The sequence below is a fragment of the Muntiacus reevesi genome, chromosome 9, assembly GCF_963930625.1.
Source record: "Muntiacus reevesi chromosome 9, mMunRee1.1, whole genome shotgun sequence".
NCBI lineage: Eukaryota > Metazoa > Chordata > Mammalia > Artiodactyla > Cervidae > Muntiacus > Muntiacus reevesi.
Window position 1 is genome coordinate 18,627,758 of NC_089257.1, and position 288,358 is coordinate 18,916,115.

General features: G+C 42.6%; 2 protein-coding genes, 1 long non-coding RNA gene and 2 other non-coding genes across 10 annotated transcripts; 1 reads left to right on the top strand and 4 right to left on the bottom strand.

Moving 5' to 3' along the window:
- Window positions 1–74,665: 74,665 nt before the first annotated feature.
- TTC17 (tetratricopeptide repeat domain 17) lies at window positions 74,666–190,841 on the bottom strand. Of its 3 annotated transcripts, XM_065944429.1 has the most exons (25): window positions 190,655–190,841; window positions 170,240–170,329; window positions 164,827–164,996; window positions 164,072–164,183; window positions 163,712–163,843; window positions 155,758–155,867; window positions 155,049–155,193; window positions 154,479–154,618; window positions 152,856–153,016; window positions 151,227–151,339; window positions 149,262–149,408; window positions 147,656–147,771; window positions 147,334–147,499; window positions 146,079–146,156; window positions 145,723–145,947; window positions 138,966–139,152; window positions 117,822–117,992; window positions 107,795–108,054; window positions 107,118–107,271; window positions 102,940–103,060; window positions 100,652–100,811; window positions 99,682–99,765; window positions 78,983–79,102; window positions 77,387–77,530; window positions 74,666–75,821 (listed from the first exon to the last, which is right to left on the bottom strand). In XM_065944429.1, the coding sequence occupies exons 1-25, from the start codon at window positions 190,811–190,813 to the stop codon at window positions 75,690–75,692; spliced, it is 3,597 nt and encodes a 1,198-aa protein (XP_065800501.1). In that variant the 5' UTR covers window positions 190,814–190,841; the 3' UTR covers window positions 74,666–75,689. The 3 variants fall into 3 exon arrangements, with proteins under 3 accessions (XP_065800501.1, XP_065800502.1, XP_065800503.1); XM_065944430.1 differs by lacking the exon at window positions 117,822–117,992; XM_065944431.1 differs by lacking the exons at window positions 74,666–75,821; window positions 77,387–77,530; window positions 78,983–79,102 and adding an exon at window positions 97,258–97,908.
- A 45-nt stretch (window positions 190,842–190,886) lies between these two features.
- On the top strand, window positions 190,887–206,701 carry LOC136174338 (uncharacterized). 3 transcript variants are annotated; one of them, XR_010664393.1, is made up of 3 exons: window positions 190,887–191,003; window positions 201,813–201,902; window positions 204,296–204,893. It is a non-coding gene; the product is annotated as an uncharacterized lncRNA (long non-coding RNA). The 3 variants fall into 3 exon arrangements; XR_010664394.1 differs by having other exon boundaries at window positions 204,449–204,893; XR_010664395.1 differs by lacking the exon at window positions 190,887–191,003 and adding an exon at window positions 205,911–206,701 and having other exon boundaries at window positions 201,115–201,902; window positions 204,296–204,570.
- On the bottom strand, window positions 198,990–226,201 carry API5 (apoptosis inhibitor 5). 2 transcript variants are annotated; one of them, XM_065944433.1, is made up of 14 exons: window positions 225,987–226,201; window positions 216,990–217,151; window positions 215,870–215,963; window positions 215,349–215,414; window positions 214,663–214,814; window positions 213,027–213,233; window positions 212,220–212,324; window positions 210,887–210,976; window positions 209,519–209,700; window positions 208,462–208,555; window positions 207,568–207,624; window positions 205,553–205,629; window positions 204,900–205,036; window positions 198,990–201,103 (listed from the first exon to the last, which is right to left on the bottom strand). In XM_065944433.1, the coding sequence occupies exons 1-14, from the start codon at window positions 226,053–226,055 to the stop codon at window positions 201,081–201,083; spliced, it is 1,515 nt and encodes a 504-aa protein (XP_065800505.1). In that variant the 5' UTR covers window positions 226,056–226,201; the 3' UTR covers window positions 198,990–201,080. The 2 variants fall into 2 exon arrangements, with proteins under 2 accessions (XP_065800505.1, XP_065800504.1); XM_065944432.1 differs by having other exon boundaries at window positions 198,990–201,108.
- Window positions 226,202–229,255: 3,054 nt separating this feature from the next.
- Window positions 229,256–229,328, bottom strand: TRNAC-GCA (transfer RNA cysteine (anticodon GCA)). The gene has a single exon. It is a non-coding gene; the product is annotated as a tRNA-Cys (tRNA).
- Window positions 229,329–260,957: 31,629 nt separating this feature from the next.
- TRNAG-CCC (transfer RNA glycine (anticodon CCC)) lies at window positions 260,958–261,030 on the bottom strand. Its single transcript has one exon. It is a non-coding gene; the product is annotated as a tRNA-Gly (tRNA).
- Between the last annotated feature and the right edge of the window lie 27,328 nt (window positions 261,031–288,358).

Genomic DNA, 288,358 nt, shown 5'->3' on the forward strand with positions numbered 1-288,358 from the left:
AATGAAATTGATTTTTTTTTTCTCCTAAGAGTCCCGTGAGCCAGTATACACACCACCACTCCCCCCGCTCCCTACCTTGCCACAAGGCTATCTGCCTATGAGAAGAGACCTCCCTCTCCAAACCTCTCTACCGGGAAGTTCCAGCCGGTTCAGCTTCAGCCAAAACTCAAGGGATCTGTCTGAAGCCAGCCAGTGTGAAGTGAAGATGCAGTGAACTTTCTGTCCACTCAGGCTGCTACAGCCAACCATGTTGCCCCCTCCATTAAAGAAGTCCTGGAGGGGGTACCAGGGAGGAGTTAGGAACTCCCCAGTCCAGTCTCCCTAGAAGGCTCTTTGAAGGTGAAAACAGCAGCAAATCTGCATTTGGGTTGGCTAATCCTCCTTCATGCTTTTAGAAACTCCAATCCCTGATCCCTTTCCTGATTCTGAAAACTTCAGAGGCCAAGCATTAGCACGGTGGGGGAGATGAGCCACAGCACGCATAATACAAGCTATGCCACCATCCCCTTCCTCTGTTAAGTACACGTTTCATCACTTACCCTGATCAAGAGGTACATTCAGTCTTGGAAAACACTTCTTAGAAGCCAGCATATTTGGAGGTTTAAGGGAGATGTTTTTAAGGACCACTTGCATGCTGAAGGAAAGTAACTAGAATTCCACCCCCTCCCTTTCCTTTTGTTGGCATCAGCACTCAAAAAAGTCTCAACTCTCCATCCACCTGAAAGCAATGACAGTGTTCAATATCAGAACAGTTAAGACAATATCTGCTCTTTGCACACCTTCATCATCAAGGAGCAAGCTCTTTCAAATGCCTTATTCCCCACCCTATGCCACTCGAAATGCCTGGAGAACCAGATAATAGACTTTCCTATGCCTGGCCAGATGAAAGGCACATTTTGGAGAATCGGGACCTAGAGGGTCACCCGGGAGTGTCTTGAGTGGGCTTCATGGTAAGGATCTAAGCAAAGACAAGGAAGCCAGAGCAAGCACATGTTAGGGGCTGAGGCTGAAGCAGTAGGGTGGGGTGGGACTCAGGACACCAGCGTGCTTTAGTTTAGCAGAAGCTACATAGAAAAGAATCAGAACTTTGGGTCATGGGGAGAAAAGCATAATAATAAAAGAGGGGTGCTTCAAGATAGCTGTGTGAGTTTGGCCTTGACCTTGTCGTTGATGGACAATTGTCTACCTCTGAGGGCAGAGAGACCTCAACCACAAATTCATTGGGAGGGGGTGATCCAGTGGATCCAGATTAGCTGAACTTTTTATCCTTTCACTATTAAAGCAGTCTTGAAATTAGCTGCTGCTCTGTGAGACTTGGATTGCTATATATGATAGTCCAACAGTAAAAAATGGGCCTTGCATCTCTTTAAGTCCTAGTCTAACACATACAGGTCATGGAGCAGTAGAAGAAAGGCCTAACATATCCACTGGATTGGCCAGTTTTGTCTTTTTTGTTGTTGTTGTTTTACTTATTGGCAAGGCTATGAGTTAACGAGCTGAGTCTGAATCTTTTCATGGGAAGAGATAGTTCATCTCACACGTGAAAATCTGGCATCTGCCAATGGTTTTAACTTACCCCTAGAAGTGGAAATAAAACTGGGGGAGAGAAAATATATTTTCTAAGTATAGTGGGTTTTCCGAGAACCACACTTTTTGTAGTGATTGAGAGAGCACTCTGACCTCAACAAATTCTGATTTGGTTATTCCTCCTGGTGGCGGTAGCGGGGTGGAGGGGGTCTCTTTTATGTGTGGTCTAGATTAACATTGTGAGGCTGGACCGATGTCTGTGTCAGGGCTGGGGAATCCCCAAGGGGCATTCAGGTCAACAGAAACCAATACGTGACAAATCTTATAGCCTAACCAGGCGGACCTGTCTCACGAGCCCTGGGTTTCTGAGATCATTACCAATCATCCTAGACAGTGCTGGCAAATGTCACTTACCTCACCATCCAGGAACCTGTGGCTCAAAACCCATGAAGAAAAGCCTTGGATCTCAAATGAATATGTCTAGAGTGAAGCCATCACAATGTGGTAGAATGAAATGCAAATTTAATTGGAGAAAAAAAAAATCAAGATGATTCCATCCTGTATTCAGGGGCAGTCCAATTCTGGGGCTCTTTCTTTGTTACCCCCCATATTCTCAATCCGCCCTAAGTAAAGTCTTTCACTCTATATGACTAGGATTAACGGATTGAGGGTGCCTCCATCTGGTTTCAATTACATCACTCTCAGATACCTGGGGTACCTTTACTGAGTGAGACTGCTCTGCCAGAGCGTCTTGAAACTTCATTTCAGAAGAGGTAGGATTTGCCGTGGTTTTCCTGACCTGGGGGGCTGAGTACTGGGCTGATTCTGGCACGAGGCAGGGAGAGGAGACAGGGAAACTATTATCAGCCATCTGGATATAACTCAGAGGGGAACTTGCCAAAGAAAGAGCAAAGCCACTGCCCCGGGAGGGGCACCTCAGAGAAAGAGCTGGGTAGACAGTGAATGGAGGAAGGATGGTGATCAAGAGGGGGTGATGATGGCAAGGGTTAATAGGAAGATGAACGTGAGCAGCAACATTGCGGAAAGCGCGAGGCAAAGGATGAGGTGTGTCCTGGGTGTCTGAGGACTGCTTTGAAAACTCATCTGGTCTCCTCTTGGTCGCTGGCGCTCCTACAATAGCAAGAATCAGAGGGAAAGGGTGTCAGCAATCTACATTCCATCACTCAGAGCTCCCTGTGAGCACTCAGTTCCAAGTTCTCCCATCCTCTCCTTCAGCGGTATCATTTTGGTTTCTCTGGACATAGCAGAGACACGAGGGCCAGATGCTCACGGCTACAGTTAGGTAAAGGGAGGCTCAGCCTTACCAGCAGGTGGCCAAATATGAGTTCACTCCAAACTGGTAGATCTGGACCAATTATTCATCAAGAAATCACATTTCTGACAAAGTACAGCTTGTGATATCAACCAGGTCAAGCCAGAAAGAGTTGCTTCCACTGGTAGCTGAGGGCCAGGAGGTTACATCATAGACAAATATGTTTAACCCAACCACTCCGTTAAGACGACAGCCCAATTGTTCAGGAGGTGCTGCGGCAAGCCTGCTCTTGCATCTGCTGTGTTATTATCAGCTGGTACCATTCTGACCCCATTATGACATCACTCTGCCTACTTGGAATGGGGCAGCTAATCGGAGGCCTTGAGACAGGGGTAGGGGAAGTGGGTAATATCTGGGGTGACTGCTGTCCCACTGTGTAGATTTAGAGACACAGGAGTGAAACTGGAAAGCATCACTCAATCCATAGGGGAATGGGGATCCTATGCCTTGTGTGTGCGCCCAGTAATGTCCAACTCTTTGCAATCCTTTGGACTATAGCCTGCATATAGTCTGTCCATGGGGTTTTTCAGGCAAGAATACTGAAGTAGGTTGTTTCCTCCTCCAGGGGATCTCCCCAACCCAGGGACTGAACCCACATCTCCTGCACCTCCTGCACTGCAGGTGGATTCTTTACCTGTTGAGCCACTGGGGAAACCCCATCCTATGACTTACCTGTTTCTCAAATGTCCAGGAAGAATCAATGTGGGAAAATGCTTTAGGTTCTGCGTGAAGTGAAAAGGATTACACCTCTGCATGGTACAAGAAAGTTGAAATAATATGTGGGATTCTCCCAGGGACCTAGATACCTTGAAAATGTGGGCTGGTGAGTGACCAGCTTTAAAAAAGTAAGTGGCTTGTGTATTTCCCAATTCCCAAATGACTCTGTATCAAGGGAGCTCAATCATGAACCAACCTGAAACAGGGAAAGGAGTGACTCAGGACAGGATCTGTGTGTAAATCAAGGAGGTGGTTTCATTACCTGCAGTTAAAGAGCCTGATCGAGAACCTTGTTTCAACTAATACCAACCAGAAAGTCAGAACTTGAGCTGCCAGTGAAGATTCTGGTCTTGACTCTGCCATTTGCTCCTAATTGAAATCTAGAACACAGCACTCAGTACCTTAAATTCCCAACTTAGAAAATGTGTGTACTGCTACCTGCCCTACCTCACAGGATTTTATTTTTAAAAACACAGGTGTGAACATGCTCCACAATTTTAAAAGGCCTCACCTCTGTCATGGAAATTCTTCTTAGTCATTGTGGCAGTTCCTCTTTTTTCTGTCTGAGCTTCAGAGAGCACAGATTGGACAAGCATTGCTATATAAGTAATTGCCTTATGGACTGAATCTTTTTTCAAAAAAAACAGGCTCAAAATGCTCTAGCTCCAGGAAGTTTATGGAACAATCTTGGAACCAGGTATGAACTATTCATATTAGGTAATAAGAACAGGTTTCACTTCCAGTTTCATATTGTCCTTTGGTCCTTGCTTCTCAGGAAATTCCAAGAACCATGAATGTCACTGAGGGTCTTCTAATCTCTGGTGATGCCAGCAAGTTATTTACATCTCTCCAGGTCTTGGCTGCCTCACGCAATTGTGGTATTTAATGAGATCATGCAACTAAGATGCTTAGCACTGAGTTGGCACCCAGTAAGTGTTAAATGAAATTATGAAGGAGGCAGAAGAAACCAGCCTCTGGAATTTCATCCTCCTTGGTGGCTCAGGATATCTTATTTTCTCCTTGGTTCAAGGCACCAAGAAGCTCTGATGCCTCAAATTGCTACCCACAGGGCAGGGCAAAATGACTGCTATGGAATTTCTACCGAAGAGCCAGTAGAGGGAGCTCCCGAGTAAAACTTCCCTGGTCTACCTCATTTCTCTATAAAAGAAATCTCTGCCCAGAGGCCAGGGACTTCTTCTCTACCAGAAATCTTTTACTTAGAGAAAACTGGAGCCCTCATCAAAAGACCTGGACCCAGGCCTGTTTTCAGAGTAGCCAGGGAGGGGTTATTGTACTTTAGAAACAACTTGAGTCCCATGCCAAGATTGGGCTCTGGGCTACCCAAAATAGAAAGTTCCTATTAGGGCTGATCCCAGGAGATGTGGGGCTGAGACTTTTGAAGCTAACACTTTTCCAGCCTGTGGAATTTGGAATATTCTCTAGTTTTCTAATCATCCTCTCCCTACAAAGATTGAGATTCACAGTCCCTTATTGTTCAGCCACTCAGTCGTGTCCAACTTTTTGCGACCCCATGGACTGCAGCACACCCAGCGTCCCTGTCCTTCACCATCTCCCAGGACTTGCTCAAATTCATGTCCATTGAGTTGGTGATGCCATCCAACCATTTCATTTTCTCCTCCTGGCTTCAATCTTTCCCAGCATCAGGGTCTTTTCCAATGAGTCGGCTCTTCCCATCAGGTGGCCAAAGTACTGGAGCTTCGGCTTCATTATCAGTCCTTCCGATGAATATTCAGGATTGATCTCCTTTAGGATGGACTGGTTTGACTGCCTTGCTGTCCAAGAGACTCTCAAGAGTCTTCTCCAACACCACAGTTCAAAAGCATCAATTCTTCGGCTCTCAGCCTTCTTTATGGTTCAACTCTCATATCCATTCATAACTACTGGAAAAAACCACAGCTTTGACTATACAGAACTTTGTCAGCAAAGTAATGTCTCTGCTTTTTAATATGCTCTCTAGGTTGGTCATAGCTTTTCTTCCAAGGAGCAAGTGTCTTAATTTCATGGCTGCAGTCACCATCTGCAGTGATTTTGGAGCCCAAGAAAATAAAGTCCTCACTGTTTCCATTGTTTCCCCATCTATTTGCTATGAAGTGATGGGACGAGATGCCATGATCTTCATTTTTTGAATGAGTTTTAAGCAGCTTTTACACTCTCCTCTTTCACTTTCATCAAGAGGCTCTTCAGTTCCTCTTTGCTTTCTGCCATGAGGGTGGTGTCATCTGCATATCTGAGGTTATTGATATTTCTCCCAGCAATCTTGATTCCGGCTTGTGCTTCATCCAGCCCCACATTTTGCATGATGTACTCTGCACATAAGTTAAATAAGCAGGGTGACAATATACTGCCTTGGCATACTCCTTTCCCAATTTGGAACCAGTCCATTGTTCCATGTCCGATTCTATTGCTTCTTGACCTGCATACAGATTTCTCAGGAGGCAGGTAAGGCGGTCTGGTATTCCCATCTCTTAAAGAATTTTCCACAGTTCGTTGTGATCCCCACGTCAAAGGTTTCAGCATAGTCAATGAAGCAGAAGTAGATGTTTTTCTGGAATTCTTTTGGTTTTTCTATAATCCAATGGATGCTGGCAATTTGATCTCTGGTTCTTCTGCCTTTTCTAAATCCAGTTTGAACATCTGGAAGTTCTCGGTTTACGTACTGTTGAAGCCTAGCTTGGAGAATTTTGAGCATTACTTTGCTAGCTATATGAAATGAGTGCAACTGTGCAGTAGTGTGAGCATTCTATGCCATTGCCCTTCTTTGGGATTGGAATGAAAAGTAACCTTTTCTAGTCCTGTGGCTGCTGCTGAGTTTTCCACATTTGCTGGCATATTGAGTGCAGCACTTTCACAGCATCATCTTCTGGGATTTGAAATAGCTCACCTGGAATTCCATCACCTCCACTAGCTTTGTTTGTAATGATGCTTCCTAAGGCCCACTTGACTTCACACTCTAGGATGTCTGGCTTTAGGTGAGTGATCACACCATCGTGGTTATCTGGGTCATTAAGATCTTTTTAGTGCAGTTTTTCTGCATATTCTTGCTACCTCTTCTTCATATCTTCTGCTTCTGTTAGGTCCATACTGTTTCTGTTCTTTAATGTGCCCACCTTTGCATGAAATGTTCCCTTGGTATCTCTAATTTTCTTGACGAGATCTCTAGTCTTTCTCATTCTATTGTTTTCCTGTATTTTTTTTTCATTGTTCACTTAGGAAGCCTTTCTTAAACTCTCCTTGCTATTCTTTGGAAATATGTATCCAGATGGATGTATCTTTTCTTTTCTCCTTTACCTTTGGTTTGTCTTCTTTTCTCAGCTATTGGTAAGGCCTCCTCAGGCAACCATTTTGCCTGTCTTTTTCTTGGGGATGGTTTTGATCACTGCCTCCGGTACAATGTTATGAACCTCCATCCATAGTTCTTCAGGCACTTGGTCTATCAAATCTAAACGATCACAGTCCCTAAAAGACCTTATTGCTCATGCCCTAAGTCATGTCCGACTCTGCAACCTCATGGACTCTGCAGCCCACCACGCTTCCCTGTCTATGGGACTCCTTAGGCAAGGATGCTGGGGCAGGGTGCCATCAGCTCCTCCACAGGATCTTCCTAACTCAGGGGTCAAATCTGTGTCTCCAGCATCTGCAGGCCAATTCTCTACCACTGAGCCACCTGGGAAGCCCCAAAAGTCCTTATTAAAAGCTTGTTATAAGGCAGTCATGGAGCCTGGATGCTGCAAAGCAGCAGGCTGAAGGGAACAGTTCTTGCCCACTCTGAGGAGCCTTTACATGTAGGTACCTGAGAACTCAGTGATGGACATGAACACCTTCTCAGATAAAAGACCTAAAATGCTGCCGAGAGGTAGCAAGATGGACTCTGCGGAGCCTCTGAGACAAGCTTTTCCATAGTTCCTTCTCTGCTCAGACCCTCCAGATCAACCAGGAGGCCCACTATCAAGGGACAAACCTTGTTTGTTCCCCACACTTACTTTCTGGCTCATAGTTCATCAGTGTAATGGTAGGAGCCCCACGAGACGGCGGGAGATCTTGCCAGTCTTTCTTACAATTAACATTCGCTCAGAGTGGTTTTGATCAGCAGTGGCCTCCTTTGTGAAAGGGTACCCAAGGGGCTGTGCGCCTCACCTACGTACAGAATGATACAGTGCTCAGGAGGAACCCGAACAAGATGAAGACTTGCCATCAGGAAGCTTAAGAATGTCTGAGTCTCCTCTCCTGGCTGGATCACTATCAAGAATAACAACAGCTGATATTTACTGAATATTGACAAGCCTCAGGTGCTATGCTAAGAGGTATGTATACATTATCCCATTCAATCCTTAGCAGCATCTTGGTGAAACAGTCGGAGAAGGCAATGGCACCCCACTCCAATACTCTTGCCTGGGAAATCCCATGGACGGAGAGCCCGGTAGGCTACAGTGCATGGGGTTGCGAAGAGTCGGACACAACTGAGCGACTTCACTTTCTCTTTTCACTTTCATGCATTGGAGAAGGAAATGGCAACCCGCTCCAGTATTCTTGCCTGGAGAATCCCAGGGACGGGAGCCTGGTGGGTGGTGTCTATGGGGTCACACAGAGTTGGACATGACTGACATGACTTAGCAGCAGTGAAACAGTACCTTTACACTGTCCATTTTGAAGTTGAAAAGCTGGGGCTTGGAGAGCCCCAAAATGACCTGCCCTGAGCCAAAGAGCTGTTTCGGTGTATTAACTGTATTCTGAAATACAGTGAACCCCTCTTTGAGCTCTAGCTGCGTTCTCCAGAATAGACAACAGTTCCCTTCAGCATCAGGGGACTTTTCCAAGGGTAAGGGCAGCCTGGGCAGTGGGACACACCTTGTTAAGTTCCCCTCAGGCCCAATGGAAGCATCTGATGTTCCTTTTCATCGTATTGCCTCATTTCCATGGGGTAAGTGCTCCCTGTCTTGGGAGGAAACAATTACACCAGGATGAAGCTTTTGCCTTCCTCTTCTCTCTCTAAGATAATCCATCTGACACCTGGCCAAGCTGCAGAGAACAAACAGGACTCATTACATCTTCGGAAATTTCATTCGATTTTTAGAATTGGGGATGAGCTGGAAGACTGACAGCCGGAGACCTAGTTCAAGAGTAGAATTATTTAAGCCTTATGCCAAAAAAGAAAAGACTGTTTGGGCCCTGCCATTAAGAATAATCTATAGAGGGGGTAGGAGTAGGTAATGGATTTTATCAGCAGCTCTCAAGCCATGACTCCACCTACCCTGAGTTGTAACTTTGCTGGGCTCTGCGTGCTCAACTCTGGTTAAGGGTCAGCGTTGGCTCTTTTGACACAGAGGTTTGGACCAGGTAGGGAAAACAGAGGCTGTATAGCTAACATCATAGGAGGCACTTCTCTTTAATCAGGGATGACAAAGGCCCTGCTTTCAATTACCCCATGAGCTTGACTCTTCCTACTACCCTCTTCTCCTGAAGTCAACAGGGAGAAGCTGTCCAGTGAGAAAGTGGGTTTCTTATGATAAGAGAAAAAAAATGATACTGTCTTGTAGAGCCCGAGAACCACTGGCTGCAGGAAGGAGGCTCAGGTCTGTTCCAGGTCCCTCCTGACTTGTCTTCTCATGTTCCCAGTCTCTAACGTTTTGACTCATGGAATAACTTGCTGTTCTGGGCCACCAGTATAAGCAAATTTGTTCCAATTGGTTTGAAATATGTTCAGTTACAAATCAAAAGAAAACTTTGGCCTGGATTGTAAATAACAGGAGAATTACTAATGTTTTGATTATATCTGGAGCTCATGCACAGGACGAGTTCATTCTGATTAGGGATTTGGGGCCCAGTTCACTTAAACAAGAGGCACCAAGCCCTCAGCAGGGACCAGCCTTCATCAGGCTGCAACTTGCAACTTGCTTCATCTGCATCCTGCTTGGAGCCTTCCAGGGCCAAACTGGTTACAGAATATTTATGTTTTCCCTGAAATCGCCTTCAAATGCCTAGCAGTCAAGTCTTCCAAGGGACCTAAAGGGATGGGGGATTAGGGACAGAGATGCCTTAAGAATGGGGGAAACACTAATAATACTAACTAAGAATTGACCGAGCACCTGTTACACACCAGGCAGTGTCCAAAAGCACTTCACATAGCTCCATTTACTCATAGTAACCCTAGGAGGCAGGTACCAGTATTATTCTTATCTTACAGATGAGAAAAGAGAGAGGTGACTGAACTTGTCCGAGGTCTCAGGGCTATTTAAGTAGGCAGGGTTCTCATCCAGATTCTTTGGCTTATGCTCTGAGCCCGGTGCTAGATTCTCTCCTCCTTATGGAAGGATCTCCGGCGGGGTCAGTGGAGGACGGTCTGGGCATGTATAGGTCTCAAATGAAAAGGGATTCATATTCAGTCTGGTGTTGTATTTGCCGAGGACGGTGTGCGGAAGACCAGATACCGCAGGGACTAATGGGCCCATAGAAACCTGTTGTCTGAGGCCTGGGGATCGCCTGACCACTCGACCCAGTGCCATAGAAGAAGACTGTGATAACAGTAGCTTTAACACACCCTAGGAACTCCCGCACTATGCTAAGAAGCTTCAGTCGTGGCCAATTCTTTGCAACCCCATGAACCGTAGCCTGCCAGGCTCCTCTGTCCATGGGATTCGCCAGGCGAGAATACTGGAGTGACTCCTAAAGGGCAAGAATTATTCAACTTTCTCTGAGCAACAGTCATGAGATTGCATAAATTACAGGGTGCGCGGACTCTGACCCTTCATTTTAGAGATGAGGTCGAAAAAGGCCAAGTGAATCATGAAGTCCACGAGGTTAGGGCAGCAGAGCCTGGACGGGAACCCAACTGTCTCCTGGTTCAGTCAGGCTGTCCGATCATGGGGTGTCGAAGGCTGGGGGGTCAGATGAGAGAGTACAGTGCTTACTGCTGAGGGAGGCTACTAGTACTCAAGACCTCACCTTCTGGAAAAGAAAGGGAGATGTTTTTCTAATTTGTGTCAGGAACTAGAGCCTGGATGGAGAGTCAGTTTACACCAGCTCACAGGCCAGGTTGACTTCCCTGGTAGCTCAGACGGTATTAGCGTCTGTCTACAATGCGGGAGACCCGGGTTCGATCCCTGAGTCTGGAAGATCCCCTGGAGAAGGAAATGGCAACCCACTCCAGTATTCTTGCCTGGAAAATCCCATGGACGGAGGAGCCTGGTAGGCTACAGTTTACGGGGTTGCAACGAGTCGGACACAACTGAGTGACTTCACTTCACAGGCCAAGTTAGGGAATGAGCTCATTGATCTCTGTCCCCAAATATCCAGATCACCAGATACGCAGGTGGTGGAGGTGGTTAGCTTATAAAAGTCTGAGAGCTCAGACATCCATAGGCTAATGAAGAGCAGGAGAACTTCACTTGCCTTGGTGGAAGTGGTCAAAGAAACGTTTTCAGGGAGGGATAGTGGCTAATTTGCTCTTTCCTTTTCTCTTACATCACCTCTCTGAACTATTTTTGTTTCCTAAATCTAAGTGAATTCAAGACAGAAAAGTAAGTAGAAGCAAATCACCCTCGTAGTGAACTGGGATCCTAACTGCTGCCCCAGAGTGAGGGTAGGTGAAGCCACTCCCCACAAAGCCACTCCCTTCTCAGACTTGGTCATTCCTAATAGCCAAGATATGGTGGTCTGGATAAGGCCTATAAATCTGGGACCTGACAACCCAAACACAGTCAGCCTGTGGGCTTCTAAGAGTCTGAACTGCCCATAAAAACCTGGCCTTGTCCCCAAACATTACCAAGTCCTTGGAACTAAGACCTGGATCTTAACAGATGAGCTTTTTTCTTTTCAGCTGATACATCCACACCCACTGACATGCTCATAAAAACTCATGGATGAAAGTGTTCCTGGTATAGTGGGACACAAGACATAGAAGTCTGCAACAGGGAAAGGAAGCCTATCACCACAGGCTTGCTGGTCAGGCAAGGGCTATATAAGTTCATAAGAACTCAGGGTGGGTGTAAGTCTTACTAAGAGAAGAATGTGGGCTGCTAAAGGCCTCTTTCACCTTTTGAACTGTGAGTGCCATGGTGGCAAGCAGGATCCAGATCTCTGAATCTGCTGAGCCTAGAATATGGTTTTTCCAGTAGTCATGTATGGATGTGAGAGTTGGACCATAAAGAAGGCTGAGTGCCAAAGAATTGATGCTTTTGAGCTGTGGTATGGAGAAGACTCTTGAGAGTCCCTTGGACTGCAAGGAGATCATCCAGTCAATCCTAAAGGACATCAACCCTGAGTATTCATTGGAAGGACAGATGCTGAAGCTTCAATACTTTGGCCACCTGATGTGAAGAGTTGACTCATTGGAAAAGACCCTGATGCTGGGAAAGATTGAAGGCAGGAGGAGAAGGGGACAAAAGAGGATGAGATGGTTGAATGGCATCACCAACTCAATGGACATGAGTTTGAGCAAACTCCAGGTGATAGTGAAGGATGGGGAAGCCTGGTGTGCTGCAGTCCATGGGATCCCAAAGAGTCAGACATGACTGAGTGACTAAAGAACAAAGTATATGTCCTACCAGACCCTCCACGATGTTGATGAGGCCATGGGGACTGGGTAATTTATAACTTTCTTCTGTTTTCTATTAGAGAATGAGGTCATTGAAAATCAAGACCTGAATGAGGAGTAGATGCTCATACTTGCCCCCAAGGAATCACTGAGGGACTCTCACAATGTCTAAGGAGAACTCTGAATATCTAGCCAGTGGAAAGGAGGAGACTTGTGAGTCTCCCATGAGTCAAATGCAGATGATCTTCTTATACCCAGACTCTTGAAGTCCAAACTTGTGCTAAGTATTGACTGGGACCCTTTCTCCTTACCTGGGTACCTCCACTTTTAGGACTGGAAGCTGGGAAAAAAGGGTTTACGGGGTTTGAACTGAAGGGAAAGGTCCAGGGAAGATCCCAGGCCTGTCCCTTGCTTGGCAGGGTCAATGAGAATAGTTCCTTTGACTTTCACTAGGGGAAGAAGAGGGAAGGTAGATTTTACCAGCATCTGTCAAGAGGAGTACCTGAGTATATATGTGAAAAGGTCTAAGAACAACTCCACTAGATTCAGAACAGGAAGAATCTACCCAGGGAAGAAAGTCATATGATGGAGATGCCATCCCACACTGGGCCATGAGAAGATACTTCCCAAGTCACTTTTCTGATGCTTCTGTGGGCCCATCAGTGGCCAGAGGTTTAATAATAAAGAAAACAATAAAAATAACAGTAATAGATCCTTTGCCATGTGCCAAAACCTTTGCAAATAACTCAATAAATTATGATAACTCTTTGCGGTGAATACTATTATTCCTCTCATCCGGTCCTATCACTTCATGGCAAATAGATGGGGAAACAATAGAAACACTGAGAGACTTTATTTTCCTGGGCTCCAAAATCACTGCAGATGGTGAATACAGCCGTGAAATTAAAAGACGCTTGCTCCTTGGAAGAAAAGTCATGACCAACCAAGACAGCATATTACAAAGCAGAGACATTACTTTGCCAACAAAGGTCCATCTAGTCAAAGCTATGGTTTTTCCAGTAGTCATGTATGGATGTGAGAGTTGGACTATAAAGAAAGCTGAGCACCGAAGAATTGATGCTTTTGCACTGTGGTGTTGGAGAAGATTCTTGAGAGTTCCTTGGACTGCAAGGAGATCCAATCAGTCCATCCTAAAGGAGATCAGTCCTGGGTGTTCATTGGAAGGACTGATGCTGAAGTTGAAACTCCAGTACTTTGGCCACCTGATGGGAAGAACTGACTCATAGGAAAAGACCCTGATGCTGGGAAAGATTGAAGGCAGGAGGAGAAGGGGACGACAGAGGATGAAATGGTTGGATGGCATCACTGACTCGATAGACATGAGTTTGAGTAAGCTCTGGGAGTTGGTGATGGACAGGGAAGCCTGGCGTGCTGCAGTCCATGGGGTCACAAAGAGTTGGACACGACTGAGCGACTGAACTGAACTGAAGTATCAAGAAACCAAAAGTTAGAAAGTTTAAAAAGCTTATGAAAAGTCATATAATCAATGAAATTCAGGTGCCAAGATATGTTTGAACCCAGGTCTGTTTGGCTGCAAACCCTGAGCTATTCGCTGTTACACTCAGGACAGTGTGAGAGTCTAGCCTAAGCAGAGCCCTATGTCTGCCTCTAGAGTTGAGTAAGGTGAGACAGAGAGAAAGGCACGGTTTATAAAAAACGTTAACATCTTCTTCTGTGCACGCGCATATGTGCAGATTCATATATCATGTATGTAGAAGAGAGTGTGTTTAGATAAGCTACTTCTCCTTTCATTCTCCATACATTAGACATTATAATGTGAACACTCCCACTTTTGGGGGCTTCCCAGGTGGTGCAGTGGTAAACAATCCACCTGCCAATGGAGGAGATGCAGGTTCTATCCCCGGGTCGGGAAGATGCCCTGGAAAAGGAAATGGCAACCCACTCCAGTATTCTTGCCTGGAAAAATTCCATGGACAGAGGAGCCTGGTGGGCTGGAGTCCATGGGGTTGCAGACAGCTGAACACAACTGAGCAGGCACACACTCCCACTTTTTAGGTGAAGTAAGCAGGTCACAAAGCAGCTAAACAATTTGTCCAAGATCATATATCCACTCGCTTTCTTGAATCTATGTGGTTTGATGCCAAATCCATGGCTCTTTCACTATAACATATTGTCACAATAGTCAGAGTCAGCTGGCATTTACTACACACCCACCACAGGTTAAGCACTGTGCTAGGCTCTTTCACAGACAGTAAATAGTTATTCATTGACTGGTCTTCCAGTGCACTAAGTTGAGCTGTAGCTGCAGCAGCCTCCTAGTCAAGGTTACATAAAAGAATAAATCAGAGTAATTCCTTTTCTTCTTTAGGTATTCTCACTAGCTAAGTCCAAGCTAAATATTTCACAAAAGGGTGCTGTTGTCACCTGAAGGACCAAGGAAAAAAGAAAAACCAGATTAAGGTTGAAAAACTCAAGTCTCAAAGTCCCCGATCCAATGATGGAGGGTCAGCAGTGTCTTTGTTCTCTTTGCTGGATGCATTTCTAATGCCATCCTATTTCCATTCTAGTCCACCCCAGATTTCTGAGGTGCCCTCTAGCTTTGCTCCTTCAAGCTAAAGAAGTAGGGAGGCAGTTGATGATGGAAGGAAGGAAAAATTCCCTTGTTTCTAGAGTCCATCAGGACTATAGGTCTGTCTTCCTCTTGACACTTTGAGCCTCGAACTCTAATTATTCCATGTCAACAACAATTGAGTGTACTACCAAAGTCATTTCTGAGAACCTGTCACACTAGCCCAAGAGATCCCTGAGGAGACTTTGGAGCGGTGGGGAGGTAAATAATAATTGATCAAGTACTAAATAGTAGCAAAATTTCTCATGAAGCAAGTTAAGTATTTTTTCATTTGATTGTACATGGTGAAACCTAAGTACATATCAGGCAGAAGATCTGCTTGGTGAAGCCAAGCTCGAAAGTGGTGGGTGGGACTTGGATAGATGCTTCATTTCCAAGGCCTGGGCTCTAACCCAAGGATTCAGCAGATTAGGGAGCTATCAACAGATGAATTCTGTCTTCAAAGCTGTGACACCCTCACCAGCAAGTGGTGGGTTTTTCGCAGAGTGAGACTTGGTTAGAGAAGGAGGAAACCCCAATGGAGGAAAAATGGAGCCTAGTGAAGTTTTTGTTGTTGTTGTTTTTGCTGCAGATGGATTCTTTGCTTGAGGAGGGAAAATAAGCAACAGTGCTCTCAGTCTAGGATCTGGGTGACTTCTTGCCTAGACTGGCTTCATGGGTGTGCAACTTGTGTAGACACACATGGCCCTGTGCTCAGAAGGGCCATGTGCTTGGTTTAATCCTCTGCGGTCATTGTCCTGACATTCTTAATAATTGTACCTTTGAACTTGTGTTTTGTAAGCAGAGTCTGCTGTGGGACAATGGGGAATGCATGAGTAGGCACGTACCATACATGTGTTCACCATTCCTCATTGCCCCCACGAGGTTGGCAGTTCCCCCAAGAGCACAGAATCCCAGTGGGAGCCCAGTGAGATGCAAAGTAAGTCAAAGGTGTGTCTGTGAGAAAGGGGGGGGGGGGCATGGACAACATCAAGAGGTCCTGATGTTAAGAACTTGCTTAAATGTAGAAATAAGGCAGTGGGGTTCTATGAAACACTAATGACCAAGGACCCCTATTTTATCATTTCTTACTCGTGTTCCTTCCCTCTATTTGCCAACCACCTATGCGGAAAAGGATGGCATGGAAGGAAAGCGGAGACTGGAGCAGTCCACAGTTGCTTCTCCTTCCAGTCCTTCCTTATCATTAAGCTGAAGTCAGAGATGCTGGTAGAACATTCACGTATTAGAAGTCAGACGAAAGCAGTTGAGTTCATTTTGTTCAATGTGTCCAGTGTTCTGGTAAGAACCAAACACATATGAAGGTATGACCTATGAAATACAAGTTGTGTGATTTCAGTGATTCTGCAAATGAATTAAATGCTCTTATATTGGCATTTAAAACTAGCATTGCACAGTATAAAGATAGATGGTAAAATTCATGCTAATGAAAATTTTTATTTTTATTTAGCATGACAAGAAACTAGCAAATAAAAAACATGACAAGAGAGAGACTCAAGGAAAAAAGCTTTATATTTTAGTACCTTTAATAACACTTTTTTCCTGCGTTTTTGAGTGAGGGACACTACATTTTTTTTTTTACTGGGCCTCATGAATTATGTCGCTGGCCCTGCTCCTATCCTTATTTTTCTTACGAGAAACAGAGGCAAAGCACCAGGGCTAATTCAAGGCGATGAACAGAAAACTTGGACTTGATTCTTCTCCTAAGCAGGTGGGCACCCGATCGCGGTAACAGTGGTCTCCAACGTCGAGCGCAGGTAGAACTGACACTCCTGAATGAATATGAGGAAACCCCAGGCAAATTCAGGTTCACCACATATACTCAGGGACGTCAGATCCACCCCCAAACCAGAAGTGCTATTTCTCCGCTGGCGTCTTCACAGGCGACAGAGGTGAAGAGAGTCCGCTCTGTTGTGTGCTGTCCATGAGCTCATAGGTGGAGAGAACGCCGCATGTGCACAAACACACACGCGCGTGCACGCTGTGGTTGGTCTTGACACCCAGTGTACGTGTACACTGCACGTAAGTGTTTGCACGTGATGTGGGCTTGGGCCCCTCATCACCTAAGAGAGGCGGGTTTACGTGGCTCTCGGGGGCGGGGTTGCGGGTGTCGAGGACCGGCTGATTGACAGAACCCCTTTAAGGCTGGGGTGGACACGGTCCTTCTGGACCTCGGGCCTCCAAAGACCACGGCTGAGGGTGGAGAGCTATCCTGGTGGGTTTGGGGGGCTGGTGGGGGGGGACACATGGCGCTATTTCCAGGAGCAGTTTTTTCCTGTAACCACTGTCCTCTCCCTTTATATCACAAGAAGACAAACACCTGTTGACTTAAAGAACAGAAGGATTTTCGACTTCCTTCCGAAAGGAGTAACACAAGCAACCCTACCGCCTCCGAGGCTGTGAAAGACTATTCCCTTCCACCACTGGACAGAAAAACGAGGAGACAGTCTCATGAGCGAGGCCCGTGAGTGACGTGGAGAGCGGATGTCAGGCCCGCTGACCTCTTCGACTCTGCACCAGCGCGTCCAGAAGCATGGGGTGGCCATCTACCCGCCCTCTTTAGCTGCTGCTCTGCTTCCCCACGGCAGGCTTAGTGCGAGTCCGTGTCCCGATCTCACGTCCTACCCCATCTCTGCCTTCGCCTCTGCTAGCTCTGGAGCCAAGAGTGGCAAGGGCACCGCTGATTCTAACTTCCAGGCGCATCTTCCCCAGACCCACCCCCTCTGCTGAAAGAGGTTCACTTCTCCTGGGAATCTGGTGAGCCCGCCAGCACCCCCAGGAGGAAAAAGTCACTCACTCACTGCTTTAGAAGCACATCCCCCCCGCTGGGTGGTCCTGACCACCACCAGCCCACCAAAGCATCGTTGCCTTTCATTGTTTCCCTATTTCCCAGTGCATTTTAACCAGACATTCAGGGGGCACCCCCACGTCTATGTTTAAAGGCTGTGGTGGGGGGACTCCCCGCCCCCACGCCCCTCAGAAGAGACCCGTGTTCCACCTCCCAGAAGTGGCTGCTCATCAGAGTGGAGGTGATTCAGCTTTCCTAGAAGATCGTTTGCAGGGGAAAATACAGTACTACTGCTCAGAGTGCTGCCTGCTTCCAGAGATTTAAAAAAAAAAAACACACACACACACCAAAAAAAACCCTGCTCTCAGACACATGGAATTCCCATTGACGAGGTCTGACCAACACCAGGCGCTGAATTTTCCCCATTAAACTTCAAGCTCAGGATGGAAGACGTGGGCGTGGGAGAAGGGGTCCGATTCGGCCTTTTCAGCCCTCTGGAGGATCTGAACTCTGCCCACCCCCCCAAGGTCAGACGCCTGATGTGCAGAAAGTCCCCTCTGTCTGTCCCTCCACTTCCCTGGCCCAAGCTCTCCCTCCTCACAAAGGATTCTCTCTGCCACAACACAATGACGCCCCGGTGGATTTACCCAGATTAGAGAAGCCCTTGAAGTCTCTGTCAGAATTAATCTTCTCAAGAGAAACACTTGTTGGTCACCACCTTGCTTTGTGCGGCCGCGGGGAAACCGGGGCTCCGCCGGGGACACCGGCCTCTGACCCCCCATCTGCACAGGGCACCGGGCAGGGCGCCCCCTCATCTCACGGGACGCCCCCCACACACCCCGCAGCGCCACCGCCCACACCCTGCGAGCCGGCTTATTTACCTTCTCCACTCCAAGCTGGGCCCATCCCAGCACCAGCCCCCCAGAGCCCGGAGGCCAGCGCCGCGGCTTCCCAGGCGGGGAGAGGCCCCGGCCGTGCGCCAGCCGCCGCCGCCGCCCCCGCGGTTTAACCCTCCGCCCTGCGGAGTTCAGCCTCTCCGGGCTTCAGGCTGCAAAGTTTGCCAGGCGCTTTTTTCCGGCGGTTTTCCTCCACACAACCGGCCCTAAGAAATCCTGCACAGAGATTTCCCTCTACAGGTGGTTGTGAGCTGTAGCAGTTTTTGCTCTTGCCATAGAAATGTGGTGGTTTGGGGTGTTTTTCTTTAATTTCATTTTACCTGCTATTCAGGATTTAAAAAAAAAATTATTTGGCCGGCCCCCACTAAAGACGCAGCATTTCTCCAAATAATGGGATGAGAGATTAAATTCTCTAGGCAAGAAATGTTACTACTACCATCACCACCACCGTGCCCTGACTCCATCTCCCCACTCTCCCCCACTTTGCTTTGACTTCATGAAGCCTTTTCTGAACTAAAATTGCCTGTGCAAAATAATGACAAGAATGAAGACACTTAGTGAATGAGAATCAACCCCAAATCTGACAAAGTGGAGAAACTGCCCACTACAGAATCCCCCTGCATGCCGCCCCCCCCCCAAAAAAAACATCGGGGGGGGGAGGAGACAGCATCCCCTCCCCAGTTTGACACCACAGAACTGTCTTCCAACTGGCATGCCTCCTGCAAAAACCGCACACACACACACACACACCCAACCCCAGGAAAGCCTGCTCAAGAAGTCCAGTCGATTTGTAGGAACATAATGGTTCAATGAAACAGACAGTAATCATGGCCCGTCACACAGCTCTACTCCTCCAAACATCCAGCAACTGACATCATAAACTTTGCAAAAGCCAAACCCAAGACGGTGCATGGTATAACCTACCTTGGCGAGCTGCTTCACTTTTTGTGCAAATGTTTTCCCCTCCGCACGCTTTATGGAGATTTCTAGGGAAATTTGGAAAGGCTGGTGAGGGGGTGGGAGAGGTGAGGGAATGAGGGTAATATAAATAAGGAAGCATTTTAAATGCACCACGCAAAAAAAAAAAAAAAAAAAAGCTCGGGATTTCACGTTCTGCACTCTTCCCGGAGCAAAGCAAAACAGTTCGCGTTCAGTGCCAGACTTGGAGGGAGAGGGAGAAGAGAGAGGGAGGGGGAGAGAAGGAGAGGAGAGAGGGAGGGGAGAGTAAGGAAGAGGGTGGGGGAGACTGGAGGAGAGAGGGAGAAGAAGAGAAAGAAAGGAAATGAGGGAGAGATAGAGGGAGAGGAGAGGCGAGGTAAGCGAGGAGGGAGGGGGAGAGAGAGAGAAGAAAGGAGGGGGAGCCGGAGGAGAGAGAGGAGGCAGCCCCCCTCCCACGCTCCCACCCCCACACATTCAGGCACCTCCTGAGTAACTGATCAGAGCAAGAACTCATCACCCACGTTTGAAAACCCCGTTTGGGGACTGAGTCCCGATGCACACACACTCGGGGGCTATATATAGACAGACCCTAATGATATGCATTGCATTCTGAGCGTAGATGTGTGTGCGGATTACATACGGTTCCTTTGACAGGTATGATTTTTAAATTTTTTTCTCTTTCTTTTTTTTTGCACTGCAGTGCGTCTGATTATATGTTTGGATTTTCTTTCCCCCCCTTTTTTTTGCATCAGGAAAACATACATCAATTTTGAGGGTGTTCGGGAAGAATGGTGGGGGGTCTCAACGCCTACCAAGCCCTGGCTTGTTTCCCCCTGCAAAGCTGGGATATTTGCAGAGTTGGGGCTGTTTGAAAAGGCTCCAGCTCTGGCTCGGTGTAGCACGCCCAGTTCCAGCAGTGTGTGCTATTGACCTGCATTGACGTCAGTGCGTCATTAGGTCTCCCTTAGAAACACTGACTTTCAAAAATAGTATCAAATTAATTCAGTTGGAGCCTGGTGAAGAAAGGCTACTAGCTGGAATCAGCCATAAAACTCCAGAATTTTCAGCCCCAGATCTCTTCTTCTTTTTCTAGGAGCCAAATAGAAATCAGATTGTATGGAAAATGCCATTGATGGGATTTTTTTTCCCCTTAAGAAAAGGGACCAAATTAGATTGCAAAAACCCAGAACTGCTTTTTTTTCTTTCCTCTCTTTTTTTCTGATCTAAAAATAACCCCTTGCTTGAGCTGACTGCGGTATCTTTTGTGTTGCAGCTCTCTGCTTTTAGCAGTGTGGTCCTGGTGAAGGGTGGAACACAGTGCAGATATCGATCTATTGATATTTGCAAAGCCAGGAATTAATTTTAATAAAAACGGTTGCAACTCATCGTGGTGGTGGGTAATAGAGAAGAGGGGGCGCTCTGGGAAGATGTATGCCATTCACACTTTATCGTTTTCTTTTTTTTCCCAATTCATCTTTTAAAGCTATAATTCCCACCCCACGTGTCTCACGTGGCCTGTGACCAGCACATGCAACCCCCATTCATACAAACACAAAGCCCCAGGGCCTTCACACTTAGCAGACACAGTACATTCATAAGAAAAGGCTCTGGGATCTCCCTTCCTCTCCTGGCTGCTTGGCAGAAAAGGCATAGCAGCCCACCAGAACAGGTTTCAGTTTAATTGGGGGGACTTAAATATTCAACCTGGTAATTAGATTATGTTATTAAAATCTGCATGTATTAAAAATCTGCTTTTTTGGGGGGGGGGAGCCACCACCCTCTTCACATAGTCCACAGTACAGTTCTAACTGGACTATTTTAAAACCATACATTTTTCTACATACCTATGAATTATATACGGGAATATAGAGAGTATCTCCCCCATAGAAGCAAGTTTGGTGACAGGTGTCACTCTCAAAACTTTGGGGAGGGGGGATATTGGATTTCTCTATTTTCAGAGAAGGCGATTTATGGAGGCCATTGCCCACATTTCTTGCTCCCCAATCCTCTCCCCCTGACCCTTTCTCCTTGCGCTTGTGCCTCTGATCCATTCAGTCTTTAGCCTCTGCTGAGACTGTTAATGAGGGGACTAATTAGGCCCACTGTGTACAGGGGCCCTCTTGGGAAGCATTTGGATGACAAGTGTTGTGGGGGGTCTTGGGTGGAGAACAAGCGTCCATAATGTATTGAAATTAAGCCTTAAAATTATGAGGACCTTTAATTTTTTGGATACACCCACAAAGTCAGGCTTCCCATCCCTCATCACCCAATCATTTGTGCTTATCACTATTTCCTAAAAGAATGAGGCCCTTCCCTTCACTCCCTGAAATCTAGTTGAGAGAGAGAGACAGGGGTAAAACACTGTCATCCTCAAAATTTTCAGAGAAGGACAGAAAATGCATAATTCTATTATGCCAGGCCAGTAGGTCAGGGGAGTGGAGGGCAGAGAAAACCAAACCCCATCTGGCCCTTGTCAGGCCAAGGAGAAGCCCTAAGGGCTAGCAGGGCCAGAGTTTATCTAAGGACAGTTTCCGGTGTTTGGAGGAACCTTCAGCTGGTGACAGACTGACCACACGGTTTTCCTTGTCTCTCCCCCTCTTTCCTCTCTGACGGTTCAGGGAGGGCAAGGCAAGCGCCTATGGTGTGTGCAGCCACAGGGGCGGCAGCAACAGGGAGATGCTGTGAGAAAACCCAGTGTTTCTCTCTGCCCCCGACTCAGCAGAGTCTGTAGACCGTGGTAAAGACACTGATCGGTGGGTGCTTCCAGCCAGCCAGGCACCTGCAAACCACTACCCCGGCTTGCGAGGGCTCCCAGACACCCTTCATCACAAATGCATTCATTCACAGAAATCTACAGCCATTCATGCACCTGCACACAGCGACATTCATTCATATTTTAGCCACAGCTGCAGCCACACATTTGCCTGCAAAGTCTGAGCAAATGTGCACTGCAGAAACATGTTTTTAGAAGGCTGCATTCCACCCCTCCCTTCTTGAGCACAGACACATACACTGACACACATCCTCACTGTTTGCCCTGCTTCCTTCCCCTTGAAAAGAACAGATTTCTGCCACAGAAAGTGAAAGTGAAGTCACTCAGTCTTGTCTGACTCTTTGCGACCCCGTGGACTGTAGCCCACCAGGCCCCTCCATTCATAGGATTCTTCAGAATCCTGAATACTGGAGTGGGTTTTCTTCCTTCTCCAGGGGATCTTCCCAACCCAGAGATCAAATCTGGGTCTCCCGCACTGCAGGCAGACACTTTACCCTCTGAGCCATCTGCCATACAGACAGTTGAATCCCCAGCCTGTATAAAGACCTACTGACCTCGCCCATGATTAGATCATGGATGAGATGCCCAAGCGCTGGCAGAGGTGCAGATGTCTAGGTGGATGAGGGGAGGCCAATTCTTTTCCTGGCCTGGTTTTCCTCCCTTGGCAGCCTGGTGGACAAAGAGAGGGCCAAGGGAGGGGCTTGCAGTGTGGCCCAAGATTGCACAGTGCCCCACTTGGCCTGTTCAGATCGTGTCCTTTGGGAAGAGCTGAGAGTTGTGGAGAGCTGTCAAGTCCTGCAGGAGCCAAGACTTGGCATTCCCAGGCCCTGGGAATCCGTGTGGGTCTGGACCCTGAGGCTGGGGAGATGGGGATTCTCCATTTGCACCTCCAGAGTCGCTTGGGAATTCCTTCATTCTCTTCTGTGCCTCTGGAGGTTGACCTCCATGAACTCTCGATGTATGGTTCAACCAATGGAGGGACCCTGGCAGGGAAGTCTGAAGGCTGGAGAGTCGCGCCATTTTCCTCTGGGCCAAGATATGGGTTGTCTGTGGCTGTGTTCCTCTTCCGTAGGGCAGAAGTCCCTGGATCCACGTTCCTCATTGGTTCCTATTGGCTACTGTAAAACATCGCCCATCAGAATGCTGGGTAAATAGCGTTTGTTTTATGCACATAGGACAAGGTGAGCTTTTTCAGTTAAGTTCATTAAAGGACAGATATTGCAGGAGATATTGCAGCAAAGCAGTTAAGGAAGGTTCTGGAAGTGGACCATTAGCTTAGCTGTTTAGTTGCCTTGTGATCATGGGCAAGTTACTTAATTTCTCTAAGCCTCAGTTTCCTCCCCTGTAAAGCAAGCATAGTACTGATAACAGCACCCTGCTGTTAGAATTGTTATAAGGACTGTTAAAGGTAACGTATGTGAAAATGTGTAACCCACTGCCTGGCACAGAGTTAACCCATAGTAAATCTTCGGTTGTTGTTGCTGTTCAGTCACTAACTTGTGTCCGACTCTTTGCGACCCCATGGACTGCAGCTCGCCAGGCTTCCCTGCCCTTCACTATCTCCCAGAGTTTGCTCAAACTTATGTCCATTGAGTTAGTGATGCCATCCAACCACCCCATCCTCTGTCACTCCCTTCTCCTCCCGCCCTTAATTTTTCCCAGCATCAGGATCTTTTCCGGTGAGTCAGCCCTTCACATTAGGTGGCCAAAGTAGTGGAGCTTCAGCTTCAGCATCAGTCCTTCCAATGAATACTCAGGACTGATTTCCTTTAGGATGGACTGGTCTGATCTTATTGCAGTCCAAGGGACTCTCAAGGGTCTTCTCCAGCACCACAATTCAAAAGTATCCATTCTTCGGTGCTCAGCCTTCTTTATGCCCCAACCCTCACATCTGTACATAACTACTGAAAAAACCATAGCTTTGACTATATGGACTTTAGTCAGTAAAACGCTGTCTGTCAGAACTTACATAGATATACCCAACTGAATGCAGTTCCAGAGAACAGCAAGGAAAGATAAGAAGGCCTTCTTAAATGAACAATGCAAAGAAATAAAGGAAAACAATAGAATGGCAAAGGCTAGATATCTCTTCGGGGCTTCTCCAGTGGCTCAGCGGTAAAGAATCCTCTTATTTTCTCAGCTATTTGCAAGACCTCTTCAGACAACCCACTTTGGCTTCTTACGTTTCTTTTTCTTGGGGGTGGTTTTGGTCACCATCTCCTGTACAGTGTTACAAACCTCCATCCATAGTTCTTCAAACACTCTATCAGATCTAATCACTTGAATCTATTTGTCACTTCCACTATATAATCATAAGGGATTTGATTTAGATCATACCTGAATGGTCCAGTGGTTTTCCCTACTTTCTTCCAGTTAAGCCTGAATTTGGCAATAAGGAGCTGATGATCTGAGCCACAGTCAGCTCCTGATCTTGTTTTTGTTGACTGTATAGAGCTTCTCCATCTTCAAGCTGCAAAGAATATAATCAATCTGATTTTGGTATTGACCATCTGGTGGTGTCCATGTGTAGTGTCATCTCTTGCATTGTTGGAAGAGTGTGTTTGCTATGACCAGTGCGTTCTCTTGGGAACTCTGTTAGCCTTTGCCCTGCTTCAGTTTGTACTCCAAGGCCAAGCTTGCCAATTACTCCAGGTATCTCCTGACTTCCTACTTTTGCGTTCCAATCCCTATGATGAAAAGGACTTTTTTTTCCTTTTCAGGTGTTAGTTCTAGAAAGTCTTGTAGGTCTTCACAGAATCACTCAACTTCATCTTCTTCAGCAGCTGTAACCACAGGGGCACAGACTTGGATTATTGTGATATTGAATGGTTTGCCTTGGAAATGAACCTAGATCATTCTGTTGTTTTTTGAGATTGCACCCAAGTACTGCATTTTGGACTCTTTTGTTGACTGTGAGGGCTACTCCACTTCTTCTAAGGGATTCTTGCCCACAGTAGTAGATATAATGGTCATCTGAATTAAATTCACCCATTCCCATCATTTTAGTTCACTGATTCCTAAAATGTTGATGTTCACTCTTGCCATCTCCTGTTTGACCACTTCCAATTTGCCTTGACTCATGGACCTAACATTCCAGGTTCTTTTGCAATACTGCTCTTTACAGCATCAGACTTTACTTTCACCACCAGACACATGCACAACTGAGTGTCATTTCTGCTTTGCCCAGTCCCTTCATTCTTTCTGGAGCTATCTGTCTGCTCTTCCCCAGGAGCATATTTGACATCTACATCAAACCAGTCCATCCTAAAGGAAATCAGTCCTGAATATTCATTGGAAGGACTGATGCTGAAGCTGAAACTCCAGTACTTTGGCCACCTGATGAGAAGAGCCAACTCACTGGAAAAGACCCTGATGCTGGGAAAGACTGAAGGGGGGAGGAGAAGGGGACAACAGAGGATGAGATGGTTGGATGGCATCACCGACTCAATGAATCTGAGGTTGAGCAAGCTCCTGGAGTTGGTGATGGACAGGGAAGCCTGGCATGCTGCATTCCATAGGGTTGCAAAGAGTTGGACACGACCGTGACAGAACTGAACTGATCCGGGGTACTCATCTTCCATTGCCATATCTTTTTTCGTTTTCATACTGTTCTAGGGTTCTCAAGGCAAGCATACTGGAGTAGTTTGCCATTACCTTCTCCAGTGGCCCACATTTTGTCAGAACTTTCCACCATGACCCATCTGTCTTGGGTGGCCCTGCATGGTGTGGCTCATAGTTTTATTGAGTTACACAAGGCTGTGATCCATGTGATGATTTTTGTGAGCTTTCAGGAGTTGTGGTTTTCATTCTGGAAGCTATGGGATTGTAGTTCTTGCTTCTTCTGTCTGCCCTCTGATGGACGAGAATAAGAGGCTTATGCAAGCTTCCTGATGGGAGGGACTGGTTGTGCAGAAAACTGGGTCTTGCTCCATTGGCAGGACCATGCTCAGTAAATCTTTAATCCCATCAGCTGCTGATGGATGGGCTGTACTCCTTCCCTGTTAGTTGTTTGGCCTGACTCAGTCCTAGAGTATAAAGGCTCAATGGTAGGGCTAATGGTGACCATCAAGAGGACTTATGCCAACAGTCACCTCTTAGGTATTTAACTATTCAGACCATAAGCATGCACTCTACAGATGACCACCTATGGAGGATCTAGTACTTTCAAAGTTTTGGGTCCCTGGCCAACAGTAAGATATCAATTTTATATCATGACCCGAAGATAACACATACAAAGCTAAAAGATAATGCCTAGCCTTAAAACTTTCGAGGTACTCTGATATTCCTTCTTTTGTTCTGTTTCATCACACACACACACACAATGTGGGTCCCAATTCATCAACGGAGAGATATTAATTGGGTGTATCTTCCAGGGATGAAAGTTCTTTGAAGGTGATGGACTAAGTAGAGACCATATCTTCATGTCTTCTAAACAGGTGTAGTCACATTAAATGCAGAAAAAGCCAGTTAGAGATGCTCTTTATAGAATTTGAAATTCCCACAATGAATATCTGAGTGGACCTACATGTACAGAAACCAGGTGTTGGGGAAAGGGAGCCAAGTCTATAAAACATGGTGCTTGCCTTCAAGGAGCTTATAGCTGAGTAACAAGATTCACCCACTCATTTATTCATTTAACAAATCAAGCGCCTACAATGTGCTAGGTAGCACTGTTCTGCATCAGTGAACAAGTTCCTGACCTCACCACGCTTATCTTCTCATGAGAGTAACACATGAGTAAATGAATGAATAAATAACTGAAGAAGCATAATATAGTGCTGACAGTGGTAACGGCTCTTAAGAAAAGGTGAGGGGACTTCCCTGGAGAGCCAGTGGTTAAGAATCTGCCTGCCAATGCAGGGGACATGGATTCAACCCTTAGTCTGGGAAGAGTCCACATGCCTGCAGGGCAACTAAGCCTAGGAGCCACAACTACTGAAGCCCATGTGCCCTAGAGCCGGGGCTCCATGACAGGAGAAGCCACCACAACAAAAAGGTTGTGGACTGCAACTGGAGAGTGGCCCCCACTTGCGGCAACTAGAGAAAGCCCGTGCACAGCAACGAAGACCCAGCACAGCCAAAAGTAAAGAAATAAACAGAGAAAGAAGGAAAAAGTGAGGAAATGGAGAGTGACTGATACAAAGGCCTGTTTCAGATAGGGTAGTCAGGGAAAACCTCTAAGGAGAAGGTATGTGACCACAGACATGAAATTTCAGCGCAAACCCTGTACATTCCAAAAGAAACACACTTCATTAAGAGGGACCAACGAGGAGGGGAGCAGTTCAGGAGGGACGCTCAAGAGGGAGCAGATATGTGTATATTTATAGCTGATTCAGACTGTTGTATTCCAGAAACTAAAACATTGTAAAGCAATTATCTTCCAATTAAAAGAAAAACATTCTATGATAAACCATAATGGAACAGAATACTAAAGAAGGAAGTATATAACTGAAGCACTTTGCTGGATAACAGGAATTATGAACATTGTAAATCAACTATACTTCAATAAAAATAAGTAAGAAAAAAAGAGAGGGGTCAACCAGAACCTTCAGAAAGTTTCAGAAATGGAATATTCCAGAAGTAGGAAGACCAAGGTAGCTAGAGATCATGAGACTGTGAAAGACGGATGGGGCCAGATGACATAGGGTCCTGAAGGCCATGTTAATTTTCAATTACATCTAAATGTGATGGGAGGCCATCGCAGGTTTTGAGGCAGAAGAGTAACACGAACCGGTTTACATTTTAAAAGCTCACACTTGCTGCTGTGTAGGAAGCTGACTGAAGAAGGCAAGGGGAAAGCCATGGGACTGGTCAGGAGGCTATCGTGGCAGTGAAACAGGAGATGACCGTGGCTTGGATGAGACTGACATTCACGGAGCAGTGAGGAGTGACTGGATCAGCGGTACCTCATTTGAAAGCTGCTGCCTCTCCATATGCATAATACGGCGGAGAACGTGAGGTGCCAAGATAGAGTACACTGTGTTGTGGGAACTCAGACGAAAATTACATCTGGCTGTGGGATGAGCTGGCACTTGAGCTGTGTCTTCAAGGATGAGTGGGTAGAGATGGCGAGGGAGGAGAGGACATTCCAAAGAAAGGGAAAAGCAGATGAGTAAAGGCACAAGAGAGAGAAAGCAGAAGGCATGCTTGGGGCCCAGCAGCAGTTCTGTGGATCACGTGAGTGAGTGCCAGTGACAGTTGCTCAGTCGTGTCTGACTATCTGGGAGCCCATGGATTGTAGCCCGCCTGGCTCCTCCATCCATGGAATTCCCCACGCAAGAATACTGGAGTAGGTTGCCATTTCCTTCTCCATGCTGTGGATTATAATGCGCTTCAAAGAGGGGGCTAGGATGTTAAGATTGAACAGGTATGTTTGGGATAAATCACAGGAAGCCTGCAGGGCCATGAGAGTTTGGGCAATGGAGAATCACAGCATGTTCCTAGGGAGGGTGTTATGGGATCAGAGCTGAGTTTTAGAGCCTATTGGGTAATTAGAGGCTGCAGGAGAACCTGGAAGTTTCTGCTTTGGGCCTCTGTAGCTTCATTCATTGAGGCCATCTTCAACTTTCTTTAATCCTAAATCTTTTGTTCCAGCCAGACCAGCCTTCTACTTGACCAGTGGGCTGCCTACAACCATGCCCTCCTTCTTGCCTTTATTTAGGTAGTTCTCGGCACCAAGGACACCTTGCCTAGCTCCTATCAAATTTATTTAAAACCTATTTATTCAAAACCTCCCCCATTCTTTTCTGGTTCCTTGGCCTCTATTGTTCCCTCCCTTCTGTCAAAGCACTTGTCTACAGCACTCATGTTGGTTCTTAACTTCATATACGCACATTCCTTAAGTATGTATTTCAAGAAGGACTTTCCCTATGAGATGTAAACTCCTTTCGGTCAAGGACGTTAGCTGGCATTCCCTTTGTTTCTTCCACACTGGCACTCAGTAGCCATTCAATTATATTGACCACCCTCATACCTGATACAGTGAGTGCTGAGAGCCAACGGGCCTTCTCAAGAGCCATGAGTAGAAAGGCAATAGTCCAGATACACTGACACCTAAACACATGGCCCAAGGGGACCGCTCTTCTTGTCTCCAAATGTCTTCCATTCCCCGGCCATTCAGAAACGAAACCACTATGAACTGGACACACCTAGGTGTCGCCTTCTATAAAAGAACCATCCTGGGGAATTACCCTTGCTCTAGACAATGTTATCCACATTCAAGGGAACACACCAAACCACGGTTTTCCGCGGGGAAACGGAAGTGGATCCGGGTCAGACGCCCACTCCACTCCGGCGCTTGCTGGCTTCCTGCATCTCGCTCCCAAGCTCTGGACCACATCATCCATCGCTTTCCCCTGAGACCGTGTACTTACTCGAGCGGCTTCCACTCGGAGCCACTCTCCCACCCCGTTTCATCGGCCCTTGGAACCAGCAAGCAGCAAGACACAAGTTCCAAGACGGCAACAAGGCTGCGTGGACTCTCTCAACACCTGACACCCGGCAGGAACACGGGTCACTTAAGGACACGAAGCAAAGGCACAGATGATGGGTCTCCTTCTCCGTTGCCGTGGACACTCGATTCGGTGCTTAGCCTGTCCTTGGCCTCCACGGCTCCCTGGCTCTTTCTAGATGCTTCCCCTGCCACTTCTGGGAGGGGCATGGGGCCCCGGGGAGTCAGCAAGGTCACCGACGCGGGAAGGAAGAAGATACCAGACTCTTGTCCTGTGCACTGAGCTCGATGCTCGGCACTGTATCCAGCATGCCAGGGCACACCTGACCCACCCGAGCCGAGAGTCTGGTGGTGGGGACCAAACCAGGCAGTGATGCCTCCGCGTCGGCGCAGTGATGGAGGTCTAACAATGCAGTGCGCGCCCGCTCATTTCAAAACCTCGTCTCCCTGCCCTTCCCAAGGCAAGCTTAGGTTTAAATCAGGGAACCATCTCTTCACTAAGAGCCCCCCCTACTCTGCCTCCTCTTACATTTCTGAAACTCAGGGGTTTGGAGAGTAGGGATGGGAGCCCTCCTTTCACAGAGTTCCACCCTCCTCCCCCAAATCCAGGCTAGCTGGGAGGTCAGCAACCCTGGCCTCCAACTTCAGGACGGAGAGGGGCGCGCGGGTGCGGCTGCAGGAGGCGACTTTCTCCCGCCCGACCGCCCCCGCCGCCGCGGCCTCCCTCCCACGCGCGGGCGCCGAGCTGCGGCTGCGGCGGGGCGGAGCCAGCCGGTCACGCGGGCCGCACGCGGCGCTGCGCCGCGGGCACGTGAGGGGGCGGGGCCTGCGCCCAGGATCCCCTCTCGCGGCTGCTTGCGTAGGAGCGCGGCGCCCGCCCCTCCCGGCGCCACCGCCCCCGCGCCGCTGCGCGCGCCGCCTCCGCGCCGAGAGCTCCCGCGCGGGGGCGGGCGGCGGAGCCGGGGGAGCGGGCGCCAGGCGACGAGGAGCCGGGGAGGGGGGAGGCAGGGGGACGGGGAAGAAAGTGCGGGGGGCGGGCTGGCGCCCGGGGCTGAACGACGGCCTTCCTCGGGGCAAGCCCCGTCCCCCAGTGCCCCCAGAGTCTTTCCCGGACCCTAGGTTTTTTTCTCTAGGGTTGGGGCGAGGAGAAGCTGGGATACGGAATTACAGCGGCGAGCGGGCTGGTGGCGGCGAGGGAGGCAGTTGGATGCGAGGACCCCCCCACCCCCACTTCCCAGCCCTTTCCCCCCCATCCACCCACGCGCGCGTGCTCTCCCGGCGCTGACGATGTCCTGCCCGCTCCGCTGCTCTGGCTCAGCTCGTGACTCTGCTTCGTGCTGGCAAAATTCCGCAGCGTGCACTTGGGGGTGGGGGTGGGGGCGGGAAGGTTGGCTGCCAGCCTTAACCCCTAGAGCTGGCCACCTTCGGGCCTCCCCGACTGCCAGGTACTCCACTTACCTGCCCCCTCCCACACTAGGTCATTCCCAGGCCCAGCCCCCCGTGTCCCCAGCCATACTGCAGGACACTCCATCCTGCACCTGCTTGCCCTCAATAGCATTGAAATCTCCCATCTTTTCCTCTGGGCGCCCCCCTCCCCGAACCCCACCTCTAGAGTCCCTATGGGTGCGGACAGCGGACGGGAGCAGGGTGACGCGCAGACTGCACACAGGGCCCCTTCGGTGTACACCCCGCTTGGAACAGGGCAGTGGAAAAACAAACAGCTTCGCAGGAGGAGATGGAGTCTATAAACACCAGCTCATTTCACCCGCCCCTTGTTGATCACCCAAGCACGTGTCCGCCCCCCGGGGTAAATATTGTGGTTTGCTTCCATTCATCCCCCAAGAAGACGTATTCGCTGCCCCTGGTAACTGGGCAGCAAGGCCTGGCCCAGGTCTGTCTGCTCTGGGTTACTGTGCGTCTGACGCAGGAGCTGAGATAAGATGGTGTGTGTTGGACACACAGGTCGGGTGAGAAATAAATATTATGAACAGCAAGAGATTCTCAGAAATCAGACCCTGTGCTCTTCTCAGTTGGGAATGCCCTGCACTCGAAGATGTGGGCTCATTCAGAGGGCGGGACTGTGTGGGAGGTGTTTTTGCCCCTCCCCTAGCCAGAGGTAGATTCTGTATGCTGTCTTAAAAGACATTCGTGGGGCCCTCTCTTCCAGGTCGCAGTTGCGTGGGGCTGAAGTTTCACCAGGAGAGAGGCCGCAGGGCTGGGGTTGAGATTCCAGGTTTCAGCCATAGGTGCTGAAAACTTGACCTGGATAGGTTTTTGAAAACTGCCTTGCCGACAAGCTCTATCAGCCCCCAAAGAGAAGTCTGAGTGGAAGGCTCAGCGTCCACTGGGCCCTCCTCTGATCCAGCCTACTGGGGTTGTTGAATCTGGTTGCCTTGGACATCAGAAACTTGAGAACACCTTTCAGAAGGCCCTCTGTCCTCCCGGTCATGCTTCTCCGAATTCCTGTTATTCAGGATGGTAGTTTCATGCAGTTCAGCTGCAGCTTGTTCTTTGATTTAATTTTGTCACCTGGTATCACCTTGAAAACGGGGATTTATGTGCAAACATGCAAAAGACCTCAGGAGAGGGCTTCATTCCTGGAGGAGGAAAGGGCAGTACAGAGCTTTAGGATCCTTTGACCGTTTATTTATTCATGTTTCTTGGTGACTTACTGTGCTCTACGCCTTGTGCAAGGAGCTGGGGAAACCTAGTGAGAATGACATGGCCTCTGTCCATGTGTCCTTTGAGAAGACAGTAAATTATTTTATTACAGTGAAATAATTGATATAACTGGATTGCTTATGAGATGCAATGATAACATAGGGGCTGCTGAAATCTGCCCTGGGAAATGTATCTGTCAGCTTGGGCTACATTGAGCTGCAGTAACGAATGACTCCAGTGACTCAAGTAGCTAAAAACAAACGAGGTATTATTTACTTGCATGCCTGTCCACCAGAGGTCGCCTGTGGTTCTGCTTCATGTTCCCTTCATTCTGGAACCAAAGGTCAAAGTGCTGTCCCTTCGTGGGTCTGGCTGGTCTTAATGGCAGAGAGAAAAGAGAGATGGCAGAGCCGTGCAATGGCTTCTGCTCTCAGTTCAGTTCAGTCACTCAGTCGTGTCTGACTCTTTGCAACCCCATAGGCTGCAGACCGCCAGGCTTTCCTGTCCATCATCTGCTCCCAGAGCTTGCCCAAACTCATTCCATCGAGTCTGTGATGCCATCCAAGCATCTCATCCTCTGTCATCCCCTTCTCCTGCTGTCTTTCCCAGCATCAGGGTCTCTTCAAATGAGTCAGTTCCTCCCATCAGCATTGGAGCCAAAGTATTGGAGCTTTCACTTCATCATCAATCCTTCCAATGAATATTCAGGACTGATCTCCTTTAGGATGGACTGGTTGGATCTCCTTGCAGTCCAAGGGACTCTCAAGACTCTTTTCCAACACCACAGTTCAAAAGCATCAATTCTTCAGTGCTCAGCTTTCTTTATAGTTCAACTCTCACATCCATACCTGACTACTGGAAAAACCATAGCTTTAATTAGATGGACCTTTGTTAGCAAAGTAATGTCTGTGCTTTTTAATATGCTGTCTAGGTTTGTCATAGCTTTTCTTCCAAGGGTTGCCATTACCTTCTCCATTAATCCTCTTTTAGTGAATTCCAAATGTTTTAGGAGCTATGTGTCAGAAGACCAACTATTTCTTTCTTACTATAAATCACAATGTCACATGTACATATTTGAAATTTTATAGTAAAAGATACATTTATTATTTTAACTATGTTTAATATTTTAACAATTTATCAGCATTAAGAACATTCATGCTGCTGCTAAGTTGCTTCGGTCGTGTCCAACTCTGTGCGACCCCATAGACGGCAGCCCACCAGGCTTCCCCATCCCTGGGATTCTCCAGGCAAGAAGACTGGAGTGGGTTGCCATTTCCTCCTCCAAGGCGTGAAAGTGAAGTCACTCAGTCGTGTCTGACGCTTAGCAGCCCTATGGACTGCAGCCCACAAGGCTCTTCCAACCATGGGATTTTCCAGGCAAGAGTACTGGAGTGGGGTGCCATTGCCTTCGCCGATTCCAAGGAGCAAGCATCTTTTAATTTCATGGCTACAGTCCCCATCTGCAGTGATTTTGGCAGAGAGAAAAGAGAGATGGCAGGGCCATGCAATGGCTTCTGCTCTAGAGTAGTATATAACACTCTCACTCACGCGGCATTGACTGAAGCAAGACATGTGAGGAAGTTAGCCATAAATAGAACGGAGTATAATCTTTCTACAGGGTCAGGCTAGTTGGGACGGGTGGGGAATATGTGGACCAATAATACAATCTACCATGGCTTTCTGGAGGTGGTGATGCTTGGGGCTGATTGCAAAAGTAGATTAAAACTTGGGCAGGTAAGCAGACAAAGCAGGGGAGGGTATTCCTGTAGAGAGAACCCCGTTGGCCACAGTCATGGAGACGAGAAACTGCTTCGTCCAACTTTGCCTTCCAAGTCTGCGCAGTGTGGTGCGGTATCCTTCTTCCACTGACCCTTCGCATGTATGGATCTCTTTTTAGGGGCTCGCCTCCAGCCCTGTTTCAAAGGGCTGTCACTAGGGGAAGGGTGCTGATTAGTTGTTACATGTCTTCCTGGAGGAAATGGACCCAGGTTACCCCCCAAAGACTCTTTTTTAAGTACCAGGAAAGTACTTTGAAAAGTCTTTTATAAATACTGTAAAAGAAAACAACAGCATCAACAAATCAGCAAATTGCCATGAGATTCTTGATGCCTTGAAGGCGGAATAGTGATGGATCTGGGCAGCTGTGCCGGGGCGGGGACCAGAGTGAACCCTGCACATGTCAAATCTTGTAAAAGCTCAGTCTTTGTTCATGGAGGAATTTCAGGGGATGTCTCTAGATGGTTCTGATAGTCATCTGAGTCTCTGCCACCCTTGCTGTGTTTCTTGGTAAGCCTGATCAATAAAAAGCCTCATTCCCACCCACTTCTTTCATTTTCTATTCTGATTTAGTTGTTAAAAGAAGGAAACTGTAAACCAAGAAGCCTAGGTGGCGAATGCATGTTGTTGATGTGTAGAACAATTCGTTAAACCTTTTGTAGTGGTTTGGCTTTTCCTTCCTGGTGCTGTAAATGCCTGAAGGGCAGTGCTCATGGCCTGTATTCCCACCCCCTGTATCCCCTAGAGCAGTATTTTCCTGAGGACCAGAGTCACCCAAGGGAGATTTGTACCTGGGTTGGTTAGTTGGAAGGCAAGTCTTCTGAACAGAATCAGGAATATTTCAGTTGCACGTAACTGAAAATTCAGCCTAACTGGCTTAATCTAAAAAGGATTTTTTTTTTTTTTAGTTCATTTAGCAGGAAAGTCTGGGACCCACTAGTCTCCTCTGTCCATGGGATTCTCCAAGCAAGGATACTAGAGTGGGTTGCCATGCCCTCCTCCAGGGGATCTTCCCCACCCAGGAATAGAACCCGTGTCTCTTACATCTCCTGCATTGGCATTCAGGTTCTTTACTGCTTATGCCACCTGGGAAGCCCCTCCCCACGTCTTGGTTCTGCTTTCTTCATGGCTGGCTCCTCTCTCATCTAGACTCCTTCAGTCTAGTTGTGAGATAGCTCCAGACTTTTCGATCTTGCACCTGCCTGGATCCAAGCCCACTGGGAAAGCACATCTGTACCTTTCCCAGCAATCCTGGAATAGGTATTTCCTGAACAAATTGTGGTTTGGGGATTGTGATGCTCCATTGATCAAAGGCCAAAGGCATGTATATTGTGGGTGAGTTTCCCCACTCAATGCACAGGACTGAGGGGTGGAGAGGAGATGGCTTACAGGAGGCAAGAAAAGGTGGTGACGGGAGGAAACATGAATGGCAGCTGGGTGACAAAAACAGCAGCTATACAGTTCACGAACAGTAGTCTGTATCTGTCAGTTATTGTTACAATAATGCTGTATAACAAACATCCCTAAACTCGGTGGCTTACGCTATTTAGCATTAAGTTTTTTCTCACTCATGGGTTTGTGGGGTGTTTGGAATGCAGGAGACCTGGATTCAATCCCTGGATCGGGATGATGCCCTGGAGAAGGAAATGGCAACCCATTCCGCTAATCTTGCCTGGGAAATCCCATGGACAGAGGAGCCTGGTGGGCTACAGCCCATGGGGTCTCGAAGAGTCAGACACAACTGAGTGCGTGCACGCACACCCACACACACACACACACATGTCAGGTTGACGAAGTTTGGCCCCAGGATGTGGACTGGGTTCAGGTCCAGTCTATTTTGTCTCATCTTCCTGGGAACAAGGGCTTCCCTGGTGGCTCAGGTGGTAAAGTATCCGCCTACAATGCAGGAGACTTGGGTTTGATCCCTGGGTCGGGAAGATCCCCTGGAGAAGGGAATGGCAACCCACTCCAGTATTCTTTCTTGGAGAATCCCATGGACAGGGGAGCCTGATGGGCTATAGTCATGGGGTCGCAAGATCTGGATATGACCTAATGACTAAACCACCGCCACCGCCTGGAAACAGGAGTCACTCAAGGTGTATTCTTCTCATGGTGAGTGCCAGGAGCTCATGGGATGGGCAGAAGCAACCCCCGCCCCATGCCTTTCAAGAACCTTGACTCAGAACTGGTGTGCTATTGACTCTACCCGTGTTCATTTCGCCAAAACAAATGGGGAGGCCAAGTCCAACATCAGTGGAGCAGAGAAATATAATCCAGTTTATCACAGTGTTGGAAAAAATGAGCTCAGCAATAGGATTAGAATAGGCTGCTCCAAATTTCCCAAACTGCATCCATCTAGCTTTATTCATAATTGTCCCATGTTCACATGGACATGCATGAAAAGTCCCTGCTGAGAAATTCCCATATCAGAGTCTTTGTCTCCCTAACTTTCTTTTCCCAACGCTTTCGCCTTCAGTCTGACTCTAGATTTTCCTGCACCAACTACCTGTGATTCACTTCACCTGTTTTTGAGGGTGTGAGGACTGATCCAGGAGCTATGATGGGTGAGTGTCAATGACAGGTGAGTGCCCATCTGTCTGGAACATTGTGGAAAGAATTCTTGCTGTGAGTGGGAGATTGGATGAGAAGAGGTTGCTTCTTCAGCCATTTCCCACAGGGAGATTGGATGAGAAGAGGTTGCTTCTTCAGCCATTTCCCACAGTAAGACACTCTGATTCTGGGTATTCTGTGTGTGGACTGCACCCCACAGGCCTGCAAGCCTTGTGGTTGCTGAACCTCAAGACGGAAAGAAGAGCCCAGAGACAGTGACTGAGACCTCAGTGGTTTATTAGACAGGGGGATCGTTCACAAAAGCTCCTGGAGTGACATTGCAGTGTGTGTGTAGGACAGTGGGCAGACCCAGTCTTCCCTGCTTGGGGGAGAAGGAGGCTACCATTTATAGGGGGAATTGACATCAGGTGGGCTTGTGAATTACTGTGGACTAATTAAGTCCTATAATTAAAGAGGATTGCATCGTCATGCGAGAGAAGCAGGGCTGGTTGAGCAGGGGATGTGCAGAGAGCAAGAAAACAGCCGTCTTGATTGGCACAACCATACACTGTGTCAATTTTTGACCCATGTAGTTATATTTTAGGATATGGGGTTTGATCTATGAATCTTTGATCTCTTTGCTTCCAGTATCCTCAGTCTGGGATCCATCAGGGTCTGAGACCACAGTAAGCTCAAATACCCAGACAATAATCGTTCTGCCTCCCACAGGGGAACCCATGAGGAAGAGAACCTGGAAGATGGCAAGTTTCTCAGCAGCCATAGTTCTTGATAAAACTTGTCTTTGCTTCTGGATAGCTTCAGACAAAAGAGCCATCCAGAAACATTAGTCCCCTCCTTCCTTCCTTCCTTCCTTCCCTTTTTAAATGTATCCCCAAGAGAGCAAGCAAGTAAGCAAAACTTTCCATTCTGTATTCCAGTGGTGCAAAGCCCTCACATCAGGAAGTTCTGCATGGTGTCTAACTTGATTCTCCATGGTTGCAGCCCATTATTTCTCCCTTCTCATCTTTCACATCTTTGCATATGGTGGAGCCCATCTCCAGTGTTGGTGTTATAGAGACCTGTTCATGATGTTCATGTTCCAGAAGAAAGAGTTGGTATTGCTTTATTTCACATCAACAATTACTGAATGAGTGTGACTGTCTCTGTAAAAGTGCTGCAATGTTAAGAGCATCCTCTTTGGAGTCAGGCTGTCTGTGTTCCAGGCCTGGCTCTGCCACTTACTAGCTGTGTGACTTGGACACGTTATTTAGCATCATTTGTCCACAGTTTCCCTGTCTGTAAGATGTGTTTGTAATAGTATCTCTCACAGGGTTCTCATGAGGGATAAGATAATTAATAGATGTAGAGTGCTTAGAATAGTGTCTGCCATATATGTGCTCAATAAATGTTGACTATCATTATCCTCATCTTGAGATGTAAGATTTAGTTTCTGGAGGGAACTGGCACTGATGACCCTGGTAGGCAGCTGCTCTCCTAGTTAAGGTGGGGAGGGAACATGGGTGGTTGTCGGAACACAGTGAGAGAAAGTTGCAAGGAGGTAAATTTCTATTTAAGATAAGATCTTCCTGGGACTTGCCTGGCAGTCCCTTGGTTAAGACTCCACCTTCCAATGCAGGGGGCTGCAGGTTTGATCCCTGGTCGGGGAGATAAGATCCCACATGCTTCAGGGCCAAAAAAAAAAAAAGAAAGAAAAGAAGATAAGATTTTCCTAACAATTAGAATTGGCCAATAAATTAAGTAATGAGCTCCCCTGTCATCAGAGGCATTCAGGAAAATCCTGAATAGCCATCCAGTTAGATGGTATGTGAAATTCTCCTAGAATTGAAAGAACAGACTTTACAAATGGGTGGTACATTGGGCTGGATGGATCTTAACTCCCAAGGTGTATTGTTTGGGCTGTGATGTTGTTGCTGTTTTTTTTTTTTTAATTTCACTGAGTCCACAGTGGATTGGGAGATTTTTTTGTTTAAAAATCTAGATTTTCAGCTTGTTTGCTTGCTTGATTTTTGCAGAGTTGGAAGATCCGGCAACATTTAGTCGACAGTGTTGGAGATCAGTAACGGAGCTGAGCTGTGGCTGCCCCCTTAAGATATGTAGGTATGTCTTATACCCTCTTCTCGGGCCTCCTCTCTCATTTATGGGACGCACCTGACTCCTGTGTGGCTTTGAATTTACAACACGTGTTGGAGGAGGTCTGCCTCGTGCGTGGGTGGGCTAGCTCGGAGGAGATCACCTTTAGGCTGACCTGACCCCAGGTGAACTCCCTCCGAATTCTGAGAGCCTTTGTTTTGGATGCACGTCTGACCCCCTGGCACAGCGCCATCCATTAAGCGTGCCCTGCACACCTACTCCTTGCTCGGCCCTATGATTCATACTAGCATGCTAAACTGGCCTTCAATGGGTCCTGTTTTAAATATGGAAAGGAGAACACTTGTTTTCTTTATTCACTGTTCACTGAATACCTCTTACACCAGAAGTGTGTGGGCTTTTCCCCACCAAGCAGTTCTTCAACTCTTCAGACATCAGCTGGGTGCCCTACAATTCGAACACAATTCTGACAGTAACCGCCTGTGGTTAACACAGGCCCATAGGTCAGTCCTGCAGGACCGCTCCCCGCTTCGGGGCCAGGCGCCAGTCCAGGTTGTCACCTGTGCTTCTCAGCTTCTGGCTCTAGATCAGAGGCTCCCGTGACCCTTCCGTGTGTTTCATCATTTGTGAGAACATCTCACAGAGTTCAGGAAAACAGCTTACTTACTAGCGTGTGTGTTAGTCGCTCAGTTGTGTCCGACTCTTTGCGACCCCATGGACTGTAGCCTGCCGGGTTCCTCTGTCCATGGGATTCTCCAGGCAAGGATAGTGGAGTGGGTTGCCGTTTCCTTCTCCAGGGGATCTTCCTGACCCAGGAATGGAACCCAGGTCTCCTGCATTGCAGGCAAATTCTTTACTGTGTGAGCTACCAGAGAAGCCTTTACTTACTAGAGAATTGGTTTATTATAAAAGGATATAGCTCAGAACAGCCAGATCAAAGAGATGCAAAGGGCAAAGTATGTGTGTGGGGGGTGGGGAGGGGGATATGGAGCTTCCAAGCCTTTCTGTATGATCAGGCCATCCAAGATGGCTGTTCTCTTGCCCTCTGTACATCCCCTGCCCGACCAGGGCCTGCTTCATCTATGCCCTATTTACATGACTCACCTTCCTATGTATCTGCCCCACCCCCACTCCAGCTAGTGATTGTTCGAACCTGACATCATAGATTGAGCCCACCTGACATCACTCCCCCCCATAACTGGTTACCTCCCCCTCCCTCCAGGGAGTGAAGACTGCTGACCTGGCCTGCCTATCGATGTTTTCCACGCATGGTGGGATGTTGTTCCAGGACATCGCTTCAGACAGGTAGGCTCCCCCATTCCTTAAGCTGTTGACATCTCTGTTGCTGACTCTGGGCTCTTTGGCCTTGAAGCTGGGCAAGTCCAGGCCTTGTAGACCTGTGGGGTGCAGCCCAACAACCGGCAGAGCAGCCAGGAGACCGAGGAAACCCCCGAGAGCGCCGAGATGCTGGGAAACAAGGACGGGGAAGTTGGCGGGGCCGAACAATCCCGGGGTAGCCATCCCCTAGGAAGGGGGGTCCTGTGGTGGCTGTCCTTGAGGGAATGGGGCGCCAGGAGGGTAAAGTCTCTGGCATGGTGTCAGAGTGAGTCTTTTGTCTTTGGGTTGGCTTTTATCTTGGGTGTGTGCAGGTACCTTGTCCATGAATGCAAGTCCTATTCTCTCTGGTTTTGACCTTTATCAAAGGGTCCTAGTTGTTCTGATTGAGCCCACCTCCGTGTTTTTCTGAAGGCAAGGCAGGTGAATGTGCCAGCCTGATGTCATTATAGTGTCGCCCTATAACTGGTCACCTCCATATCCCCCCTTTCTGGCCAGGAGTGAAAACTGCCTCCCTGCACAGTGGGGCATTGCTCTAGGACCTTGCTTCAGACGTGTAAGATCCCTCATCCATTAAATCATTGATGTCTCTGTCACTGACTCCAGGCTTTTTGTTTGGACTTGAGGTTGGGCAAGTGCAGGCCCTGAAGGCCTACGGGGTGCAGCCCACCAGTCCCCCTGGGCCACCACCCTCCCAGCATTTCTGCATATTCTACCGCCTGGAGGCACCCAGGACCCCAAACCATCACTTATGCATGGAGCCGTCATTACTGAGGCCTGGTGATCAAATCGTTGGCCACTCATGATTAACTCAGCCTCCAGTTCTTCTCCCCTTCCCTGGAGGTCAGGTCAGGGGCTGAAAGTTCCAGCCCTCTAAAACGTTGGTTCCCCTGGCAACCAGGTGCCATCCTAAGGGGTTTTCCAACAGTCACCTCATTAACAAACTCAGGTGTGGTTTATAGGGGCTAGTGAATAAAAGATGGTCCTTTCCCCTTTAATCCTCTTTTGCTGCTGCTGCTAAGTCGCTGCAGTCGTGTCTGACTCTGTGTGACCCCATGGACTGCGGCCCGCCAGGCTCCTCTGTCCATGGGATCCCCCAGGCAAGAGTACTGGAGTGGGTTGCCATTGCCTTCTCCATTAATACTCTTTTAGGGAATTCCAAATGTTTTAGGAGCTATGTGTCAGAAGACCAACTATTTATTTCTTACTATAAATCACAATATCATTAAGAACATTCATGCTGCTGCTACTGTTGCTAAGTCACTTCAGTAATGTCCAACTCTGTGCGACCCCATAGATGGCAGCCCACCAGGCTCCCCCATCCCTGGGATTCTCCAGGCAAGAACACTGGAGTAGGTTGCCATTTCTTTCTCCAAGGCGTGAAAGTGAAAGGTGAAAGTGAAGTCGCTCAGTCGTGTCTGACTCTTTGTGGCCCCATGGTCTGCAGCCTACCAGGCTCTCATGGGATTCTCCATGCAAGAGCACTGGAGTGGGGTGCCGTTGCCTTCTAAGAACATTCATAAACTTGTACAACTATCACCACTATCCATTTCCAGAACTTCTTCACCACAAACAAACTCTGTACCTATTAAAAAATAACTCCCCATTTCCTCCTCCTCCTTATCCCCTAGTAACTCCATTCTGCTTTCTGTTTTTAAGAATTTGCTATTCTAGAGATGTCTTATGAGAAATCATACAAAATTTGTTTCTTGTGTGTCTGATTTAATTTAGCATGATGTTTTCAAGGTTCATCCATGTTAAAACGTGCACCAGAATTTCCTTCCTTTCTATGGCCAAGAGAATATTCCATTGTACGTATATACATTTTGTTGATCAACTCATCTGTTCATGGACACTTAGGTTACTTCCACCTCTTGGTTATTGTAAATAATGCTGCTATGAGCATTGGGATACAATATCTGTTGGAGTTTCTGCTTTCAGTTCTTTTGGGTATTTCTGGTCCCATTACATTTTAATTCAAACTGAACAATAAACTTTCAGCTCTTCCTCTCACTGCTCCATAATGTAATAAAGAACCTGATACATCCATTTTACATCTCAGATGTAGAAACTGAGCAGGAAATTAAGGTTGGAAACTGGAAACTAGATTCTTGGTGTGGAGTCATCGACACTAGACAACATCTTGTCCCGAGGACAAGGGTTGTGTCTGAGTTATCACAGATTTGCATCCTCAGGACAAGTGGCCAGGATGCAGTCCACATGGTTGGAAAAGAATGAATGAACGTCTTTTGTGCTGACACTTTTCCCCCCCCATAATTTATTTTTGGCTGTGCTGGGTCTTCCTTCCTCATGGGCTCTTCTCTAGTTGTCGCGAGTAGGGGCTACTCTCTAGATGCGGTGTGCAGGCTTCTCACTGTAGTGGCTTCTCTTGTTGCAGAGCACGGGCTCTAGGGTGCAGGGGTGTCGGTAGTTGTGACACGTGGGCTCAGTAATTGCCGCTCTCGGGTTCTTGAGCACAGGCTTAATAGTTGCGGTGCATAGGTTTAGTTGCTCTGAGGCATGTGGGATCTTCCCCGTCCAGGGATGAAACCCGCGTCTCCTGCATTGGCCGGTGGATTCTTTACCACTGAGCCGCCAGGGAAGCCTGGTGCTGGCACTTTGACAGCAGCTCTCAAAAAAGCTCCCAATGTCTGTAATACTTCTTCCTCTCTTAAGTCTCCCTCTCCATCTCGTAGACACCCACACCCCACCCCTAACAAGGGACTTGAACAAACCAGCTGGTGCTGATCCCTGCCCTAAGTCAAAACCACTGCAGCCTGAGAGTTTGCTTTCCCAAGTGTTCCGTCCAGTCTGGGTGTGAGCTTCATGGGAGCTCACCCCAGGTCACTGTAATTCCTGAGCAGCTGGTTCTGGCTGGCATGTGGAACCCACTGGGGGATCCTCTGGCATGGGGGAGGGTGAGGGCGCATCTGAATGCCTTCTAGTCATACTCTGTCAGAGGCTCTCTCTAACCTGCTGCCTGGTTGCGGGTCCTCTTATCTCACCAAGCTGTCCTGGGGTTTGGGGAACCTCAACCCCAATTCCCTTTTGTTTAAAAATTGAGACAAGTGTAATTTTAATGGGGTGGTGAAAACGCTTCTCTCGTTAAGCTGTACTGTCAACTTGGCATTTGCTTAAGAAAAGAGTGGCTCTGAAAGGATTCCCTGCTCTGCTCTCCTTGGAGGAGCCGGGCTTGGGGAGGGGTGGGGGGCTGTCAGAGGCGGCCAAGGGGTGTGGCTTACATCCTCTGGGGTCCTTCGTCCACTTGCTTTCTGCCCACAGGACAGCAGAAGCTGTCACCAATGGCACAAAGGTGGGCCGCAGAAGGCGCGTGCCTGTCTGTCGCTCCTGGGGAGAGGGTGTGTGAGGAAGAAGGCAAGTGATGGTGAGAAGCACTCACAGGCAGAGAGTGTCCTCAAGGCAGTCAGGCGGACGGTCCCGTTTCACCGGGGAAATTTCTTTTGACTGTCTGGCGTAGGAAGGAGGCGCTGAGACAAAAGCTTTGGTGGTGGGGGTGGGAGTAGCAGGGGAGGGTGGAGATGAGCTCCTGTAGGATTTGGCAAAAGACGGAGAACTAAGGAGAACTAACTCCGTCTATCTGTAGCCGGACTGAAGGCAACCCCCCCCTCCGGCCTCCGCTGAAAGTGGGCGGGGCCGAGGGGAGCGGGGAGCCAGTGGCTTCCCCGCGGGCAGCAGAGGGTTAACCGCTCCGGGCGCCCAAGGACGTCAGAGTGGGTTCTTGTCTGCGGCTGGGACTGAGAGCTTTTATCCCTTGTTATTTTTCCTCCTGTCTTGGCTATTTATTGTGTTAGGATTTCAGGATTTGGCTTTATATATATAATTTTTTTTTCTTGATGCTGAAAATATTTGGAAGGGGAGAAAAAAAAATTCATCCCAGTGAAAAGGATAGGAAGACAGCAGGCTGGAGGCTGGGGTCATTGGGAGTCCCTGGTTTTAGATCAAAAGCAGGGCAGCCACGGTTACGTGGCCCCCTTCCATCCCTACGTTCCCTTGAAGCCCCCCAAACCTCAGCCTGGACAAAGGGACGTCCTGCTTTGGAGCCCTGTTCCTCCACAAGGCAGCTATGAGACCAGCTGTTACTAACGGGACCACCGCCCCACGCGAGGTCCTCCTGGACACGCGGTCCTCCTGGACATGCGGTCCTCCCGGACACGCGGTCCTCCCGCCCGCAGTCTGAGCCTGTGTTGGGCTGGGAGGTGAGGAGATGCCCCAGACTCTGCAGTAGACTTTCCCTCTGCTGACCCTGAGGGGAAGGGCATGGAGAAGGACACAATCTCTCTGAAAGTGAGGGGAGAAGAGAGAGGTGATCAGGTTCTAGAAACAAGGAAAGAAGTGGCATGCGTTACTGAATACAACTAAGAGCTTCTTAGGTGTTTATTTCATCACTCAGTCGTGTCAGAATCTTTGCGACCCCGTGGACTGGACAGCCTGCCAGGCTCCTCTGTCCATGGGATTCTCCAGGCAAGAATACTGGAGTGGGTTGCCATTTCCTTCTCCAGGGGGTCTTCCCGACCCAGGGATCAAACCTGGGTCTCCTGCACTGCAGGCAGATTCTTTACCATCTGAGCCCCCAGGGAAGCCCTTAGATGTCTGTAAGATACTTCTAAAAGGAAATATTAAAACTCAGGGAGGTCATATTCAGTGGATACCCACAGGAGTCAGCATTTTTCATAGCCTGCGGGCTTCATGACAGGGCTGTTGGTCTGAGGTACAGAGCACAGAGCTTGGTGAGAGGAGGGTGAGGCGTCCTGGGTGTGGCACCGTGAAGCCAGATGTTGGGACAGAGATGTGCAAACACAGCCATGGGGTCCCAGGATCCCAAGAGTGGAAAGGAGGCCTGAACACATCCGGGGGCCCTGCTCCCCAGAGCAAGAATGGTGTTGGCCCACATCCCTGAGACGGAAGCATCTGGTGGGCTTGCACACACTGGGCCCTGGGGAGATAACCGGGGAATGGGCGTAGCTGCTTCTCGATGGAACTTGGTCACTTGGTAGCCCTGTGAAGCTGCAGGAGTTGCAGGGGGAGAAGTGGGACCTCCAAGGGCAAGACCGAATAACACTTGTCTCTTACCCATTCTTACGTTCACTTGACAGAGAAAACAAGCTGTGTCATCTAGTGTTAAAGATCAGAACGAGGTTTTCAGAACTAAGACTTGACATTATAAAAGTGGACTTTCTACCAAGGACAAGAGTACCTCTGCCTGGGGTCATGACAATGGTGGTTGGTGGGAAAATCTCCTACCCAATCCAAGTCACTTAAACTGAATTTTTGCGAGAAAGAAGGAGGGGAAAGTATCCATCTGCAGTAAAAACTGGATATTGTGGAAAATGAGCATGGAATCAGTGGAAAAATAGAAGCAAAGATGTTCTCCATTAAGTAACAATGTTTGTGTGGTGTCCGATTTGGGCTGGAGATCTTGACTTTCTCCTCTGCGTCCTCTCTTCAACATCCTACCCTGAGACCAGGAAGCCTATCTTAATGGATGTGTCAGTGGGTTCTCAGACCCTCTGGCTTCTGTTGGGTTCAACCAATAAGAACCAGCAGGAGACCTAACCTCCCTAGTGCTCAGCCAGTTTTACTGCCTGCAATGTGGGAGACCTGGGTTCAGTCCCTGGGTCAGGAAGATCCCCTGGAAAAGGAAATGGCAACCCACCCCAGTACTCTTGCCTGGAAAATTCCATGTACGGAGGAGCCTGGTGGGCAACAGTTCATGGGATCACAAAGAGTCGAACATGAGTGAGCAACTTCACTTCCTTCCTTACTTAGCGGAGACTGGGAGATGGGCGGAAAGTGAAGTTGGGCTGTTTATTTTCTGGCTCCCTCCCAGCAGTCTCCACGTGCTGGCTGTATCCCTCCTCTAAAGACCTCAGCTCCTGCCAGGTGGTAACCTCGAACAGCAGCTCTCTCCAGATTGAAGTACCTACCTTTCCCCTTGGGCCTCCAGAGCTTGGAATGGTAACAGCCCCCGCTGTTGCCAGCTTCATTCCTTGCTGGTTCCCTTTACCGTGCCCACAAGATTTAACCAGCCCCTTTATTAAACTCCCGTTTATCACATCTGATATTACCAGCCACTTCCTGCTGGAACCCCACCTAATACAATAATCTAATAAATAACATCAAGTGGAAACTGTAATGTGAGGTTAGTAGTAGAAGCTCAGTGTCATCACCACCACTTGGTTGGATGAGGCTTATGTGGATTCTGTCAGTAGGGATTCTGTTCACCCACATGGCAATGGGCTAAGGAGAAGAACTCGGTTCGCTTAGTTATTTAAATGAATATTTATTGAGTATCTAACCCTAAAGGAGATCAGTCCTGGGTTTTCTTTGGAAGGACTGATGCTGAAGCTGAAACTCCAATACGTTGGCCACCTGATGCGAAGAGCTGACTCACTGGAAAAGACCCTGATGCTGGGAGGGATTGGGGGCAGGAGGAGAAGGGGATGACAGAGGATGAGATGGTTGGATGGCATCACTGATTCAATGGACATGGGTTTGGGTGGACTCCGGGAGTTACTGATGGACAGGGAGGCCTGGCGTGCTGTGGTTCATGGGGTCACAAAGAGTCGGACATGACTGAGCGACTGAACTGAACTTAATTGAGTATCTACTGTATGTCATACCCTACGGTGGGGGCTGGGGAGTCAGTGAGGGGAAAATAAACATCCTGCTCTCATGGTGTTTTCAATCTAGTGGGAAAGGAGATTAATCACATAGCCACAAATATAAATATATATAGGTAGAAACGTGATAAATCCTTGGAGCAGGATAACTATACCTTTCTCTGAGAGCAGCTAATAGGAGGCTGATACTGGGTGGAGCTTCAGAGAAAATTTCTTGGAGGAAATGACACTAAACTTAACCAGGGAAAGGGCAGGGAGGCGGGGAGGGAGCATGGGAAGCAGAGGGAAGGGCATGCTCAAAGATTCTGAGGCTGGACGGGTCTGACAGGTGTCCAGTGAACGTGGGAAGGGCCTCTGGAGCAAGTTGAGGTTTAGCTTTACGTGCAGTGGGGAGACATTACAGAGTTTTGAACAGGATAATGGCATGATTTGATGTCATAAAAGCTGGTGATGGTGCCATGGGGAACACGGGTGGGGATGCAAGGAGAAACAAGTGATGTTGCTATGGAAGCTCCTAGCCGCTGGTCTGGCTAGCGGTGTAGCGATGCTTCTCTGGCCCAGGAAGGCCTGACTTGGAGACAGTGAACTGGGTTCATGGGCGCAGCCCTCGGGTGCCCTGTTCCATCATGAACGTTGCAGTGAATTAGATTCTTGACCTGATACTCTCAGAAAGATGATAAAGCAGTGAGGGGAGCTGTGACCTGGGATCTAATCTTGACCAGCAAGGAAGAACTTGCTGGTAAAATGGAAGTGTCTGGAGGAAAATGGGAAGTTCTGGGGAGAAAAGGACATGTGACCATGTGAGGTGTACTTGTGTGTGTGTGAGAGAGAGAGAGAGAGAGAGAGTAATAGAGAGAGGAGAGAGATGTTAGAAAAACAAATCTGGCAGACTCCAGATAGAAGACAAGAGTTAATAGCTTATGGCTAGAGAGTCAGAGAAAGAAAGTGGATTAACAGGCACAGGAAATCCTACTGTATTTACTTGCTTTGGGCTGTCATAGCAAAGTGCCACGGACTGGATGGCTTAAACAACAGAAGTGTATCATCTCACAGTTCTTGAGGCCAGAAGTCTGAACTCGAAGAGTGTCGGCAAGGTTGGTCCCCTCTGAGACTGAGGTTGGAGCTTCCCTTGGCCTCTCTCCTTGGCACATAGACAGCCATCGTCTGCCTGCCTGTCTTCATATTGTCTTTTCTCGATTCTTGTCTCTCTGCATGTCCAAATTTCCCCTTTTTATAAGGACATTAGTCCTAGTGGATTAGGGTCCACCCCCGTGACCTCACTTTTCCCTGATTACATCTGTAAAGACTCTACCTCCAAATAAGGTCACATTCTGAAGTACTAGGGGTTAGGACTCCAACATATCTGCTTATGGAAACTCAATGGACCCATCACAACTACCAAATGAAATTCAAGGAGAACTTACCAATTCATCTGTTGAATACACACCAGATGCTGACTCTGTACCAGGGACAATGCTAAGAGGCATCTTGGCCCCAAAGGTACACTTGGTCTGATACGTATTTTTAAAAATATGTACTAAAGGGCTTCCCTGGTGGCTCAGATGTTGAAAAATCTGCCTGCAATGCAGGAGACCTGGATTCGATCCCTAGGTCAGGAAGATCCCCTGGAGAAGGAAATGGCAACCCATTACAGTATTCTTGCCTGGGAAATCCCATGGACAGAGGAGCCTGGTGGGCTACAGTCCATGGGGTTGCAAAGAATTAGCATGACTGAGCGACTTTCAGTTTCATAGGTTAATAAGTGCTATGACAAATAGATTGATATTTACCTCTAGAACACACTTGTTGTATGATACAGTTTAATGTAACATTACGGGGAAGCAGAGAATAATACAGAGCATGGTGGTAGCACAAAGAGCAGCGTGGGGACTTCCTGGCAGTCCAGTGGGTAAGAATCTGCCAGTGCGGGGGACACGGGTTCAACCCCTGGTCTGGGGAGATCCCACGTGCTGTAGGGCAGCTGGGCCTGTGCACCACAGCTGCTGAAAGCCACATGCTTAGAGCCTGTGCTCTGCAACAAGAGAAGGCACCACAGTGAGAAGCCCACCATCACCAGGAATAGTTTTGCTCACTGCAAGTAGAGAAAGCCCGCATGCAGCGACAAAGAGCCAGGGCAGCCAAAAAATTAATGAAAAAGAAAAAAGAGCAGGATGGTCAGTGCCACTTAAGGAGGTCAGGGAAGGCTTCTTGGAGGAGGTGACATGACCTGAGTCTCCAAAGATAACAAAGGAGTGGCCCGGGAGAGAAGTGTAAGGGAGTTCCGTGCGGAGGGAAGTCCATAGAGTGAGTGAGGGCAGCAGGTTTGTGTAAGAGTATGTCTTTAGCGCCAGTGGCTGAAGATGAGATTAGGGATGTCAGATCATGAAGGGCCTTGGGTCCAAGATAAGGAATGTGACCTTACACATATACTTGACAAAGTTTTCAGGGTGTACGTGGGACATCATCCAGGAGATTGAAGGACAGAGTGATATGATTAGATTTGGCTTTTGTGGGAAGGATGGATTGAGGGGCTTGTGAGGGGAGCCAGGGAGACTAGTGAGCGGGCAGAGGCAGGAATGAGAGAGAAAGAGGACAGAAGGCTGGACCAAAGTAGTAGGGATGCAGAGGGGAGAAACCGTGATGCAGAGTCCTGGGGGGAGAGTTGACGTCTGTTAGTGATGACTTAGTCATGAGAGATAAGGGAGTGGGGTTTTAGACTGATCCCTAGATATCTGGTGTGAACGTCCTACCAGACAAGAGGATATTTACAAGACAGGGACTTCAGGAGGCAGAGAGGATGTTGGGGGAACCTTAGATCTCTTTTAGACATGTTGAGATGCTTGTGGGGGCAGTCAGGTGGATATATAGAGTAGAAAGTTATTGTAAATACAGTCTGGAAGTGAGGGAAGAGGTCTAGGTTTGAGATATATATCTGGAAGCTCTCAGTAGTTGAGGTGATAGACTTAGATGAAGTTACCCAAAGTGTGAGTTGCTCAGTTGTGTCCAGCTCTTTGCGGTTCCTCTGCCCATGGGATTCTACAAGCAAGGATACTGGTGTGGGGGTCATTCCCTTCTCCGGGAGATTTTTCTGACCCAGGGATCAAACCTGGGTCTCCCGCATTGCAGGCAGGTTCTTTACCATCTGAGGCACCAGGGAAGTCCGAAGTTACCTAGGATGAACCTATTTATTTATTTTTTTTCTCTCATCTGTCATCATGGGGGATCTTAGTTCCCCAACCGGGGGTGGAACTTGCGCCACCCCCTGCAGTGAAAGCATGGAGTTGTAAACACTGGACCGCCAGGGAAGTCGCTAGAGTGAAACTTTAGAGTGAAAAAAGAAAATGTAGGGCTCAGGGACAAAGCCTTGAAGAGAAGGTCATTCCACGTGTGGGAGGAGAAGCCTCCAAATGAGATGGAGAAAGGTCAGTGAGGTGACCCTGGAGGAAGCCTCGTGGACATCACGAGGAGGGAGTTAACACCGTCAGATGCCCCTCGGATACTGAGAGTGAAAAAGGAGCAAAGGGAATCTTTGGATTGGCTATTTGGTGGTCACTGGCTCCTTCAGTGGGCCAGTTTTAGTGGAGTGAACGCAGCAGAGGTTAAGTTGCGTAGACGAGGAATGAACTGAAAGGGGAGGAAGTGTGGGTGATTCTCTTAGAAAGCTTGGTAGTGGAGGGAAGAAGAAAAAGAGACTGTCGCTAGAGGGGTACAGACGATTTGGAGTTTTTTTTTTTCCCCCACTATGAGAAAGATTTGATGGTGTTTCTATAGTGAATAAGCAGAACAGCAGGAGGAAGAGGTCAGATATGCAGTGAAGAACGAGAAGACTTCCGGAGATGAATAGGGTGGGATCCAGAGCAAAGCTGGTTGGGTTGTCCATGTAGGAGCGATGCAGTGGAGGTAGTTGTAGGTCCAGAAGCCTTAGATGGATCAGCAGGAATTAGAGAAATTCCTCAATGATGTTGTCTATTTTTTTCCCCTAAAATGTGAGAGATGATTCATCTCTGGGGAGTGTGATGGAAGGTGGCTAGATAGTAGAAATGATGAGGGGAAGAAGAACTTGAAAAGGCTGTATTAGTCAGAGTTCAGTTGCATTTAACAACCCTTTGTAGCTATTTTAAGAGGAGAAGGACTTAATTCAGTCAATTGGCTGCTTATAAAAATCACTGGAAACTCTAAACTGAGATTCCAGGAATGAACCCAGATGATCACTCATCTCCCAGAGGACCTACCCCTTCTATCACAGTCAAGGAGCTGGGGAGGGACTTTCCTGGGGGTGCAGTGGTTAAGACTCCTGCTTTCACTGCAGGGAGCATGGGTTTGATCCCTGGTCAGGGAACTAAGATCCTGCATGCTGCGCAGCATAGCCAAAAAAAAAAGAGAAAGAAATTGGGGAGTCTGAAAGCCCACACTGTTGACTTGGGACACTTAGTTATCATGCAGGGAGCAGGAAGCTGGGACAGTAACTTTGGGTACAGGGCCAAGGGTTCAAATTCAAGCCTCATGAGGTGTTTCTTATTGGCAGAACCTAAGTCACAATCTAAACTCTAGGTATAAAGGAGTTTGGGAAGTTTTTAGTTTTTCATTCTCTGCCATACAGGGATACATGCCTTTATCACCACACTTAAATTCTAATCAACAACAGTAGCATGCTCCTACCTGACTTAACTATCCCTTCATACAAACTGCCATCCATCCATCCATTTCAGCTAAAATCAGATGTAAGCCTAATATACAATTAAAGGATTTGATAAAGCTGATTAATAGCAGTAGAATTTCATCCTTGAATAATGTAAATAATTGCCAGGGAGTTGGTGATGGACAGGGAAGCCTGGCGTACTGCATTCCATGGGGTTGCAAAGAGTCGGACACGACTGAGGGACTGAGCTGAACTGAAAGATTCTCCGCTTCAGTCTTGGATATAAAACCCACCTAGTGTTGAGCCTCTTCCATCTTTTAAGGTAGGGCACTGAAGTTTACAGTTTCTTTCTCATATGTGATTTCATTGATTATTGTATTTTGTGAACTGGACATTCATAGGGGTTACTCTCTTCATTTTACAGCTGACATAAGGTCTGCTTTGGTATAGTATTGCAAAGGACTTTATCATCCAAATGTATTTTGCAGTTGTTGCTCAGTCGCCAAGTCCTGTTCGCCTTTTTTGTGACCCCATGGACTGTAGCCCACCAGGCTCCTCTGTCCATGGGATTTCCCAGGCAAGAAAACTGGAGTGGGTTGCCATTTCCTTCCCCAGAGGATCTTCCTAACCTAGGGATTGAACCTGCGTCTTCTACTTGGCAGGTGAATTCTTTACCAAACATATTTCCAGGCCATCAAAGAGAACAGATTGTGCAGTATATTCAATAATAATACTTGATGAGCCATACAGGTCATAGGTCAATTCAGTCTCATTGGACAATGTGCCAGTCTGTCTATATGATACTGGAAGCAATTACCATAGTCTTGTTCATAAGTTTCTCTTTTTTCAGCTTTATTGAGCTATCACTGACAAATAGGAATGATATAATATTTAAGACATGTAAGTTGATGTTTTTTTGACTGGACCCTGTGGCATACAGGGTCTTCACTCCGCAACCAGGGATGGAGCTCCGCCCCCCTGGAGGGGAAGCCTGGCATCTTCACCACTGGACTGCCAGGGACGTCTCTGTAATGATGCTTTGATACAAGCATGCATTGTGAAATGGTCACCACTATCAAGCTCATTATCATAGCCATCACTTTACAGAGTTGCCATTCCCTCCCTTCCTTTCCCTCCTTTCCATATCTCGAGTAAATAATGTATTGTTAACAGCAGCTACCAGGCTGCACGTTGTACCTTAGATCTCTAGAACTTACTCATCTTGCACAACTGAAGTTTTGGACACCTTGAACAACACCTCCCTTTTTCCACCCCAAACCTACCCCATCAACTGCCCTTCCACTCTCTGATTATATAAGTTTGGCTACTTCAAATTCCACATATAAGTGAGATTATCCATATTTGTCCTTCTGTGTCTGGCTTGTTTCATTGTGATGCCTTCCAGGTTTATCCATGTCATCAAATGCCAGGATTTCCTTCTTGTTTTATGGCTGAATGATAATATTTCATTGTGTGTACCACATTCTCTTTAGTCATTCAGTCATCATCATGTTTAGGTTGTATCTTAGCTATTGTGAGTAGCATGCATTCACTTTCCATCATCCATCCATGTGTTCATCATCCATCCAACCACAGTAGGCATCAGAAGCTGCTGTGTTTATATGGTGCATGAGTTGGCCAGGTGTAGAATAGCAACAGCAGTTGAAATCACAGTCTGATCTTAAATAATCTGCATCATTCTCCAATTCCAAGATGTATCAGGTCAAAGCCAAACAGGTAGGTTAAATAAGGATACGACGGGGATCACCTCTCGTTTGCTGGCAGACTGGCTCTGAAAGGATAAAAAAAAGCCCTGATTTTAGTGTTTGCCGATTTCATGGTTTAAATAGTCTCATCATGACCAATTTAAAGCTACCAAAGATGAAGTTTCAAGGTAAGGTTGACAGTCTCGTAACAATTCCTATGAATAAATAATATCAATTCTCATGGGGCTGTATGAGCTGATTCCTTCACACCACTGGGTCATCAGTCCTGCGTTCTTCAGGTCTTAGTGATACTAACCTCTGTGATTCTTCTAGAAATGTAGAATTGGCTTTTGTTTACTGTTTTGTTAAGGAGAGGCTCATTGAGCGTTATCACTTGGTCCTTCCTATCACGATGGCCCTTAACCCATAGGTCAGGCAGAACCCATAGGAAATTCTGCCTGTCACTGAGTATACATATTCCAACTATACATTCAGGACCTGGAGAAACAACCGCAGGATGGAGCCACTGTGTAAAGATTTGGACCCCAAAATTTATCTCCTGGCTTTCATTAATTTCCACTCAACCCCTGACCTGGGATTAGTACTAACTCAGTGCCAGCAATAACCCCTGAAAAGTCTTTTCCTCTTTTCCCAATGTTACACTCACTCTACTAAATAGCCACAGTTCCCTTGGGGAAAAGTTGGGGGGAAGATGTACGATATAAAATTATAATGTCATATGGTAGAGAGTACACAGTTTCTCTATTCACCTGACTTAAGCGTGGGAATTTCGTGACAACCTGTGACCCTCTGACGTCCCGAGACTTTGTCTCAGATCTCTAGAGCTCTGGCTTGGTTTAATTCTGCAGATCCAGCAGGGTGTTAATGCAGTGCTCCTTGTGGTCTAGCCCTGGTCTGCATGGTCACTGAGCCACCACTGAAGTCCCCTCTGAGTCACTCTCTTCTCACCGTCACTCCGGCCCTGCTCCCTTTTCGTCCAGCTTGATGTGGTCACTTAGTGTCACTACAGAGCCAGTACTGGATCTCATCATCCCCGTTAGTACCCAGGAACGCATTTCAGTGTCTCCCATCATCACCCCCAACATGTAGAGAACTGCAGCTCCAGCACTTTTAGGGGAAGCTAGTGTTCTCAAGGAATTTCTTGATGCCTTGGTGAAGGGGAGTCCTCTGGTCTCTCTCAGGGGATGTACAAGCAGTCCCTGACTTCTGATGGTTAACAATTTCTCCTCTATGATGGTGCAAAAGCAGTATGTGTTCAGTAGAAACTGCACCTCCGATTCTGAGTTTGGCTTTTTTTTTTTCCTGGGCAAGCAACATGTATATGGTACTCTCTTGTGATGCTGGGCATGGGTGGCAAGTCACAGCCCCCAGTCAGCACATAATCACGAGGGTAAACCATTGGAGCCCTGAGAACCGTTCTGCCTTTCACATTCAGTAAATTAAATGAGATATTAAACACGTTATTGTAGACTTTATATTAGATGATTTTGCCCAATTGTAGGCTAACGTAAGTGTTCTGTGCGTGTTTAAGATAGGTTAGGGTCAGCTATGACATGTGGTAGGTCAGATGTCTTAAAAGCATTTTCAATGTATGATATTGTCAACTTACCATGAGCTTACACAACCACCTCGTAAGTCGAGGAAGATCTGTAGTTAAAGCTTGGATAGACCAGTCAGAAGTGAGAAATCTACTTCATCAGACCTAGTTCCCCAAGTCTTTGGATTTCTCCTACATTATACCCAGGAGCTTTTTGGCATGTCAGTTTCATTTGACTATCACTGAGTTGAGGCTTCAGTTTGCCAACTGAAGTAACAATAAAACTTTGATCAGATTCTTGAGCTGGTGCCTCAGCTTCAGAATCTTTGGTAAGCCACGCAAACATACTGAAAAATTCAGCCAGATTTAAAACTACATTCTCTCCTTTACACTCTTTATACTCTCATTATACTACAGCATGGTTTGAACATATTCCTATGAATATTCTCCAGGTCTTCATTGATACATAAATTCGCACATTTTAGCATCAGAGTGTCTACTGGACACACTTTTATAATTGGCTCCCTGGTCACATGGAGATTGCCTTTGGCCATGGATCTGGGGACATGTGAGGCTCTGGGGTGGGGGGCAGTTACGGAATCATCAGATAAGGTAAGACCAGTCTCCCGAGGCAGGGTCAGAGGGGTTGTTTCTGCTGGTGAGTGAAGCCTGGTGTAGTTTCGTGGTCTCGGGTCTTCAGATTTAACTGCCTCTCCTAAGGACCACCGTTCTAATATTTTGGGACTCTGGTCTTTCCTAACATGTGTGTTATTTGCTAGGTTGTGTCTGACTCTTTGCGAGTCCGTGGACTATAGCCCACCAGGCTCCTCTGTCTATGGAATTCTCCAGGCCGGAATACTGGAGTGGATAGCCACGCCCTTCTCCAGGGGAATCCCCAACTCAGGGATTGAACCCTGGTCTCCTGCTTTGCAGTCAGGTTCTTTACAATTTGAGCTACTCAGGAAGCCCCTAATCATTGCCCTAAAATTTCCCATTAGAAATATGGTGAGCTGTGAATCCAGTCTGTTTTGTAAATCAGCAACTTACAGGATAAGAATCTATATTTGGCTTTTGGCTACTCACTAGCTGTGAGAGATAAGATATGATTTTAGGGCATTCATCAGATATTCTCTTAAGACAGTTATAGGAAGCCCTTGATTCTCTGACTGTTGAGCCATGGATTTAATGCCCTGGGCTTATTATTCTGTTTATTCTCTCTTGAATGGGGAGAAGCAATCAGCCCACCCCATAGTCCTTCTAGTCCTCCTGACTATCAAACTGGGGTTGGCCTTTGCCCTTTGTTCTGTCAAAGCCACATCTTTAAAAATTCACTTTCTGATCCTTGATGATAAATAAGAATAGACATGCTCTGTGAAGAGAGAGTGAGGACAGAACTCCAACAGGACATTTGGTGATAAAGGAAATAAGAGTTAGGAGATCCCAGGATTCATGGAGGACTTTCAGAATAGAGATATTTGCAGGCCAAGAAAGCAGCATGATGGAATGGGAGAGATGGAAGATGCAAAGAATATGCAAGTGATGGAAAGAGCAAGTTCTCAGAGGTGGATGAACTTTGAGTAGGAAGAAGAGCTCAAGTGAAGGAGTGATCCTGGTGGATGGTCTGGGGATGGAAGACCTCATGAAACCAAAGCACAAGTTCAGATAGAGTGGATGGGAGAGGGCCATGAAAGGCCAGGACATCATATAAGAGAGGGGTGTCCAGAGCCTGAGACTCGGGACGGAACAGTTGTGAAAGATTGTGAGTGAGGCCCACACGCAGCCTTGCTGACTCAAGTCCAGCATGGATGAGGCATCAACTCGAGCGGAGCTGGTGCAAGCTGAGAAGTCCTCAGCCTGGTTGTGGAAATCGGTGAAGGTGAGAACACATGGGGATGAACCCCATGAATGAGCCAGGTGTGCACATTCTGAGGGAAAGTCAGGGCTGGAGGAGACCCTGTAGGCTGGTAGATAACAGAGGAGTGAGGTGGTGGTGATGCTACCAGCAGACGACCTGGTTTTGTAAGAAGGAGAGGCGGGGGCGGGGGAGTCTGGAAGTAACCCTAGGAAACCAAGAAACACCCCAGCCCGTCTAACCTGCACAAAAGGGGGCCTTAGTAAGTATGCTCTGTGAGCAAGTGACCTCAGGGAGGGATTAAGTGAAGATCGCTTAGGACGATAATACCAGGCACATAGTCAGCACTCAGATATGTTGGCTCTAATCATTACTAAGTCAGGGACAAGTAGAAGAAATAGAAGATGGACTGAGGGGACCAATAGACAGGTTAGATCTGACAGTAAAAGGGGACAGAAGGAATAGCACTGACAGCGCTATCTTCCATCACCAGGTTCCTAAAGAACCCTTCACTTCTTCCTCCTCCTCATTCTTTCTCTCTCCCCCCATAACAACTTCATCAAGATACCACCCATATACTGTACAATTCACCCATTTAAATCTCTCACTTTAATTTTTCCTATATTCACATATAAGTTGTACAACCATCACTACAATCAATTATAGAACATTTTAATCACCTCAACACCCATATCCTTTAGTACCCCCCAACCCCCCATCACTTCTGGCCCTGGGAAACCCCTCATCTACTTTCTGTCTCTATGATCTGCCTGTTTCGGACATTTCATGTAAATTGATCAGAGTGTACAATAAACAAATTCTCTTCTCGAATGCTTTTTTATTATAAGTGCGAAGGAATGAAGCAGTAACAGTGGACTTTCAGGTATTAGCAACAGGGGCACGTGTGTGTTTTAGGGAGGGGATAGGATTTGGAGACTCAGATCCTCCTTCCTCTGTGCACAAATCTAGCCTGTTTGTTTTTCCTCTTATGCTTGGAAGGGAAAATGTCAGAAGTCAACCACCTACAGAATCCAGGAGGAGGCCCATGAATCACGTCAGTGGTCGGGACCCTGCTGAGCATCGTACAAAGGGCTGGGGAGGGGTGACTCTCTGCCTCTGGGGCACCCCTCTTGAGGGGGAGACCAGTTGGTGCCGATCTGGAGGTGGCAGGTGGGGTGGAGAGAGGGGGTACTATCGTGGAGCCCCCAGCGGGCTTCACAGGGAAGTCATCCAGAAGCCCCAGCGTGTCCTTTCATCCATGCGGCCCCTCCATGGGGACACAGTAACCAGTGCAGGGATGGGCAAGACCCACCAGTGCTTGTCAAGTGTGGCCACAACCTATGGCTCCTTACATGAAGTTCAGTGGTTCGCCGCCTGCCAGCCCGTCAATAACATTAAATCACCCACTAAGAAGGTTCCTCCCACTATAATTCTCTTCTAAGCCTTTTGAAGTCAAAGAGAAGGAATCAGCTTGGTGCCCGTGTTTCTAACACCCTCACTGACCCTTATGAATTTCCCTTTTAAGAGAGTGGGCCTTAGAATCAGGGTCCACTGGCAGCAACTATATGTCCCTTGAATTTAATCACATTGTTTTGTTTACAGTGAATGAATTTTCCATGGTCTTCCATGTCTGGTAGTGATATGAAGTTTCCATCTTACGTAATCATTTTAGAGCTTAATAAGTGAGTCAGTTTAAAGAAAAATATTACTGATATTTATATAATATAATAACATTATTATATTAACAGTGAGTGCTAGGTAGATATGGCAAAAATGGTGATGGAGATACATGAAATGACTGAAGCATAAAAGTGGAACTAGAAGAATTTTATGATCTGTTTCAGCCCAGAGGGTCTGTGACTCAGTGATTCAGAAGATGAGAGATGTCGTTGAGGTCAGCCTGGCTTCCCCCATTGTAGCTCTCACGCCACTGCACTGGAATGGGCAGGTTACCTGTCCGCCGCTCTCCCCAGACTTGGGACCAGAGATGTACTGTTTCCCCATGTCCACAGTGCCCAGCACAATGCTTGGCACACAGAAGTCCTCAGTACTTATTCACTGAATAAATGTGCAAATGAATAAAGGAGTGAATGAACAGTTGCCCGTAATACTCTACGTGAATCGGTTCATCCATCCATCCCGCATCCACTCTACACTTGTGCAAAACACCCTGCCCTTAACTTCCTTGTAATGACTTTATTTTTCTAGTCAATAATCAATCTGCGTATGGTGCCCGAGGCAGTCCAGATACTGTCAATGGTGGGGAGAATGTAGTCTTGACTTACAGGCAGCGATACTAGAGGCAGCCAGACCTGAGATTAAATCCTGCCTCTGACATTTAATATTTGGGGCACTTTGGGCCATTTACCTCTTGCAGTAGGAGTTCTTCTGTAAAGTGGTTTTAATAATATTGAAGTGGTCCTGAGTCAGCCCGGGGGTTATGTTGTTGAATGAATGAGTGAGTGGAGTGAATGGGGAAGGGACCGTGGCCCTGGGCTCCTGGCTGGGTGGCGGGGGCACAGCCTGGCTCCTCTCCCATAGCCCAGGCCCCATCTGCTGGTGAAACTTCAGGATGGGTGTGAAGCCTGAGCTCCGAGCTGCGCTTCACTGAGGGAAAACGGAGCAAACTGGGTGAAAAGCAGAGAGCCAGCGAAATCCCCTCCAGCCGTGGACGCCGAGGCCTGTGGCTGGGCCGGCAGCCGGGGGGGCCCTTGGCAGGTGACCCAGGGGAGAGACAAACCCCTTCCCAGCTGGCTGGATGAGCGGCCGCCCCGCCCCTCCCCCCCTCCGAGGATGTGGGCAAAGTGATGTTGGCATGGTGACCAGTCTGCCTGTCTCCCCCTCCTCAGCATCCTGCTGTGACAAAGAGGCCCGGAGGAGTAGAGTGAGGCCCTGCAGGCTCCACCGGCTCAAGAACCGTAGGGAGAGTGGGGGTCTAGGGACTGGGTGGGGGAGTGGGTCCGGTGGGGGGGTGGGGGCTGCAGGCTCCACTCCAGCGGCAGGAAACAATGGAGCGGTTGCCCTGGCAACCAGGGGCGGCCTCTCCAGGGGCCTCCAGGCTGAAACTGGGAGGAGGTGTCCTAAGAAAGGGAGGTTGGGAGCGGGGCGCGGTGGGGGCTGATCTCGGAGCAGCCTGTCCCCCCCACCCCACCCCCAGAAAGGGCTGCAGGGGCTTCTTTCCGGAGAAGAAGAGTCCAGTCTCTGTGGACCCATTCTGCAGAGCCTCAGAGGGGAGATAAGAGAGAACGGTTTTCGCCCAGGCCACGTGGGAGACCCTTGACTGAGCAAGCTGTGGGCATCCTGAGGACCTGCCCGAACGCCCAGCTCTCCCCCTCTGAGGCCTCCTGACAGCTAGGTTTAGGGCAGGGGCCATGAAGTCAGGCCCAGAGGTCAATGGCCTGAGGGTCCTTCCCAGCTTGCGGCTGTCCTGCCAACTCGGGATGTGGGCGATGCTGTGGGTGCAGGTGGGGTGCGGAGCTGGTTCCCGTTCTCTGAGCCTGAGGACAGACCCTTGCCCCTGAAGGCCCAGCATCAGTGTTAGTAAAGGCGGCAGCTTCCGGAGCGAGACATCCTGACTTCCGAGCGGGGGCTCCGGCGCTTCACTGGCTGCGCCACCCAGAGGGAGTGAGCCCCTCTGGGTCTCAGATTCTCTCGCTTACACCAGCACCCGTGAGCGTGTGCGTGTGATACACGGGCGGGCACGGCTTGCCCGCTGGGGACCAGCTTCCTTCGGTCCTCTCCCCAGCCACACACTTCTCCCTCTGGGCACCTGTGGCTTGGAACCCTGGCAGCATCACCGACTCTGTGCACGCTGCTGAGATACCCCTCAACACAAAGGCACCCCCGTCCTCCCCGAGAGGCTCCCCTGCTCTTGTTACCTTCCTGAGGGTCCCAGGCCGAACACCCTCCTGCCGTGGGGACCAGACTGGCCTTTGAGTAAGGGCTGGTTGCAAGGTGTCCTTTGCACATCTTAATAGTCTCACTTCCCCCTTTGAACGTGGGTTGCTTTTGCCAGAAAGAAAAGAGAAAGTTAGATGAGGGAGCACCTTTATAAAAGGTCTGAGAGCTCAGAGGCTTCGCACCCGCCTGGGTAAGAAGCAGGTCGCTGGGGGACAGTCTGTCTCAGCTGGCGGCCACCTGCACCCCAGGCTCTGTCCCCGCCCGCCGTCAGCACCTGACATGACCGCGAGCCTGCGTGGGTGTCGGGGTGACGGGGGTGGGGTGGGGGGTGAAGGTGGGAGTCACGACTCCAGCCAGACGGCCGGGCTGTCAGGACAAATGGCGCCCTCTTGTGGCCGCCGGGGCTCATGGCAGGCGTTTCCCACCCCTGCGCCCTTGGCGGAGGTTCAGCGCATCCTGCCAGGTGCCTGAAGGGAGGGGCGCCAAGGACGCGGGAGCTGGTCTATCGTGGCCCTCGGCACCCAGAGTAAAGGTCACTCCCGGCCCTGACCCCGAAGGCGCCCCGAGTCCAACTGGAGCAGCGAGGCTCCTTCCCAAGCAGGAACCTCGCGGAGGCTGCAGCCCAGCCATCCCGAGAAGGCTCAGCATGATCGGAAGGCACCGTCCGCCTGCCAGCTGCTGACCCAAGCTGGCCCCAGGGGCCCTCGTCCACGGAGACGGTCTCGGGCTGACGGCGAGCGGACCGGGGGCTCACGTGGGCCTCCTGGAGAATCTGTTACGGCAAGGACCTGGGCTGGGCTCGGGGTGAGGTGTGCGGGCGGAAACGGAGGAAGGCAGGAAAGCTGGCCTGTTGCTGTCTGCGGCCTTCACACTGTAAGTGTGGGCACTCCGAACGGGAGCTCTAACTGGGGTCCTTGGCTCGACCTCGGCGGGGGTCCGCGGGCCTCCTGAAATCACATGCACGAGATGCTTTCATCGGATTCTCAGGGCTAAAGTAAATGGGGTGAAAACCTTCTCCCCGGTAGCGTAGGGGCCCCTGCACGATAGTCGCCTTGGGAGGAGGCCAACGTGCTGAGATGATCCTGTTTTCCCTTCAGCTGCGGCTCCTTTGACACAGCGTTAAAACCACGGGGAAAGCTCAGGCTCATTTCTCTCTGACCACAGCTCGTTTCTGTCCCCAGAGTGACCCAGCTTGATCACCCACCTTAGTCACCAGCTTTGCTTCCAAATGACTGTCAGCCTTTTCCAAAAATTCCATCCGCCTTAACAAGGCAAAGATTTGTCACCCTCAGGAGTATTCCGGTGAACATGACAGGCTTACTGTGGGAGTTCTGGAAACTTCCTTCAGAACTCAGAGTGGGGAACGAGTGTAGAAAACTGCAGTCTTCTGAGGTGACTGCCTTGAATATTCTGTGAGTAAAGAGTCAGCCATGTGACTCTAATGATGAATTCTAGGCACAACAGACTAACCAGCAATACCTGGAAAACAAGATAAAAGGTCAAAAAAGAGGCAGTCAGGGAAGGGAGAGGTCATGGTGGTCAGAAGTGTACTCAGCGTTCAGGAGGAGTTTACGGGGGACTTTCCTGGTGGCCCAGTGGAGAAGAATCCACCTACCGGTGCCAGGGACGCAGGTTCGATCCCGATCCAGGCAGATCCGACACTGCCTCAGGGCCACTAAGCCTGCTCAGCGCAGCTTCTGGGCCTGCACGCCCTAAAGCCCGAGCTCTGTGACAGGAAAAGCCACCTCAGCGAGAAGCTAGAGAAGGCTCACGTAGCAGTGAAGACCCAGCACAGCCAAAAAAAACGTGTTTATGGACATCCACTCTGCACTCTAGACGAGTAAGACAGGGGCACCCAGTGAAACAGAGGAGAGAGACACCCCAAAACTGACAGCTCCCAGTGAACGGTGTTCGGTGCCGCGTTCATGGCCTCCAAAGGAGGAGATTTAACTCTGGGACCAAGGACACAGTCTCAGTCACTCAGAGCTTCGTGCAGCCGAGATTTTTATTTAAACTGACCGGACAGAGGAAGCTTCTGACATAGACATCGGAAGGGGGTCGAATGCGTACCCACCCTCACTGGTTTAAGCAGGGCCTTACATGCTTCTCAACTGGCTGCTGAGAATAGATAAAAGGAATACCTCAAGGTTGTTAGGGTTCCGCCAGATCCTCTCCCAGGGCATACATTCTGAGATGACTTTCACAAGATTAGCCAGGGAGAACAGGTTCCGGGCAAGACCTACTGATGCTGTGTGGTCAGGGGTCCGAGTCAAACACCTGCATAAGCCGACGTTGTGCCGTGTGATTACTAGCTCCTAAAGAAAGACCAGTTCTTGGGCAGGACACCTTGTTGCACAAGACTCGGGGGAAGCAGGAGGGACCTTATTCACCTCCTCCCCGAAAGGGCTGCAGCTTCGACCGTCCCAGAACCAACCATGGCGCCACGTGGGGTGTGTTACAACAGAGGGGCTACTGGGGAAGTGACACCCTCAAAGCTCAGCCAAAGTCGCGCTAAGCTCACCCCAAAGTGACCCTTCCTCGAGGGCGGTGGGTTGGACAAAACACAAAGCAAACGTTCTGTCTCCCTGGCTTCCTGACAGCAGAACTCGGAAGAAGATGGCGGCACATTGTGTTCATTACATCCTTACATCCGTGCCCGTTGGCCTGTGACTCTGTGGGCAAGTTGTAATCCCCCACCCTGGACAGTGGGTTTGGCCGATGGGGCACAGGCAGGGTATTTAAACGTGCTCGCCTGACGGTGTTCCCTGGGACTTCTGCCCTTGCATGAGAATACTCTGGGCTAGCTGATCCTAGGAAGAGGGTGAGAGACGTGTGCCCCAATGAAGCTGTCCAGTCAAGCCCTGCCTAGAGGACTATCCCCAAACCAACCTCGAGATACAGAAATGACCCCAGTAAAGTCAGCAGACCCCTGAGCCCTGTTTGAGCCTAGCCTTGATTAGCCTACTCACAGTCAACCTAAAGATAGATAAGGTATAATAGTAAGTGTTATTTCAGGCCACTGAGTGTGGGATAGCTTGTTATGCAGTGATAGCTGACTGATACAAAGGCTCCTTTATCAGAGATTTCTGTAGATTCTGTAGATTTCCTCTTGGCTAGATATCTTAAAGGAAATTCATTTGGAATTCAGTAAGTAATCCTGAATATCTGCCACCTATCATGTTCAAAGTGGTACAGCCAGTAAAATATTCTTAAGAATATAACAATAGTGTATATATAATAAATACTGGACATGGAACAACAGACTGGTTCCATATCTGGAAAGGAGTACATCAAGGCTGTATATCGTCACCTGGCTTATTTAAATTATACGCAGGGTACATCATGCAAAATGCCAGGCTGGATGAAGCACAATCTGGAATCAAGATTGCTGGGAGAAATATCAATAGCCTCAGATATGCAGATGACACCACCCTTATGGCAGAAAACAAAGAAGAACTAAAGAGTCTCTTGATGAAAGTGAAAGAGGAGAGTGAAAAAGTTGGCTTAAAACTCAACATTCAGAACACTAAGATCATGGCATCTGGTCCCATCACTGCAAGGCAAATAGATGGGGAAACAGTGAGAAACTATTCTTTTGGTTCCAAAATCACTACAGATGGTGACTGCAGCCATGACATTAAAAGATGCTTACTCCTTGGAAGAAAAGCTATAACAAACTTAGACAGGATATTAAAAAGCAGAGACATTACTTTGCCAACAAAGGTTCATCTTATCAAAGCTATGGTTTTTCCAGTAGTCATAAATGGATGTGAGAGTTGGATTATAAAGAAAGCTGAGCTCTGAAGAATTGATGTTTTTGAACTATGGTCCTGGAGAAAACTCTTGAGAGTCCCTTGGACTGCAAGGAGATCCAACCAGTCCATCCTAAAGGAAATGAGTCCTGAATATTCATTGGAAGGACTGACGCTGAACCTGAAACTCCAATACTTTGGCCACCTGATGTGAAGAGTTGACTCATTGGAAAAGACCCTGATGCTAGGAAAGATTGAAGGCCGGAGGAGAAGGGGATGACAGAAGATGAGATGGTTGGATGGCATCATCGACTTGATGGACATGAGTTTGAGCAAACTCCAGGGGTTGGTGATGGACAGGGAAGCCTGGCGTGCTGCAGTCCATGGGGTCACAAAGAGTTGGATACAACTGAGTGACTGAACTGAACTGAATAAACACAGAAAAGGTAGAACATGATCAAAAAGTACCACAAAAGAGATCAGATAAGACATTAAGAGAATTAGAGCAGTTACTTCCAAATAACTGGGAGGAGGTGATCAGGAAAAATATGAATCTCAAAGAAAGTCTAGGATTTTGACAGGCAGTGGAGAAAAGGATGGACCTTCCCCCATGGAGGGCTTTGAAAGCCAGGCTGTGGGGTTGGGGCCACATTCCTCAGATAGGTCACTGGTACTTGACTGGCCGAAGGGCTCCTTCCAGAGACGGTATCCTCCCAGGCAGGAAAGTCTCCTTCCAGAAAGACAAGAAGTGTGGAATATGTCGCAGACCTCAGAGAACGGGTTCCTTCAGTCATTCATTCACCCGTGAACCTTCGCCGAACACTGCACCTAGCACCAGGGACTCAAACATGAGTGAACCAGCCCTGACCTTGGAACACGGGGGTGAGGGGGAGACGTACAGCGAGCAGCTTATGGCTGCAGCGTGACCGCCGCTGGACCACATCGCTGTGCTTGGCGGGAGGCCTCCCAGAGAAGGTGCCGCAGAAGCAGAGGCTGTCCGTCTTCATGGACGGAGAGGCATTTTCTTAAAGCTTGCTTATTGACTGATTGATTGATTTGCAGCTGCTCTGACTCTTCATCGCTGTGTGTGTGCTCTCTCTAGTTGCGGCCCAGGGGCTCTCATTGCAGTGGCTTCTCTTGTCACGGACCATGGGCTTCTTGAGAGCATGTGGGCGCGGTAGTCGTGGTGTATGGGCTTAGTTGCCCCACGGTACGTGGAATCTCCCCAGACTCAGGATCGAACCCACACCCCCAGCGTTGGCAGGTGGATTCTTAACCCCTGGATCGCCGGGGAAGTCCGAGAGAGATTTTCTAGCAGATTCCAGGTGAGGGCCTGGGGTGAGGAGTCACCGGTGTTCTTGAGGATGCTGTCCCTGGCCATTGTTCCTCCTGCCTTTGTTTACCGTCATCCCGGCATCGCCCAGCCTCAGCCAAGGCTTCAACCACCCCTTCGATGTGGTTGCCACCCATTATGTTCAAAGTGGTACAGTAAGTAAGTTATTCTTAAGAATATAAAAATAATGTATATTTTTACATACACCCTTCAATTTAGAAATCGATAATGATAGTGATAGATTTCTAAATCCATCACTCTCCAACACAGAACTCCTCACCTATCACCCCAAACCTGAGTTTTCCTTTGAATTTCTTTTCTCCTTGAATGATTACATCTCCTGCCCAGTCACTCCAGTCATTTGGGAAGTGATCCGAGATGCCAGTGGGGGGTGAGAGGTTGAATAGGGTGGGAGGAAGCCGGTAAAGGGCGTCTGTCTCTTCAGGCCAGTTGCCCCTGGGGACCGCCGACACTCGGGCCTCTGCAGCACGCGTAGAATAGCTCTCAGAGGGATCTTACTCAAGAGGTGTCTGTCCACCAACACCCCATCCGCCGGGGCGTTAACTCCCCAGCACGGCCTGCCCGTGCCAGGGCCAGACGGCCCCCACAGCTGGCACAGTTCCCGGGCGGCCACTGTGGGCATGTTGACGCGGTGCTGAGGGGATGGGCAGGTACCAACAGCCCCGGCATGGCATGTTTGGTATGTAGATGCGAGAGAGCATCCTGGCATCCCTGGAAGCGGGCAGCAGGTTCAAAGGCCCCGAGGCCTCAAGGTGCCTAAACCATCCAGACTCCTTGAGGCCTCAGGGCCTTCAAGAAGTAATGATTATTTCCTAAGAAGAAGAAGGGGAGGAGGAAATGGATGAAGGCAGTTGGAAGGTACCAACTTCCAGTCTTAAGATTAAAAAGTACTGAGGATGTAATATACTACTTGATGGCTATAGGTAACACCGCTCCATGGTGTATTTGAAACTTGTTAAGAGAGTAGATCTTAAGAGGTCTCATCACAGGAAAAAAAAAGAACAAAAACGTTTTTTTTTTCCTTTTTGTATCTATCAGGCTGGTCAAAAAGTTCATTTGAGTTTTTTTCCATCAGATGTTGTGATAAACCCAAACGAACTTTTTGGTCGTCCCAATATATGAGATGATGGATGTTCACGAAACTTACTGTGGTCATCGTTTCACGAACTATGTGAGTCAAGTCATTAAGCGGTGCGCTTTAGACTCTTACAGGGCTGCATGTCAATTATATCTCCATAAAACTGGAAAGGAATAAGAGAAGGAGGTGAGGAGGGGTCTGGATCCCGGGGCCCACTCTTGGAGCCTTCTGAATGGAGCCCTTCTCTGGGGTTGACGCAAACTCATCTGGTGCCTGGGTGTTCATGCCCTTGGGGGCAGGACGGAGCTCACTGTCCGGGGCAGTGATCCCCGCGTGGGACACTCTGCTGATGGAGACGTCTCCTATCTGTGCTGGCCAATACAGCAGCCCCATGTGGCTACTGAGCACCTGAAACGTGACTGGTGCAACCGAGGGAACTGAATCTTTAGTTTTATCCCATTTTGATGAGTTTAAATGTTAATGTCAGTAGGCAGACTGGTTCGCGGCTGCGGCTGTGGACAGCGGGGTCTGTGGGCACCTCCTTCTCCCTGTTGTTTCACCGTCCTCTGCAGGCAGGACTCTGAGCTGCGCTGATGGTGAGCATCCCCGGGTCTGGAACGCCACGTGGTCCCCGCTTCCTCTGGTCCTCAGATGCTCAGCCCTGTGTCCAGCTGCCACCGGCAGGATTTGGAGAGCAGTGGGCAGAAGTTGGCCTGGTCCCTCATCCCTGGGCCCCCTGGGAAGCTCCGGGCTCCCGTCTGCCAATTGTATGAAGTTAGCATGTGTCCCCCGCACCTTTTCCTTTCGGTAACTGTGAGTTTGTTTTCCATGTTCGTGAGTCTGTTTCTATTCTGTAAATAAGTTCATTCATACCATTTCGGGGGTACATGTGTCTTTTTGAATTATGGTTTTCTTAGGGGCTCAAGATCCCAATAGTTTTACCTGAAGAGGGGCTGTCTTCTCTGGCTCGTGTCCCCCTCCAGGCCTTAGACAGAGTCCAGCTCCATCAACCAACTGTCCATGAGGCCTAATCCCGGTCCTGGCAGGGGACCCAAGACCACAGTTCCTCAGGCCTGTAGGAGTTCTCAGCGCCACTTCCCACGCCATCACTGGCACCTGGCATAATAATCTCTTGATTTTGAATATGTTCATATTTTGAAGTATCATATCCTGCCTTTGTGTGTGTTGGAGTTGGAGGTGCGGGATTCCAGTGTGTGTGTTCCATGGGCCAACGTGACTGGACATTTTGTCATTGTTCAGTCTAAGTCATGTCCTACTCTTTGTGACCCCATGGACGGCATCTCGCCAGGCTTCCTTGTCCTTCACCATCTCCCGGAGTTTGCTCAGATTCATGTCCATTGAGTCGGTGATGCCATCCAGCCATCTCATCCTCTGTCGCCGCCTTTTCTTCTTCCCCTCAATCTTTTCCAGCATCGGGATCTTTTCTAATGAGTCAGCTCTTCACATCAGGAGGCCGAAGTATTGGAGCTTCAGCATCAGTCCTTCCAATGAATGTTCAGGGTTGATTTCCTTGAGGACCAACTAGTTTGATCTCCTTGCAGTCCAAGGGACTCTCAAGAGTCTTCTCCAGCACCACAGTTTGAAGCATCATTCCTCAGTGCTCAGCCTTGACTGGACATTTGGAGAGGCCAATTCTACACTATACATGACCTTTCCTCAAAAAAATATGGAAATTTTCCCTGGGGAGATGAACTCCTGCGTGAGAAGCATTACTACTGCAAGACATGAGTTACATCCTTCATACAGTATGATTTTTTTAATTTGTATTTCAGCCATGCTGAGCAGCGTGGTGGGACCTCAGTTCTCCGACCAGGGATTGAACCCACACCCCCTGCACTAGAAGCTTAGGAGTCTTAACCACTGGACCGCCAGGGAAGTCCCTTCATATTGTATGAAATAGAAAAGGGTGTCGGGTGTCCAGACACACTTGGGTTCAGAGCAGACTCCCGTTTTATCTAGAGTTCACCTCCTCCGTTGTTAGGCCATTCTCTCCAACCCCAAATCTCTGCAGAGGCCTGTCACAGGGAGCTCAGCCTCTCTGAACATGTCCGGCTGCTTTTATAACCTGAATACAAGCCCAGACCCGTATTGAAAGGAAGGCCCAGCCAGACTCTGGCACATGCTAAGTGTAGTGCGATTTCTGGTCAATATGATAGTTTTATTCCTAGTTTTTTAAAGAATCTCCACACTGTTCTCCATAGTGTCTGTATTACTTTATATTCCCACCAACAGTGCAAGAGGGTTTTCTCCACATCCTCTCCAGCATTTATTGTTTGTAGATTTTTTGATGATGGCCATCCTGAGTGGTGTGAGAAAAGCCTCACTGTAGTTTTGACTTGCATCCTTTTTCCTCTCACCTGTTTCTTTGCCGTCCACGTACTTCATCCTTAGCTGCTCTCAGGTGTGTGGGTCTTGTCTCCCACGTGTTCTCTCTCATGTCACACGTGTGTGTCTCCTAGCACTGCATGGAGCACCCGGTGTGTGAACACTTAGTGAATGCTGGTGAGTGACAGTGCAACCCACGTGATCCTGTCCTTGCTGCTGCGGGAGATCTGAGGGCTTTCCACTCGCACCTCACGGTTTTTTAGGAAAACAGTCTAAGGGAGGCATCTTGCTTCTCTGCTTCTCTGCATGGAACTTGCAACACACAGACACACAGACACAGACAGATACACACAGACACAGACACACACAGACACAGACACACACAGACACAGACACACACAGACACAGACACACACACACAGACACAGACACACAGACACAGACACACACAGACACAGACACACACAGACACAGACAGACACACACAGACACAGACACACACAGACACAGACACACACAGACACAGACAGACACACACAGACACAGACAGATACACACAGACACAGACAGACACAGACACACACACAGAGATACACACACACCCACACTCTCTACCATTGATCTGGCTGATAGAGGAAACCCAGTCTATTTCACTGTCCCAGGGCCCTAGTTAAGGAGAACGGGGCATCTGGTGGGACCCGCTTTGTGCGGATAACCCCCCTCTCCTGGATCCAGGGGCTCTACTCTGAAGTCTGTGCCTGCCTGTCTCCAGAGCAGCGGATGACCCAGCAACAGGGGCGGAGGGCTTCTAACCTCAGCTTTTGTGGTTCTCCCAATGGTCAGATCTCATCCCATGCTTTCCTTTTCTGCTGAGGTGCAAACAGGCAAGTCCACTCCACTAGCAAACATCTAATTCAGCACCTATTGATGTCCAACACTGGAAGTGAGACATCGGACGTGGTTTCTGCCCTCAAGGAGGGACGATCTAGTTGGAGAGACAAGGCTGAGAGAACTAGAGGACACAGTCTACTCCTGAATGCTGAAGACCCAGGAACACTGCTCTCTGATGGACTCACTGTCTGAGTCCCCTGGGGCGGTGCAGCCTCCTCCAGGTGCAGGAACCTCGGCTTGGACACTTGAGCGGGGCCCCCCGCCTGCCTTTCCATACATTTTTTTTTCTTCAACTCATATTTCATTCCCCGAACATGTACTGAACACTTGCCATGTGCCAGGCACCATGCTGGTCACTACAAGTGACCCTAAATGGTGGGAGAATAGAGTGTGAGGGGACAGTGTGAGATGAGGCTGGGCCAGGTTGTTAGAGTCAGCATGGGCAGAGCCGAGAGCTTTGGGCTTTGTCCCTCGAGAAATGAAGACCCCCACCCCCCGTGCCTCCAGCTGGCACTCGAAGCTACAGTTGTTTCTCCCAGGCACCAAGCTTCCACCTCGCCTTGCCTGGGGTCATGCCACATGCCACTGGATGCCAACTCCTCCTACTTCTCCCCTTTTTTCACGTATTTAATTCCACTGTTTTTCAGAGGCACTGTCCATGTGTCTCACGATGCCACGTACCTATAGCAAGCGCTGCAATTACCCCTCTGGTGTCACTCATCACTTGTATGGAAATGAGCTAACCATGTGTTTTTTAAAAAAAAATTGAAGTAGAGTTGATTTACAATGTTGTATTTGTTTCTGGTGTAAAGTGATTCTGTTTTATACATATTCACGTGTTTTATATATATATATATAAATATAAACTATATATGTATTTTATATATAGCTGAATATATATATATATATATACACTATTTCAGATTCTTTACCATTATGCATTATTACAAGATACTGAATATAGCTTCTTGTGCTATATAGGGTGGCTTTTTAATCTATTTTATATGTAGTAGTTTATATCTACTAATCCCAACTCCTTACTTCTCCCTTCCCCCTCCTTCCCTTTTGGTAACCATAAGTTTGCTTCCTATGTCTGTGAATCTAGTTTGTTTTGTAAAAGAAGTTCATTTGTACCTTTTAAAAAATTCCACATATTAGCAACATCATATGCTATTTATCTTTCTCTAACTTTACTTAGTATGATAATCTCTATGTCCATTAATATGGCTGCAAATGGCATTATTTTGCTCATTTTGGGGGGCTGAGTAATATTCCACTGTATGTATGTATCACATCTTCTTTATCCATTCATCTGTTGGTGGACATTTAGGTTGCTTCCATGTCTTTGCTATTGTAAATAATGCTGTCATGAACACTGGGGCACATCTGTCTTTCCAAATTATGGTTTTCTCTGGATACATGCTCAGGAGTGGAATTGCTGGATGATCATATGGTAACTCGATTTTTAGTTTTTTAAGGAACCCCCAGACTGTCTCCATAGTGGCTGTACCAGTTTACATTCCCACTGACAGTGTAGGAGGGTTTCCTTTTCTCAACACCCTCTCATTTATTGGTAAACTTTATAACGATGACCATTCTGACCAGTGTGAAGTGATCTCATTGTAGTTTTAACTTGCATTTCTCTAATAATTAGTGATTTTGAGCATCTTTTCATCTGCCTATTGGCCATCTGTATATCTTCTTTAGGGAACTGGCTATTTATGTCTTCTGTCCATTTTTTGATTGAGGTTTTGTTGTTGTTATTAAGTTCTATGAGCGGTTTGTGTGTTTTGGGAAATTAAGCCATTGCTGGTCACATCATTTGCAGATACTCTCTCCTGGCCCCTAGATTTTCATTTCATTTACGGTTTCCTTTGGTATGCAAAACTCGCAGGTTTGATTAGGTCCCATTTGTTTATTTTTGCTTATATTTCTACAGTCAAAGCTACAATTTATGTCGGAGGATGTTTTGTCTAGGCTCTCTTCCAGTTTAATGGTGTCATGTCTTATATTTGAGCATTCTGAGGCTCTTCGTGTATGGTGAGCAGCTGTGTTCTGACTTCACTGATTCACATGTGGCTGGCCAGCCTTCCCAGCACCACTCGTTAAAGAGACCGTCTTTTCCCCGTTCTGTATTCTTGCCTCGTTTGCTGAAGATTAATTGACTGGAGGTGTGGAGGGTTACTTCTGGGCTCTCTTTTCTGTTCCATTGATCCTGTCTGTTTCCGTGCCAGTACCATGCTGTTTTGATTGCTGTAGCTTTGTAGTATCGAGGGTTATGCTTCCAGCTTTGTTCCTTCCCCTTAGGATTGCTTTGGAAATTTTGGGCCTATTGACTATGTAGTTTGTCTCGTCAGATGCTCAGCTCTGTCTAGTAAAATCTCTATGCTCCTGATGCTCGTAACACATGGGCCTGACACCAAACAGTTGGTTAATTTTAAAGAAGTTCATAAACTACCGAATTAACAATGGTGGACAAACCCAGCAATACCCCTAGAGAAGCAACAGCAGTATCAAGGAGAGGACACTGGAAATCAAAAGGGAGAAGGAGGAGTAAATCAGACAGCTCCAGGGGCCAAGTAGAGCTATTCTCACTTAACCTGGAGAGGTTACGGTCTGGTCTCTCAGTCCTTCCCGGCCACCCGCTGCTCCTGATCCACGTAAAGTACTTTGAAGGACAGGAACACAGTACACGACAGACATTAGTGCTTATTAGCAGAGGTCTTCAATCCTGCCACTAAATTCTAGAAATAAATTAAGAGTTGTATTCTGTTTCTGAACCCTGATTCAAAAGCTTGACTGCTTAAGAAAGTGAGCTCTAGGTTGAGAAGTGAGGAGTTTGCCCTATGAGAGCATTTAATACAAACACCTGAGGAAAATTTTATTCCCGTTTTTCACCTTGGTCGATTTCCTTTCCTTCTGTCCTACAATTCATTGACTTTCTCTTCAGCTGTGTCTAGTCTATTTAACCCATTCATTTAGATGTTTATTTCAATAGTATTTTTCACTTAAAGGATTGTTCTGTGGTTCTTTTTGACAGAGGAGCCTGGCAGGCTACATACAGTCCATGGGGCTGCAGAGTCAGACAGACACACAGCCTGCTCATACTTTATGTTATGTGAAAGCTAGTGTTTTAACTACTTGAACATGTTCAGCATCCTTTTCAAATCGCTCTGTTGTTTCTTGTACATCAGGAATAATTGCTGGGCATGTGAACTGTGTGACCCCATAACACCGGAACCCCCTGGTTCTGTTCTGCATTCTCCTCTGTGCTCCCATCTGTATTCCCTCATGTCCTTTGTGACCTCAGTCACATGGTTTCAAATACTACTCCCATGGCTGTGACCTCCAAATTTCTATCTCCAGCATGGATATCCTCTATTAACCCTAGTTTATCCAACGAGCTACGCAATATCTTCACATGATCTGTACCAAACTGAATTCCTTATCTTCTCCCCAAATTCCTAACTTTCATCTTCCCATCTGAGTTAACAATAGCTTCCTCCTTCTAATTACTCAGACCAAAAAAAATCCTAGAATAATCCTGACTCCTGTTAAAACAGGTCAGATCGTTTTATTCCTCTGCTTAAAACCAGTGACTGCAATGACATATAAAGCCCTGCAACAGAAATAAACCAAGCCCACAAAAAACTATACATCTGTCTCACCTCTCTGGCTTCATCTCCTATTATTTTCCCTCTTGCTCACACCTCTTCAGCCACACTAGTCTCCTCTGTTTTAAAACTTGAAATGCATACTTCGGCCTCAAGTCATCTACCTTTGCTGTTCCATAATGTCACGTACACAGAATTACACAGTACATAGCCTTTCTGACTCCGTTTACCATGTGGGAGAAAATGAAAAACTACAGGAACAATGGATCAGCAGTTGCCGAGGGTTTAGGATGGTGTTTGACGACAAAGGGGCAGAGTGGGAGAGTCTTTTGGAGCTGATCACAGTTTTGTATCCTGATCATTGTGGTGGCTGCATGACTACGCATCTGTCAAAACTCACAAAGGACTTCCCTGGCAGTCCAGTGGTTAAGACTCCGTGCTTCCAATGCAAGGAGGTGCGGGTTCAATTACCGGTCAAGGAACTAAGATCCCAGATGCTGCAGGGTGCCAGGGAAAAAAAACACAAATTTAAAAAAGGTCACACAACTGTACATCACAGAATGAATTTCACTGTATATATGTAAACTAAAAAAAAAAAAAAAAAACCAGTAGTTGCAAGTTTCAGGAAAAACTAAATGCCACATTGCTGAGAGTTGGAGAAGCAGGGGATATATTCAGATGCAGGCAAAGAGGGAAAAGAGCTTCACTTTATCTAGCAACAAAGTGAGCCTCTTCTCAAAATACATCTGATAAAACTGCTTGAAATCAGCTGGACTCTAGCTGCACAAAAGACAGACAGAGTGGACAGGCATGTCTGATTGCTCACCTGCTTCTAAGAAATTACAGTCTGTGCTAGAACCAAATGCTCTGGGTTCAGTGACCCAGTATTTGAGATGATTGGTGTCTGATAGCTGTTCTAGGGAACCCCGTGTTCGGCAGAGTCCTGTTCCGAAAGGAATGCTCAATTTCACACTGGTATGAGTCTCACCAAGTTTCTCCATCAAACTTACCTGGAAGAACTTAGGATCAGTGCTCACCACAGGGGATGTGACTTTGTGGTTCAGATTCTTCTTCTTTTCCCTGGAAGGTCAGTTACCAACTCTGAACATCTGCTGACTGTGCGTCTTTCGTGGTCAAATGTTATCATGTAAGATCATCAACCGTAAAACCTAGTGATGGACTATTTCTCCGCTCGCTTTATGTTGTGGAAAAAGAGAAAAAGACAACCTAGGATGTGAGAAGACCCAACCCAGGGTTACAGTGAGGCTTCAGAGCTGCCTGGATGAGCCTGACTCTAAAGAAAAACCACGCCACAGACCCATTTTGTTCATAAACGACTTTTATTTTTGTCCTCAGTATGTGCCCTTGAAGATTCCCAAATGCCTGGAGTTTCTGACTCTCCTGGGACCAGAGGTATAAGCATTGTAAGGAAACACTCAACCCTGGCTCCTCACTCTCCTGCGGGGCTCAGTCTGAAGGCCTCAGGGAGAGGGAGCCGACACTCACGCCTCATTCCAAGATGGGTGACACAGTGAACAAAGAATTAGTAAAACACAGACTCAGTCTGCTGAGGGCTTCAAATATACATATTCTATATATATAAACCTGTTATACAGGATGTCAACGTATTGGTTTCCTTGTGATCTGCAATTTAAAGTACAAATGATAGCGATGTTGTACACTGCTGATTTCCCCTTCTCAGCCCCCCCTCCCTCCCCAACATAAATAACAGCACAAAGGTCAGGTGATCCTAAGGGTTTCTGTTGTTGTAAATATTTTGTTTTTAAAATCATGTCCCCTTCCTCCCCCCTCCCCCGCAAACTACCTCTGAGAGTTTGTAACGTAGCAGCATGGAACGGACAAGGCCGGGGGGCAGCGTGGAGAGCTAGTGGGAAGAGCGCGGAACAGTGCTTCTTGCTGACTGGCGCCGGACGGGCTTCTGCATTTCCATGGACAACAGAGGCTGTGACGCGAAGCAGAGAAGGTGCCACGTGGCTTCGTCCTCCGCCGGAGTGGAGGAAGCTGGCTGGACCACTGAGAAAAGCCCTAAAGGCATCGAGGTCTTGGAGACAGAGCACGCTCCAGAAATGTCTTGGCTCAGTATTTACACGGTATCTTTAAGCTGCATTTTCCTTTTAACAAATTTACGTTTCTGAGGTTGGCTGGGGGAAAGAAGGAACTTAAAAACAAAAACAAAACAATTCCCACATATGTAAAAGTCCTGTTATATGTCTTATTCAGTTATTTTCACACACATCATTAAAAGCAGATACTGACAATGATTGGTTTCTTATTCATTTTTTGAAGAGCATGAGAAGAGAGACAGGAGAGAGGGGAGGGGTGAGCTAAGGAGAGCGCCGGCCCTTCTTCAGCATCAAGTGACACTGGATGGTCTGGATTCGGTTCTTGGCGGGGACAAACTCGGGCTGCAGCTTCAGGGTAGACTCGTACCACACCAGTGCTTTCTCGAACTCTTCCTGTGAGGGGCAGAGGGACAGAGTGAGAGGGGCATGACCACCAGACTCAACAGAGGTGGTGACGTCTTTTCTTCCTGGAGAGCGCATCTGTGGCAGTGACGGTCCTGCAGTATCTTCTCAGTGCATCTAAATCTCTGAGGTGGAGGGGACAACCACCTCCGTTCCCGAGGTCACAGATTACAAAGAAAACTATGGCACAGCCCAAGAGCCAGAGGCCAAGGGCAGACCAGCTCTACAGAGATCTGGTCCAACGGCAGCAGTGACAGTAAGAACCGCTGTCATTGAGCCCTGCCGCGTGCCAGGCGCAGAGCCAGGGGCTGTGTGGAATCCCTTCCTGTAGTCCTCACGGAAACCACTAAACTATGTCTGGCAAAAGCTGATTTTGCAACTGCTTGAACTTTCTATTGTAACTGGAAAGAAGCAAGTCAAGTCAGGTATCTCAATTAGACTTGTAAATTTTGAAGCAGTTTCTTATTCTCCTTAACACTTGAAAATATGAACCCGGTTTGGAAATGATCACTGCCACACGGAAGGCGTTCATCTTTTACTTAGACTAATACTCCCGAAGAAGAGACCGAATCTACCACTTAAATGACTCCTTCTAGCCAAATGAGAGGCAGAATTTCTCATTCATAGCAGCAAATTTTGCATTTACTGGGGACGAAAATAGATTCTTCAATTTTAAGAAGCAGAGAGGGAAATCTGCACATTCAGCAAGACCTACCTGGCCAAATTAAATTTCTTGCCTTTGAAGTCAAGGATGACACACACAACTTGGAGCCTGAAGTTGCTCGTTACATGAGCCTTTATCAAGAGCACCTTGGAAAGAGCCTCATGAGGGACCCTAAACTTTGGATGAAAGTGGATGGCATGACTCTCATGTTCTAGATTCAGCTATGACAGCTTCTGGGGGACCCCTGGGACTTTGAGTTCTGAAACTGGTCCTCCTTCTGACCCAACAGGGTTCTGGATGATGGCTTTGCCATTTTGGCTATAAATGGTATCCCAGGGAACTAGTGGCATTCCGCCATTCATTAAAGCTTTGGTGAGCACCTCCTATGTGCCAAACCCCGTGAAGTGCCAGGAACAGGGAGATGAAGAGGAGTCTCTTTCCTAAGGAGCTCCTGGTCTGGTGGGGGAGACTACTGCTCAACACAAAAATTATAAAACAAGGTGAAAAGACAACAAGAGAAATCCGCACAGGGCACCGTGAGCAATCCTGGGGACCTGGCCCGGCCTGGCAGTAAGCGAGCCCGAGTGTGTGTCCGCTTGGGGTGTTAGGGAGGGCGCAGGCTGCAGAAGAGGGCAGGTAAATGGGCCTGTGAGTGTTGAATTCACGGTGAGGAACTACACAGCCGCAGATACTTGGGTGAGTTTACTGTGTTGTTTTAAAGACTTACAAACCTCCTACTGTGAATTATACCTGTGATGGAGAGCTACAACTTTAGACACAAAGCTTCCAGGAAACCAGGGGACACTGACAGAGTCAGGGGGTCTGGAACTAGAGACGTGGCCCTGACCGAAGGCAGCAGAGGGGGTTCGCCCCGCTCCCAGGCCAGCCTCACCATCGCCACGTATACGTTGCCCAGCGTGAAGTGGTTGACGGCGAAGTGCGGCGCGATCTCCACGGCCATGGTGGCCACGATGACGGCGTCGTTCCAGAGCTTGGCGTTGTGCAGGATGTTGGCCAGGCTGATGAGGGGCACGTCCTGGGAGAGGAGGGAAGAAGGTTGGTTTCTGGGCTCTCACGCTCGGCTGTGGTGGCCGTGGGCAATGTGGTCACTGTTCCCTGGCGAAGGAGAGTCGTGCAGCTCCATGTAGGGGCTTGTCTGCTGGGGTCTGTGAGGGGGAGGAGCGTGTGCCAGCCCAGCTGTGCCCTTCTCTCTCTGGGAGAGTCTTGTCTCAAAAAACAAACAAAAATGCTAGCTGGGTGAACCACCTGCTGAGTGAGGCAGCTGCTGTCCTTCGTGGCGCCAGCTCCGGGTCACACGGCAGCTTGTGAGGAGCAGCCGGGGGCTGGACGCTGTCCACGGTCCACGCTGAGGCTGACTGTCACAGAGCCGAGCTCTTCTCTGCAAGGACCACGGCGCCCTGGGGCAAGCTGGCGCGCTGTGGCCACAGGCCACGGCCAGCCTGCTGCCCAACTCTGTACCTTTTTATTGGACCTCATCATTCCCACTCCCCGAGGTACTTCTGTGGCTGTGTTCATGCTATCATGGCAGAACTGAGTGGCTGCAAGAGGCAGGCTGGTCTCAGAGCCTAAATGTGTATTATTTGGCTCTTCACAGAAAAATTCCCTGACCCCTGATCCAGGGTCTTGGCCCTTCCTGTTGGGGAGCCTAGTGGTAGCCTAGAAGTATAGAGCACAGGATGAGGGGCTGAAAAAGTTGCAGTATTATTATCACAAATATTTACTAATATCACAAATATTTATTCCCTTTAGATGTGTGCTCAGTCACTTCAGTCCTGTCCGACTCTTTGCAAACCTATGGACTGTAGGCCGCCAGGCTCCTCTGTTCGTGGGATTCTCCAGGCAAGAACACTGGAGTGGGCTGTCATGCCCTCCTCCAGGGGATCTTCCCAGCCCAGGGATGGAACCCGAGTCTCCTGTGTCTTCTGCATCGGCAGGCAGGTTTTTACCACCAGTGCCACCTGGGAAGCCCCCTTTAGATGTGTGACCTGAGAAACTGGTCTCTATATTGCATTTCTCTATATCACTGGGTTCTTCTACAGGAGACATAGAAGAACAGAAAAAAAAGACCCATATTTGTCCCTGCTGGACACCCACAGAGACACATCACTATATGAGGTCACAGAGGTTTAGGAACTTGCCTAAGGTCACAAAGTAATCACAAAGGTGGTGAGAGGCAGAGCCCACACAGAGCTGCATTTACGACTCGGCCATGCCTGCTCCTGATGGTGTCCTTCCGGGACCCTGAAGCCCTTCCCCGACGGCCCCGCTGGCTGGGGTGGGGAGGCCACGACGCTGAGTGTACTCAGGCCTGCGGCAGCAGGAGTGGGCCGCTGAGGTTTCCCAGCCTTGGCCTCTTGCTGCTTCCTTACGGGCTGAGCAAGAGGAAGGCTGACGAGACCTCAGGACAAACCAGCGGGCGCGGGAAGCAACTGCGGGATGGAAGCTCCCACCTGGGAGCCCCACGCACCTTCATCTGGTGTGGCGCGTGGTGGAGGGCCTGGCGCAGGCAGTCGATCGCCTTCTTCCCCTGGCCTTTGACTCTCCAGTAGAGAGCTGCCATGCTGGAAAGGACCCAGGACGTCTGGTTCTGCAAAGGAAAGGTCGGTTAAAGCGGGTGTCTCTTAAATAACACACTAACTTACCACCAAGATTGGGAGTCGCAACACAAGTTCACGACCATTTAATTGTTTACCTGGCGCTGGCGGTCTGCCTCGCACCTTACGTTCACCCTCTCACTGACCCTAGTAACCATCCCACAAGCTTGATTCTACTAGTATAGCCTTTTTAAATAAATATTTAACCTCTCTGGATCATAGTTTCAAATCTTAAAGTTCTACGCAGTTCAGTTTATTAATCTATTTCCAATGGCTTCTGGATTTTCAACTGTAGTTAGGAAAAGTCTGGTTTACTCCAAGGTTATCAAGAATTTTTACCATAGGTTTTCCCCAGAACTTTTGTAGTTTCACTTTTCACATTTAAATATTTGATCCACTTAGAATTTAACTTGGTGTAAAGTAAAAGATAAGGCTCCAATTTATTATTTTTTTTCCAGATGGCCATTAAGTCGCCTTAATGTTGCTTAATGAATAATCCATCTCTCCCTCACTGTGACGCTACCCTTGTTATATACAAAATCCTCGTTACTTAATTCAGGTCTGTGTGCTCAGTCGTGTCTAACTCTTTGCAAACTGTGGCCCGTGAGGCTCCTCTGTCTGTGGAATTTTTCAGGCGTGAGTCCTGGAGTGGGTTGCCATCTCTTCCTCCCGAGGATCTTCCCGACCCAGGGATCGAACCCGTGTCTCTTGCGTCTCTTGCATTGGCAGGTGGACTCTTTACCACTGCGCCACCTGGGAAGCCCGTAATGTAGGCCCAATATTGGGTTAATCTACATCTAATTTTTAATTTCCCTGTTTCATTTACCCCTTTTGATGGATGTTTCTAACTCCCAGCCATTCTGGTTGAGGCAACTGAAAACATACTCTGCCTCTTTCTTCCTTTCTCCTTTCAGTCTTTTTTTTTTTCTTTTTTTGTAATTCTATCATTTTTCATTGGCGGGGCACATAGGGTGATATGAATGCTATTTCCTGCCTTGTTTTTCTGTTGGTTCTACATGTAAATATATTCCTTGATCACTGACATTACTTTTGTGTGGCTACCCTAGTCCTCTCTTGGTTAGCTAAAGTTTATCTTCTAATAGTTTTCTTAAGAAGGGTTGATAGGAAAATTATTCTCTGAGATTGTTGTCATGGGGTGAATTGTGTCTCCCCAGAGTCATATGTTAAAGTCTCAATCCCTAGTATCTCAGAATGTAACTGTATTTAGAAATAAAGTCTTTAGAGGGCAGACTAAGTTAAAAATAAGGTCATTATTGTGGGGCCCTAATGTAATATAACCGGCTTTCTAGGTGGCTCAGCAGTAAAGAATTCACCTGCAATGCAGGAGATGCGTGTTCGATCCCTGGGTTGGGAAGATCCCCTGGAGGAGGAAATGGCAACCCGCTCCAGTATTCTTGCCTGGGAAATCCCATGGACAGGGAGCCTGGTGGGCTACAGTCCACGGGGTAGCAAAAGAGTCAGACACGACTTAGTGACTAAACAACAAAATCTAATGTAAGTGGATTTATAGAAGAGAAAGAGATACATCAATGTCCTCCGTGCAGACGATGACCCCTTGAACAGCTGCCTAGAGGGTAGCCAGCTGCAAGCCAAGGAGAGAGGCCTCAGAGGAAAACAACCCTGCTGGAACCCGGATCCTCAACTTGTAGCCTCCAGCACTGAGAGAATACATTGCTGTTGTTTAAGTCATCCTGCCGGCAGTATTGTCATGGCAGCCCTAACACACGAATACAATCGTATACGTTCAGAACTTTCTGTCTGTAGCCTTTATGCCTGAAACACAGCTGGCTGGATATAACCATGGCCCATTCTTTCCTTGAATAATCTGCTGGCATTGCTTCTTGGTGAGTGGCGCTGCACACAACTCTGAAGCTAGGCAGATGTATCCCTGCTACTTCATGACTTGACCCTTCTGACTGGCTTATCAAAAGGATTCTTTTTTTTTTTTTTTTTTTAAGAAAATAAAATTACCTTTCTTTACTGCCAAGATCTGACACATTCCAAAGAACATACCTGGAGTAGGAGATGGCAATCCACTCCAGTATTCTTGCCTGAAAAATTCCATGGACAGAGGAGCCTGGCAGGCTACAGTCCATGGGGTCGCAAAGAGTCGGACACGACTGAGTGACTAACACACTTACTGCCAATATCTGACGCACCTTCTATCTGTGTGTTATAAATATATATATACACATGGATACTATGTAATTATATAAAATGTACACTTATGCTGTAAGGCATAAAATAATAAATACCCTAAGATTCAGCCATGAGGCTGAATGTAGGTTTTAGTTCATTCAGTTTCCTTTCTGCACAATTAAATGCCCACTAGGTGAATACACTGTAGTGTGGTTATTTTCTGTAAATGGTGGTGGGATGGTGAGTTACCTTGCATCCACCTGTGTGTTCTTTCACTGCGCTGTCCTCCTGTGTTTGCTCCAGAGGCACACATTATCCCAAGTTTGTGTTTATTATCCCACTGCTCCTCTTAAACACTGTTCTATCACACACACACACCTATTTACCCCAACAATACAATGCTTAATTTACTTCCTGTGCATTATAAAAATGGTATCCTACTGTAAGCAGTCTTCTGGGACTTGGGGGTTTTTACTCAATACTCTTAAGCATGCCATGTTGCTGAATGTAGTTCTTAGTTCATTCAGTTCCCTTATACACAATTAAATGTCCATTAAGTGAATATGCCATAATGTGTTTATCCATTTTCTGTAAATGGGGGGAGGGGGTTGAGTTACCTCCTGTTGTCAATAAATGTGCAAAGAGTTTCTCTAGTCTATATACATGGGAGCGGAACTGCAACATCACAGGATCTGCAAATGTCCAGAGAAAGCCTAACTGCTTCCTAAAGGTGTTCCTGCGAGTCCCAGTCCTATCAGCAGTGCTTAGAAGTGCCTCCTGGTGCCTAGCCTTTCTAACTCTTAGTATGATCAGTGGGGGTGAAACGGTGTCTCACTGTAGCCCTAATTTGCATTTCCTGACTATTAGTGAGACTGAGAACTGTTTCTTCTTTATTGGTCATAAACACATTGGTCTTAACTGTTTTCTGTCAAATGTCTGTTAATATCTTTTCTATACCTTTTTTCTATCTTATTTATCTCCCCCATCACTTTATTTCCATGCTCTGCATATTAATCCTTATAAGCTAAGTGTGTTACATGAATTTTCCTTACTCTGGCTTCTTTTTAATTAAAAAAAATGTCTTTAATTAAAACATTTCAAACTTTAATGTAGTTGAACTTATTAACATTCTCTTCTCTGGTTGGTGCTTTTATAATCTTCTTCAAGAAACCTTTTTGTACTTCAAGGCCAGAAAGATCATCTCTCATATTTTAATTTTTAAAGTTTTGTTTTTGATGCTTGAGTCCTTAACTCATGTGGAATTCATTTTTTGTGTAGGATGTGAGGGGCCAACTGAAATTAAGTAACTGCCCTAGAAAGCTTCCTGAATAGCCCTCACCTCCCCATTGATCTTGCATAGCTCTTGTAAGCTAGAGATTGTATAGGCTACAGGCTTTTATTCACCTTTGTTATTTTTGTTTATTCCTTGAGCAAATGGCATAATGTTTTATTTTATAATTTTTCATAAAAGGCAATTCTCACAACCTTATTCTTCTTTTCATGAATGTCATATCTATTTTTTACCCTTCCACATAAATGTAAAGATCTGCTATTCAAGAGCCATAAAAAAAAAAAAAAACCTGTTATTTTGATTGTAACAGTATTGACTCTATAAATCAAATTGTGGAAAAGTGATATGTTTATGGTATGTATCTTGTTATCCATGAACATTACATACCCTTCTGTTTATTTAGGTATTTTAAAATGTCTTTCAGTAAAGTTTTATCACTTTCTGCACATAGGTCTTACGACTTTCTGGTTAGATTTAGTACTGGGAATTTTATATAAATTTTTTTTTGGGGGGAACTTAATATTTTTGTAACAAAGTAAATACATGTTAAAATTATGTTTTCTAATATTTATTGCTGCTATTTAGAAATGTAACGTATTTTTATTTAATGACTTTACAGGCAACTACCTTGATAACACATTGTTACTTCTAAAAATTTGTGTGTAGATTCTTCTGGGTTTGCTATGCAGATAATCACATCATTTCTGAATAACATGTTTTTTTCTTCCTAATACTTATGCTAGAACTTTCAGTACAATGCTGAGAAGAAGGGGTAGTGGTGGGCAATCTTTTTCCTGACTTCAAAGAATTATTTAAAATACTTCTCCCATTAAGAATTATCTTTGATAAAAATGTTTTGTGGATTCTTTTCATCAGATTAACGAAATTCTTCTCTAGTCTTAATTTGCATTACCTTCAGTTCATGAATGTACTGAATTTTATCAAATGCAATCTACTGAAACGATTTCATAATTTTTCTCCTTTAATTTGGATGATGAAATTTTAGCTTTTCCTGAAGCTAGACCACAGACTAATGTATTTATGAATATAAATTCAAATAGACTGACTGGCTTAGCAGCAGAAGAAAAAGGTGTGTATGTGTTGGTTTGTCAGTTTGTTTCATTAAATAATTTTCTGTTTTATATATTTTGAGGTTATCTTACTAGGTATGCATAAGGTTATCAATCAGTTCAGTCACTCAGTAGTGTCTGACTCTTTGTGACCCCATGGACTGTAGCACGCCAGGCTTCCCTGTCCATCACCAACTCCCAGAGTTTGCTCAAACTCAGGTCCATCAAGTCGGTGATGCCATGCAACCATCTCATTCTCTGTTGTCCCCTTCTCCTGCTGCCTTCAATCTTTCCGAGCATCCAGGTCTTTTCTGATGACTCAGTTCTTTGTATCAAGTGGCCAAAGTACTGGAGCTTTAGCTTCAGCATCAGTCCTTCCAATGAATATTCAGGACTGATTTCCTTTAGGGTTGGCTGGTTGGATCTTCTTTGCAGTCCACGGGACTCTCAAGAGTCTTCTCCAATACCACAGTTCAAAAGCATCAATTCTTTGGTGCTCAGTTTTCTTTATGGTCCAGCTCTCACATCCATACATGACTACTGGAAAAACCATAGCTTTGATTATACGGACCTTTATTGGCAAAGTAATGTTTCTGCTTTTTAATATGCTGTCTAGGTTTATTGTAACTTTTCTTCCAAGGAGCAAGTGTCTTAATTTCACAGCTGCACTGATTGTGGAGCCCAAGAAACAAAATCTGTCACTATTTCCATTGTTTTCTCATCTATTTGCTATGAATTGATGGGACTGGATGCCATGAACTTAGAGTTTTTGAATGCTATTTTAAGCCAACTTTTTCACTCTCTTCTTTTACTTTCATCAAGAGACTCTTTAGTTCCTCTTCACTTTCTGCCATAAGGGTGGTGTCATCCACATATCTGAGGTTATTTCTCCCTTCAATCTTGATTCCAGCTTGTGCTTCATCCAGCCTAACATTTCACATGATGTACTCTGCATACAAGTTAAATAAACAGGGTGACAATATACATACAGCCTTGCTGTACTCCTTTCCCAACTTGGAACAAGTCCGTTGTTCCATGTCTGGTTCTAACTGTTGCTTCTTTACCTGCATACAGATTTTCCAGGAGGCAGGTAAGGTGGTCTGCTATTCCCATCTCTTGAAGAATTTTCCACAGTTTGTTGTGATCCACACAAAGGTTTTAGCATAGTCAATGAAATAGAATTAGGCATTTTTCTGGAACTCTCTTGCATTTTAGATGATCCAACAAATGTTGGCAATTAATCTCTGGTTCCTCTGCCTTTTCTAAATCCAGCTTGAACATCTGGAGTTCTTGGTTAATGTACAGTTGAAGCCTAGCTTGGAGAATTTTGAGCATTACTTTGCTAGCGTGTGAGATGACTGCAATTGTACGGTAGTTTGAACACTCTTTGGCATTGCCCTCCTTTGAGATTGGAATGAAAACTGATGTTTTCCAGTCCTGTGGTCACTGCTGAGTTTTCCAAATTTGCTGGTATACTGAATGCAGCACTTTCACAGCATCATCTTTTAGGATTTGAAATAGCTCAGCTGGAATTCCTTCGCCTCCACTAGCTCTGTAATGATGCTTCCTAAGGCCCACTTGACTTTGCACTCCATGATGTCTGGGTCCAGGTGAGTGATCACACCATTGTGGTTATCTGGGTCACTAAGATCTTTTTTGTGTAGTTCTTCTGTGTATTCTTGCCACCTCTTCTTAATATCTTCTGCTTCTGTTAGGTCCATACCATTTCTGTACTTTATTGAGCCCATCTTTGCATGAAATGTTCCCTTGGTATCTCTAATTTTCTTGGAGAGATCTCTAGTATTTCCCATTCTATTGTTTTCCTCTATTTCTTTGCATTGATCACTCAGGAAGGCTTTCTTATCTCTCCTTGCTATTCTTTGGAAGTCTGCATTCAGATGGATATATTCTTCCTTTTCTCCTTTGCCTTTCACTTCTCTTCTTTCCTCAGCTATTCGTAAGGCCTCCTGAGACAACCATTTTGCCTTTTTGCACTTCTTTTTCTGGTATATATTTCTGGTGAATTAAAGCTTTTATCATTACATGTTCATTCTCTCTGACCTTAATAATTTTTCAGCTCTGAAATGTATCTTTTCAGGTAATTAATGTAACTGTCTTTACTACCTTTTGATAGTATATTCATTTTTGATTAGTATTTTCCTGTTATTTTCAACATTTTTATTATGTTTTAGGTATGACTTAAAAAAATGTAGCTCCTTTAAAAAATTTCCAATTTGACATTAGTGTGATTTACACTGTAGATTAAAGACTGTTATTATAGTTCTTGGTTTCTTTTATCCAGACTCTTAATTTTTTTTCCTTTTTTTGAGCAGTTCTTGGATTTTTCTTTCTTTCTTTTTTTTTGTCCTTCTCTTCTTACTCCATTATTTTATCCTCACAGGTTTGGGATTTGCCCATTTTTCAAAAGGTTACCCTTAAATTTCTACTCAATTTTTAATTTAAAATCCAAGCAACATTCTAACTCACTCCTCCTGAACACAAAAAGGGCCTTTAAATACCTTAACTCTGTTCATTCCAGTTTCAAATGTACATTTGTCCAGAATTTGTTTAGTCATTAAAAATCTCAGACTGTTTTCTACGGTGTTTGTTTGGGTTTGTATACCTGTGTAATTTTATTTGCTTAGTAAATCTTCCTTTGCTTCAGATAGTTTTTCTTTAGTTATCATACAGAAAAGTTTCTTCAGGGTGGGGCTCTTGGTAAACTTTTTCCAGTTCTTTAAGTGCCTTTATTTTTCCATCATTGTAGGGGGCACAATTCTAGGGGGCCCAGTATCCTTTCAAAACTGGATTAGACAGTTGTTATGAGAAACATTTAGTCACACTCCTCTATAGGTAATCTGACCTTTCTGTCTCCATGAGGGCAGAGATCTTTGTCTTAATTTTTCTTCACTGATTTATGCCAAGCCCTTGAAAAGTATTTTGCACAAAGCGGGCATCTGCTACATTTTTGTTGAATGAATGGCTGCTTTATATTTCTTGAGCTCTTTTCTCTCAGATGCAAATCCCAAGTTGTACAATCTACTTTGTGAAGTTGTGGCTGAACACTGCAAACCACATTTCTCCTTTGCTAGTAGGGTTCTTGTTAAGTTCTGCAAACACGTGTGCTAGGCACTTGGAAGGCGAGAAGGCGTGGGACTTTTTCTCTCAGTTGGTCATTCGGGCAGCACTTTGGGGGCAGCAGTCAGACCCAGTGACCAGCCCATGCTCCCTCCTCAGAAGCAGGAACTCTAGCTCACCCGGAGTCCTTGCCTGTGAACTCTAGATTTCAGAAACGCCAAGGGTGTGCCTTCCCACTCCCTAAGCGCACATCTCTGATTTACCTAAGCACTTCCTTTTCTCTTTTTCAGCCCTCCACCACAATGTACGGTCATGTCTCGGAGATACTGCTTGTTGGTTACAGACCTCCACAATGCGGTGAATATTGCAAAAAGGGAGTCACACAAACGTTGTGGTTTCCCAGCACATACAGAAGTTATGTTTACATTAATACTGGAGTCTCTTACGTGTGCAGTAGCACTGTGTCTAAAAACCATATGTTGTGTTATCGTTCAGTCGTTTGTGACCCCATGGACTATAGCCTGCCAGGCTCCTCTGTCCATGGAATTCTCTAGGCAAGAATACTGGAGTGGGTTGCCATGCCCTTCTCCAGGGGATCTTCCCGACCCAGGGATCGAACCCAGGTCTCCTGCATTGCAGGCAGATTCTTAATCGTTTGAGCTACCTAGGAAGCCCTAAAAAAAGAAAAGAAAAAAAAAAAAAACCTATGTACATACCTTCATTAAAAATACTTCCTTGCTAAAAAATGGTAACAATCAGCTGAACCTTGGTGAGTGGTAATAGTAACATCAAAAATCACTGGTCATGGGTCACCATAACAGAAGTAGTAATGGAAAAGTTCAAAGTATTGTGAGAATTACCAAAACGTGACACAGAGAAAGTGAAAATCGCACCAATAGATTTGCTCAAGACAGAATTGCCACAAACCTTCAATTTGCAAAAAAATGCAGCATCTGCCAAGCAAAATAAAGCGAAGTGCAATAAAACAAGGCCTGCCTGTAATCAGTTCTCTAAATTAAGTTTGGTTTTTGAAATACATAATGTTGTTTCTGTTTTCCTGACAGGATCCTGACTGAAACAGATGCTCTTAAGATATGTTTTGTCTTTGCTATAATGCATCTTGGCGTGGATTTCTTTTTATTTACCCAGCTTGGGACACCTGGTGCTTCCTCAATCTGTTGATCTGCTTATTTCCTTACCTTTATAATACTCCAGGTAATTTATTTTTTTACATAAAGCTTGCAATTCACTGATTATTTAATTGTGGCTAAATCTATCTAACTCATCCACTGGGTATTTGACTTAATTACTTACACAAATATATTTTTAGTTTAAGATGTATGTAATTTTTAGAAATTTGCCTACTGATTTTTTGACATGCTATTTCTTTGCTCACCTTTGTGATTACACCTTTTAAGTGTTTTATAATGAAAATTTTCAAATGCATATACAAATAAAGGAAACAGTATAATGAGCTCCATGTGCTCACCACCTAGATTCAACATTTATCAACAACTCATGGCCATATTCATGTACTCAAGGTAATAGTTGTCCCATGAAATGAATTTGGGAGCACTGCCTTCTCTTCAGTTTTTTGGAATACTTTGAGAGGAGTAAGTATTAACTTTTCTTTGTATGCTTGATAAAATTGCCCTGTGAAGCCATCTAGTCCTGGACTTTTGTTTTTTGTAGTTTCTTGATTACTGATTCAATTTTAATACTAGTAGTTGGTCTGTTCAGATTATTTATTTCTTTCTGATTGAGTGGTGGAAGATTGTATGTTTCTAGAAATTTATCCATTTCTTCTTCTAGGTTATCCAATTTCTTGGCATGTTCATAGTATTCTCTATTTTTCTTTTTTTTTCCCCACAGCATTCTCTTATGACTATATTTCTATGGTATGTTTTAATTTCTCCTCTTTCATTTTTTATATTATTTGGATCCATTCTCTTTTATCATTGATGAGCCTGGCTAAAGTCTTATCGCTTTTATCTTTTCAAAAAAAACCACCTCTTGGCTTCTCTGTTTTTTTTTACTGTTTTGTTTGGTCTCTACTTCTTCTCCTATCTTTACTATTTCCTAACTTCTTCTTAGGCTTTGTTTTTCTTTTTCTTTCCCAGGCAAGAATACTGGAGTAGGCTGCCACATCCTTCTCCAGGGGATCTTCCTGACCCAGGGGTGGAGCCTGTGTCTCCTGCACTGGCAGGCAGACTCTTTACCACTGAGCCACCAGGGAAGCCCTGTCTCTTTTTCTAATTCCTTTAGATGGTAGGTTATGTTGTTTAAGATTTTTTTGTTGTTGCTTGAGGTATGCCTGCATTGCTACAAAATTCCCACTTGTGACTGTTATTGCTGTGTCCCATAGACTTTGGAAAGTTGTTTATTTTCATTTGTCTTAAGGTATTTTCTGATTTCTTTGATTTCTTCACTGACCTGTTGGTTTTTAAATATCAAACTGTTTAGTCTCCATGTGTTTCTGTTTTTCCCATTTTTGTTTTGTAATTGATCTCTAGTTTTCATGCTGTTGTGGTCATATAAAATGCTTGGTATAATTTCTATGCGCCTAAATTTACTGGGACTAGTTTTGTGTCCTAGCATGCAATCCATTTGGGAGAACAGTCCATGTGCACTTGAAAACAATGTGTATTCTGTTGTTTGGGGATGGAACGTGTGTGTGTGTGTGTGTGTGTCTGGGGATGGAACGTGTGTGTGTGTGTGTGTGTGTCTGGGGATGGAACGTGTGTGTGTGTGTGTGTCTGGGGATGGAACGTGTGTGTGTGTGTGTCTGGGGATGGAACGTGTGTGTGTGTGTGTGTGAGTTGCTCAGCTATGTCTGTGTGTGTGTCTGGGGATGGAACGTGTGTGTGTGTGTGTGTGTGAGTTGCTCAGCTGTGTCCAACTCCTGCAACCCCAGAGATCAGAGACCATCAGGGCCCTCTCTCCATGGAATTCTCCAGGCAAGAATCCTGGACTGGGTAGCCATTTCCTTCTCCAGAGGATTTTCTCGATCCAGGGATTGAACCTGGGTCTCCTGCAATTCAGGCAGATTTTTTACCATCTAAGCCACCAGGGAAGCCTGGAATGTCCTATAGATATCTGTTAAGGCCAAGTAGTCTAATGTCATTTAAGGCCACTGTTTCCTTATGGATTTTCTGTCTGGATGATTAATTTGTCCACTGATATAAGTGAGGTATTAAAGTCCCCCATTATTATTGTATTACTGTCAATCTTTAGGTCTTTTAATATTTGCTTTATATACTTAAGTGCTCCTGTATTGGGTGCATTTATGTTTATGAATGTTATATCCTCTTCTTGTATTGATCCCTTTATCATTATATAATGCCCTTCTTTGTCTTTTATTATAGACTTTGTTTTAAAGTGGAAAATTATCTAAAGATCACAACCTGCGTAGGGAGGGTGCTTACTAACACTGGACTAGTCATAGATTCTAGTCTTTCAGCAAAATAAAGCCAGCATATGTGTAAAGATATCAATTAAATATATCAGGAATTCTTACTAATACTTTCAGTTTAAGACTAAAGATGTTTACGTCATTGTTCTCACATCTCTATGTCCTTTCACCCATACTCAAAATTCCAGTTTCCAAATCACCAACAAAACTACTCGTTTACTCTGCAGTACATACACCTATAATCCCAAAAGAATAGCACTAACATTATTAACAACAGTACTACTGAAAACAGTATAAGGTTTTCTTTTGCTCTTAGGGTAAATTTCATTAGGGATGTGCAGCCAAATAACTGTGTTTTAAAGTCACTTGGAATAGTTCCTCTTGATGTGGTTATACTACCAATGGAATGAACAGTTAGGCTCAATTAACTTTACTTTTAATTAGGAATTACCTTATTTAAAAATTTTTTATAATTATGCAAAATATTTGGTTTCAAAGTAAAAAAACAACAAAAAAAAGTTGATTCGGGGAACTCTAGCTTTATTTCCTGTCTTTTCTATCCTATTTCTATCTTCCTTCCATGGGACAGCATTTAAAATTTTTTTTTTCAAAGTTAAGTCTTTTCCATTTTAAAATATGTTTCTTTCTACAAATATTTTCCCTCCCTACAACTTGCTGTTTTAAAAAGATATAAGTAGTAATCTGAGGTATAATTTTTTTCTATTGTTCTTTTTTTCACTTGCTGTATTCTGGAGATTATTCCATATAAGTTTGTAGAGATTGTCCTCATTCATTTTGACAGCTGCAGAAGCCTCCACTGTGTGGATTTCACACACAATGAACAATCACAGTGGACTGTTTATTCAGTCAGCCCCCTACTACTGGGCATTTGGATTGTTTTTTGCTCACTAATACAAGTCAGACTGCAATCAACAGTCTTACTCATAGGTATTTTTGTCAGGTAATTTTTTTGCCACTGTATTTTAAGGAAATATTCCTCAAAGTAGGATTGCTGGATGAATGTATAATCTTGCTAGATAGTTTGCTAGATATCTCTTTCCTCTCAGAGAGGTTATTCTATTTTGCATTTCTCCTAACAGTGTATGACAGTGCCAGTTTCCCCAAGGTCACACCAAGGGTATCCTATCAAACTTCTGAATTTTTGCCAAATATAGAGGCAAGAAATATCTCAGTCTAATTTTGTTCTTTTTCTAAGCTTCTTGGAATAGAAGCATAGATCACTAATTTCAGCCTGTTTTTTTTAAATTAATATATCCATTAATTTATAGGGCTACAAACTTTCCTCAAGCATTGCTTTAGCTGCATCCCACAAGTTTTGATATACCAAATCTTTATTGTCATTCATTTAAAAATATTTTCTAATTTTGCTTTCTTCACCAAATTGTGAGTTATTCAGAAAGTGAAAGTGTTAGTTGCTCAGCTGTGACCAACCAACTCTTTGTGACCCCACGGACTGCAGCCCACCAGGCTCCTCTGTCCCTGGAATTCTTTAAGCAAGAATACTGGACTGGGCAGTCATTCCCTTCTCCAGGGGGATCTTCTTGACCCAAGGATTGAACCTGGGTTTCCTGCACTGCTGGCAGATTTTTCACCATCTTGAGCCATCAGGGAGAGGTACACTACTAATTTCACCAAAATCATTGGGAATTTTCTATCCTTATTTATTCTGATCTTTTTCTCTAGGTTAATTCCATTATGAATAGAAAATAAACTCTAAGTTATTTCAATGGTTTAATATTTAATTGAGGCTTAATTTATGACTCAGCTTGTGATCAGTATGGTAAATGTTCCATATGCATTTTTAAAATAAGAATTTTGTTACAGCTGCATGTGGCATGATATAAATATCAGTTATGTCAGGTGTGTATATTGGCAGATGTTCTATATCATATTTTTTGTCTGCTTAGTTCTATCACCTATTAAGAGGTATGTTAAAGTCCATTTTGGTCATGGATTCATTGCTCCTTTTACATCTGTCAATTTTAATGTCTCTATATGTGAAACTATGATACTGGTTCTGTATAGATACACAATTTTCAATATTCTGGTGGACTGATCACTTTATCATTATGAATTGTCTTTATCTATAGAGTAATGCTTCCTGCCTTAAATTCTACATTGTCTGTTATTAGCATAGTTACACCAGTTTTCTTTTGATTAGTATTTATTTGATGTTATCTTTTTTCCATCTGTTTAACTTTAGCTGTTTTGTATCTTATTACAGGTGTGTTATCTGTAAATAGCACATAATTGGGTTCAACATTTTAACCTATTCTGATGTGAGCACTCTAATTGAGGTACGTAGTCCTTTTATGTTATTACTGTGATCACTGATCAACTGGGTTTATTGCTATCATCTTACTATTTGCATTCTATTTCACCCACCTGTTTTATATTCCTTTGTCTTCCTTGCCTCCTTTATGAATTAATCAAATGTTTTTTATTATTCCATTTTCCCTTAATTATACATTCTGTAACTGTTCTTTTAGTGATTAGTTAAAAGTACAACATGCATCTTTGATTTATTACAGACTAAAAATATAAATTATTACTTCAATTTTATTACTTTCCTGTAATGCTAAAGCCTAATATTTTATCTATGTGTATTTGTGGGAAATGAATCTCATGTTAACTTTTCAGCTGTGTTCCCCTGGAAACCTGATCAGGGTAGAATGTCACCCATGTTACTAGCAACACTGCTTATGGTAAAGATGACCTGACCCTAAACTGCCAGTGGACTGTGATGACCTGGTAGAGAGCCCCAGCTCTGAGTTTCCCCTGTGTGACGTTTCCAGTCCCTTGTTAGAACTCTTGGACTGTAGGCCACAGGACTGTTATAAGAGGCACTGGTTCTTACGTGGAACTGGAGACTTCCAGGCTAGGGTGGTTCCCACACTCACCCATGAGGTCCTGAGCCCTTATCCCTGAGCTGTCAGCTGCGGGGTGGAGTAGAGAACAGTCCCCAGGGCCGCTGTCAGACAGCTGTGGGAACTCTTGGAGAAATACGTGAAAGGCTGCCCTGCTGGCTTGCTATGTGTTCTGTAGTCTCCAGTGAAAGCAAGACAACTGCTCTGCGGGGTTGTGCAAAATATGAAATATCTGTCGGCCTGGGCTTCAAACCAGAGGCAGTGTGCATTGCAGAGTGGTAGCATCAATGAAACAGACTTTCAATCCTTGGTTCAATATGGCCAAAGCACCCTGATACAAATGGAATGGGGAGGAAGATGCTAGTAAGACTGAGGCCTCAGTGGGGGCTAACTTTCTCAGAGTCTGATGGCAAAGGCTTGATACTGTGTGACAGGGGATAAATCTTCCCCTTGTAGGAATGGATGAAAGCTGGAGACAAACTTATGTTAAGAGAAAACGTCCCACTTTCCATGAAATGGGAGCTGACCAGAAACCTGGTTGAAAATGGGCTGACTGGCAAGATCAGTGTACCTGTGGTATAGCTGATGCATTTGAGCCAAAGAAGGCACTGATGCCTGACAAGGGTGGGCAGGAGACAAGCACATAGACTCAAGACTCCGTGCTTGTGACGAGGTCTGGATCAGACAAGGCGGTGGAGCAGCTTGGCTGCGACCCAAGTTGGGTTGGCCGGGGATCCAACCAGCACAAAGTAGTGCTCACAAGCCACCACCTAAAGAACAGGGGGACAAAAATGGGAGAACGACTTCCGCACTAGCCCACCAGCTCAAACAGGACGACGTGGCAACCTGGCAGACAAACTGGCTGCAACGGCAAGGGCGGCAGCGTGCTGGGCATCTGGCACCTCAGGCGAGACCTCGGTAGAGGCTACCACATTCAGAGTAACCTCGGCTGCAAGCTGGGCAGCTTTCTGAGGGGTCTGAAAGTGCATGATGACTGAACCCTAAAATGGAGTCTGACCAATGGCATCTGCTGACACTTACTGGTAATTGTGGTAATGCAAACTAAAACCTCTCTAAAGAGACAACTACAGATGGGCTTTTCAAGAAATAATAAAGGATAATGACCAAGTATTTTAAAAGTTGAGGCAGAGAGGACATGGAGATCCTTGTTTTTTTGTGAAAGGTAAATGGGAAAAGTGTGCTTTTGGTTTGTTATCACTGCTATTTTCTAAGTGTGATCCTCTGATCAGCAACATCACCCAGAATCACCTGAGAACTTATGAGAAATGTAGTTATCAAGCCCAACCCCTAGACTTACTAAATCAGTAAGTGAAGTCACAGAAGCCTAGCAATAGGTTTTAACAAGTCCTCCAGGTGACTGTGGTGTACCCTAAAGTCTGAGATCTACTGTGCTAAAAAGTTAATAAGGTCATGGTTGGTCTGTGAGCCTATAATGAAATCTCATGTTGGATTTACCTTCTAGCCCTATTTCTCTGAAGACCTAATAAAGGAGAAATGTTAGCTGTCACCAGGCAAGACAGCTTACAGTACAAACGACCTTGGTAAACTGTAACTGGATTGGTGAGACTGGAAAAGACTGGAGGCAGAAATGGCAACCCACTCCAGTATTCTTGCCTGGGAAATCCCATGGACAGAGGAGCCTGGTGCATTACAGTCCATGGGGTCACAAAGAGTCGGACACAACTGAGGGACACTGCATGCATATGCATGCACGTTCCCAACAGCCTCATCAGCTTATCACAAGGTTCTAATTTTTGGATGAAGATCAAATGCCCCATGACCTTCAGCCAGATTATGCATACTGGAAAAGGCATCCTTTAAAGGACTGTATCTATCCCAGATAAAAGGACCATTACCAGGTGCTCTTAACTGGCTTATGCACAGTGAAACTAAAGCGACTTGTCTCTTGAATTCTTGTTTCTCAGTTAAGAACAGCCTCTGCTTTGAACTGGTTTAGAGTAAGGACTGCTGACCCCAAAACGTAGACCCACACTAGGATGAGAAGACAACAGCAATGGTAGGCCCCCAACCATCTGGACCTGTAAGATCAACCCCACTAATTTAACTGAATTTTCTACCAAATGTGTGTCTCTCTATGAACATTGAAAGTTATTGTTTTACTTCTAACCATACTGTTGCCCTTAATGTTTAGGATGGTAAGAAAATTCTCAAGTGAAGTCACAGAATTATGAATTATCTTAACCACTTGTGACATGTTTCACTGCAAGTCTACTGCTAAAATTTTATAATTATAAAATTTTAAAGTTGTAATTCAGTATAATTGGTAAAATGTATAGCCTATAGAAACTTTTCCATTAGAAAAAAGAAAGACTGGGAAAAACTAAGCCCCTGTGGGAAGCCACAGCGGGAGCCTCTAGGTACCACGGTTCTTGTGGCTGATTGTGCCCCTGCTCTGTGCATGTGGGGCTATTCCAGAAGACACTGGTTCTCATATGGGACTCAGAGCATTATGTCAGGGCAGTCCTCACTTCTAACCATCTGACTTGCTCCCTCACACCTCAACAGTCACTTGGCAGGAAAGAAGGTGGGCAGAGAACGGCCCTGGCCTGAGCAAGTGCTTATTCTGGAGGTACGAGTCGGCTGCTGCTGTGGTGTCCTGGCCCCTTATCCTTCTGAGTGAAGCCCACGCCAAGTGAGGCCAATTACATGAGTATAAAACGTCTAACTGGATCTAAGACTGTCTACAGCGGTCAGTGTCATTCCTTTCTGCCTTTCGTATTGCTTTTGCCATGAACTATAACCTCAGAAGACAGTACTGCTGTTATTTAGTACCAACACACTTATTTACATACACCTTAATATTTACTCTTGCTGTGTTTTCTTTGCTTTTTTTCTTTTTTTCTGAGTTTCTACCTGGAATAGTCTTCCTTCTGCCTGAAAAAATCCCTTCAGTGATTTTTAATGCAAGTCTGTTGATAACATGTATCTTTCAGCTTCTGGTGGTCTAAAACCTTTATCTAAACTTCATTTTTAAAAATCCAGGTATAATAGAAATGCTCAGACCTTAGGAATAGCATTCAGTTTTGACTATTACTTAAAGACTCAGAAAACTTCCAACACTCCAGAAAGTCCTTTCAAGCTGCTTCCCTTCCCCTGACAAAGCAATCACTCTTCTGATTTCTACCACCAGAGGTTAATTTTGCCTGTTCTAGAATTTCACATAGTTGGGATCATACACCATACATTTTTTTGTGTCCAGTGACTTAATAGCACAATATTTCTGAGATTCATCAATATGGATATAGGGTCTTGTAGAATAGTATCCATTGTATAAATATAACACTGATTATCAATTCTCCTGATTCCAAGTTTTTGGCTGTTACAAATAAATCTGCCGTGAACATTTTTAAACAAGTATTTTTGGACATAGTTTTCATGGTGTTTCTCTGGTGGTTCAAACAGTAAAGAATACGCCTGCAATGCAGGAGACCTGGGTTCAATCTCTGGGTCAGGAAGATCCCCTAGAGAATGGAATGGCTACTCACTCCAGTATTCCTGCCTGGAGAATCAGAGGAGCATGGACTTGCAAAGAGTTAGACATGACTGAGTGACTAACACTTTCACTTTTGGCAGCAAAATTTGGCAGTAAAATTACTGGATCATATATGCTTAGCTTTTTAATAAGCTATCAGACTGTACCAAATAACTGTACCATTTTATATTCTCACTAGCAGCGTATCAGAGTTCAGGTTGCTCCATATCATCTTGAAAATTTGTATTATCAATCTTTTCCATTTCAGCCCTTCTGTCTCTTGCTTCAAATTTTTTTTTTAAATAAAGAGTGAAGCTGTATCTGCTTTCCTTTTTTCTTGTTTGTATGATGTATTTTTCATCTTTGTATTTTCAGCCTTTCTGTGTCCTAATATTTGAAGAGTTTCTCTTATAAGGAGCATATAGTTCTGGATTAAAAAAAAATCCATTCCATACAAAATGTTTTAATTATAAATCTTTTCTGAAGCTAACTAATGATATACTTATCTACTATTTTACTATCTGTGGTCTATTTTTATGTACTTTTTACCTGTCTCAATTTTCTTTGGATTAATCAAATGTTTTACATTGTTTCATTTTCCTTCCACTGAATTACATTTTAAAACCACTTTTAGTAGTTAGCCTGGAACTTAAAACACCCATTCTTTCTTACTACAGTCCACTGCAAACTTTCTTTTAGGACTTGGCCGTTACCAATTAAAACTCAGAACTTTTTAAACTCCATTTATTTCTCTGCTGTCATTTGTTACTGTTACCATGAATTTTAGTTACATATAAAGGTGAAGCTCCTCAGGGGAGTGCAGCTATCCTTTTGTACAATTAGCCTTCATTTATATTTTCTTTCCAATGTCCTTCTCTCCCTCTGGCATGTCCATATTTCTGTCTGGGATCATTTTTCTGAAGAACTCCCTTTAATTTTTACTTCAGTGCAAGCCTACTGGTGCCAAGGTCTCTGAATTTTTATTGAACACATATCTATTTCATTTTAATTTCTAAAGAATATTTTTGCTGGAAAAGAATTCTAGGTTTGCAGTTTTCTTTTTTAGTACCTTAAAGATATCATTACACTGGCTTCTAGTTTTATCATTTCCACTGAGAAGCTGTCAGTTTTATTGTTGCGCCTTTTGACAGGCGCTGTGGTGGATTAAAGATCCACCATTAAAGACGGACCATAGTCTTTGCACTAGCAGCAGGCGAAGGATATCTCCCTTGCCCTGGGGCTTGCTTTGACGGATGGAACTCGTAAAGGCGCTGCTGTTCCAGCTCTCTGCATGGACGCTAAAAGGCCTGGATGCTTTTGCTCTCAGTCTCTCGGAGCCCTGAGACGCCAGGTAGAAAGGTCCAGCTTCTCTGCTGGAGAGTCTGCCTGGAGAGAGACAATACATAGCTGTGCCCCGTCTATCCCCATCACTCCAGACTTCTTTGGTGGCCAGCCCCAGTGGAGTCTCCGTATGTCTGTAGTTGCACGGATGATTCAAAGTCAGATCAGAAGGAAGTCCAGCTCAGGTTGCAGGGTCTTGAGCTAGTAATAGTTTTGTTTTAAGCCACTCAATTCTGGCGTAATTAAGCAAAAAAGATAACTGAAAACAATATCTGGTATCGAGAATAGAGTGCTGCTAGAAACTTAGAGCATGCTGACAGCAGTCTGGGGAAATGGGTTGAGTCTATTGTTGAAGAAGCAGCAACAAGAACATTAATGCAGGTTGGAAGGGCATTGAGGAAACTGCTCCTGGAGGCTGGAGGAGAGGCGTTATCATCTACTGGCAAAACAAACAGTGAGGCTCTATCTGGAATATAGGAAAATACCTAATGATGTTGTGGATCTGGCTAGGGAGGCTTTGAGGAAGAACGCTGAAAGTGACAAATGTTTTTTTAAACATCACCCATAAAAAAGCATTAAAAGAGGAGAACTAAACAAGGAACTGCACAGTTTTCAAGCAGAATTTAGAGGAAATGCTTCCAAACTGGGACTTGCAGGGTTAGAAAATGAAACTTCCTCGTCTCAATTACTAGCTTCTGCAGTCAGCACAAGGTTTTGACAAAAAAGAAATCAAATCCAGATGCTACCAGTAAAACTATGGCCTCAGGATCAAGATCACATCAAAAACACAGCAGTAAGACCCTCTGTTACTACCACCTCAGAAAGATCTGCATCTTGATTTAAGTCTTGCGAACTGTCAGACAAAAGGCATCTAAGAATCTTAGAGGTATTGTCCTGGACTCATGTTTGAAGCAGACAGGGGCCTTCTTAAAGAGATCTGTGGGCGTGGTTTTTGCCTCTTTGAGTGGCTTGTAATCTGAAAGTCCGCAGTTTTACAAAGTTGTGCCAAGGATACACAGGCAGCAGGCTGAGGAAGCTCTTCAGCTGCAAATACAGGACACTTCTAAGGAGAAGGAAAGGCAGCCTAGAGAGAAGAGCTGAGAAAAAGAATAGGAAACCACCCCCACGGGACCAAAACAGGCCCTATTCAAGGAGTATTTTCTACCCTGGAATTGGGGGAACTGGTAACAACTGGCAATGTGAATTTCAGAACTGCCATGGAACAGTGATGGCTGTCTGCACTTCCTCTCCTTTAAACTGACGTGATTACCCTTCCCTACCATACTGCCACGGTCATACTGGAAGTTGAGTAGACTCTTTTAATCACTGTTATATCATATAATGATAAGTGGATAGATTCTTAACCATAAAGTAAGAAAACAAAGTTTTGCAAATATTGTTTCATGACTTCAGAAAAAAGATATTTCAAGATTTAAGATATGGTTCCCACCCATGATCCAAACTACCAAATATTCCTTATCACCAGAAGATGAACCTTTGACTTATTTCTTATACCTGGATTCCGAAGTTCTTAGTAGCATCACCTGAATCTATTCATGGTAGCCTAAAAATGAGAAAACTGACCACATAAATTTAAGCACAGAAAGTAAACAAAGCAGCAAAAAAGAATAGTAACCACGTAATGGAAAAAGTCACAGAAAATGATTAAAATATTCTGTGTGGGGTTGTTTCATGTTATGCTTTTAGTTACCAAGTGCTAAATAACTAACTGAAGAGGTCAGGGCCACTTAATGGCAAATAATTGGGAAAAACTACAAAGTGGGTAACAGTTTACAGCTTACTTACAGAGTGACTTACCTTTTCCAAAACTTTGGCAATTCGGGTGCCAATTTGTTCAAGTGACTGTTGTGGATATTGATCTTTGCCAAGATTTTGCAATACCTGGTACAGGGAGGGAGATGACAGATTAGAGGAATGAAAATGAGGGCGGTCTGCCGACGCTGCTGACACGGGGCTGGGCCTGCGCCGTGGGTGCAGACTGATCTCTGGGGGCGCCCGCTCTGGGCCTGTTGGTAAGGCACTTTGTGGAACACACACTGAAGGCTATCACGTCCCCTCAGCCCTCTCTCACTTAACAAAGGTTATAGGCAAGAAAACACATTCATTATAGCATTACAAAAAGTAATCCTATCACCCAGACACAACCACCGTTGGTATCTCTTATGTATCTTTCAGACACTTCTCTCTGTACACATATATCGTTACTCACAGACTGTATACTATGGGATCACACTGTAAACTATCACCTACATTTTCACACAATACAGTCAAAAAATGTCTTCATGTCAATAAATATATTTCTCACGCATCTTTCTTAATGACTCTTATTGTATACTAGCTTATATCTACACCAAAACTTATTTAACACATCTTCTACTGTTCGATATGTGTGGCATGTTTTCTGATTATTCTTCTGGGTACACTCTTTGCTAGATATATGCTGGGCCTGCCCTCCTCCCCTCCCTTAAGAATGTCAGCAGGAGAATTAACTGTCCCAAATATTTCTCACAAAGAGCCTCTGTCCAGTGGCAAGCAGAATGCTACCCATCTGGAAGAATGAATCAGAATTATAATTTCCTGGTCATAAAAAAAGCATACGTTCAGTTACAGGGCCTGAAAGAAACCAGGCTTTTCCTAAAGCCATCTAGACAACAGTCATCTGAAAAAGGCAAAAAATACCTGGCCTGGCCACTTGTGCTTTCACTATCAGCTGCATCATAACTGTACGGCAAAAACTACAGACTGGCTGAATACAGCTGACGCTCACCTCTGTTAGCTGGCTCTCCCCCGTGTAGTGGAGGCTGGCTCGGTTGGAAACGCCCTGCAAGTGGTCCAGGGTGTGCATGCTCGTGGGGAGATTGCCATTGCAAACAGGTTCCATCGCTGGTTGCTGAATTGGAGTGGCAAAGTCTATGTGTTCTGTGATGCTGCAAATTGGAAAAGACCACCTTAGCCATACGAAAGTTAAGTGGGTGGGGACCAAGTCGTAATCATTTGCTGGCCATAACTGCCACATATAAATAGAACTGTCTGGAACAAGAGAATCTCAAAATGGAAAAGATTCCAGGAGATACTTAGTCTGGTCTCTCACTTGGTAGGTACAAGGACTCCAGAGACTGGTGATGACGGTTAGTTGAATGTGTGAGCAGAGGTTGTCCCCTAGGTCAGAGCGGCAGTGTGGGATCTGAGTCCTGAACGCAGTCTTTTCTTAAGCTGCCTTCTCTCTACGCAACAGGTGTCTGATTTCCTCACTGCTGTTGGCCACTTTTTCTCACTGGGGAGGTTTTAAACCAGGTAGGTTTTCTTCTAGGGTTTCTTTTCCAGGGTACAGACAGTGATAAACAACCAGAAATGGTTCCTGTCTTTCATTTTCCCTCTGTGCACAGAGGCATACTTGTCCCCACAGGAAAAGCTCCCTAAAGTTTAGACCGTAAATGTTACACAGATCCGTGAAGCACTTCCCTTCACGGTTCCAAAGTGGTCATTTTCCTGCTATATACTAGCCAAATGTTTTACACTATCATATAGTATATGATATATACTCATATCATATATGTTTATATATCAGTATGATGTGGCAATTTGACACTGGAAAATTTTGCTTCTAGCTAGTTAGGAATTGACCATATATTAATATGCAAACACTCATTATTTATTCAGAACCTATCACATGTCAGATATCAGAGTTATAATAATTAACAAAACATACCCAGTTCCCACTGTTATGATGCTCATTGTCTTGTGACAGTCAGTTACTACAGATGTGATGAGTTATAAAAGATAAAAACATAGTACAGTGTCAGTTTACTAGAGGGGGTGTACATTTCCTCTGTGCCGAGAGAGGAAGGAGGCAGTTAATGAAGGATTTCCTGAGGGGGAAAGGTGTTTAAGACAGAAGGAGGAAGAGGAATGAAGCAGGTCGGGAGAAGATGCTGAGAACACCACCAGAGGCAAAGGCAACACCACGTGTGAAGGCCTGGCAGGAGGGAGCGCAGAGCTGAAGATGGAAGGATACGTGGGGAGCAGATCATGAAGGGCTCTGTGGGCCACTGTGAACAGCAATATTTACACGTTGTTGGAGCATTTTAAGAATTATTTGACTTCCATCTGAGGAACAATTCTGAGTACTATGGAGAGAATGGATTGAGGAGATGCAAGAATGAATAAGGCAGCAACAGGGATGAAGAAAAGCAAGTAGTTTTGAAAAATACTCAAAGGGTAAAAGTGACAAGAACTGGTAACGGACTGGACTGGAGGGGTAAGGGTAACTCCTAGATTTCTGGTCTGAGCACTTCTGGGAGCTATTTACTAAGAACAAGGAATAGAAAACAAACAGAACAAAGATTTCTGGGGGGACGGAGAATGGACAAGAAAATGATGAGCTTAGGTTTTCTGAGCTTGAGGTGCTGGAGAGAGATCTAGGCAGAGAGGCCAACTGGACAGACAACTTGAGGGATTTGAAGAAAGGTCTGGTCTGGAGATTCAGATCAGGGAGTTGTCAACATATCAGGGACAGAAGTTTTGGGAATAGAGCACTCTAACTAGGAGTGATTTTTAAAATAAGGTTTAGTGGTAAATCTTGGGGAACTGCAATGCTTAAAAGGTAAAAAAAAAAAAAAAAAAAAAAAGGAGGGAGGGGCAACAAAAGAGAAAGAGCAACTGGGGAGGAAAAAGCAGTTACCACAGAGGCAGCCTCGCCTGCTTGTGTCTTGTAGGTGCTCACAGATCTGGATTTGCTCTGGCTCCCTTTTCAAGCACACGATGTCAGTGAGGTTTTGTGCTTTAATGGAGAGAGATCCAGTCTTTAATTTAAACCAAGTCATCCGTGACTAGATAGAAAGCTTACAAAGTATGGGAGAAGGCAGAGAGAAGAGGGTACACAGACTGTATCAGGACCGTGAGCTGAGTCCATCCATGGTATCCTCTGAACCACCAACCCCAGGAAGGATGACTCTTTGGTAGCTGCTGACAAACGGCATCCCTAAAGTCAGCGGGGCCCGGTGTGATCACTGGTACACAAATGCCATGAAAGAGGGAGAGCTTTAAGATACTCACTCAATGTTTTTTGAAGAAACTGCAAGCCAGGTACTCACGATGGCTGTCAGCTCCACCCAACGGAGCTTGAGGCACTCGTCCGGGCTGGGCCACCCCAGACTCTGGTAGTCACGCTTTTTTCCTGGAAGGAAAGTACATCACCTGTCAGCACAATGGCAAAGACCCAAAGACACATACAGTGTCTTATGCCCTGGTGATTACTTCACTCAGACTGGTGTATTGGAGGTGCCAGTCATCCTTCTAGTCTAGAATTTCTACCACTGAGAGAACTAACAAAAGTCTTGTCATTCACAGCAACAGGAATAACTATCATCGTTGAGGAAAGCCTTGTTTTCAAAGATGATGAAGTAAAAATGAACGAGTCCTTCACTGATTTAAGACTGAGATGAGGGTTAGAATACGCTTCAGTGTTAACATTTTACCAAACTTAATTTTCACCTTTCTACATTTTGATTCTATAAAGACACCTCTAAGTCAGGAGAAGCATACGTCTCTAAGGCAGGTTTCTTAACCTGGCGCCACCAACACTGTGAGCGTTGTCCTGTGCCCTGGCGGATGCCTCACAGCATCCCCAGCCGCTACAGCACAGATGTCAGCAGGACCTCCCCTGAGACAGGGCACCCAAAAGCGTCCCCAGGTACCGTCGAGTGTTCCCTGGGAGGGCAAAGTCACTCCTGGGAGAGAACCCCTGTGGTTAGGAAAAGCAGTGGGTACAGAATGATGACAACAACGAAAGGTGATCACTTATTCCCAGTGCGCTTACTCTGCTGTACGTTCAGGTCCCGTGCTAAATGCTTTTCATCTGTAACCTCGGGAGGCAGCTCTTAATCCTTGCTTCTCCAATGAGAACATGGAGGCTCAGAGAAACCAAGTGACCTGCCCAGGACCACCTGGCTACTAGGGCAGCACAGTGACTCAGATCCAGGTCTGTTTCACTACAACGTGCGTGCGGCCAGTCATGCTGTTTAAAGCTTTCCTGGGCTTTGAGGCTCTGCTTACTGATACCCTTCAAAGGTACCACCTTTTGGATGTAGGCTCTTTACTTGGATAAAGCCCCCAAGAAAAGAGCAGAACTCAATCTTATCTGGGAAGGATTCTTCTGAAGAAATTCCAATGGAATCGACAGGAAGGAGAACTTTGGTAATGTAGTAACTCTTTTTATACTGTAGGAATTTACCAATAATAGAAAACTTTTAAGATAGAGGCAGGGCTTTAGATTTAGATTTTAATAAAAGAGAAAAAAAAGTTTGGAAGAGTTTCAAATGAACCCTGTTTAAATAAGTAACAAAATTAAACCATAAATTTCACAATAAAACTTATTTTTCCTTTCTGTGTAAGAAATTCGCTTGGAAAGTATTTTATTGTCATTCAGTAGCTCAGTCATGTTTGGCTCTTTGCAGCCCCATGGACTGCAGCATGCCTGGTTTCCCTGTCCTTCACCATCTCCCAGAGTTTGATCAAACTCATGTCCATTGAGTTAGTGAGGCCATATTTATTGAGCAGCTATTATATCGGACTGGGAACTGTATTAAGACACTAGGGATTCAGAGGAATAATAAAAGGGCCTGCCCTTGAGCTCACAGTCTAGTGAGGAAGGTAGACATGAATTATTAGAACACAACAGGATGAGAGCCACAGTGAAGGCAGAGGACAGCTGTACAGAGGAGAAAGAAACGGATGCTGCCGGAAGGTACCGAGGAAGTGATGGCACTGGAGTTGGAGGCTGAGTGACGGGTCAGCACCGTTGAGGCGGCAGAGTGCATCCTAGGTGGAGGGAAGAGCACGTGCAAAGATAAGGAGGTAAAACAAGAGCATGACTGGTTCAGGGAATGGCGCTGCAGGGGAGACAGAGGCTGGGTTGTAAACGCCCTGTGTGCCAGCCTAGAAGGTGTGGTCTGTATGCTGCAGGCATTGGGGAGCCTTTGAGCCCATCTCTCGCCACACTGTTCACAAGGATATCATAAGACACTCTGCTAAGTGCTTTGCTTAAATCCAGTTATGTTACATATATGGCACTTCCCTGGTCTTCTAGTCTAGTAGACCTCACCAAAGTGGGAAATGAAGTAAATTATGCATTATTAGTTTTATTAATTCTTAGAAAATCTACAATGACCCTTAATGATCTCTGAGACTCTTCCCCCATGGGCTCACAAAGGACTGGTGTAATAATTTGCTTTACCACTATGTCAGGATTTATCACAAATCTTATCACGTGGCAGTGGACAGAATCTATACTTGGTTGAAAATTGGGATACTGAACCTCTCCAGTCTTCTCTTAGCTCTTCCACGCTATAGAACTTTGGACATGAGTGAAAGTGAATAGTTTTATGATCTTATTTGCGAGTATATTCAGTGCCCTACCCAGCCCCACCTATTTGAATCCACTTAAAATGGCCTAAGTGCTCTCCTATCCTCTCAACCATACTGAGTTTTAATTGTCACTTTTATAAGAAATTTTTAGTTTTTGTTTGTAAAAGTAATATATGCTTATTTTAAGGAATTTAAAAAATGGAAAAAAACATAAAAAATGAAAATCACCTGTAGCCCCATTAGCACCCAGAGATGATCATTTATGATGTTTTAGTGTAAAACTGAGGTATCTTCTATATATGCTACTTTATAAAGTGCTTTTGTTCACTTACTAAATTACAGATATCTTAGTTGCACAGTACAGGGCAAGAACATGCTGTAGTTTATTTAGGCAACTGTCATCATTTAGGTACTTTTAAAATTTTTATTATGATAAGCAGCATGATGATCAGTATCTTTATACATCTATCTGTTGCACTTATAAGATTATTTAGGGTAAATTACTAGAAGTAGAGCTGTTGGTGTATTTAAAATTTTTCTGATGTATCTAGTCAAACTATCCCAAAATTCATTTTATTAAATCTCACTGTGTATTACACAAAGACAATCTGACAAGGAGAAATGGCATGTTACATTTTATGTCTGCATTTCCTTGCTCGAGAGGCTAAATATTTTACCACGCTGAGCAGCCGTGTGTGTGTGTGTGTGTGTGTGTGTGTGTAATGTGTGTGTGGTGAAATGCCTATGTTTTGTGCACATATTTTACTGAAATGCTGTATTTTTTCTATCGATTTGGAGGCGCTCTTTAAATGACACTGATATCCTTTGCTTATCAAGTATTCTGTAAAAATATATAAATATTCTGCAAAAAAATACTGTTTCAACTCTTTGTCTATTTTGCAGTGTCTTCTGATGCCAGAACTACTTTTTTCTTTTTCTCTGTGCTTTCACCTTAAAGTATATAACTATCCATTTAAATTTTTCTCTTTAGTATTTTTGTCAAGTCTCAGATCATTCTGAGATTTAGCTAAGATTACCTCATTCCTTATATTTTATTATGTGTTCTCTGCTTTCAGCTTTGGTAAATACAATTTAAATTGGACACATTTTCATGAAGTTATCTTGAATTGTCAAATATAACACAGTGAAAATATCCTTTTAAAAAAGAATAAAAAAAATTAAAGAGGAGAATTCTTTTTCTTTTTTTTTAAAAAGAAATTCTATCACCACTGTTTCACTGCTGGAAAAGAAAGTCAACTGGACTCATGGCAATGGCCCTGAACCTGTAGCCCAAAGACACACTTTGGGACAACTATGAACCGTAAAAGTACATGCCAAATTTTGATGTAAATGCATTTTTTTCCCTGGGGAGTAGTTCCAAAGCATTATCTAATACTTAAAGGGCTATCTAACACATAAAACATTACAAGATAGTTAGTATTTATCGAGCCCTATATATTCAGTTCATTTAAAGCACTTTATATGTATAACCTTACAGAATACACACAACCACTCTATAAGACAGATGCAATTATCCCCATTTTATAGATAAGAAAAATGAGGCAAAGGAACTAAATAACAAAACTGGTGTCTGAACCCAGGGAGTCTGTCTCAAACCCCAAGTTTTTTTTATATATTAAACTAAGCTGTCAAGTTAAGAATTAATAGAGTATTTAAGTTCAAGATGGTAAGAATGTAAGCCAAATTAATGTTTAAAACAAACTTTTTATACCAATGACTGACTTCCTGTTCACTTGGCTCAATTACCTTTTCATGTGATCTACTTGCAGTCACGAACACACCCTTTGTGAGAACTGAAACAGTGAAATCTGAAAGAAGAAACTGGCATATTAAACATTCCAATCTACCTTGTGGCCCAGGAGATGCCACCTTTGGGCCAGTGATCTCCAGGTTTCCTTGGTTACGATGTACATTTTCTGCCTGACTTGATTCTACCTTTTTCCCAGAAGTTTTCTTATGATCTCCTTTGGGTTTCTTTACACGTTTGACCTGGAATGTGATCTGGGAAATGAAAACATGTTAGGGACAAATGAAATCAATTTTCAAGTCTGCCTGTGGCTGTGTGTATTGGTGGCTTTAAGAATAACCAGTCCCAATGCAACACTGTAAAGCAATTATCCTCCAATTAAAAAACAAAAATAACAACCAGTCCCCTGTAAGAGTTAAGTTCTTCTCTTCAGTTTAATTCTTAAAGGTCTAGATGAAAAATGTTTAGTGAAATAAACAAAATAACCTAGCCTTAAAGGATACAGAGGAAACTAAAACTTAAGATGTTTGAACTGGGCTGTTCCAAGTCTGCAGGCTCTGAGCATGGCTTCATACACATTTCCTCTAAAAGCCAGCAACACCTAAGGCACATGAAATGCTTCCAGCAGTGCAATTCTCATGTGAAGGCTGACTAGGGCACGGAGTCGAGTGCCACACACCCAACAGATTACACTTGGCAGATGAGGAGCACTGCCCCCTACCCACTCTCAAGCACCTGGGCTACAAATGGGTAAGAACTGAGTTGGCAAACTCTTACCCATTCTGTTGCTTCATCATCTTCACTTCTGCAGTCTCCATAGCAAGAACTTCTGGCTACTCCATCCTGGGGGCCTTTCTTCAGTACTCGTATGCCCTGCAAGTCCAGACGCCGTCCCTTCATCTCCAGGGCTCCTCCAAAGCCTTCCAGGGGCCATGCCTGTTGAAATTCATCCACCAAGGCCAATATCTCTTCTGACATTTTTGTTTCATCTGAATTCTCCATCTCATCAGAACCATTGCTTTCCTCAACCACTGTACCTGAAATTCAAGTGCCAGCATGTTATTAAAAGTTACACAGTCATTCAAGTACTTGAGTGACTCCAACTTGCTTTCTGAAAAAAGTTTCAGCTCTGCTTAGAGGCACTTCTGTAGTCCATTTTCATAAAAATGCCATTCAACATCTTCAGAATTCATAATCATTTTTGTCATCCAGCTTTTATAAAAAACTGGACTGAGAAGAACGGCAGAAGCTAGATGGTAGGCAGTCATAGACTGTCACTAGTGAGCATGAAGATGGCTATTTTATGTGTATTTTTGGCGGGGGTGGGGGGGGGTGGGGGAAGGACCAGCTTGCTCTAGATATAAGATATAGATGGCAAAGATGAAGTTTGTTATGATATATTATTTAATATATAGGATTCTTCAGCTTTATTCAAATAACATATGAAATATAGTTGTTAAGACCATATAACCTATTACCTTAACTGAACAATGATTTGTTTAGTGGAAAATTATCCTAATTCCACATGAAGGCTTTCATTTTCACTAATGGCTAATAAGATATAACAATTTGCTAGTGTAATTTTTTCCTAAAATGGTTATCAAGATATTTATTATATTGCTAACGTTTCTTATGTAAAGACTCCCATGGATGTTTCTCAGTGTAATGGCCTAGTAAAAATTCTCTCTCCTGAGCAGTCAGTGTGTTTCCATTATTATACACTGTAGGGTTACACAACCTTACAAGCTCCTCTATGCCTAACTAGAAAGAAAGCTTAGGGCAAAATTAGTCTGAGTTTCTTTACAGAATGCTTTCCTTTTTTAATTTTTTTTTTGCTTTCCTTTTTTAAAAAAACAAATTCTTTACTACTTAACTTTTGCTATTTTGAATAAATGGCTGAGTCTTACACGGTGTTCTGTGACAGTTCTTTCTATTCCTTCTAAGAAGTATACAGGGTACAAAAACAAATAACAAAATGGAATGCTTCCTACTATGATATGTGCCCAATGGACAACCTGAGAGCTTGGGGTTGATGGCTCACAATAGTCTATGTTATGCCAGTACCACAGTAATCTTCAACTGGTAATCTGGCTTTTCAGTAATTTAGAACATGGCATCATAAGGCCAAGGTCAGGAATCTCATAACGGTTTCAGCAGACCTATAACCACAGTGAGTAGCCTGCCTCAGAAATGCAGTTTCGATCTCTGAGAAGGCTGAGAAAGCAGGCTGATTCCCATTACTAAAAACAACTTAAAGCTTTGAGCCCTTCTCACAGAAGGTCTGCAGTGTCACTCTTAGCTCTCCAGTGGCATCTCTGTCTCCCACCCCATGTTCTGGAACAGAAAGTGGGAAGGTGGGCAGGGCTGTTGCCAAGCTGAGGAGCACCACTAGAAATCTGTCATTTCTTTCTTTGAAAAGCTATACGGCTCTTCCCTTTGTTAACAAGTGACTACAAAATCTATTGCTGCCCTTTCAAGTAACTTTCTTTTAAGTTTTCTGAACCAATATGATGGTTTCTGTTGTTTAATATTATCATTAACACTCTGCAACAAGCATAAAGTCAAACAGGGGTTGGCAAAGTCTTTTCCTTTAGGATATCTAGATAAAAATGGTTACTTGCCATTTATACTGACTGGTTATGCAGTCAGTATAAATGTGGGGTTGACAAAGAGTTCTAATTTTTAGTTTCTACCTTGTTTGCTACTATATTCCAAATGTCCACCACTGCTCCTTGCATGGAGCAGGCGCAGATAGCTACAGAAACAATTAATGGGAACTCAGGAATACTTTGTTTTGTGGGTTCCTTGAGGATCTGTTGCTCCTGCTTTTGCCTTGTCCTGCTGGAAATTTGTCATGTATTCAAGTACTGCCCACCGAGATGATAGGCAAGCAATGGAAAGTCAGGTATCACCTGTTTAGCATAGCATCTGATATGCTATATGATTCACAAACTTCTCAGTACCGAAGCCAGGAAAGCAGCAGGAAAGGACTGCTATAGGGATTCCAACAGGAACTTAATTAGAATTGCCCGGCAGCTGACTTGTAGCAACAGTGCTGTCTCCAAGTCCTCCTCATGTTGTTTTAGCTTCCTCTCCTTCCTTCCCTGGCTACCATGGGACTCCCTGCATCTGGTCCTGGGACAGAAAAGAACTTTTGATACATTTGCCCATGACCAAGACTACAGGTTTAAAGAAAAGTGGCTTTTGGTCAAAGGAAGACAGCACATAAGTAAGTCCGCAGTGCACAGTTAGAGCTGCAAATGGATGCTGTATATGGAAGCCTTATTTCCATTCAAAAACTACTACTATTTAGAAAGCATTCATGTTGTTTAGTTGCAAAAAGTTCTGCAAGCCCAGGTCCCAAAGATTAATACTTCCCTATGCCCTTACCATATGGTAATATATATCATTAAAAAGTTCCTAGGGAAAAGGCCTTTCACTGATGGAAACCAGTATTCAACTGAACACTAGCTGCGGGCTTCTGCTGCTGGCAGCCATCCGGCCTTTTCAAAGGCTGCTGGGGTTGAGGTGACAGCAGTTCCTAAAGAACAACACTAAATAAAGGTGAGAAATGGGGAGATATTAAAGGTGCTATGCCTTAGAAAAACACAGACCAACCTTTATCTGTTTAGGCCCTACTACATGCCTGTCTCTGTGCTATATATTTGGCAGCAAAAAGAACCTGATCCTAAGAAATTAAATATAATCAATTTGGAGACATAAAACTATACATTAAACAATGAGAGAACAATTACATTTAAATATTTTTTCCTAAAGGAAAAACATAACTGAAGGTAGTCACGAATGCTTTTTTACAGGAAAGCAGACAACCAGAGGCAGGATTTAGATAGAACAGAGGTCCAGGGAGGGCACTCCCAGAGTGATGAAACTAAAAAAGCAGGTATGGATATACCCATTTACCCACATACAGAAACAGGTGTGACGAACGTGTATGTTCTGAAGGCACTACTTGTTTCAAATTAACTAGAAAAAAAATTTATATAGAGTACACCAGCAAATAAGATACTCAGGGAGGTGGGTGACACTGAGTGTCTGGGAAAGTCTGGAAGGAGATTCATTGTAAAGGGAGCCTCGAGTTTGTTAAGCAAAGAATGACAAAGTGATAGTAGCCACGATAGTTATACAGGTTAGATTAGCAAATCAGTTGGTGTGTTAGGAATTAGGGCGTGGAGGACAGAGGACAAACAGAAAGGGGTTTCAACAATCTCTAAAAGTGGCACATACAGAGAAACTGACTTAGGCTGAGGATAAAGGGGAAGTCTTTAAAAGGGAAGGGAAAGAGGTATGGGGAAATTTCAGTGAAGGAAAATTAAAGGAATCTGGTAGTTATGTGAGTATAATGGGAAACAGAATATCCAAAGATGACGTCACGATTGTAAAGTCCAATGTGGAACCGGGAGCTTTCTGTACACTGTGTGAAGTCTTAAGAGTCTGTGAGTGTGCAAAGGTAAGGCTATTTGCAAAGCCGAGGGCATAGGGACAGGAGAACAGGACAGTGTTGGGATTTCAGGCACTTATTTGTTAACTCATTTAAACATTTGTTATGTGCTTAACAGTGTGCTGAGGGCTCAGAATACAACAACCCATGGAGCCATGGTCTAGGGTAGAAGGATGGACACATCTCCAGCTCCAATAAGCAGCTGTAAATACAGAATTCAGGTGGAAAGAGGTCTGGATGACAGCGGGATCTCAGCAGGTTGAGCAAACTCCGGGAGATAGTGAAGCACAGGGAAGCCTGGTGTGCTGCAGTCCATGGGATCACATAGAGTCAGATACAATTTAGCAACTGAACAACAAGAAGAAAAAAGTAAGTATTAGGCTTGCTGCCAGATGCTGTGATGTAAACTGGAAACAGAGAGGTGGAGACCCTTATCTTTTTCTTTGTCTTCAACATGTACCATTTTCAAACTGGAAAAAGGAGAATACATATTGTGAAGTGAAGAGACTGTGAGATCCACAGTGAGGCTCGCCCACAGGAAAGCTCACGCTTTTCTCATTTGGATGAATTATATCTCAGGGCACTGGGAAAACTCACAGCCGAGTCTGAGCACTGTGAGGTAATCTGGCCAGAATCACAGGGACAGGAGGAGTACAGAGAAACAGAGAGAAGCGTATGTAGTTCTGATTATAAGGAGAAAAAAAAAGCCCACCATAATTTTGCAACATTGGAGACACAACTGGAAATTTGGAAATTCATGGTCTGGGCACCACTGTGGAAAAGACTTTCTAAGCGGAGCACATTCACAGAAAAGGGACTCGGTGGAAGGCCTGAAACCACGTCAAATGGGGGAGGACCGAAGAAATCAAGGTGATCCTGCAGTAGGACGAGCAGCTGAGAGACCGCAGACACACATGATCAGACTTTGAAAATATTCTGCTAAAAGGTTTTTCAAAAATTCCAGAGAGAGTACAAGGATGGTGAAGGGACTAAAAACTACAATAAAGAGAAGCTAGCAGGAAATGAGGACATTTAGCTAAAGGGAGCAGAAACGTGGGGTGGGGGCTGGTAGATAGGAACAATAACCATCTTCAAACACCTCAGGAAGCACGGCGTTAGAGAGACAGACTGTTAGCCTCAGAGGGCAGGGGTAGAGACGAGAAGTCGTATTTTAGCTCTGTATTAGGAAAGACTTATGAGTGGTCAGAAGCGGAATGGGCTATATCTAGGGAGAGACGGAGCTACCCGTGCCTGGAGCAGAAGCAGAAGCAAGACAAAGCCGGGACCATTACTGAGAGGGAGAGGACCGTCAGAAGGTGATTAAAAGAAGGTGACTGCTCGATAAGCAGTATTAATAATCTTGGAAGAAAGGTTCCAAGAAGAATATGAGGGAGCAGAAGCTGAAAAGACAGGCGCAAAATGAAACACATCAACAATAAACAGAGGTAAAGATCACATGTTCAAAGAGATGACCAGCAAGACAAAGTCCTTCCTTCAAAGTTTGGATCAAAATGTGTCCAGAAAGTCTTACGTGATTGATATCCACAGCTTTTACTGTAAGACTGTGGCTTCTAAAGGCAAGCAGGCACATTCTACCATTCAGAGTACGTTTCTTTGTCTCACAAAATAGACAGTACACTCTGGAATTAGACAAAGTTGGTTTCAAATTGGGACTCCACCACCACAGGACCTCGGGCAATTCTGTCTTGAGTTTCAGCGTCTTCTCTGCACAACATGGATAGACTTGGAGGGCATTATGCTTAGTGAGATATGTCAGACAGAAAAGGCAATACTGTATGGTTTCACTTAAACGTGGAATTTAAAATATGTAACTAGTGAATATAATAAAAAAAAAAGAAGGAAGGGGCAATATAGGAGCAGGGGATTAAAAGGTACAAACTATTAGTTGTTATGCTGTTTAGTCACTAAGTTGTGTTGATTTTTTTGTGACCCCATGGACTGTAGTCTGCCAGGCTCCTCTGTCCATGGGATTCTCCAGGCAAGAATACTGGAGTTGGTTGCCATTTCCTTCTCCAGGGGATCTTCCCGAGCCAGGAATTGAACCCACGTCTCCTATACTGGACTACTGAGCCACAAGTATAAAATAAGCTACAAAGATACACCGTACAATATGGAGAATGTAACCGGTATTTTATAATGGAGGAAATCCTTTAAAAACTGTGAATCACTATATTATACATCTGTAACATGATACTGCAAGCAACTATACTTCAATTTTAAAAAGGCAGTGATCTCTTTTTTGAAGTCAGAGGATAAAGCTGTTGACTTAAGATTTAATGCATAAACAACAGCATAAAATTTCAAACCAGTCATCAGAAAGCACAAAAGGCTTCGATTAAATCACTAAGACTAAGACAGGGAGGGAATGATTCACTTCTGAGAAGACGACAATAGTCAGTCTTCATTTGCACAGGTGGTCCTCTTCCTTCTTTTATCTGGGTTAGGAGAGTAAAGAGAAGACAGAGAATTTGGAGAAGACAATCTAGAAAATCAAGTAGGGAACCGTTCCTGTTAATAACTCTTGTGCAAATATGTCAGGGCCCCCTTGCCTGATGTTAACATTGAGCAGATACCGTGGGTACTTTGAGGACTTTGGCTCACAACCAGCCTCTAAGTCAGGAAGCAGTAGAAACACAGGAATGCCTGTGTTTCCAGAAATGAACATTTACTGAGTTCCATGTGTGTACCAGTACCTGGTACAAATGTTTCCCCTGAAGTTATTTCATCTAAATATTCATGAGCACTCTGAAGCTTGCCTTTATTCTTTTCCCCCTCCCTTCTGGTTTATTTTTAAATTAATGAGATGAGGAAGGCTCAGGAAGATTAAGTAACTTGCCCAAGATTTACCAGTAGTAGGTGGAAGACATAATAACAAAATCTCTGACTATAAAACCTACAGATTAAGGTTTCCAGGGGAGGGGTTTGGGACTAGATAATGAGCTACTAAAGCAATGGTTTTTCAAAGGTTAATCAGTGACACAGCTTTCACCAATCCTTAACAAAATGAGAAACAAAAAAGAACATGTACGGGACTTCCCTGGCGGTCCAGTGGTTAGGACTTTACACTTCCACTGCAGGGGGTGCAGGTTCGAGCCCTGGTCGGACAACTAAGATCCCACATGCTCTGTGGCATGGTTAGATAAAAAAAAGAATCAATCAATCAATAAAAACAAAAAAAGAACATACACCTAAAGTTATAGTACATATATATACACACTTATGTTCAGATACACATTTGTTGGTGTAAAGTTGCCAACTGTCCATTTTTGAGGAAGACTATCTTTATTCTAACATTGTCTTTGTACTTTTTTCGACATTAAAATGTTTATATATATATATAAAAAATAATTTATGGAAACGGCTTAAGTGTTTGTATTTATTTTCCTCCAAAAACAGAGTTTTAAAAAACTTTTCAAAGTCTATGCTTGACTTTTATTATACCACACTACTTAAATTAAAATATAGAGTCTTTCTGCTAATCACACTATAGGAAGCTTGCTGGTATAAACATGGTAACCTACACCACGACCGTGGTCCCTGTGGACTTGTCAGTATCTGGAGAAAAGAAGAATGTACTCCCAGAATTCAGACATGGTTTTTTTAAAAAACAAAAAACGTTAGTATCTAAGAGTAAAACTAGTAAGAATCATCAACATACTGCAATTACATTAGCAACGCAGCCTACGAGACAGTGGGCCGAGTGCTAACGGGACCTGGCAAGCACCTAGCTCTGGACAGGGCAACCACACAGGGTCCGCGGTATGGGGAGGGCATGGAACCGTGGGGGAACATGGATCTAAAGAAGCTTAAATACTAGGTTATCTGCCTCGAGCAATGATGTATTCAGAAAATGAAGTGACACACAGTTAAGACTCTGGTTGGGTTTTATTCTGAATTGTCCTAGTAAAAGATTCTAATTTGGTAGCCATGAGTATTCCAGTCATTAAGGAGTCATACTGGAATGGGGTCAGTTTCTGTAGGCTGGAAAAAATACCCCTTTATCACTACTCAGTTTCATTTTGTGTTGATTCTGAGTTTATCTCATGATAACTCATGATGTTCATGGGGTTGTGTGGGTACCTGATACCAGAGAGACACGAGGCCCCCGGGCACCAGAGAGGAGCGGCCCCACTGTCAATGAACAAAGTGGCCATCTGGTTTAAGTCAGTCTCTTCTGAGTAGGTAAATGGGAAATTAATTTCCTTAAAGCCTCACGATTCCTGGTAGAAGAGATGGAATTAATTTTCTAAACCTACAGAAGTGAGAGTCACAACATCCCCCTTTGAGGTGTCTTCTCTTAGACATCATTTGTTTATATATAATATACCTAACTCAGAAGGAAACATGAGATTTTGTAATTGCTAGATATGTTCATCCAACCTATGAACGAGGCAAAGGGCACATTTCACCTCTCTAAAGAGCATTTCTGTGCACAGAAATGTAAAGTCACACAGGACACAGTATATAAGAGGCTCAGTGTCTGTCGGGACGCCAGGTATACAAGCATTTCATACGGTATAAAAGGGGCCTTGACAAAAAGGAGGAACAAGACAGCAAATGAAGCAACTGAACTCTTGGCGACCTTTGTGAATGCTTCACAGAGAAGGCAACATCCGAGCTGAACTTGGAGACGCACAGGGGTTGTATAAAGGCAGTGTGTACGGGGCCCTTCCCAGCCTCTGCAGAGGAACGGGGGCTCGGAGCAGCACGCCGAGTGAGGGAGACAGGGAGAGGCCTGCATTCCCCGCTGCATACAGCACCAGCGGACAGCACAGCTGAGACAGAATGCAGGGCCAAGCTGCCTCACATCCCACAGGAAGACATCTGGATTCTTCCTACAGGTAGTAGGTGGGCTCCCCTGGTGGCCCAGATGGTAAAGAATCTGCCTGCAATGTGGGAGGCCTGGGTTCGATCCGAGAAGGGAATGGCTCCCCACTCCAGAGCCCTTGCATTCCATGGACAGAGGAGCCTGGCAGGCTACAATCCATGGGGTCGCCAAGAGTCAGACACGACTGAGTGGCTGAACAGAACTATAGATAATAGAGAACCATAGAAAATTTTAAGCATAGGCAACTTACCAGATCAGGTCTGATTTTAAAAACCACGCCATGGACACACAAGAAGTTGGTAACAGGTTACTTCTGCTTTTTAAATTATATACCAATTATATGTATCCTCTCCCTCTCACATACCCACATACCCACCTCTCCCACTCTCTCCACACATGAATGAAGTAAAGGACTAGATATAGGGCGCCAACCACGATGCTACTCTTAACAGCCCAGACCCAAACGAAGAGAGTCGGAATGCAGATAGTGACAGAAGAAACAGACAGAGAGATGGGGAGTTTAACAGGTCTTAGGGATTGACTGGATATAGTGGTGACTGGGTGAGCTGTGCCATTCAGGAAGCACGAATATAGCAATCAGAAGCAGTTCAGGAAATAGGACAAAATGAGGACAAGTTCAATTTTAGGTATGTTACATGTGAAGTGCCTGTGGCACATCCAGATAGAACGCTAAAAAGACAGAAGTAAGATCTGGGGTCACAGAGGGTTTTAGCTGAAAGTACGGATTTAGAGACACTGGTGTACTCCAATGCATCTCAAAGGCCAAGAGATTACAAAGAGGGAACTAAGAAAAGGAGACCAAGGTTAAGATCCTGGGTAAAAAAATAAATAAACAAAGGACAAAGTAAAGAATAAGTGAATGAAATTGAAAAAAGATACTCTGAGGAGAAGACGAGAACCAAGATCAAGCGATACCCCAGAAGCCAAGAGGGAGAGGAAGGAGCTCCCAGTGGGGAGTTGTGCACAGTTCCAAAGGCAGTGAAGAGGTTGAAGTTGGATGAGTACTAAAAGGAAGTCACTGATTTTGGTAATTATAAACAGACTGATACATCTTAAGAACTTTTCAGCACAGCACAGCTCAAAATGTGATCATAAAATGGAAGTTTAGAAGAGGGCCTAGTAGGTACGCCCGTTATTTCAAATCTTTAAATTTTCCTGGGTTAGTGTAAATACAACGTGCTTTCTTTTTTTGATGATTTACTCAATAAACTAATGACATTAAGAAGACTGGTACATAAATCAAATTGGCTCTAGAAAACGAAGACCTTGAGGTGGAGGGAGAAGAAGTGTGAAGAGCAATTTCACATTACAACTTGTCTTCTGCCTCCCAATCTGGGGTCACCCTCATGATTCTACAGAACAGTAAGTGACTGTTAAAGAAACAAGTGCTTGAGAGGAAAGAGAAGCCTAAGTTAAGCTCCAAGCCTGAGAGCTGATTCTACCCCAGGAACACAGCTCAGGTCAAAGCAACTTACTTTCAAGTCTAAGGACATCTGAGCCCCTCCCTGAACTCTCAACAGGGAGCACGGGGCCTTCCTCTGTCCCCGCCTCAGAGGGCTCTTCTTCGGCAGCGGCCAGTGGCTGTGAGCTGTCAAAATACTTCTGTTTCTCATGGCTGTTGTCCAGGGTTTTCACATGACAATCACCTCAATGACAAGAGACACAGACAGAGCATATTAGAAACCTCTCTTGTGTAGTCCCACAGCTCAAGGCCCCCAAGTATCCGGAAGAGCAAAAAGGGGACCGTTGCGCTTTTCTTCAGCAGGAGGAAAGTGCCCTTGAAAGCCAGGTCATAACTGTGAGTCACGATTTTGCACTTAAGTTCAAGTTTCACCCGTTAGGCTACTGTTAAGTATTTGGGGAAAAAGCTCTAAGAACAAAGTCCCAAGATCTTCCTCCATTCTTCATGAATGATTGTGAAACACTTCTCTGAAAGTCAGAAACATCATTAAAAAAAGTGGTTTTCCTTCCATTTGCCTTTCGAACGTGAGAAATGACAGATGAGTATCTGAATAAGTCTGGAGATAGATGAATTATAGCAGAAGAGTATACCAATCTTGCATTATAGCTTAAAGTGAAAGACTAAAAGGTAAAGGATTAGAAATTAAAAACCAAGGACCTGGAGGGCGATAGGGTAGCGGAGAAGCCACATTTGTGACTGTCAGATCACACAGGTGCCTGTTTTTCTTTTGGAAAACAAATTTTGATCATGTGTGAAAGTGTCAGTCGCTCAATCGTGTGTCTGACTCTTTGCAACCCCATGGACTGTAGTCCGCCAGGCCCCTCTGTCCATGGGGTTCTCCAGGCAAGAACACTGGAGTGGGGTGCCATTTCCTTCTCCAGGGGATCATGCGACCCAGGGAGTCAACCTGGTCTTCCGCCTTGCAGGGGGATTCTGCACCGTTTGAGCCACAAGGGAAGCATGAGTGTGTCTGACTCTTTGCAGCCCCATGGACTGCAGCCCGCTAGGCTATTCTGCCCATGGAGGGGAATTTTCCAGGCAAAGATACCAGAGTGGGGTTGTTATTTCCTACTCCATGGGATTGTCCCGACTCAGGGACTGAACCCGCACCTCTTGTGTGTCTTCCGTGTTGGCAGGCAGGTTCTTTACCACTAGCACCCCATGGGAAGCCCAGTAACGATTTATCTAAGCATAAAATGTCACATTTCAATGTAATCATAGCACTGTGTGAAACTAGGCTGGTACAAAAATAACTGCGGTTTTGCACTGCTGAACTCTGCCAGTTGATACTACAATACATTCTTAAATAAACGTATTTATTTATTCATCATTTTTATATGAATTTCTCACTTTATGTTTTTTTTTTTTTGGCTAATGACTTACTAGTTACTGTTTATTTTATATTTATTTTAGACTACAGAAATGTTAGACAAAAAAGCAAATTCTTTTAACCAATTTTTTCATTCAAGTTCAAAATGGGTTGTAAAGCAGCGAAGACAGCTCACAACATCAACAATGCACTTGACCCAGGAACTGCTAACAAACGCACGGTGCAGTGGTGGTTCAAGAAGTTTTGTAAAGGAGACGAAAGCCTTGAAGAGGAGGAGTGCAGTGACTGGCCACCGGAAGCTGACAACGGCCAACTAAAAGCAATCACTAAAGCTGATTCTCTTAGAACTATACGAGAAGTAGTCGAAGAACTCAACTTCAACCATTCTACAACATTTGGCATTTGAAGCAAACTGGAAAGATGAAAAGCTAGATAAATGAGCTGACTGAAAATCAAAAAAATCACAGCTTTGAAGTGCTGTCTTCTCTTATTCTATGCAACAACAGTGAACCAACAATTTCTCAATCGGATTGTGACATGTGATGAAAAGTGGATTCTATGATTGCTCTAACCACTGAGTAGCAATGAACAGCCCACTGGTTGGACAGAGAAGCAGCTCCAAAGTGCTTCCCGAAGCCAAACTTGCACTAAAAATCATGGTCACTGTTTGGTGGTCTGCTGCCCATCTGATCTAATATAGCTTTCTGAATCTTGGTGAAATCATTACATCTGAGAAGTATGCTCAGCAAATCGATCAGATGAATTGAAAACTGCAACGCCTGCAGCTGGTATTGGTCAACAGAATGGGCCCAATCTTTGTCATAACACCCAACTGCACAACCAGTGCTTCAAAGGTTGAGTGAACTGGCCTACAAAATTTTGTCTCATCTGCCATATTTACCTGACCTCTGATTTTAGCTTCAGTCAGCTCATGAGGCACCCATTTATCTAGCTTCTCACCTTTCCAGTTTGCTTCAAACGCCAAATGTTGTAGAACGGTTGAAGGCTGAGTGAACTGGCCTACAAAATTTTGTCTCATCTGTCATATTTACCTGACCTCTGATTTTAGCTGATTTTCAGTCAGCTCATGAGGCACCCATTTATCTAGCTTTTCATCTTTCCAGTTTGCTTCAAATGCCAAATGTTGTAGAATGGTTGAAGTTGAGTTCTTCGACTACTTCTCGTATAGTTCTAAGAGAATCAGCTTCAGTGATTGCTTTCAGTTGGCCGTTGTCAACTTCCAGTAGCCAGCCAACTACCACGTCTTCAAGTATCTCAACAACTTTTTGCAGGGAAAATGCTTCCACAACCAGCAGGAAGCAGAAAACGCTTTCCAAGAGCTTCTCAAATCCCAAAGCATGGATTTTTATGCTACAGGAATAAACAAACTTGATTCTCATTGGCAAAAATGTGTTGATTGTAATGCTTCCTATTTTGATTAATAAAGATCTGTTTGCACCTAGTTGTAACGATTTAAAATTCATGGCCTGATACCACAATTACTTTTGTACCAACCTAATACTTTCTGACATATATAGTGAGCATGACCTCTTGATACAACTTTGCCCAGGAGTCAAAGAGCTTTGAACTTATTAGGGAGCCATGTGTTAATAGAGATAAACAGCCACTATCTAGCTCCACTTGATAGTCATTCTCTGGGAAGAGGAATGTATTACTAGACTGCTGTGTCTTCTCTGGTGGAGATCTGGATGGCTGAACAGGTCTCCTCATGTTCCACGTGCGTTGTTGCGGAAGATGTATATTCAACAGAAGCCTACATTCCTATTATACGACACTTCTCTGATAACAGAGTGTATAAGTAACTTTCCTCCTTTATCAGAACATCCAAACATGTTCTAAAAGTTTTTTTTTCTTTTAAAAGAGAATGTTGCCTCAAAGAGATGTATGTACCCAATCAAGCTGTCTTTGTAGCAATGGGAATACAGGAAGTCTTTCTGGATCTGATGACTCCCCTTCAGATTCTCTAATTTCTGAAAGTGCTACTCAGTCATTTCCCTCATTGTACCAATAAAACATAAAGCCTTTACTAGTTTAGAGAGAGGGGAACTGCATACTTTGGGAGTCACTTTCCATTTTCCAATTCTACACTATCATACATCTGAGGCTATTTTCAACAAGGCTACGTCAGAAACTGAAGACTCTTTCAAGAGAGCTTTAGCTCTCAAGAAATTTAACAAGCAACTTGGGGAGACAGTAAATAAAGACAACAAACACTAATGAACTGGTCTACTGTGCCCAGTAGGTGCTTCAGAGAATGAGCTTTGAGTGGGAAGATCTTGAAGTGTGAAGAATACGTAGGACTTAAAAACACAACTTTAAAAAGGGGGAATTACAAGGAAGGGGACCAGTATTTCTTCAGTACTTTCGAATTTTTTTCCCACTTACGCCTCAAAAACACCCTATGAAATATTATTAGTTTTACAGACAAAGAAACTGATTCTCCATGAGATTAAGCAACTTGTCTGAGGTCAAATATAAGTAAGTAGTAGTAGATCAAATATAAGTAAGTAGTAGATTTGAATCAGTTCCATTTTACTACAAAGCTTCTTGGCTTCCCCCTATTTAATACTACCTCTTTAAGCAAAAAAAAAAAAAAGAAAAAAAAGGTAGAGAAGTTGGCATTCTAGGTAGGGAGGAATAATGTACTGAGCAAAGCAACAGGAATAGGGATTCTCATTTGTGGTTGGAAGGCCATGAGAAGTACAATTTGAAAGGGTGGAGTGTGTGCGGGCCCTGGAGGGCTACCAGGAAAGAAGGCATGAGCAATGGTAGCTGCTTGCTTTCTCCAGATTCTCCTGAGAGGCCAGAGGTTGCTGAGTTGCCTCCGCTTCTCTCTTTACCACCTAGCCCGTGTAGGTAAATATGGAAAACCAAGCACACGAGCATTGAAATAAAACAAAGCAATGACAACAACTCCATATACTCAACTATCTGAACTTTACTATGAAGAATAGCGTGTTTCTTAGAGGCAATTCTTAATTAGGATACAAATAAGCATGACTATTAAAAGCAGAGAGGAAAGAAAATGATGACAATGATACTGATAATTTAAAAAATACACTGTTCCTAGTGAATGTTCTCTGCCTTTAACTTTGGAGAATTTGCCTCTAAAGCATTATTAAAAAAAAAAAAAAGCATTATTCACCTTGACACAAGCTGGGTAAAGCAAAAGGACAAACCATTTAACACTGGAACCCGGTGAAATCCGAGCTGTGCTTCCTGTAGTTGATTTTGTCCTCCAACCTTTGCATCTTATTTTTCTATCCCACCCTCTATTATAAAAATTTAATTGGTTTCATCTTTTAAAATGTCTGCAATATTTAAAAATGCTTTATAGGTCATTTATAAGATATGATATGCATAAGATCCTGAAGCTAAAATTAGTCCTTCTACATGACCTCAAAGCAGACACCCTCTTGAAGCAAGCCTCATGAATTCTAAGAATGTCCTGCCCTCCAACCCAGGAATCAGGGCCAACACCTCTGAGGGAGAGGGTATAAAAGGGGATCAGGGAGAAAATTGGGAATTAAAGGAATAAGAAGTTTATTTTAAGCTATTTCTTGGAAGTAGGAAAAATCAAAATGCTCAAGTAAAAACTACATGTTTCAAAGTTAGAACTGTTGATATGAATTTCTTAGGTTGATGGTTAAAAACAGACTGGTTTAGTATTCTGGTGTGACTTCCATGATTAACTAGTCTAATCACAGAAAGTCATATTGCCTAATTCTTGAATGACTCCTTTCAGTTGCCGGAGGGAGAATTAATGAACTTCAGAAAAAATAAATATATCGATTCTTTGGACTATAGCATAGGTCTACTCCAGCAAAGAGGAACTAAAAAAAGTTGCCTATATAGAAAAATATTGCTTGTCTTCTCAGCAAAGGTAGAGATAATGTTCTCATTAAAGAAATACAATGAAATGTTGAAGAAGGAAAAATGGAAAGAGACCTAAAAAGTAACAAGTATCTTCTGTGCATATGGCTATTATTTCTTGTTGATGCAAAAATGAGGAGATTCTGAGGCTCAGACGAACCTTGATAGGTTTTTTTTCTGGGGGGGGGGAGGGACTTCATGATTTAAATGAAATGCTTTGGATAACAAGGTCCCAGATGAAAATGGAAACACTTCCTCTGCTTCATGTTCTATATCTGCTTGCAAAGACTTTAGCATCCAATTCAAATCCTGGCACTCTGGTTTTTCTTAGAATTAAGAGAGGATATGCAGGAGATATAAGAGATGTGGGTTCAATTCCTGGGTGGGGAAGACTCCCTGGAGAAGGGCATGCAAACTCACTCTAGTACTCTTGCCTGGAGAATCCCAGGGACAAAGGAGCCTGGCGGGTTATAGTCCATAGGGTTGCAAAGAGTTGGACACAACTGAAGCGACTTAGCATGCACACAAGCAAGAGAGGATAAGGCAATACCAACTAAGCATTCAGAAAACTAAGATCATGTCATCTGGTCCCATCACTTCATGGCAAAAATAGATGGGGAAGCAATGGAAACAGTGACAGGTTTTATTTTGGGGGGCTCCAAAATTACTGCAGATGGTGATTGCAGCCATGAAATTAAAAGACGCTTGCTCCTTGGAAGAAAAGTTATGACCAACCTAGACAGCATATTAAAAAAAAGAGACATTACTTTGCCAACAAAGGTCCATATAGTCAAAGCTATGGTTTCACCAGTAGTCATGTATGGATGTGAGAGTTGGACTATAAAGCAAGCTGAGTACCAAAGAATTGATGCTTTTGAACCGTGATGTTGGAGAAGACTTTTGAAAGTCCCTTGGACAGCAAGGAGATCCAACCAGACCATCCTAAAAGAACTCAGTCCTGAATATTCATTGGAAGGACTGATGCTAAAGCTGAAACTCCAATACTTTGGGCACCTGATGTGAAGAACTGACTCACTGGAAAAGAGTCTGATGCTGGCAAAGACTGAAGGCAGGAGGAGAAGGGGACGACAGAGGATGAGATGGTTGGATGGCATCACTGACTCAACAGAACTGAGTTTGAGTAAACTCCAGGAGTTGGTGATGGACAGGGAGGCCTGGCATGCTGCAGTCCATGGGGTCGCAAAGAGTCAGACACAACTAAGCAACTGAAATGAAATAACTGAATGAAGCATGAAACTCCAAAGAGGGTATTTCTGACTCTGGAACAACTACGAGATCTTAAATTTATCAACATCCTTTTTTTGCAGTAGACGACTGCTTGCATAAATTGGGTTATTAATATTAACCTCCCCTACAAGGGTATTCTGGAAAACAACTAAATATTTAATATACCATGTCTAAGCCTAAGCCTCCTAAGGGAGAAAGGCACAATTTATTCTGTGGCTAAACAGATTTTCAGAGTAAACTAAGTTCTCAGAAACTCCTATCATGACTAGGGTTAAAGAAATCTCCTATTTTCTCTTATTAATTCTGTTTACAAGCGTTTTAGAAGATTATTTTTCAACTGGAGTTGGGGAACCACTTACTTTTTAAAAAGAATTCTTCTGTTCTGAATCTCATTAAGTTGGTAAAGAGGTTCCTGGGTGGATTAGGAATCCTTTAGGGTTCTTTAGGATTCTTTGGGGTTTATTATAATAAAGAAACGCTACAAAATTGAGGCATCAAAATTTTGTAAGAGCAAGTAACTAATTTTCTATTTATTTCTCTAGTAAGAAATCTATCTTTTAGGAAATATGGTAAGATAAATGGTGAAGTGGACAAAGTGTATCTTTGAGTTACTCACCATTGCTAAAGCAAGATTATTTTTTTTAAATTAAATTTTAATGGAGTACAGTTTCTTTACAAAGATTACTTTAAAATTTCACCAGGAAAATTTAACTGTGGGGCTTGGGACCACACTAACAGGTAATAGTGAAGAAGTAAGAAGCCTTACTGCAAATGGATTCCTTTATGATTTCTACCTCAAAGTCTTATAGACCTTGTTCTAAAAGAAGCATTCCATGGTATGAACTCAAATCCTGCCTAGATACAGCCTGACCATGTGAACTTGCATAAATCAACTCTGGTCTCTGCATCTAGGTTCTTTACCTGAAATAGATAAGCTACTGTCCAACAATAAGAGGAGTCTCAGTAAACACCACTGCTGAAACCACGGTGAAAGTAGGTACACAGAACTCCTTGAATTTAAGCGAACCTGAGACAAGAGAATCTGTCTCACCTCCTCTATCCTGGGCTGTCCTCCACTTAGAAAGATGAGCGAAATCATCTCAACAGTCATAATGGCTCAGACTTCTTCTCATTCAGCAGTTACTGCTGAATGACATTCTTGCAGGAGGTTTAAAAGTAATGGCTATGTACTGGCTGACCTTAACTGCCAGAGAGAAAACAGATCATATTAAAGACTTGAAATCAGCAACTTCAGGATTATATAGGCATTCCCTCATGGTGAGGTGAATGAGTCAGAAGTGAGTTTAAAGAAGAAAAACTCTCAAAGAAAAGTATGTGACCTCAAAAAGAAATGAGAGCAGGGGTGGGAGAGATAAGAGAGAAATTCTTTTCTACTATGTATTCTAGAGTTAAATTCTATCCGGAGGAACACTGTCCACACATGGTAGGGGAATCTGATTTGTGCTGGTTTCTATAGACCTATATGCCCTGCTTCCTTTTAGAGAAGAATGAGCTATAAATCTGGCCTCCTTGTCCTGCCATGTGGCATTCCCTAAGTGGCTAAAGTATAGGGTGCAAAGTCAGCATCAGCTGAGACACAGACACCATGACATGTAGGCTGTGAAAGAAACGACTCCAGAGATGGAATCTAAGCTCTCTAATGCTATAACTTCCTCCAGAAATGGGAAAGATTAGGTTAGAGCCCTAAACAAGGGAATTTAAACATTACGTTTACTAGGAAAGATTTTCCCACACAGCAACTATATAAAAAAGTTAACTGTCATAGGTGCCATTATTATTATTATTAAATTTAAAAATCTGTTTTACTTCAGCCTAAGGAAATGGGTTTTGAGCAAGAATGTTGGGGAAACAAATCCAATAGATTTCTCACACTTACTAATTTATCTATGAATGTTAGTTTTTTTCAATGAGGGTCAACAAGGACATTTGTTTGCAATTTTCATTAAAAACAGTGCAGACAGGAGGTGGGGAAATACAGGCTACCTATTAGATGTGTCCTCTTCTAGTGGACAAGTGAAACAATGTAATTCCTCTTCTCTGCCCCCTCCTACTGCGTGGGAGCTGCAGACCTTAAAAGACCTATATGTGTGTGGTCTAAAGCATTCTGTGGATACAGCTAATTACCCTCTATTACCAGGTATTCTCAGTAGCTCAAACTTGAAATGCCATTAGATAATTTGCCACATGAACACATTCTAAGGGCTAAACATTGGGAGGAGGGTGTGGAATGCATGGGTCAGCATATGGAGGTGGACAAAGGAATGGTCCCTGTTCTCAAGGAGTTAAAAAGTTCTGTAGGAGATTTCTGTCTTGTACACAAATAACTGTAATGGCAAGTCACAGGAGCTGAAGGAGAGACAGGTGGAATGACTGCTCATGCACTGCTTATGATTAAGGGATCAGGCAAGGCACATGGCAGAAGTGGGCCTCGAAGGATGGGCAAGATTAGAACTTTTATTCAGGGGGGGAAGGAGAGCAGGAGGGAAAGTTAAGGGGGAAAACTACTGAAAACGATACAAGCAAACACATGGAACCCGGAGAGCAGGGTGTGTGTGGTAGAGAACGCAGGCTGTCCACAACAGTGTCATCGTATGTCACGTGTCATGGTGTGGTACAATTTCTTTTGGCGCTGCAAAAGAGAGAATGGTATTAAAGTCTCTATGTTGTCAGCTTAAATTAAGCACCCCTATTTGAGTCAACGACAGACTCTTGTAGTAAGTTGGCTTCATTCAATTCTTAATGCCTAGAATAATGCCCATACACAGAGAATAGGGACGAGGGAACAGGGGAAACTTCCCAGCTACTCACCACCTTTGTGGTTTAGATTTACTTCTCCTTTCTCATGCTGAAAGTGTTTAGTTACCTGCTGGTGTCAAGGGAAAAAATCTAGTAAAAAAATCAACAGACCTTAACTCTGGTCCTCTTCCTCATAATACAAATGGAGGCACAGAGATAGGCAAAATGGGAAAGGGACCTACCATTAGAAGCCCTTGTTGCTTCCATATGGCCAAATGTACTCACTATAAATCAAGTGTAAAGCATTAGAAAAATAAATGATACTGTTTGCTTTTGCTTTATGTCACCAAATGAAATTGGCCTGGAGGCATTCACCTCAGTTGCCACTTTGCACATAATAACATAGTTTCCAGGACTCTGCTCTTTCCCAATTTTTAACATTTATGGTTTTTAGGCAGTGTACAGTGAAAGATGGTGACTTGTTTGGTTACATTTTCCTACAGTTGTATTTCATGTCATCAAGGGAAACTGTCTGTATTATCACAGGTGTATCAGGAATCAGAAGACTTGATTAACACCACACACCCCGTCAGCTGCTGCTACTCTTTCTCCTAAAACGTGATATGCTTTCTTTCTTTTTTTTTTTAAATAATCATCACTTTGGATATTTGTGATCTGACTGGGTTATTAAGTAATGCCTGACAGCTAAAGCAGTTTAAACTGCTTTGAGAGTAGCAAATTTTGAATGTCAAATTTAGATTTGTTGTTATAAAAATCAACTAAGTGAGAAGAGAAATCCAAAGTTGTGTTATTTTCAACAGCTAAGAATTCTGATTTAAATTTCTCCCGTATTTTATTTAAATATCATAATTGAATAAACTTTGATGGTTAAGAAAAAGTAACAGATTACTGAGATTTTCTTGGTCAAAGAGCACAACAGTTTAGTATGAAACAAATTCAACTACTAGTAATAACTAACAATGAAAGAAAAAAAGGGAGGAAAAACCCAAACCAGCATATGTATGACCACATACATGTATATGCCAGGTTTCCTCAGTCATGAGAATTTTAAGTCTCACCAGTGCTCTTTTCTAGTGATTATCAGGCCCAACTACTGTATTTCCATTAGGCCATAGAACTGAGTTAAAAAAACAAAAATCATTCAATGATTATATTTGTAAAGGGGTTTAAGTACGTGGTACTCACTGTTTTAAACAAGAACTCCAAAACGGGTGAAAAGTGAAAGTCGCTCAGTCATGTCCGACTCTGCGACCCCATGGAATAGTCCATGGAATTCGCCAGGCCAGAATACTGGAGTGGGTAGCCTTTCACTTCTCGAGGGGATCTTCCCAACCCAGGGATTGAACCCAGGTCTCCCACATTGTGGGCGGATTCTTTACCAGCTGAGCCACCAGAGTAATTCATTTCAACTAGTTGGTTCACAATGTACAGAAAGAATTTTCTGGGGTATTGGTCACTTAAAAAAAAAAAAAAAGCCCACTCTAATGTAGTATGGATTTGTAGTATGTGAGAGAGAGAGACAGAGAGGGAGAGAAAGTTCTGCCAACTAGAATAATTTTTTGAATGGGGAAGAGTCATGCAAATGCTTGCTATATGAGATAGCAAAGCTTAATGTCACAAACTGAAATAGCTCCAAAAACATCTGCTACCATGCATGGATACTGAAGATGTAAAAAGAAAGATAGCATCCAGTGAACGTGCCTAACTTCCTTCACACAAAGTATTCACAACTAGATGTTAGCCCCCTGTGGCTCCTATCAGGAGACATGTACAACTGCAGTGACAAACCACATCAAACGCATCTCGTTCAGTAATTAACGAGGGCTGGATAAAACAGACCCCATCCTGCTCAGCCATTCTTCTTGCTGGTGTGTACCATCACTGTGACCTCAGTGATGTGAGTGTTGGAAAAAGTTTCTGATGCAGAATGGGGCCTAAACACAAAGGGTGATATCTCAGTAGAACTTTCCAACCCTATCTGCAGAGAAGAGATCACAAAATATGAAGAACAATGCCTTCCAATGGGTTATTTCCACACTAGATACACAGCAGAAAGGAGGAAGACGTAATTTACATGATCTAGACTTAATTCACAAACTCAAAAATCTAACTCACTTTCTTTTGGACATGCAAGATAGTCACCCTAAGGCTGGCAAAGACCATTTGCACACCTGAAGTTGTTACAAACTCTGTAACTCAGAGAGATTATCTTAATAAATTTGTAACTTCTTATCTTTAAAGAGAAGCATTCTATAACTGAGTGACAAGCTGCAGTGCGAAGCTGACGTCAGTAAGTGCTCCTGCAGTGTCTAAAGTAACCGCGTAGTTGCTGCTCTCTGGAGCAACACAGCCAAGCTGCAGTGACTCAGCTCCCACAGTCCCAGAGACAGAATAAAACCACTTACCCTGTGTTTATTACATACAGGGGCTTAGAATACCCTCCTGACAAATGCCTTACTCCTTCACGAACCTGCCAAATTTTTCAATTTTTTTCACTTACTTTCTCATGTTTCCATAACAAGTGAATTTTTTAAAAGTCTTTCTTCAGTTCAGTTCAGTCGCTCAGTCTTTGCGACCACATGAACCGCAGCACGCCAGGCCTCCCTGTCCATCACCAACTCCTGGAGTTTATTAAAACTCATGACCATTGAGTTGGTGATGCCATCCAACCATCTCATCCTCTGTCATCCCCTTTTCCTCCCGCCTTCAAGCTTTCCCAGCATCAGGGTCTTTTCAAATGAGTCAGCTCTTTGCATCAGGTGGCCAAAGTATCGGAGTTATCAGCTTCAACACCAGTCCTTCCAATGAACATTCAGGACTGATTTCCTTTAGGATGGACTGGTTGGATCTCCTTGCAGTCCAAGGGACTCTCCAGAGTCTTCTCCAACACCACAGTTCAAAAGCATCAATTCTTTGGCGCTCAGCTTTCTTTACAGTCCAACACTCACATCCATACATGACTACTAGAAAAATCATAACGTTGACTAGACGGACCTTTGTTGGCAAAGTACTGTCTCTGCTTTTAAATATGCTGTCTAGGTTGGTCATAACTTTTCTTCCAAGGAGGAAGCATCTTTTTATTTCATGGCTGCAGTCACCATTACTATTTACATGTTATCTAAAGAATGATTCTTGGTATCATTAACTATTTGCTTTAAAGTTATTTTAGTTACACAGTGACAGGACGAAACACAAGTTATATAGTTTAGAATCATGCCATTAACTCCAAAATTAATCCAACTGTATACAGAATGCTCACTTTAATATTTCTATTATCCTAGAATTTATTTTTGTTCAGTATAGATATCTTGCTATTGTACAGAAAATCCTTTTGATAAACTGAGATCACCAAATGATTTTCTAAACTGTTAAACTCAGAGCTTCTCACACTATTCACTCATCCATTATTGTTGTAATTTTTCCATAGGTACCAGTACCTTTATTTATGCAATGTTTTTCTTTAAATGGACTCACTGTTTAATCTTACAATAATTTATGTTAAAAGGGAAAATAAGTATCACTTTTCAGGAATGACAGGTTTGATGTGCTGGTTATATAATTCTTCCAATGCCAATTAGAATAAGTCACGAATACTAAAATTAAAAAACGTTACTCAATACCACCTAATAGCTTGTGCACTCTGGTGGTATCTGTACCATATTTTAGGAACCAATACAGAGCATACTGTTAATTTCTTTTTCCTTCTCAAACCCTCTGTTCCTCTGACCTTCAAGACCCAGCTCCCTCTTGGTTCTCCCCGGCCCCTCTCTTTACTCACTCTTTCCCTGGCTCTGCTCCTTAAATATTAGTATTTTCTAAGATTCTATTCTTGGACTTTTCTTCTCACCATGAACCTCCTGACGGAACCAGTGGCATCTCGGAATGAACACGTCTACCACTGAACTTATTTTTCAGCCCTACATCAATGCATGGATAATTTCTTTTCCACTTTCCTCCTCTTAATTAATGACACTGACAATTATCCAGTTGTCAAAAATTCTCTAAATGCAATTAGAAACCTCTAAAGTCAATTAGAAACCACTAAAGTCAATTCACATTTTTAGTCTACTGTTTTCAGCCATTCCTCTCTCAATGTTATCTCCAATTTCCTCTGCCCCTCTTCATACTCATCTGACAACTGGCCTCTTATTCCACTGAGAAGTAATCAAAAGTCTCACTATACTGACATCTCTACCTATACATTGTACCTTCTCCTATCTAAGGGCCACCTCTATGCTACCTTTGTGCCTTGGATTCCATCCCCTTCTGTTTATTCAAGAGCTTTGCTTTTATAATTTTTTCTGCATCTTCAATTACTTCCTCTTTACTGGATCACTCCTGCAAGAACACAATGCAGTACTTCTTATTTTCAGAACAATAAAACCAAAAGCAAGTATCTTCAACCTCACATCTCCATCCAGCAACCACCCCATTTTTCTGCTCCTCCCCACAGCAAAACTGCTTGGAAGGGTTGCCAGCCATCTCCACTTCCTCATCTCCTCCACAAACCATTACACAAAAACTTTTAGAAGACTGTCAGTGACCTCTGTGTTCCAAAATCCAACTCTTTACTCTGTCTTCATCCAACTCAAGCTCTGAGGATACACCCACATAATGTAAGAATGATGATAATATAATTAACCACACCCTGAAACACTTTGTTCACTCAGCTTCTGGAACAGAATACTTGCCTGGTTTTCTTATCTTACTGGCTACTCCTATACTGTTCTTCCTCTTCCTAATCACTAAATGTTAGCTGGAATGACTAGTAATTAATCATCAATGTGCTTTCCTTTTTATACTAATCACTGAGGTAACTTCATCCAATTCTGTGATTTTAACAACATTCATAGGTCCATGGCTCACAAATTTTCCTCTCTCGCCTGGGCTCTTCCTTGCCCACAACGACAGCTGTGTATAGCAACAGATAAGCAGTAGCTATACATCCAACTGCCTGTCCAATACCATCACTTAAACATTCAGTAGGCAGCTGAGACTTAATGTGTTTAAGACCAAACTTCTTTTTCTGCCTAAGCCTGCTCCTCCCTCACACTTGACCGTCTCATTAAACAGTACCCCAAGCACAGCTACCATATCTTCTGTGCGAAACCCACGGTTATACAACATTCTAATGATGCAAAATTCAGAAGCGAACAAAGTGACATGCTAAACTGAAAGGGGCCATTTTAGGTGTGTTTTTAGGGCTCATTATGACTGTCCCCCATAATACAGCTCAGATCCATGTTTTATATAGGGATGGATGTATCTCTCTTGACGGGTGATACAAGAAGTGCAGTGATTATACTACTTTCATAAAATGACTCAAGAATCTACAAATATGAATTCTTTCAGTCTTAGAAGTGCGTTAGTTTATGACTTGGGGATAAAAGAATTATGCATGAGGCCTTGGGCAGCAGAGGACTCAGATTTCAGTCTCTGTGCTACCAATGACTGGCTCTCTGACTTGAGTAAATCATCAGCTTTGCTTCTCAATTCATAAGAAGGGGACTTTCTTATCCTCCCTGGCACCATCACATAGAAACAAAGGATGTTTGGTAACCAAATAATTAAAGCCTTTTAAGTAAAGAAATATAAAAACTTAGATACATTAAAACCTTTGTGTTTCAGACTGTATCTTTCTTTCTTTTTTAAAGCATATATCTTCACTAACTCTCATCAAGAATGTGATAAAGCAAAGGTCCTTAATTGCTGGTAGCATATTTCAGATAGTCCACAGGAGGGCAGCAAAATGCAGGATTTCTTTTTCTTCAAATTCTGAACTCTATGTAAAATTGCTTTAAGCTACAAGATACATAAATCTATAGAAATTTAGGTAGAACACAGGCTAAAACTAGCAGGCAATGGAACAAGTTATCAAAGGAGATAAGATTTAGGTAAATAGTAAAGAGATGCTAAAATACAGAAACACTGTAAAGACAACACAGGATAATTCTTCCACACACTGGAAAAGATATTACAGCTCATGCAGGGACATCCCTGGTGGTCCAGGGGTTAAGACTTCGCCTTCCAATGCAGGGGGTGCTGATCCCTGGTGGGGCAGCTAAGAGCCCACATGCCTCACCACCAAAAAGCCAAAACATAAAACAGAAGCAATATTGTAACAAATTCAATAAAGACTTAAAATGGTTTACATCAAAAAATAAAAAGCTTTAAAAAAAAAATCATGTACATGATTTGGAAATTCTATTTTTTTTTCTATAATGGAACAAGCTTTCAAATACATATTATAGAGAAACATATATAAAAATTCTAAGTATACTTAGTTAAATACTAAAGTATGAGTTCTGTATAATATTTATTCATTTTTATGAAGATCCAGGCCAACAATTTTAAGTAGGCATGTGTCTCAGTAAATTAAGAAAAGATGAACATTCAGAAATTAGGGGCTGATGTTTACATTATATTCAGCTAATAACAATGCCATTGTTAGTGGCATACTTATAAGCATGTAATGAAGTCTAATAAACATAACCTACTCTGGAAAATTCTGAAAGAGATGGGAATACCAGACCATCTGACCTGCTTCTTGAGAAACCTATATGCAGGTCAGGAAGCAACAGTTAGAATTGGAAATGGAACAATAGACTGGTTCCAAATAGGAAAAGGAGTACGTCAAGGCTGTTTATTGTCACCCTGCTTATTTAACTTATATGCAGAGTACATCATGAGAAACATTGGGTGGGAAGAAGCACAAGCTGGAATCAAGATTGCCGGGAGAAATATCAATAATCTCAGATATGCAGATGATACCACCCTTATGGCAGAAAGTGAAGAGGCACTAAAAAGTCTCTTGATGAAAGTGAAAGAGGAGAGTGAAAAAGTTGGCTTAAAGCTCAACATTCAGAAAACTAAGATCATGGCATCTGGTCCCATCACTTCATGGCAATTAGATGGGGAAACAGTGGAAACGGTGTCAGACTTTATTTTTTTGGGCTCCAAAATCACTGCAGATGGTGACCGCAGCCATGAAATTAAAAGACACTCCTTGGAAGGAAAGTTATGACCAACCTAGATAGCATATTAAAAAGCAGAGACATTACTTTGCCAACAAAGGTCCGTCTAATCAAGGCTATGGTTTTTTCAGTGGTCATGTGTGGATATGAGAGTTGGACTGTAAAGAAAGCTGAGCGCCGAAGAATTGATGCTTTTGAACTGTGGTGTTGGAGAAGACTCTGGAGAGTCCCTTGGACTGCAAGGAGATCCAACCAGTCCATCCTACAGGAGATCAGTCCTGGGTGTTCATTGGAAGGACTGATGCTGAAGCTGAAACTCCAATACTTTGGCCACCTCATGCGAAGAGTTGACTCACTGGAAAAGACCCTGATGCTGGGAGGGATTGGGGGCAGGAAGAGAAGGGGACAACAGAGGATGAGATGGTTAGATGGCATCACCGACTCGATGGACATGTGTTTGAGTAAACTCCGGGAGTTTGTGATGGACAGGGAAGCCTCGCGTGCTGCGATTCATGGGGTTGCAAAGAGTCGGACATGACTGAGCAACTGAACTGAACTGAACCATTGGTCTTATGTTTTCTACTGTAAGAAAAACAATATTGAATGAATACTAAAAATAAAGTAAAATTATGAATATCAGAGATATGCATATCAGAAAAATATATATTGCTTAAGTAGTAGAAAACATCTTTGTTAGATATAACTTTTTAATTTTCAAATTACTGAAGCTGAAGAATGAAAGTATTTAGAAGTTTGGAATAATAAATATGTGGAAAATCCACTATCATAAATATTACAGATACAATATTCACATTTTGCTTATACTGCTATTAAAATTATTTTCCATCTTTCATCATTAGAGAAGATAATAATTACTGCTTCATGAAAGTTCATTTTCTGTGAGACACTGTTATTTTCATTTTTGTTTACAAAAGTCCTTTTATAGGGTTGAGCACTCAAGAGAATTTACTTATATACAAAAGCATGATAAGTTTGACAGATTCCATCTTACTTTTAAAAAGGCCAAGTACGCTGTTACTGGGCTTCCCTAGTGGCTCAGACAGTAAAGCGTCTGCCTACAATGCGGGAGACCTGGGTTCGATCCCTGGGTCGGGAAGATCTCCTGGAGAAGGACATGGAAATCCAGTCTAGTACTTTTGCCTGGAAAATCCCATGGATGGAGGAGCATGGTGGGCTACAGGCCATGGGGTTGCAAAGAGTCAGGCACAACTGAGCGACCTCATTTCACTTCACTTCACTTCATGCTGTTATTGAAAAGAGTTTGTTAAAGTGGCCAATTCAGTTCTAGATAAGTTAAACTATAAAATAACAAACCAGTAAATGTGGGAAAAAAGTATGTATTTCTAAACTGGCAAAATAAATTGCTTAATCAAAGTTGGAAGCACTAGCTTCTGTATTACTGTCAACTTGAGAGTGGACAATTAAAGAAACCAATCTATTATGTTTTCCTTTCCAGGATCCTTGAAAGTGTAATGCTAATATAAAATACCTATAAAAGACAAGGCCTTACTAAGTCGTATTCAAAGGAAAGAGACACGATGATGATAAGCAGTTAATATAAGAACACATGCAACTAATAAATGGCAGCAAATAAGATGACTTCTAGATTAATCAAAGTTTGGGAAAACCGTCAGATAAGTGACTCTTCACTAAATGTCACACTGTTAGCTATAAAGTCTTTAGAAGTAGGAAAACTGTGTGAACATAATGATAATGTACTTTTAAGCAGAATGAATCAGTATTCAAAGCTAAATATATTACCTGTGCACATATTACAAAACACACACACTGAAAATCTGTGTGAAAAATGTCCATGATTACATATGAAAAGCAATAAAATACTTGCTGATATTAAAAGACTGCTGATAATTTTACCATTTAGTTCATACTACCCAAGACATTATACACTATATTACACTTGCCAGAAAAAGTGTCTCATGTGAATCTTTAAAGAAAATGATTTGTGGAAAATTAATAATAGTGGTCAGAAAAATAGTTTTTTAAATGTTTTCCAAGAGTACTTAACTATTTTTGATCTTGAAAAACTTATCTGAAAAGCTTTCAGATTGGTAGCTTTTCAAATAGACTTTCATAAGAGAATTTTTTAGGTTGGGAAAGGGTGAAAAGGGGCAGCTTAAATTCTTATCCCAAAAAAACCAATTACAATACAAATTCCTTTATTATTATATGGAAATAGAATCACAAGTCTTGCTGTCTCTGGAGACCTTGGTATAGTCATAGTAAAACCTTTGGACAGATAATATGTCAAACAAGTAAGATAACTTAAGATTCTTTCAATACTGCAAAAATGAAAAAGTAAAGGATAGACAGAATCATTTGAAAGTAAAGAAATGCTAATCATTACTCAGAGATTTTGCCTTCTTTTTCATCAAGCATTTAGTAAAGCTCAGAGATGACTGGAGAAAATGCAACTGTTAGGTTTTAAAACATAAGTTTATCATTTTGATTAGAGGTGTCTGCACCTTTCAAATTTCAGCTTTTCAATGGAACTTGGCAAAGCAACCATCAATAAATAGGATTACTGTGGAAACAAGTAATACAAAAACACTGTCAAAGAAAAATTTAACACTGAAATTAGATCAGTATTATTAATGAGTTTTTAAACTTAGAAAATGCTACAGCATACATTTCCATTAAGGGTAACAGTAATTTTTTAGGAGTTAGCAGACACTGGATTCTTTTCTAAACCAATTAACTGCAATGTAAAAAGGTCTATTTTTTTTAATTAGAAAATTTTTTTAAACGAGCTCTCTCTGAAAGAATTAAAAACTGTATTCTCTCTTCCCAAGTCAAATTATTCTATTTTATTGTTATTGTATTGGATCCAATAATATTCTTGGACTAAACTGGACTATCATATACTAAAATTTTGAGAAAGATCTGTTTTAAGTTAACAGTTTCCTGAACTAGTTGAGACCATGTTCTGGGGGAAAATGCTCAAGACAACTCAATTTCCTCTCTTGACATCAGTGACATAAAATAATAAAGAATTTAAAAAAACTAAAATACTGGACTTTCCTGGTGGTCCAGTGGTTGAGCCTCCATGCTTCCACTTCAGGGGGCATGGGTTCGATCCCTGGTTGCGAAAGATCTACATACTGTTCAGGGTGGCAAAAAAAAAAAAAAGAAAGAAAGAAACTAAAATACTAAGAAAAGAAAAGGCTTTTAGGAAAGTTATCACTATATACATATAAAACCCTTCTCCCCAGTAACAGAAAAGAATCAAGAGAGGTGAGGGAGATGAGAGTAAGTAGAGAAAACAGGAAATAATCTATTAATATAAGCAGCTCATTGACAAAAGTGAAAATTTGTTTATAAGGCAGTCCTAGCATGACCACAAAATTTTAAAAACCACAACTTATTTTCTAGTATGACGCAAGAAGATTCTTAACCTTCTGAGTCATATTTTGCATTCGTCATGAATTTCTAATGGCTCACTTTTACCTAAGACCTACTCTGTGAAAATAATCTCATTTAGTTCTCCCCGAAAGTATATGAGATTTTACTCTTTCGTTTTATAGATTAGGACACACTTTAGTGAGAACAGAAAGACAGTAATGGCAGAACCAGGGCTCCAACGTGAATCTGTATGACTCCTGCACTAGCCACTGCACTATACTGCCTGCTGAAACAGTGCCTCAGGCCTTCAACAGCCACATACAAATTCTACTGGAGTTCAGACAGCGCTCAACACTGGTCTGCAAGTGAGTTATGGTGTTATGCTGCTGAGAGATTTTTTTGTTTGTTTCTTCACAAGAAAACTGGGCTCTGATATTTAAAATGACTAACTGCCTTCCATTAAAATCCTAAAGCAGTGTAGTAAAGTGAATCAAGAAAATGAATTTGAATGCCAAATCTGGTAATTATTGATGTCTTTCAGACAAGTCACTTAATGAAGTGTGTGTCACTTGAAAAAAAATAATCTGATAGAAGGAGCTGGACTAGTCCTCTGGTCAAACACTGGATCTAATTTGAACATTAACAGAGCAATTACTGTGTGCTCTACAAAAGCAAGGTACTGAGGATCCATACGTATGTAAACTGCACCACTCGTAATTCAAGTCAAACTCATTTTTTTTCCTTCCTAGTGAAGGTTCAGCAAGTAAATAATCAAATACTGTGGAACTACTATATTCAATATCCTATGATAAACCACAAATAGAAAAGAATATATATATGTAAAATTGAATCACTTTGCTATACAGAAAAAATTAATACACCATTGTAAATTAGCTATACTTTAATAAAAAATATTGAAGAAAAAAATACCATGGAACTCTTAGGGAGTTCTAATTGATAAACCTACAATAACTTAGATACTAACTCAAATACTTCTGACCCAGGTAGATACACTTCTGCACATGCATGTATGTATATATGTGTGGTGGTGGAGGGAGAAAGTAGAAGAATGCATAGCGGATACCACTTCACGTCAGGCAACTATTTTAAAGGTGCAGTAAAGGTCCGCCATCAGCTTCACTCAAAGCCAAGGGGCTGTATCTCAGTGAATGAGGATAGAAACACTGCTTTAAATCTCATGACATAGTTTGAATTCATGGCAGAAAAAAAACTTCCTTTGCCATAAGTATCAGTTATTGTAAAACATCAGAGATTTTGAGAGGGAAAAAAAACCTCACGGCTAATCAATCCCAACTGAATAATATACTTTAATCAGCCTTTCTCAAACTAGGGTTCTGGGAGAGAACTAAAGCCAAATGCTCCAGAGTATTTATATAGAAAGCAATGAATTAATTTCTTTTCCATGTATCTAGAATTATGCTAGCTAAGTAAAATCCTTGGGAAAATTAAGAAAATGATTTTCTGTGTTCTGTTGATCAAAACAGGAATCCCAACTGAACTCGCTATCTGGCCGGGATGAACAACTGCTTACCACTGCAGACAGAAGAGGTGATGTTGTACAGAAAGGGATAAAACTGCATACAGCGGATCAGCTTCAGGCTGTTCTCACACTCGGGGCATTTGGTAGTTAATTTCAAAGCCTGTCTAAAGGCCTCAAGTGCCCCACTGATATTCTTCAGAGCAAGGTAAGCATTTCCCAGGCTCAAAAAGGTCAGGGGCTGAAAAGAAAAAAAAGAAAAATCATTAAAATGTTAATGAATTAATATTTTCCAAGCAATATAAAACCTTTACAGTTGTATGTCTTTTGGCTTTTTTTTAGGGTTATCCTATAAAAGTTACCCCAGCTGTCCATTTTATTCACATCAGCTAATTCTAAACTGTTTAACATAAATTTATTTTTTACCTTTTCACTAAGATAAAAATTACATCAACTGTGTAATGTACATTAGTCTTAATTGTACAGCTGTAAACACCACTCATCTAAAGATAGACAACATTTAGAACATGTCTAGTACCCTGAGAGGATCCCTTGGGCAAACCCACCCCCCACCCCAGATGTAACCAATGATATGATGCTGTGACTTCTATCACCACAGATTACTGCCACCTGTTCTTGAACGTCACATAAACAGAATCAAACAGCATGTTCCCTTGTGCATATAACATACACTCTTCTGTAGCTTCTTTTACTCAACCAAATCTGTAAGACTTTCTTTGGGTATACTATATGTTCACTCTTTTTTAAAAAAATTGATGTGTGATATATCCAGATGTGAATACACCACACTGTTCATCCATTCTCCTACTGATAGGCAGTTACAGGATTGTTTTTGGTTTTTGATCTACCACAGATAAATTTACTATGAAGTGAACATTGTCGTAAATGTCTTCTGATACACATATTACTCATTTTCCTTGGGTATACATTTAGAAGTGGTTCTTAAGATAGGCATACATTTAATTTAAGAGATCCAAGCAAATAGTTTTTCAAAATGGACATACAGACTTAATACTCCTACAAGTAAGTGTGAGAATTCACTGACTTGGTATTGTCAGTTTTTAAAATTAAGCTGTTTAAGTGAGATGCTTAAGTGGCATCTCACTGTGATTTTAATTTGCATTTCCTTGATCAGTAATAATATTGAAACATTTTTTATACACTTAGTGGCCATTTTGGTACACTTATTTCTGAAGGGCTGTTGTTTTCCTCATTAAAAAAATGGGTTGTTTTTTTCTTACTGATTTGAAGGAGTTCTTTATATATATATATACTATATATGAAGTCTTTGTTGGACATATTTATTGCAAATATCTTTCCCAGGCTATCATTTGCCTTTTTATTTTCTTAATGGCATCTTTTGATAAACAGAAATTCTTAATTTTAATGAAGTTCAGTTTACATATTTTTTTCTTTTGTAGTTAGTGCTTTATGAAATCTTTGCCAGCTATAAGGTAATGAAGACTTTCTCCTATAGTTTCATCAAGAAGTTTTATTGTTTTCTCTTTCACATTATGGTACATGATCCACCTCAAATTAATTTTGTATACAATGTGAGGTAGGAGTCAAGGTTCATTTCTTTTTCCATAGAGGATATCCAAGTACTCCACTACTACTTACTGAAAACCCAGAGCTCCCCCAGACACTAAACTACAGGTGTGCCTTCGTCATAAATCAGCTTATTTTTAATGTCTCTATTTTGTTCCACTTGTGTATTTGAGTATCTTTGTGCCAATTCCACTGATTTAATTACAGTAAGTCTTGAAATCTGATAATGAACGTCTTCCAACTCTGTTTTTATTTCTCTAACCCCCAAATCTTTGTGCTATTCTAAGATCCATTTTTATGTAGATTTTTGAAACTACTCATCAATTCACACACACAAATACATGCAATTGCTGGGAGTTTGGGATGAAATTGAATCTATACATCAACTTAAAGAGAACTTACACCTTAACAATACTGACTCTTACAATCCATGTACATAATATATCAATATACCACCATTTATTTATGTTTTCTCCTAGCAATGTTTTGTAATCAGGATAGAAATCTTGTGCACCTTCCTTTAGATTTATTTCTAGATATCTGCTTTTTTGATGCTATTGTAAATAGTCTTAAAATTCTATTTTCCAATTGTTTTTTGAGACTTTGTTTTTATAAGCAGCCCAAAGTATCAGTTGAGGTCATTTTAGTGGAAATATGCCTATGCTTAGTATTTGCTGTGTACAAACCATTTATTCTATACTTATTTTATCATTAAAAATATTTTAAAAGATTTAAGAATGTTGTATTCCCAAACTGCACAGTCTATCTCCATGAAAGCAATACTTATAATTTCTTTTTTAAATCATGAAAGTATGATGATACATTTACAGAAGACTTGGAAAATACAGAACAAAGTTACACACAGTTCTACTATATATTACAAATATTTTTTAAGTGGTTAAATTAAGATTTTTAGCTGGAGTTTCAATATCAAACTCTCAAAATTGAAAGAATGAATAGTCAGAAAAGTAGGAGGATACAGTAGATCTGAAAAGAACTATGAACCAATTCAACATAATTAAGATTTATACAATTTTCACACAGCAGCAGGATACAAATTCTACTTAAGTTCTCATAGACTATAAACCAGGAGATATTAGAACATGCAACACCTATAATTTATCAGCTACTGCTTCTGATTCAGGCTGTTAGGTCATCAGAAATATCTCACTATAACCAAGCCAAGGTTTACAAAATATTCCAGATTAAAGAGGTCTACTGTAAGTAGTTCTCAAGTTACACTTAAAGTATTACTTAGAGGTTTACAAGATGTAAAATTAAATTCCATACTTAAATTAAGTGTCTTTATATTGCCCGTTAGGAAACAAAGTATCATGATTATCCTTACGACTAGAATGATAGTTGGGCAAATATCTTGTATTCAGATAAACTGCTCAGTGTTTTAGAAAAAAGAGTAATTTTCATGAATTCAGTCAGAAAATAATTACTGAGTGATTGCTTTCACTGTGTTTCAAATACTGTTTTTCATACTGGGGATACAGCAGGAAACAAGAAAGATAAACCTCTGCCTCAGTGGATCTTAGAGTCTCTTGTCACACAACTGTGGGGATGTTATATAATTGTGAGTAAAATGTGATAAAGGAAAGAACAGCAGGGAAGAGATATAAGTAGTACTAAGAGTTGGGAAGAGAGTGGCATTTCAAATATAGTAGTAATGGAAAGACTTACTGCAAAGTTAGTATTTGTAAAAGATTTTAAGGAGATGAGGCACAAACTAGGAAGAATCTTAGTGGGATGAAACATTCCAAGCAGAAAGAACATAAAATGCAAAGGTCCTGAGGAGGGACCACAGCTACCATGTTCAAGGAACTGCATAGAGGCAAGTGAGGCTAGAACAGAATGATCAACGGAATGATCTCACAGATATGAGACAGGAAAAGTAACAAGGTCACGTAGGACTTTCTACCCCATTATGAATTCTCGTCTCTTATTGTGAGTTGCATGGAGGGACACTGAAGAGATTTGAATAGACAAATGACAACATCTGATTTTTGATAATAATCTCATTGTTTTCTATAATATGAATAGACTATAGGGTGATAAAAGCAAAAAACTTAGAAACTAGTTAGGAGGCTACTGAAATAATCTAGATAAGAGATAATGATGGTTTGGATAAAAGATAGTTAATGATGGTTTGGATAAGATAGCAGTGGAAGTGAAGTGAAAGTCACTCAGTCATGTCCAACTCTTTGAGACCCCTGGACTGTAGCCTGCCAGGCTCCTGTGTCCATGGAATTCTTCAGGCCAGAATACTGGAGTGGGTCCCCTTCTCCAGCAGATATTCCCAACCCAGGGATTGAACCCAGGCCTCCTGCACTGCAGGCTGATTCTTTACCATCTGGGCCACCAGGGAAGACAGCAGTGGAAATGAAGATAAACAGTGAAATTCTGGGTATATTTTAAAAACAGAATCAGCAAGCTTAATTAATAGATCATATCTGCTCTTAGAGGAGAAAGGTTCGAAGGATAACTCTAAGTTTCTATCTTAAACTATTGGCTTCACTGTCTACAGAAATGGGGAAGACCAAGACCAAATTGGAACAATGTTAAGGAGCTTAGTTTTGGCCTGCAGTTTAAGTGTTTCAGATATTCAGTGTGTTTCAGACATTCAATATGTTTCAGATATTCAAACGGAGATGTCAGATAAACTGCTGAATAAAGGAGTCTGGAGTTCAGAGCAAAGTTGATACATGAGTCAATAAGGAAAGCATAGTGTTCTTGAGATATGGTTCTGGAACAATTGGATATCCATGTGGATATGAACTTTGATTTCTACCTAACATCACAAAGAAAATTTAGCCTGAAATGGATCATAGGTCTAGATGTAAAACCTGAAACTATAAAACATCTAGAAGACAGCACAGGAAAAGATCTGTGTATATCCAAGAGTCAACTATTTAAAGACAAACCACAGAAAACAAAACCAAAACAGGACTATTTTTTTCAACCTTCTTATGAAGACATCTTAAATCTAAGAATAGAAAGCAAAGAAAGAAGGTAGTAAATGAAGGGAATTTTTAAAAGCTAAGATAAAAAGGCAAGGAGAGAAAGTATTTTTAACATATGACAGATGGAGTTTAAAAGACTTTACTGTATAAAGAATTCATGTAAAATTTTAAAGATTCTAACAAAATGGACAAAATTCCTACATAAACTTTTACTTTAAAAATACAGTTGAAATACAGTATCCTTAAAATAGGATAAAGAAATCTGTTACAACAGAGAAGTGAAAATTTTTTTAAGTAAATTTATTTTACAAACGCTAATACAGAAGCAGTGTGACTTGACTATTGAGTGTGAACTCTGAGGTCAATCTCCCTGACTTCAAATTCAAGCTCTTTGATTTTTTTATAAATCTCTTCAGTTTTCTTTTTCTATCAAATGGGTAAATCTTATCTCAGAGGGCTGTGTGGATTAAATGAGTTATTACATGTAAAGTGCTTTGTATGGTGCACTAGAAAACAATAAAAGTTAGTAGTTATTTCAATTGCTTGATAATGTATTATCTGGTGATAATACTAGAGAAATGAATATCCACAGATCTTGATTATGGCAACATATATTGGCTCAAATCTTTTTCTGAATTGTTTAGTAGTCTGTATCAAAGGTATCAAAATATTCATTCTACCAGCAATCTTTCCTAAGAAAATTTTCTTTACACAATCATTTAAATTTATGGCTGTAAAAACTACATAGTAATAATTTTTTTATATAATAAGGTTTAAAGGTCACCAAAGTTACAGTAAGGGGCTTCCTTGGTGGTTCAGTGGTAAAGAATCCTCCTGCAATGCAGGACCACAAAAGACATGGGTTCGATCCCTGGGTTGGAAAGATCCCCTGGAGGAGGGCATGGCAACCCACTCCAGTGTTCTTGCCTGGAAAATCCCATGGACAGAGGAGCCTGGCAGGCTACAATGCATAAGGTCACAAAGAGTTGGAGACAACTGAAGTGACTCAGCAAAGTAACAGCAAAGTTACAACATACAAAATATTTATGCAGAGGGAAAGCTTACAAGGAAATATTTCCAAATGTTGACAGCTGGGGGTAGGGTCTGATGAAGGTATATTCAGGGGTATCTACCCTGATTCACTGATTTATCTTTTTATTCTTGTTACAGCACCACAGTATTTAACTGAAATTTTAGTAGAATTTTCAAATATATAAAGGCAACTAATCTCTAAAGTAGCTCTTTTTTCTTTGGAAGAATACTGTCTAATTGCCTTGGGTGACGGTGCAAAAAAAGTGAACCCTTACAAGTATGAAGGGAATACAGTTGTGTTGAGCCTTCTATTTGGGTGTTCTCTTTATCATATCCCATATAGAGCATCTGTTCTACTATACCCACACCTGACACTGTAGACATTTGATAAATATTTGATGTACTTCTCTGGCAAGCTGGTCTTTGTATATAACACAGTGGTTGTAAACTTCTACTTAAAATCCAGTTGTGAATTTATTTCAAAGGAAACTTGTAATAGGCAACATTTCCTTCTAATACTGAAAGAAATCAGTTTGGGGACACCTCAAATAAACCTAAGCCATTCATGTACAGTTCTTCTAAAAGTTTCTTTGGGTATAAAACTTGGAAACATTTAGACACTAAGTATAAAAGCAATTTAATTATATATTTATTATAACTGCATTTCATCAAACCTACAATGTCATCAATTATAACATGCATCCTTATTTCAGAGATGTTAATATATGAAAAAAAAAAGGAAGTGGTATTTTAGAAACTATGAAATAAAGTAATAAACTACAAAGCAGAGATGTAACTCCATGGACTTCAAGTGGAAGGTTCAAGGTACGAACCTATCTATCCTTATCAAAACAACCTTTAAACTGTGCTCTGGCTTGGTTGGTATAAAGATTTTAAGTTGTAAAACAATATAATACTAAAGTATGTGCATGCTATAATGAGTAAGATAAAATGAGAAGCAGATGTTTCCGACATAAAAAGGTGGCAAGTGTATTTTTAGCAGCCATGTCATTCTTATTTAAATGTTTCTAAAAATAAACTACATAATTTATAAACTTCTTTTAAAACAGAGATAAACACATCAAAAATATAACAAAAGCCCTCTTACAATATGCACATTCTACTCTGAAAAATAAAACATGAGATTTCTTTATGCCCTCTCTACAAAAATACAACAAATACTCTGAATTTGAGTTACCACTACTTAGTACATATTGCTACAAAGGAACATGAAACCTCACCTCAGAGCTATTGATGGCCAAAGCTTGAAGTAGCAGTTTAGTGGCATCAAGATGAAGGCCATAGTGAATCAAAAGGTTGGCCAAGTTAACAAGAGGAACGTCCTGGTATTGAAGGGGAGCCAAATTCAAAGCCCTCTGAAGACAAGCAATAGCAAAAGTGCTATTTCCTACTGCTCTCCAGTAGAGTCCAGCTTCATTGAGGATCAGCCAGACAGGAGCATTAGGCTGAAAAAGCCCAAACACTTAATTCAAGAAGACAGAACTCATGCTAAAAAGAATTTTTAATACATGCATTGTAACTTTTAATTACAATTACCCAGCATTTAAATTTCAGATGTCTGAAGTAGGCGGCTCACCTTGTTAATAGCATGAAATAAGAAAGACCCAATTTCTTCTTCTGGGATAGTATAGTTATTAATACGGGAAAGCAAAATCTGAAAACATTAAAAGGAAGACTGAATCAATTGAAAATAACAGGGAAGACATCTGAAAAGAATTTATACAGATCCTTACTTGAACTCTTCAGGAACAGCTAATTTGAATAGACATTTATAATTTATATATATAACACGAGGTCACTGATGTACCAACAGGTGTTACCTTACTCACATGTATGCCTTAGTTTCCTTTAACTAAAAAAAAATAACCAAAAGACATATACAGCACATACATTATTAAGATGATCTATCATTTCCCCCTTAAAGTCAACCTAAGTGTCCAGAACCAAATGAGAAATAATTCAGAAAACAAAGCATGCAATACCTGATGCAATTATCTGCTATCCTTCCTAGCTGGAAAAGCACCAGATCCTCAGTTAATCACTTTATATTCCTGAAGCATTTATGTAACTGTGAACAACTCTAAGAAAGGGATCATGGTCTGTTTATCTTTGTATTCCTAGAACTCCAAACACTGCCTGGAACATAATGTTTTTTTGCTTCAGTAAATGTTGAATGAAAGCAGTAACTACTCATAGTTTCAAAATTAAATTTAACAAAGGTCATTGTGATGGTTTGTTTTCTCTGTAAAAAGGAAATTTTTTCATTTGTATCCATGGAATGGTGTTTACCCTAGGATTTATATTCAGTAATAAGATTCCTAGTTACACATAACTTATAGGAACTACGGAAGACAGCCTAACAGAAAATATTTATAATGTTTTTGCCAAGAGGTTATCAAATTCATACAAATTCCTAAGGACCTCACATGAGTCCAAAGCAGGGCTGATAAGGCCAAGGAAAGAGAATCCTCACGCTTTCAATTTCAATTATACAAACTCCTGGTGGCTTGGAGGATGCAAAGCTAAACTGCAGTGGCCAGAATGGCCTTCACTAGGTAAACAGAGTTCTGTGTGACTCATCCTTGCGGCCCTCTTAGGGGACAGTGCTTAGGTGGTCTGTGTAAACAGCAACCCCAAGCAACCCTTTGCTGGCAGTCCTTCAACAGTATGACTGACTACTTAATAATTTCACTAATTCTTTAACTCAATCCTTCAGTTTTATAAACTTAGAGCTCAACAACTGCCCTCTATTCAATTTTTGCTCCACCGATGAGGCTTGTGAAATCACCCAGAATGGACGGCAATAAACGCCAAGCCTAAGTGAGCCTTACTTTTCGTGCATGGTCATCTGGCATTTTGGCTTTCAGATCCATGCGGACCTCTAATTCTTTGACTAAGTAGGACAGGGTCTGGCTTTTTCTGATGTCAGTTATGGAACAGTCAGGGGTTTGGGCCTCTTCTTCTGAAGAATAATCATCACTGTTGAGTTCGTGGATCCTGGCACAAGAAAAAGGAACAAAATTCATATTTTCAAAGTTTGGGTGACTTCAAAATAAAGACTTAACCTTTCAGGTCCAAGGCTGGTGCTCTCAAAGAACTGCCAGATGATAATCATGCAGAATCAAGTGCTTTGCCATATCCATAAGCACTTGCCTGAGTCCTTTGTTTTCCGGAGGCAGAAAATACGTTGGCAATTCCCCACCAACGGGGACTCTAGGATAGCTTTCTGCACAATCAGCTCTTTTAGGCCAGAGAATATGCTGCTTGTCCTAACAGAGAAAAAAAAGTTTCTCATAAATTTCTTCAGAGTCAATACTTCAACATGCTAAATGAACTTTTAAAAGAACATAAATGTTAGCAGAAAAACCAAACAACAATTTAGTATTTTAGGACCTAGAGACTGAGGTAGACTCTAGAATATTTTTTCTACTGTGGACTGTTAGTCTAAGTCAGTAATTCTACCTGCTCTACCACAGACTGGCTCAGGGGTGGGCAGGCTTAACTCGGCTGAGCCAGTAAGACACAGGGAGAGGTTTGCTTCGGGATTCCAGGAAAGAAATGCCAGTCCTAGTCTCCTAAGCCACAGGAGCAAAAACCACATTGTTCCAGCTGCTGCTGGCTGTCGCCTCATTACCATGAGGAAGAACAGCTTTTGGATGGAACCAATACAGTGGACACCATTTGAAAGAAGAGGAAAACAATGGGTTACTGGGCCACTGGTCAACCAAAGTTTGCTCTATCTTTGGACTTCCTATAATACGAGGTGAATTTTCTTTTAAGTCAATTTGAGGTAAAGTTTGTGACATATACTGGGAAGCACACAGACACATAAGAAACTGTCCCAGAAAACTATTTTCCCCTTAATTAAGACCTTTTCCTTGCCAATGCCAAAGTTTAACAATTATTTTATTGTAAAATTCCATTTTTATAAATTAAATAATTAGTACCAGACATTTACTAAACTTATAGCGTGAAGTTTTCAAACTTGGGAGTTTACATTCATATAATTAATATAAGTGGCTGTATTAATTCTGTTAAATTTCTGAAAAATTTAGCAGTGAGGGCTTCCCTGATGGCTCAGATGGTAAAGAATCTGCCTGTAATGCAGGAGACCCAGGTTCAATCCCTGGGTTGGGAAGATTTCCTGGAGAAGGGCATGGCTACCCACTCCACTATTCTTGCCTGGAAAACCCCATGGGCAGAGGATCCTGGCAGGCTACAGTCTATGGAGTCACAAAGAATTGGACATGACTGAGTGACTGACACTTAAAAAAAAACAACAACAATGTTTCTGTCTTCATATCTTGATATGGCTAACATATAATTATCTCTTAGCTAGCTTGGAAATACATATTCATAAACTTGTTTATTTTCTGTACCTTCTGCAACAAGGGGAGCTCCAGCAGAGCAAGGAACCTGGTATATAGTTGTGAGCTCAGTAAAAGAATGCTGACTGAATACATGAAATATATACAAACACACACTTAGGCCAAGTTTAGAAAATTGTGTGGGCTGGTAATTTTACTTAGAGCTTTGATTTGACATCAGGGTGTCTATCTGCCCCATGTGGCTGGCAAGAAATCAAGACAGATCCTATGTCCTACTTACCCACCACCCAGCAGAAGGCCTTCCATTTAATCTCAGCTCAACAACTTCCTGCTCAGCAGTGACTGCAGCCATATTAATCAGTGGGGTTGAGGGCCACTCCTTTAAGAAATCTTACTTGAGAAAACTCTTTCACCATCCTCTACTAACTTACCCTATATGCATTAGAGTCCCTGCCCCAGATCCAGAGAACAGAATGGGCTACAGGAGAAGACTTGACCAAATCACTGATATCACTCTGATTTGTTTGAACATCAAAGTTCACAGACATCATACTGGAGGTTGAGGAATCTTCACCAAACTAGAAAATGAAAAGAAAAGTTCAATCAAATTGAAAGCAGAAAAGCAGTTGTGACTCATTTAACTTAAACCCAAAATGTTAGTGAATAAATCAAAATTAGAAGGAAATCAGAAAGCAGGTCAGCTAAAAAGCAATCAGATCTTTAATTTTCAGAACCATGCCCCAATAGTATTCTCTCACAGATAATGCATAGCTAGCAACTTCCAATCAACTATGCCACTGATGTGTGAGAAAACCAGTGTGGGCTGTTTTCTTCTCCGTCCATTTCTTTTCTATGATTTAGTCTGTCACAGGTTTAACTGATTTAAATGGCTGATTCAGAGGTTTGGTTCATTCTTCTCCCCTGTCTGGTCTAAAGGGATAACTACTCTATAAAATTATTGTGCTTAATATACCTATCACTTAGGCATTAAATACTATTGCACAATCAATTTCAAATATGTATAGCCTCCCCCCAAACCAAAGAACAATATCTGATACTCTCACAAGATACCATATTTCCTATGTATTTCTGGAACCTTGTTAGAAAAGAGAGTAGGACTAAGATGGGATGGAGTAGGAAAAACATGAGTAAAAGGAATGAATATGATGAATTTATAGCTCTATGCCTTGATGAATAGGAATACAGTCTTTCACTATATAGAGGTGATGAAATTCATGGATACCTAATACTGGAAGCTACACTGGTACATGGCAGTCTTCCAAATGGTCTGTCTTGAGACCATTATGATTTCTAAAAGTTACACTGTGTTTCAGTCTATTTCATTTCTAAATACTCCCCTCTTCCGCTTAAAATGCTTGGATTTAAGACAGGGAGCTACAATCTTATCGGGTATGAGCCTGTTCTTCCTTTACTATTCCTGAAAACTAAACACGGGATATTGCTAGAAGCTGGCTCACAATAATCATAGTAAGCTTTTGGCCTCTATTACTATTTCTCTTCCTAAATGATCTCTTAATTTTTGCTCCTTACTCTTTTCCAATGTCTGGGTTTTGTGTTTTTTTTTTTCCCCCCAGATTAAAGTGTTCTAATTTTTCATGGTCTGTCTTTCTATAGATGCTGTCCTGATCTCTTAATTACTTTAACTGCTTCTCACTAGAAGTTTCTGTATCTATGATTAAGGACATGATGGGTTTTCTATAGGATATAATAAATGTTATTTTATTTCCAGTATCCTTTTGAATGAAAACTGGACTCTGGTTGTACTTACTATCTATATCAGCATCAGTTGCATGCCATTTGGTATCATTATGTATTATTTCTTCCCAACTAGCAGGCTGGGATGTTATGTGCATGTGTGACTGTATGTATATGTGTATGTACCTGTGTGGACATACGCAGAGACAGAAAGAAAGAGAAAACATGCGAACAGCAGTGGTACTTAATAAACGTTTCTTGTTGATAATGATCATTTTGTTAATGCTTTTGGTTGAAGCAACATAACTGAACTGATGACTTTCGCAAAGAGCATGGCTACTCTTTCCCAAATTGTAAATTAGAGGTCTTACTAAAATAAGTTATAAGGAAAGGTAAAGGCTTTGAGTCATAGACCAATTCTAGCTGTCATGGTAAAGATAGGAATTAAACACATATGAAAAGACAAATACAGCTAGTGCTTTAGGAAACAGACATATCATTCATGAAGTAACTGAGTACTCTCTATAAATCTGACTTCAAAAACATAACAGATACTCAAAATCTTAAAATGACAATCACACATTTTAGAGATCAAATATACAAGGAATTGGGGGTGGGAGAGCAATGTTACTCTTGATATGCAAAAGTTTATAAGAACTAGAAGAGACCAAGGAAAAGACCTGGACATAGTCCACATTTTCAAAGATATCACCACGATGGTAGCGCACAGGTTGGTCCCACTGGCAATGTAAACTATGCTGCTGGTTGACCAGACGGCATATCTGATGATTTCCTGGGATACAAAAGGAAATTAAAACTGGTGAAAAGATCAACAATGCCAACACAGTTTTCTTAGTCTAAGTCATGTAGTATCAACCCTGTATTCTTCAGAGCCTGGCACAGTACTTATGGAGGGGTACTCATCCAGGGGAAAACTCCTTAAGGGTTAATTAAATCATTCTAAATCCTCAATTTCTCCATCTATAAAACAAAGGCGCCACTAAATAATCACTCAGGTGTCTTCTGGCAATTCTATGACTGTAAAATCTACTGAGTAAATTGTTTTAAGACTTTGCCCATCTCTCTGGAGACAATTTGCTTTATATACTTCATAACTTTTTCAAATGTATATATAAGAGCACTGGTTGCATTTTAGTACAGACTGAGCAGTAAGTAATCCGAAGGACCAAACATACTCTTTACATTCAAAATAGCAAAGAAAATTTGACAGGTGAATTGTAAAATGGGACTATAAATGGTCATGTTGTCCAGTCACTCAGTCACATCCAATTCTTTGTAACGCCAAGAGGCTGTAACAGACTCTATTTATCAAGGGAGAGGATATAATATAAGGGATTCTATTCATTTACTCTTTGGTGTCACGTTGTCATATCTGCTCCCACAGGGTTTGATCGTAAATGAAACATTCTGGGAACAACCAAATCACTGGTATGCTGTCAACGCCAGTTCCTTTAGACCAGTGGTTCTGTTTTGGGGTCACAGGCTGTAAAAGATGTTCATAACGGGATGTTCCCAGTGGTCTAGTGGTTAAGACTCCATGCTTCATCTGCATGGGGCACATGTTCAATCCCCGGTCAGGAAACTAAGAATCTGCATATCTACACGGTGTGCCTCCCCCACCCCCCCACAAAGAACTATATATCGTCTTCCCAGAAAAGAAGCTGTGCATATACACAATATTGTGTGTCATTTGGGGGAGGATTTCAGAATTCCCTGAAAGTAATCCACTGATGACTTTTTTGCTTAAGACAAAGTCTAGTCTAAACTCTTCTAAAATAAAACATTTGTTTTTAATGGAAGAAAAAAAGAACATTTAGTCTTACTGCCAGTGTTGGCTGAAAAGTGTGAATTTTTTGTTTCCAGGGTGTGTCTGGCTTGCATTAACTTGCTGTAGGGCTATGTTACTCACAGTGAGCTTTCAGATCAGCAGCAGCAAAAAGGAGTTTGTTAGAAAAACAAGAATCTCAGGCCCCACCTCAGACCTACTAAATCAGAATCTGCATTTTGACAAGATTTCCAAGAGACTGACATGCATATTAAAGTTAGAGAAGTACCAGTGTTGGCCACAGAGGGCAAACAACTGTTAGGACTCCTAGGATACAAAAGATTTGGTTTTTACTTTAAAATGTGAATTATAAAAAGGCCAGGAGGATCAAACTGGCTCCCAGGCCTGCTGGTCCACTTGCAGCGATAACTTCATTTTAAGATCCAGGGAAATCACAAGCACAATTTTACACTGCTTGGACTTCCTAAGCTGCCTTTAAAAAGTACGTGGAATCAGGACTTACCTAGCTGTGCCTCTTTCGCCATCTGTGTCTCATGGATGATATTCCGCAGGATCTGCTCTTCCTGAATCAGCTTATGTTTTTCTAGGGTTTCCTGCTGTCTCAGGTAGTGGTCATGTTGCTTTTGATACTCCTTCAACTCGTTCAGTGTTCGCTGGAGGGATCTTAACATTTTTTAATGCCAGGAAAAAGTTACAGAGCTTTAAAACTGTAAATGTTTAAGCCCACTTAAATACACAGATTTTCTGGTTCTCAGCAAAAATTGCAAGATTTTGACTTTTAACAAACAACCCCTGTACCACCATCTCAAGAACCATGGGGCTAAATAAATGCTACCACTTTATTAATATTTGGGTGGTAAAAAGATAGATGTGAAATTCTTCTCATAAATACAACAATTAATGAAATTAAATGGTGTGGCGGACCTTGCAGGGGCCAAAAAAGATACAAAGTGATATACTATAAAGCTCTACAGATTTAACAACTCTGTTTTCCTCCACAAAGATTATATTAGTTCCACTGACATTCAAAGCCTTTCTAGAATCTTCCTTTTCTTTTGATTCTATCTAAACAAAAGGTTAAGGAAAAAAGGCCACAATACCAGGCTCTTGCACTGGAGCTCTTCGGTTTACAGATTTGGGTAAAAACCACAGAAACTGCTTGGAAAGGAATATTCTCTACCAGCTGATATCAATAAATCAGTGGCTTCATTATATTTAGTCACAAAAATCTTATTACTTATTACACTTAACATATGGAGGTTTAAGAGCTGAACAGACTGTGTAAGAAGAACATAATAACTGGAAGCAGTTCAGCAAGGGCAAGTTCTGAGCAGGTATAACAGAAGCCAGGCGAAAACAAGCTATCATTCTATCCTTTTTACTACATCAGGCTTTTAAACAGATCAGAAAATGGAAAATTTATTCATTAAATGGAAAATTCAATGAAATCCTAATCTCCACTGAATTCTCTAATAATCAGACTCAAAATCCTGTAAGTGATGAACAATTTACTTCTGAATTACGTGAAGTTCCTTTACTGGTCTTATTATTTATAGAATTAAACACAGTACATTTTTAATTAAGTACAAGGACCAAGTACAATGGAATTCCATTACTGTGCAGCTTATACAAACCTGATTAAAACATGGGCAAATAATCTCTCTCAACATCACTTAACCAATATATCAATAGCCCAGCCCTAGGAGTCAAAGGGGAGAAAGCTCGAACACAGCATGTGCAAGTGAGTTCCCTGACAGTCTAACTCACGGAAATAAAAGTGCAATCAACAGAGTTACTAAGCATCTGGCAGAATCCCCCTCCTTCATCAGACTTCATACCAGTAACTTATGATCAAGAGTATAAAGATTTAAATGATGGCATGTACTGTAAACATTCTCTAGTACCTAGAATCATTTACACAACCACTGATTTGTGCTAAGCCTCCTGGATCTGGAGAAAAAGGACAGGACTAGTAGTAGTGAAAAGGTGTTTTTCTTAACACTAATGAACAAATTAACGCTGATTTCACCCTATACAGGTCTAACCTATGATCTATTGTGCTTCAGTAAAATAGTGCTTTAGTAAAGCTTTTTTTACTTCAGTAAAATTTTTTCCTCCGAGTTACCTATGTTGAGCTTCCAATTTCTGCTCGAGTTTTTGCTGACACAGGACAGCATGCTTCCTCTTTATGGCTTGCTCAAACCCAGGTTTGGCCTGTAAAGCATGGTCGTAACAGAGCACTGAGTGGTTATACTCCCCAAGCATCTAAAGAGACAAACACACACACACACACATACACAGAGGAGGGAAAAATGTTAGCCTGGTTGTATCTGTCCAAATGTCCTTATGATTTATGAGATCACACCAAATTTCATACAGTGAACATCATCTCAATCAGTGGCCAAACCTCCATAACATGAAGTGATGCTGCATAGGATGGCTTAGTTCAAACAACTGCTATCTTAAGAGGACTACTGTAAAGAAATTTAATATTCCTATCAATTTATTATTTTTTTTGTCAAGAGGCTAGGACACTTATGATTCATTATTGTTTGAGTTTTTTTTCTCTTAAGTTTCTTCATTTCTATCCCCTTTCTCTTGTCTAGAACAGAAGAAGGGAAGAGGGTATTTTTTAACTAGAAAAAAACAAAGAAAGAGCAACTGGATTGGTTCATGTAAAAAAAGTTGTATTTACTGCATATATGTTTCCTAAAGTGTAGTAGCTAGTGAAGAAGTCACTGTCGTCCAGAGCAGCGTGGACCACGACAGCAGCGTCGGCAGAGAAGTGTGCTCTGTGCAGAACGTTCGCCAGGTTGACCAGGGCTATGTCTTTATTGTGCCTTCAAGAGGAGGAGAGATGTAATTAGACGTCAGGAGAGAAGCTTGTGCTCCACAGTTATCTGTGACTACGTTCAGAGCTGTTGCACTTTGGAAAACAATTCTGAGTTTGCTTACAGATGGGGAAAATAATTTAAAAAAAATCCTAATGTTTCATTTTACATCATTTATGGTGCTCATTCAATCTGATGGCTACAAATTTGCCACAAAAATCAAGGCTGGCAGACATTTTATGATTTTAAAATATATTTACGGCTGATGTTTGCTTTGAGAAAAATTTAACTTTTGATAACTTCTCCAGCCTAGGTCCTTACTTCCAAGTCCCAGGCAAGTCATAGGGAATCTATATCACATATTTTTCTTAACAGAAATCAGAAGTATGTTATGCCATTATCACTTTGAACTCTTTGACATCTACCATTTTTGACTGTACTAATTTCTTGGAACAGGGATTGAGGAGAAAGTAAGTACATACAATGCTTCTCCTTGTTTTTTTTTTTTAATATATATTTTAACAGTCCTGAATTATGTGGAAAATAACAGGTCCGGAAGGACAGGAATCCTACCTGGATGAGAAGTGAAGAGCTCTCATGGCACATTCCACTACTTGATATGGCTCATTTTTTATTCTCCAGTAAAATGAAGCCATGTTATATAGTACCCACGAGGAAGAGTTCTACAAATTAAACAAATAAAATGACAACCAAATATAACTCAAGATAGTTTCTTCAACTCAGAATGTTCAAAATGAGCACCTTTACCACTCTATCTAGTCTGAAACTGGTAAAGATCAAGACTTACATAGTAGTGACAAAGCAGAGGAGAAAGCACAAACAAACCGTCTGTAGCAAAAGAGGCTTCTGATTATTAGCTGAACAAGTGTGCTAACGTGCGGTCTAAACAGACAGACTGTCCAACCCTAGGCTATCACTCCAAGAGGGAAATAAAGCCGAAAATCTCACCAAGCGGCCACAACTTGGGCCCTATTTCAGAACTTCAGAAGTTAGTATCTAGCCTACTTAGAAATGCTAGTTGTTCTAACATGAAATTCCTGAAATTAACATACTGCAAAGATATATTTTTAGTTGTCATGTTCTCAGTGTGTTCAGAAACTCATTCAGATCTTCACATTGCTAAAAATGTCTACTATATATTAATGACGTATTATTTAGTAAAGTTAAACAGAAATTCAGATAGCAGACAGGTTTTCTCCTTTTGTGGTTTGGATTTTTAATCCCTGAACATACACTGATTTCAACTACAGAGAGGTCAAAACACTAAACTGAACTGTGTCAAAAACTCAATGTAAGTTTAAACCCAAGTAAGAAATTTCAAATTCAGAATGAAAAAAGTCATAAAATTTAAGATAAAACAGAAAAAAACATATGACAGCCAACGTTTAATATCTTTAATAAACAGATAGTTCATAAAAAATCTAAACAGAGAGACAAAAAGCCAAGAGAATATGGGACAAAACATGGACAATTCAAAAATATGAAACAATGGCTACTTAGCAGGTGAAGATAATAAAAAACAACAAAAAATAATCTAAAAGATGCAAGTTTTTCTTTTAAAAATTGGCAAAGATGAAAAAGAATGCCAGTATTCACTATTGGCTACAGTGTATATTAACTGCAGATATTAACTGTAGGTTAGTAGAGCATTTCCTAGGGGGGGAGGGGGGAACAATTTAACAACCTGTAGTTATAAAACCTTAAAGAAATGTGATTACTCTTTTATCCCCAAATTTCATGGTTAAAAAATTTATCCTTGAGAACAATTTTTAACTAAAGAACTTCCTTCGTGGTTTAACTAAAGAACTTCCTTCGTAGTCTAGTGGATAAGAATCCAGCTGCCAATGCAGGGGACGTGGGGCATCTCTGGTCTGGGAAGATTCCACACGTGGGGCAACTGAGCCAGTGAGCCACAGCTACTGAGCCTGCCATGTCCTAGAGTCCATGCTCTGCAGAAAGGGAAGCCACCGCAGGGAAGCCCATATTGCAACCAGAGAGCAGCCCCGGCCCACCACAAAGAGAAAAAGCTCACGTGCAGGAACAAAGACTTAGCACAACCATAAAGAAAAGAAAAACGTTTAGCTATAAAAATATGTTAAACTAAAAAAAAAAAAAAAAAACAAAACCAAAATTTATAAAACAGTAATTATCTCTGACTTTAAATTACAAGTCTTACTTTTATAGATTTTTATATAGTCTGTTTATAAAAAAGGACCAGTTATTTTATTTTTGAAAGCTATTTTTAAGATTAAAAGCAGTATAATTCTGCATTAATCATCCATTAAGTATTCTAGCTTCAAGGAAAAATCATGATTTTTGAGTAATGCAATGAAAGATTTTAGCACTAAGTGTAGCTGGTTAAGGAACGCTATGCTCAGTGCTCAGCTGCATCCAACTTTTTGTGACCCTTTGGACTGCAGCCCACCAGGCTCCTCTGTCTCTGGGATTTCTCAGTCAAGAATACTGGAGTGGGTTGCCATTTCCTCCTCTAGGATATCTTCCCAACCCAGGGTTTGAACTCACATCTCTTGCATTTCCTGCACTGCAGGCAGATTCTTTACTGCTGCGCCATCTGGGAAAACCCGTGGACAATAAACAAGCAAATAAACAAAATAGCAAAGGTTGTGCTAAGGGCTGAATTCATTTAATGGAACCCTTGTTCCATTAGTACTCCTCCCATTTTGCACGTGAGGAGACTGAGGCTCCCGAGATCCCACAGCCCATAAAGGGCAACATTAGGACGTGAACCTGGGTCTTGTAATCCCAAACTCTGTGCTCCTGCCGGCCTTCTGTGGTCTCACTGTACTTGACAGTGCTCGGTGCTGTCTCTACTCCATTCCAAGACAGCTCTGACTGTTAGAACAAAGTCTCCTGTTGTGATGAACTGAGGTCTATACCTGGCTGGTCCCACTTTTGCCTTTTGGGGCCACCCCGGACTGCTTCCTTCCCTCTTACCCATGTCAGCCTGAAAGGTGAAGGCTGAGCGCCAAAGAATTGATGCTTTTGAACTGTGGTGCTGGAGAAGACTCGAGAGTCCCTTGGACTGCAAGGAGATCCAACCAGTCCATCCTAAAGGAAATCAGTCCTGAATATTCACTGGAAGGACTGATGCTAAAGCTGAAACTCCAATACTTTGGCAACCTGATGCAAAGAGCTGACTCATTTGAAAAGACCCGGATGCTGGGAAAGATTAAAGGCGGGAGAAGGGGACACCAGAGGACAAGATGGTTGGATGGCACCACCGACTCAATGGACATGAGTTCGGGTAAACTCCAGGAGTTGGAGATGGACAGGGAGGCCTGGTGTGCTGTAGTCCACAGAGTTGCAAAGAGTCGGACACGACTGAGCAACTGAACTGAACTGAACTGAACTGACAGGTTCTAGAAAAAGCAGATGCTATATTCTTTCACAACTGATTTATGACTTAGGCTTCAGTTTCTTTTTAAATCAACAAATGGTTTTTAATCTGTTTTTAAAACTTGCATTGTGAATTGGGACAAAATGATAAATTAAAAATTCAACATGAACTACTAAAAACATCATGATAAACAGAGTACTGTACACATCATATTGGAAGAGAAAAAGAAATCTTTGAAGAAAAATCTTTCAGTAAGATTTCTTATAAAATCTCCTGCCAAAGCTATAAATGCTGGAATGTCACTATTAATTATTCTTTCTCTTTTGAACACTTTTTTCTGCCTGGCTCTTAGATACCACATTGGGCCTCTTCTACTGGCCCCTCCTCCCCCTCTGCGTGACAGGCAACGTAGGAGGACCCAGGACCTCTTCTCCAAATGACCTTATCCAATCCCATGGCTACAAATTCTCCCTGTTTAACAATTATTCTCTATCTATAAATCCAGCTGTGACCTCAACTGGAGTTCCAGACTCATAAAGGAATTTCAGTTTAATCTGACCCATATAGAACTCTATCTTAACCCTCCTCCACCCCACACAAGCTCCTCCTTCAGGTTGCTCAAGTCAAAAATTAAGGAATTATCCTTGATTCCTTTTCCTCTCATTCCCCACATCTAACTAAGCAGCTTCTAAACATCTTCTGAAATAGTTTAAGTCCTTTCATTTCCACTACTAACCATTCCAGTCCAAACCATCTTCATGCTTCTCTTGAATTACGGCACTAACCCTCTAACTGGTTTATTTCCAGTTCTGGCCTCCTTGAGTCATTTCTCCATACAAGTTTGAGTGTACTTTTAAAAATACTAATTAAATTATGTCCCTTCTCTGCTTCAGCTTCTCAGCACACCTGGAATAAAATTTAAAGTCCTAACCTTGGCTTTTGGCACCCCACTCCAGTACTCTTGCCTGGAGAATCCCATGGATGGAGGAGCCTGGTAGTCTCCGGTCCATGGGGTCGCTAAGAGTCAGACACGACTGAGTGACTTCACTTTCACTTCTCACTTTCACACATTGGAGAAGGAAATGGCAACCCACTCCAGTGTTCTTGCCTGGAATATCCCAGGGACACGGGAGCCTGGTGGGCTGCTGTCTATGGGATCACACAGAGTCGGACACGACTGAAGTGACTTAGCAGTAGCAGCAGTAACCTTGGCTTTCAGAGCTCGAGATAATCTGGCCCTGGCCACCTTCTCTGGCTTCATTCCTTATCACCCTCCCCTTTGCTCACCAGGCCCCAGCCATACTGACCTGAATTTAACCATATAACACCTGTTACAGACTGAATGTGTCTCTCACCATTCATATATGGATGCTCTAACCCCCAATGTGACTATATTGAAGATAAAGCCTCTGAAGAAGTAATAAAGGTTAAAAATCCAACAGGGCCAGTCCCCTTATAAGAGGAGGCTTTTTCTCTCTCCTCCCCGATGTACACACAGAGAAGCCACGTGACGACACAGCCAGAAAGCAGCCATCTACAGGCCGGGAAGAGAGTCCTCAGCAGGGACTGAATCAGCCAGCAACATGATCGTGGGCTTTCCAGCCTCCAGAACTGTGAGAGTTCAGCTGCTGAAGCCACCCAGCCTGCGGTATTCTGTGGCAGCAGCCTGAGCTGACTGATACACTGTCAAGCTAAGTAAGGCTTCAGGGCTCTTGCCTCAGCCTAGAATGCCTTCCTTGATTTAAGACTTTTGGTTTCTTCTGTCATTCAAGTATCAGCTTAAATTTCATATTTCCAGAGAGGATAACCCCACCTGCTTAATCTAAAGTAGCCACCCAATAAACCCTCTATTTTAATTTTTTATAGAGCACTTACCACTATGATCTACTTTCAACTAACAATTCTCTGAAGGATATTTTAAATCCTAGGCCAGTTTTCCCTTATTATTCATCAATTCTGGGGATGCGGTATTTTACATTACCTTCAGAAAAACAAGATGAAGAAGGTAACTTAGCTACAAAAATAATCTTATATAAAGTATTTGAATAAACATATATTTGGGTAACATTATATATATATTTGAGTAAACTATATATAAATATTACAACTACACATTTTACTTAATACCACTGCATAGAAAATAGCCTGGATTTTATGAATCTCCTTAGGCACAGAGAAGAGCAAAAACTATTTCTAAGTTCCCACATGTTATCCTCAATGATACATTTAAATTTTTGGGTCCTGTTACATAATCCCACATTCCATTTTTTTTATTAGTTGGAGGCTAATTATTTCACAACATTTCAGTGGGTTTTGTCATACATTGATATGAATCAGCCATAGAGTTACACGTATTCCCCATCCTGATCCCCCCTCCCACCTCCCTCTCCACCCGACTCCTCTGGGTCTTCCCAGTGCACCAGGCCCAAGCACTTGTCTCATGCATCCAACCTGGGCTGGTGATCTGTTTCACCATAGATAATATACAAGCTGTTCTTTCAAAACATCCCACCCTCACCTTCTCCCACAGAGTTCAAAAGTCTGTTCTGTACTTCTGTGTCTCTTTTTCTGTTTTGCATATAGGGTTATCGTTACCTTCTTTCTAAATTCCGTATATATGTGTTAGTATGCTGTAATGTTCTTTATCTTTCTGGCTTACTTCACTCTGTATAATGGGCTCCAGTTTCATCCATCTCATTAGAACTGATTCAAATGTACTCTTTTTAACGGCTGAGTAATATTCCATGGTGTATATGTACCACAGCTTTCTTATCCGTTCGTCTGCTGATGGGCATCTAGGTTGCTTCCATGTCCTGGCTATTATAAACAGTGCTGCGATGAACATTGGGGTGCACGTGTCTCTTTCAGATCTGGTTTCCTCAGTGTGTATGCCCAGGAGTGGGATTGCTGGGTCATATGGCAGTTCTATTTCCAGTTTTTTAAGAAATCTCCACACTCTTCTCCATGGTGGCTGTACTAGTTTGCATTCCCACCAACAGTGTAAGAGGGTTCCCTTTTCTCCACACCCTCTCCAGCATGTATTGCTTGTAGACTTTTGGATAGCAGCCATCCTGACTGGCGTGTAATGGTACCTCATTGAAGTTTTGATTTGCATTTCTCTGATGATGAGTGATGCTGAGCATCTTTTCATGTGTTTGTTAGCCATCTGTATGTCTTCTTTGGAGAAATGTCTGTTTAGTTCTTTGGCCCAAATCATACACCATGACCAAGTGGGCTTTATCCCAGGAATGCAAGGATTCTTTAATATCCGCAAATCAATCAATGTAATACACCACATTAACAAATTAAAAGATAAAAACCATATGATTATCTCAATAGATGCAGAGAAAGCCTTTGACAAAATTCAACACTCATTTATGTTTAAAACTCTCCAGAAAGCAGGAATAGAAGGAACATACCTCAACATAATGAAAGTTATATATGACAAACCCACAGCAAGCATCACCCTCAATGGTGAAAAATTGAAAGCATTTCCCCTGAAATCAGGAACAAGACAAGGGTGCCCACTCTCACCACTACTATTCAACATAGTGTTGGAAGTTTTGGCCACAGCAATCAGAGCAGAAAAAGAAGTAAAAGGAATCCAGATAGGAAAAGAAGAAGTGAAACTCTCGCTGTTTGCAGATGACATGATCCTCTACATAGAAAACCCTAAAGACTCTTCCAGAAAATTACTAGAGCTAATCAATGAATATAGTAAAGTTGCAGGATATAAAATTAACACACAGAAATCCCTTGCATTCCTATACACTAACAATGAAAAAACAGAAAGAGAAATTAAGGAAACAATACCATTCACCACTGCAACAAAAAGAATAAAATACTTAGGAGTATATCTACCTAAAGAAACAAAAGACCTGTACATAGAAAACTATAAAACACTGATGAAAGAAATCAAAGAGGACACGAACAGATGGAGAAACATATCGTGTTCATGGATTGGAAGAATCAATATTGTCAAAATGGCTATTCTACCCAAAGCAATCTATAGATTCAATGCAATCCCTATCAAGCTACCAACGGTATTTTTCACAGAACTAGAACAAATAATTTCACAATTTGTATGGAAATACAAAAAACCTCGAAGAGCCAAAGTAATCTTGAGAAAGAAGAATGGAACTGGAGGAATCAACCTGCCTGACTTTAGGCTCTACTACAAAGCCGCAGTCATCAAGACAGTATGGTACTGGCACAAAGACAGAAATATAGATCAATGGAACAGAATAGAAAGCCCAGAGATAAATCCACGTACCTACGGACACCTTATCTTTGACAAAGGAGGCAAGAATACACAATGGAAAAAAGACAACCTCTTTAACAAGTGGTGCTGGGAAAACTGGTCAACCACTTGTAAAAGAATGAAGCTAGAACACTTTCTAACACCATACACAAAAATAAACTCAAAATGGATTAAAGATCTAAATGTAAGACCAGAAACTATAAAACTCCTAGAGGAGAACATAGGCAAAACACTCTCCGACATAAATCTCAGCAAGATCCTCTATGACCCACCTCCCAGAATATTGGAAATAAAAGCAAAAATAAACAAATGGGACCTAATGAAACTTAAAAGCTTTTGCACTACAAAGGAAACTATAAGTAAGGTGAAAAGACAGCCCTCAGATTGGGAGAAAATAATAGCAAATGAAGAAACAGACAAAGGATTAATCTCAAAAATATACAAGCAACTCCTGAAGCTCCATTTTTTTTAAAGTAGGTGTTTCTTTAAAAGAAAATTACAAGATTTTATTTGTGGTGATTTTTTTTCCTGTTCAGAGAACAGTGATAATCTATGTATTTACTGTGTATAGTTATATATCAGAGATGCTAATGTTAAATTTTCCTTCACACTCAAAATAAATAATCTAGCCTATAAGCCCAGTTGCTTATATTAGTTTATAATTTGTTTTTTCAAGAATTAGTTCAAACAAAACTTTTCAGCATCTCACCCTGATAAAGGGGACTGGATTGTCAATGCTTCTGCCTAACTTTAAACTATATGGTTTATACTACTGTAATCAGGATTTAAAATCAGTCTCTAGACAAAAACAAGCCAGGGAGGTATTTTCTGAGAGAAAAGTATCTTTTGTTCACAGTCTCTGGGCTCTTTAGTCACTGATGACTTACCTTCTGCAGGCCTTCATGAATGAGGTGACCTATGTCATCTATACTCCTTCCTAATCGTTTAGATAAATACGTGAAGATTGGATCTTCTTTAGGTAGTAGAGGTGCGGAAAGATTAACTCTCTCTTGTACACCCTGAAGAGAAGAAGAAAAGATTGAAAAAAAGAAAAAGGAGATTAGAAAACATAAAAGATTGCAATTCGGTATCTTAAGAGTGTTTATTCTGAAGAAATTTTAAAAGTAGATGTTTGTTAAAACAAAAAGCTATTTGGAAGAAGAGAAGAAAGAAAAAAAGAGCATGCCTAAGAGAGAGATTAAAGAAAAAAATGAAAACGAGGCCCCCCTCTAAATTTCTCTACTTACTCGCAAGTGCTGAAAAGCATGTATACTATATGGAAGCTCTAGAATTTTAGTGCAATCAGGTTGCTCAGGGTCTGGAGGGACAGGAGATTCTGTGTCTATATAATCTTCAGGGCTACAATCAAGAGGCAAGGAGTAACAAATGAATGAAAAGTGAAGAAATGCCAATTTTTTCTCTAATTAAATCATATTCTCAAAGCATCTCACTTTACAATCAATATTAGTCAACATGCATACCTTTTTCATATAGTTGCTGTTGGAATAAATTAGTTTGAGAGTTCAACTTAAAGGAGATAAATCAAGAGTTAAAGAGAAAATAACAGATAAGTCACAGACTGTTAAAGACTGCAGACTTTTCAGCTAATAAGACACTGCTAAACTCTTTCTAGAAATGTTAAACCAATTTACACTTTTGTATACACTCTTCCCATATTTTATGTTACTGATTTTTAAATATTTTTTTCCAATTTAATGAAAAATATGTTTTAGCATGCACTTACTTGATTGTTACTGAGAAATAATTTTTTCCACGTTTTTATGGGCCATTTGTACTTTTTACCATAAACTGTTCAATTTTCTACTGTGATAGTAAATAATTGATCTGTAAGAATTCTAAACATAGTATATATTTTGAACTTTCAAATTTCAATAAAGTCATCAGTTATTGAAGCTTTTTCTAATTAGAAAAATAATTTCGAATTGAGCAATGTCTGTTCAGGAAGAAGTACTTTTATTTTTGGAAAGAAAATTTTTTTTACCTGATGTCTTTGCTCTCCAAAGTTATGTATGTGCCATCATATAGGTCTAGGTCCCCTAAGGGCACCTTGGCTTTGATGCAGTCTGGATCCTCTTTATTATGTCTCTGTTCCAGTCCTGTATCTCTGTCCTCATTCTCTTCTATGTGAATTTTTTGAGCAACTAATTGCTTCTGTTGAGAAGAAAATAAGAACTTGTTGGATTTTTCTAATATTTCAATCTACATACCATGTAAGAGAAAGGAGAATTTAACGTGTTGACCAAGTCAGAGAATTCTAAATATGCCCTCGGTTACCTTAGCTGACATGAATAAGCTTCTCAAAACAAGTGTCCATATACAGAAAGTAACAGAACATGACATGTATAATACTGGCACATGTGTGCCTTATAAAATGATCTCTAACTATCTATAAAGCTATATTTAACAACTTTCTAGGCACAGGATGGCTCAGCAATTAAAACTACCTTGAACTGTCCAAACATGTCATATTTCAGTCCTTCGAGACAACCAGCACATTGATAGTGCTAGCTGGAATCACTAGATTCAAGAGAAATTTCTGCCACTTGTATTTTTTTCCCAAATGTATAGAGGAACTACATAACAGCTATATTTCCACTGCTCAATCTTAACATTTTGCCATATTCTAGATTTTTCTAGAAGGAAAAAAAATAGTTGAAGCCCCTCTTACCGTCTTTGAAACCCCTCTCTCCCTTTCAAAAGTTACCACTACCCTGGGAATCCCGTGGTTAGGACCTGTCACTCTCACTGTCAAGAGCCCAAGTTCAGTCTCTGGTTGGAGAACTAAGATCCATCAAGCCGCATGGCATGATCAAGAGAAAAAAATAAATATTATAAATAAATAAGCAAGCAAACAGAAGTTACCACTATCCTGAATGTTTTATACATCATTTTATACATCATTTATAAAATATTACTATACTGCCCGTACTCTCTTAAATATTACTATATATATCTAAAATCAACACATAGCATTGTTTTGCAAGTTTTAAACTTTTATATAAATAGTATCATACTGTATATTCTACAACTTTCTTTTTTATTTATTTATTTTTCTCTCTCTCTTTTCTTTTCCCCCCATTTATTTTTATTGGTTGGAGGCTAATTACTTTACAATATTGTAGTGGGTTTTGCCATACATTGACATGAATCAGCCATGGATTTACATGTGTTCCCCATCCCGATCCCCCCTCCCGCCTCCCTCTCCATCCCATCCCTCTGGGTCTTCCCAGTGCACCAGCCCCAAGCACTTGTCTCATGCATCCAACCTGGGCTGGTGATCTGTTTCACCTTTGATAGTATACTTGTTTCAATGCTATTCTCTCAGAGCATCGCACCCTCACCTTCTCCCATAGAATCTAAAAGTCTGTTCTGTACATCTGTGTCTCTTTTTCTGTTTTGCATATAGGGTTATCGTTACCATCTTTCTAAATTCCATATATATGTGTTAGTATGCTGTGATGTTCTTTATCTTTCTGGCTTACTTCACTCTGTATAATGGGCTCCAGTTTCATCCATCTCATTAGAACTGATTCAAATGTACTCTTTTTAATGGCTGAGTAATATTCCATAGTGTATATGTACCAGAGCTTCCTTATCCATTCGTCTGCTGATGGGCATCTAGGTTGCTTCCATGTCCTGGCTATTATAAACAGTGCTGCGATGAACATTGGGGTGCACGTGTCCTCTTTCAGATCTGGTTTCCTCGATGTGTATGCCCAGAAGTGGGACTGCTGGGTCATATGGCAGTTCTATTTCCAGTTTTTTAAGAAATCTCCACACTGTTCTCCATAGCGGCTGTACTAGTTTGCATTCCCACCAACAATGTAAGAGGGTTCCCTTTTCTCCACACCCTCTCCAACATTTATTGCTTGTAGACTTTTGGATAGCAGCCATTCTGACTGGCGTGTAATGGTACCTCATTGTGGTTTTGATTTGCATTTCTCTGATAACGAGTGATGTTGAGCATCTTTTCATGTGTTTGTTAGCCATCTGTATGTCTTCTTTGAAGAAATGTCTGTTTAGTTCTTGGCCCGTTTTTTGATTGGGTCATTTATTTTTCTGGAATTGAGCTGCAGGAGTTGCTTGTATATTTTTGAGATTAATCCTTTGTCTGTTTCTTCATCTGTTATTATTTTCTCCCATTCTGAAGGCTGTCTTTTCACCTTGTTTACAGTTTCCTTTGTTGTGCAAAAGCTTTTAGGTTTCATTAGGTCCCATTTGTTTATTTTTGCTTTTATTTCCAATATTCTGAGAGGTGGGTCATAGAGGATCTTGCTGAGATTTATGTCTGAGAGTGTTTTGCCTATGTTCTTCTCTAGGAGTTTTATAGTTTCTGGTCTTACATTTAGATCTTTAATCCATTTTGAGTTTATTTTTGTGTATGGTGTTAGAAAGTGTTCTAGCTTCATTCTTTTACAAGTGGTTGACCAGTTTTCCCAGCACCACTTGTTAAAGAGGTTGTCTTTTTTCCATTGTGTATTCTTGCCTCCTTTGTCAAAGATAAGGTGTCCGTAGGTACGTGGATTTATCTCTGGGCTTTCTATTTTGTTCCATTGATCTATATTTCTGTCTTTGTGCCAGTACCATACTGTCTTGATGACTGCGGCTTTGTAGTAGAGCCTAAAGTCAGGCAGGTTGATTCCTCCAGTTCCATTCTTCTTTCTCAAGATTGCTTTGGCTATTTGAGGTTTTTTTGTATTTCCATACAAATTGTGAGATTATTTTAAAACTTTCTTTTTTAAAACTTAATGCTTTTGAGATTTATCTACATTGGTCAGTACAGAGAAGGTCTGTGGTTAGTAAACCGTGTATGTCAGAAAATTGCTTTGTCCTCACTCCTGAATGATGGTTTAAGAGAATATAAAATATTATATTTAAAAGAATATAAATTCTGTACTTAACATTTTGATGCTGTTGTCTTCTGGTATTGATTCTGGTATCTAAGTACAGCTAGTTGTCACTACTTTATAGGTAAATTGTATTATCTAGTCTCATGGATTTAATCCTATGTCAGTGATTAAGAAGGATAAATAAACTTAAATCTCAAGCTCAAGCCTTTACCCAGGAGTCCACACCAGAAGAACCAACTCTTCACTCAATGTCTCCACTCAGATTCCTAATAGGTATCTTCTTAATATACCAGCCTCCTCCCCAGTCTATCCCTCCTTCAGTCTTCTCATCTCAGCTAAAGCCAACTCCATCCAACATCGATTGCTTGGGTCAAAAATCATGGAATCCTCCTTTACCCCATCTCCATCTGTCTCTTCCCAACCACTCCATGACCACCTCCTGGGTCTAACAGTTTCGTAGCTGCTTCCAGGTTCTATCTAGATCCAACGTCCAAAACCAGATCATATAATTTTAGAGTTTCTAACCCAAAGTGATACTCAACCCTGAAATGGTGTTCAGGAAACTGATGATGCAATTACTGAACCACTAGATGGTTTGGTTCATTTTTTGGTCATTAGGTTTTGTTTTGTCTTCCTGCCTTTTTAAAATTCTTCCCACCAGACTCTTTTCATGCTCCATCCCAGTCTTCCAGCAGTAGTAAATCTGCTTATCTTCCTTTATCTTGCACAGAACACTGTTGTTCCCTGTACTCCACAGAGATGAAATGAACATCAGACAGCAGAACCTATTCCTGGTTTTGGAGACCAGCAGGTTTATAGTTTTAGCTACATTCTCAACTTAGTGTTTTCTATTCCATTTCAAGTCTACGGAGACTGTTTATGTTATGTTCAGACCTGACTACATTTTACTTTGATTTCTATTTTGCCTTTCAACTGTCATCGTGCATATGAAGCAGAACTAAGTACTATGTATAAACTCATTATATTACCTTAACCAAATACTGGTGGAGTCATTATTTTTTATTTGCATTTTCAATGACTTGGTAAATGGCATTTTCCCATTACACACACTCGAAATCCCTTTCTCTTTATATTAAGTAATACTGCCACTTAAAAAGATGGATAATCATAAACATATATAGTGTTGTCTATGATTCTTAAAAACTATTTTCTGCACCACTGCATCTTTCTGAACAATGTGTTTTAAGCTTGCAAGCATGGAGCCCTATAAATTATGTCTACTGTCTTTCTTAGTATTCATAAAAATCAACATTTCCAAATTTATAAGTGACAAAACTGGTAAGAACAAGGTGAGATACTATTTTTAAAATGGTGAGGTGCTCAAGTTTTTTAAGTATTCCTAAAAGTTTACTGCCTACACGATTGATTAGTATGTGCTAAAAGTTCTTCCTTCTTAATTGACAGAAGTTTAAAAAACATAAAAAACATATAACTATTACTGCTAATAGATGTACTAGTTTAAATTCATATAAGTGAAGTTTGGAACTTTTATATATCTAGAAGATGAATGGCTACCTGGTTTCATCTCCGGAAACAGCTAGGAGATAAACCGTCTGCCTCTGGTTCTGCTGCAACTTATTTCATGAAATCAGGCAATTCACAGTCTTTAGGTCTAATTATTTCCTTACTTCTGAAATGAGGATGATCTTTATGATTCCTTCTAACTTTCTAAGACTCTGATTCTACTCTTACTATTACCAATAATTTCTAAATCTCATTTTGCAAAATGGGTTACTTTTTCTACAACTTAAAAAAGTTTCATTAAAATTTGCATTTCATTTACACTGTAACTTTTAAGAGGAAGTTTTATGAAAGAAAAAAGAAACTATTTTTCAAATAGTTAACACTATCTGCTACTAAGAGAAATCAGTTTATGAAAATCAATGATAGAAACCAAAAGGTCAGGTATTATTAGAGCTAATAAATATCAGATTTTCAAAGTGTGGAAAAGAATCTGAAAAAGAATAAATACATGTATAACTAGACCACTCTGCTGTACACTTGAAACTAACCCAATATTGTTAATCAACTATACTTCAATATAAAATAAAAATGAAGGAAGAGTTTTCAAGATGCAAAGTGATGAATGCTTTTCACCTCAATCCTAAGAACACAAACTACTAAGGTCCTAGTTTTTACTATCTGAGAACTAACAAAATTATATTTTTATGAGGTATTCAAACCACTCTTCTTTTGATATTTTACCCAAACTGTCCTACCAAGATTATCTTGAGATAATTCCTCTTCATATTTGATGGAAATATTTATACATGGAAATATTGTTCAAGGATATATGAGTCAAGAATGAGGCATAAAACCAAGGTTCCAGTAGTCTATTTCTCTTACTAGTGCTCAAATGGCATTCTGATTTAAAAAAAAAAAAAAAGCATAATCTAAAAATAGAATATTCCTGTAAAAGTCAGAAGAATTAAGAAATAATACATTTTAATTCTTCTTTGACCACAGTAGCGCCAGTGAAATGCACCAAGTATCAGCTGCTTATCGCTTGCCCAATTGTCTCACCTCCAGTTCTTTGAGGTAGTTAACTGTTGTTTCTTGTCTCATTAATATGACTAAGTCATGGGGATGCTTCAAGTTCATAGGTGAATCCACCTGCAAGCAAGCAAACAGATAAAACTCAGATTTCATTAAAATCTGTTTGGATTAATAAAGTTTTCTTTAATATGGCTTAAATTATTGTTCAATCACTATTACAGTCAGTGTGAGGTGCTCAGTAAATTTAACAGGTATTTCAAATGTGATCATGTGTAAATTTCAGCAAAGAGAATGAGAGGTTCAGTAGCTATCCCTTGAACTCCAACTCAAAAGAGCAAGGTTTTGAAATTAATATCCTGACTTGACTAATAATATAAGAAATATTCAAGAAGAGAAGTATTTGGAAATGACTGATAAATTCCTTAAAATGTATGTTACACCTATACTAACAAAAAAAAGATCGCCTTGTCTTGATAACACATTCTATATCTAAACAAGTATGGAAGGAATAAAAGGAAAAATACAAAAAGCATCTATTTTTATAGGCTATTTGTGAAAGCCATAAATCAGAGATTATACAAAATAAACTCGGGACTTAAGAGTTTACAATTCAAGTTTCTGAATCATAAACAAGCAACTATGTTTTTGAAGATGTAGGAAGAATGAATCCTTATATGTTGGCAGCAGACTTATAAACTTATTATTTGGAGGCTCATTTGACAACATGTATCAAAACTTTAAAATTACATACCCTTGATTTAGGAATATAAACTAGGAAACTATCAGTTCAGTTCAGTTCAGTCGCTCAGTCATGTCCGACTCTTTGCGACCCCATGAATCGCAGCACGCCAGGCCTCCCTGTCCATCAAGTGGGCAAAGATACATACAAATATATTCACTATATTACCTTTAACTGAAAACAAACAAACAAAAAAACTAACCAAACAACAAAAACAAACCTAAGTCCTTCTGTGAGGGAACAGGGAAATCAATTGTCCAGTGGAATGGGATACAGAAAAATTAGATCTACTATCATGGAAAGACATTCACAATGCATAATTAACTAAAAAAGTGATAATAAATAAGTTTTTTATAGATTTAGATGTATACATGTCTGATATGCCAAAAACTAAGCTGGTTTACTTTTGGGAAGTGGGATTAAAAAGAAAGGTACATTTATATCTTTTACTTTTTACACTTGTATATTTTTCAATTGTCTACATATGTTTATAACAAGGAAAAAAAACACATATACACATGGGCCTTTTTGAATTTCAGGAAAATCTAAGACAGTGGCCTTGGAACCTAACAGATAAATGAAGTTCCTGGTATCCTTTAGGGTTAGATCGTCAAATTATGTACTAGCTCTTCAGAAGTTCTACTTTGAGAAGAAACTACATTCGTGTAATCTCTAAGAACCTGACAGCAGCTCAATTAATTAATTTTAGAGCTAGTTTTTTAAAAGCAAAAGATAGCCTTGCTTAGGCTTTGGTAAATGCAAGCCTATTAAAAAAAAAAAATCAAAGAGAGGGAATGAGAATTCTCTGGTGGTCCAGGAGTCAGGAATCAGTGCTTTCACTGCTGGGGGCACAGGTTCAATCCCTGATTGGGGAATTAAGATCCTACAAACCGCGAAGTATGGCCAACAAAAAAATAATAAGAAGGAACAAAAATAACAGGGAATAAGTCCAATGGTTGCTCTAATAACATGCACAATAGTACTGGGTGATGCTAGGTGACTGTATATAAAATTCATCCACCTTTCTTCATTCTACCGTCTCAGAGATGCCAAAAGAAAAAGAGATGCTCTAGTCTGGAGTAACTTCCACTCATATTTTCATAGCAATTATCTGAACTATATAATCACCATTATGTAGTTATGGATAATTATCATCTCCCAGGGTCTCTCTTTTATAACTAAATCCCTTCAATGCTTCCCTTGGCTTTCCTACTATATTGGAATTTACATTAAAACTGTACTCTGAATTTAAAAGGCACTAAAAATATAATAGCAAGGCCTATACTTGACCACTCGAGCTGTTAATCTCTATCAAACAATGAAACCTAGCAAAGGCCTACAAGCAAAACACTAGGTGTTTCTCAATGAAGGGTGGAAGTTTTTGCTTCTCTTACATATTCAACAGTCAAATGCCAGAAGGGCAGGGAAAGCGACCATACTGAATATGACCTGATCTAACTCCAAATTCCATCAATCTCTTATACAACAATGTAATATATTATTTGTAATATATTACAGTACACCAAAATTTTTACAGGAGAAAATGTAAAAGTGATAGGCAGTGGTCAGAATCAAAAGAGCTTTAATAGGAGGTCAAAGGAAGTCTTTACTTTGGAACTATCCAGACCTTGAGAGGAACTGATTTAACATACCTCTCTACGAGTGTATTTAAATGAGGTTTTTAGGGAAAAAAAAAAAAATCGGGGGGTTGGGGGAAGGAATGTGGGAGTGTGCCAATCCCATTCCAAAACACCGAACCAGTCTATTTATCTGATAATTTGAAGAACTACAAGCAGAATGAAAGAAGACAGATGAATAGAGTATAATTTTAGCTTTAGATTAAAAAGACACAAGAGAACCAGGACTTTATCGTATTTGAATAGAAAGGGTTTGACCAACATTCAACTGTGAACATTTCATTTCCTTGAAGCACTGAGTGCAACAAAGATACAGTAGCTAGAGAAGGCACAAAGATAAAATTATTAGCAGAAGGGAACCCACGGACAGCTTGGCAGCTGTGCTTCTCTTTTTGACGTGGCAGCAAGTGGCGTGGATCTCTGCCAGATTAGGGTTGATTACAGAAGATTTATAGCCTGACGCATATTCTTACTGAGGTACCTTCAAGTTCTTACATTTTAAGACGTTATGCTAACTATCTTTGGCAAATGCCAGTCAGCTTGAATTTCTCTCCTTTTGAATCTCTCTCCTCCTTAGAAGATTAGGAAAGATTACAACTTTGTAAATGCTACAACATCCATTCAACTAACAAAAGTTATATTAAGCCTCTATCAACCAGGCCCACTATGAGTCAACATGTGGAGCCTGTGCACTCCTATTTTATAAACAATTTAAGAAGGAGTGGTAATATCCCTTCAAAACCTTCAGCATTTAGAAGTGGCTGCTATAAGCCCAAGAGCAAAAAGAGTGACAAATTAGAGAGGTATTAATAGATTAAATATGACATAATGCATCCACTAGACCTCAGAGCACTTTATGGTTTTTTCACAAAAGGACAAACAACCCTACAACTTCCACAGCATAATAAATGATGCTTACAATGACCTGAATTAAAAAGAAAAACTGAAATTATTTTCAATTTGTTATAAATAAGAAGGTGAGAAAGTATGAAATACATTTTAGGGAAAAATTTTAAATGCAGGGAAAAACTGACCATGTGTTTGGAAATTAGCTATCATGGAATTCTGTTCAAAATGATTCATTCTCTTAAGACTTCCAGGTAAACACAGTTTCACTGTTACCACAGCAATTTATTTTAATAAAGAAAATGGCAACCTATATATAACAATCCAATTTTATTTTCCTTTTAATATATTTTATAGCTACAAGTATCCAGTTATATAGAACAGCAGTAAATATCTTATTCATTGTCAGGTTCATTTTCATATATTTCATCTGCTGACATCTTTAAGATATTGTTAATTTCTATATCTCTAATTTGGAATCCTGTCTCTGTGAATTCAATAAAATCACATGGTAATGTCACTCTATAAAGGTAATGACTTCACCCCCAAGTGAGATAAAAGATGAACACTGTAAACTTAAAATAACCAACCTAAGGATATAAACACTTTTGAGTTCTACAAAACCAATCACTTTCGAGGCATTCCCTGGCAGTCCAGGGGTTAGGACTCAGCATTCTTACTGCAGGGACCCTGGGTTTGACCCCTGGGTCAGCAACCCACTCCAGTATTCTTGTCTGGAAAATCCCATGGACAGAGGAGCCTGGCGGGCTACAGTTCATGGGGTCACAAAGACAGGACTGAACAACTAACACCTACTTACTTAGGTACATGATACACTGTTGATTGTTGGATGCAAAGTATCTGATATCACCTTGTTAGATTCTCTATCTCCTAAGGCATCAAGGCTCACTGATGACCATCTGGAAAAAAGGTAAAGTGGCTAAGCCACCAGGAATCAGGAAAAAATAAGTCTTTGACCCGACCATGACCAGCTCTGTGACAGGTAAGCAAATCACCTTTTCTGTCAGGGCTCCCGTTTCTTTCTCTATAAACTGAGGGAGCCCAACCTAATGACTTCTAAAAATTCCTGACATTTTCCAAATCCTACCTCTATAAAAGATTGAACACTATCATTAAAGTATCACTTTTAAACAGCCTAAACCACTGAAGTAATGTGATATTCAAATGAATGAAGTTGTCATTCTTTCAGTTTGCTCATACAAATGTGTACTTTCTTTAGGCAGGGACTATTTCCAAAGACAAAGTTAAGAGCTTCTTTTCAACCGTCAATTTGTCAAATGACTCCAAGGCTCCAGTGAGCAATGGCTATTTCTGAGCCATTAAGTTGTTCACTGTATCACAGACAAAGTCAGTCCTCTGTCCTCATGCTGCTTAATTTTAACAAAGTTCCAATTTAAAACTTAGTAACAAAATAATCTTTTTATGATTTATAAGCTAAATATATATAGTTCTATAAAAACAGACACATTATAGACAATCTAAAGGAGAAAGTTAGAATTACTTGAACTTTCAACTTCAGAGATACCTGTTGTCAAATATATTTATCAGGGTAACTTCTCAGCATTTATAAACATATATAGCTATGCATATACTGTTAAAAAAATCAGATAATACATCTACTATATTATAGCCTTTCCCCCTCTGTTCTTCTCTAAATTTTATCAGGCTTCTTTCCCAATAAATACAGATTTACATTATCATATTTAGTAGATGACAATTATGTTAAACAATAACAACTGCAACCTGGGCAACAACAATTATATTAAAAGTCATTAACCCAGGTTGCTACTAAAATTTATGCTCTCCTTTTAACAATACTGGGATGAGTATCCTTACACCTAAGTTTTTTGAAGGTGAAAGTCACTCAGTCATGTCTGACTCTTTGCAAACCCACGGATTATATGGTCCATGGAATTCTTCAGGCCAGAATACTGGAGTGGGTAGCCTTTCCCTTCTCCAGGAGATCTTCCCAACCCAGGGATTGAACCCAGTTCTCCCACATTGCAGGTGGATTCTTTACCAGCTGAAACACCAGGGAAGCCCAAGAATACTGGAGTGGGCAGCCTATCCTTTCACCAGCAGATCTTTCCGACCCAGGAATCAACTGGGGTCTTCTGCATTGCGGATGGATTCTTTCCTAACTAAGCTACCAGGGAAGCCCCTAAATTTTTCGAATAGCTATTAAATTGTTTCCTTCCCAGAATGGGGATTGTTAAGTTACAGGGATTGGCTTCTAAAAGTTGTATTTTTTACTAGCTTTTCTCCAGAATAGTTGAATCAGCTGAAATTTATAACAACAGTAACTGAGTTTCTACACATTCAGAAACACAAGAAAAGCATGAATATATTTTAATTTCTTTGTTGGCATATGTATTTTTGCCTTTTATACACTTATAAAAAGTTTTTCTTTTTTAAAATCCATCTGACAGGTTATACATCACATTTTATGAATGGTGGTTTCTAGCTGGATGATTATTCTCTTCTGGTTTGTGTTTTCTGAGCTTTTCTACAGTGAACATGTATACTTAAATTTATAAAGTATTTCTTTTCTTTAAAGAGCTATGAACAGGTCATCTTGTTAAAATGAAACTTTATATAGTGCTATGCAACATGTCTTCTTGTATTAAAAAAAGAACTGTAATGACAAGTATAAGTTCAGATCTGAAAAATAATCTTTAGCTTTTCCTTATATATTCTCAGAGAAAAAAATTCCTCTAATAGACATGGGACCAAACACTCAAAAAGACAGTATCTACTGTATTTTCTTATTCCTTTCTCCCCTCAAATTTGTATTCTTATCTCAAATCTAGTTCACTGTCATTTTTAAATGATGGCCTGAGGAGCCCTCACCTTTGTGACCCGTGTCAGGTTCACGCAGTTGCAAGCACGAAGAGTTCTGGAGGGATGCAATGAGAGGTAGAAAAGCCTGTTGCTGAACTTTGCATTGCATTCTCTCTTCAGAATTCAAGTCTAACTATCGTGAACTTTCAGGTCTAGAGAAGTTTAAGTTCACAAAATACCAGTTTAGCCTCGACTCTTAAGAGAGACTTACACAACTTCCTGGCTGTAATAATTGCCAAAAAATGTAACATTTTCTAGACCTCTTACTGCAAAAATGTAATTGTATCAGATTAATAAAATGCTACTGCTATGAACTGTCAAGATTCAAAAGTAAATTTTTATTAAAGATGACTTTTTTCCCACTCTCAAGAGTACTTGTAGAGTATTTTAATAAAAAATTAAAAACCAGCCTCAATTTTATAGAACACCAAGTTACCAAACTAAAATTCAACTTAAATAACTAAAAATGTTGAATCCTGACCATTACATGAATTTTTATGGCCTGATATCCCTATTTTTTGAAGTTACCCTCAATTAGATTTTACTTTATCATTTTCAGTTCTTGGAAGACATAGTTGTAAATACTTAAACTCACATAAAATAATCTAGGTATTTGAAGTATTAAATATACAGCTGTAATCTAGATCTGACCATCTCGTTAGAGCATTCATGTCAATCACCATTTTCTCAACTGATTAGCAAGTAACCATTTTTAACGAGAGCAACTAAGAACAACTTCTTGTAAGAGCCATCAGTCTACATTTCCTGCTTTACTTCACCAAAGAATATACAAACAACATAATGAATAAAGTAGACAACTTATAACCTTACAAGAGAGGAAATGAAACACTGGATCAGGACAGCAGGATCATGAATATTTACTTGTGTACTTATGATATTCTTGTAAACACATACAGAAAGAATGTAGCTGTACACTTAGAGTGGATGCATAACTAACTCAGAAGTGGTTTTTCTTTCCGGCAGAAAATACGAAACACAGAATGATTCAACAAAGATGTCCATGTGCTAATCCCCAGAATGTGTGAACATGTTAGGATACAAGGCAAAGGGAATTAAGGTCGCTGATTGAGTTAAGGCTGCTAGTCAGATTACTTGAACTGAGCAAGCTAGAGAGTGTCACCTGGATTATGCAACAGGTGGGCCCAATGTAATTACAGGGTCCTTAAAAGTGGAAGAGGAAGGTCACAGAGAGGGATGCAAGGTTGCTGGCTTTGAAGATGCAATAAAATGGGATTGGCAGCTGAGGACTACAGGTGGTTTCCAGAAACTGGAAAAAGCAAGGAAATGAACTTTCCCCTATAACTATACTCCACAAAGACAGGCAGTGCTGCTGTCCCTTTGATTTTAGCCCAGTGAAACACCTACAGGACTGTGAGATAATAAATAAATCTGTGCTGTTTTAAGCCACTCAATTTGTGGTAATTTTTAATGACAGCAATAGAAAACTCACACAAAAACCCACTAAGTACCAGACATAACGCCAGGCACTATGGTGATGAAAAAAACATGTGCACCAGAGGGTAGCTATGGATTGAACCGTGTCCCTCCTCATAAATTCACAGGGAGAAGCCCTAATTCCCAATAAAGTGGTAACCGGAGACTGGACATTTGGGAGGTAATTGGATTTAGATGGCGGGTCATGAGGCTGGGGGCCTTCCCTGATGGCTCAGTGGTAAAGGATTCACCTGTCAATGCAGGAGATTCGGGTTCAATCCCTGGGTTGGGAAAATTCCCTGGAGAAGGAAATGGTCACTCACTCCAGTATCCTTGGCTGGGAAATCCCACGGACAGAGGAGCTCGGCAGGCTACAGTCCATGGGGTTGCAAAAGAGTCAAACACCACTGAACGACTCAACGACAACTGAGACTGGGGTCCTCATGATGGGAGTGGTGCTCCTGTAAGCTTAAGGAGATACCAGAGAGCTTGCTTTCTCTCTTTCTCTGCCATCAGAGGGAGGAGGAAGATGTAGCTGTTTGCAAGCCAGAAAGAGAGCTCTCACTAGAACGCAACCATGCTAGTTCCCTGATCTTGGATTTCAGCCTTCAGAACTGTGAGAAAATAAACCTTGGCTGTCTAAGCCACCAGTTATGGCATTTTGTTATGGTAGCCCAAGCTAAGACAAGCTGGGAAAAGACAGCACAGGAGGAGAAGGCGGCAACAGAGGACAAGACGGTTAGGCAGCATCACCGACTCAACGGACATGAGTTTGAGCAAGCTCTGGGAGAGAGGGAAGGACAGGGAAGCCTGGCCTGCCGCAGTCCATGGGGTCACAAAGAGTCTGACACGACTTAGTGACTGGACAACAAAAAGCTAAGACAGATTTGCCAATCAAATATTGGAAAACTAAAATCAGGGCCAGAAAAGAAACCTTAGTAACTTTATCATTATTCAGATGATGGCAAACTCAATGGCCGGGAAATTACTCTATTTCGTACTAGAAAATGATAGTCTACAAGAGACAATTGAAAAAAATTCATCTTGATTATTCACCAAAATAGTGGTAGTATTAACTGTGGGGGGAAATAAGTCAGCTTGACTAATCTCTTTTATTGCAGTCCCAGCAACTGTGAAATAAACATTAATGACAAAGGTTTAATTTTGTCTATGAAGATAAAAAAATCTAACTGAAGGTCCCTTTCTGTTCTTATTTCCACTGATGGTCACAACACTGTTTAGCTAAAGGCAATGGACAGATTAGAGGTCTTTCACTAGAACTGGATTATGAAATTTTTTTGACACTGTTGACACAGTCCACTAGGAGAACAATTTAGCAAATCTAAGAAAATTAAATATATGCATTTTTAGAACCAGGAAACTCCACTTCATAGAGTTTATCTTACAAATACACTCAATATATGCAGGGAATCCTGCAAAGATGAATGTATTTGCATGTTCACCTTCTGCAAGAATGTCTGTAGTAGTAAAAATATGGAAACAATCTAAATGTCCATCATGAGGGAACTCCTTAAATAAATTACAGAACATCCATACAACCCAATACTATCCATGCTTAAGAGAGAAAAGGGTAGCCTTCTATTTCTGATATGGACAGATGTCTAAGTCTTATGAAGTGAATAAAAGCTAACAGTGAGACCAAATGTTTCTAGTTTCGTATTTTTTTTAAAAAAATTGTGTTTGCAAATGCACAGAAACTTTAGGGAAGAATACACAAACAATTCTAGTTGTTTCCAGAAGAGAGACTATGGGTAGTTATGAAATTTTAACTTTTCACTTTATAACATATAGTGTGAAAAACTTTAAATTATCACATATTTTATAGTCTTTAATTCAATTTTAAAACTAAAAAAAATTTAAACAAAATTTAAAATTTTGATGAGCATTTGTTTTACAAATAAAACTACAGAAATATTTTTCTTTATGTCAGTAGCAATGTTTAGCACTGTAGAAAAGAGAACAGGGTTTAGAATCTGATCTGAGCTTGAATTCATACTGCCACTTCCTACCTGCATGGCCTCAGGCAAATAATTTAACCACATTCTGTCTAAATTTCTTTAACAGAAGAACAGTACCACATTTTCCTGAGTCTGTATAATGACAAAATGAGATAATGAGCATGAAAACATTTGGTAAAGGGTTCCGTGAATTACAGACATTAAATGGCTTTTATGACAATGAAAGTTACCTGTTGATATCCTAAATTAAGAGTCACTTCCATGTATGACTGTACAAAACGCAAACTCCGTTAAGGCAGGGACTTTATCTCCCTCACAGCTACATTTCAAGTTCCTAACACAAAAGGCACCCAAGCGCGTGCTGAATGGGTGACCCAAACGTGCCAAAAGCAGGAATGGACACACAAGAAGCACTCGGCAAATACTTGCTCCAACAAAAACTCTCCTGACTCCAACTGACCACTTTTGTCATGGACTGCTCTCTTGGGTTCTACTAAAGATTAACTACCCATTTCGACTCCCCACCAAGCAATCAGACTGAAGGTGGAAAGGCTTGAGCTTTGGGGGCAGGGCCTCTTGCCAGTCACCTGATTTTAACTGAAATACCTAAGTTCCTCAGAGAGAAAATGAAGGCTGAAAATGTTAGTAAATATATAAGTGAGTTCTTTTCAAAAGTTAGACTCATGAAGTAGTTACTACTGACTAAACAAACATGGGAAGCACAACAGTGTGAATTCCTAATAGTATGTCTTGAAAGCAAAATATAAAGTGACTTACCTAAACTTATACAATATTCAATTAACTTAAATAATGTCGCAGGGGCTTCCCCAACGGCTCAGGGTACAGTAAAGAATCCGCCTGCAATGCAGGAGACCCAGGTTTGACCCCTGAGCTGGGAAGATCCTCTGGAGGAGGAGATGGCAACCCAGTTCAGTATTCTTGCCTGAAAATTCCCATGGACAGAGGAGCCTGGCAGGCTACATTCTGCAGAGCTGCAAGAGGCTGGACACGACTGAGCAACTATGCACACACACAAATGTCACAATCTCAAATATGAGTTCTTCGAGTGTATCATAAGGTTGGAGAAGTAAAATACCCAAAATAGCCAATAGGAAAGTAGATTATCTGAGGCATCATTTTACAATTCTGGGTTAGAGATACCATGTGCTTAAAAAATTCTTAGGCTGTCCAGACCTTTCACGAGTAATGGGGAGAATGAGTGAATCAGCTTGCCTCTGTTACAGAAATGCACTTCCTCCTCCAGACTATTAAAGCAATGGTGGCCCTTCAGTATGTCAATATGAGATGCGAGAGCTAACACAGGAGTAATTACTGCCTGCACACACAGACATGCATATACTCTCTCTTTCACTTCTTCAGTGTTTCCTGAGTGTGCATCATGAATCAGGGCCTTGTTTTAAGCACTGGGTTACTTTACTGAACAAAGTTGTTGCCTTCATAGAGCTTATTATGTTCTTCTTGAAGACAAGCAATAAAGTATATGTTACAATACAGTGCCAGTGATAAATACTACGAAGAAATGTAAAGAAGACAGAGTGATGGAAAGAGATGCTGTTTTAGACAGTTTGGTCAGAAATGGGTGACATGAGAACAGAGGCCTGAAAGAAGAGAAAGGATGAGCCATGCCGATGTCTGCAGAAAAGTGTTTCAGGTAGGAGAAGGAGCAGAGGCAAAGGCCTTGGCCAACCCGAAACAAGTGAACTTGGTACTCTGAGAACCACCTGAAGTCCAGTATGACCGAAACATGGCACACAAGGAGAGCAGCCAGGGCAGAGAGGCGGCCAGAAGCCAGGGCCCAGGTCCTGCGGGCCTGCAGTCCCTGCTGAGAACTAGGTTTTATTGTTTAAGTGTGACGGGAAACCACTGAATATTTTCTGAGACTCTTTGCTTCCCTTCCCCCAAGACCCCTCAAGGAGTGGCATGACCAAAACCTCCTTTTAAAAGATCATTTTGGTTGCTCTGGGGAGAACAGAGAAAGGAGACCCATTAGGCAGTTACTGCAGAGGTTCAGCAGAGAAGACAATGGTCTGCACCAGGCCTGTGAAGGCAGAGGGGGGCCGACCCGACAGGATTCAGAATGCATTTCAGGAGCTGAGAGGTTGCCGACAGACTGGGTATGAGATGTGAGAGAACAGAGTTAAGGACAATACCAAGATTTGGGAGCATGAACCATCTGGTAACAGGTGTGGTGGGGCAAGAAATCAAGAGCTCAATTCAGGACTGGGTACACGTGTGGTGTCTATTCGCCCGTTAGGTGGAGAGGCTGAGTAGGCAGTTGGCTGCACGAACCTGGAGTTCAGGGAGAGACTGCAGATAGGGTCCAGGGGCTGCAGATGTAACGCTGGATGCCACGGGACGGCATCAGATCGTCTGGTGGGCACACGCGCAGGGGGAAGAAATGGGGCACCCCAATATTTAAGACTAGCAAACCAAAAAGGAATTCAGCAGAAAAGAATAAGCGCTTGTGGCGGGGACTTAGAAGGAAAATCAGGAATATATGCTCTGAAAGTCATGTTAAAAAAAACAGTTTGATGAAGTCTGAGGACAACTGCTGGGCTGCTAAGAGGCTGAGAAAGACGCCTGTGAACTGAGCACTGACTGTGGCAATATGGAAGGCCCTGGGAGTTTTGACAAGAGTGGTGGGGATGGGGGACCGATCGGAAGGGGCTTAAAGGAGACCCATATGAAGAGGAGGGGACGAGTCTGCTGGCAGAGGGATTCCCCTTGCTCTTGCCACCGTGGAGCACAGCTGAGATGCAGGCCCTGCCCACACCCAGCTCCCCACACCATGGAGTGCAAAGCTGTTCTAATTTTTGACCTGACCTGCTGGCAAGTCCTCTTATTTCTGGCTGTCAGAGTGCCTTGTGTTCACTTCCCCCAGCGCTGCTTCTCAACTGCAACAACTGCTGACCCCACGGCTGATCTAACCCGTCGTCAACAGTGCAGCTGCCAGTTCCCATCTACTTCGCCTCAGCCCTTTCCAATTCTTTTTCTGCTTTTCTTGTTAATCAAGTTTCCTGTCGCTTCTTCCTACTTTTAATGACTGAGCAAGTGCTGACCTTTCAAATGTCATGTCAGCGATGAGTGGATGACTTCTCTTGCACACACAGTCTGACCCCAACAGAGAGGCAGGAGCAATCTCTGAAATTATGGATCTCACCTGTGTACAGCAGGTCTCTGAAGGCCTTGGGGCTGACGCACTGATGGGTTACTCAGATTTAAAGCTCTCCTGGGAGGTGTGAGGCTTCCTTTAGGCTAGTCCCCAGATGATTACCACACTAGTGAGTATTGTGAGGCTTCATTCATACAATGGTAAATATCTAAAAAGTAGGAACCACTTCTCATGCTTCCTTACATCATCCATTCAACAGATACTGGAGTTGCAGAGAAGATGAATACAGCTACTCCCTTCATGGAGCATACAGTAGTCTAGAAGGACATTTACAAAAGTGAACAGACAAAACACGGCAGGGCAGATGCTTTCACAAGGGAATGCAGGATGCTCTGAAAACTCCTTGAGAGAACAGCTTACTCCAATCTGCACATCACAGAAGCATCCCTGAGGAATTGATGTTTAAGTTATGAAGAGTGTGAGTTAGGGGGATTGAGACATTTGCGGGGAAGACCATGTACAAAGACCCAGAAGCAAGTGAGAGCAGAGTATATTTGGGGATACTGACAAAACAGTTAAGCATGGCTAAGTGTGTTATGCGTGTACCTTTGGACGTGAGAGTGGGGCCCTCAAGGATGAACAGAGACAGGCCAGAGAGAAGGAAAGGCCAGACTTCAAGACACGTTAACGAATTTGAACCATATTCTGGGGTATGTACTCATCTGTTTTAAAGGTGTTTTTTCTTGGGGAGTAATAATGAGTAGAGGTAGGAGGGCTTCATTTTGTGACTTTATATACTCCCATAGTGTTGGGCATTTATTTTTGCAATGCCACACATCAATTTTGTAACTCGAATTTTTAAACAAACAAACAAACAAACAAACAAAAAAAACCAAAGAAGGTTGGAGTGGGTTGCCATTTCCTTCTCCAGGATCTTTCCGACTCAGGGATCAAACCGGGTCTCCCGCGTTGTAGGAAGACGTTTTACCATCTGAGCCACCAGGGAAGTCCAAGGTTTTAAAAGATTATTCTAATTGCATCGTGGAGAAAATGGACTGGAAGCAGGACAGGCCTAGAAGCAGGGAGAACAGTTAGGAAGTTACAGCAATTAATCAGGCAGCGAGAATTAGAGCAACGGTAGTGGCTATGGAAAGAAGCAGGATATAATTAGGAAATAGAATTGAAAAATGCTGGTAAGAAAGAGGGAGAAATTGAAAAGGATGACTAGAAAAATACTACTTATTTGTCTGATGGTAACAGTGGTAGTGGTAGATGGCGAATGCGGCATCTTTTATTAAGTTTGGGAAAACAGGGCATCACACAGGTGTAGGTGTAAAACAGTTAAGATTTGGGAACAATAACCTTGAAGTGCATAGAGGACATTCAACATGGAGTTAACACAGAAGTCTTGAATTTATAACTCTGGAGAAGAAAATCTGAGTTGTAGAAATAAATGTAGATATCCCCAGCAAATATATGGCAACTGAAGTGCTGGGAAAGGATGAGATTGCCCAGGTATATGCAAAGAGTAAAAGAGAAGCCTGCAAAAAAAGGGAAAAGAAGAGCAAGATCTAAAACTGAATTTCTCAAAATGTTCGGTGACCCATCTGCACCATAACCTCCTGAGAAGTTTGATTAAAATGTAAAGATCTTGGCTTCACCATCAACCTACTGAATCAGACACTCTCAGCAACCTGGGAGTCAGCATCCTAAGCAGGCACCTCGGATTATTTCTGTGCATAGTCAAGTTTGAAAGCCATGGATCTAGAAGATAAGCAGAGGTGGAAGAGCCCCCTGACCCCCAAAAATGGCTCAAGAAGGAGGTGTGCTCTGCTCACCTCCTAAGAAAAAAATGAGAATTATAGCCAGTGGAAAAGGACATACCCTTCAAAGCACTGTGGGCTGATGAAAAAAGGAAGCCGTCAATAAATATTTGTTCAACAAATAACTGGGAGAAGTACTTAAAGCTATGACCAACCTAGAAAGCATATTAAAAAGCAGAGACATTACTTTGCCAACAAAGGTCCATCCAGTCAAGGCTATGGTTTTTCCAGTAGTCATGTATGGATGTGAGAGTTGGACTGTAAAGAAAGTTGAGCTCGGAAGAATTGATGCTTTTGAACTGTGGTGTTGGAGAAGACTCTTGAGAGTCCCTTGGACTGCAAGGAGATCTAATCAGTCCATCCTAAAGGAAATCAGTCCTGAATATGTATTGGAAGGATCGATGCTGAAGCTGAAGCTCTAACACTTTGGCCACCTGATGTGAAGAACTGACTCATTAAGATCTTGATGCTGGGGATGATTAAGGCAGGAGGAGAAGGGGACGACAGAGGATGAGATGGTCGGATGGCTTCACCGACTAGATGGACATGAGTTTAAGTAAGCTCCGGGAGTTGGTGATGGACAGGGAAGCCTGGCGTGCTGCAGCCCATGGGGTCGCAAAGAGTCGGACACGACTGAGAGACTGAACTGAACTTAGAGCTATAATTTATCTCTGCATATTTCCAAGCTATAACTACTCTCCCGGATAAAAACAGTTAACACCTGGCTAATTTATAAGAAGGAAAATAATTGTGGGAAATAACTTTAAAAGATGGATTGAATAAGAATCACTTTGATGTCAATATCAAGGATAAATTCCAAAGGTTTGGCAGGTGCCTGGCTAGTTAGTAACTAACCAGCATGACCTCTAGGTCCAAGTAAACCCCTGAAGTGTAAAAACACAGAAACTGTGCTCTATGTCAAAAAGATGGGTTCCGTTTTGAAAAGCACTGAAACGAAGTTGTTAGCTCCACAGTACCATACGGATGCTCTCTCCCAGATTAACCAAATCACTTAACATGAGACCAAAATTAAACCACTCCTTCACTTACAAGTTAGTAAAGATCAGTAAATATTTAGCCAGTTTGTCCAACTAAATATAATAGCTCTTCCTCAGGTTATATTATAGTTGCTGAAATAGTTGCTCATCAGCTGTTCTTTGCCAAGTTTGCTAAGCTTCAGAGTATTCATTTTGTAGGAAGCCTTATTTGTTCTGAGCAGTTAAAATGACCTGAACTCTGAAGACAGCCCCTTGATAAGAGGCAGAATGATTAAGTGACCCCAAATTAACTCACACGTATTGGGAACCTTCTCTATTCACCCACCCCCAATTTAAAGTTATCATAAAACATTCTGCAAAGGTAAAGCAAACTGGAAAAGAGAAGACATTTACTTCATTTGCTTTTATTTTTCTTTATGTTCCTTCCTTTGTAGGTGTTACAAAGGTTGCTGCTGCTGCTGCTAAGTCACTTCAGTCGTGTCCGACTCTGTGCGACCCCATAGACGGCAGCCCACCAGGTTCCCCCGTCCCTGGGATTCTCCAGGCAAGAACACTGGAGTGGGTTGCCATTTCCTTCTCCAGTGCATGAAAGTGAAAAGTAAAAGTGAAGTTGCTCAGTCGTGCCCGACTCTCAGCGACCCCATGGACTGCAGCCTACCAGGCTGCTCCATCCATGGGATTTTCCAGGCAAGAGTACTGGAGTGGGGTGCCATTGGCCTTTTCCTTACAAAGGTTAAGAGAAACCAAACCACTTTAAACTGCATAAATTGCTCACTTTCACATTACCACAAATAAATACATCTTTACTTCTTGCTACCACTAAATGCCATTCAACAATGTCTTTGGGTGACTTTCCTAGGTGTTGTACCATATACTGTTTAAGAATTTTTTCCAAATTTAAAATGCCAAGGGTTGATACTCTAAATTTTTAAGTTTTTAAGACTTCTATTTACAAAGACGCTATCAGAGGTAATAAACCCTGTGCTAGAAGTTCAAATTCTTGATTCAGTAAGTCCACAACTGGTAACATTTCAAAAGCTGATCTCTAAGCTGCTAATTTGGAAAATAATGCAAAAATTTTTCCAAAGTGACATGACAGGTGGGGGGGGTGTGTGTGTGGGGTGTGTGTGTGTGTGTGCGTGTGTGTGCGTGCACTCAGTTGCTTCTGACTCTTTGCAACCCCATGGACAGTAGCCTGCCAGGCTCCTCTGTCCATCGAATCTTCCAGGCAAGAATACTGGAGTAGATTGCCACTTCCTACTCCAGGGGATCTTCCTGACCCAGGGGTTGAACCCCAGAGGTTCTTAGGCTTATTCACAAAAGCTTATTTCACCTTCAATGCTGTTGAATTGCTAGACACTTTTGATTAAAAAAGAAAATAGTGTCTCCATACTAGTAATTAAACAAAAACAATTGTCAAAATGAAACAAACAAAAAATTTATCTTGAAGTCATATAAAAGATCCACTGGCCTGATTACACTGGAGATCCTCCTAGTAACTAGATAATAAAATCTCATACCTCAAGCCCATAGATCACAAGTTAAGGACTCCTGCTTAAAAAAAGTGAGAGGATCTTACTAGTTTTCAGGTACAGGGACATTAGGAGTTCAGAAGTATGCCAAAGCCCAGAGCTTGGAGAAAAACACAGAGTTGGAGAGGAGGGGCCTTTTCTTAGAAGTCCTCTGACTGCAGCGGGAAATGGACTTAGTACTGGAGCATTCTCTCCACATCCCAGCTCCAGTAACCCCGGGACAATGCTCCTCGGAGTTCAGGAGCTCAGCAAACACAAGAGCCTGAAAACATGGGTGGTGTGCTTCCCAGACAGAGTGGGGACTGTGGAAAGGAACAATTCCCTGAGTTGCCATGCTAAGTACTAGACACCCGCTACCGCCAGAAGCAGTCCCAGCTTTGACTGTTAGGAAGTCTAATGTTCGCTTCCTTGCCCCGACTGAAAGACCCATTTCAATCCCTCTACAGATCCAGGCCTTCCAATATGTACGGCAGGTTTACAAGTCTGCAACTTATGGGTGTCTATCTTTATCATCTAAGGCTTGAAACAGAAAAGCCAAAATAAATGTTATCTTCTTCTGGGAAATACTGCTTACTGTACTTAAAAGAACTATAATGATGGAAAATGTTCCTATCTAAGTCTGTATTTTGGGCAGTTCAGATTTTTAATTGATAAGCACTTCACACTCACTCTTAAAACAATGACTTATTATATCTAATTTAGATAGGCTTAAATATTGGGTGAAGAGTTTCAAAAGGTATTTGCAAAGGTCTGCTATTTCAGTTTGCCCTTAACCCTTTCCCTAACATTAGGCAACTTTAAAAATGAAATCACGGGGTTACCTGGTAGCCTTGCGCTTAGGATTTTGAGCTTTCATTGCTGTGGCCGGGGTTCAGTCCCTGGTCAGGGAACTGAGATCCAGGAAGCTGCGCAGCACAGCCAAAATAAACAAATAAAAATGAAATCATACCACTGCTCTCAGAAAATAAAACCAAAACCAAATAGCAAGGAGTTTGGCATTTCCGGTAAGACACAACATATATACTAAATTAGTTATGTTACTGAAAGTATGAACAGACCTGAAAAAGTGAAAGTTGCTCAGTCATGTCCCAACTCTTTGTGATCCCATGGACTAGTCCATGGAATTCTCCAGGCCAGAATACTGGAGTGGGTAAGCCGTTCCCTTCTCCAGGGGATCTTCCCAACCCAGGAATGGAACCAAGGTCTCCCACATCTGCAATATATGCAAATTAATGTACTAAAGAAATCTTTCAATTCTTTGCTAAATATATCCAAATGTGATAATTAACCAAAATCTAAATTGAGGTTTTGATTCTACATCATTCAAATTACGGCCAGAAAAGACAGCATGGGTAATGCATGCATAACTATCAGAGTGGAACTCAGAGGCTGACTCTGATGTTCAACTCTCTCACTTTATTTACATGGGCTTTCCCCTCAGATTAAATGCAACTTCCCTTCCCTAGCCTCTTACTGTTACACTGTAGTCACCAACTTTACTTCTGGTATAAAATTTTGCAGTTGCCTGAACTTAACACTGTAAATGTTATTTAGCAAAGTACTGGACAATTCACTGAAGAGGATCACTAAAAAAAGGTGTATATAGTAAAGAAATCTTGCTTTCCTAACTTTAGGCCTAACTACCAACTGTAGGGGTGACTTGCAAGAGACCCAGATGATTCTGTAGATTTCTCAAGCAAGTTTCTAGTAACCCCTTTCTCAAGCAAGTTTCTAGTAACTCCCACCTTTCCCCACCAAAACATATGTACCCCATGTGCAAAGAAAGGCTGTGTTGAACAAACAAAAACCAAATCAGAATCAACTTTCCCACTGCAATGTTCAGCATATATTACATTTCTACCAGCTTTCACTTTTCTGACGGGCCAGTTTCTCAGCTGAACTGCAAGACATCAAAACGGGAAGGAGAAGTCGGTGTCAGGGGGTATAAACAGCTGTGGCCAAAAACAATACTGCAAAAGAGCCAATAGGACAGGGCTCCCCCAAAAGCAGCAGGAGTGACTTAATTCCACGTCCCCCTCCACCAGGGCCTCAGGGAAAACCATTACTAGGAGACAGAACAGAAGCAACCAGAACTCGCAGAAAAAATTTCCAATCTTCTGTCAGAAATTAATTTGTAAGTGTTGTCTAGGATGTCTGAAACACACATACGTATTTTAAATCTCACCTGGTATGCCATGAAAGGGAATTTTTTTCTAATGCAATAACTTGGGTATAGAGAACCTGTCACCCAGTATAAAGAAGTCAGTCTTTTCTCAGATATACACTGAAAGCCACTCACCAGAACCAACACTGACTTTTAAACTGCTTTATTCATTCATTATATTTAAGACAGAATTTGCCATCACACGGTGGCTCTAAATGTGAACCTCAGTTTATACAAACGCAAGCCTGGCATTGTGCTCCGATCACCAAGCATTACATACAACCCGGACTTTCACAGGACAATGGTTGATACATTTCGCACCAGCGAACCAAATGAAATTGCATGGGGCACACACGTCACTCTGTAAATGTTCCCTGGACTTTACAGGACCGCGCTCAAGTGCTGGAAGTCATTAAATGTACCGAGTTTCTGCAGCAGAATACACACTCATGCATTCTTCAAGCATCAGCAGCATCCACAAAATACAGGCCATCAGAAAGTTACGTAAGAAAAGCAGCCTCTCCTCTGAGTAATTCATTCAACCTTCCAAGAAATCACATATCTTCCTTGTGGGGCCGGGTCAAAGGTACTAGGAAAGAAACTGGGCGAAGAACACTGGGAAACCGGGGCAGTTTACGGCTGCAAAGATGTACGCAACGCCACCAGAGGCATCCTCAAGCATTCCTTTGCAAACGGAGGGTGCGTGCGGTTTGTAATGAGCCCCTGCTGACCTGGGTAACGGTCCCAGCTGAAACCACCCCAGCCTGACACGAACGCCAGCATGTGGGAGAGGAGACTGGGGGAGGCAGCATTAGCTGACACACTGCCTAGGGGGGCCGAAGCTGTCACCTCCTTGGGACTCGCGCACAGCCGGGCGCTGCCACCTGCTTTCTACTTCCTTGGGGAGGGTTGGTGACGCGTGGGCCCGAGAGGCACCAGGGAAGAAATAATGAATCCGGTGTCTAAAGCCAGGGCACCAGAAAAGGTCCCCAGGGCTCGATCCCCTCACCACTGGTTAACTCTCCCCGAGCGGCGCGCGACCCCAGGGATGGAAGGAAGCCTGAGAACTTGCAGACGGCAGAGGCCAGAGTCAGTCCACTAGCGGGGAATGGGTGGGTCAGAGCGCGGGGGTCGCCCGAACCCCGACACCGGGACCGCGGGAAGGTAAGCTGGGGGCGGAGCCAAATAGCCAGGGGCCAGGCTGGTCTGGGGAATCTTTCCCCCCCGGGCGAGGGCGGGCGCGGGCGGCCGGAGAGGGGCACCCTGGCCGCTACCTGCTGCTGGATCTTCCCGTCCTCCGTGACGACCCAGTGCGTGGTGGCGAAGGCCCCTCGAGCTGCCACACTCAGCAAGGCGGAAAGGCTGAGGAACCAGCCTGGACTGGAGCACGGCGGCAGCTCGCACCGGCCGCGGACCCCTATTGCCACCGCCATCTTGCCCCCCCCCCAGTCCGGCGACTCGCACCGGAAGCGGAAGTGGGCCCCCGCCGTTCGCCATCTTGGGGAGGTCGACGCTAGAGGAGGAGGAGCCGAGAGGGTGCCGCCGGCTGACAAGCGGCTTCCTCCGCTTCTGTTTGGGCGACGCGGAAGCGCTGCCTCAGGCGCTGTCCCAGTTTGGTTTCAGGTCGGAGACCGCTTTTTTATTATTGTTTTCTTGTGCGCGATACGCTCTTTGTAGAGTGGGAACCAGAAAGAGAGAGAGAGAGAGAGAGAGAAAAGTAGTATTCCAGTTGGAGCCTCAGCAGAAATGAGAGGACTCAGAGCGTATATGTATTAATACTTTTTTAAAAAAATTATTTTTATTTGTTTCGAATGGTTGGGTAATACAAGGTATGCTTTCGAAACACCTAAGGGAAGGGATAGGTTCTCTTTTGTTCTGAAGATTTCACAATGGGGGAGCTTCACAATTGGGAGGCTTGTTAGTCTAGGTCAGTGCTGTCCAGTAGAAACGTAAAAACGTAACGCGAGCCATGAGCCACAACATAATTAAAAAAAAAAATTGAGATAACCAACATCTTATTTAACCCACTATATGCAGTATATTATTAGTTCATTGTGAAATCTATAGAAACTACTGAAGTATTTATTTTTGTACCATGTCTTTGAAGTCGGTATCTATTTTACACCTATCAGTTCAGTTCAGTCGCTCAGTCTTGTCCGACTCTTTTCGACTCCATGGGCTGCAGCATGCCAGGCCTCCCTGTCCATCACCAACTCCCGGAGTTTATTCAAACTCATGTCCATTGAGTCGGTGATGCCATCCAACCATCTCATCCTCTGTCGTCCCCTGCTCCTCCTGCCCTCAATCTTTTCCAGCATCAGGGTCCTTTCAGATGAGTCAGCTTTTCCCATCAGGTGGCCAAAGTATTGGAGTTTCAGCCTTAACATCAGTCCTTCCAGTGAACACCCAGGACTGATCTCCTTTAGGATGAACTGGTTGGATCTCCTTGCAGTCCAAGAGACTCTCAAGAGTCTTCTCCAACACCACAGTTCAAAAGCATCAATTCTTCCGAGCTCAACTTTCTTTACAGTCCAACTCTCACATCCATACATGACTACTGGAAAAACCATAGCCTTGACTAGCCGGACCTTTGTTCACAAAGTAATGTCTCTGCTTTTTAATATGCTGCCTAGGTTGGTCACAGCTTTTCTTCCAAGGAACATGCGTCTTTTAATTTCATGGCTGCAGTCACCATCTGCAGTGATTTTGGAGCCCACCAAAAATAACATCAGCCACTGTTTCCACTGTTTGCCCATCTATTTGCCATGAAGTGATGGGACCGGATGCCATGATCTTAGTTTTCTGAATGACACCTGTCAGCTCATCTAAATTCAGACTGGTCAGATTTTGGGAGCTTCATAGCCCCACGTGTCTAGTGGCTACCTTACATCATGGGTGTAGATCTGGAGGCTGGCAGCACTGGCATCACCTGGGAGCTTATTAAAAAAAACACATTCTTGGCTCTTCTCTATCTCCAGCAGGTTTTACCCTTTAACATGAACCCCACATGACTGGTATGTACATAAAAGTTTGAGAAGCACTTCCTTCTAGTGAACCAACCTGTGGGCCAAGCGGACTACCCTGATTACAGTATTCTTGCCTGGAGAATTCCATGTGGACAGAGGAGCCTGGCGGACTACAGTCCATGGAGTCACAGAGTCGGACACAATTTAGCGACTGAACAACAACAAGAAGGATCATTGGGGAGTCATCTTAGAATTCTGCCTGTCGCAGGTTCCGACTGCCAAGTCCCACTTCTCTAGTCTTACTGAACTATGTTTTGAGCATCACAGTAACCCTTAGAAGTGCTTTTGCTCATCTTCAGTTCAGTCGTTCAGTCGTGTCCAACTCTTTGCGACCCCATGAACCCCATGACCCGCAGGACACCAGGCCTCCTTGTCCATCACCAACTCCCGGAGTCCACCCAAACCCGTGTCCATTGAGTCAGTGATGCCATCCATCCATCTCATCCTCTGTCATCCTCTTCTCCTCCTGCCCTCAATCTTTCCCAGCATCAGGGTCTTTGCCAGTGAGTCAGCTCTTCGAATCAAGTGGCCATAGTGTTGGAGTTTCAGCTTCAACATCAGTCTTCCAATGAACACCCAGGACTGACCTCTTTTAGGATGGACTGGTTGGATCTCCTTGCAGTCCAAGGGACTCTCAAGAGTCTTCTCCAACACAAGATGAACAAAAAGCATCTTTCCTTGCTCTTAAAAAAAAAAACATATATATATATATATATATATATATATATATATATATATATATATATTATTTAAGGTACAGCTTAAATCCTGGATTGTAAAAAAAAAAATCTGTCAACTCCTATTTGCTTCCTCTGAATTCTGTGACACTAATGTGACAATATTGGGTTTCTTTATGATATTACTTTGTACACTTTGAACAGCTAAACTCCTGAGTAGTTCTTCCTTCATCCAGCTAGACTGGAAGTATCTGACGGCAGTATAGGAAATGTATTTTTATTTTTATCTTCCATAAAGCTTGATGCTTAAGTGGTTAGTTTATTTCATTTTTATACTTCCCAAAAGGTAGCTTTCCCATTTTATGTGCATAAAACAATGAAAAATTCTAACCCAAATAAAACTGTTGCTGCCAATTTTTGACATCCAAATAGATCACTTGTGTGTGTGCTCAGTCGCTCCAGTCATGTCCAACTCTTGAGACCCCATGAACTGTAGCCCACTAGGCACCTCTGTCCGTGGGATTCTCTAAGCAAGAATACTAGAGTGGGTTGCCATGCCTTCCTTCAGGGGATCTTCCCAACCCAGGGATTGAACCCTCCTCTTTTATGTCTCCTGCATTGGCAGGTGGATTCTTTACCACTAGCGCCACCTGGGAAGCCCAGATCACTTGTTAACCTTTCTGTTTATTCTAAGACCTGATATTTCTTTTTCTATTTTAAGTACATATTTGTTCTTTATGGTTAGATAAAACCTTTGGAACTATAAGATGGTAGTTATCAAAATTGCTGCTGCTAAGTCACTTCAGTCGTGTCCGACTCTGTGTGACCACATCCCTGGGATTCTCCAGGCTAGAACACTGCAGTGGGTTGTCATTTCCTTCTCCAATGCATAAAAGTGAAAAGTGAAAGTGAAGTCGCTCAGTCATGTCCGACTCTTCGCGACCCCATGGACTGCAGCCTACCAGGCTCCTCCGTCCATGGGATTTTCCAGACAAGAGTACTGCTAATAATCTCTAAATTGTGATTCAATTCTTAGTTTAACAAATGCTAGGAAAGCTCATAACTGCATGTAATTTGGCCTTTCAATATAAAATATTTTAGCAAAAATGCCCTTTAATTTATCATTATCATAAATTATAGACCTTTTTAAGCTGAGACTTGGACAATGGTAAAATGGTCTTGCTGGATTATTCATTTCCTCCCTGGGGCCGCTTTATCTGAATGTTGCAAAGGATCTGTACTTTTTTATTTCTTAGAGAAAATACTTAAGATATAAATATTCCTGAGAGAGTTATTATAACACCCTGGTTTAAATTCTGATTATCTTTTGCTTCACGGTGAACCAGCGTAAATCTTTGTGGCATAAATTTTAAGCTTTAGACCATGATTTATTATATTTCATAGTTTTTTTGGCTGGACTCAGCTGGTAGTTCTGCTCCTCCTGCTGTTAGTTGGGGGTCACTCACAAGGCTGAATTCACCTGGGACCTCGGCTGGGGCTGGAATGTTCCCAAATGCCTCCAATCATGTCTAGTGCTCACCTGGAATGACTGAAATGGCTAGGGTTGTCCGGGCCTCTGTCTCTCAGTCCCAGTAGTTACAGAGGTTTCTTACATGGTGGCTCAAGGCTCCCAAAGAGTGAAAGTAGAAGTTCCTTGAGGGCCAGGCCCAGAACTGGCAAAGGGTCACTTCTGCATTCTGTTGATCAAAGAAGGTAACAAGGCTAGCCCAGATTTAAGGGGAAATGGAAATAGACTTATCTTGATAAGTGAAACAGCATGTTTGGTTAGGAATAGAAGAAACTATTGGCAGCTTACTACATGTAGTTAATTCCTTTGGTGATTTTGAATTGGTGGGGGTTGAAAGGGTGAATCTCTGTACTAGGAAGGGAAGCTAGTCACAGAGGAAGCGCTATATAGGTTTATCTCCCAACAGCTGTATGCAAAGTGAAGAGGAGTTTCAACAGGGAGACAGAGGATACCTAAGTAGTAATTTCATTAGAAATTATGAAATACAGTAATTTCATTTAGAAGTAGTTTGTCAGTAGTTTGTCAGGGAGTCTGAAGCACAAGGACTACTTTGGATGAGACCAAGTGTCAAATCAGCCCCAGATTCTAACTCCCAGTGACACCAGGGCTGCTCTGAGCATATCATGATGGTCAGCCTCAAAAGAATTTTCCTGATGCAAACATAAAAAAATCACACAAAAAACCCTCAAATGCCAAAAAGACAGTGTATGGAATAGAAGAAAATATTTGCAAATGATGTGACAATGATGGGACAGACAAGGGCTTAATCTCCAAAATATATAAACAACCCATACAACTCAACAAAAAAACAAACAACCCAATCAAAAAATGGGCAGAAGACCTTAACTGACATTTCTCCAAAGAAGACATGTGGATGGCCACATGTGAAAAGATGCTCTACATCACTAATTATCAGAGAAATGCAAATCAAAACTACAGTGGGGTACCACCTCACACCAACAGAATGGCTGTCATTAAAATGCCTACAAATAACAAATGGGAGAAAAGGGAACCCTCCTACACTGTTGGTGGGGATATAAGTTGGTACAGCCACTAGGGAAAACAGTACGGGGTTCCTCAGATAACTAAAAATAGGATTTTTAAATGATATGATCCAGCAATCCCACTCCTGGGAATATACCTGGACAAAACTATAATTCAAAAAGATACATGTCTCCCTACCCATGGCAGCACTGTTCCCAATAGCCAAAACATGGCAACAACCTAAATGTCCATCAACATATGAGTGAATAAAGAAGATGTGGTGTATATATATATATATATATATATATATATGTACACACACACACAGAGTGGGATACTACTCAGCCATGAAAAGAACAAAACAATGGCATTTGCAGTAGTAACATGGATGCAACTAGAGATTATCATACTAGGTGTAGTTGTCAGTAGGAGAAAGATAAATACCATACAATATTACTTACATATGGAATCTAAAATATGTCATAAAAGAACTTATATGCAAAACAGAAACAAACTCAGAGACACAGAGAACAGACTTGTAATTGCCAGAGGAGTGGCAGGGAGGGAGAGGGATGGACTGGGAGTTTGGAGTTGGTAGATGCAAACTATTACATTTAGAATGGATAAACGATAAGGTCCTAATATATAGCACAGAGAACTATACTAAGTATCCTGTGGTAAACCATAATGGAAAAGAATATAAAAAAAAAAGAGTGTGTGTGTATATATATATATGTACACACACACACACACACATATATATATACATTATATATATATATATATATATATATACACACACACACACATATATGAGTCACTTACTGTATAGTAGAGATAGGCACAGCATTGTAAATCAACTGCAATTTAAAATAAAGAATTTTCTTGATATAGACTTACCAGCCATTAGTTTATCCAAATCCTTGCTTCTGTTAATACGTTTGGGAATGACAGTTTCTGTGGAATAATTGTATTGTGACTGTTTAGTCTCTTAAATAACTAAAGGTCATATCCACTCCCCACCCCCAGTTTTTACTCCCTCACATAGACCCAACTTTCAGTGTCCTGACTTTATGATTGAATCTGGGCTTCCCTGGTAGCTCAGCTGGTAAAGAACCCACCTGCAATGCAAGAGACCCAGCTTCAATTCCTGGGTTGGGAAGGTCCCCTGGACAAGGGGTAGGCTACCCACTCCAGTATTCTTGGGCTTCCCTGGTGGCTCAGCTGGCAAAGAATCCGCCTGCAATGAGGGAGACCTGGGTTCAATCCCTGGGTTGGGAAGATCCCCTGAAGAAGGGCATAGCAACCCACTCCAGTATTTTTGCCTGGAGAATCGCCATGGAGAGGAGCCTGGTGGGCTGTATAGTTCATGGGGTCGTAGAGTTGGATACAACTGAGCGACTAAGCACATGATTAAATTCAAGTTAATTCTATTCAAACCATTTAGTGTGTTTGTGCCTTCTGATCTTACCACTATAGCATACTAAGTTTTAGTTTTTTCTTCTAGAAATACCATTCCCTCATCTTTTATTTGCTTTTCTTGGTTCCAATTCTACTTATCGTAATTTTTTGACAAACACAAATTGGAACTGTATGTAGCAGTCTATCTTGGTTTTGTATCATCTTGTTTTATGATGACCAGAATTTTACTTGATTTTATTTGTGGCTGTATTAAATGTACAATTTCTAGGAATAAATCTAGTTTCTTAGGATTTTGATAGATTTCATTTGTCTGAGTTTTAGCTTCCATCACACTTGCTAGAATTAAATCCCACTTGCTGTTTTCTACACATCAGAACAGAAAATGGGGAGGAAGGATAGTGAGCTAAGGGAGCACACAGGTGGTCCTGTATGCAGCTTGGGCAGGAAGGCTTCCTGTGGGGAGTGAAATCTAGTCTGACCTGAGAAAGGAATGTTAGCCTGGTGAGTGTACGAGGGAGAATCAGGGAACAGAGATTTTCCAGACAGAGGTGCCTACCCAGTATCAGAAAGAGCTCCTTGAGTTAATGAAAGTAGTTCAGCCCAGATGGAGTTTAGGAATTCTTGGGATTATGAAGCTAAGCACTGGTATTCTTAAGGTTTTATTGCCTCTATTTCAAATGCCTTTCCTTGAAATCTCCATTAGGCCGGCTCCAAATCATCATCTAGGACTCAGCTCAAATGAATTCCACAAACTTTTTCTAACCATTTCTATGCTCTTAAGAGACATTCACCGTCAATGCTTCAGTGTCCTCATGACGCTTCTCTCTGAAATCAGCTTATCAGGCTCTGTGTAACAGGATGTAGACTCCATGAGTTTGATTATCTTGTTCACCACTATATCCTCAGCATAAAACACCACCTTCGAGGTACTACTTATTGAACGCTTACTATGTACCAAACATTGTTTTCAATGCTTTCGATTATCAGTTAACAGAACACAAAAACCCTAACCTTTGTGGCATTCTAGCTACATTATATTTTACCAGGGGGAAACACTAAAAATACAGGATATTTTAAATTATAAGTTGGTAAATGCTCCAGAGCACATAGAGTAGGTAAATGGATTCTGGAGTCTTGGCAGGAAGAAAGGGGGCATTGTGGTATTAAACAGGATTCCTTGAGAAGATGACTTTTGAGGAGTTAAAGCAGTGAGTTGCAGATATGTGACTAGAAGGAACAGCTAGTGCAGACTGTAAGGTAGGCGTGTGTCTTTGCCTAGCCTGCATGAAGCTGACTGGACAGAGTGGTGGAGGAAAAAAGTAGCAGCTGAGGTCAGAAATTTTTGATTTTTATTCTAAAATGAGGAAGGAGTCAGGGAACATCTTCAAGTAGAGAAGTGGATGTTTCTTTGCTGCTGTGTTTAGAACAAGCTATAGAGTCAAGTGTAATAGCTTGGAAATCAATCAGGAAGCTATCATGGAACTCCAGGCAAGAAAGGATGGACATAGACATTTGGCAGCCCTCAGCACGTAGATGGTATTAAAGCCATAGGAATGGATGTGATCACTAAGTGAATTTAGGTAGCTTGTACTGATCCCTCCTTGGTGCTTTTTAATAAAGGCTGGAAAATCTTTTTAATAAAGGAAATCTTTAATAAAGGCTGGTAGTCAAATCAAGAAGTTGCTTTACACACTGAGGGAAGAAATTATTCCATTATGATCTGCCAAGTACCTGATGTTTTGCTTTGATAGAAACAACCCAATTCTTTTTTCAGAAGGTTATTAGCTTCTAAAAATAAATCCAAAAGGCTGAAGATTAAAGATAACTGGCAATACGGAATTCTTTGAATGAAGAGCAGTATTTTGTCCATCTTTGTATTTTCATGGTCTGACAGACTGTTTGGCACATGAGAAGCAAGAAATGAACATACAAGAAACTGAAGATGCCGTAATGATAACACAAGACACAAAACAAAATTACAAAAGGAAATTTATTTCAAAAGCATAAGGGAACATTTACATTTGAACAAAGTGATAAACAGGTGTCTTGCAAAATAAAAAAATCCATGGCATGAAGTTTTTGTTCAAAATTTTTAAGCAAAAATAACCTAAGTTGTGCACTATTGCTTTAGGAAAGGGAAGGGGAACAGTGAGGCGGGAAGGGAAGGACACAGTCAACTTAGTATCAAACTTTAGAAAGTAAAGTCACTTTTTAGCTCTGAGTTTACAAATATTAAAAAGAAAAAGAGGAAAAATTATACTTAATGTTCAAATTTATATAAATGTAGTCCCAAAACAGCTTCTGTACTTGAAATGGCTTTAGGCCACTGGCTGATCTGACTCTGAGGTCCAGACTACCTGGTCACAGTTGTCAAATGGCAATTCCATGTTCCTATATCTGTTCAGATTCCAAGGGAGCTTAAGTTCAGCTCATAGTCTTTTGGAATGTTTAGAGATTATTGCCACCACTCCATAGTCAAGCTGACCAACTTCTTTTGCTCACTTGTATCATTCTAGTCTTCAAAAAACATTTTCTCCAGAAACATGTGCAGTAATTCTAACAAAGGGTTTTGTTTTTGTCTATTCCCCCGATATAGAGGTAACAGTAATGAAGACACCTGCATTGTAATCACAAACTATTCCTCAAAAAATAGGTCAAACTACTAGAAAATGTCACTCAGGCATTAGATTTGAATAACAAACCTGGGGAGGGAAGATTAATTGTGGAACAAAAATATATGAAACATTCAAATGCAGAGCAAAGGGCCTATGCTACTAAAAATGCCCATGACAATTAAACACTCCACAAACCCCCCATCTATTGTTTTAACCTAAAGATTCTATTGACTAACTTATACAATAATTTTGATTAATAACCTGAGAAGTTAAAATCTTGAAAGTGGCAAAGCAAACTGAGAGCATCCCTTCCTTACTGGTGTATCATATTATCAAGTCACTTTTCTGGGCTGCCCTGGTTATCAAATCCCCGAATTCTAAATTACTCTATTTCATCCTGCAGAAACCTGTATGTACATCAGATTCAGTATTTTGGCTGTGTTTCTCCAGCAGGGATCTCAAATTTACCTTTGAAAATGCAGCCTTTGTTTATTTTTAGTTTTAAATAACAATAATCATGTAAGTGCAACTGACTCAAAAGACCTCACTACTGGGAGGAAAACCTAAATAACAAGTTAATAATGGATTCAGCCTCAAGAGGATAATCACCGTGTCAAAGACTACCCGTTCCTGGAATTAAAAAAAAAAAATGACTTATGTTGTATAGTCAAGTTTCACAGCATGCATATATATATATACACACACACACACAGATATATGCTCATGTATGTATGTATATTATACATACACATTTCTATGCAAATAGTAAGATCCCATATTCAAAAGTTTATATCACAACATATGGAGAAGAGTTAAGTAAGCAGTGCAAAGCAACTTACTTCTTCCTAAAAATGTCATGTCATTTCTACATTTTAAGAAAGCTGATTAAGTATTTTTGTTTTTCTGACACGCAGGAATACTGTACCATTGCGTAGCAGCTTTATTAAATAAATGTTAAGTCTGACCATTACTCTTCTCCGTATGTTGGCGTGGGGGAGACGGGGGGACAGGAAAATCAGGAAACTTTCAGCACTGATGATCTTCACCAGTTATCAGAAATGGACTGAATTTTATTACACTTTAGATCTGAATAGCTCTCAATAACAAATTATCAAGATGTTTAAAAGATTCACAATGTGAAGTCTGAATAATGACGATATTGCAAAAACAAGTCAAGATTGCAGACAAAGCATCCAAAAATATCGCTGTGGTTTTTACCTTGGACACAACCATGGTTTGTTACAAAAGTAGATCGTACATACAAAGGTATAAAGAACAGTAAGTTTTTAGCTGAAGGCAGCAGTCTTTTTAAAGGGACACCCCCGGTAATCCAATGAGTAGTAGAATTAAGTATATTAAGCTCATGACAATGCTGAAGAATGTGACTTCTCATTCAGTAGAGTCTTCCCCGACTACGATTTCCTCGTGCTCCCCAACCTCGGCCACCTCTACTTCCCCTGAAGGCTCCTCTCTGCTCTACGAAAAAGCGAACAAGGGTTTAGGTCTTGTTCAGGACGTCATGGGACAGCACACACAGAAGAAATGTAGCTGGAAGCTCTGAATGTAGCAGTAAGCTCTATAAAACCAGCATGGCATTCTGCGGGTACATCTGCAAGTTCAAATCTCTACATAAAACCAGGGCATCATATATGCCAAAGCGCATTATCTCAAGGTGCCAAATATATTCATAGTATGTACTCAATTAAATGTATCCCATTAAAGATATTTCAAGGTGACAATGTTAACGATAACTACATTTAGTTCTTTATTTTGGTGCCTATCACAAAGATGACTAATGAAACTATAAACATTTCTATATTTAATATGAATTAAAGCTATAGGCCTTCAAAAGTTAGTGTCATATATGTAAAATATCTTAAACTACCAGTGATCAATTCTGAAAAGTTAGGCTAGAATGAAAAATGTACCTTTCAAATGCAATGAAAAGGTAATCTGTTTGGGTCACCACATTGAAAAATAATGTTACAAATTCTGACAGCTTTTCTCACTGCTTTGTCAGCTACGTATGAGCTGCTCAGAGTGCTGCCAAAAACGCTGTTTGTATATATTACAGTGTTTGGGTTACTGATGTAAATTAAGCACATCTCTTGCTGAAAAATCAGTCACTTGGATCATATGGTAGAATGAGTCCCTGATTTACTTGTCAGTCTGTTTTACAGGTCCAGAGAAATATTCCTCAAAGGAGTCTTTCCAGTGAAGAAAACTGACTGACATTATCAGCAAGGCTGGACCTTTCATCATACACAAATGTAAGAGTCTCAAACTTCTAATTCCAGAGATCCAATCTCCTTATTGGAACCTTCAAACTTCCTCACTGCAGGAATCTTGTGGAGCAATAAAAAGAACCTGGTGTTGCCATTTTTGTTCCATAATGTTGGAGGCTTGAAAAATTCCTATCCAGTTAGTACTGCAATCCATTTTTTGACATTATTGCTAGAATTATGTTACTGTTTTTGGGTGATGCTTTATTTTTATCCCTCCAGAAAATGAGTTAGAAAACTAACTAGACCTTTCCCTAGTTTAACCAACATTTACCTGTCAACAGAATGGAATCTGATTCAAAGTCACCTCTCATGTCATGATACATTTTTCTAAAATGATTGGTATGCCAACTATTTAAATGAAACCATCATGAGCTATCACATTCAAAAAATCACTTGAATGATCTTTTTAATGGTTTCAAGCTTAAACTAATACTGCTACTAGTTAAAATTATACTTTTAAAAATTATTTTAACATTCAAAAAAGGTAAAAGTTGAAGGACACAAGTCACAAAATATAGAATTAGTACTTGTGGGTTACCAGGGAACTCTGTTCTACAGGAAGGAAAACTGAACATGGGTATGTGCAAATACTTTGATTGAAAATGCACCAGGAAGCTGAACTAAGTTATGGGAACAAACACCTTTAGATAAAGCAAATAATAGAGACATTGGTTAGTAAAGTGAAAAACTCTGATAAGGAAAAAAGTCTAACTATGCCTACATGGACTCAAAGATGAATTACAAATTCTGGTTCCTTCTCTGCATAGAACTAGTTCAGGCCCATGACACTGGCATAATCTATTTTCTTTGCAGTAGACTTGTTCACTGTAGTAAGACAGTGATATAATAAAATTGAGTTTGGCTGACATAGAAAAGTAGAATTTCAGTGATTAAATATGGGTAATAAGGTCTAAGTATTAAAGACTTAAAAAAACATTCTTCTCCCTCTGTCCTGAGGCAATACTGACATCCCAGGAAAAAAAATCCAATAGTTTCTCTTTCCTCCTAACCCACTGTCAGTGCCCTAAGGAAAGGACATTAAAAAGGTAGAAAAATTTGAGATAGATAGGTCAACTAATTTTCATCTGTAATACTCAGAACTGTTTTTAGCTGAATGGGTGAAAGAAATCCAAGAAAACTCTTCAAATTGTTTCTATGAGAATACTTATAACCTGACACATCTCAACTCCCCCAAATAAAAATACTAGCAGAAATTTTGTTCCTACTTTCCAATAAGAACAATCAGAGTTTAGTTTGCTTTGTAGTTCAATTTATGACAAGCACTCCAATTACAAGGTTGCTCCTATAGGAATTTTAAAGTACAGGAATACCAGACACAAAAGACAGTTAACAGGCATGTTTGTCATTCTTGTTACTTTGCTGACTAAAGAACAACTAAAGTTGTAAGTGACTCCTGGATTTTTTCCTTGGCCTTGCCGTGTGGCTTATGGGATCTTAGTTCCCTGACCAGGGACCCTCAGTGTGAGGTCGAAGTTCTAACCACAGGATGACCAGGAAATTCCCTGGTTTTTGTCTGCGGTAAAACTGCTTCTCACCAACCCCCCGCCGACCCTTTGATAATTAAAAAAATCACATACAACCTAAAGCTTTGCATTTTTCACATCTCTTTTCCACATGCATTACATCATCTGATTCTAAGGCAGGCAATGAATGTCACAGGGCAGAATACTCATGGAAATTCAGAGTAATTGACTTGCCTAAGTGAAAACAAATACAATTCTCTATGTATTGCCATAGTTGATCATATTCATCTAAATTGATGGTATTTGAGAGAACAGCTGATGTTAAGAAAGGTTTTGACAAATACCACATTAAATCATACAAGTGACAGAGGACAGACAATATTTAGTGCAATGGAGTAATAGAATCTTTTCCATTTACAAAATGCTATCATAAATATTTTTTGACGTTTTTAAGCTCTCTGCTATCCCTATTTTTCAGATAAGACAAGAAGCCAAGAGAGGCATGTTTACTTATTATTATATAAGTAAAAGAGTTCAGTGATCTTTTCTAAACTAAAGTTGCCTCAAAGGGTCTGATTGGAGTTTAAGGTTTCATTTCACAATCTGAAATTGCCTTTTCATAATCTTTTTGCTCAGATATTGGAGGAATTTTGCTATCATAGAAGGCATTTACTTAATGTCAAATCATCTCATCCTGGAAACAATTATAGGGAGTATATGCTTCAGAATGTACTTTTTGGGGGGATTAATTCTCCAGAATTTTTTTGCAGAATTAATTCTGATTGGTAATCAAGACCAATCACAAGTATGTTTGGTTCTGGTATTAAACTTTGTCTTCTTAAGCAAGATTAAGGATCTGAGTCAGTGATATTTATGTCCATTCTTCTTTAAAAGCCAATGAGACAAACTTCACTTCTGATTCAACAGCCCTGGGAGAGACTGGACTAGTGGGAAGTTGACAGGAGGATTGCACTCTGGGCAGTGGAGGAGACTGCCAGAGGACACATCTTCGCTAGACGATGCTTTAACATCAACTCTACCTTCCAGGACTTCTCCTTCGGAAGTCGTAACAGAAAATGGGAGGACAAGCAATGACGAGGTCCAAGAAGGATCATTAATACCACACCTGCCAGAGGCTATATCTTTTCCTGAGGGAGAATGGACAAAAGGTCTCGCTTTGAAGCTAAAAACAGGGAAAATCAGGAATGGATGGTTCATGTCATCTTCCTTTCTTTTTTTCTGTTGGCGTCTCTGAATACAACAGGCATATTTTTCAGGTTCTTAGTGTTACATGCTCAGCTCAGTGAACCCACAAGGGTGAGTTAGAAAGGAGCAGGATAAACTGTTTTCCCAGCAGTTCAAGTTCCCCAAGCTAACTCAAAAAAAGTAACCTCAAAGAGTTACTCTTCCAATACTCTTCAATTATTAATTAAAATCAAGTACAGCACAGTTTCTGCCTAATCTCTCATATTTCTTGTACCCAAACGGAAACGCTCACCATAATTAAAGTTGCTCAAATTGCTGCTATATTTCCCACTAGGAGGATTATAAATCTGCCTGGCATCCCTTTTTGGTCCTGCTGAAGATTTCTTGGGAGGTGAACCTGAAGTTGTATCTTCACTGGTTCTCTTTTGCCTATAATGGTAGGAAGAACAGCAATGCAAAAAAAATTCTTTTATATCAGAGGCTAGCAATATATTTATTATATTAGTTACAAAAGACATCCTAAAGATGATAGTCACATCAGAAAAAAGGAAATAACATCTTACGTCATCAAATTAACTCTGCTTCAGTTACGCAGACATTGTCAGAAGGGCATTTATAGGGCTTTAAAACAATCTGAAATATGTAGCTTCACAGATTATACTCAAGTGACTCATTTCATAGAACATATCAGAAAAGTCTTATGCCACTGCAATACAAACAATGGTTTGAAAATTCCAGAGTTGTATTCCACCAGTTTATTTTATAAATACTAGATTAGATTTTCTATTTAAGTCACACTTCTAATAGCTATATTTTAACATCTTATCAATAATCATTTAATAATGTACCATTTTGTCCAGGAAATATAATAATCTGAATTCAGACTTTTCATATTTATAAGTCAAATATTAGAACACGTTAATCCCTTTTAAATATGTTCCTTACCCAAGTTCAACCTTCTGTACAGGCTTCCAGGATAATGTTACTGTGCTCTTATAAGAAGGAGGAATATGGAAGAGATCCTGAAGAAACAAAATTAGAGATTTCTAATGTATTTGGTGCTATGGGAAGTGGTAGTAAAGACAGGAAACAGGAAGACCACATCTTTAATCTTAGAAAAGGAAAGTAACTTATCCCATTTGCTTTTGTGCTAGTGACTAAAATAATAACCTAGGGAAAAAACTGCAAGAGAAAAGTAAACAAGGACAATTATGTCTACAAATGACATATATTACCTAATTAATGTTATTTTGTGCACATCATTTAAGAAACTGCAGCTAATTTTTTTCAAATGTCATTTCAGGTTACAGGACAAAATAATCAATCAACTTCAGTCAAATCTCCAAGTGGTTTCTTTTGCACAGATGAAGTCACTAATGTGCTTTAAGGAAAATATAATGGTGTAATCTGTATTTGCTATTGCGGATTTTTAAGTGGTTCAATACTAGAACAAAACTAACAGTCTGGGTAATCATGTTTTTCTTCCCTCAAATATCTATATATTACCAATAATGAAAAAACCCACATTAAATTTAAATACTGAAATAATTCAGAAGTGAAATAATGTAACCCTCATAATACCCTCACAACTATGATGAATTTATATCTATCATTTTACCCTAATTTTTCTATTTAGGTAAAATCTGATAAAAGTAAACTGAGTTTCTTTCACAGTTAGTATTTGCTTGCTACTGCTACTGCTAAGTCCCTTCAGTTGTGTCCGACTCTGTGCGACCCCATCTTCTGGGATTCTCCAGGCTAGAACACTGGAGTGGGTTGCCATTTCCTTCTCCAATGCATAAAAGTGGAAAGTGAAAGTGAAGTCGCTCAGTCACGTCTGACTCTTCTCGACCCCATGGACTGCAGCCTACCAGGCTCCTCCGTCCATGGGATTTTCCAGGCAAGAGTACTGGAGTGGGGTGCCATTGCCTTCTCCGAGTATTTGCTTAAAGTATTCTAAACATAGTGTATCCTCAACTTTGATTTATGGTATCAGTTCAAATAAAGTAAAATCTCACATTTTAATGTACTAATTCACCATTTCAAACTATGATTTATATTTAAGATTTGAAATAAATGATGCCTATTATAAAATTTTCTTCGAGGTGTGAGTCAGTTTTCTTCCCTTTTAATGCCCTTTCCCTTTTGGCACTGATTATTCATCCTTCAGTGTCTCACTGTGTTCTCTGAAAAGCTTCCCTTTCTTTCTGATAAAAAGTTAAGTATTAAATGGGATTTTTACCAGACTACTTTTAAGACATACCACTCGCCCTGATTTTGTTATTGTCAGGCTTTGTGCTATAAGTGTGACAAATATTTCTTTCTCCCCCCTGGCTACAATACTATTAACTTGTGACAATACCGTTAACTTAATGATATCAAATGATGGGTTGTTGTGATTCCTCTTTTGTTCTTTCAGGTTATTAATTTTTGTTTAGGCTAACAGATACTTGAGGAGGGTAAACAGAACTGAAGCGTGTTTATGGCTTAATGGTAAGGTACACCTTAGCCTACAGTATAGAAAACTCAATTTATTACACAGACAAATTAACAGAAAAGAGCACGGGGCAACATGTCATGCATCACATAAGACTGTCCATTCTTCGTGTAGTGAAGCAGGGTTTTATTGGTCAGTCAAAAGGAACCAATAGCGTTAAAACTACAAGAACTTAAGACAGTGAAACTTCTGAGTCTAATGTATCAGCTCCAATGCTGTTGGTCAGAACTGTGCATGCCTCCCTTTGTTTGGTTTATCTTCTGCAGTAACGTTTAAATAAATAAAACAATGAATGGTAACAGCTACAAAAATGTTACTTGGTATTATAAAAGGCATAAAGCCTTTTAAGGCCAAATGTATGGAACGTAATGGCATTTCTCCTGCACTAGACTACTACAGACATATATCCTTTGCACTAACTTTCTAGCTAGTTGGGATGGCTGAGTGAGAAAGGAAGACTTACCTTGATTAAAACATTAATATTATTTGTTATTTTCAATGCAACGACTTTAATCTTGTTCTGTAAAAGGAAAACAACATTAAATTAAAATGCCAGTAACTCTTTTTTTATTTATTACTTTCTCATATAAAACTTGAATTCCACTTCTTTTTCAGAATCATTTCTACAGTTAGGAAATTCATTGGCTTATATCTACAGATAATGCTTATTCCTATTTCTCAATTATTAACAAATGTAGAGATGGCAAGACAGCAAATAATCTTTATCTTCCCTCAACAGGCTAGAACATTAAACTGTTAACTACAATTCACTTGAATAACAAGTAAGGGACAGGTCATTGGCACGTATCAGTTGTTTTAAAAGAAATCAGTTTATGTTACAGAAAGACTCAATGAAACTTAAAATATTTCATTAGGACTAGGATGAAGTAGGATGAAGACTGATCAAAATAGATGAGATCAGGGAAAACCAAAGATCCCAACATAAACACAAGGTATAGTTTGGTACAGAACTAGTAGTTTAATACTTCTAGTTTTAATGTAAACTATATGTTTGGGTTTCAAAAAGGTAAAATTTTAAAAAGTCACAATTGCTAATCAAATATTTAAACAAAATGTGCTGCAAATGAGACCCCAGTGAAAGATCATTATGTATCAAAGTTTGGTAACAAACATTGGAAACATTCAAGACATTTCAACAATGGTAGAAGTTTCCTATATAACTTAGCATATAGCTAAATATGCAGCCTTCTAACACTGTATCTTCAACTTTTAGACTTAAATCATCAGTTCAAATAAAGTCAAATGGTACATTTCAATATATGAATTCAGTCTGAATTTGTAATGAATGGTGGCTATTATAAAAATTTCCTAACAAGATATAACCCAGTATTCTTACCTCATCTGTCTTTAATGCCTCTCCTGTTTTACCTTGGAGAGCTAAGCGAAGTTGTCTGATATAAACCTGCAGGCCCCGTGCAAAGTACTGCAGCCTAAATGAAGAAGTATTTATTAATTAACAAATCATCACTTCAACTCTGTTTTTAAATTCATAGAAAACTACAGCCTTTACCAATAAAGAGTAAATTTTGAGGGGAACTTTCTTTTAATTATCAATGTATGATCATAAGAGATACACAAATAAGTAAAATAAAAGCAGTTTTTCTTTGTCAAAAATTGGAAGACATCCACACTCAACCTGGCAATGGAAACACTTCTAGAACTGGGTTAAGGAAGCTTGTACATTAAACTGCAAGGTTAACCTAAGTTAGAAACAACCCGGAACCATGGGTTAGAATCAGGTGGCCTGGATTCTTCTCTTCCACTAGTCAAATGAAGCTCAAGTGACAGACACAAGTCACTTAATCTCTCTGTATTTATCTGCTAACAAGGGACCGTGTCTGACACATTTGCACCTTAGGGTCCAGTTTAAAAATAAAACAAAATTGTAAATTTTGCAAAGGATGTTGAGTAATCTTTTTTTCAAATTTGTTTCCAGGTAGTATGCATGGAAAAGTGCTACCGTAACTCCAGCCTGCCGCCTTCTAGGAATTCTGCTTAACAATGTGGCATCATTGTTTTATGCCAGGCATTGTGCTTAAGGCTTTTCATTACTGTCATTTAATTCTCTCAACTCCATAAGGTAGGTGCTAGTATCTATAAATTGAACAGCTGAGGACAATTTGAGATGTCAGGTCAGAGAATCCACCCAATATCCTACAGCAAGTGAGGAGAGCCAGAGTCCATTTTTGCAAAAAGCCATCTTCTGCCAAGCATTAGTCATGCCACCACAGTTGTATCTTCGTATACATTCCTGTTTTGTGGATCCTGCGTTCTTTTGCATTGTAGTAAGAAAGGGTGGGGGGAAAGCTCTTGCAAAATGAAAACAAAATCAAGGCAGCTTCAAGATAGCTTTCACCTTTATCAAGGACTGGGGCACTTCAATTATGTATCACCTGATTTTGAAATCTTTGAGCTTTTCTGCATTCAGCTTGGCTGTTAAGAAATCTGGAAGTTTTCGGCCCAACTGGTGAAAGCTATACAATAAACATTCCACATAACTGAACTGTAGCTTGGGTTCTTCATTACCAGCATTCTCCCCGTTTTCTGCTTCTTCTGGAGGGAGAGGCATGTATTCCTAAGAGATGAAAATACAAGGGATATATGAGATCTGCTCTACACACTAATTATAAAACATATACTCAAGTAATTATAAGACACACTTTTAAGATATGAAACATTAAAAACTACCAAGATCAGAAATTTACGTAAGATATCCCTTTTACATTTTGGATCAATGATCCAACCTGTCAACATTCCATGTTAACCTACAGTATAGCTGCTGCTGCTACTACTGACAACAAAAGTAGCAACCCAGCACTAAGCAGATGAAGGAAATGAAGTTCTGAGAACTTAGGTAAAAAACAAGCTAAAGAGTCAGGATTCAATGTAGGTTTGGCAACAAAAGCTGATGCTCCTAAAACAGTATTCTTAAAAAAAAAAAAACACAGCATTTCTAAAAACAGTTTCTTAAAAAACTGAAAAAAGAGTTACCATATGATCCAGCAATTCTACTCCTGGGCAAATATCCAGAAAAAACTAATTCAGAAAGATACATGCACCCCAATGTTCATAGCACTATTTACAATGGCCAAGATATGGAAGCAACCTCATGTCCAAACAGGTAAACAGGTAGGATGTGCGTCTATGTGGACATACACACAGCAGTGCTACTCAGCCATAAAAACAGCGAGACAGTGCCATTTGCAGCAACGGGGATGACTATTATAGAGGTTATTATACTAAGCAAAGTCTGTCAGATAGAGAAAAACAAGGAAAAATGTAAGATATATGTCTCTTATGAAATTCCTAGAAGCAAGCATAGGAATAAAGCTCCTTGACGTGGGTCATGGAAAAAATGATTTTTTGGATATGAAACCTAAATTGTAAGCCGCAAAATAAAAAAAATTATGACTTAATGACTTTACTTCTAGGTTATTAGAGCTATTTGGCCCTGAACAGTAACCACGATGGTGCTCTGGAGCAAACATTTACAATATTTTGATGAATAAACAGTAGAAAAAGTTACTATATAAATCTTGTATTATATTTTGTCTAAAGCATCAACAACAGAAGAAATGCCAAAGATTAAAACAGATTTGTTTTTAAAAAGTAGACAACATGTGGCCTGAGCAGCTAAGAACACTCATTAGGATTATTACCTGTCACTTCAAAATCTGGCTCTCCATAATCTGTAAATACTATACTACTAAACTTTGGGATGCTATACTGACTATGCCATAAGGAAAGAAAAAAATTCTTACCAATAATTTATCAAATAGTTTCCTTAAATTTGTTTCTAACTTTTCCATGTCACCACAAAATGAACTCATTTCGGCCAAGAGTTTTAATACCTACAACACACAATTTACTGTTATTAGCATTTTCTTTGAATGAGCAAGGGTTGTAAAATAATATTCTGCAAAACTATTTAAGATTGCTTATTTTTCAATTAGGCTTTTACAGAATCATAATGTTTGAACTGGAAAAAAGAAATTAGAGATGCAGCTCTATTTTACTTTGAGGAAACTGAAGGTCGGAGAGATAATGTAACTTAGCAAAGTCACAATATATGTGAGAGGCAGTGCAGACCCTAAAACCCTGACCTCATGACTTTCAACACCTGTGAGAGTAAGGAAGGAAAGGAGCACACACGACACTCTCTGCTACAGGACAGTAATGCACAAGGAAGAGACGACGAGTAAGAACTCTTCACTTTTAGCATCTAGGCTGGGCCTCCTCTGCTATCAAGTTCAGTCTCTGGATACTAACTCAAAGTATCAGTAACTGCCACTGTTCTTAAGGTTCATCTCTGCTTCTGATCAGTCAAACCCAGGACACGTGAAGCAAACCACAGTTTAAGTGCACAGGGAGACTATTCTCTCTCCTAAAGACCTATGAGGGAAATGGCACATTTCCATATTTCAGTTCAACTAAACAAACATTATCAGGTGATTTTTCAGAATCAGGCTCTACATCAGATTTGGGAGATTCAGAGAGGAATAAGGTTAAATTGGGAAGAAAGAAGTAAAGTATTTTTATATGCTTGGAAAAAATGTGTATGTACATTACAGTTGAGATATAAAAGGGAGAGAGGGTAGTCAATTCTATTGGAGAAGGGATAAACAATATTTTGTGTTAATCTATTTAAACCTGGCTGATGCCTGAATCGGGAAGATCTCCTGGAGAAGGAAATGGCAACCCACTCCAGTATTCTTGCCTGGAGAATCCCATGGACAGAGGAATCTTGCGGGCTACAGTCCATGGGGTTGCAAGAGTCAGACACGACTGAGTGACTTTCACTACTACTATCAGTTACAGAGATAAGAACTGTCATGACTGACCAATGTATTTAAAAGCACTAAGGCTACAAAGGTAGAGAATGACTATAATGAAAACTACAGAACCTGCTTTCCCACTGCAGCAAACTCTCAATTAATCCATAAAGCATTCCCATGTAACTAATCCTGGGACAGGTTATTAGCTAGCCACCACCAAGCCTTAAATCTCTTAGCAATCAGATCAAGTTAGTGGTTTACATTTAGGCTGAAATATGGCAATGCCTTTTCAGTTCTAAAGCCAGAAACTTTCTCTTACCTCCAACTGTATATCAAGACCTTCCACTGGGGTAGTCAAGGAACTGAGGTTAGGGAGAACTTGCTCACAGAAATAAGTCACAAACCTTGTGGAATGAACATTTTTCTGTAAAAATCCAAAGAATACTGAATTGTCAGAAAAATAAATACTTCTTCTCTCAAATATAATAGTCTAATTTAGTCAATCAACAAATGCTCAGTATCAAAGCATCAAGTACTACAGCTAAAATACAATGGGAGAGCATATCCCAGAGCATCTCAAAAATAACCTCAACAGACAGCATATACTCCGTTGCAAAGTAATCTGGAGCATGGGACTTTTATACATCTTCGAACTCTTCTTCGATTCTAAGGTCAAATTGTATGGGAAACTTCACTGTTGAATTTTACACTATACATTTCCCCAAAAGGACAGCTCCTTTAAATTGTGTTTTTTAAACTTTGCTATGTATCTCTCAGAAGATTCAGTGCCAGAGGAGGCACAACGCCAGAGAGAAAACAGCAAACTTACCTATAACAACAATCTAGAAAATTTAAGAAAAAGAAGTTAGGTTACTAAACTGTTTTAAAAACTCAGTGAACACTACAGAGTAGGACATAAAATTCTCAAGACTTTTCAGAAGTCTCTAGTCAAGACTTTAAGGAAACTTCTTGCTGCTCTGGGCTCTTCACCTAGGCCTGCGTAAAACAAATGACGGCTCCGCTGTTAGAGCTTTCACCAGAGCTCTGAGGAGAATGGTCAAGTGTAACCACACAGTTACGAGCCGACAGAGCGACCAGAACCCGAGCCGCGCACAACAGCGCTCACAGAGAAGAGCGGCACGGCCTGCCGCGTGCACTGCAGCAGCCTGTCCACGCAGTCGGCGTCCGAGGGGTTGAAGGTCTGCTCCAGGTCGGCCTGCTCGGCCACCAGCTCCACCAGCTGCTGCCTTCCACTCACTGTCTGCAAGCTTCTTAACCCAGACAGGATCTTCATGAACAGGACAAATTCTTCACCGGTCACATCTTCTAGCACCTGGAAAGAGACCGTTCAGAATAGTCAGCAGTATCTTTATCACTTGAATGGAAAAGGAAGAGCAATACTGAAACTGCATAGCAAACTGGTTTTGCAGAAGTCATGTCTGCTGCTCATATTTCTGAACTACTTAAGAGAGAACAACTTGAAGCTTCAGTTGACTTAGCTTCAGAATAAGCCATGCACTCTCAGTGGTGCACTATATTGTTTCCAAGGGAACAACATTTGGTTCTTGGGAAATTTTACTCTTTTTTATGTCTAAAGCACAGATGTACATACAGTACGTAAACATATGATACACAGTATATCTGCGGTGTTAAAAATTTCATGGGAAAGTAGCTAAGGATACTCTAAATCTAAAATGTCTAAAAAGGCTCTTCAGGAGCTGATAGCCAAAAAAAAAAAAAAAGGTGAGAAAATCTGCCAATAAACTGTTAAATCAGATTCAATTCCTTATATTTATAAGCAGCCTTGATCACATTAATGTGGTAATTACATACAAAACAGGAAAAGTGAAAGTGAAAGTCACTTAGTCGTGTCCGACTCTTTGCCACCCCATGAACTTTACAGTCTGTGGAATTCTCCAGGCCAGAATACTGGAGTGGGAGGCCTTTCCCTTCTCCAGGGGATCTTCCCAACCCAGGGATGGAACCCAGGTCTCCCACATTGCAGGTGGATTCTTTACCAGCTGAGCCACAAAGGAAGCCCAAACAAAACAGGAGACCATGCAAATTTTCAGTCCTCCGTATCGGTGGGTCTAAACCTTTGTCTTCACTGACCAAAGGAGCAAGCAATCATGATATATCCCACCAGATACAAAAATGAAATATGTGGCTCCTCTCTTTCTCACTGAAGAAATCTTACCAATTAGCAAGTGAGTGGTGCCATTAGAGAAAATGCTGAATTTTCCTGAACACATAAACTATTCCCAAACTTTGCTGCTGTGTGAATGTAAAGCTAATTGTGACACACCTTTCAAATCTTAGCAACTGTAACTCTGCTAGTGCTGGGAGCACAGACAAAGGATTGATCTGTGATCGAACCCTTTAAATTAACACAATGATTCATCGTTACAAATGCTGCTGCTGTTGTTCAGTCACTAAGTCATGTCTCACTCTTTGCGACCCCGTGGACCGCAGCACGCCAGGCCTGTGTCCCTCACCGTCTCCCGGAGTTCGCCCCAGTTCATGCCCATTGACTCGGTGATGCTATCCAACCATCTCATCCTCTGCCACCCCTTTCTCCTTTTGTCTTCTCCATTTGCCACTATAAGTGACCGAAGTGCAAAACACAACATAAGAAAATCTTGACGTTTTACAATGTTTCTTATGGGATATATGATCTTATAAACAAGCTACATACAGCACTGATGAACACTGCTAAAATCAACCATGTTCCTGTGCATTAGAGAAGTTCACTAAAAGCTTACCTTTTTGGATTCAGTTAGTATAAGTTCCTCTACTTCCTTTGTTAAGACTTCATCTGGTAAAGTCTTAAGTTTTGTAGAAAGGAATTTAATTGCTCGTTCTCTAACAATGTCCTCTCCTTGAAGTATTTGGCTGAACAAGCCACCTAAAGTCCCTGCAAAACAAAACAGTCGTGTGCAGGAAGTCAATTCTATATAGGAATGGCATCCTTCAAGCTAATTTGAATTACAGCATTTCTTTTCAAGTGAATTAATATACATCATGAATATCACTGATACTGGTTAAACCAGTCTAAAATTTCTACAGTCCCAACCATAAGAGTGATCATACACTTTGTTCATGGATTCAGAATCAGCTTGAGCATGACATTCCTTTTCTATCATTGTTAATAGTAAATAAGCCCAGGTATTTTTGGATGAATTCTTTGAAGTGGGAAACAGAGTTTTTCCAACATATTTCTAAGGGAAAAGTTTGGTATGTTTTTACAATTATTTCTGCTGGTTTTTTGTGTCATCTTGACTCAACATCTTGAGCTAAGCTGCCTTTTTTTTTTTTTCCCTGAGAACACTTAAGAATTTTTATGAAACAGATGTCTGGGTCAATCCCAGACTTCACCCTTAACAAGAAATGCCAAACTCCTCAATTTTTTAGGCCATCAAACACAATTCAGAACAAGAAGTGGCCTTACCTTTTGCATCCATCTTAAATATACTTAAGAGGGCATTGTTCACTAAGTTAAATTCTGCAGAGTCATCTGGATAGAGAGAAAGAGGTACAGTGTATAATCTGCTTCATTTCAAACTTAAGACTCAACACAGTTTGTCACAGATTACACTGAGAGGAGACATAAACCAAGCACTTATCTCAGGTACCAAGAAAACACATCTTTCCTGTAAGGGTAGAGTCCCTGCTCTAGTGTACCTGGAAAGCTCTCATGTTAAGATGGTAAGATGGTACAGTTAAGAAACTCAGGAAACTGCGGGGTGACGAATCATGATGCATCAAAATCCCCCAAAGAATACAGTCATCATACCTTTACAAACAGAATTCAAAACAAAACTAGAAATAAGATAGTCATTAAGCTTCAAACTAACTGAATGAAAAAAAATTTAAATTTCTATCAGAGGTAAATCTTCAGAAAAAAAAAAAAAGAATCAATTATTTCAGAAAAGTTACATTTAGATAATAGGTAGTAATAAAATTCCTTACCTGTTTGCAAAAGTTGGGTTAGTATATCTGCCACTCGGGGGAGATTTTCTCCAGTGGCAAACTGAGGCAGCTCTTTAATTGCTTGCCGTCGAATCTGAACATAATTTCAAATAAAAAATTACCAAATACTATCATGAATAAAAAAACAACCACCTCAACCTTTAAAGAAGACAAAAAGCACAAGAGAAATCATTACAGGGATATGAGTCACAAAAATATAAAACATGAGATTTTTTAGCAGTTTTAGAAATAATTTACTCCAATTTAATACTCAAGCTTCACAAAGTACTAGAACAAAATGTGATGGAAAGGGACACTATATACTGACCACACACAACTGCTGGGCTTTTACTACCTACTGTGGGCATGCCATACAGTATCTCTCAAGAATGGCTGCAGTGGCCAATGTCATAGCTAGTAACGACTGACTTTAGGGTTCGCAGTGTTCAACTTTGTGGATATATTCTGTGTACTTAATTCCAAATACAGGATCTTGGCTTACCTAGCTTAATATAAAAATTCAAATTATGCATGAAATGTTGATGATTCACTAATTTCATTTGAAAAGCCAGGGGCTAATAGTTGAAAATTCTTAGGAACTTGTATCATCAGCAGCCAGAAATGCTAATGGTTAATTCTGTTCCAAGGAAAAACTACTCCTTTTTATTCCAGTAATCACATATAATTATCTCACAGTTCAATTATTTTTCTGCTATGAAAAATATTTAGGGGTTTGAAACTCCATTTTATGCTGCAATTCTATTATTAGTTTAAATATCCAAGGAAGCATAAATTGACAAGCTAAAGCTAGTCTGATTTCATATGCACTCTGCCTGACAACCTATGAAAAGGACGTGAGCCACAACTGTTTTCAACAGTGGATAATAAATAAGAAAAACAAAGTATTTTGTATGCATTTTTCACAACTGAAAGGTGGTTACATTTTCTCACGTGTAGATTGAAGCCCTGGGATGTTGTCCCATCAGACCAGACCTGACGTCAGTATTTGATCGTGCACTAATGACTGGTACTTCAGTTACATTAGCCACACACAGAAAATGTCTGCAAATGGCAGAAGCAACATCTGAAAACTTGTTCAAAGTATCAACCATAAACGTACCGATACGTCTTCATCTTCACAGAGGTCTAACTGTGCATTGATAGCAGAATCAGCCAATTCTGGAAAATGCTTAAAGAATTTCGGAATAAACTGAGCTGCTAATCTTTTTTCCTTGGTACCACCTTTGACACCATCCAGTATCACTTGATAAGCATCTTTATGCTGAAACAAAAGAATAAAACAGAAAAGAAATACAATTTTCAAGAATGGGAAGCTAAACAAACTTCTTTGAGTTTGCTTTAAGTTAGTAAAATTTCACACAGGCTAAGAAATAGGGCTTATTTTTGGAGTTTTACTGCTTAAATTTAACACCTATCTTCTTATTTTCTGCTCTCTGCCCTTCACATTATTCTTTGTGACTTGGAAAGAGAGAAGAATGATTCTAATTTTATGTGGAAAAAACAGGTTTGTTATATACTAACACTTATTCATTTAGTGATTAATTGTTTCTAGTCTTGTAACTGTATCATGCTTTAAAATTTTGTAATAAACAGAATAAACACAACTGTACTCATCTCACAGGCTAGCAAAGTAATGCTCAAAATTCTCCAAGCTAGGCTTCAACAGTACATGAACCGAGAAATTCCAAATGTTCAAGCTGGATTTAAAAAAGGCAGAAGAACCAGAGATCAAATTGCCGACATCTGTTCGATCATAGAAAATGCAAGAGAATTCCAGAAAAACATCTACCTCTGCTTCATTGACTACACTAAAGCCTTTGACTGTGTGTATTGCAACAAACTGTGGAAAATTCCTTAAGAGATGGGAATACCAGACTACCTTACCTGCCTCCTGAGAAATCTGTATGCAGGTCAGGAAGCAACAGTTAAAACTGGACATGGAACAACAGACTGGCTACAAACTGGGAAAGAAGTACGTCAAGGCTGTATACTGTCACCCTGTTTATTTAACTTATATGCAGAGTACATCATGCGAAATGCCGGTCTGGATGAAGCACAAGCTGGAATCAAGATTGCCGGGAGAAAGATCAATAACCTCAGATATGCAGATGACACCACCCTTATGGCAGAAAGCAAAGAGGAACTAAAGAGCCCCTTGATGAAAGTGGAAGAGGAGAGTGAAAAAGCTGGCTTAACCATCAACATTCAAAAAACTAAGATCATGGCATCTGGTCCCATCACTTCAGGGCAAACAGATGGGGAAACAATGCAAACAGTGAGAGACTTTATTTTTGGGGGCTCCAAAATCACTGCAGATGGTGACTGCAGCCATGAAATTAAAAGACACTTGCTCCCTGGAAGAAAAGCTATGACCACCCTAGACGGCATATTTAAAAAAGAGAGACATTTACTTTGCCGACAAAGGTCCGTCTAGTCAAAGCTATGGTTTTTCCAGTAGTCATGTATGGATGTTAGAGTTGGACCATAAAGAAAGCTAAGTGCAGAAGAACTGATGCTTCTGAACTGTGGTGTTGGAGAAGACTCTTGAGAGTCCCTTGGTCTGCAAGGAGATCTAACCAGTCCACCCTAAAGAAAATCAGTCCTGAATATTCATTGGGAAGGGCTGATACTGAAGTTGAAGCTCCAGTACTCTGGTCACCTGATATGAAAAACTGACTCACTGGAAAAGACCCAGGTGCTGGGAAAGACTGAAGGCGGGAAAAGGGGACGACAGAGGATGAGATGATTGGATGGCATCACCGACTGGATGGACATGAGTTTGAGTAAGCTCTGGGAGTTCGTGATGGCCAGGGAAGCCTGGCATGCTGCAGTCCATGGGTTGCAAAGAGTCGGACATGACTGAGCAACTGAACAGACTGAAGAAATACAATTCTCAAATAATTTTGTTAGATATACTGATCTATTTTCAATGATCACAGGGCAGAAGGTAGAATATTTTCCTGAAATTAAGCAATAAGAGGAAGGTTAGGAAGCTTTATTTTGCCTCATGTTTTAGGATATAAAAATGGTAATTTGTTTTACATGCCCAATGTCACATATTTAACTTTTCATTAAAATAACACAAAGCTTTTTTGTTTCCTTTAAAAAAAAAATTTCAGGAGTGCTTGCCCTCAGATATTCATAATGTGAAGAGTCAGCAAATTTCCAGTCCCCACTACACACCTGCCTCTAAACCAGCCCTTTTATTGATGGATCAAACTGGGAAACAAAGCAATACATGTCAGGACTACAGAAAATTTGTAATTACGGGAAAACCTTAAACACACTACTAAACCAGGTATGTACCAGCATCGTATTTACTCTGTAAAAGGCAATCCTCTAAATGCTTTAGATAAGTAAGTGGGTGACTAAAGAACATCCAGTAGATTACAGATTTAAAGAAAAAAAAAAAAGGCAGGATGCAAAGTTATTTAGGTTCATTGGAGTCTCAATTAAGGACACTATTTTTTTTAAAATAATCAGAAATAAAGTGTTTTATGTATCAAAAGGCTATGGTCACAGTTAGATCTTCGAACGGTACAGATTTTAATATCTGAATATTTACTAGATTAATGACAACTCCTATCTTAAACATTAATACCAAACCCTAAATAACAGACATTTCTGTGAATAAGGATAGCTTCCTCATGAAATGCAGACACAAAATCAGTCTTCAGGAATTACTACTTCAAAAGTATATTACCCACTTTTTAGTGCAAAGGTTCAAAAACATGGCTGACTTCTGTACCACTTTACACTCCTCTAGCTTGCTCCACAGCTTCTGAAAAGTGAAAATGTTAGTCACTCAGTGTGAAAGTGAAAGTGTTAGGTGCTCAGTCATGTCCAACTCTTTGACACCGCATAGACTGCCAGGCTCCTCTGTCTATGGGATTTCCGAAGCAAGAATACTGGAGTGGGTTGCTATTCCCTTCTCCAGGGGATCTTCCTGACCCAGGGATCCAACCCAGTTCTCCTGCATTACAGTCGGATTCTTTACTGTTTGAAAGTAAAGGCTTCCCACTAGGGAAGCCCTCAGTAGATATCATAAAATCAAAGTCTGGAGTCATCTGACATCCTTACTTTTTGCAGAGTTATCAGTCCAATTTCCTTTAAGTTGAATTTCAAGCTTTACTTAGAAAGACCTTTGAGTTGTCTAAGTCACTGTCTAAAAGTAAATGAAGAATTTCTGCTTGAAACAACCCATCTTCCTACCAAGGAAAAAAAAATCTGGAATAGAACAAAAAGGGATCACCAGCAACATTTGCTGAAAGCCTACAAGGTGTTGTGGAATGCCTTGTGTATTGTGTGGAATGCCTCACAATAATCCTGTGAGTTAGGTGTTACTACTATCCCTATTTTTCAGATGAGAAAACCACCAAGGCTCAGAAAAGTGAAATAATTTGCCCAGAGCCACACAGTTAGTTAAGTAGCAGATCCAGGACCCAAACATAGCTCTGATGGGTTTTTAAGTCACGACCTGTGTCTAATACCAAGCTTCTTTAGTTGGAATCTTTCAAATTAGTATCCTGAGATCTTAATTAACAAAAAAGGAGAGAAAGAAAAGCTTGCCAGATCCAGGGTTGTCAAAGGTAATTTGAGTCCTAAATACAGGCTTCACACATATATTATTCTAAACAGCAAGACCTTTGGAAAATTAAGACATTTTAACATCGTTAAACTACCGTTAATAGTCATCAGTTTTATCAAATAATTTCACAGACATTATTAATAGACTTTAACTAATTATCATTTATGAAATGCAAAATAAAATTATATTCTTCTTTGCCAGCTTTTAAAATTACTTATTTTTCAACTGCAGTATACGGACAAGACTTTTGAACAGAAATCTCCCTCAAGTAGTTACTACTTCTGGTTTTCAAAGAAGAAACAAGATATAAGTAATATTTTCAGTGATCACAGTGATTCAGTAACAGGTAGGTGTGTAAACACAACAAAATGTTTCAAATACTACACAGCACTGTACATTTTCCAACAGTTGTATATTTTAGCTAGATAAATGATTTATGATCCTAATTAGAGGCTTTAATTGTAAACATTTTTAATACATTTCTAAAACTATAGTTATCTGTGATTTTAATATCTAATAAAAAGAGCAAACTCAAAAGAATCACTAAGATATTTTCAAGTAAAAAAGTTAGTTTCATTCACATTCGGTAGACACATTCTAAAAGAAAAACCTTGTAATTATGACTGTGAAATCACAACTAATAAAAGTAAAGCCATTATTTTAGAGAAGAAAGGAGGCAGTTTCAACAAATTTCTCAAGTATGACATAAAAAGAAGATGGACAAACTAAGCTATCTTCCTTCCTTCCTTAGACTCCATTAAACTTAGTTTGTGTGTTAAACTGTTAACACTTCTACATATTTTTAAGGGATTATGAACTTGGTTGGTCTTTGATTTTAGCTTAAGCAGACCAGAAAAAAAGTACCAAAAGAATGCTATTTCATGAAACATAAGTCAGTCAAGTTTATACTCTTCTACCCTTAAGAGCGAATGCACTCCTGGGCAAAAGAACACGAGAGGAATCAGAGTTTAGGTATTATATTGAGCAGATCTTACCTCAGTCTAACTGCCAAAATCCTTTAATAGGTTTCTGGTTTATCTTTAACTTAAGTTTTTCTTGACTACATAACATAAAATTAAATATTTACATTTTAAAATTAAGTACATTCATAAAAAGTTGAGACAAAATTTAAGGATGGGCCACAGTGTGTTCTTTTCTGGCCTGCTGGGAACAGGACAAGGGCTGAGAGAGGTCTAGGAGCACGGCAGAGGAGGAGGCCGGCCTAAGGAGCAGCAGGGGCAGAGTGGGAGGAAGGGGGGCTGAGTAAGCAGGTGGGTAACACGAGTCACAAGAGGAAAGATGACAGAAGGATTGGAAGTTTTGAGGTATTAAATAATGCTTCACTTAGAATTTATGACCTGCAGTTTGCTCCTTAGAACATACACGTTCATGGTTTAAGTATGTCTGAGTATGTGTGTATAAAGGTCCCTTCTTCATTCAAAAGAGACTCCTTGAAAACAAGGGTGATGTGGTATATGTGTATCTGTTCCTTCCTTGAATATATTCCTTCAAATGTTCTCCCGAAGGGCATGGGACAAGGTAAGGAGAGAAACAAAAAAATAAAATAATTTAACCCTGGGCAGTCCCCTTAGTGGCAGCTCCGTGAGCAACTGTGGAACTCATCTCTTTAAAAAAGGGTGAAAATCAAAATAAAGTTAGAAGTTCTAGACTAAGAAAGTCAATCATGGTTTCAAAACTGTCCAGAGAAGTGTGTGCTAGTCACTCAGTCGTGTCCGACTTTTTGCGACCGCATACTCTGTCCGTGGAATTTTCCAGGCGAACACTGGAGTGGGTTGCCATTCCCTTCTCCAGAGGATCTTCCAGACCCAAGGACTGAACCCAGGTCTCCTGCATTGCAGACGGATTCTCTACCGTCTGAGCCACCAGGGAAGTCCAGAGAGGTGCCTGCCAGGAAATTCAAAATCTCTACTGTAAATCGTGTAAGGTAACATGAAAATCTGGCTTAGGTACATTAAGAATGTAAATATTTTTTCCTCTCCTTAAAAAAAATGAAAGGTGTCCCTTCTGTTAAGTTGGCTGTTCCTTTCAATTAAAATTTATAAGCAGTATCTTGAAGTCCAACACACTTTTCTTTAGTGAGCAGTTTTATGAATTTTCTCTAAAAGGGAAGAATTATTACACAATAGAGCAGAATGAGCTGGCGTTACGGTTTGGCCCAGCTTCAGTTCCACCAGAATTCACTGTCTGGGGCCCAGCAAATCGTGACGCTTTATTACACAGACATCTTTTTATCTTATTTAGTTGTTTGACACTTGGCATTACAGTGTCATGAAGGTACTGATGTCCCATCACTTAACTGAAATGTTCCTGTCCAGCAGAGTGTCTGGGGGGCTTCCCAGGTGGCTCAGCAGTAAAGAATCACCTGCCAAGCAGGAGACGTGGGTTCCACCCCTGGGTCAGGAGGCTCCTCTGCAGAAGGAAATGGCAACTGATTCCAGGATTCTTGCCCGAGAAATCCTACAGACAGAGGAGCCTGGTGGGCTATAGTCCACAGGGTCACAAAGAGTCAGATGTGACTTAGTGACTAAATCAACAATGGTGTCTGGTACATGACAGGCAGTCAAAAACTATACTGAATAAATGAAATCATGGGTCCTCATTCAAATCTGCGTGAAAGGTGGCCCTCCTATTTTTCACAAACTTCTGTCTCCTGGGCACTCTTCCTAAATTAAAAGCAGATTTCTTCTGAGAAACATTACTGACCTCTTGAGGAAGAACTCTCAACCTAAGCTGGGAGATTTATAACTAAAGATGACATAAAAGGAAAATCTGAACAACTCTCAAATTCATAGAATAGGAAAACTCCAGTTTGGCTTCTGTTTTCTCTAACATACTCTAAGCAGGTGACTGTCCAGCAAAAAATGAGGCTGGGGGTATGGGACAGCACTGTGTACAGTTTCAGAGGTTCCCCAGAAGATTCCTGAATCGCCTCTTTGGGAAAGCAATGTATACAACTGACTTGAGAATCACTGTTTTGTCCCCCAACCTCTCTGCAATGAAGTCAATTTTGGGCAGAACAATTTGTTACACTCTTCCCTAACTCAGTCATAATGAATGAGAGAGCATCTTCACTTACTAGTTCTCTTCAGGAACAAGGACAACAAAAGCTCAAACTGAGTGACCATGTTAAGTTTTCCCCACTCTGCCTCAATGGGCAGAAAATGTTTCTTTCATAGCTGACTTAACACACACACCGTATAGACGTCCACAGCAGACTACCAGTAAATATTTCTCATTGATGACATCAAAATTCTCTACTGAAGTGGAAATGTGTAGCAAAGAAAAATCATCTGATACTTCAAACTGGTATATTCACAATTCTAGATTAAGCTAAATATGGTCCCAAAATAAAAAAGTGTTTTGTTCAGGTTGAACTGTTTCATACATCTCTTCATTCTTTCTCTTAAAGAGATGGAAACACCAGACCACCTTACCTGCCTCCTGAGAGACAGGTCAGGAAGCAACAGTTAGAACTGGACATGGAACAATGGACTGGTTCCAAATTGGGAAAGGAGTATGTCAAGGTTGTATATTGTCACCCTGATTATTTAACCTATATGCAGAGTATATCATGTGAAATGCTGGGTTGGATGAAGCACAAGCTGAAATCAAGATTGCCAGGAGAAATATCAGAAACCTCAAATATGCAGAGGACACCACCCTTATGGCAGAAAGCGAAGAGGAACTAAAGAACCCCTTGATGAAAGTGAAAGAGGAGAGCGAAAAAGCTGGTTTAAAACTCAACATTCAAAAAACTAATATCATGGCATCTGGTCCCATCACTTCATGGCAATTGGATGGGGAAACAATGACAGACTTTATTTTCTTGGGCTCCAAAATCACTGCAGCCATGAAATTAAAAGACACTTGCTCCCTGGAAGAAAAGCTATGACCAACCTAGATAGCATATTTTAAAAGCAGAGACATCACTTTGCCAACAAAGGTCCATCTAGTCAAATCTATGGTATTTCTAGTAGTCATTTATGGATGTGAGAGCTGGACCATAAAGAAAGCTAAGTGCAGAAGAACTGATGCTTTTGAACTGTGGTATTGGAGAAGACCCTTGAGAGTCCCTTGGACTGCAAGGAGATCCAAGCAGTCAATCCTAAAGGAAATCAGTCCTGAATATTCACTGGAAGGACTGATGCTGAAGTTGAAGCTCCAGTACTCTGGCCACCTGATGTGAAGAACTGACTCACTGGAAAAGACCCTGATGCTGGGAAAGACTGAAGGCAGGAGAAGGGGATGACAGAGGATGAGATGGTTGGATGGCATCACCGACTGGATGGACACGAGTTTGAGTAAGCTCGGAGAGTTGATGATGGACAGGGAAGCATGGCCTGCTGCAGTCCATGGGGCAGCAAAGAGTCGGACAAGACTGAGCGACTGAACTGAACTGAACTGAATTACACATGTTCAGGAAAAAAAGATGGGAGAGGAACAGCCACAGCTTTGCTAATGTTATCAGTCTCTAGGATCTCCCACTTCCTACTCCTTGGGAGGGGTAAGTAGGAGAATCAAATGACGTTTTAAGCACTGAAAAGATACAGCATTTCTAACAATAATGGAGATTATGTCGAGGAGAGACTGGTTCTTTTACCAAGAAAACACACCACCACTTTATCAATTCCTCAAGTTCAATGGACTCTAGCACTTGAAGGCTCACAAAGCAGCAGCGGCTCGGAGCGCAGATTCAGCACTGCTTAAGTTGTCTCTGGGCAAACACTTTAGGGAACTCTTGCCAGACAACTCTATTTATAAAGCTGCACCCCTCCGTCCCCCCTGCGCACGGCCCTATTATATTTTCTTCACACTTTCCACGGGGTGTGTGTGTGTGTGGTGGGTGGGGCGGGAGCGAAGCATCTAACTTTCTTATTTATCACTGGTCTCCCTCACTTAAGATGCGTTCTGGGAGAGATCGGGTCTGTCTTTCTCGTACCTCCAGGGTCCGGCGCAGAACCTGGTTCCTGGCAGGCGCTCATCTAATGGACTAAATAACGAAATCATAAGCCCTCATTAAAGTCTAGACGTAACGGCCCCTTCGGTATTTCACAAACTTCTGTCTCGCAAGTGCTCTTCCTAAATTAACTGCAGATTTTTGCCTAGAGAAAGGCATTTCTGACCTCTCAATTTAATCTTCCAAGGGATTGAGCGCCACCGACAAGGAGGAGAAAGACTTCAAAGGACCCTGGAGGACAAGGATCAGGGAAGAGACTGAACTGGGGTGGGGGGTGGGGGAGTGCTGAAAAAGCCGAATTAGGAAACGGGGAGAAAAGCCTGACCGCGGGAGGCAGACAAGCCTGGGGCGCGGGGACCGCACTCTGGCTGGTGAAGCCCAAGTCTCCCTCCCGGGAGGGGCCCACCCCGACGAAAACAGCCCGGGCGGCCCGGAGCTCGCGGGCGGGCGAAGCAGCAGCCGCCGCCGGGCCCGGGGAGCGCTTTCGAGGCCGCGGAACGCCGGGCCCGCAGGCCGCTGGGCTAACTCACTTGGCCCACTTGCTCCGTGGCATCGGCTAAGATGCCGTAGTTGCGGTAAAGCTCCTCCACGGTCGGCATGGTGAACGACAAGCCCGGGGCCCGCTCCTGCTGTCCTCGTCGTGGTCGTCGTCGTCGCCGGCGCCCCCGCCGCCCCTGAAGTTCTCCAAGCCTGCGACCCGCACTACTCCGCCTCCAGCTGCCGCCAGGGCCGCCGCCAGTCACCGCGCACAGGGCGGCTCCTCCCCCAACGTCTACGTAAGGCCGTGCGCGTCGGGAGCGGCCTTAGTTACCGGCCAGCGAGCCGCCTGGGGTTTGATCGCCCTCTACCTCTGGGAGGTGCGAAAAGCCCAAGGACGATTAAAGTAGCTCGTCCTTTTTTTTTTCTTTTATTTTTGGAAGGCTTGTGCCTGGAAAAAGACCCTGATGATGGGAAAGATTGAAGGTGGGAGGAGAAGGGGACGACAGAGGATGAGATGGTTGGATGGCACCACTGACTCGAAGGACATGAGTTTGAGTAAACTCCGGGAGTTGATGATGGGCAAGGAAGCCTGGCATGCTAAATGAAATCCGTGGGGTCGCAAAGACTGAGCGACTGAACTGAACTGAGCTGAACTGTGCCTGGCTAGGAGCTCTTGGTTGTGGCTTGGAGGGAAATACAAAAGATGACTGCGTATGCCCAGAAGTGGTATTGCTGGGTCATATGGCAGTTCTATTTCCAGTTTTTTAAGAAATCTCCACACTGTTTTCCATAGTGGCTGTACTAGTTTGCATTCCCACCAACAGTGTAAGAGGGTTCCCTTTTCTCCACACCCTCTCCAGCATTTATTGCTTGTAGACTTTTGGCATACACACTGAGGAATCCAGATCTGAAAGAGACACGTGCACCCCAATGTTCATCGCAGCACTGTTTATAATAGCCAGGACATGGAAGCAACCCAGATGCCCATCAGCAGATGAATGGATAAGGAAGCTGTGGTACATATACACCATGGAATATTACTCAGCCGTTAAAAAGAATTCATTTGAATCAGTTCTAATGAGATGCATGAAACTGGAGCCCATTATACAGAGTGAAGTAAGTCAGAAAGATAAAGAACATTACAGTATACTAACACATATATACGGAATTTAGATAGATGGTGGCGATAACCCTATATGCAAAACAGAAAAAGAGACACAGAAATACAGAACAGACTTTTGAACTCTGGGGGAGAACGTGAGGGTGGGATGTTTTGAAAGAACAGCATGTATATTATCTATGGTGAAACGGACCACCAGCCCAGGTGGGATACATGAGTCAAGTGCTCGGGCCTGGTGCACTGGGAGGACCCTGAGGAGTCGGGTGGGGAGGGAGGTGGGAGGGGGGATCGGGATGGGGAATACATGTAACTATATGGCTGATTCATGTCAATGTATGACAAAACCCACTGAAATGTTGTAAAGTGATTGGCCTCCAACTAATAAAATAATATTAAAAAAAAAAAAAAAAAAAAAGATGACTGCGTTTCTGCCCTTAAAGGATCTCAAGTTGGCCAGAAAAGTGATTTTACAGGGAGAAAAATAAAATGATGAATGAGAGTGCAAGCTCTTCTATGGAAAGTCATGAACTATTTACAACGGATTCAAGGAAGATAACGCAAATCTGTGTCAATGGATTCAGTGTTGTTTTTTTTCTTTTTTAATTTGGGTTTGTTTGTTTGTTTGAGCAAAAATCACTCAGGTGTCCTTTAAAAAAAAAGACTCTAGGTTCAAACAAAACAAAACAGAAAACCCCAGAAAACAAAACAAAAAATTGTCCATCAAACTAAACAAGTCTAGAGTGAAATTTGGCTTGCTGGGGAGATTTATCTATCTTTGCTTGCTGCCAGAGTAGAGTTAGGACCACCTAGTTGTGTTTGATATCCAAGAGGGTAATAAATAACTGAAACCATATATACTTACTGATAAGAATCTGTAAAATACAAGTTTAAACTAAAAAAAAAATGGAAGTTGCAAAACAGCTATAAAATGATCACATTTTTATTACAAGAAGCACACAAGACAAACTTACATGTATTCATATTGAACTGTCAAGATCGAAACATCAAGTTATGTAATAAATGATAAATTTCAAACCCAGAGTCACTTGTGCGGCATATACACAGGCAATGGTTACAAAATAGCTCCTTGGACCTCATAGCGCTCATTTAGATTAAGGATATTTTAAAAGATTAGGAAGTAAGAGGGGAGGAGTTGGTAAGGGTTTTTTGAAAGAGAAATCTTGGACTTCCCAGAGGGGCTCAGTGGTAAAGAAGCCAGCTGCCAGTGCAGGAGGCTCAATAGACTCAGGTATGATCCCTGGGTCGGGAAGATCCCCTGGAGGAGGAAACGGCAACCCACTCCAGTATTCTCGCCTGGGAAATTCCATAGACCGATGAGCCTGGCGGGCTACAGTCGATGGGGCTGCAAACAGTTGGACATGACTTAGCCACTGAACAACCAAATGAAGTAGGGAATAAAGAGCAGAAAGGCAGGACGGGAAGTAGGTTTCACCTGGAACAGAGATCAGGTTGAAAATCGAGTTTAGTGTTTGTGTTCACATGTGGGAATGGACATTTTATTTTCTGAATTGAGGACTATCTTTTAACTAAGAGCAAGTAAAAAAGTTATGGCTCTGCCAGAATTTTTCTCTAGTGTCCGAACAAGATTCCTCTACCTTAATAAATTTTAAAGAGATAGCAAAAGGCAATAACAAACGTGTATGTTGATCAACTACATTAGGTATTCAATATAGTGTTAAGTGTATGTGTAAAAATAGGGAAGTGATCTGGGGCAGGAAGTGAGGCTGTGTTTTCAAAGGGACTGTTGCTTTGGCTTAATATTTTAATTCACTACAGTAAGAATAAATTGTTATATACATATAATATAATGTGCATGCATGCTAAGTCACTCAGTCCTGTCTAACTCTTTGACCCTGTGGACTGTTGCCTGCCAGGCTCCTCTGTCCTTGGGATTCTCCAGGCAAGAATACCAGAGTGGCTTGCATGCTCTCCTCCAGAGGATCTTATGGACCCAGGGATCGAACCCTCATCTTTTACGTCTCCTGCATTGGTAGGCAGGTTTTTTTTTGTTTTTTTTTTTTTTTTTACCACTAGCGCCCGTTGGGAAGTGAAGTGAAGTCGCTCAGTCATTTCCAGCTCTTTGCGACCCCATGGACTGTAGCCTACCAGGCTCCTCCATCCATGGGATTTTCCAGGCAAAAGTCCTGGAGTGGGTTGCCATTTCCTTCTCCAGGGGATCTTCCTGACCCAGGGATCGAACCTGGGTCTCCTGCATTGCGGGCAGGTGCTTTACCATCTGAGCCACCAGGAAGTCCCCTTGGGAAGCTCACGTATAATATATAATACATAAGCTCTCTATAATTTTATATACCTGATTTTTTAAGCATGAACTTCAAAAAAGATGAAAGGCTCAACCAGTGTTTTTCTGTTTTAAAATATATGTACTTATACAATTTCCTTCAAACCCAATCCTTAACTAACTTGCTAGGCAGTTCCCCTCAACACTCACCCTTCTTTCTCCATTGCTGCCCTTTAGTTAACCACAGTAATCAGTCTTGTGGACTCTTCTTGGTTTCCTTACTCTTCTCTGACCCTTACTCCTGCTCCAGTTCAAATTATATTTTTTCCCTGTATTTCCAACTCGTCATCTAGGCTCAGGGACTAAATTTGGCCCTAATGATGATAATTTTGATGACAGTCATTGTGATGGTAATAATAAGAGGAGTCCTTCTAATAATAACCAACATATATCCAGAGCAATGACAAAGTTCTAAGCATTTTACACAAATTGATTCCTAAAAGCTCTGCAAGCTAGGAAATGGTATTTTCATCTTTACTGACAAATGAGCAGACAGAGATGGGATGTGAACTTACTTGCCTAATATCCCTTAGCAGGTAAGAGCTGGGTTGGGCTTTGAGTCTAGGCAGATGAATTCCAAAGCCAATGCTCTTTACTCTGAAAGTGTAAACACCCCCAAACACCTCCAAATACACCCCCTCCTCACTGCTACATCCAACCAATCATGAGTCTCAACTCTACACCCTAAACCTATCACACATTTATCTTTCTGGTCATCCCCTGTGCAGTGGTTCAGGCCCTACGTCCTCACGTTTGAGCAATGCCCGCAGCTTCCTAAATGGTTTCTTTGTCTCTGATCTCAGTGGACTCTGCTTCTTAGTGACTGTGTGTTAGTCAGTCGTGTCTGACTCTTTTCGACCCCAAGGACTGTAGCCTGTCATGCCTCATAGAATTCTCCAGACCAGAATACTGGAGTGGATTGACATTCCCTTCTCCAAGGGATCTTCCTGACCCAAGGATCGGACCTGGGTCTCCTACATTGCAGGCAGATTCTTTACCGTCTGAGCCACCAGGAAAGCCCAGATCTTTTCCTCATTTTGATTTTTTTTCTTTAATCAAGTTAGCATAGGAATATACTATCATATTAATATAGTCAAATACTATAAAATTATTTTGCTTAAAAGCTAAAAGTTCTTCTTCACATCTGTCTTCCCCAGAGGTAACTATGGCTATCAGTATAGTTTATAGTCTTATAGACCTTTATACACAATATGTAGTTTAAGAAAACATGTACCTGTTGTGTTGGTCAAAGAGTTCATTCGGGTTTTTCGGTAAGATGGTATGAAAGATCAGAACAAATGTTTTGGCCAGCCCAATATATTGAGTAACACAGCACATTTTGTTCTGTGCCTTGCTTTGGTTACTCAGCAATATGTTTTATAAATCTTTCCATGACAGCGCTGAGCAGTATTGATGTACCATAGTTCATTTATCCATTTCCTTTTGTATGGGTATGTTTTTTCCCAGTTTTTATTACTACAAAGTCTGATAAATGGGTGATTTTTAAATTTTCTTCTCTGTTCTTTTCTGTATTGTCTAGTTTTTCTTCGATTTTTGTAGTTTTGTCTCTCCCAGTCACTGGATCTGTGAATGAGTTTGCAGGTCATTTTGTCAAAATCCCTCTATACTTACAAAGGCGGAATTAAGTCCCACAAAAGAGAAAATTGGTTTGGCTCAGGTTAGGTCATGTGTCCTGGTTTGGTCCGGCCAGTTAAGAACAAGAAAGTGAGATCACAGGGCACAAACATGGCTGCCAGGGGCCCACATGTTCAGAGGAAGGAGGGACTGTTCCCGGAGAAAGGAGAGGTGAGAGCGTGTTGCTATAGCACCCTCTATCAACAGGGCCTCCCAGGTGGGACTAGTGGTAAAGAACCCGCCTGCCAATGCAGAAGACGTAAGAGACACGGGTTTGATCCCTGGGTTGGGAAGATCCCCTGGAAAAGGGCATGGCAACTCACTCCAGTATTCTTGCCTGGAGAATCCCCTTGGATAGAGGAGCCTGGCGGGGTCCTCAGGGTCCACAGGTGTCCACAGGGTCACACAGGTGTCCACAGGGTCACACAGAGTTGGACACGAGTGAAGTGACTTAGGACACACACCTCTATCAATGGGGATGCTTAAAGGCCATCTGGATTCCGTTTTGTCAATCTCAGTGCTTGAATAGAGGTTGTGTTTTGCCTCATCACTCAGCAAGTATTTATTGAACACCTTCTATGAGCCAGGCATTGTTTTATTTTATTAAAAATTATTTATTTATTTGGTTGTGCCAGGTCTTAGTTGAGGCATGCAGGATTTCTCTCTCTCTCTCTCTCTCTTTTTAGTTGTGGCATGTGAGTTCTTAGTTGAAGCATGTGGAATCTAGTTCCCTGACCAGGGATTGAACCTGAGCCCCCTGCTTTGGAAACACAGAATCTTAAGCCACTGAACCACCAGGCAAGTCCCCAGACACTGTTTAAGAATGCAAACAGCCAGGCATGAAACGTACATGCTGGTATAGAGAAACAATAAGCAAAATGCAGAAGTAAAATATATTTGATTTACAAAAGTACATTGATGACATCAACATAGTGTACTCAGCCAATAGACAGATTGTATGTACTGATACTGTGATATGTGACTGATGACGTGGTCTGGAGTTAGCTTTACAGGGCCAGGAAGCGACCCGGGCAGTCGTCTGGTTTAGTACTTTCCCCAGAAATCTGCAGTGAACATTTCTTCCCTTCTATTGTTCCTATTGTTCCTCTGGCAGAAAGTGAAGAAGAACTAAAGAGCCTCTTGATGAAGGTGAAAGAGGAGAGTGAAAAAGTTGGCTTAAAGCTCAACATTCAGAAAACTAAGATCATGGCATCCAGTCCCATCACTTCATGGCAAATAGATGGGGAAACAGTGGCTGACTTTTTTTTCTGGGTTCCAAAATCACTGCAGATGGTGACCGCAGCCATAAAATTAAAAGATGCTCACTCCTTGGAAGGAAAGTTATGACCAACCTAGACAGCATATTAAATAGCAGAGACATTACTTTGTCAACAAAGGTCTGTCTAGTCAAGGCTATGGTTTTTCCAGTGGTCATGTATGGATGTGAGAGTTGGACTGTGAAGAAAGCTGAGCACCGAAGAATTGATGCTTTTGAACTGTGGTGTTGGAGAAGACTCTTGAGAGTCCCTTGGACAGCAAGGAGATCCAGCCAGTCCATCCTGAAGGAGATCAGTCCTGGGTGTTCATTGGAAGGACTGATGCTGAAGCTGAAACTCCAATACTTTGGCCACCTCATGAGAAGAGTTGACTCACTGGAAAAGACCCTGATGCTGGGAGAGATTGAGGGCAGGAGGAGAAGGGGATGACAGAGGATGAGATGGTTGGATGGCATCACCGACTCGATGGACATGGGTTTGGGTGGACTCCGGGAGTTGGTGATGGACAGGGAGGCCTGGCATGCTGCGATTCACGGGGTCGCAAAGAGTCGGACAGGACTGAGCGACTGAACTGAACTGAACTGATTGTTCCTCTGTAACGCTCAGTTCTTTCTAGCCTGAACTGCAGTTCTTTAAAGACACTGCCCTAGATAATAAAACTTGGAACTACTTATTAATATGCAGTAAATGTTAAATAAATAAAAGAATGAACTAATGAATAAGCAAACAGTCCAACTTTTCTGTCTCCAGTTTATTATAGTATGGTCAAAGATCTTGACGATTTCTTGGCAGGAATTTTTCACTTTGTTTTTACTTTTACAGTTTAACTTTAGGAAAACAACTCTGACTTTTTTCCTTGCCTCTCCTCCCTCCACCCACCCAACAGCCAGCGGCTTTTGCCCTAGTAAATTGTGGCATTTCAGGTACAGTGACTATCTTTGAATCTACTTTTGTTATAATTTTGAAATTAAGCTTGATTCTGTACTAAGTATGTGTTGAAAGGCTTAAAGAAACACCCCCCTCCTGCCATTACTGTATATGCTGTGTACTTTGGATCAGTCTGAGTGCTTACATTCTGAGAACTTTTATTTTAATTCAATTTCTGTCTTCTAAGGCGGGCTTTTTAAAAGTCTAACAGAATAAAGATCATGACTCTCTAGAAGAAACAGGGAAAGATGAAGGTCCAGCTGGGTCTGAATTGAACTAATGATGATAGTAATAGTCACTCTCCATGACTGTTTACCGTGTGCTTGAAAGCATGTGTGTTACAGTGATAGCTAGCCCTCATGGAGCGGCTGCTATCTGCCAGGACTGGTCCTGCATGCCTTATATGCTTTCACTCACAAAGGCCTTTTGTAAGGCAGATTCCAATGTAAAGAGATGGAGAAGCCAAGGCGCAGAGATGTTAATGACTTTCCCAGGGTCACACAGCTGGTGAGTGGGGGTTTTGGGGTTCCTACCCTGAATGGATGGTCTTGGTTACTGTAAGATGCTCATTGGATGTCAGTTTGCTGCCTCTATTATATCCTAGTTATTGGAAATAGGGGTATATTAGTTCCCTGGTGCTGTCATGACAAATTATCAGAAACATTCTGGCTAAAATAGAGATTTTTGCTCTCCTTGTTCTGGAGGTCGGAAGTCAGAAATCTAAAATCAAGGTGTTTGCAGGACCGTGGTCCCTCCAGAGGCCCTAGCAGGGATTTTATTCCTTGTCTCTTCCAGTTTCTTGTGGCTGTTGGCATTCTCGGGCTTGTGGTTGCCTCATTCTAATCTCTGCCTCTGTCTTTACATCACTTTCTCTTGTCTATCAAATCTCTCCCGTGTGTCTCTTGTAAGGACATGTATCATGGGATTTAGTGGCCACCAAGGGCTTCCCTGGTGGCTCAGATGGTAATAGAATCCACCTGCAATGCGGGAGAACTGGGTCTGATCCCTGCCTGGGTTGGGAAGATTCCCTAGAGGAGGGCATGACAGTCCATGCCAATATTTTGCCCGGAGAATCCCCATGGACAGAGGAAGCTCACGGGCTGCAGTCCACGGGGTCGCAAAGAGTCAGACATGACTGAGTGACTAAGCACAGCACAAGAAAATCCAAGATGATCTCATCAGAGGTCCTTAACTTAATTACGTCTTCAAAGATACTTTTCTCTAATAAGGTTATAGTCATGGGTCCTAGGGATTAGGAAGTGAATGTAACATTTTGGGGGCCTCCATTTGACCCACTATGAGGAGTTAAGAGCAGACAGTTGGAGCCAGTCAGTTCTGATTCTGGCTGTGAACCAGGGAGTAATAGATCGTCAAGATGAGAGCCTGTAAAAGTGCTTCTTCCTCCTGTTTATCAAAGGATAGTGGTTCCTCTCCTCTGTGACCTGATGCTGACCCCCTTCCCCTCAGACTGCAATGGGCTTGTAATAGCCAAGGTTCTCCAGAAAAGCAGTATCAACGGAAAATAAATATATCTGGAGGCTGGCAAGTCCAAATCTGAAATGTGAGCTGACAGGTGGGGACTCAAGACAGCTGACTGTGCAGTTTCAGTTGCAGGCAGTCAGTCTCCTGGGGAATTTTTTAGGATTGTTTTTCTGTTGTTGTTCTATTCAAGACTTCAACTGATTGGATGAGGCCCATCCACATTATGGAGGGCAAACTGCCTTATTCTACCCATTACAATGTAAATCTAATTCAAAAACATCCTTGCAGAAATGCCTAGAATAAAGTTTAACCTGGGACTTCCCTGGAAGCCCCGTGGTTAGGACTCCAAGCTTCCAGTGCAGGGGATGTAGGTTCGATTCTTGGTCAGGGAACTAGATCCCACAGCCACATGGCATGGCCAGAAAGAAATTTTTTAAAGTATAACCGTTTGATCCTGCAAACTTTGGTTGAGGATGTATCACAAAGCCCAATAACCCAGACTGGGCTCCTAAGCATTAATTAAGGGTGGGATAAGAGTCATCGTAAAGCTGAATTGTTTTCCTGGAAATAAGCTCCAGGTGGACCACTTGTTTAAGGGAAACACTTCCACTGACTGCTGCTCAGGGGAATGCAGTAGCCCCAAATATTGACCGATACTGTCCCGGCTACAGAAGAGCTCTCGATTGGAAACCTGACAGAAGGGACCAGCTAAATTTTTGTGACCCTGAGCAAGTTACTGAACTGCTCCAAACCTCAGTAATCCCATCTCAAAATGGGAATAACAAGAGTGCCCCATCAAAGGCCTGCTGTGGTGTTCAAAAGAGAGCACATTGCCCAGAGCCTATCACGAAGTGACTAGCCAATAGTGATGATAATAATAATAGCTACCAAGATCTGAGTGCTTCTCTGTGACATGCCCCTGGGGTCCCCACTTTTAAGGTGAAACAACTGAGGCTTGGGTTAAGTAAGACCAAGAGAAGTTAATAACAGCAATTATTGTTCAGGCTTCTTTGCTAGTCACTCAAAATTTTACGCCCCCACAATCACCTTTTCTATTTGCAGAAAAGAGTAATTTACACATTAATGTGTTATGAAGACAGAAAGGATGTAAGTGAAAGGCACACTGAGGGTGATGAACGTGTTTTATCAGAAGGAGTTTGGGCCCGTGTAAGCTTTGTGGCTCAGACAGTAAAAGCGTCTGCCTACAATGCGGGAGACCTGGGTTCAATCCCTGGATCGGGAAGATCCCCTGGAGAAGGAAATGGCAACCCACTCCAATATTCTTGCCTGGAAAATCCCATGGGTGGAGGAGCCTGGTGGGCTACAGTCCATGGGGTAGAAAAGGGTTGGACACGACTGAGCGACTTCACTTACAAGTTATTAACAGCTGGCGCCACTTATTTCATCCACTTGAAAAAGCATTACAAGTGTAGAGCCACTTCATTCTGCAAAGTGCTTAAAGCTCTGGAAATTTGCTCTAGATTTCTTGACTAACTAGAGAGTTCGTAGAACTGAAAGGAATCATTGAGAATGACTCTCTAAAGAAAGCCTATTTTTTCTGAAGGGTGGCATCTTCTTCAAAAAGCTTTGCACGTGCTCTATATAGTGCAAAATATTTCATAAATATAGTCCGCTCATGATCATCAGGACATTTGAGAGTTTGTAAATAACAGAGAGAAAAGTGCAATGGAGGCTGGACCTGCTCCCACCCTCCCAGTTCAGTACAGTTCAATCTCTCAGTTCTGTCTGACTCTTTGCGACCCCATGGACTGCAGCATGCCAGGCCTCCCTGTCCGTCACCAACTCCTGGAGTCCACCCAAATCCATGTCCATTGAGTCAGTGATGCCATCCAACCATCTCATCCTCTGCTGTCCCCCTTTCCTCCTGCCTTCAAGCTTTCCCAGCATCAGGGTCTTTTCCAGTGAGTCAGCTCTTCGCACCAGGTGGCCAAAGTATTGGAGTTTCAGCTTCAACATCAGTCCTTCCAATGAATACCCAGGACTGATCTCCTTTAGGATGGACTGGTTGGATCTCCTTGCTGTCCAAGGGACTCTTATGAGTCTTCTCCAACACCACAGTTCAAAAGCATCAATTCTTCAGTACTCAACTTTCTTTACAGTCCATCTCCCACATCCATACATGACTACTGGAAAAACCATAGCCTTGACTAGACAGACTTTGTTGGCAAAGTAATGTCTCTGCTTTTTAATATGCTGTCTAAGCTGGTCATAACTTTCCTTCCAAGGAGTAAGCGTCTTTTAATTTCATGGCTGCTGTCACCATCTGCAGTGATTTTGGAGTACCCTCCCAGCTTGTACTGATTGATAACTTTTAGGGTTTGGGTGGGTGGAGAGTGCAGGAGGGAGGCAGGAAGGGAGGGAGAGCAGCTGAGATGATGTAGCATTTGCCCCTGATAATAATGGTAATGACAGTCACAAAAGTGATTGCTAAGGAGCCCTCATGCACTGTGGGTGGGAGTGTAAATTGGTACAGCCACTATGGAGAACGGTATAGAGGTTCCTCAGAAAACTAAAAATAGAGTTACCATATGACCCAGCAATCCCACTACTGGCCATATACCCAGAGCAAACCACAATTCAAAAAGACACGTGCACCCCAGTGCTCACAGCAGCACTGCTTATAATAGCCGGGACATGGGTGCGTGCTCAGCCATGTCTGACTCTCTGCGACCCCATGGACTGTAGCCTGCCGGGCTCCTCTGTCCATGGGATTTTTCAGGCAAGAATACTGGAGCAGGTTACCATTTCCTACTACAGGGGATCTTCCCAACCCAGGGATTGAACCTGCATCTCTTGAGTCTCCTGCATTGGGAGATGGGTTCTTTACCACTAGAGCCACCTGGGAAGCCCAGGCAGGACATGAAAGCCACCTACATACCCAAAGACAGAGGAATGGATAAAGAAGATCCCCCCACACATGGTGGGATGTACAGTGGACTACCACTCATCAAAAGGAATGGAATTGAGTCATTCGTAGAGAAATGGAAGGGCCTAGAGAGTGTCACACAGAGTGAAGGAAGAAAGAGAAAAACAAATATGGCATATGAACATATATATTTGTGGAACCTAGAAAAATGGCATAAACGATCTTATTGGCAAAGCAGAAAGCAGAAAAGTAGAGAATGAACATGTGGATACCAAAGGGGAAAGGAGGGCGGGAGCAGCTGGGAGACTGGACTGACACATAACTATAGGTAACTAATGGGCGTAGACTGCATAGCCCGGGGGACTCGACTTAATGCAGCGGTACCTGACCGGGAAGGAAGCAGGGAGGGGATAGAGGGATATCTACGGCCGATTCCTTTTCTGTGGAGCAGAAACTACCACAGCATCCTGAAGCAACTCTGTTCCAATATGAATCAAGTAAAACCCAGTGAGAGCTCACATACTGATCGCTTTCTCTCTGCTTTTCCTCGTGGGCTCTCCCTCTGTCCCTTCTGGCTTGTGAAGAAAAGGCTTAATTCTGTGCCACATCAGAGGTGTCGGGGGTTGCTACACTTCCCAGGGGGTTGCTCAGCTTGCTTGGAGACAGAGGTGAGACTTGAACCCGGATCCAGCTGACTTCAAATCCTGAACTCTTGGGGTCCGAAACTTTACGTCCTTTCCACCATCCTCCATGGCAGCCACCAAATGAAGCCGGTTGAGAAGTCTTCCCTCCGTTTGCTTTCTCTTCATGGAGAATGAGCAGATTCTGTTCTTTTTTTATTCCCTCTATGTTCCCCATTCATTCATCAAAACAGGAAGAAATGCCTACTGTGGGCAAAGCGATGCAGTTGGCATTGGCTTAATTTTGTCCAGAGAAAGAGAAGCCGTGGAAGAGATTGAACCCAGAATTCATTCACAAACTCAAGGGCAGAGATATTCAAAAGATGTACCAACAGTTTTTATGTTTATTTTTCTTTTCTTTCTTTCTTTTTCTTTTGGCTGCGCCATACTTCATGCAGAATCTTATTTCCCCGACCAGGAGTCGAACATGGGCCCCCTTCATTGGCGGCTCCGAGTCTTAACCACTGAACCACCAGGGAAGTCCCTGTTTATTTTTTATTGCAAACATAATAGATATTCACTGAAGAAAGTCGGAACAACAAAGAAGAGCATAAAGAAGGAAATAAGTCTCCTACTCTGTTAACATTTTGGTGTGTTTGCTGAAACAAACTCTGTTAACATTTTGGTATGTTTGCTGAAAAAATTCCCCCCCCCCCATTTATAGGTAAAAATACAAATTCTAGTTTATGTAAGATACTGGGTATTTTTGGTTACATGAAAAGGAAAAAAAGACTTTGTATCTTTATAAAGCCATTTAATCAGGTAGTTTTTGACGGGCAGCTGAAAGCGTTCTGATTCCTTCCTGACGGATCAGTTCTGGGTCCTCACGTTGCTTCAATTCGGGCTGCACGAGGTGCTAGTGGTATAAAACGGTACCCACGGCAGGCGCTGCTCCTTGTGGTCATGGAGCTGTCAGATTAACTGAGGAAAACAGTACAAAGATTAAACATATTAAATAAAATCTCGCCATGTATGGTGATAGGTGTTGTGATAGAGGATGACAGAGGTGGATATAGCGCCTGGGGAAAGTCTCTATGAGGACGAAGTGAAAGTGAAGTCGCATCTGACTCTTTGCGACCGCATCAAGCTCCTCCATCCATAGAATTTTCCAGGCAAGAGTACTGGAGTGGGTTACCATTTCCTTCTGCAAGCGATCTTCCTGACCCAGGGATCGAACCCGGGGGTCCTGCATTGCAGGCAGAGGCTTTACCGTCTGAGCCACCAGGGAAACATCTGCTTTAAGACCTGAAGGATGAGAGGGAGCCGGGCATTTGGAGAGGGGTCCACCAGGGGGCGCTGTTTGCATGGCCAACATTTAACTTCTCAAGGCCTGAGATGAGGATAACAAGAGTACTGAACGTTCTGGCAATGTTATGAGGATTTAAAGAACTCATATAAAGTAGTTATATAAAGTGCATGTAGTATGAAATGCTTAGATCATTGCCTGGCACAGGGTAGTGACTTTGGATGTGTCAGATATCGTCATATGCTGGTGCTGGTGAGTTCTGTGAACCCCCAGGGACTTGCAGTTCTACTTTCTGGCACTTTCTGCCTCCTGTTCTCCTGAGTGGTGGGCAGGCTGTCTCTGCTCCTTCCTGTGTTAACTGGTGTCTTGACATTCAGCCTCTTGGGACTTCCCTGGCGGTCCAGTGGTTAAGACACCACACTTCCAACGCAGGGGGCATGGATTCCACCCCTCATTAGGGAACTAAAATCCTGCAGGCCGAGTGGTGTGGCCTAAATAAATAAATAAAAATACTTAAACAAAATTCAGCCTTTTCCCAGCTTCCACCAAAACAAACAAAATGTAAAAAAAAAAAAAAAAAAAAAGAAAACAACCCACAAATCCACAGCAAACAAGTGAACAATAAACAGAAACATATTGATAAATGATTAAGACAATTCCACTCTTACTCAGCATTCACAAGTGTTTAAAGTCCAGTTTATGGAAGACTTGGATCGGTCATAAGGAGGAGTCCCACTAGCAGGCATACGTCTGGCGTCCTGTGGGTTTCCCCTTCCCTTTCGTTTCTGCATCTCCCTGTCTGAACTTTCTTTTCCCATCTCACACATAGATGTTTAGTTCATCTTTTGTTCCTTGACTGTGTCAGAAATGCTCCTTCTCTGCACTGAGAACACATCAGAGTATCTTTACCAAACAAATGTGGTGCTGTTTCCAAGAAATCTGCTTTTGTTAGGTTGAGTTTTGTTATGCTGCATGACAAACACCTCAGAAATCTCAGTGGCTTAAAAAAAAAGGTTGATTTCTTGCCTGTACCGTGTTTCTTATAGGTTGGGGTGACTTTTTGCGACAGCCAACCTGCATGTAAGACTCAGTGTTGCATTTTTTATCTATGTGTGCTGTCAAAAGTGAAGCGTGAGGTGGAGAGTTGAGCCCTGGCGATTTCATACGTCCACCTGGTCTCTTCTGCTTATGTGTCATTGGCCAGAGCTTACATGGCTACATTTAACTGCAAGTGGCAGAGAAGTGCAAACTTTCCTTGTGCCCTAAAGGAGACAGAAATAGGATGCTGACAAAATATGTTCATCTCTGGTGAAAAATTGATCTTGGCTTCATTACGTTGACACGAAATGAGGTACTGGTAGAGCCAGGATGGGGATCTAGACCTCTGGCTCTCCACTGTTGGATCTTTCCCTCTGGAGGTAGCACTATGATAAGGAAAAATAAATACCTGTTAAGAGCTTGATGTCTGAAGCAAAACTAAAATCAGTGCCACCCAGACTACACATCATGGTAGCAAATGGAGAGGTCCCCGCTTCATTCCCACAAGTGTGGTTTCATTTCATAAACTGGACACAGTAAAGATACAACTACTCTGGGTTCCTTTTGGGGAGGTGTGTCATCTGCATTGAATGGAATACTCTTAGACTACATTAAAATGCTTACATACTAGGTAAAACCTCAAAGCACAATACATCTTCACTGTAAGAGAATCAGTGCACATGTAGCATTTGTGAAATATACATCACTGACTCACTTTCAGATAAATCCTTGGGCAAATGCAGTCATTCAGATCAGGCCCAGTGTATGGTAGGGGCTCATTAAATCTCTGCTGAATGAGTGAATGAATGAACACTATTTCCAGCCAGATCTTTTGAACTTATTTATTCAACCAAAGAAATATTGAAAGCCAATGTGATACACGGTTGCCATGGTGGCCCCCAGGGAACCACCCCTCCCAGTATTCATACCCTTTCACTTGAAGCCTGGGCTGGCTCATATGACTTGCTTTGTCTGATGGAACATCAATAAGTATGATGCAGGCGGAGGCCTGATAAGCACTTGAGTGCTGGGGCTCCTGCCAACACCACGTGGGGAGATGTGGTCCAATCTGCTTGAGGAAGGAGACCCCCGGAGGCGGAGGCTCAGTGATCCCAGCAATCTCAGCTGAACCCCTCACCCAGTTCACCCTTCAGCTGAATGTGGTTGCCCGAGGGAGCTTGGGAGAAACCAGCATAGTCAAACTGCAATATTGTGAGACATGAAAACCTGTCAAACCAGGGTCATCAACCTTTTCTTCTGGAAAGGGCCACATAGTAAATATTTTAGTTTTTTTTGGGATCATGCAATTTCTGTCACAGGGACTCAGCTCTGCCATCATAGTATGAAAACCGCCAGAGGATGACACAGAAATAAAATAGGTGTGGCTGTCTTCCAAACAAACTTTGTTTTCAAAAACAGGTGGCGGGCGGAATTGGTCCACGGGCTGCGGTTTCCTGGCCCTGTTTTAGGTCAGTAAGTTTGGGATGGTTTGATTTGTTGCAGTAAATAACGGAAACAACTCATTCCAGGTGTCCCCATTCCTGAGATCGTTCCGCCATGTGACTTCATTCCGGATGGCTCCCTAGGGTGGAATGCCCTCCTTTCTCAGACCTGGCCCTCGGAAAAGTGGAAAGTCAGCGGTGCGTGCTTTTAGCTTCCCATCAAAAGGTTCCAGAAAGGCCAGAAAGAAACAGTCGTGGAAGTGTTCCTTTCACTGGGAGTGGAAGCTGCTGACCCCTAAGTTCCTGATGAGTGGAGGGGGGCACCCTCTCCTCCTGCGCAGGGGCCCCGAGGCTCCACGCAGTCTGAGCAGGATGACTGCGCGCTGGGTAAGTGGGCAGTGGAGTTGATGTAATGGAAGGCTCTTAGGCTGGTAGTCTCATTATCTCATCAGAGAGGCTCAGCCATCCCCATAAAACGGTGGCTTCTGACCCACCCATCCACATTTTGCCCAGAAGTTTCGGATTTCCTGGAATTTCTCCTGGGATTGCTAGAATTCTAAATAATGGTTTTCAAAACTCAGAATGACTGCATACTCATCAAGGAAATAGAGAGTCTTGCCCTGTTATTATTTCACTTCTAGTTGACTGTGTACCTGTGGGGAAGGGTGTTGGTTCTGGAATCAAGCCTGCCTCCCTACTACTCAATCCCTCCATGACCTTGGGCAAGTCAAGTAATCCTCTATGCCCAAGTTTCCTCAGTTATAAAATGATGGTAATATTAGCATTCACCTTTACGATTTTTGTGACAAATGAATGACACAGACCATGTAAAGTGTCACAGTGCCTGGCACTTACTGTTCAGTAAATTGTCGCTATTATAATTATTACCTGTCAGTCAATTCTGCAGGATTTCCTAATTCCTTCAGTTTTTATAGATTATTTATCTTTTTACCCAAAGTGTTCTCACTTCCACATCTCGTTTTGCCTAAAAAATTCTGGAAAGGTATAGCACCGTAATAGTCTCAATTTAAAGGGGAGGAAAGTGAGATTGAGGTATTAGGTTTTCTCGTTTTTGCCCGTTATCTTTATTCTTGTCCAATGAAACCGGTAAGAGACAAATGTGCTTGTTTCAGGTCCTCAGTTTACAGGTGAGGAAGAAGGAGGCAGGGATTTGGGGCTGTTAGAAAGAACCCACACTGAAGTGTTGCAGGGCAATTCCCCAGGAAGCTGACTCTGAGGTTTGCAAGAAGCAAGTTCATTGGGAAGTGCTCTCTGAGTGACAGCTATGGGGAAGTGAAGGAAGCAGAAGCAGGCAGAGGGGGAAGAAGGGGTGTGACTCAGCTGCAACAAAGCCTCAGGCATCCCACAGGGAGCTCTGAAGTTGGAATAAACCTGCAGAGTTGACTCACATGAGGCAATTGGGTTGGGCCTTTTAAAGGCCACTTTAATCCACAAACTGAGCAATCCTTGGGTGTGAACCACCCTGGTGAGGAATATGACCTTGGTCAAGGCTGCTGTCTTTAGTTAAGAACAGTTTCCAGAGGGAGACTCAGCTGTGAGCTCTCAGTTATCACCACGCCGCGCTGATGGTTTTGAGGGGATCTGGGTGGCAACCCACAGCATCCATAATACACAGCTTCTACTTATGGACCAGGCGAAATGCAACGAGCTTTCACGTACACCGTGCCATTCAAACCTCACAGCAAACCTGCAGAATAACTAAGGAAGAAAGCTATCATATGTTTAATGACTTCTAAGTGCCAGGTGGTTTAAAATTTTTCATCCTTGTTATTTTCTTAAAAATTCATCAAGGCTGGAATTACTGGTTGCACCTGGTGGGAGAGAAAAGTAGCTTAGAAAAGCCAAATTGACGCTCAGATGTGAGTCCAGCTCTCTCGCATTGAGCTGGTGCTCCTCCAACTGGGAAGTACAGACCCACTTTACAGATGGGGATGTTGGGGCTTAATGAGATTAAAGGACTTTCCTGAAGATCAGAGCTAGTGGTGGGCAGAATTGGGGCTTGAATTCAGATGTGAGATGATCTTTCCCAGGCATCAAGTTGTACACTGGGAGAGAGGAGAAAGACTATGACCTGGTCGGGGAAAAGGCAGCTCAGATGAAACTTAACTTCTCTGAACTCCATTAACTTCATTCGTACCGTTTCAAGGGCTTTTGAGACATTTCCTGATAGTATAGCTTATGGGTTTTGAGCATTTTACTAGGGCTAGCCAAGAAGGCTTTAGAAAACTCCCTGTCTGATTTGCTTTTCTCCTCCTCTTCCACTTTTGTATCAGCCTCTAGAGCCTTGACATTAAGAAGTGGGCAGGAGGAGGCTAGATCTTCTTTCTTGGGAATATTGAATTACATTTCTGGTGCTTTGGGCTGTGTTTGTCGTATTTGACCTTCAGTTGTAGACCACTAGATGGCGCTCACCCTCTATTCCTGAAACCTGTTTGCCAGGGCCGTGACCATCTTCCTCTCTGCACTGCAGTAGCCTTATCAATGGCAAACAGTGACATTCATGTGCCCAATGCAGATCGTGGCCAAACTGAAATGTCAGAGTTTGGAGCAGTGAAAGGTTTATTGCAAGGATTGCTACAAGGCGGACAGGGCGTCCCAGGTGGTGCTAGTGATAAAGAACTTGCCTGCCAAAGCAGGAGATGTAAAGAGACATGGGTTTGATCCCTGGGTAGGAAAGATCTCCTGGAAGAGGGCATGTCAGCCCACTCCAATGTTCTTGCCTGGAAAATCCCTTGTTCTGAGCCTTTGCTTCAGTCTAAATTAATTCTCAACACGAAGAGACACATTTTGGGGTGACAAGTTCTGTTCCCTTATAACCTCTACCCATTCTCCTCTCTCCCCAGTCATCCCATAAAGACAAGTGCCAGCCTCGTGCCAGACATTGTGGTAAGTGGCTCCTAGAGTTTGCTTCATTTGAAACTCATAATGTCCACACACACACAGATAAACATGTGAGATGATGAATGGGGATGAATCCACACCTCAGTCGTGGGAATCCTTTTGAAACAGGAGGGAAGCGGGCAGGGCGCAACCTTTGAAAGAATGACAGAGCCGTAGGACATGATAAAAACTAGTGTGAACCAACTTGGTCCAAGATGGTGGGAGATTCGGCTTCCAGTAGGCCACCGAGCCGCATTATATGCTCATTGTAATAAATGAACAGGAGCTAGATGACACACCCACAGCACCACGACGGACCTGAGGCTAACCAGAAAAGCTGAACATGTGGGCGGTGGTCCAGCCCCTGGAGATCTCCACCCCTTCCCCCAAATAGCTGGAATAATCCTCCCAGTTGTTAGCCTATGAAATTACCCAGCTCATAAAACCATTCACACTGTTCACAAAATGACCTTCTCTGGGTCTCTGATGATGGGTTTAAAATTCAAGGAGCATCTGGTTTTGGTGTGGGGAAGATCTGGGATTATGTTGTGACTGATGGATATATTGGTTATTTGTGCATTTTTTTTTTGAATCTTTGCAAGGGAAAAACTACAAGTAATGAGTTTTCTACAGTTAATTTAAACCTGTTACAAGTTTTCATGTTCAGGATAAACAGTTCTTCAACTTTGGGTGAAATATACTTGCAACAGCTTAAGGTGACTGTGTTTTACCTTAGGACAGCTGTAACATGCCAGTTTGCGTGTGCGTGTAAACACTTCAAAATTGAGCTAGAAGATGTAAATGTAAAATTGAATGTGTATCTGATCTGCCCCAGGTTCAGTAAATAAATGATTCGTTTTAAAAATAAAAAACTATTCCCATTGTGTTTTGGGGCCTCTCACCCTTTTAGAGGGCTTCCCTGGTGGCTCAGCTGGTAAAGAATCCACCTGCAATGTGGGAAACCTGGGTTTGATCCCTGGCTTGGTAAGATCCCCTGGAGAAGGGAAAGGCTACCCACTCCAGTATTCTGGCCTGGAGAATTCCATGGACTGTATAGTCCACGGGGTCGAAAAGAGTAGGACACGACTGAGTGACTTTCATGTCACTTCACTTCACCCTGTTAGATGGCCCACAGCCTGTCTTTGGAGTGTGTATCTCTGTAAATAAATCCACTCCTTGCCTATCACTTTGTCTCTCACTGAATACTTTCTGCGATGAGACATCAAGAACGTGAGCTTCATAAAGTCCTGAGACCAGGGGTATGATCCCAGTTAAAAGATTGTGGTTGAAGTCCAAGTCTGGGTTTGGGCTGCGTTCAAGTCCTGCCACGTGGGTTCAAATCCCAGAGGTGAGTTGTGTGGCTTTACTTTCACACTATATATGTATACAAATCATCACCTTTTATACTTTAAACATCTAATCATTTTATTTGTCAATTATACTTATAAAAAGAAAACCTCTTAAGACCCGTGAGGTAAGAACTATTGTTCTCTTCCATTTTAAAAGTGAGAAGGTTGAGGGACAGAAAGGCTAAATCATTGCGAAGTTACAGCTAATAAGTAGTGGTTCCCAGACTGGAATGCTGTCACCTAAGCTGTGAATTTTTGAGAGTCCCTTGGACTGCAAGATCCAACCAGTCCATCCTAAAGGAAATCAGTTCTGAATATTCATTGGAAGGACTGATACTGAAGCTGAAACTCCAATATTTTGACCACCTGATGCAAAGAACTGTCTCATTGGAAAAGACCGTGATGCTGGGAGAGATTGAGGGCAAGAGGAGAAGGGGATGACAGAGGGTGAGATGGCTGGATGGCATCACTAACTCAGTGGACATGAGTTTGAGTAAGCTCCGGGAGTTGGTGATGGACAGGGAGGCCCGGCGTGCTGCAGTCCATGGGGTTGCAAAGAGTCGGACACGACTGAGCGACTGAACTGAACTGAACTTAGGCTGTGAATCCCAAGAAAGCTTACTGTTTGAGGGATGACGATGAGAATATGGGTCCACCCAAATGCAGTGGGGCCCTAGGAGTCAGGAGCCATCTGCAGATTCTCTCTGTCAGCACCTTCTGCTTCCTGGTAGAGAGCTCTTAACCCTGCCAGGAGGCCGCCCAGGCTTGGAGTCAAATCCAGGTTCAACCCCTGGCTCTGCGAGGCTTCAGCTCAGCTTCCCTTCAGTGTACCCTCTCTCGGCTTCTGCTCCCTCAGAAGTATACTGATACCTGTATCAGTGCAGGTGTCACAGGTATCTAGGTGTGCTCAGAGCCCACAGTCCAGGTGCGGAAGGGGCTTCCAGGAAACGGTGCCCCCTTCCCCTCCCTCTCAGACCCGCATGGTGTAAGGAGACCCAGGAGGAGACTTGGGCACAGCTTTTCCTATGTGGGTCAGGGGCCCTTTAAGATTGATGCCACCCTTTCTGGAGATGCTGAGAGAAGCAATTGTTTAATCCTTTTCTTGTTTTTGTTTTTTGTGTGTGGATTTGCTCAGTGCCTCTTTCCCTTTCCACACCAGCATCCTCCAATAGCTCCTTCTGCCACAATAGCCGTGTCCTATTCCTCCCCTGCCCAACGTGGTGGGCAAGAGTCACAGTGGCTTTTATTTGTTTATTTATTTGGCTCACAGGGTCTTAACTGCAGCACGTGGGATCTAGTTCCCTAACCAGGAACTGAACCCAGGCCTCCTGCATTGGGAACATGGAGTCTTAGCCACTGGACCATCAGGGAAGTCCCACAAGTGGCTTTTGAGTATTTGAAATGTGGCTAGTGAAAGTGAGGAAATCTACTTTAACTTTTATTTGGTTTCAATTACTTTAAGTAGAAATATCCCCCCGTCACCAGTGGCTCCCTGATGGACAGTAAAGCTCTAGAAGGTGTAGGGTTCACGGCTGCACCCACAGAGGCTGACATAGCGTGTGCCCTTGGAAAATGTTGGATAAATATCTTTCAAATGAATGAATGCAGATGATTCACTTTGAGCTTTCCTAAACTCCACCAGTAGGAAGTCATTCCTGTGCAGGTAGGAAGGCTTGGCATCTGTGATAGTCAGAGGACTGGTGACCACCATCTTCAAGAAAGAAAGAGGAGGAGACCATCAGATTTGCAGCATCATCTAGGACAGGGGTCTCCAACCCCTGGGAGGCTGACTGGACCATTACCTGTCTGTGGCCTCTTAGGAACTGGGCTTGAACCAGTAGAAGGTGAGCAGCAGATTAGGAGCCTAAGTCTTTCACTCTCCATCGCTCACATTATGGCCTGAACCATCCCCCTCCACCCCCCAGATCTGTGGAAGAATTGTCTTCCATGAAACTGGTCCCTGGTGCCATAGAGGTTGGGGACCGCTGCCATAGACCATGGTCTGTGTCTGGGATAAGGTAGCATCTTAAGGTAGTATGTTAAGGTAATATTCCCCCCCACCCCCACCCCAGTTTGCTGTGTTTTATTTCTCCTTCAGAGATTAGGAATCAAACCTTTAATGTGGAAAGGAAACTGCGTGCTTGATGGCAAGGACCCCAAGGAAGGAAGGAGCTGGAGGAGCTGTATCACTCATCACAGCAGCCCTGAGGGAACTCCCAGAGCTGGACCCGGAGGCAAGGGGATGGCAGGGCCTTCTGGCCTGTGTGGGAGGGAAGGGAACAGAGATATCACCCTGGGGAGTTAACAATCTGGAGGCTCATTCAACTCAGATACCTTCATAATCCTGACTTTGAAGTTAAAATTGAAGAACCCAGAATATTGACTTTCTGAATTTTCCTGCCTATGGAGTTGCTCTGGCCCAAGGCTCCAGCTATTTTTCTCTTTCTCTTATCAGTTTAGTGTAAACTCATCATCATCCATGTTTAGTGAGCAGGACAGACCCATGGCCTTGATGGATTCATCATTTAATCCTTCAACAGAGCTCTGAGATGGATGATCTTAGGTAACATTTGTTGTTGTTTAGTCGCTCAGTCGTGTCTGACCATGCACTTGACCAAACCTCAAGCCCACTAGGCTTCTCTGTCCCTGGAATTCTCCAGGCAAGAATACTGGAATGGGTTGCCATTCCCTTCTCCAGGGGATCTTCCCGACCCAGGGATTGAACCTGCATCTCCTGCATTGCAGGCAGATTCTTTACCGCCTGAATCACTAGGGAAGCCCTTTTATTGAGCATTTATTATGTGCCAGGCTCCATACTAACTCTTTAAATGTTCACAACCACCCTACTCCCCATGGGTAGGTTTAATCACCATCGTCATCATCCCTCAATTTACAAATTAGGATCCTGTGACCTCGATGGTGGAGTAACCTACCCAGGACTATACAGCTAGTAGACAGCAAAGCAGGACTCAAACCTCAAGTAATCGGGGCTCTACAAGTTACATCCTACTGCTGAGTTCTGAGCGTTACTGTTGATGTATTAACTATTTAATCCTCACCTTAAACCTATGAGATGGAGATAATTATTATCATACCCATTTTATAGATGAGGAAACATGTTTAACAAAGTTAGCTAGCTTGTCCCAAATTATGCAGCTGCTCGGGGTAGTACCAGGATTTGAACCCAACATCAGTGGTCACTCTGAAAGCCACTAGGTTGGATGTACACTGAGTTGAATGCTGCTTCTCCTCTACCCCATTCGAGTCCTTCCCAGAATATAATCTTATTTGGAAATAAGAGTTGTCGCAGAGGTGTTGGTTAAGCTGAGGTTATACTGGAGGAGGGCAGCAGGGGTTTAATCCAATGTGACTGGTAGTCTTATAAGAAGACAAGAGACAGAGACACGCAGGGAGACGGTCATGTGATGATCGAGGCAGACACTGGAGTGACGTGTCTACAAACCAGGATTCCTGGCAAGTGCTGGGAGCCAGGACGAGGCAAGGGAGAATCCTCCCCTGGAGCCTCTAGAAGGGGCATGGCCTTGCTGATGCCTTGGTTTCATAATCCCAGCCTCCGGAACTATAAGAGAGCAAAGTTCTGTTTTTGTTATTATTTTTTTAAGTTCTGTTTTAACACTTAGCTTGTGACACTTTGTTACTGCAGCCCTAGAAAGCTAGTGCAGTGGATACATCCCAAGATGTAGAATGTATTGGGTTGGACACAAAATTTATTCAGGTTTTTCCAAAACATCTTATGGAAAATTTAGAAGGAACTTTTTTGCCAACCTGATACAGTTCTGTCACTTGTTGACCAAAGAAGCCTCAATTTTGGAATCTGTCCAAAAACTAAAGGCTATAGTGTGGTATTGATGTGGGAGTAGATCCGAGAATGAAAGGGGGATCCTGACTCCCCACTTTAGTGACTGCACTTTGCCCACACAGCTAGGAGAGCAGAGAGCAGGTTGGCCTGTGCCTGCCCTTAGTTACTGTTCGGTTCAGTCTTTGAAGCAAGCACCTCCTGCCTGGTGACCTTAAGCAAACTCCTTAACTTCTCCAAGCTTCTGTTTCCTCCCCTGCAAAGGTGATGTCAATTCTCTTTAACATGAGAGTTGCTGTGAGGATTAAATGAGATAGTACAAATCAAGTCCCTGGGTACACATAGTAAGCCTGCTATTCTTTCTGGAATGGGCAAAAAGACTAAGGAAAAAGATGGCATCAGCTGGATGGTTTATATTCTGGGGTGAACTCAATGATCAGAGGGTTGAACCTACAGTGTCCCAAGGTCTTTTCCAGTTTTATAATTCCCCATTCCTCTAGTTTTCCTGGCCCTTCTCAGATTTTTTAGAATATTTTTTGCTCCTGACCATTGCTTCCAACTTTGTTTTCATTAATTTTTAAATTGGAATATAGTTGACTTAAATGTTGTGTTAGTTTCTGCTGTACCACGAAGTGAATCAGCCATACACATTGGCCCTTTTTAGACTAAAGAGCTGGGATCCGTGAAATACTTTACTATGCATACCCTTACCTTTCTTTCCTAATCCAGTAGGTGGTGATAACTCCCCATCATTTTCCTTCATCCAGCATTCGCTCTTCCGCTGTTTTGTGGTTTGGGCCAGTGGGAGTAGTGAAGATGATTGAGATTGAGGGGGCTCCCTTGGGAAGGTTTAAGCACCCCTCAGGGCACAGAGAGGTGGTCCGCTCCACCCCTATAGGTCTTAGTTCTTCTGACAGTGTTTATCCCCAATACTTCAAGCACAGATATAAAATTTATAACACAAGAGCTTCTATTTTGTTCCCAGAACAAGGATATATTATTTTGCTAAATTCAGAGGGGATGCAGTCCTAAGGATCAAGATGTAGACCCCATCTGATGGGTAAATCTCATGGTATTTTGCCAGGCATCGACACGGCTCAATGAATGTTGGACCCACAATGTGGGCTTCTGAGAGCTTCTTAGAGAAGCAGAATGTCAGGCTTCATCCCAGACCCGCTGAATCAGAATCTGCAGTTTAAGCAGCGACCCAGGTGAAACACATACTCATTAAAGTTGAGAGGTGCTGACCTACAGGATCCCAGAAGGAAGCGATTCCTCCTGCCAGCCCCATAATTCATTCTCTTTAATGAGTGGAGAACGATAAGCTTGCATCATTATCACGTGTCACATTTACAAAGAGCATTAGTACTCTTAGAGGATGTATTTGATTGCTTCACTTTTCCAGCCATATGTTGGCTCAACCCCACTTATAGCCGAGGAAAGGAGGCTCAGAGGTGCATGGATATCCACAAGTAGAACCGAGAAGTGAACTTGACTTTTCCCAAGTCCACAGTGGCTGGATTTCAAAGCAGGGATAGAAATAATATCCTGCCTTCAGTGCTCACTCTGTACCAGACTGTATGCTGTATGCTAAGTATATTATTTCATTAATCCTCCTTGGAATTCTAAGAAGAGGGTACCACGATTGTCACCGTTTGATTAATAAAAAACAGGAAGAGTTGAGAGGCCAATACACTGACCCAAGGCTACACAGCTGCTACACAAAGGGCTGATGTAGAATTGTGTCACCAGCCAGTATGACTCCAAGCCCCAGAGCTTAAACAGGCAGCTTAAGGTCTCCCTGAGGCTTGTATGAATTTCTTGTATAAACATCAGTTTGAACACTTGCCTGTGATTATAATGTACATTTGAGTAAACCATTATTTTGAGCTTAAACTTAATATCTATACTAGAACAGCTTCTTCCCCAATACTTAGGACCTTCTCTTAGTACCTATATTGGGGTCTGAGGGCACCTGTAACAAAGTGTCATGAACTGGTGGCTTAAAACAACAGTAAAAAGGACTTCCCTGGTGGTGCAGGGGTTAAGAATCCACCTTGCAATGCAATGGATGCATGTTCGATCCCTGGTCAGGGGATCCCACATGCCAAGGAGAAACTAAGCCCTCATTGCACTACTGAGCCCTTGGATCATAACAAGAGAGTCTGTGAACTGCAAGGTAAGATTCTGCATGATGCCGTGAAGATCCTGTGTGAGGCAACTGAGACCCGCTGCAGCCAGAAAAAAACACACAAAAACCAACAACAGAAGAGTATTCTCTCCCCATTCTGGAGGCTGCTGCTGCTAAGTCGCTTCAGTCGTGTCCTGTCCGACTCTTGTGCGACCCCATAGCCCACCAGGCTCCGCTGTCCTTGGGCAAGAACACTGGAGTGGGTTGCCATTTCCTTCTCCAATGCATGAAAGTGAAAAGTGAAAGTGAAGTCGCTCAGTCGTGTCTGACTTTGCGAACACGTGGACTGCAGCCTACCAGGCTCCTCTGTCCATGGGATTTTCCAGGCAAGAGGACTGGAGTGGGGTGCCATTGCCTTCTCCGATTCTGGAGGCTAGGAGTATGCCATTAACGCATCAGTAGGGCCACGCCCGCTCTGGAATCTGTAGGGGAGAATCTTTCCTCGCTTCTTCCTAGCTTCTGGTGTTTTGCCAGTAGTCCTCCGAGGTCCTTGGCTTGCTGCTGCATACCCTTAATCCCCGCCTCTGTCTTCGCATGGTGTTCTTTCCTCACGTGTCTTCTTTTCAGGACATTTTTGAGGACACTTCCTACTGTATGTCCTACACTACAACCACCTCATTTTAACTCATTCCATCCCCAGCGACCGTATACCCAAGTAAGGTCACATTTTGAGGGTTAGGACTTCAAACATCTTTTTTGGAGGGGACACAACTCAGCCTATAACAGTATCTCATAAGGTGGAACAGTGGCCAGGTGTATGGGTTCCAGAACCAGCATGCCAGGGTTCATATCCTGGCTCTGTCACATGAGCTGGGTGACTGAGAGCAACTTACTTAGACTATCTGAGCTTCACTTTTCTCCTCTGTAGATCAGGAGGATCTCGGGGGATCATCATGAATGAATGCCCCCAAAGCACCTGCCTAGAACAGTGTTGAAACCACTGATGCCCCTCCCAGATCCTTTACGAGGTCGGGCACCCATCGCGATCCATGGCTAACAGCTCATACTGGCGACCTTCTATGGAGCCCTGTCCTTGGCTGACATGAGCCACCTTTTTGGAGATGCCTGGGAGGCTGACCTCCCCTCCCTGTTAACTGACCAAGCCTAGACTTCACCTGAGACCGCATCCTTGTCCAGCTTTTTCCTACTGCTTCACTCCCGTTCAGGTCCTTCCTGAGTGCACGACCTCAGTAAGTCACATGGATCCAAGTGGCGGCTTTAGGCTCTGCTGCCAGGGACCCCAACTTGACCCAAGTACCCAGCATGAAAGCCTTAGATTGATGTCCTTATTATCATTTTCAAGGAGCCAGGAATTAACCTCCCAATCATCCTGCCTGTTCCATGATTTGGTACTGCAGTTGTGTCTTTTTCCTGCCGTTAATCTTGCAATGTCAAGGATGGCAAAACTTTTCACACACACGTTGGCTGATTTCTGGGCTGAGACTGTCCTGGCCACATGCAGGGGAAGCTGCTCCTGGTCACCTCTGAGAGCATGTGCTGCCTCTGGAGGCTTCTCTTCACTTTGTCTCAACGCTGGATGGCTACAGGCTCTTTCTTACTTTGCTCTGATGGCCTGTTCTTTAGTGCTCACACCTCCATCACATGTATAGCGAACAAGGTCTGCTTTGCAATGAGATCAGGACTAGTAACTTGTAACTAGTAACTTTGGCTTATCCAGTTTTACCGTGGCTGGGTACATGTTGGGTGTTCAGTTGTGTCAGACTCTGCAGCCCCGTGAACTGAAGCCCTCCAGGCTTCTCTGTCCATGGGATCTTCCAGGCAAGAATACTGGGGTGAATTGCCGTTTTCTATGCCAGGGGATCTTCCCAACCCAGGGATCAAACCTGTGTCTCTTGTGTCTGCTGCATTGGCAGCCAGATTCTTTACCACTGAGCCACCTGGGAAATTCAGGTACGTGTTGGCCCCACCCATACCATCATCATTATTATCATCATAGCTACCACTTAGGGAGAGAGTAACATGTACCAGGCAGAATACAGTACATATCACAGTAACATGGATACTAGCTCTAACCGTCAAAGCCTCTTTGAAATGGAAAGTGACATCTTGTTTTATTAATGAGGAACAGAAGGGCAGAGAAGTTAGGTCACTTACCTGTGGTCATACCACGGTTGATGCCGATCTGAAGCACAATCATGTGGGAGAACCAAGTGCAACTCTCAAGTTCTTGTTGAACTACATTCTTGACAAGCACTCAAACCACTGCTTTTCTTTCTGTGAATAAAAGACACCACTTTTAATAGCTGGTGTCTTAGTCCAGTTCCAGCAAGGTGGGTCTGTATCTTATACTGGATCTTTCTTTTCCTTTCCTGTCCTGCTTGAGCTTTGCGTTTCCTCCAGTCTTTTTACTTCTACCTGCCCCTGGAAGCTTCTTTAAGCTTCTGCATCATCATCCCTGCTCCCCTCTCCCATTCCTCAAGCCCCAGGCAAATTCACATGTATTGTTTACCCATTTCCTTCTGTTCCCAAGATTTCAGTTTCCACTTATGTCACTCAAGCTCCATTAATCATGAAATCTGCATTTTCAGACCTGCATTTCAGTCAAAGCACATGAGATTCTTGCTTGTCACAGACGCTGAGAAGAGGGGGGTGTAGTGGTCATGTCATTTATCATATTTTATTTATAATGACGTCTTGGGAAGACTTCATGAATTAAATTCCCCCCCAAAGCCTCCTTCTTTCTCCTCCCTAGTAGCCTAGCCATTCATTAGAATTAGATTATTTTGAAGTCACCCCCTAGTAACAACCTGTGGCAGATTTCTGAGTTACTTAACAAATCATGGGAATCCTATGAAATTGCTCAGGAAAGGTTTTGCAAATGAAAATAGTCTCTAATGAACCCACAACTTACAACAGTCCCCATCAGACATCCTTCCCTGATCTGCCCTGATTTCCATCCTCTTGTGTTACCTGGTGTCTTCGTGGGTGGGTGTCAGGCTCTTGATGACTTATGAAGGGTGAACATCTGATAATTGCAAAGCAAATTCAATGTAAGTCAACTGCAAAGTGAAACTGGAGATACTACAAAAGGGATGCGATTTCATGAAGTCAATGGAATTGAGGTTGGAAGATCATCTGAATTGCATGTACGCTGTTTGGCAAAACTGGATTGTGAAGAATGCTTCAAGATTAAAGCCATAGACAAGGATGAGGATGTCTGAGCTTCTTCAAGAGAGAATGATTAGAATATCCAATGCTTAAGAGAGTCCCTTGGGAAAACTGAGAAAGATTTTAAGTATTTTTCAAAAAAGATTCTCTTATTTGCTTTTGCTGTGAAAGTTAAATACAAAATCAAGAATGCCTGACTGTGCAGTCATACAATTGTGTGGGAAAATGATGCCAAAGGAATCAATACACGATTTATTCTTGGTTCTGGAATAATGATGACCTACATTTTATCAAATATAAGCAAAACTAAATCAATTTCTGTAATTTTCATTTTAGGTTTCAATACAGGTGCTCAGTTGCTCAGTCGTGTCTGAGTCCCTGCGACCCCAGGGACTGTAGCCCACTATGCTCCTCTGCCCGTGGAATTCTCCAGGCAAGAATACTGGAGTGGGTAGCCAGTCCCTTCTGCAGGGGATCTTCCCAACCCAGGGATGAATCCTGGTCTCATGCACTGCAGGTGGATTCTTTACCATCTGAGCCACCCGGGAAGCCACCATACAGAGCCCCCAGTAAACCTGCTTTTCATTATTTAGTATGACATTCCGCTCTTCTTTTAAGCAGGTCCGTGCCCTGGAGCCTGAAACCCTAGAAGATCAAGGGTCATCTAGATACCAGGGTACCTGCCCGCAGGGAGCTTATGGTCTCATTGGCGAGGCTTCCCTAACACTCTGGGGATGGGGCAGTGATGAATGAGAGGGTCTCTCTTGCCAGATTTGACCCAGGGGTTATGAAAAGGAAGGAGGAACCGTCTTCCATCTCCATTCAAGATCTGTAGCATCTTTAGCCTGACCCCTTCCCCGTCCCTGCTGCTGTCAGGGACGTGTTGACAAGGCTCTTTTATAGGCTTCCTGAGGCAGCTTGTGAAAAGCGAGTTGGGAATTCAGCAAAACACCGGGGCTCTAACTGCTCCTGAATGAGACAGAATTAGAAAATGGCTTCAAATTGAAAACTTAATTTTCAATTAGCGTACATTCAGGCAGGAGTGGGAGGGATTAAGGGATGGCAGCTTGTTTGGTTAACACGCTTTTTAGAAGACATGCTCGCAAGCTCCCCTCCCCCCACCGCCCTCCGTGCGGCTGCTCTGTAATTTGGCAGCCGCCTCGCGGCCCGCTGTGCCTCGGTCCCCCGCTGACTCAGATGCAGATGGCAGCGGGGCCATCGCAGGAAGTGGGCTGCCGCCTGTCACCTCTAAGGCTGGCTTGTGTGTGTCACCCTCGCTGCGGACCCTGTGAGGTCACAGGTGAGCTGGCCACCTCTAAAGATGCACACCCTTCTGATGGCTTTTAAAAATACATTGGGGGAAAAAATTATTTCTCTCTCTCCAACGTGTTGGATCAGTGTGTGAGGCTGTTAGTCCAGTTGCTCAGTTATGTCTGACTCTTTGTGACCCCACGGACTGAGCACGCTGGGCCTCCTTGTCCATCGCCAACTCCCAGGGTTTACTGAAACTCATGTCCATTGAGTCGGTGATGCCATTCAGCCATCTCATCCTCTGTTGTCCCCTTCTCCTCCTGCCTTCAGTCTTCCCCAGCATCAGGGGCTTTTCAAATGAGTCAGCTCTTTGCATCTGGTGGCCAAAATATTGGGGTTTCAGCTTCAGCATCAGACCTTCCAATGAACACCCAGGACTGATCTCCTTTAGGATGGACTGGTTGGATCTCCTTGCAGTCCATGGGACTCTCTCAAGAGTCTTCTCCAACACCACAGTTCAAAAGCACCAATTATTCAGCGCTCAGCTTTCATTATAGTCCAACTCTCACATCCATACATGACTACTGGAAAAACCATAGCTTTGACTATACGGACCTTGGGCAGATATACTTGGTGCAGCTTCAAACTGTGGAATATGTGATAAAAAAACTGGGATAGTAAAGAGAAGGTTTGACTGGGTGTGGGGCTCCCCTGGTTACCTAGTGGTTTAGAATCAGCCCATCAATGCAGAGGACACAGGCTCAATCCCTGGTCTGGGAAGATCCCACAGGCCTCAGGGCAACTAAGCCCCTGTGAGAGAACTACTGAAGCCCCTGCGCTCTGGATTCTGTGCTCCATAACAAGAGAAGCCACTGCAATGAGAGGCCCGTGTACTGAAACGAAGAGTGGTCCCCACCCCCTCCTCCCAACTAGGGAAAGCCTGTGTGCCAGAATGAAGATGCAGCACAAGCAAAAATAAAATAAAATAATAAATAAATTTGTAAAAAAATGAGTTGGCATAAAGTTGGGTGGGGGAGATAGCAGAGGTTGTCCATCAGGACAGGAGCAGCTTTATCTGTCCTCTGACCCCTTCCTTCCCATCTTTAATTTCAAAAAATCCATGTTTTAGGCCGTGCAGTGTGGTATGCAGGATCGGAGCTCCCCAACCAGGGCTCAAACGTGTGCCCTCTGCACTGGGAGTGGGGCTCTTAGCCACTGGACCACCAGGGAAGCCCCCCTTCTGTCTTTAGGTACCGTTCTTGTCCTCTTCTCTCCCTTTTCCCCTTTTCCTAATCAGAAACACTTTTCCAGGCTGAGAGTGTTCTGGCAACCACAGCTGGTTTCCCGTGGCAAGCTCCATCTTCTCCCAACACTTTGCTGCCTGAAATGAGTTCACCGTGGGGTCAGGGTCTCCACAAAGCTGCGGCCATTAACATTTGAACACGTTAACACGGTGTGTTTACAAGCATCCTAACTGGAAATCTTTAATTCAGTCAGCAGAGCAATCATTGCATTAGGGATTCCCTTCTATTCTGAGGAGGCTGGAGAAAGTGCGCTACCGTGATTAAACATTCCGTTTCAGACGTCTCAGGCAGGGCTGCGACCTGCTTGGGAGGCGATTTTTCCATCTTCAGGTGCTTCTCCGATACCGCAAAGCCGGCTGCAAGCGTTGGAAGCAAGCGGTTCATTTCTGCGACAGACATGGCCAACGGCTCCGCAGCTCTGCCACGAGGGCTTTCCTGACTTCCTCGACCTTGGCTCACATCCCAGCCCCGAGCTCCTGGTGACATCTGCTGCCCACAGCTGGGCCTGAACCAAGTCCAAGTGCCTTTCCTTAAGGCCCTCTGCCTTGCTGAGTGTAACCCTGTAGGCTAATTTCTGCAACCTTCTCTCGAAGGAACGGGTGTCTGCAGCCACCACTGGTTCCTCCCCAAGGTTAAACTCCTCTCCGGAGAGGCGATCACTGCACACTGTTTCTTCATTAGTCTTATCTTGCCCACAAGCCGCTCCTGTTAATCCTCTTTCTCTGCCATCCAAGCTGTAGCCTTCCAGCCATTTTCTGAGAAGTGCTGGATTTAATTGAAGAAAGGATGAGTGAGAAAATTAGTGACTCAAATGCTAACACAGGCTTCCAGACTATCCAAAGGAGAATGGGGAGAAGTTAAAAAAAAACAAAAAACTTCTGCTACACAGGCACTGGGGAATCTTAATATCCTGGAAGCAATTGACTTAGAGAAATATAACTGAAAATTAGGATTTGGGTGCTTGAAGGAGTCTTAGAAAGAAGTCTTGTAATATAATCCCTTTATAAACGACTAAATAGGCTAAAGGGCCTGCCCAAGTGACTAACTATAGAGAATGGTAGAGGGCCTGAAAATCCAAGGCCTGAAAGTTTCCTTCTTTATTCACTGAACCACACAGCCTGTCTTTTCTTCCTTCTGTGAAAACATCTGAGAAAGTTTTGGGAGATGATATCAAAACTCACCTTCTTACGCTTTTTTAAAGGTGACATTTTGCTTCTTCCCAGAATTTAGGGACACATCTAAGGAAAGCTGTTTTGGTTGCAAGAGACAGAAATATAACCTGTCAGAAAGGAGAATTGATTAGCCTATGGAATCTAAGAGAGGCTGGCTAATCAAATCCTAGAAATACGGGAAGAGAAGAGACTACAAGAAAGCCTGGGGCATCACTAGTCCTCTCCCATGTGTTACTGGGTCCCCTACTCTTTTTCTCACTGGAGACTGCTTCTTTCTTTTCTTTTTCTTTTTGTACAAAGTGAGGGGAACCATTGCTACCAGTGGTCCTGTTTTCCGTCTTATAGCTCTTACCATTGAAACAACTTAATCAGACAATCTATGAGTCAATCCTTGGAAAGCATCTGATTGGCTGAGGGTGATGGGAGGAGTCAGATGGCTTCCCCTGAGCTGACCAATTGCAGCCAACTGGATAGAATATTATCTTCTCTGTTTGAGTCTGTGGCCCAATGCAGGATAAATCATTAGTGGTCTTGGGGTTGTGATCTTTAAGAATGTGACTACTTCTATGTAGACCTCACGATTAGAGTTTGTATGTGAGGAGGGTGGGCAGGGAATGACATTTCCACCAGAAATCAGATCTTGGGTAGACAAAATGATAGCAATTTCACCGTAGGGCATAAATCTGTCTCCTTTAATTTAATGAATTCTGTTTCACCTTGATGTTCATCTCTGTGGAGATTCTGAGATGACACAATTTAAGACACAAACTTCTATTTCTTTAGTATTGTCAACCACCTTTCCAAATATGAGGTAAAAGAAGTTGGCAAAATATAAGGCAAGCAAAATGCTTGTTGAAAGCATCTCATTGGACTGGTCAAACTTGGAAAGGAGAAGCATAAACTCATACCCTGCTACAGTTTAATTAATCTAATCCTTGAATTTAGAAGTAACAAAATATTTTTATTGGTGAGTTTTTCATTATTTGTGCCTTTATTGAGCCAGGTTCTGGTTATGAGCCCTTCCATTGGTCTATCCTAGAGTACCCTGGGGTCTCAAAATGACATTAACACCTTTGTATCACTGGTGGGATTTAAGAAAGTTCATATTTTACTTTTCATAATGACTCTTAGATTATAGCATTTATCATAAAGTGAACATAAGTTATTGCTGCTATAAGACTATAAACCTTTCATTCCTTCTCCAAGTTTGTAGCTTTCCTGATGCAAATGGACATCCTTCTCGTTCTCGTGATTATTTTATCCCTTTTATAAGTGAAAGTACAATTAGATCAGCAGTCAATAGAATAAGAATCTTGATAACATCAACACGTTGAGTGCACAATGTGCCAGTTACTCTCAGCTTTGTGTGTTTTAACTTACTTGATCCTCATAACAACCCCAGGAGTTTAGTACAATTAATAACCCTCCCTTGTAGATGGAGATAGTAATGTGGATTGGTTATGCCACTTTCCTAGGGCCCCACAACTAGACAGTGTCAGAGTTGGGATTTGAACCTGAGCCATCTGGATTTGTGGTATGTGTATTAAACCTTCACACGATTCTACCTCTTAAGTGACTAGACACTATTATGACACTTAAGGAGTCTGGGAAAAACTTGTTCTGCTTCCTCAAATACTTTAACTACCTGTTGAATTATGACTTTGATTTAATTCAGAATGTTTGTTGTACCATTAAAAATGGAAATAATCCTGGGAACAATATCGTGTTGATTTTATTAAAAAGTATTTGTGCATTTATTTATTTGACTGCCCTGGTCTTGGACCTTTGTTACAGGATGAGAGATGTTTTTTAGTTCTGGCATGGGTACTCTAGTTATGACATGTGGGAACTAGTTCCCTGACCAGGGGTTGAACCTGGGTCACCTACATTGGGAGTGTGGAGTCTTAGCCACTGGACCACCAGGGAAGTCCCCAGCCTATTCATTTTGATTAGTAAGTTACCCTCAAATTTAACTAATATTTCTTAAGCACCAACTGTGTACTGTAACTCTTACCTACTAAATTAGTACCATGAGGTGAGTGGTATAATCTTCATTTTAGTGAGGAAAAGAAGGCTTAGTTAGCTTGAAAGTGATAGTTACTCATTCATGTCCAACTCTTTGCAACTCCATGGACTGTAGCCCGCCAGGCTCCTCTGTCCATGGGATTCTCCAGGCAAGAATACTGGAGTGGGTAGCCATTCTCTTCTCTATGGAATCTTCCCAACCCAGGGATTGAACCCATGTCTCCCTCACTGCAGGCAGATTCTTTACCGTCTGACCCACCAGGGAAGCTCCTTAATGTGATTGCTAAAGTCACAGGAAATAAAGTGGGCAAGCCAGGATTTGAACCAACTTGCCTCACTCTGAGCCGAGTGCTTGCTGTCATACTTGTGAATGAGTCTGTTTGCTGGTTGTCACTGCAGGTTTAATAAGGAAGGAAGGTAGTAAGCCCATGACATGGAGTCCTGTAGAGCTCAGAGTCCCATCCCTTGAAAAATCTGAGGGGATTGGTGCATGAAGTACAAGAAGGGCATAAGTGAGCGGCTGTCCTAGAAAGTTCCAGTTCCCTCATTTTGCTGCCCAGAGAGAAGGGAAACATTTACTTAACTAACAGTTTTTGGAAGGCTCTGGCAATTAGGGTGTTAATATTCTGTGTAGTCTCAATTATGCTGTAACTACCAATTATGGGAAAACTCATCATTTTACTGTAATGTAATTACATTAAATAGTACCAGTCATGTCAGTGCCAAGACTGGGGCAGCCACTAATTATCCACTATACCCAGACACCTCCGCCTGGATCAGAATAATTGGTGCGAGGCAGTTTTGCATTGCAGGTTTAGCCCCAGTTTTCCTCAGGAAAGGGTTTCTTGCCTTTTGATATTCCCTTGTGTGTGTAATTCAGCTGTGTTTATGATCTGGAAGCCGATGAGATGTTAACATCCCCAATCTAGGTGTGACTTTAGTGTTTTCCTAAATGAGAAAGGATTTGGAAGGAAAGTTTCTCTGGTAGGTTTCTCTGGCTCTTTGAGGGCCAGAACTCTGTCTGTCCTCTCACTGTTGCTTGGGACAGAGAATGAGAATAGATAATAAACCTTGATGGTGTCCCTAATGCCAGGACTATGCTAAGTATTTTAAATATGTTATGTTATTAATTCTCAAAACAGCTCTATAAAGGAGATATTAAAATCCTCACTTAATAAAAAACTAGGATCAGAGAGGTAAGGCAACTTGCCCCAAATCTTAGAAGTAGCAAGTTGTAGAGCCCACGTTCATTCTTTTCCCAAAGTCTGTGCTCTTTCCAGGCCTTCCCACTTCTTCCTAGTAGGTGACTAATAAATATTTATTGAATGAAGATGGAAGAGATTATACGTGTTTGCCTGTGAAAATGATGCTTTACTTTCTGGTCTATTTCACCAGCTTCTTCATATTTAGATCCCTAGTTTGGTTGATTTCTAAAAAAGAACTCTTTCCTTGGAACTTCCCTTGTGGTCCAGTGGTTAAGACTCCAAGCTTCCACTGCAGATGGCACAGGTTTGATTCCTGGTCAAGGAAATAAGATCCTGCAAGCAGCATGGCCTAGCCAAAAATAAATAAGTAAGATAAAATGAGCTCTAAGAAAAAGACAAAAAACCCCGAGGTTGTTAAACATTTCTTAGAGAGAATTATAAACAAACAAAAAACTCTGTTCTTTCCTTCCTACATGATAATCTGATACCAATTCTTTTCAGTATTTGGAGAGTGCCTTCCAGTGGGGGGTATGTGTGTATGATGTAGACTTTTTTTTTTTAAAGTCAGTCAATTGTGAAATTGACCTGAGTGATTATCCTTGGGGAAGAACCAGGTCTTAGAAGGAAAAACTGAGCTTCTATGGGACGCATATCATCATGAAGTTATGATGAAGTTCAAAAAGGTCTTATTTTCTTCTTTCTTTGATGTGTGATTTGGCGCTGATCTGATTTAAAAACTAGGGAAGGACAGCAGATGGTGTGATTTCTATTCACATATAAAATGCTTTTCCCAAGTGATCTGGAGGCCCTGGTGGGTTTTTAAGCTGAAATAGCAGCGATTATTTTATTGTATTTTGTAGACATGTAGTGTTTTGGTCATCCCTGATTGATTTCTTCTCCCCTCGAAGCAGCAGAGGTAAGCATAGGCACCCATGTGTAAGGGATGGGGAGACTGGAATGGAGGAGAAGATTAAAAAGCAGATTCACCTCAGGAGGCGTCAGCATAGGTCACCACGTCATGAACCAGGGCCTTGAGAGCCCAGCCTGATGGAATTTAGTCCCCTCTCCACAGAAACAGGTATTATTACAGTGGAGGTCAGCGCCTGGCACATACCTGCTGCGGGGCTGGGAGCTTCCTGCTGAACGACGGGCTTCACCTTTTCAAATGAATTTTCTTTGCTTATATGAAGTCTCCTCAGAGAGGCTTTTGTGGGCCCCTGTGGAGTCAGGGAAGTTCGACTTTTCTGTTTGGACCTTAGGATAGTAAGTCAAACAGCAATTTGACTTTTTAGTTAATGTCTAGAAGAGGGAGTTGTTCCTTTGGAAAAACCCTCAAGTGATTTCACGGAGTGGGCAAATCAGATAAATGAGAAGGCTATTGGGTGCTACCCTTCCACCAGGAGAGGTTAGGAAGACGGCTGAGCTGGAGGCTGGAAGAGGGAACATTTCAGGAAAAGTCGAAGCAGAAAAGTGACTCCCATGGGGATGCTCCTAGCACTGCTGTGTATCCTGGAGTAATCAGATACCTAGATAACATGAAATTTTCAGAGTTAGCAAAATTTCCTCTATGTTTTGATCTTAATTTTAAAAAATTCTTATTTACTTTTGTCCTTTTTCTTTTTTCTGGTTACACCACAGGGGGTGCAGGATCTTAGTTCCCCAACCAGGGGTTGAACCTGCAACCCCTGTAGTGGAAGCTCAAAGTCTTAACCATTTCTTAACTACTTAAGTGGTTAAGTCTTAACCACTTCTGCCAAGGAAGTGCCTACCTTTTATTCTAAAAGTCATCAGTGCTTATGATAAAATTCAAACAGTTATTGGGAATTTTAAATAAATGACTCTTCTTCCTTTCCACCCTTTAGGATGAATACCTATAAATAGTTTCTTGTGTTATCCATTGAAGATCATTAAAAAAAAAAGCATATATTTATGAGTGTATAAATCATACTCATGTATTTCCACAGTTTGTTTTTTGTATCTTGGACAGTGTTCTATATCATTAACTATAGAGTTACCTTGTTGATTAAAAAAATTACTACAAATTATTCCTGTGCATGGATGTATCACGATTTACTTCCATTCCTTATCAATGGTCATTTGAGTGGTGGTCAGGGTTATTTTTTTTTAAATCATTAAAAAAAGTGTCATTGCAAGCAATGCTACTCTGCACACTTTTTTGTACCAGTCCATTTTAGGAAGAGAAAGAGGAGGAGGTCACATCCACTAGATTTTGCAGTGTGTTAGGTATGAGCATCCTTTCCCCATGTTTAGAAGCCTTCTTCTGTTTGGATTTCATTTTTCCCTAAATGTTTTTTTCTGTGCTATAAGTTCATTTCAAGTGCATTTTGATGGAGCCAGTGGTGCAGAAAGAAGAATGTACCTTTCCCCAACTGGGTTCCCACTCACCTCCCTTCACCCATTGTCTGCCTCCTCCTCTTCATCCCATGTGACATGTAATAAACTTCAGTTTCACTGTATTTCATGTACCAACTGCATTTACTTTCAAACTATTGTTTATTACATATAGAAACTTGCCTTCACTGTTCAAGTGATAAATTATTCTACCTGTACAAATTGGCTATCATTGGCTAGGATGATGTATGTTCTAATTTTTACCATTAAAATTAATGAAAATATTGTTTTATTTAATGGCTTTTCCCATGCATGCTCATGCTCAATTGCTTCAGTTGTGTCGGACTCTTTGAGACCCTATGGCCTGTAGCCCACCAGGCTCTTCTGTTCATGAGATTCTCCAGGCAAGAATACTGGCGTGGGTTGCCATGCCCTCCTCCAAGGGATCTTCCTGACCCAGGGACCAAACTCATGTCTCCTGCATCTCCTGCACTGCAGGTGGTTTATTTGCCCACTGAGCCACCATTAAATTTAATAAAAATACTGTTTTATTTAGTGGCTTTTCCCATAGAGACAGGATTTTCAGGAGTAAATGAGAGTCATTACATAGGGATGAGTGTTGGATCATGGCCTATTGAGCATGTCAGGAAACAAGAATTCCTGTTTTTAATCAGTGGCCCTTTGTGGTAGCATGTAGCAGGCCTTTAGTATAAATTTGTAGAATGAGTAGAAGCATTCTCTTTACAAAACTGCAGGAAGAAAATTTTTTAAATAGGCATTGTAGGGATTGTATAGCAACATCTCTCATCTTCAAAATGGACATGCTATGGATATTTCTTTAGTTGAATTGGCCAGGAACAATGAAGCAATCTTATTAAAAATGGACTTCAGACATGCCCATATTGGCTTTGCACTAGGATGATTTAATGTTGCTCTATGGTTTAATTGGGATTCTTGGGAAAGGAGAAGCATTGGGTGCCCCAGTGGGTTGTTCCAAGACAGGTGAAGGAAATATTGGAGCAAGTGTAGGGTAGGAAGGTGGGGGGAAGGAGAAGACCCTAGAGAAGGGTTGTCGGGAGGAGATGATCCAGGCTGCAGGGAGCAAGCACTGGAAAGCTGTGGCGCTTAACAAGAGGAACCGAGTTGGGAGCAGTTTGCTGTGGACCCAGGGAAGAGAGGAGCTGGTTCTGGATTTCTAGGGACAGGACAGAGGGGGCCAGAAATCAGGACTTGTGGGGGTGTTGGGGGGTGATGGAAAGGCAACCCAACCCCAACAGGTAGCAAGGTCTGGACTTTTCTTTTTCTAAAAAACAACTCTTTATTTTATATTGGAGTGCAGCTGATTAACAATGTTGTGATGGTTTCAGGTGAACGGCGAAGGGGCTCAGCCAGGCACGTACATGTATCCACTCTCCTCTAAACTCCCCTCCCGTCCAGGCTGCCACATGACATTGAGCAGGGCTCCCTGTGCTCTACACAGGTCGGACCTTGTTGGTTATCTCTTTTTTGGTTGTTTTTTGGTTATCCTTTTTAAATATAGCAGTGTGTACATGTCCATCCCAAACTCCCTAACTATTCCTTTCCCCCATCCTTCCCCCTTCATAACCATAAGTTCATTCTCCAAGTCTGTGATTATGTTTCTGTTTTATAAACAAGTTCGTTTATGTCAATTCTTTTTAGATTCTGCATATGAGGGATATCATACAATATTTCTCTCTGACTTACTTCACTCAGAATGACGATCTCTAGTTCCATCCATGTCACTGCAAATGGCATTACTTCATTCTTTTTAATGGCTGAGTAATATTACACACACACACACACACACACACACACACACACACACACACCCAAACACTGGGGTGCATGTATCCTTTCGGACCATGATTGTCTCTGGTTATATTGGATTTTGCTTTTCTGATGAGACAGAGAGAAGCGGACACAGAAGAAATTAGAGACACAGAGAGAGACAGAGACACAAAGAAGAGAGATACACAGACCATGAGAGAGAGAAAGAGAGAGACAGAAGGAGTGGGGAGAGTGAGAAAGGGGGGAAGGAAGAGATACAGAGAGGATGAGGACAAACTAAAGGGAAAGAAACAAAAACCAGCAAAGACCGGGACAAAGAGACATGGGGATCCTCAGAGAGGGCATCGGTTGTTCTGATGAGAGCAGGATGCCACGGAACCAGGAAGTGGAGCCGATTAAGGAAGTGATTAAACAGTGGGAGCCCCGCAAAGTCATCTCCTACAGAGGATGTGTCCCTGTCCTCTAGCTGCCCATTGGCCCTGGATGCCTGCTCTCACCCTCCAACTGCCTGACTGCACAGACTTGGGCTAAAGAGCCACAAGCAAACAGAAGCACTCAAAGAGGTAAAGGATTGTTGTATGTCAGAAATCAATACAACCTTGTAAAGCAATTTCCCTCCAATTAAAAACAAACAAACAAAAGAGGTCAAGGTGTGGGAAGCCAGGAAACAGGGGCCTTGGTCATAACAAGGAAACACAGATGCCAACCAACCATCCATCCATCCATTCATCCATCCATCCATCCATCCATCCATCTATCCATCTAGTCAGCCAGCATTTGCTCCTTCATGGAGGTGGCAGAAAGGTCACAGGGTTTTTCCAAAGCTATTTTTATTTTCTGCCTTCAGAGCCCTATGTGATGTTGCCCTGATCTTTTTCTTCTTTTTTTTTTTTTTAATTAAAACTCATTATTAAAGCAGAGAGGTTCCTTCTTTCTGGGTATAGGTTGGGATTGGGTTCTTCCTGTTAGCCTTTTGGGAGTTCAAATTCTTGTACTTCAGCTACTATCTGGCTGCTCTTGGGCTTCCCTGGAGGTCTGTTCGTGTTAGTCGCTCAGTCATGTGTGACTCTTTGTGACCCCATGGACTGTGGCCCGCCAGGTTCCTCTGTCTGTGGAATTCTCCAAGCAAGAATACTGGAGTGTGTTGCCATTTCCTTCTCCAAGGGATCTTCCTGACCCTGGGATTGAACCCAGGTCTCTTGCATTGCAGGCAGCTTCTTTACTATCTGAGCCACCAGTGAAGTCTTCCTGGTGGTCTGGTGGTAAAGAATTCACCTGCCAATGCAGAGGTCAGGTATTTGATCCCTGATCTGGGAAGATCCCACGTGCCTTGGAGCAACGAAGCCCCTGCTCCATGACTATCAACACTGAAGTTCAAGCCTAGAGCCCAAGAGCCCAGGCACAGCAATGAAGACCCAGCACAGCGAAAAATCAATTGATCAATCAATCTTTGGGAACTTCCCTGGTGATCCAGTGGGTAACACTGGAGCTCACAATGCAGGCGGCCAGGGTTCTATCCCTGATCAGGGAACTAGATCTCTCATGCTGCAGCTAAGATCTGGCCCAGCCAAATAAATAAATAAAAACAGATACTAACTGACTGCCCCTTCCACCATGCAACAGAACCACAAATCAGAAACAATGTTAACGGAACAAACCCAGTGCTTTACTTCATTAAAATGTGGCAGTACCCAGAGGGATGGGAGACCCTGATGCTCTGAGGTTTGGTGAGTGGATGTGACATCCTGCCTCACCTCTCCTGCTGGTGACTCCTTGACCCTAACTGGAAGCTCCTTCCATTCCAGCTGGAAACGGAGCTGCTCTGAATCTGGGGACAAAGGCACCAGCCCACTCTCCAAATGCTTATGAAGAAATGCATTTTCCACTGCTCTGCGTCTTCTGTCAGAGGATGGGTGTAGGAACAAGATGTTTGTGGTTTTGTGAAAGTGAACACTTCAGATGTGAAAGCTCGTGGTGTTTGGTGTATTCCTAAAAGTGGGTACAAAATGTTAGGTCATCTTGTCTTTGGAGGATAGCAGAACCCCAAAAGCCACAAAACGGGGGGGGGGGAACATAACAGAAATCTTTATATGTTTGGCCCCAAAGGGGTGACGTCTACTTTGTTTTCCATGAGCCAGAAATCAGCAAAGGAAAGAGGCCTTACAACCATTCACATTTTTGTATCTTCAATTTCCATTATCAATTAAAAGACAGTAAACTCTTATCCTGAATAGAAGTGCAATTAGATCTAATAATGAAATCATCAAGTACTACTGAGGTGGAACTTGGCAGTAATTAGTTTTTTGATACATAAATACAATTTCCAAATGCAATTTGTCCCTAAGCCCAGACTGCTGATTTAATTCACTGTGTCTGCTCTTACAACGGAATGCGCAGGGGGTGTGGGCTGTGTCTCTCCAGGGAGAACGAGTGAGTTGCCTGACAGCTGAAATTACTAGTTGGGCATGGCGAGGAGGTGTTGTTTGTCTCTTCTGGGAATCAGGAGTGGGGGGGGCGGGTTGTGCCCCAAGGAACTCATCGACATGCAAATCTCTCTATCAGGAGGCAAGCTGATACTCTCTGCCTGTCCTTTTGCTATGTCTGTCTGTCTGTCTCTCCCCTTTCTTTCTGTCTCTGACACACCGTTCCTCCATTCATCTACTTATGTATTCCTTCAAGCAAGCAAGCAAGCTAAGTTGCTTCAGATGTGTCAGACTCTTTGCGACCCCATGGGGTCCTTTGCGACCCGCCAGGCTCCTCTGTCCATGGGATTCTCCAGGCAAGAATACTGCATTGGATTGCCATTTCCTCCTCCAGGGGATCTTCCCGACTCAGGAATCAAACCTGTGTCTCTTGCATCTCCTGAACGGGCAGGTGGGTTCTTTACCACTAGCACCAACTGGGAAGCCCATGTATTCCTTCATTCAATATTAATTGAGGGTCTAGGAATTTCTCTGGTGGTCCACTGGTTAGGACCCTGTGCTTTCACTGCTGACAGCCCAGGTTTGATTCCTGGTTGGAGAACTGAGAACCCACTAGCTATATGGTGCAGCTGAAAAAATGAAGAAGGAACAATTATTTTAAAAATAGTATTTATTTAGGGTCTATTCTGCTAGGTACTGAGACATAGCAGTTGAGAAAGCAGACACAGTTTCTGTCCTCAAGGGACTGTTAGGCTAGTGTGTGCTTGCTCAGTTGCTTCAGCTGCGTCCAACTCTTTGCAACCCCATGGACTGTAGCCCACCAGGCTCCTCTGTCCATGGGATTCTCCAGGCAGGAATACTGGAGTGGGTTGTCATGCCCTCCTCCAGGGGATTAGCCCTACCCAGGGATTGAACCCAGGTCTCCTGCATCTCCTGCATTTCACGTAGATTGTTTACTGGTGAGCCACCTGAGAAATTCAGTCTAGTATTCAACAGTAAAGAACTATCTGTTACTTATCATTATTGTAGTGCTATGAAGGGTTCTATGAGAATGTAAAAGAGGTCTCTATCCCAGGCTGAGTGTTCAAGAAAGATTTCCCTGAGGAACTGAGAGCTTTGATCTGAAATAGGAACAGAATTTGGGCAGAGAATCTAGAGAAAGTCATCCAGGTAGAGAGAAGGCCAAAAGGAAATTGAGTGCAAGAAAGAGATGTTGAGGATGCCACTCAGGGAGGATAAAAGGAAGGAGGAAGCAAGAGAGGTGAAGTGAGGCTGTGCAGTAGTAAAGGGCTAGACCCTTCAGGGCCTTAAAATTAGGAGTTCTTTGAAGATTTTAAAAATAGAGGAGCAATCTGATTCTCCTTTATTAGTCACCAAGCTCCTTTAAACTTCAGTAATAATGTCCCTCTTAATTTGGAAGATCTCTTTGATCACTCTTCAAGTCAGTTTCCACCATCCCTCAGCATTTTCAGAGATTCCAGCTGGGAAGAAAGTATAGTTAGTGACAGACTCTCCATCAGTTACTTGTGATGTCAGAATTTCAATGTTCCGGCGCTTTGCAGCCCTAGCAATCATAATCAAAAGTACTTCAGGCAAAGGTTAAAGATTCATGATGTGGAGTCATCAGATAAGAAGAGTACCAGCTTCTAGATGAATAAATATGTTTACCAAGACTTGACAGAGAATGATATCCACCAACTGCACCCCCACCTCCCGCAACTGCTGCCTTCCTAACCCACATATTCTAAGGAGTACTCAGATCATTGCTCTTTTTTTCTCTCTTTTAAGCTTTGGGCCATGGGTGTCTTAGGACTGACTTCGAGTTCTCTCTACAAAACTTCAGAGTAAAGGATCTGTTGACCCAGTTTTCTGATGACTGGAGATTGTACTTGTCCTTAAACCAATGTGTTGATTAGGAGATGGTAAGCTGCTGTAACAAAGAGGCCCCAACACAGAGCAGTTTAAAGAGCCAAAAAGTCAATTTCTCTTTACATAACTTTCCTGATATGAGCAGGCCAGGTCAGTTCTTATCTTGGTCATTTGGATTCCAAGTTCCTCACAAGACATTACTCCTCTATCCCCCAGCACATTGTCAGCAGCAGCATAAACGATACTGGGTTATTGCTACATGGAGATGCTAGTTGGTGAGGAAGTAGGTAGAATCTCCCAGAAGTCATGTCCAAGTATCTTTAAGTGGTACAATCACTTCTACTCAGATTCTACTGGTGAATATTTAGCTCATAAGGAGAACATAGCCATCTGTGGTCACACCTAACTGCCAAGGACACTGAATTATAATCTACATGGCTGGTTGAAGTTCTATTGCTGCAGAAGAAGAGAGAGTGAATTTTCATGGACAGTAAGATTCTCCACCACAGCCAGTGTGCAGACTGACTGCACAGTGGCCCCAATTATTCACATCTGCCTATATTAGTGCTCTTTGCAATGTGACATTGAAGCTTCTCCCACCAAGAGATGATGGAATCTTTTTTTCCAATCCCTTGAATTTGAGCTGGTATTGTGCTCTGCTTTAGTCACTAGAACAGGGTAGAAGTGACAGTGTGCCAGTCAAGTCTGAACCTCAGGAGAGCCTGTGTGCTCTCCTGGACTTTGTCTCCATCACTATGGCCATCCTGGACAAGTCCTGAGAGTTGGCTGACTCCTGACTCCTGACTCCTGAGTCCTGACATCTGCGAGAAAGCCATGCCAAACTACGCAGAGCTGCCCATGGATGTATCGGTGTTTCCAACTGAGACCAAAAGAGCTACTTGCTGACCCATAGACCCTTGAACCATAATAAAGTCTTATTGTCTTAAGCCATGGGTTCAGGTTGTTTGTTATCTCAGCAACAGACAACTGATCCAACTTCAGCTGTTTTCTCACTATCTTTCTGTAGTCTCTGGGATTGGTTAAAAAGGAAGATTAAGGATGCGCTACCAATGCAGAAGGATTAAACTGGAAGTTTTGATAGACGTAATGAGATAAATAGTCCTCAGTTTTACCAAAATAGGTTGTGAGATAGACCAAACATGGCTTCCCAACTTGGGCTAGTGGTAAAGAAGCTGCCTGGCAATGCAGGAGACATAAGAGACATGGGTTTGATCCCTCGATTCGGAAGATCCCCTGGAGAAGGCAATAGCAAACCACTCCAGTTTTCTTGCCTGGGAAATCCCATGGACAGAGGAGACTGGTGGGCTACAGTCCCTGGAGTCACAAAGTCAGACATGACTTAATGATTAAAAAAAAAAGGCAACAACAGCAACAATAAATAGTAGATATTTAATAAGTGTGGAGTAAATAATTTATTGAGCTAAAATCCTTGCCTTTAAAGAGCTTACTGTGTACACTGAGGAAACAGGAAAAAAGAAAATTGTAAAATAGTATGAATGGTATAATTGTTGTTTAAAACTACATATATATCAGTCCATGGACCAAAAATAATATCTGAAGAACTCTGCACTAAATGGTTAATAGTGTTTACCTTGTGAAGTCAGATTATGGGGAACTTTTTCTCTGTAATATATTTCTAGAAGGTGTTATACAAAGCAAAAGTATTTTAGTCATTTAGTGTTTCAGTGTTTAGTCAGGGAAAACAATAGGATGTAAATAAGAGAACTGAAATTTTGTATATAATGCAAAACTGTGTGTGGCTAGTTTTCAAATGAGTACAGCATGCAGCAAAGGCTTCCCAGGTGTGCCATAGTAAAGAGTCTGCCTGCCCGTACAGAAGACGCAGGAGACTCGGGAAGGTCCCCGAAGGAGGAAATGGCAACCCACTCCAGTATTCTTGCCTGGAAAATTCCGTGGGCAGGGGAGCCTGGCAGGCTACAGTCCATGGGGTCGCAAGGGCCAAACATAACTTAGCAACTGAGCGTGCACAGCATGCAGCGAGGTGATAGGAGTTCAGTGCGAATCTCAGACCATGTACTGGGGTGGTCAGGGCAGCCTCTAGGAGTAACACTTTGAATCTTACTCATTATTCTGGGCTTTGAAGTAGATTTCCAAAAGGCATCCAAGTCCTAATCTTCCTATTTGATCTCGGGATCTTGTTGTTCTTAGAAAAGCCAATGCCATCTGTTTTTGGAAGATGACACTCACCTCCAGCTGCTAATTTGGACTTCTAAACCATTTTAAAAATTAATGGCTGTATAAAAGGTTTGCAACTCCCTCTTAAGAGTTTAATATCATATTTATAAACTCAGTCCATGTTGAGTTCCAGCATATTGCAAATAATTTACAGTGTTGTCCTTCTCAGAGCATAACTAATGTGGATCCACAGCTGTGCAGATAACTTTTCCTATCAGCGGATGATAAACTCTAAGTGGCCCCATTAGGATGAGGGGAAATAGTCCAGATTTTAAAAGCTGCATTGGGGCAACTGGGAGGGAAGTTCTCCAGCAATGAATTCTCTTACCTGGAAATCATCTCAATGTAATAAATACAGCCAGCCTCATTGCTGCTGGTTATTATACCTAGGATGAGTGGGCTGGTCATGAAGTTTATGGCCCTTTGGTTGGACTGCATGAACTCTTCCCCAAGCAGTGGCTAAATATCAATAGTTTGGAAAGCGGGTCATCCAACCCAGGGATCTTGCGGTCAAAAGGCAAGATCTGGAATGGCCGAATAGTTGGACAAAGGTTGTGGATCTGGCTCCATTTGCTCCATAAGGATTATTTGCACAATGGGTATGTTTACTTGTTTCACTTGTGTCTCAACATCTTTTTAGTAATTTCTCGGGGTATTTTAGGATCATGGAAACTAGCTCTGCTCTTCCGAACAAATCAGGTATGAGGTTCTTACACAGTATTGTCTGCATCTTGAGAGTCCTAATTACACTGGCTCCATTGACAGCCTTTTGGATGAAACATCAAGGGTATTTGATACTAAATTTAAATGGTAAACCTAGCTGAAAATTTTACACCCTGTTTTGTTCAGTGAGGGAGTCTATTTTCACTATGATTTTTGCTTGCTTTTGTGAAACATTGATTAAGAAGTACCTACAATGTACCAAGGATGGTACTTGGTGTAGGGATTATATATGGCTCAGCTGTTAAACCATCTACCTGCAATGTGGGAGACCAGGGTTCAATCCCTGGGTTGGGAAGAGCCCCTGGAAAAAGGGAAAGACTACTCACTCCAGTAGTCTGGCCTGGAGAATTCCATGGATTCTATAGTCTAAGGGGTCACAAGGAGTTGGACACAACTGAGTGACTTTCACTTTCATTTCATATGTATAAACCCAACAACAACTGTCTTTTGTTTATCTTGTTCTCTCAACCTAGAATTCCCTCTCCACTCCTGAGCCTGTTACTTTGGTACCAAGTTGTTATGCTGTGCTGTTACTTAAGTTGTATCTGACTCTGTGTGGCCCTATGTACAGTAGCCTGCCAGGCTCCTCTGTCACTGGAATTCTCCAGACAAAAATACTAGAGTGGGTTGCCGTGCCCTCCTCCAGGGGATCTTCCCAACCCAGGGATCGAATCTGCATCACTTACGTCTCCTGCATTGGCAGGAGTGTTCTTTACCACTAATGCCACCTGAGAAGTGCTTTGTTATCCTATCCAGAGCAAATATAATCACTGATTTTCTTTTTAAATTGTGTCCTCTTGGGTCCTGGTTTCTGATGAAGCATCTCAGGAACCACCATAAGAGGCAGGAGAGAGAAACTAGATATCTAGAGAAGATTCTGGGCTGGTTGGTCCTAACCATCAACCAGGGCGGCTGTAGCTCCTATTCTATATTTGATAGATTAGATTTTTTGGTAGGGGGCAGATATTCATTGATGTTGGACTTGGCTTTATGATATGCTTTGACCAACGAAATGTGAATAGATGTGACAAGTTACCTTTTCTGAACCTGACCTTAGAGAGGCATTGCTCTTTCTACTCACCCTTCCTGACAGCTTTCAGATTCAGCTACAAAAAGAATATGCCCGAGGAAGTTGCAGTTCTTCTAGCCTGATCCCCAGAGTGAGATACATAAGGCATAGCCAGACACATGTTAATAATAAACTTATTGTGTGACACTGATATGTTTGTGGTTGTTTATAATGCAGTAGCAACTGATCGATACACACATCTAATTAAGAGCTCATTTGGAGTAAGGATTTATTCATTCATTTGTTCCTTCATTAATTAAAAAACATATTGAGTGCCCTATACATACCAGATAGAACACCACTGGAATAGGTGGTTTTTAAAATCTATTGACTTTGCTTATCTTCTTGACTTCTGCTCTTTACATTTGATATAAAGGGGTTTATGTTCATTTATGTATATATGTAGGGGCTTTCCTGGTGGCTCAGATGATAAAGGGTCTGCCTGCTATGCAGGAAACGTGGTTTCGATCCTGGGTTGGGAAGATCCCCTGGAGAAGGGAATGGCTACCTGCTCTAGTATTCTCCCCTGGAGAATTCCATGGACAGAGGAGCCTGGCAGGCTGCAGTCCATGGGGTCTCAAAAAGTCAGACATGACTGACTGACTAACACTTTCAATTCATGTATATGTAGACCAAGAAATAAAATCAAACCACATAATCACAAAACAAAAATAGCACCAAAAGCATCAGTTTGAGAAGTGACAAAGAACTGACAAGAAACAAATGTCAATTATGTCTCCTATATAAGCAAACCATATGCAAATACAGGTAGTTCAAAGCCATCTGTTAGAGAAAGAGCTGCTCCATGATGAGAAAACTGGCTACCAGGATCTACAATTCCAGTTCTTGCTCTGGGAATTGTGTGCCAACGGAGTCTGTGGCAGTCAGAGGCAAGGAGCGGCTGATATAACAAAGCTAGCTTTCCTCTGCCCTGTGTGATGAGAGTCTATCTTTCAGGCCTGGGGAAAGTGCCAGAGCTGGTCTGAATGTATTTAGAATGAATCTTCTTAATGATCTGTCAAGTTCAGTGAAATTGCCAGACCTGGGCTTTAATAACTTCCTGGTTTTTAGTACCTGAGCCTATAAAGATGATATACAGGCCACAGAGAATGGAAAGAGGCCAGGGTGTGGTGAAAAGGCAGGGGTGGCGAAGCTGGAGCTGCCATCAGGATAGGTGGCACGTGTAAACCTACCCATCTGGGTTTCATGGTTGCACACCTGTCTTTGCAGATGGAGGCAAGGGGGTGGGCAGGGGAGAGGTGAAGCAGCTAGGGACTCAATTGGGAAATAGACAAAGCTTGAATATGGAGGCCCTCTGGCCTGCCCTTTTACAAAGCCTTCAGAAAACTAAGATCACGGCATCTGCTCCCATCACTTTGTGGCAAATAGATGGGGAAACAATGGAAACAGTGACAGACTTTATTTTTGGGGGCTCCAAAATCACTGCAGATGGTGACTGCAGCCATGAAATTAAAAGATGCTTGCTTCTTAGAAGAAAAGTTATGACCAACCTGGACAGCATATTAAAAAGCAGAGACATTACTCTGCCTACAAAACTCTGTCTAGTCAAAGCTATGGTTTTTCCAGTAGTTGTGTGTGGATGTGAGAGTTGGACTATAATGAAAGCTGAGTGCCAAAAAATTGATACTTTTGAACTGTGGTGTTGGAGAAGACGCTTGAGAGTCCCTTGGACTGCAAGGAGTTCCAACCAGTCCATCCTAAAGGAAATCAGTCCTGAATATTCATTGGAAGGACTGATGCTGAAGCTGAAACTCCAATACTTTGGCCACTTGATGCGAAGAACTGACTCATTTGAAAAGACCCTGATGCTGGGAAAGACTGAAGGCGGGAGGAGAAGGGGATGACAGAGGATGAAATGCTTGAATGGCATCACTGACTTAATGGACATGAATTTGAGTAAACTCTGGGAATTGGTGGTGGACAGGAAGGCCTGGCATGCTGCAATTCATGGGGTCACAGAATCAGACACAAGTGAGCCGCTGAACTGAACTTGAATCATGCCTTCTCTTGTTCCCATACTCCATCCTCGTCCTCTTTCCCATCTATCCCATTTTCCTCTCTCAATGGCATTTGTCTGTCAATTGTCTTATAAGTCACAGTGTCTTAGGACTCAGTGGTGTTTCAGAGTCACACGGAGCAGCAGTCCAAACTCTTCATTTTATAGATAGGAAATTTGAAACTGACTTCATTGCCCAGCAGGTCAGTTGCAGCCTCAGGATTGGGTCTCTTGATCTCAGATGACACTGTCTCCAGTACTCAAGTGGGAATTAATCTCTGCTAAAGGCTTGAGACATTATCATCACCCCAAGACTCTTGAAGAAGAAAAAATATAATAATAAAGGTACAAAAAGATTAAAGCATAAATCATGAAATTTCAGGTTCCAAATATAGGCAAGAAATAAAGATATCTCTGAAGTGATGAGAACCTCTAGTACATCTCAAATTAAGCTCTGTCTACTCTCCTATTTTTCCTGGGGAAGGGGGAATCTTTTTGAATTAGAGAGCCCCCAAATCAGCCTGTTGTGAAAGACGGACCATCTTTTCAGAAGTTCTGTATGCACAGCCACTTTGAGGGCGCTCTCTTGTTCAGTCACTGAACTGAAGAGTTCAGTCAGTCATGTCTGACTCTTTGCAACACGCCAGGCTTCCCTGCCCTTCACTAACTGGAACTGGAGATTGAAATAGAAATTAAACTTAAAATCACATTTCTAGCATACCCGAGTTTCTGGTTTGCAATTGATCCCAGTTTTCCCTATTCTTTAATTTATCCACATGTTCTGTTTTCTGATGAAGTCATTGCTTTCTTAGATCTTTTTATTTCTAGTGGTAGCACCAGTAGTTGGCTTTCTTGATACTAAGCAGTATTTTTCTTTTATAACTCCGTGAAAGTTACTGAATCCAGAGGAGAAGCAGTGGCCTTGGGAGGCTGAGGTCAGATGATCCATTAGACTCACCCATTAAATGATTTGGTCCAGAACACCAGTTTTGTGACCCAAGGTTCAAATTCTGGCTGAATGGCCTTAAGAGTTATTCCATATTCTGAACCTTCTGTATTACCTGCAAATATTAAATCCAGAAACGTCCAGAATATAATGTGCCATTTTCCTCCTTTGGGCCATCTCCCAAATGCCTACACTTCCCCCCTCCCCTTCACAAAGAAGAGAGTCAAGGGTAGGGTCAGAAGGCTTCAGGGAGTATTGGTACATAGTTCCTTTTTTCCCTTCTTAGGGATGTTCTCAGTACCAACATCAACATGATTTCTAATGTGCTAATGCTGGTATGTCCTAATAAAAGGAATCCAAAATGAAATAACATTTCTTTGGACATTCTTTATTTTCAAGTTTTTGAACAGGCTGTCCCGAGTTTTGCTTCTGGGATCACCAGGGTTGCCTTTTCTTCAACTCAAAAAGAAAAAGGTATTGATATAATCAGAGATGACATCACAATATCGGGGGGCAGAGCTGTTGAATTTAGTCATTTCCTTGGCCATGGCAAAACTCAGAGTAGGTAATGTGCAGATAAAGGAAGAAGATGTAAATAATCAAACAGGTTTTTTTCTCTTTTTCCATTGGCTTATTCAAATCTTAAAAGAAACTCCCCCCACCTTTTTTTTTTTTTTGGTCTGGACAGCACAGAACGTGGTATTTAGTTTCCTAACCAGGGAATGAACCCAAGCCCCCTTCAGTGGAAGACACTGGAATCACAGAGTCTTAACCACTGGACCGTTAGAGAAGTCCCTAAAAAGATACTTTTAAGGTGGTAGGAATCTCCTGGTGGTCCTAGTGGTTGGGACTCTATGCTTCCACTGCTGGGGGCCGGGGTTCAATCCCTGGTTGGGGAACTAGGATCCTGCAGGCCAAACGGTGTGGCCGAAAAAACCAGAAAGCAAAACCCAAACAAATCCCCTAAAATCCCCAAAAGGTGAAGGGACAGAATTCTCATCTAACTGTAGCATTTATTAACCATCTCATGCTCAGGCACGTTTCCTTCTAATAGAGTCGACTGCATTAGAACTTTGTAGGAAGCCACCTACCTGCACAGGTGATGTGGACAACAGGTGAATCCTTGTGGACATGGTCATCCATCATTTCTGCTGGGAGGCCACCTGGCAAGGCTGCTGCAGGTGGACCAGTTCCCTCTTTCTTAGAGACTGGCTTTGATGGCAGGACTCAGGTGCCTACTGTGAGTTCTCTGTTGAGTATCAGTGGGCCAGTCACCCAGCAAAACTTCAGTCCAATGTGGCTACCGGCCTCTCAGACCACATCCCATGGGTGTATATTGAGACGGACGGTGGGAATGGCAGAGAGGCTTTCTGGAAAACTCTCCAGTGTCAGATCAAGCCACAGCAACCCACTCCAGACTCAGTGTGTTCCATCTCTCACCCCCTCCAAGTCCTCACCATGCCCCCAACAGGAAAAACACACACACTTCCTCTATCTTGCAATTTCATGCACAATTGTCAACATCCCAAACCATTAGCACCTGGGGGAAAAACCCTCAATCTTAAAAACAAAACAAAGGCAAAACAAACCTAAGACTACTCTCTTCTCCCCTAGAAGAAAAATATTTATTTCCTTCTGGAGGGAATAGATAGGGAGCAGTTAGGGACAGAGCAGATGGTTCTTTTCTCTTGAGTAGGTTGTACCACTATTAATGAAACAAAAATAAAGGAGGGCATGTCCCCATGGTTGGATTTTCATGGTGAGACAGGTTGGGTGATCATCTCCTGCTGTATTCCTTTTATGGAACTAAAATTGAAGTTCAACTGACTCCTTGTTTACCTGAGATCCCACAGGGAGTATATAGCAAAATGTGGGTTAAAAACTGGGAGTTTTCTAACAGTCATGGTATTTCAATTGTATCAGAGTATATAGCCTTTATACTCCTTTTACCCTAAAGGAGATCAGTCCTGGGTGCTCACTGGAAGGACTGATGTTGAAGCTGAAACTCCAATACTTTGGCCACCTGATGCGAAGAGCTGACTCATTTGGAAAGACCCTGATGCTGGGAAAGATTGAGGGCAAGAGGAGAAGGGGACGACAGAGGATGAGATGGTTGGATGGCATTACCAACTCAATGGACATGGGTTTGGGTGGACTCCGGGAGTTGGTGATGGACAGGGAGGCCTGGCATGCTGCAATTTGTGGGGTCGCAAAGAGTCAGACAGGACTGAGCGACTGAACTGAATATAGCTTTTAGGTCTGACCCTAACTAATAAGTACACATTGTGAGCAAAAGAAAAAAAACAAGCCATTTAAACTTAACACTGAGACTTGCTTGATACAGACACAGAGTGTGCTGTGCAGGAAGGAAGAAATCTGAATGCTCTCTTTGTTCCTCACTGATGCCCCCTCCTCCTGTGTGAATGCTCACCCAGAGCCCAGGCAGCAGCTGGACGTGGGAGGGTTAAGGGGTGTTGATGAAAACGACCAAAGAAAAGATGGCTTCCAATTCCATTAGCACTCAGCCTGAAAGCACTTTCCCTTGAGGGACACAAAGATCCAGTAAAGGGCAGTGGCCAGACCCTTCACTTGTTTCCTGGAAGCTAATGGACCACGAGAGGAAGAATGTTCACACAACTCCAGATGCAGCCAAGGAAGGAGCTCTTAACTGCTGCCTGACGATTACAAATGTCTGTCTTTTACTATTATTTTATTTTATTTTTGTTCATATCACACAACATGTGGGAGCTTTGTTCTTCAAAATAGACCAAACCTGTTCTACCTGCAGTGGAAGCGGGGAGTCCTGACCACTGGACGGTCAGGGAATTTCTGAAATGTCTTTTTGTAAAAACACACTTTGTGTGACCAAGTCAGGGCTATCAGAAGCCCGTTCCCTCCTTTTCTTCCAGATTCTAGCTGTATGTAATTGATTGATTAATGAGTTCATTTAATGGACAATAACTTATTAGCCCAGGAAGGGATTTCAGAAGTCAGTCTGAGACCCTCAGTCTCCCACCTAGGTTCTTATTAGGGTCAGGCTCAGGGCTGGTGGATCAATATATACTCATTCATTTATTTACCTGTTTTTCTGTTTGACATGTTTGTGTCCTTGGGATTGTACTGGGTTAATGTTTCCAAATATGTGGTTTGTATGACTCTTTTTTTAAAATCATAGCACAAGCCGAATATTGTTTATTTAAGGATATTAACTGGGTTAGAAAAATGTGAAATTATCACGTCAAATTTAGAATTTCACAATCATCATTTCTTAGAAGGTAGCAGAAATAGATAACTAAAAGAGGGTAAATTTAAAGAAAAAAATTGAACAATAGTAGAGAGTAAGTGTCTGTCCATCAAATGGTGAGCCTTCACCATGTCTGTAATCGCCACAGTACCTAGCACAGGGCCTGGCATACAATAGGTGCTCAATAAATGTTGCTTGAGTGGACTGAGCTCCTATGCCTGGTAAACATACCACTGAACTAGAGGGTCTCTTTGTTTAGTAGATCTGACTTTCCTCTCTCGCTTGTCACTGATCTCAACTTTGGAGGTGGGAACATCAGCTTAGATTTTCTGTAAGAAGCATCAGAAGTTTAAAGGTTAACCAAAATAACAGTGGTGGTGATGATGATAATGTGATTTATTGAATGCTTCCTATTTCCCAGGCATCGTTTTAGGTGACAACACATATCATCTCTAATTTCTCATCTTTACTATGACTCTGTGATATAGTAGTAGTAGTGTTAGTCATTCATTCGTGTCTGACTCTTTGCACCTCCACGGACTGTAGCCCACCAGGCTCCTCTGCCCCTGCGATTCTCCAGACAAGAGTACTGGAGTGGGTTGCCATTCCCTTCTCCAGCGCGTCTTCCCGACCCAGGGATTGAACCTGAGTCTCCTGCATTGCAGACAATTTCTTTACCGTGAGAGCAACAGGGAAGTCCACTCTGTGATATACGTTCCTTTTTACAGATGGGGAAATATAGGCGTGTTTTTTGGTGGGTGATGCTGGCTAATGTCACCTAGCAGCATGTGTCAAAGCAAGAAAAGGAATCCTTATACGTCTGACACCGAGGTATTTGACACATTTTTTCTCTGGACAACACTGTCCATTGAGACTTTTTGCTCAATGTGGCTAACAAAGCCATCCAGATGCTAATTTGTGCATCACTTGACTGATTACGGATCAGGAACGACTGCATCAGAATGGCAGTTCAAAATGGCTGAATTACCTCCCTGCTACAGCTGGGAAGACGGGAAATTGTGCTCATGCAACCATCAAGGTTTGCAATTATATTTTTTCACTTCATTCCACAAGAAAAAAGAGAAAAAAATCCAGCCAACCTTGAGCTCTCTTGAAGAATCTTTGAACTGTGGATTTTACATTAAGCTACATCTTGTAACTGAAGGATGGGTCAAGGAGAGAGGAAGGGCTGGGGGCGCATGGCAGAGGTTTGGGGAAACGGGATCACGTGACCATCTGTTTGCCTGCAAGATAAGAAAAAGGTAATTTAGAACCCTGTCCTTCTCTAAATTGTAATGACTTTGTGCTTGCATTTCTTTGTTATCCCAATGAGGGATGATAAAGTTGATAATCTTTTAACAGGGCTCTGCAGGACATTCCTTGTCTGCTTCAGATCATCTCAAGCCATTTACCCCAGCTATTGTGTTGCAACCGGTTCTGCAGACTGAGACCAGCTTCATGTAGGGCCCACCAAAGTGCTCTTCTCTCCTACTTCTCACCAAGGACCCCTCTGACTTAATGATATCAGCCATCTATGGGAGTAGAGGCACCCCTCAAATGCAAAGAAGTCAGTGACTCCGTGGTGCCCCTCATGATGAGACAGAAACTGATATATAAAACACTCCTCTTTTACTTTCCTGGAGGATGGCTCTGAGATGCACTTCGGTATGTGTCGGGGAAGGTTCTGGGGAAGCCAGTAACCGGTAGCCCATCGTGGTGGCCAACTCAAAACACGTCCTTGTGAGAATACCAAAGGATTGTTTTGGGACTGAATCTTCTCTTGACTACCTACAACCCACTGATCAATGTGGTGTCTCAGAAAAAAAAAAAAGTCATTCATTCATTCAACAAGTTCACATAGAGCATCTAGCTATGTACCCACAAAACTGTCTACAGTCAGAAGGAAGAGAAGAGCGAAGAGGTCTTCTTGTGTGTCTGTTTTTTTCTGGGAGGGTAATCTTTCTGGGTATCTCCTAGCTTACTGGAAAAAAACCCATTATAACTAGATTGAGGTGGAATTTAAGTTGAAGATGCAGAAAGTATGAGAGAGATTAGTCACTTGTGTTATATTCTGTGAAAAACTGTCAAATGTGGCCTTAAATCACAGAAAACTGTGAAAAAAAGTACATCCTTATATTGGTCATTCCTTTTTTCCTATTTCACTCCCCCTGTCCCTTACTTCTTCCAGCTCCCAGGGATAATGTTTCCAAATAAACTATGCATACATAACGAACTTTTGCTTTAGATTCTTTTATGGTGTGACTCACATAAAGAAAGATTCTAAGAGTAATCGAATGAGTAACTCAAATTGCATAGCATTTTATAATCCACTAAGCTTCTCCACACAATACCCCTTTTATCTGCACAACAACCAACTATACATACATATGCACACATGGGTGGTATGTAGGACATGGATTATTATTGTTCTCGTGTCTTAGACGAGACAGTTGAGGTTCCCAGGGGTGAAGCACTTCATCCAGGGGCATACAGAAGGCAACAATAGTAGATCTAGAACAAGAACAAGGTCTTCTTAAGCAAGTGCTCAGCTGTTTCAATTCTGCAGGCTCTGATTTCAGGCCAGCTTGCTTCATAAGCGGTCCCTTTCCTCAGAAAAATAGCAGGAAGAGACATATATATATATACATATATATATATATATATATATATATATATATATAAACTGCATCTATATTTATATATAAAAGGTAAGAAAGTATTTATACATATATAAGAAACACACACACACACACACATATAAGATATATATATACAGGCATACCTTGAAGACATTGATCATGACATCCAGTCCCGTCACTTCATGGCAAATAGATGTGGAGACAGTGGAAACAGTGACTGACTTTATTTTCTTGGGCTCCAAAATCACTGCAGTTGGTGACTATAACCATGAAATTAAAAGACGCTTGCTCCTTGGAAGAAAAGCTGTAACCAACCTAGACAGCATATTAAAAAGCAGAGACAAAAAAAAAAAAAATAATAAAAGCAGAGGCATTACTTTGCAAACAAAGGTTCATCTAGTCAAACTTATGGTTTTTCTACTAGTCATGTATGAAAGTGAGAGTTGGAACATAAAGAAGCCTGAGCACTGAATAATTGATGTTTTTGAACTGTGGTGTTGGAGAAGACTCTTGAGAGTCCCTTGGACTGCAAGGAGATCAAACCAGTACATCCTAAAGGAAATCAGTCCTGAATATTCATTGGAAGGACTGATGCTGAAGCTGAAACTCCAATACTTTGGCCACCTGATTTGAAGAACTGACTCACTGGAAAAGACCCTGATGCTGGCAGGAGGAGAAAGGGACAACAGAGGATGAGATGGTTGGATGGCATCACCGACTCGATGGACATGAGTTTGAGCAGGCTTTGGGAGTTGGTGATGGACATGGAAGCCCAACATGCTGCAGTTCTTGGGGTCGCAAAGTGTTGGACACGACTGAGTGACTAAACTGACTGAAGATATTGCAGGTCCAATTCCAGACCACTGTAGTAAAGTAATCGCAATAAAGAAAGCCACATGAATTTTTCTTTTTGGTTTTCCAGTGCATGTAAAAGTTATGTTTATACCACACTCTGGTCCACTAAATGTGCAATAGCATTATGTCTAAGAAAGCAATACACATACTTAAAAATAATACTGTTGGAAAAAATGGCACCACTAGACTTGCTCAATGCAGGGTTGCCACAGACCTTTAATTTGTACAAAACACAGTATCTGTGAAGTGCAATATATATCTATATATATGTATATATATATACACATATGTATATATGTGTATGTATGTATATATGTGTGTGTGTATATATATGGAATCTCCAGGCACATTCTAAGTATTGAAGATCAATGATTCTCAGAGTTGGGAAAAAGGTAGATTGGAATCATATGGTAGAGGGTTACTCTTCAGGGCAATTGTGACAAGTTTTATTTTTTTTCAGTCATTTTAGGGGGATTTCTACATCTTCCATAACACTGATATTACCCAGACTATATAATTTTTCAAATCTGATAAATATGAAATGGATCTCATCTCCATTCTACTATGGAATTTCTTAAGGAGTTTGTGAAGTATCCTTTAATCTTCATAGCACTCTTGGAATGTCCACATCTTTCCCTACTTCCTGTCTGCCATTTAGGATGAGTCATGGGAAAGGAAAAGAGCGGCTCTGTCACGTGAGAGGAGAGAGGAGGGGCCGCCTGGGCAATGATGTCCCCTGAGTAAGAATGAGAGAAGGTATGATGTACAAGTAACTTCTACCCAACAAGAAGGGACGGTAGAGGCATTTCTTGCAGAGATCAGAGAGGACAGAGCAGAGAGGAGAGGCTCCTCCTCTCCACTACTTCTTCAATCATTAATGGCATGGGGTCACTTCATATGATGCTACTTAACATCCAATAAAGAAAAACACACTAAGTTTTTTCCCCTGCACATCTGATTTTCACTGTGTGAAAATGTTGACCCATATCTCCAATACCAACATACCTGAATTCCACCTACTAAATCTTAGTGTCAGATGATATGCCAACAAAGCACTTCATCTCTATTATTTCCTTTGATCATTCAGACTATCCTATGGGAGGCAGGGCAATGTGGTTTTTTCCTCTTTTACGTGTGAGGAAACTGAGTTTAGTGCAATAAAGGAGCCTGCTCCAAGGTGGAACTGCTGTTCTAATCCGGAGGTGACTCCCTCCAGGCAGGCACACTTGACCACTGAATGAGGGAGACTCCAAGTACAGAGCCTGTTGCTAGGGACCTCCCAGGAGACTGGTGGGCCTCAGGAGAGGGGACTTGTGTGGATTCTGGTCCTGGACTTGGTGATCAGAAGAAATAATGGGATCTTGAGTGAGATGCACTGCCCTTTAGCAAGCATTCCTATCCCGATTTCCTGGATGTCAAGAGCTGGTCCTGCCTGAGGCAGGCGATGGACTCAGAAAGTCTTCTCGGAGATGGTAGAGTCAATCAGCTGGTGAATGGGTTCCAGGATGATAGAACACTGTCATTAAGAATTTGGTTCTGGAGCCAGACCAGATTCTGAATCCTGATCTCTGCTATTTCTTACTTTTAGGACCACTCACATCTTCTCTGAGTTCTTTAATGATCTGTACAAAAACGGATAATTACAATACTGTATAGAATTGTGAACTGGATGGGATACTGTAAATAAAGCTTGACTGCACTGCCAGGTAAGCAGTAAGCGCTGCATGATGGGAACTGTTGATTGGCGGACAGAGCCCCAGGGAGGTCTGGCACTATGCAATCAACCAAATTGCTACCGACTTCTCTAGTGTGAAATCACAGAGAGGAGAATTGAAGACAAGTAACCAATGGACATAGAACTATGAATTTTTAAAAAAAGATCCCTCTGCCAAAATACAGGCAGGATTTCATCTCCAAACACACCCACACCTACACACCTGGGCATTTAGTGCTGTCGCCAAGACCATGTGACTTACTTTGGAAGGAAGGGACCCGAGGCAGGTTCTTCAACTTGACTGTTGAGCTAATGTCCGCAAAGAGACCTGTTCCCATGAAACTTTCATGTTGGGTATGGAGAAACTTGCAAGCGAGATTAGTTCCTCCTTGGTTGTTTTGAAGGTTTGCCCTTTGTAGACATGATCCTAAGCCTTCTAGGGGAAATTTTCAGAAAGGAATGAGGAGGAATAAACCTGAACTCCAATGGAATAAAGTCTTAGAACTTTCTCATGGATGAAGAAGGGTATGATTTCTGAATGGGGGAAAAGAAATACAATGCTTTGCAATAAGAAACTGTTCCTTGTTTAAGTTGATGACATGCCTGGCCTGCTCACCCCTGGTGTGCTGGTTGATTTGTTTGTTTCTTCATTGTTGGGCTGGATCAGCGCCGAATCTCTCACATCAGGACTCCCAAGAGGGATGCTGGAGAGATGGTGTGTGACGGACTGTCCCGAGAACCACCCTCCATCTCTCTCTCTTTTGTAAAATTTCTTACTTTATTTTTATTTTTGGCTGCCTGGGTCTTCGATGCTGCTTTCTCTAGTTGCAGCGAGCTGGGACTCTTCTCGCCTTGCGATGCATTGTGGTGGCTTCTCTTGTTGTGGAGCTCCGGCTCTGGGGTGGTCAGGCTTCTGTAGTGGTGGCACATGGGCTCAGTTGCCCCGCAGCATGTGGGATCTTCTCAGACCAGGAATCAAACCCATGTCCCCTGCACTGGCAGGCAGATTCTTAACCACTGGACCACCAGGAAAGTCCCACCTTCCATCTCTTGGCCTCTGGGATTTGACCACAAAGCTAAGCTAGCCAACAGAACTGGCCTGGGATTCTGTGCGGATATTTCCATGTAACAGCAATTCCTCCATTCAGGCCCTAAATATGAATCTCTTGAGCCTCAGAGGAAGCAGCAGGAGAAGAGAGACAGAAAGAAGAGCCCGACGTAGAGAGGAGGCTGTCAAGAGAAGATGACTGTTTTTATTCTGTCTGCCTGAGCAGAGATCTCTTATGATACATTAACTCAGAGAGCAGGTAAGACCCTGGGTGCAGACGAGAGATGAGCTGCGAGGCAGCCTCCCCAAAAGGTCAAATGCTCCTTGTCCTTGTGTCTTGGAGAGCCTGATATTGACTACACAGCTCTCCCGTTGTTGTCCCCTTCCTCTGAGCTGCATTTATCCAAGAGCCGTTAGCGCCAAGCTCTTTCTCTCCTGGCAGGGCCAGGATTAGAGTGGGATGGGAGGCTGCAGCTACCCTTGGAAACAGTGGCTCTTGTCAGTCTCTTGTCCCCAGAGAAAGGGGATCCAAGCCTCAAAACTGTCATGGATGAGGGGAAAGGAACGTGATGTCTTTTTTCAGGACTGAAGGAGGAGAGCTTTATGTCTTCCTTCAGGTCATTTTTTTCTCTCCCCCGTTACTAATCCATAGAGCAGAAACGACCAACCCAAAGCATCTGTCGGAACCTAATCTTGTTCCAAGAATTGTGCCTAATTCTCCACATTCTTGGGTTCTCTTTTTCTTCCCCAAGCTGATCCTCTTGGGCATTTGCTCCATTTAAAACTTTCCCCCAAACTTCTGTTTTTCCCAGAAAGATTGCTTCTAAACCAAAATGGATTTCACTCTTTCCTCCCAGGTTAATAAGCAGCACCCATTTTATAGATAGGGCTTCCCTGGTGGCTCAGTGGTGAAGAATATGCCTGCCAGTGCAGGAGATGTGGGTTCAATCTCTGGGTTGGGAAGATCCTGGAGGAGGAAATGGCAACTCACTCCAGTATTCTTGCCTTGGAGAATCCCATGGACAGAGGAGCCTGGCCCACTACAGTCCATGGAGTCACAGAAGAGTTGGATACAACTTAGCAACTAAACAACAAAACA

Bases quoted from the DNA above. Each gene is read 5' to 3' on its own strand.
- TTC17 (XM_065944429.1), bottom strand. From the start codon at position 190,813: ATGGCGGTGGCAATAGGGGTCCGCGGCCGGTGCGAGCTGCCGCCGTGC. The intron at 164,997-170,239 runs GTGAGACAATTG...TCTTCTCAACAG, and splicing joins ACTACCTCAAAGAACTGGAG to AAGCAATTAGTTGCTCAAAA. The intron at 108,055-117,821 runs GTAAGTTGCTTT...CTTGAATTTCAG, and splicing joins AGATGTCCTTAGACTTGAAA to GTACAGTGGTTGAGGAAAGC.
- API5 (XM_065944432.1), bottom strand. From the start codon at position 226,055: ATGCCGACCGTGGAGGAGCTTTACCGCAACTACGGCATCTTAGCCGAT. The intron at 215,415-215,869 runs GTAAGGAATTTT...CTCTCTATCCAG, and splicing joins AACCCAACTTTTGCAAACAG to ATGACTCTGCAGAATTTAAC. The intron at 213,234-214,662 runs GTAAGCTTTTAG...GTCTCTTTCCAG, and splicing joins TACTAACTGAATCCAAAAAG to GTGCTAGAAGATGTGACCGG.